Source organism: Podarcis raffonei, chromosome 6, assembly GCF_027172205.1.
Source record: "Podarcis raffonei isolate rPodRaf1 chromosome 6, rPodRaf1.pri, whole genome shotgun sequence".
NCBI classification, from domain to species: domain Eukaryota; kingdom Metazoa; phylum Chordata; class Lepidosauria; order Squamata; family Lacertidae; genus Podarcis; species Podarcis raffonei.
In genome coordinates, this window is record NC_070607.1 from 52,574,175 (window position 1) to 52,825,219 (window position 251,045).

A 251,045-nucleotide genomic window follows, 5' to 3' on the forward strand; every position below is an offset into this window, starting at 1 on the left:
GTACAGTGAGGTCACACACACACACACACACGGGTGGGGAGAAGAGAGATTTCCCAGCTTTAGTTGTGGAAATAACCAAAGGAAGTGCCTGTCCTGAAGCAGAGCCAACCTTAGCCCCACAGAACCATAATGAGTGGTGGGCTTCAGTGGTTAGGTATCTGAATGGGCAGGAATGTGGGCCAAAGAGCCGATGTTGCCTTGCCCAGTGCTTCTTTCCTCATCTTAAGTACATTCTGCAGCTGGTATTGTTTGGTGATTTTATTGTTTTTTTAAAAAACCATGTAACGGTTTGGATATGTAGTATACATACATGAAGTATATGTAAATCCTCTTTTCTCAGTGCAGACTCAGCCTTAGGTTATTCCTTTTCTAGGGCATTAAAATACACTAACAAGCAGATTCATTGGGATTCACTTTTAATAGGGTACCTGCAGTTTATGCCGTGGCAGCTGAAACTGGACTGCCCCTTCCTTGAAGCTGATAGCTTTCGTTTTGTTGACGCTAAATTCAAACATCACAGAAAACCAATCTGGTGAACTTAAATGCTTTTGAGTTGTTGGCTCTCCAGTACCTTAAAAAGAAAACAAACCAGCCTCTCAGAAATGTTTGCATTCATTAAAGATGCTCTTTCAACCCTCCCATAGTACTATGGGAAGAAACCTGATGTTTCCAATGGGTAGTCAGCCTCAGACCTGTGTCCCACATCCAGTGGTGCCATCAAGGCAGGATTTGGGAACAGATGTCCAGGGCCTTATTTTAACATAATGAGCAGGAAGCAGGAGAGGAAACATGAAGGATTTGTGGGAAAACATAAGATTTAAGAATGGCATTTTCTTCTGGTGATTGTAGGCAACACTTGTTCTCCTCCTCCTCCTCCTCCCCTCCTCCTCCTCCTCCTCCTTCTTCTTCTTCTTCTTCTTCTTCTTTACATTTCTATACCACCCATCCTCTGAGGATCACAGGGCGGTTGACAATATAAAAGCACAAAGCACATACCCTAGTAACAAAGAAAAGCAATAAATCCACCCTCACACACTTTAAAAAGCCATCAATTGTTTAATTAGCCAAAAGCTTGGGTTTTTGCCTGGCACCTAATTTAACACTAGCAATTTAATAGATTTGAGAGCTCAGGTGGAAACCCTATTGCAAATAAAGCAGTAGTGTCAAAGAGCAAAGCTTGACATTATACTCTGTGTGAAGACAAACAATTTTGTATATGATGATCATTTCGTTTAAGAATCACTTGAGACATCCTGAAAACAATGCTATTTAATAAAAACATATATAAAACTATATATTCAAATCCATTATAGATACTAACATCTCCATCTAAAAGGCCTGTTTTATGCATGTTTATGGCCAGTGATTCATCGCACTTAAAAAAATAAAATCAAAATTCAGCAACGAGAAAAGCAGTTGTCATTGAGTTTGCACATTGTGGCACACTCCACACCACTGAGTGCGTATGTGCCCCTGGCCACACCCAGGAATGCCAATACCCACTTTCTGCAATCTTGGGTTTCCAAAATTAGGTTGATCTGATACCTTCTAGCTTGGCCCCACCCTTTAACTCTTCTTGAAAACAAAAGGAAGTCACCACAGATCGTTAAAAGCAACAAGAAAACAACTTCTCCATTTTTTAAAAAAAAATTAAGACACCCAGCCTGTTACAGATCATAGTGCTTTGGCCAGCCTATGCAATAGCAGCAACTTAATACTCTTTGGTTGGTCCTTGACAAGAGATGGAACCTGCTCAGATGGTGACTGGATCATCGATGACTGAAACCTGGAGCGGAGATTTTGAGTCATCCGCTATAGACAATTATGGTGACCTGGTGAATTATGGCATTTGCCACCTGCAAGAACTGCCATTTGCCTATATCTTTATCCCCACCGTCTACTACATTACTTTCCTCATTGGTTTCTTCGGGAACCTCTTTGTGATCCTGTTGATGGCACGAAAGGAAGGCCGGAAGAGGCTCGTGGACACCTTTGTCCTCAACCTGGCCGTGGCTGACCTGGTCTTCGTATGCACCCTGCCTTTCTGGGCTGTATCAAAAGCCCTTGGTTACTGGTGCTTTGGCGAGGGGCTATGCAAGTTGAGTAGCTACGCCATCACTGTGAACCGTTGCTCTAGCATCTTGTTCCTGATGGGCATGAGTGTGGAACGCTTCCTCGTGATGACCAAGCAGTGGGATTCCAGGACCATCAGCACCAGGAAGAGCATAGCTGTGAGCTGTGGTTGCATCTGGGTGTTCTCCCTTCTGCTGGGGATGCCATCTCTATTCTACAGAAAGTTGAACCCGGTGGATGACAAGTATTTGTGCCATGACATGCCCTCCCCCACCTTCAGCTTGATTATGCTCATCTTGACCTTCCTCCTGCCTTTGGGAGTAATCTTGTTCTGCTACTGCTCTATCTTCTCCAAGCTTCGGAGCCATGTCCACCTAGGCAAGAGGAGAAACAATGCCCTCAAGATCATCTTTGCCATCGTTGGAGCATTCATCTGTTCTTGGCTGCCCTTCAACGTGTTAAAGGCATTCTTCGTCTTCACCATGGCCCAGGACATCCATCTCCGCTGCTCAGCAATGATGGCTCTCACGTGGGGGCTGACCATCAGTGCTTGCCTGGCATTCGCAAACAGCTGTGTTAACCCTATCATCTATGTCTTTATGGATCAGCAATTCCGACAGCAGGCCCTGAAGCATTTCCCTGCTTTCTGCAGCAAAAGGGGAAATGTGCAAAGTTCAGCCCTGTCCTTTTCATCCACAGACACAAGCCTCCTATTTGCCAGCAGGAAGAAGCCCACACCAGCAACATCAGCTCGGGCAGGAGACCCAGAGAGCAAAGGGGTAGGTTTGTAACCCTCCAAGAGTAGTATAATGTTGGCTGGACTGCTGCGAAAAGCCAGCAAGATTTCTGGGCTATGCTAGTTGGGGAAAGGAGCGCAGGGAGATGAGTTAGAAGCCTGTACTAAGTATGCCAAAGGAATGGGTATAAAGATTCTGACCATTTGATGTAAATCACAGTAATATCAAGGAGGTAGAATTCAGTTATCCAAACATGTATATCAAATGCATAAAATCAACTCCCACTTATGTAAATTGCCTACCAATTGCTACTGCACAATAAGCAGGCAGATTTAACCTATGTAAGACTTCATAAAATGATTTCAACTGTCTAAAATGGTGGTATTATAGATTTAAATAGTTGCAATTACAGTAATATATGCTGGTGAAAAGTGAATGCTTTTAGCTGTATGTACAGTTGCTTGCCATCTGCTTATCTCCCCATATCTAGATTTCATGTAGCTTTTACTAGTTTGATGAACAGCTGTTGATCCTTGATTGAAAATATGCTTAAATGAATAGAGAAGGAAAATGAAAAAAGTTGTTGTGTAATTCTATATCAAATATTCTTTGAAGCAATAATGTGAAAAACCACCTGCCAAAAAAGCAATAAACATTGTATGTTTAACTAAATAATAACTATGCATTTTATTTTATTTTGTTTTAAATGTCCTGTTGCCATGATGAAGCTGTTCTAATTTAGTTTTTCAAACAGTTTTGTTTCCCTGAAGTCTGGGTTTCTTACAGTAAGCTTTCTTAATTTTGATTAAGAAATATATAACTCTGCAAATTTCTGTGACCTTGTTCCTTAACCAAAAGCAGGAAAACAACAATAAATTCAAGACTACCTTTCACATAATTCAAGTCTATGGCTGAGAGCAGCTAAGTCATGAAATGTTGAAGATGTCAATTAAAAGGAAAATGGGGTGGGGTAGGATGGGGAGACTGGCCAGCTTGAAGCCATAACACAACGGTGAGTGTTTTTGAGGTTGAGGACAATATTACCACAGTGGACAGCTGCTGGAGGTCACATTTCAGAGAGGGCAAGGCTAGTCCCACATGCAATTACACGTTCTTCACACATAATACGCATACACCTATTTCCTATTGAAACAGAGGCACATATTTAATTCTTAAGCTATATACCTTTAATGTACCTTTAAGGTATATTCAAAGCTCCCCCCGCCCCAAGAATCCTGGGAACTGTAGCTAAAAGGTGCTGGAAATTGTAGCTCTGTGTGGGATAAACTACAGTTCTCAGGATTCGTTGAGGGGATGTGCTTGAAATGTAATTAATATTCTTGTTGTTATTCATCACCATATACACAAGCATCTCAATGTGATGGACAATTAAAACAGCAAAAAGTGTTTTAAAAGCACCACAGATATATATAAGAAACAATACAGTACAAAATAGGCACTCATGCCAGAGACCCATACATCTAGCTGGGAAAGCCTATCAGACAAAAAGGTCTTCAGTTGTTTCTGGAAAGTGCAGCGAATAGGTGCCTGACATATCTCATACTATTCTGAAGAACAGAGGCAGCTGCACCAAATTTGCTGCTTCCAGTTACCGTGGAACAGATTTCTGACATCTTTTGAACCTGCAGAAGCTCTGCCGCAGACCTCACTGACTTACTGGGTATATAAGGGATAATAAGGTGGTCTCTCAGCTTGCCTGGTCCTGAGCTGTACAGGCCTTATATGAGATAACTCATTTCATGTTATGGTGTAACTCCACTCACGTTACGCTATCCCTTTTCCTAACAGACTTTAAAAATAAAACAATAAAACAAGTTTTGTAAATATAAGGGGGAAAGCTCTTCAACTCTGGCACAATTCCCAGCAGCTTTAACAAACTGCAGTTCCCAGGATTTTGGAGGGGCAGATATGCTTTAAATGTACTGTGTGGCTACAGCCAGGCTTAAAAAAACACACAGCAAGTTTCTATTGCCAAAAAAGAAAAATAAATGACTGGGCTGGGGTGTGGGAGAAATGCCGCTTCTTAGACCTGCACTGACTAATTATGAAACACAGTCTTTCACAGAGACTTTGATTTTTTTTTAACAGGTTCATCATAAGGTTTGCTGAAACTTAGGTTCTTAGCATTTAGCTCTGAGGCTAAACGCACTTAGAAAGAAGAATTAGCCCAAATCACTGCTTGTTGAATGCAATGCAAATGATCTGTCGAAAATCTATTACTGTATGCAACAATCAATTTCAGCTTTGTTGTTTGCATTAAAATAAAGCTGCATTCCTAAGCATGCTTACTTGAAAGTTACGGAAACTTACTTCAGAGCAGGTATGTTCAGGATGGTAACATTAATGTAAAATATTTTCCCTTAAGAAATCTAAAGCACACCTTCCCCCACTCAAACAAACAAAAACCCACGCACTTTTCAACCTCTGTGGCTTTTCTGGTAGCGATGATCCCACTACAACATCAAAGAGAATATACGCTCGAAGACCCTCTTTTGTTTTTTCTATAACAAACACGGCCACCCGCCTTAAATTTAGGAGCAGCACAGATCTTTAACGGGACGGCGAGGGGGGAAACCCCAAAAAGAATTAGAAAACACTCAAATATGGATAGGGTTGTTTTTTTAAAAAAAAGAAACGAACGATTTCGAGGAGAAAAGCCCTGGCCGCTTATCATCATGGCACGTTTTTCTGCTCTCCGTGTCTCCTGAAGGACAAAACAGCACTTGGAGCAAAAACCTCTCTCTGTAAAACTGCGAGTCGAAAGGCTCCGCGGGGATAAAGCCGCTGCGCCTCCGCCGCCCAGCTAGCGCGCAGCAGCGTGGGCGCTTTGATATACAGGACAGGAAACATCCTGAGGGAAAAGAATGGAGATGCTGCTTCTGCGCGGGGACATGTCCTGCCTTCAAAATCTCAAAGCCCAGGGGGCAGATCCACAACACCATACTTTTAGAACTAGTGTTTATTTTCTTTTAAAAAAAATGTTTAGGGGTACTCTCATTTTGACTCGAGAAAATCAGCATTTTATTGTTCAAATCGGGGGAAATAAATACAGTATATGAACCAAAGTACAAAGATTCACAAAATGTCTAGGGATAAGTACGTTCCCCCCAGAAAAAGCACTGTTTAGAACACATTCAAGGCTTAGTTCACCAGCAATTTCTCAGAAAGAGAATTTTTTTTAAGGAAGATATGACCAGGGCCTCTGAATAAACAAAGCTCCTGAGATACTCCCACCCTGGCTGAAGCCTAATCTATTATCTTCTGATTTTGAAAATCTGCAAGAACAGGCAGCATTATTCCATGAGATGCCAAGGTATGAATGAGCTCAGTCTCAAGTTTCGGAAGTTGCTAAAATAGTAATAATGATATTGATCTAAAACTTGCGTCCTGCTTCCACCCGCAAAAAAAGAGAAATTCTAAGGTTCTTGCAATAAAATAAAACCCCACAAAATGCATTGACAACCATCAGAAAATATCAACATTGTAAGAACAGAAATCCAAAATTGACAAAACTAACAAACAACACCCAGGAAAAACAAAACGAAGGCAAAGAGAAAGGAAAATAATTCTAACATATTCATAATAAGTGGACAATGTTTTTCAGCTGAAGGCCTTCCTAAAAACTCAGATTTCGGCCAAATCCCTAAACCCAAAAACATCAAGGCTTGGCGAATTATTTAAACAGGAAGCAGACTCCATGGGCTGTGCCATCATAGAGAAGGGACTACAGTGGTACCTCAGGTTAAGAACTTAATTTGTTCCAGAGGTCCGTTCTTAACCTGAAACTGTTCTTAACCTGAAGCACCACTTTAGCTAATGGGGCCTCCTGACGCCACCGCGCCGCTGGAGCACTATTTCTGGGTTAGCGGAGTCTGTAACCTGAAGCGTCTGTAACCCGAGGTACCATTGTATTTGTAACTGCTTGCTGGCCCTTAGACAGCCACTCTCTGCCTCCTCTGTGTTATCAGCTTTGCTGCCCTCCACACACTAGGGGTTGGACTTCTGCAGCAGGGGGCTTCTGCAGCAGGGCACTGCCTTTCGCCAGGAAGCAGGAGGAGGACAACAACCGGGAGCAGGGCCATCTTTAGCAGATGCAGAGGCTTGGGAGGGAAGCTGTGCACCCACCAGCCATATAGTTGGTGGGGCACAGCTGGCGGTCATGCAGGGAAAGGGGAGGCTGCCGGCAAAGCCGCACAGCTGCCCCACTTGCTAGGGTGCCCCTGAGAGGCCGGCGCCCTGGCGCAACGAACCACTAAGACCAATGTGAAAGACGGCTCTGGGCAGGGCTGGCACAACACCTTTTCCTGCCTGAAGCAAAAGACAGGATGGCACCCACTTTGCGTTCTGTGCACAGAAGGTAACCAGACTGCCAGCTGAATCTTATGCCAAGACTGGTGATAGGGCAGCATCTCCCACCACACCTGAGAGTAGCAGGTTAATTTAGATGAAATTAGGATTACCTTAGGAAAAAATAGAATAGGCCATGTGGCACATGCCACTCTGTCCTCCATGTCCTACCACTGCAGCACCTGAACCATCTCACCCTGCCCAATGGTAGAGTTGGCCTGTGAATAGGTCTAGAATTGTACTTGGAACAGGCAGAAAGAAACAAAGAAATACATCTAAAATGAATCAACACAGACCACAAAAAAATTATTTGGCAGTTATCGTGTATCTGGATTACCTTATCAGGTTTACAATTCTGCAATTTCTCAGTTCTAAAAGCACAACATTCATTCATGTTAGTGATATACCAGCAGCATCAAATGACAGAAGGTCCTCCAAAGGACTTGTCTACTGAGTATTCCCCTTGATTTGCTTACACAAAGCTTATGTGGAGTTTAGATTACATCTAGTCTTTATTTGGCATTTGTTCTGATTTGTTTGCTGGGAGGTTGTATTTGTGTGGCAGTTATACATCTTCCCATTAATCATTCATTCATCTGACATTTCTCAGTGGGTTTCCCTGTCGCTTTCCTAATTGCAAAAAAACCCATTGCTGTTTTTTTAAGTGGGTTTGAAGTGCTAGGACAAGAACACCTTAATCCTACAAACCTACATTTGCACTTGATTCCCTCCCACAAAATATTGACCAATTTGGAGGTGACCAGAAAATATAAAATATAAACAGCCAGGGATATATAATATATAATACATAAACACCCAGGGATGGTGCCTTGAGCTGAAACTGCTCATAACCCTGTTTTCTCAAGAGAGCATTATGTGCTGAGGTGGGATGTATTGCGGTCACAGTGAGCTGCAAATAACTGAACAGGTTCCCCCTCATCCACCACAGCTTTAGGCGGTCAGGTTGCACACCCAGCGGAAAAAACAAGCATTTGGTCTGATTGGGTGCAGCGTATTTGTGGGCTCAGAATGGTCAGAAATATGCAACCATCATCGTATGCAAGTCTGTTCAGAAGTAATTCCCACTGAATTGAAATGAACTTTCTCTTAATTCAGTGTGTTAATTGCAGCAGCCTTACAGCCCAATCCAATGTATTTTTACCCAGGAGTAACGCCTACTGTGCTACTCCTAGGTGAGCATGCAACACTTTACTAGACATGTCTCAAATTGCTGTTTTGATAGGTACTCGCTAAAGACCTCTGTGTGGTCCCCTGCACCTTGCATAGTGTTTCTACAATGAGTAAGCTTTTAAACAACACACACTAAAGTGGGGCTTCCTTCTGAATTGCATTGTGTGTTTAGGATGGCAGCTTTAAAGTCCAATGCTATGCATGTTTACTCAGAAGTAATTCTCTCTTGTTCAAACATCAGTTTTAATATGTTGTGGGTCTGTAATGCATAACTGCTAAAATCTTAACCTGAAGCGGATTGTAAGATTCGTGTCTGACAAAACCCAGGTTTTCAGAATTATGCTGGCTGGTAACCTAGGATCTCTCTGTGTGTGTATTCTTTCAGAAAGAAGAACATGTGATGTTGAAGTAGCAGCTAACAGACAGGCACCCTGCAGTACCATAAGCATTAGGGTGTCACCTAGTGGCACCATGAGAAAGACTCAGATTCTGATGCAGTGTGCATGTGGAGAGGGAAGGGATGTGATCTGTGCCCACTGTTTTGCAATTATGTAGATCCTAGCATTATCCCCCACTATTCTACATGGGAATCATGGAACCAGTTTTGATGCCACCGGGAATCTGGCACATAATATACACAATGCAAAAACATGTCAAGTTTTTTAAAGTGTTAGTGCACATGCACAGAGACTGCTGGTATGTTATAACAGCTGAAAATGCATTTACCTGCATTATTGCAATAGCATACCGCAGACCCTTGCCTAGAGGTGTCCTGAGCAGTGTCAACTCTTTCTATGCACATATGGAGGGCTCTCTTTCACTCTGCTGTGGAATGAGAATGTGAAAAAGGATTTTGGATCTCAAATTGGAAGTTTCAGCAGAATCCAGAAAAAATATTTCAGGGCGGCAATCCTAAACACCCTTACAAAGGAGTAAACCCCAAGTGAACATAATAGGAACTTTATTCTGAGTAAACATATGCATAGGATTGTGCTATAAATCAGATGAAACCAATCTATATTGGAATCAAATGATTCTTCCCATTTTAACATGGAAAGTGTGGGTTGGGAGAAATTCTTCTTCACAAGAACAGTATAATTCAGGGTCATCTACTGAAACTGATTGGCACTAAGTCAGGGCAAGCAAAAGGAAGAACTTCACTGCACATAGTTTATTGCTGCATGATATATAATTCATTGCCACAGATATAACTTCAGTACTGCCATTACCATAGATTAGTTTTAAGGGTTTAGAAAAATTATTTGAGAACAAGAATTTTATTTTTTACTAATAGTTATTATGAATAGCAGCAAAAAAAATGGAGCCTCCCTAATCAGACCTAGTATATCTTTATTTGCTGCACATATCATGCATCTCCATCATGCCTTCCATTTGAGCTCCTCAGAGGCATCTGGCTAGAGACAGCTAAAAAACTGGGTGGAGTCAGCAACCTTTGTGCTGATCCAATTTAAAATAAAATTCAATATTTCCAACCAATTCTTAATGTTCTCAGTCTGGTGCAGTTGAGTAGGGTATCATTCTTTTGATGCTTACTTCCTTTTCAGTGCTAAAACAGTAAGCCAATGCAAGATGTGGCTATGTCCCAAATACTGAAGTATTTCAAGATTATAGCTGTTCTAAGGCAGTTAACAATATACAATTTTATCAATAAACACTGACTTATAATTCAAATTACAACCAATAAGACTGGTACAATGCTATTCAACAGCAACCAACGAAAAACTCCAGCAGTAGCACATATATGGTAAAACCTTCAGTTAAGCCACAGAAAGCAAATGAGTTTTTAAAACTTTCTTAAAAGCTTGAACTGATAGAGCCAGTCATATATGTATTGAAAGGACCCCCCCCACACACACACTGAGAATACGACCTCCACAGAGTTTGCCAGCCCAGAGATTTTATGTCCCAAGAAATGCAGAGGAAGCGTGGTGATTGCTTTTAGTGGCCTAACTAGTCATTTAAATATTGCAAGCAATTTTTCAAGCTACAGGTTCTCAAAGAAGGCAGAATTAAGCAAAAAAAGGTTTCCATATTGGTCGAGAGGAGTGGAAAGATGAAACTAGAGTGGGCACAGTCTAGAGAACTGCACGACTAACAGCCCAGTGGGACTCTGTGCATGACTCCCATTCTCTCCCCCACCCCACAACAAAGAGCAGCTCTTCACACCACTTGCGGAAACATTTCATTTGGGGTTGTTGTTTTTTTGCAGGTGAGTTTGCAGTATGCAGGCAATTAAGAGTTACACATTCCACAATGGTCTATTGATGTTTGTTTTTAATTTCTTTTTGTTTTTAATCAGTTTTTAACTTTTTGTGATTTTATTGCTTGGTTTTATGTTTTTATATTGTAAACTGATGTGGTGTATTTTTATGATACAGTGGTGTGTATATATATATATTTATATTATTTGTTTATAATAAATAAACAAATAAATATGGCAAAGAAGTCTCCTGCTTCCCATAGAGATGGGAGCATTTACAGGGTGGAGTTGTCTTGGAGTGGAAAGCACTAGAGACTTATGGTGCCTATCTGCAGACGTGCAGGTTGAGCAGCCATAGGAGTACAGAAGGCATTGTACAGCCAGGCAGTGCTAATCCTAAATGCACAAAAGTCCCATGCCTTAAGGACTCAAACAAGTCATCCTTCTCTCTAAATAGGGTTTGCAATAAAAAATTGAAAACATTAGCAGATGCACCCAACGGGCTGCCTAGAAAAATGCTGAAAATCACCAGCTGTGTGTACTGGCTTTTTCTCATAACCACCATGTGTCAAAGTTGTTGAGAGAATGGGCCTTAACTCTATGATTCTGCAGTTCTAACTGCAATGCATAAGCTGAAGAACCAACAGCCAGAACAAGCTATAAGAAGAAAGCCCCCAGAACTCACCGTCTTGCAATGAGGATACAAGTCTCTTATTCTTCCTCCTGATGTTCCATTGCTATTGCATGAATGTTACAGGATGTTTACAGGCAAACTGGTACATAGTCTACCGTTTTATATTTTATTTAAATTGTGGCTTTGCCCATACCAGCAGTGTTCGGATGGCCCGAGACAAAAATTTCCTACTGCCTACTCTGCCAACCACTCAGGATGTGGTCAGCTCAGCAAAAATCTCATTTTCGGTGTCTGATTCATATCACATACCTTGTGGATACCTGCAAGAGCATTTTCTCATGGGGTACACAGACAGGGCAACCTAGATATGCCCTAAGACTTTTGTCACTTGCTCTGTCTTTTGTTGGGAGAAAAGACAGCAATCACTTCACAAGGAACGTGACCAAGTTATTCTCAGAGTGCAATTCAGCTGTGGACTTGCAGTCGCCTGATGCAACTGAACTAGACCAGAACATAGTGGAATCTGGCTGATTGAGATGCCTTCAGAGGCATTGACATCAGCTGGAAACTACTGAATTCCATTCATTTCAGCAGCAGAACCAAGGAGTGTAGAAGCTGGAACAGATTCATGTGTGTGTGTGTATCAGCAGCAGACTTCCAGTTTGAAGTCTGAAGCTCCAACAACTTTTCTAGAGTGTGATTTGGTTGTGCCACCCATAACTGTGTTTGACATAATTAGTGCTGATCAGCAGACAGCATTTGGGAGAGTTGACCCAGGGGTGTTGGGAGCAGTTGGGGATTCATACCAGGAGCCTCCTGGTCTGTGCCCCTTGAGCCTACAGAGTGGAGGAAGCAGCAACAGTATAGTATTGTTCTCTTGGGTCCCAGCATAGTTTTACCTAGGCAGCACACTGGTTCCTTCTGACTTGACCTGGCTGTAAATGCTTCCAGGTCAGGGATGATCAATGCCAGACTTGCTAATTTGGTGGTCTAATCGGGGTTCATATTTTCAGTGCAATGGGGAGCGAAACACAGTAAGTGGGAAAAGATCAGCACACACTCAAGGTAGTAACTTAAAACAAATTCATTGGTTTAGTGATGTATAACGCTTCATCCAAAGTACAATACCCATCTGACCTGAAAATTTGGCCTCCTCTTAGCATCCTCCAGCTCATATAATTACTGAACAGAATTTGTAAGTTCCCTAGCATGACCTAACTTCTAAGTGACCTAGCATCTGAGCACTTTGAAATAAAAGACATAGTTACTTACAGTTGTGGGCCAGGATCCTGTGGCCTTCAGCTGGGTAGGAGCATGTGAAGGACAGACAGACAGACAGACAGACAGACAGACAGACAGACAGACAGACAGACAAAGATTCTTGAAATACATTTATATTTATCAGGAACTGGACTAGGAAGATGGAACTTCCCAGTTTTTACAACTATTTCATTACTTCTGTAGGCAAACTCACAAAAGATAAGGACCAGCCTAACTCAAGCTGGCACCCTCCAGGTGTTTTGTACTACAACTCCCATTAACCCTACCCAGCATGTCCAATGCTAAAGCAGGTCTGGACTTGGTCAGTGCCTGGATAGGTGACTACCTGGGAACCACATATACAGTATGCTGCCTTGGGGTCCATGCTGGAAGGACGGCAGGATATACCTTAATAAGCAAGTTTTTAAGACAAGCTTTGCAAGAGGTTGGTTGTCAAAATTAAAGGTTTAGAATTTACAGCCACACAGAACCAAGTTGTTAAAATAGGCATCTAATCAAAATTGTAAGTCAGTACACAGTGTGTGTAAGATAGTGGAGCATGTTTACTCGCTTTACTTTATCACATGTTGTTAGTACCCCAAGGTGGTACTCTGGAAGGCTAGCACAGGAAGACAAGACACAGGCAACTATTTTTTTCATTCTAGGTTAAAGTTAAACTAGATTTTTAAAGTGCCAGCTTTTCACTAGTTTGGGTCTTATCAGTGTTGTTGTCATGTTACACAAATGGACACGTGAAACCCCCATGTCATGCATAAACACTGCAGTTGTATATGTGGTCAATGCACTCTAGACAGCTACATAAACCAGCCTAAAACACTTACACCACCAGCACAAGCTGAGTATATTTTTCAGACACCGCAAAAACCTTCTGCAGAGGTTTACTGTTTCCTTATGTGAGCTAACATCCATTCTTCTAACCATTACACAAATCCCTAGTAAATGAAAGGTTGTTCTTCAAAGACATTGTGTTCCACAAATAGGATTAAGAAAGCTGAAAAGGATATGGACTAGTACCAGGCAGCAGATTAGCGGCAGAAAGAAGAACAAAAATGCTTGTAATTTTGCAGAATCAGCAGCTCCGATTATGAATTTGCTCAGCTGGGATCCATTTCAAGGCCTTTTCGTACATGGGAAAAAACCTCTCCCCATGTTTTGCTGCTGTTGTGTGGGAGACATGGCACATCTGGAAAATTTGCAGTGGCATAACTGCTTTTTAAAAAGTGGGTTAAAATTTATGTATGCATGTTCCTCTTATCCCACACGTCACTGAGCTTCTCCTGTTGTAAGAGTGGTATTGGCAAGTGCACACCTTCCATTAAACAGCCACCCTAAAAATAAAAGCTACGTCAAGAACTCCTTATTTGTCCCTGCCCTGAGTAAGCATCTCTACTCTGCCGCCATGGGCATTGGTGCAGGATAAAACACAACCCTTGAAAGTGGAAAACAAACAAAATCTCTACACAAAACCAAGATTCTCACTAAAGAAGAAAAGGTCAGCAGGAGAAAAGAGTTCTAAGCTGCCCTTCTTTGTACAGTCCTGGGTAGTACCGTTTTTTTTTGTTTTTTTTTTGCACCATAACACCACTTTTTTCCTCCTAGAAAGTAAAGGGAAATGTCTGTGCGTGTTATGGAGGGAATGCCTACGGGTGGCATGCCTATGGATTTTCCTCCTCTAAAAACTACGTGCGTGTTAAGGTCGGGTGCGTGTTATAGAGCAAAAAATACGGTATATGTAAGAGCAAGAGTCTCCTGACTAGTAGCCATACTGAACATCTGCCTTCTAGCAGAGCTCACCAGGTAGTCAGAGAATCAGAGAATTGTAGAGTTGGAAGAGACCATGAAGGTCATATAGTCCAAACCCCTGCAACGCAGGAACATTTCTTGTTTTTTATTTTATTTTGTTTTTACATGTACAGTATTTAGTGCCATGAGTTTGAACTCTGGAAGTTAATCAGGGAAGCAGTACGATGGATAAATCCATACAGGGTGGAAAGCCTAACAAAGTGAGGTAACTGAAAGTGCTGCATTACATTTTACATATATATATCTGCATTTAGTGCATTGGTCAAGAAGCAATAATCGGGGTGTGTGTGTGTGTGTGTGTCTCTATTAGAGGTGGCCTTTCCATTAAGCAGGAGACAACCACCTGGAAAGCAAGATGCCTCCTTCTGAGTGCCTCAGCTATTCTCCTCTGCAGCCTCATCTGTGGTGGAAGACACTATCCTGTCACCAGGGTTGAAGGAAGATTTGACTGCCCTTCTTGCTGGCTTCTGTGCGCAGGAGGGAAGGCAGTGCCATCTTGACTTTCATCTCAGGCAGGAAAAAAATATTGGGCCAGCTCTGATCCCTATTAAGTGTAAATCATCTTGAGATGCTTGTTTAGAAGGGGGTTAAAAACAGATAAATAAATAATGATGATGATAATAATAAACAAGTGTAAACTCAGTGGCCACAGCAGCAGGTGTGTTTGTTTGCTACCATGTAATATTGAAACAGTCCTTAAATCTAGCATAGTGCTTTACTTGTGGGGTTGCTTTTAAAACAACAACAATAGCACGCGGGCCTCCTGTGTCTTTAGTAACTGGATGAATGCAGAAATTCACTAGATAAAAGCTTTCTTATCCTGGGAATTCAGTGATGGGAAAGCTTCACCTGTTGCATTTCTGCTCGCGGCTTTGCTGGTCCTCACGTGGCCCACAGACAGAGATTTCAGAGATGGGTATTCAATGACTGATAAAGCCTCACCTGTTGGATTTCTGCCTGATCACTGATCCACACCTGGTTCATGGGCCGACTCAACCCGTAAAGCTTCTGACAGCTTCACCTGCTGAATTCCTGCTTGTTGCTTCGCTGGTCTACAGCTGGATCCTGCAACCTTCCTCGGGCCAGACCATTTATTTAGCGACCCGTGTCAACTAGCTCCTTGGAGGGTTTAAAAAGGATTCGGTGTGGTTGTTTTTAGAGGGTTCAAAGATAGATCTCAGGTGGGTGACATCTGCCATCGCACACCAGCAGGGCTTTCCAGAGAAATGCAAACGAAAGCGCCCTGGCGCCACAGAGCAATAATATGAAATATTTCTTGCTTCGCAGGGCCTCCTCAGTGTCAACCTTTCCTGGCTACCTTCTCGCGGGGAGGCGCCCCCCGCCCCTGCCCACTAACTTCTTGTTAGTTTGCCATTGTGTGTTGGGCCGAGAGTGCTGCTAATCCATCACTAATGCGACATTAATAGCCAGCTGCCGCGCACACTTTCCTTCTGGGCTGCTCTGAGGGAGAAGCGCCGCTCTCTCCTCACGGCCATTCTTTCGCACGTTCGCCCCGGGTCTCCCCGCAGAAAAGCAACCACAGGGGGGTCATTGTGTGGCTTGGAAGAAGCGCTTTGATTCAGCAAATGACTCTTTCCTACCGCCAGGGCCGAGGCAATCCTGGCTGTGGAAAAGGGGGTCCCTGAAGGGAGGCTGTTCCCTCGAAGGGCGAAATTAATCAAAACCACCAACCTAGCAAACAAAAACTTTGTCGGGCCTGGCGTGTTGTTGTTTTTTTACGCCGCATTTCACCGAGACGCTCTCGGGGATTTCACATCCCCGTTGGAAAAGGAGAAGGGCAAGCAAGGCATTCACCCCTCTTTCCTTGGAGGGAGTGGTATGCCCCAGGGACAGATGTCTTCAGATCTTTTTAACATTTGGGATGCCGCCGATGCCGAAGTTAAATGAAATACCGCAAGGGGGGTGGAGAATTTAAGCAAGCGCACCAGAAGCATGGCAGCAGAGAAGCTCGCGCTCCCGGGGGGTAACGGGGAAACTCAAATAAACTGAGCAAATCACACACACACATACACAAGGTAAGTGGAAACAGAGCAGAACTTTTTGTAAATGTAAAATTTAGAACTTCTAGCAGCTCACACCAGGTGAGTAAGCGTGCATTCCTTGGAGCTAAAGAGAAATAAGCAAAGAGCACTGCTGAATTAGCTGGTTCCTGGAAGTAATCTGCGACTGCCCAATTGTCGTTTTCTGCCCGGTTGTAGTTTCCTGAAATTTTCTGATTGGCGCTGCAGTTAATGGAAAGAGCAGACTAAAGCTCCTGCGGAATTTCTTTGACTTCCAGAGATTCAGGACCTGAACAAATGAATGCCTTAGCTCTGCAGGAAATGTTTTCAGGTTTATGTTTGGGGAGGGGGCGGGAATAGGCACCGTGATTTCAAATTACTACTTGTAAGATACATGTTTAGGTGAGCAGCTTGTCTGAAATTGCCTCTTCATTTAGATCAGAGGTGGGTGAACTTTGGGTTTGTTGCGTCTACTTTGTTTATTGTTGGGGGTTTTCCTAGATCTCTCCAATATCAACCAACCAGAGCCAGATGCAAAAGACATACAACTTAGTATTAAAGAACAGGGTACCTCTGAGCCTTGGGATTTCATTTTTGTTGGGGTTTGAATTGCACTTACAGCCCTTTCCCACAGAAGTTCAGTCCTAGTTAGCTTTTTTTATTAATTTCAGCAGCCTAAATGGGGGGGGGGGTTGTTATTGTTAAATGATTGGGTGTCAGAGACACTTGCCAATCTCTTGTAAATCAGTTGGCGGTCTCCCAATAGATCCTGATCTATCCACTGCCTTCTCCTGATTTAAATCAGCTGCCCTGTATTTGACTGCTTCCTCCTCCTGAATAGAACTGTGGCCTAGTGGTAGCTTGCATGGTTCCTTTGTTTTAAGAAAGAAAATTATTGTTTCTGACCACAAAAAGCTTCTTAAGGGCGCAAATCTCAAGGACATATTTTTCCTTGTTTGTTTTTTACTGTGTTCTGCTTTCCATGTGAGTTAAAAGTTCTGAGGGTTGAATCTTCAGGTGGTTGCTATAACATTTTTAGCACATAGCAACAAACACAGAAGTTAAGGACTATTACTGAGAAGCATGTGTGAGGCTTAATTTGATCCAGGGCTGAATGGCAGAACCTAACTGGATAATGGAGCAGAACCTGACTGGATAATGGGGCACAGCCTAAGTACATGTACAAAACTAACTTAAAAGTCCCTGTAAGCATGTGCAGAATGCACATCCTTACCACAATGCAATGTCAAGAAGCCCCCACACATCTGGGAGTAGGGCAGGAAATACTTCTAGGCAGTCCTGAGCTATGTGATCTCTCACACTCACCACTCACAGCATTTTTGTTCCTTGCATTAAGCTTACATGTTGTAAAGTTGGGCCAGATCTGTGGCATTGAATTTCTGATTTCTCACTCTGCTTATCATTCCTTGCTCTAACATCTCACCGAGTGATGGAAAGAGTTCCTTTAAACAGTGCACTTTTACTTTTTAAAATGGATTTGCGTAGTAACTTTGCACAAGGTAGTTTTGGGTGTGTTTTTCTAGTGCTGTGCTTCTATGACCTGTGACCCTTGGCTGTTGCTTAGTTTGTTTGCCTGCATCAGGGGCTCAGTGCAGTTGCAACAAGGTCACATTCAGTTGGCAGAGCATGAGAATCTTAATCTCTGGATCGTGGACCCCATGTTCGGCAAAAGATTCCTGCATTGCAGAGGGTTGGACTAGATGACCCTTGTGGCCCCTTCCAACCCTACAATTCTATGATCATTTTTTAATGCACCTGTTTATGAAGAGGTTGAAGGACCTTAGTGATAGAGTCCTCAGCATTTTATTCAGAATTAAATCCAATGGATCTCAATGGGCTTTTACTTCCTAGTAAGCATGCTTAAAGTTACAGCTTAGGTATACTGTGTCGCTGACTATGGCACATGCTATAGCTAATGTATGTGGAATTCACAATGAGGTGGTTTAGGCTGCAATTAGGCAGCCTAAAGTCTGCTGAGTCCCATAGACTTTGGAGGTTGGGAAACAGGTTGGCATAGCAGTTCACCCACAAAACAGTTTTGCAAGAGATGAGACTTGAAACCCAGATTTCTCAGATCAGACCACCACCTTCACTTCATAACCTTTTCACACCCTATCCCAGCTTTTCCACCCTGTGCACACAGAAGCCTTTGCCTACAGAGCACTGGAGCATCGGCACCAAGGCGGAGTATGACAGTTCCTTGAGATCCACGTGCAGACTGAGGCTTCTCTCCCCACCCCCTCAGTTGCTGAAAGTCTTCACCATCAATTCTGAAGCTCCCGTTGCATGGGGGACAGCAATTCATCAAAGCCTCTGCTAGTGTGAAATCGGCTTGGTTGGTGGGTGGAATGTTGCAGGTTCCATGCAGGATGGGAAGTAGGCAACTGCAGTGGCCTTTATCTCTCTGAAGCAGAGAAGTTGGCCTCTCCTCCCGGCCTTGATGGGATGATGGATGGCTTGCATGCAGGGGGCACTAAAAGGGCATTTGTCCTTCAGTGTTCTTTATTTTCGGAGGGCACGTCTGGCAGCCAGCAGAGAGAGCGAAATGAATCCCTTCAGTGTTGTGGCGTTCCCTCCTGCGTGGCTGTCGAAGCCGACAGAGCCTGGGAGAAGGGAAGATGGGACATGGCTCTTTGGGAGGAGAGCCAAGAGGGATGATTGGAGTATTTATGATAAACTTCCTCCTCATAGTGTGGCTGGGAAGCCTCTCCGGAAAGCGCAGTGTAACACAGGTTATTTTGTACAGTGTTTCCTTTGGCAAGGGGAAGCTTGAAAGGGAGGGGAGGAATAGCTGGCTTAGAAGCCAGCCCAATTCTCAGAGGCAGGCATACAAAGCTCAAAAGAAGAGGTCGCTGTTTGCAGATCAACAGATTCTTTATCCAGTGGCACCTCCGCAGAGTGTTCAAAACAGAACGTTTCACATGCATCCTCCAATGCTCAGTTGTGGTTGCTGGATAAATTTCTCAACAAAGAGCCAAAGGAGCAAGCAAGCGGGGCCTTTTATTTATTTTAACAGGCCCTGTAATATATGATTCCTAATTTTCATAATGACTGTTGCCCTTTCTTAGAGTAAGTTAGGGAATTCCAAAAAATGGCTTCCCATTGACAGAAGTATTGGGGAAAGTTCAGAGTGTTCTTTCTCCTACATCCCAGAGTCATGAAGTCCACATATGTCCATGCTGACAAGGAGAAGTATAATGTGTGAACTGTAGGTGGCAGATGGAGTTGGCTGGTGGCCATTTCTGTTCTTATACTGGGTGCACAGTTATGTTGTACTTTGTGAACCCCCACATTGTTAAAATAACTACAGAGTCGCTTTTTTAAAGCACAAACGAAAACATCACCATTCCACTTCTCTCAGCAGCCCCTACAGTAACTCTCACAGGGCCAAACGACACATTACGTTAAATCATAGCTGTCAACGTTTCCCTTTTCTTGCGAGGAATCCTATTCGGAATAAGGGAATTTCCCTTAAAAAAAGGGAAACGTTGACAGCCATGCATTAAATGTGTGGCACTTAAAGTGAACCCAGCATCCAAAGGAGGCTCGATCAAGATTGGCACCACAGCACAGAGGGAGGAGTTGCTATTATCTTTAAATTTATTACCTGCACTTCACCAGCAGGTCCTAGGGTGGGTTATAACAATTTAATATTTAGAATTAAAAACAGAACAGATTATGCTCCCCCCTAAACACACCATGCTCCCAATTAAAATATCGCTCCCTCCCAGGGTTGCCACCTTCAGTCGGGCAAAATAAGACACAGGTTGGGGGGTTGAGGCATGCACACACACTCATTAGGCCAGATCCTCCACCACTTTGGGATGGGGGCTCCTTGCATTCACCTTCCCTCACCACCCTGGCCCCGCTCTTCCCCTCAACTCACATAGATGGGCAGGGGCCAGGGGTAGCCAGCCAGCTCCCATGGGCAATTTGAGCCACAGCTCCAGCTTTTTGCCTGTGCTTGCATCGGAAGAGACTTGAGCACAGAGGAAGAGGAGAGGTCAGGTTGGGGTGGCAGAGGGGGCCAAGCAGCAGCAGCAGACCCACACCATGCTAGACTGTCAGGCGGGGGCTGAGGAGAACCAGTGAGAGGGAAGGAGGGGGAGAGGGAGGAAGAGGACGTCACTCTTTCCCCCTTCTTCTGTTGTCACTTTCGCTGGTCTGGACTCCTCATCAGCCGTACCCACAGTGACACAACCGGCATTTTGGGCCGGCTGAGCTTAAATATGGGAAAAAGGCTTGAAGTCCAAACAGGACAAGGACACTTTTTTAATATATATAATAATTTTTATTATTTTTTCCAAATATTTTTAAACATGATATACGTCTTATATATAATACATATTGACCAATTGACCATCTCGGCCTTAGACTTCCCTCCTCCTTGACTACAGTGGTGCCCCGCAAAACGAATGCCTCGCAAAACGAAAAACGCGCAAGACGAAAGGGTTTTTCGGTTTTTGCGTCGCTTCGCAAGACAATTTCCCCTATGGGCTTGATTCACAAGACGAAACGTCTTGCGAGTTCTTGCGAGTTTGTTTCCTTTTTCTTAAAGCCGCTAAGCTGTTAATAGCCGCTAAGCCGCTAATGGCCGCTAAGCCGCTAATAGCCGTGCTTCGCAAGACGAAAAAACCGCAAGACGAAGAGACTCGCGGAACGGATTAATTTCGTCTTGCGAGGCACCACTGTAATGGTTTTCTTATTTATGCTCCAATATTGCATTTTGTTATTATTATTATTATCCTTAAATCCTATTCTTAAATAAATCAATTAAAAATCATACTTGATAATAATTGATAAATTTGACCCTACAAAACTTCTTGTAGCCCTACTTAGCGATGTTCATTGTTTACAATTGTCTTTCAAACACAACATAAATTTATTCCAGTCTTTCAGAAAGGTCCGGTCCTGCTGGTTCTGAATCTTCCCAGTTAATTTTGCCAATTCGGCATAGTCCATTAGCTTCATCTGCCACTCTTCTTTCGTCGCAATCTCTTCCTGCTTCCGTCTTTGGGCCAATAATATTCTTGTTGTAGTTGTTGCATAAAGAAACAATGTTTTATCTTGCTTAAGCAAGACAGAACAAGGACACTTTTGTCCAAAAATGGGGCGATTCCCTTTTTCTAGGGATGGGTGGCAACCCTACTCCCTCCCTCCCCCGCCAAAAAAAATTATTTACTGTAGGAAGTAAGCTGCTCTTGGGACTGGCTTAGAGAGGAAAGGCTTTAAAATCCCTTTGCCTTACAATCTTGATGGAGGGCGCCCGGAATTGCTATTTTAGAAATACATAAAATGCAGTCGCACATTTAATGTAATGTGTAGTTTGGCCTATCAGTTCACCAAGATTCTGTTCTCTTAAAAGTAAGTGGAATGAATATATTGGTCAGAGCAATAGAAAAGTCTACCAAATTGCATGGAGCAATTGCCACTCCCAGCCTCCCACCCACTCCAAGGCCAAAACATAGAGGTTATCATCACAGTAGAAGGCATTCACCACCTGTCCAGGAGTAATAAAGGTAAAGGGACCCCTGACCATTAGGTCCAGTCGCGGATAACTCTGGGGTTGCGGCGCTCATCTCACTTTATTGGCCGAGGGAGCCGGCGTACAACTTCCGGGTCATGTGGCCAGCATGATTAAGCCGCTTCTGGCGAACCAGAGCAGCGCACGGAAACGCCATTTACCTTCCTACTGGAGTGGTACCTATTTATCTACTTGCACTTTGATGTGCTGGAGCTCACCCCGTCGCGGGGATTTGAACCGCCGACCTTCTGATCGGCAAGCCCTAGGCCAGGGATCAGCAAACCTTTTCAGGCAGGGACCGGTCCACTGTCCCTCAGACCTTGTGGGGGGGCCGGACTATATTTTGAAGCGGGGAAAAAAGAATGAATTCCTATGCCCCAGAGATGCATTTTAAATAAAAGCACACATTCATGTAAAAACATGTTGATTCCCGGACTGTCCGCGGGCCGGATTGAGATAGCAATTGGGCCAGATGCAGCCCCCAGGCCTTAGTTTGCCCACCCATGCCCTAGGCTCTGTGGTTTAACCCACAGCCCCACCCGCGCTGGAGTAATAAGCATAACCCCACAATTCTTACTTGCTGGGGACAGGGCGGGAGGAATGGAAGATGCTGCATACTAGCGACCTCTGCTGGCAGAAGTATAATTATTCAAATAATGCAAATACCGTAGTACTGTAGTAGAAACAGAAAGTGCTTGAGGAATTCAGTCTTTGCAGATTTTTCTACCTGATCTGTATCTCTTGGCCTAATATGCAGATTGGAACTTAGCTATCCACCAGATTTCATGCTTTTCCAAATATTGGAATGAATATTTTTGCTGATGAGTGTTTCTGGTCTGGACTAACATTCACCAAAAAATGGCCACAGGACAGTTTGCAACAAAAGAAAGGCAATATGAAACATAATACTGTACATTATAAGCAGAAACATTAAAAATAATTATCATACAGCACATAGAAAAACCATAATTAGCAGCATCACAACATAAAAAATTACACCAGCCTTTAAATACCTTTTTTTCAAAGTGAGTTTTTATCTGGTTTCGGGTGGCTATAAAATGGATCCTCCAGTGAGTTGTAGTCCAAGATATTTGGAGTCTATATGTTGAGGAAGGTTGGTTTAAACATTAAAAAAATGCATTTAGGTACATATTTTGAAATAAACATATGTTTAAATTGTATTTTGAGAGAAAATACACATTTAAATATGCATCAAAGTACCGTATGTATTTACATATCTGCCTTTGAGAGGAAGTTAAAAAGAAATTTGCAGATCATTGCAACATGCAAAAATGTCCTGGACTGGAAATACACATATAAACCCATCCCTACTATATGCACTGCAGCCCTGGCTGTTTATTTGCCATGGATTAAATAGAAGTTCTCTAGCTTGTTTGTTGCACAACCTTGCCTTTTTATTCTTTGAGAAGAATCAAAGAGAAGAAGCAGAGTTGGAGGTTATCTAAGTCATTTTCAGAAGACCTTGACTTGAGGTGGTTAGATCCCAGACATTGTTTCTAGATGCTCCTTTAAGCACTTGGGAAGTGAAAATTGCCAGGGGCGGAGCAGCTTATCAGTACATATTGGACAAACAGTTTGCTTCTGGGGCCCTTTCTTGCGTATGCTTGCCACCTTTTTCCTGCAGAAACTCCTTTGCCTTCAACACCTGCGTTCCCAGCAAACATTTAAGAGAGTGAAGCATTTCTAGAAATGGCTAGCCAGGTGAGGTGGAGCTGCCATGCTAAGTTCCTGGCAGGAGGTTCTCTATTATTTACCTGGACGAAGGGTGGATTGGTACAAATGCACTCGCTGGAATGCCAAATTGGTGGCACTGATGTGTTTGCCAGGCAAAGGGCCTTCTTGGTTGTGGCACCCGCTTTGTGGAACGCCCTCCCATCAGATGTCAAGGAAATGAACAACTATCTGACTTTTAGAAGACATCTGAAGGCAGCCTTGTTTAGGGAAGTTTTTAATGTTTGATGTTTTATTGTGTTTTTAATATTCTGTTGGGAGCTGCCCAGAGTAGCTGGGGAAACCCAGCAAGATGGGCGGGGTATTATTATTATTATTATTATTATTATTATTATTATTTATTAGCACTCTACTGACCTCCTCACCTCGCTTCTTCCCAGTAAGCCAAGAGCATTACATCTGCCAGGAATCTAGCATAATCAATCCACTTCACCCAGCAAGCTGCTTTTGAGCATTTCTCATCACTACATCTTGGAAAAAACTTTGCCTGTGTTGCAGGTCAGTTTTATTTATTTATTATTACGTCTGTATCCCGCCTTTTCTCCAAGGAAGTCATTTTATCCTCACAGCAACCCTGTGAGGTAGGCTAGGTTAAGTGATAGGGAAGGGCCCAAGGTTTCGCGGCTGAGTAGAGATTTGAACCCTGGTCTCCCTGGTTCAACGTGCTAACTGCTGCACCACACTGACGCTCTCATCAAAAGAAGACAATTTGCTAGTGTTCGAAAACAGTTGCTCCCTTGTTGCCCCCCCCCCCAAATATTAAATATAAAGAAACAGATTAGGGCCCGAGAGCAGATGATCCTGCGCTGTTTTTGTAGGGTGCTTCCAGACATGGGGGTGTTGTCTGATGGGTGCTACACATGCATGCAATTTTTTTCAAAACACTCACACGTTGGCATCAAAATGCTGGCCTGTATTTTCCCCCATTTAATCTTTATTTACCCTTTTCAAGGGAAATCCGAGGGTGGTGGAAAACCTGTTTCCAGTGACTCATTTGTGATACCTAAACAGCCTGTTTGCAACATAAAACTGCTCTTTTTTAGATTAAGTAGCTAAGTCAGAAGGAAGAAAATACAAGAAAATGAGAAATCTAAAGGAGAAAGCAAGAAAAAAGGAAAAGAAAGAAAAAAACTAAAGAAAGATGGAGGGTAAAATAAAAGGACTTCTGGCTCTCTGCAGCTATCTGTCCATATGGTATTCTTTCTTTAAGATCCAACCATTCTATATTCTATAAACTTCTATAAAGATCTTCAATCTTCTATAAAGATCTTCTATAAAGATCTTCAATCTTCAAATACAGATATTACAAGTTCATTTTCTCTTTCATGCAAAAAATCCATAAGAAATTTCCAATCCTTAGCAGACATTAGTACCGTATTTTTTGCACCATAACACTCACTTTTTTCCTCCTAAAAAGTAAGGGGAAATGTCTGTGCGTGTTATGGAGGGAATGCCTACGGGTGGCATGCCTGCGGATTTTCCTCCTCTAAAAACTACGTGCGTGTTATGGTCGGGTGCGTGTTATAGAGCGAAAAATACGGTAATTATTTTTCTCTAATTAAACATGCTGGCAACTGTGTTTTCTATGGATTGCTGTTTGCTCCGATTCAGCGGTAAAGCATGAGATTTTGCAGAGAAAGAGCCAAGACAAACAAAAACAAAAACCCTGCTCAGATATGGAGCTTTAAAGTGCAGGCCTGTGCCTGGAAAGTGCAGCGCAGAAGGAAGTCTGGATGAGCCCTGAGTTCAAGAGGCGCTGATTTGGTAGTTCCTCATTAAAGTGCTTTTGAAAAATTATTTCTCCTCCATCCCTGGCAAACACTTATAAAAGTCTTGCTGTACCCTCCAGACACCAGTACCAGACTTTAGTTGTCACCCCGCACCCATGATGCTGTCTGAACACACATCACCCTGCTGTGTGGCAGGGCCAGTCCAGTTTTGCACCTAGACAAAACTTTCAAAGTCTGTCTGGGAAAAAGATGATGATCCATCCCTGGCCATGTGCTGGGCCTTTCTTTCTGTGCTTGCTGTCTGCATCTGTCTGCGTGATCCAGGAAATCTTCACACCATCACCAGAAAAGGCAAAAGTCATGCATCAGTCACTGTCTCTAAATAGGTACACAATGGGTGATTAGATTAGTTGCTGACTGTTTCTTTGAAATGATGCGTTCTGTTGGCTGGCACTTTCGGAACTTGGTTTGCACACTGACTTTAGAGCATCCGAGTGGAATAGCCTCTTCGGATGCTATATATCAATTTGTGTGGCCTTGTCCATTGGAGATGTAATACTCTCTGGTAAAGAAAGAACATACGACACCTTCCGTAAACGTTTGAAAGTTCTTAGTCACCCTGCAGCCTTGTCTGAAAAGGTAAAGGGACCCCTGACCATTAGGTCCAGTCGTGACCGACTCTGGGGTTTCGGCGCTCATCTCGCTTTATTGGCCAAGGGAGCCGGCATACAGTTTCCAGGTCATGTGGCCAGCATAACTAAGCCGCTTCTGGCGAACCAGAGCAGCACACAGAAACGCCGTTTACCTTCCTGCCGGAGTGGTACCTATTTATCTACTTGTACTTTGATGTGCCTTTGAACTGCTAGGTTGGCAGGAGCAGGGACCGAGCAATGGGAGCTCACCCCATCACAGGGATTCGAACTGCCGACCTTCTGATCAGCAAGCCCTAGGCTCTGTGGTTTAACCCACAGCGCCATCTGCGTCCCTTGTCTGTATCTGCAGCCAAATACCTAGCTGGCTGGTGGCATCCACTGTTTCCTCAAAAAAGTGCAGTTAGGGGGACGTATGCATGAATTAGGGTGTTTGGGGTAGAAAGATAATGGGGCAATTGGGTGCAGCATGTTGCAAATGAGCGAAATATATGAGATTGTAGTATGTGTTTGCTGCTTATTTCAGGCCCAGGGGCCAAATGTGGTAATCTGGGTCCTTCCATCTGCCCTTAGGGCTCTTTTCAGGCAATACCACCCACCGGCTTTACCTCACACCCTCCTTGAGTGTTTTTTGGCTGGGCTGCAATGTGCCCTTGAGCTCTCAGACTGATTATCGCTTGCCTAAATGGAGGAGAGAGGGAGATGTGTATGTCGAAACTAGTGTACTGTACAAAGGTAAAAACTACATTCATTGTTCTGCCCACTTTGCCAGAGCTAAGGCTCCTGCTAGTGCAATGGGGCTTCCCCCACTTCCCCCCAAATCCACTCTGGAGAGTCATGAGAACCCCCCAGAACAGAACGTAGGGAGAGGAGAAACAGAATAGTTCTGTCTGGCAATTACAAATGCTTATGCTGATCTGCCTCAGCAAGGCAGCGCCATGTAAAGTGTGTTACATTAGTCTAGTACGTGTGACTGTGGCAAAGTCTGCCTTCCTCAGGACAATTTGCAGCTGGCACATCCCCGATATTGTGGAAAAGCACCCTTGGCCACAGCTGTCACTTGTCAATTCAGAAGCCGCGGTGGACTCGGACGTGCTTCCGAGTTGCAAATTTGCTCCTTAAGAGGGGACTGCAACTCCATTCAGAATGGGCTGGATTCTGTGAAAAGATGCTCTGCCAGAACCTCCATCTTGCCTTGACTGAGCTTCAGTTTGTCTGTTACATTATACCCCTCGTGAGACAGATTCTTCACACTTACAATGAGCAGAATTTTCAGGCTTTATAATGATACAATATGGAAAAAGCCAGCTGCCTTAACTCTACAGCTGCTCCCACAGCTCCATAGTATATAGATAGATTACTGATAGGCCTAATCAGTGGCCGTATTGTATGACGGTCAGAGTTGAAGGGAAGATTACCACAAATATACTTTGGCATTTTACCTTGAAGTGTGGTAAACAAGCCCAGAGGGTTTCTTCCTCTGAATAAACACCACACATTGCTTCAGTAACCAATAGAGCAGAGTCAGTAAAGTTTCCAGGATTTTTGAGCTGTTCTGCATGTTTGCCTGAACTGAAAATTAGCTGCTCAGAGCGGACTAAGAGGAAGCAGTTGTTATGACTGATAATCTTAATTAAAATAAATTAATTTATACCATGCCTAAGTGGCAATCATTTTGCAAGCACCATCTTATTCACCCAACACTATAATACAGGTTATTCCTGCTTCGCAGATGGGGGATGGGGGCAGAGAAGCAAAATTTGCTCAAGGGAGCCCATTGGCTGAATTTTTGAAGTCTTCAAAAGTTCCAAGGTTCACATTTTATCCAGTGTGGTCTTGTAAGGGCTGAGCCAAGAGCAGCAGTCTGAGGTGGGAATCAAGAACCGTAGAACTAAGTCATCAGAACCAAAGAACAAACTGGGAAGCCGGGTTAAGAAACAAGACAGGAAGTTGGCTGGGTCAAGAAGAAGCCACACCTTAGGGCTGAAAAGCAAGTCAGGACTGTAGGAAAAACCGGGAGGCAGAATCAACAAGCAAGCCAGAACCAAAGAGCAACCAAGATATCAAAGCATGCAAAGACCTAGGAAGGTATTGTTTCTCAAACAAGTTTCAGCTGCAACAGGAAGCCTGCTTATACTGGAGTTTCCAATAACTAGCCTGGGTAAGCCTTTATTGAGCACCCAGGGCCTGAGAATACTTACTGTGAACCTCCCCCTGGAGTTCAACTACCACTATGGAGCAGCTACCCACAGATCCCACTAGTTGTTAAGCGTTGGGTATGAAAAGAAGGAGCCCAGACTGTAATAGCAGCTTGTTTCCAAAGGGCAGTATGGGGAATCTATGCTCAAATAACTGTTTTTGTTGTTTCTGGTGTTTGGTTGGGAACATGTGAGGAAACAGCTGCACAGAGAGCGATTGGGTTTTGGCAATATAGGAAACAACTTGATTTTCTGCGCCCTATTCTGAAGTACACTACTGGAGCAGGTGTCTTAAAAATGGTCTCCAAGCAACGTCTCTTCATCAGCGCTTCACTTTCTCCATGTCAGCACAGGCTGCAAGGCAGCTTCTGTGTAGAAGTAGTGAGGCTTTCGAGACTGACTGGGGACGGTATAACCAGTGGATTTGAAAAACAATAGTGAATGCCCTCCTCTTTGTGCCTTAGAATTAGCTGTGCCCCCCCCCCCCACATACACACCCTCTTATTTGCTGTGCTGTCCAAAGGGAAATGCAGCTGAACCCACACAGCTTCTGGCCTCAGTCCCACCTTGAGCAGGCTGGATCAGGCCAGGGCCCCATCTAAGTCAGCATCCCAATGGCCAGCCAGATGCTTGTGGGAAACGAGCAGGACCTGAGCACAAGAGCACTCCGCCCCCCCTGCAGTTTGAAACAGCTGTGGGAGGAAGGGGGGCTTGACCCTTCCCCTGTCTATTTCTTTCTCACTGCAATTTCTGCCCAAAGGCTGTTTTCCTTGCTTGCAAAGGTAAACATGATCAGGAAGAAAAAACCTTGGAGAGGAAAATGTATTGCAGGGAAAGGGAAGGAGGTGCAGTGAAATAGTGGCAGATGTGGGGAGAGGAAAGCACCCCTCCTTCACTACTGCAGACCACCATCTTCCCTAAGTTGTTTTTCCTTAATACAGTGGTACCTCAGGTTACATATGCTTCAGATTACAGACTCCGCTAACCCAGAAATAGTACCTCGGGTTAAGAACTTTGCTTCAGGATGAGAACAGAAATCGTGCTCCGGCGGCGCGGCGGGAGGCCCCATTAGCTAAAGTGGTACCTCAGGTTAAGAACAGTTTCAGGTTAAGAACGGACCTCCGGAACGAATTAAGTACTTAACCCGAGATACCACTGTAGTAGCAGTAGTAGCAGCAGCAGCAGCAGCTGTCAGGGTATTGTTAAATGTGTTTGAATGTAATGTGTAACGCGTAGTAGTTTTACCCTCAGTACCAAGTACAAAACAGTGTTATAAAAAGTGGCCCCTGAGCTTTCTGAAGTGTAGCAACATCTGGTATCCAAATACTAATGATCTCATTACTTATCATCGGAAGGCTCAGAGTATGTTTATATTGCAATGAGTTATAAGTGTGGAATCAAATTAATTTTGGGTATGCAGTGCCTGTGTGTTGGTCTGGATCTGTCTGCAGTGAAAGCAAACATACTGCTGCTTTCTCTTTTTCAGGGGCAAGGGAGGGATTCCTGGTAGCCTTTTGCAAGAAAGAGGCTGTCCCTCTAGTCCCTCCCCTTTGGTGCCATGTGTTGGATTGTCCTTCTGTGCCTGGAAGGATTTGGCTGTGCTGATTCCACTGTGGCTGAAAAGGTATTGCTCACCTGCCCCTCCCCTCTGACTCAAGTCAAAACAAGTAACACAGTTTCTTTGGCAGAGCAAGACAGTGCCTGGAAGAGGGAAGCAGCCGAGGGGTCGGAAGTGAGAAGTCAACGAAAAATCCAGCAGCTTTGGAGATTGGAACACCAGGGCAGAACAGGCTTCCTCTCGCTCATTTTTCTCCTGATACCAGCTATTCTGAATCGGGGACCGAGCCCGGCAGGTAAGGGAGTCCTGTTGCTTTCTGATTCAAAAAGGGAGAGAGAGCTGTTGTTTATTGGTGATCAATATTTCCAAATCATTACAAAATGTTGTGGAGTATTTATTTTTCGGAATGTAAGTATCCAGCTTCCTGGTGTTCATGAGATAATTAGACATAGAATGGGAACTGCTACTTCATTGGGGTGAATCCATTAATACAGTGGTACCTCGGGTTAAGTACTTAATTCGTTCCAGAGGTCTGTTCTTAACCTGAAACTGTTCTTAACCTGAAGCACCACTTTAGCTAATGGGGCCTCCTACTACTGCCGCGCCACCGGAACACGATTTCTGTTCTCATCCTGAAGCAAAGTTTTTAACCCGAGGTACTATTTCTGGGTTAGCGGAGTCTGTAACCTGAAGTGTATGTAACCTGAAGTGTATGTAACCCGAGGCACCACTGTACTTGGTTACATTTTTTTAAAAAAACAGAGCTCTGGTGAAATCAGCAATTCTCTTCCTCTTCTCTATGGGTTATTTCACATGTTGCAGATTCCCTGCTTAAAGGAAGTCACAACTATAGCATTAAAATCCACAGATGGGTTGCCATGTGTTGCATGTGCAAGCTTTTTGTCCTGGTTGTGGCTTCTGAGTGTATGCGGTTACATCTACATGCTGCCTGCCTGTGATTTCTTACATGGAAGTTGCTTTTGTATTGGAAATCCATAATATGAGGTGCAGTTCTTGGTCTGCTGGGACCCTGGGCGCTGCCCTGTTGTTCTCCCTCTCTCTCTCAGTCCTCCCTGTTTCTGCGGGGCAATGCAGAGGAAGCTCTCCTGGGCTAAAAGGTGGGAAGGCAGCCTGGTGACTGGAGGCAGAGCAGAGACAGAAAGGGCCTCAAGACAAAATCACTCTCGGTGCTGTTTATCTTGCCTGGTGGGAGGAAGGAGTCTTTGGCAGGGACTGTATGCGCATAGGAATGTAGGGGCCTGCAAAACTGGGGTTATTTCATGATGCTTTTATCCAGCCAGTAGTAACTGGTGAAGTGATGCATTGGGGAGTAAGAGGCTGCCACCAATGAGGGATTACCAAAGGGCCGGCGAGCTAGATGCCTTTACCAGAGGGATGTGGCGGCAGAGATATAGGGGCTGCTAGGTCTGCAGGCATATGGCAGCTGACTAGCTGGCATCCCCCAAGTGTGGGCATGAGCTATGATACCAGCAGCTATGATATAGCAAACGAGGTATAATGGGAAGGTATTGAATTGTGGGAGCTCCCACCTGGATATGTGGAACCCTTCCTTCAGTGGAGGCAAAATAGACAGCCAAGCTTTTCAGGGTGTGGGGTATCTGGGAGGCTCCTTGGGGGAAAGGTGGTGATAATTATTGCTTAGTATTGAGATTTTAATCTCTTAATTGTTCAATTAATCAATTAAAACTGCACAGTTAATTAAAAATAATAATTCAGCCAGTTGGCAGCCCTCTTTCTGCCTTGGTGTGTAGAAGACAAACGAAAAATAGCTCACTCAGCATGAGTTACTTTTAAAACTGCCCAGGGGGTTGTTTAAACATCTCTGTGACTATGGTGGGGGCAGGAGGAGGGCTTTGACTCACAGTCTGGGATTGGGCACCTGGAAGACTTTTCCGGATTATTGGTTTATTGCACGATAAACACACAGTTGTCCGTATTATGGTGTTAAATGTCTGACATGTCTTTCCTGACGTAGGGGGTCTGTTCTGGCCAGGGATATGGTGTTTTCTGAGCACACGAATTGCTGTGATGTGAAATTGTAACACACTTCTCATAGCTCGCCCATCTATTTGTAGCTTTCAGCTCTGTCTGGACTATGATACTGTTTTGTCTCTTGTGCAGAGATGGGTAGAGAAACTGTGGCCTTCCAGGTGTTGTCATTGGACTCCCTCTCCCATCATCCCCAAGCTAGTATGGCCAATGGTCAGGAATGATGGGATCTGAAGTCCAACAAGGAGAGTCATAGGTTCACTATCTATTGTTTTTCACATTGCTGGTGGCAAGCAGCATTCGTCATAGGGACATGGGAGGCTTCTTGAGCCCAACTGGGAGGCTTCCTGGTGTGCTTAGCTCATTACTGTCTACACGGACTGGCAGCAGCTCTCCAGGGTTTCAGGGCTCTCTCCCAGTCCTACCTAGAGATGCTGGGATTGAATTTGGAACCTTTTACATGCCAAGTGTGTGCTATGCCACTGAGCCACAACTCTGAGATTATGTCCCAATAACACTGCCACACATTTCCCTTCCCAGTCTTGCACAATTCTATAAACTGGTGTGGGTGGGTGGGTGGTGTGTTTTGTTGCTGCTGCTGTACTTATTTCTCTGGAGTAGAATGTGCCCTTGCTGTATTATTCCAGCACAAGAGAGCTTCATCACACCCATGTCCCACCAGTTTGTTAATCTTACCACCACCAGTCTTTTTCCCCCCAGTTCCAGGCTGTGCACTTATTTTCTTCAGTCCTGGAACATCTTGTGTTCAAAACCAAAAGTAGTGTTCTAAGTACAGGGGGAAAGGTAGGGGGCTTTCGGTGAAACCACACCTGCCTGCATTTTAGCTAAATCACAGTTTCGCTGCCACTTCTAAAAATGATAGCTATTTGGCCTCCAGGCCTGAGGCTCACCATCATCCCCTCTGGCCACCCTGAAATTTGAGCATGGAGAGCAGGGAGTAGGACTAAGGATGGATGGATCTGCCAATGTCCGTTTCCCAGAGTTTCTCATTATTCTGTGCTTCTTCCTTCAAATTCCTCAAGTCCTCATAAATGTTCATCAGCGTTTTAGTGCAAATCTCCCCTGCTAAACACATTTTTGGGGGAAGCAATTATCCCTAACATAATGCATTTTGTATGTAGTTTTCACTAATATATGCATTTCATGCACACTGTTCCCTGATATACCCATTTTTGGACACATTCTTTGGCTGGACAACTGCTTCGCAAAATCTGGAGAAATCCTTCTAAGGATAACTGCGGTTCTGCTTGCATATTGTTTTAGGATGTGTGGAACAGGGAGTTTCGAATTAAAATGTGAACCAAACGTAATTTCTCTCAAACCCTTAGGCAGGACATTGCTCCACTGAGTCCAACTAATAACCCCTCTTATTTAAACAAGCAAACCAAACTTTATTCATTGCTGTTATCTGGAAAGCCCCTGAGTATGTGTCAGTAGGTCAAAGTTGTACCGGCTGCAAACATATCCCGGAGGGAGTTTTGTCAGGCTGAGTAGTTGGGCAAGAAATTCGTAGAAGATAACTAATTTTCTTTGCAGAGCTGCAGGTGGGACACCATCAGCCCTTTGGAATTTTGGCTGCGATGCTTGATGGTGAATGTGCTTCCCCTGAGTAGGCATGTCCAGCATTTCTAATCTTCCAATGGGGATTCTGCAGACATAGAAGGATACGGAGGCTGATTCTCATAACCATTAGCCTCATATTGGTTACTGCAACTCCACATGAAATTGATTCATGCACTGAGCTGGTTGTGTGCAGGCCACCAATTAGGTGGGAAAGTCACCTGCAATTAGCCTCACCCACATGGTTCTTCTGGTGCCAGCACCCATGTGCACCAGACATCAAGCCAAAGGAAAGTGACTCCCACATCGCACATGAATGTGAAGAGGGGCAGGCACTTAGATGTTGACTGCATGTTACGCACAAGTGAGCCCTGGTGCTATATTCCTCTTCTTTTTTGCGGGGGGGAAAGCCACTTTCCCAGCTATTTGCAGCAGTGAAACCACAGGCAGGGAGATGTTTTGGCATGTCGCCTCCCACTACTCCTCTGAAATGCTTTTCTTTAATGATGATGGTGGTGGTGGGGCTCTAATAGATGCATTTGATTATAATGAGTTGGCATCCCCTCCGTCTAGCTGACTTCCGACCCTGAGATTTCCCTTCCTTGAGGAGGGGGAGTCATGTGGTTCCATTGCAACACGGCGGAGGTTTGATTACTCAATTATAAAACATCTTGTTTTGGTTCAAGACGCCAAGGTTTATGGCATGAGCACAGTTTCTCTACAGGAGCCTGCAGACACACCTTTGGGTGCTAAAGTTTTCAGAGGGCACACAACTGCCTTCCAGATTTTGCTGGGAAATGCTTGGAGTTTGCCAGTGATTCCTGCTAGTTAGAGCGGAACTCGGGAAGAGGGTAACCTGGACGAGAACAGACCACCGAGACAACTTTTACAATACTTCCTATTTCAATCTTGCTCTTTTACAAGGAGCCTGGAATTCCACAGTCTGCTTCCCAGCTTGGTATATTTGATATTACGTACATGCTCAGGAGTTAAATAAAAACTGGGCTCTGTGCCCAGGGAAACTAGTTCTTCTCTGGTAGAAAGGTTTATGCATCTACTCAGCGGCTGCCTGAAGCAAACTTCCTCTTGGCTAGCAAACAGGCAGCGTGAGTCTAATCCACAGGCGAGATAAGCTTATTTGGCACAGAGGACCCCACTGGAAATGTTGTTTGCCATCACATATCCACACTTTTCTCTACAACCATGAGTGTTAGAAATGTGCTGGTGTTTTTTAAAATGAAAACTGGGAAGTCTCGGGATTCTAACAAGTCCATAGGTTGCCTAAAAAGGACCTTGCCTTATATGTTGCACAACCCTCTTCTCGTCTTTCCCAGGCATTGAGAGCTGTTTGTGCAGCTTTAAAGAGGCCAAGGCAGCAGGGTAATAGCCCAGCGCGGGCAGAACAAAAGAGAGGGTGTAGACTTGGAATATTTGGATAGGAATTGGGCAGCTGAATATATTCAGGAGGGGTGTGTGTGAATTGTTGGAACTAAACTTGCTTAGCTGCCTAGCATCTCTGCTTATTTTTGCAATCAAACTGGGAATAACCTACTTAAGGGCTGCATGGATTCCTGGTAACGTAATATCTTGCATCAGAATGGGTCTCTTCAGTTTTGGTGGTGCTTTAACATGCTTGGACATGTCATTAGGATGGGTCTGGAGGCAGGAAGGACCAGTTAGAAGTATGTAGCCTTATCGTGTACACGGATGATCATGTCAATCTTTGCATTCAGAATAGGAGAGAATGGAAAGTGACTTGAATGAATGTTTCCTTCAGAAGCCCCTTGACTTGAAAACTTTGTTGACTGAAAAATTGCAGCCAGTTCACCCTACAGAGCAGATTAGGTTTCAGGGGTTGTGGCTTTATTGCTTGGTTAGATGTTAGTCTCACACGTCAGTTTATTACGCTGTGTTATGTTTTTATTTTCAGTGGACTGCAAAAGTTTCAGTATGCAAAGGTTGCATCTCTTTGTTCAAGTAGAATTGCGTTCTGGATTTTATGCTGATCTTTGGAGCCTCCCACAGGGCTCTTCAAGTTTGGATTATCATTCCTTTCATTGGAGCTTGCAAAACACTGTGCCTTTGCCTGTGCAGTTTGATTAAAAACCACGTGGACTAAAACAGGTCACCTGGTGTCATTGTGATGTCATAGGGATATAAGGGTCTAACCCATGGATAGGCAAACTAAGGCCCGGGGGCCGGATCCGACCCAATCGCCTTCTAAATCCGGCCCGCGGATGGTCCAGGAATCAGCGTGTTTTTACATGAGTAGAATGTGTCCTTTTATTTAAAATGCATCTCTGGGTTATTTGTGGGGCATAGGAATTTGTTCATTCACCCCCGCCCCCCAAAAATAGTCCGCCACCCCACCACAAGGTCTGAGGGACAGTGGACCGGCCTCCTGCTGAAAAAGTTTGCTGACCCCTGAACTAACCTAACAGCTGGATCCAGTTCCCCACTCTGGATTTTGGCTTGGATATTTCTCTTTATTCATGCCACTTGAACTCTTAGCAATACAGTAGAGTTTGGAATGGCTGTCCTTTTTGTTTCTTTGGAGTGTCACTCTCCAGTCATGCCTATAATCATAGAACATAGGTGGGCTTCATCATCAGTGAAATGTTGCAAATAGGAAAGAGGCACAGTTCATGGTACTGCTTCAGCCACCCCTTCCTTGGTGGCTCTTGTCTTTCTGCTTGTCCACGTTAACTAACTTCTGCTTTGTTTCATGGTGATATCTGTCTGAATGTGTGAAATTGTGGATATATAAACTGCACAACTTTGGTGAAGGAACACTTTGAAGCTTAATCAGAGTAATGGCAAAGGAGTGTTGGCACATGTTCACAGGGCAGGATCTAGTCCTGCTGGTTTGATACCTGTTTGGCCCATGTAAGGATGCTGGACTAGATGGTCTGATCCAGCAGGGCTCTTAATACATGCTCATGTGCTTATCTCATCACTAAATGCAAAGTGCAGTAAGTGATATCTGCAGAATGGATGGAGGCAGCAAGGGTGTGTTCCTTTCTGCTGTTCATCTGACCTGGCCCTGCAATTTCCCATGTCTGCCCATTTTTTTATCCACATTGATCAGATGTGGAGATTTAGCACACATGAGCCTTGACAAACCCCATGTGAGCATGCATATTTTAGACAATATTTCATTTTGAAAAGAGATACGTAGCATTGTTTCTCTCCTCCCCCCCCCCTTTTTAAAAGCTAGACTAAAAAAAGCTTGACCATCTTGGCACCAGTCTTACTGTGGATCTTTGAAATATAATAGGTTTTGCTATGAAAGTCAAAGTGAAAACCCAGCCTTGTTGAATTGCAAGTGCTGTGAATAGACAGCTCTGAACTGAACAATACTTTATTAGTGTTCATGGGAAGCTTATGCAGGCATTTTCACTGTAACAGCGATCCCCGGTAAGGTGCCTGCAGGCACAATTGTGCCCTTTAGGACTTTCCCTGGCACCCACAAAACCTCTGTCCCCTACTGCCTCCTTTGTCAGTTGTAAGCAACCCCAGTAACAGGAACCCTGACATTCAGCATGCCTCCCTAGGCAGCTTTGGTAGAAGAGGGAATTTTTGCAGGTAGAGGATGTCCACAACAACCTTCTGATGGACTCTCCTCCTTGACATAATTACTGAAAGTGCAGCAGCCCTGTCCTCTTTTGCTTCTGGCCACCTTCCCGTAGCTGCATTGGGATCAGCTGCAGAGTTGTGGCATTTTGTAGTTCTGAGGGGAGTACGCTCTGCCATTGCAACTGTGCCGCTTAACTCAGTTTTATGGATGGGAGTACCATGGCAGGCAGAGGAACTAATTCTCATCCACACAATCTCCTGATTGGAGCGAGGAATAATCTACAAAGGTCTGAAGCAGTGTTGCCCTATAGCAGATCTCTGCTCAGTGCTGTGAACCTTGTCCGCCCAGGCCCAGCCCCCTTTGCGTTTTGTTTACCAGGAGACTGGTAGGGCCAGGATAAGCTCCAGACAGAAACTCAGTGTGACTCTCAAATTGACTCACCCAGGTTGGGGCAGGGGAGTGGCGTGTAAACACCAAGGGTTTGCTGCAGGAGGTAGGCTTGGAGCCACCCCCAGCTGTAGGGAAAGTGAGAGACTATCCCTGCTGAATGGCATGTCCCAACATCTGCAATGGGACCTTGAACAGGTCTTCTGTTACTGGAGCTTGGGTTGGAGGATGGAGGAGTATTCTTGGCATGGGGAAGCTCCTTTCATTCATTGCCTGAGCTGAGGAGCTGCTTGCTTAGCACACCCCGCCAGGATTAAGAGGAGGCTCCCCATGACTTTTTCCCTCCCAGCCTAGCAGGAAAGAGAAGAGTAGCAGGTGAACTAGTCAAGCACATGGGGAGCTGAGAATTGCCAATCAGGTTTCCTTCTGGAAGCCCTCATAAATTGCAGTTAACTGTGACAGAACACAGCATGAATATTTGCTTCAAGGACTATGTAGTGCTGGTAAGACATGGACCTGAGGCCAAAGAATAAATCTGCCCCTGCCTCCCCGCAACTTTCCCCAAACCAGAAAATCTGCTTTCCGGTGTAGATATAAAGAGCTGGTGGCGCCTAGAGGCCAAGCTACAAACCAGGATGTCCCCAGTTTGCTTCTCACTCTGCCATGAATTCACTCTGCAGCCTTAGGCAAGTCTCTTTCTCTGAGGCCAAGCCCTTTGCCTCCCTCCCATCTGCCATACAGAATAATAGTACTGACCTACTTTATATTGAAATACTTTATTGTCACTTGTGCAACTTGTATACAGTGAGATTACTGTTGAGTTACTATAGGGTTGCTGTGTGATGTGCAACAAAAAAATGTAAGTGAAGTGTTTTGAAAACTAGGAAAATGCTAAATCAATTCTAAATTATTATTGTGTCTGTTACAGTTCATGCTCTGTGTGCTGCTACCCTTGAATTGGGTTATAATATGAATGTCCAACTTTGTATGCATCGGATAAATATTACCTGTGCAGTAGGGTTACAGACAAAGATTGATAATTCTGCTTGTTCGTGCGCATAAGTTTATGGGTGTTTCTGAACAGGAGCTTTCCCTGCCTTTGTTTGGGTGCCCCAAACAAAATGTCAAGACATCTGCTGCTATTCTGCTGTGTGGGCCAATTTTGGTCTCACGTAGTGCATTGGATTGCACAACAGCCAGGCTGTAGTGGCCCTGACCAGCTTTTATATTTTATCTTTGCTGAATAGATTGATAGATAACCAGCATGGAATGCTGGGTTTGGGTTTGCCAAAGGCCCAGTTTACACAGGAGCCCTAAAGTGTGGCTCCACATGGTTAGATGCTTCTAGGTGACTATTTCATGTATCACTTCTGACAGCTGCTGCAGTAATTGATAGAGAGCCCTTATCTTGCCTTCTTTCAGCCCTGTTATTGTCACTTGCCTGCTCCCTTCTGCCAGGACCCGAATTTCCTCCTTGTAGTAGTCGGAACCAAGGAAATCATTACAGGAATTTCTGCAGCACTGGGCTAAGGCATTTTGTTCCCTAAGATGTAGCAATGAAAGCTCCTCCCACAGTCATGGTGTACAGTATTCAAGGATTGTGGGGTGAGGGGAACAGCCACAAGCACTTCTCTCCCCGCTTTCTGGCAGTCAAAATACAATGGTCAGAAATTAAATAGCTAATAATTTGCTACCCTTTCATGACGGCCAAGTTCAGCTGCTTGAGGCAGTTGCCCCACTATACCTAAGCGTAGAGCCGGCCCTGAACTTTGGAACTGGTAAGTCCTTTAGCAACATGGAGGCTCTGACCGTGTGGAAGCTCTATAGAGGGGTCGTATGTGAACTGGCGTGAAGATGTGGCATAATTATATAAATAATGTGTGTGTAGCACACCTCAGTCTTTGCCTTATTGTGTTAGCAGGAGACATCACGGCACTTTCCAGGTGTGATCCTACTGCCTCCCTCCGTAGAGCTCGCCATGAAGAGTAAGGATGAGACCAGTGACACAGACAGTGGGATCATAGTACAGTCAGGTGAGTGACGGATGGGGAAATTCCTGCTCATTACCATGTAGTGCCAGCATCGTCTCCTGGATTTGTTCCTGTGTCAACAGGTTTAAGCAAGAATGACTGCACTGTTTGGGGTGGGTGCGGGGTCTTCTTTCTGCCCCAAGCCTGTAAACTTACCATAGAAGATTAGACTAGAAGGTATCACCACAGCTGCACGTAGATCAAAGCACAGCTGTGAAAAGAACCCTCTGACTCATTAGTCATGGCTGGCTCCTTGTTGGTTCTATTTCAGTCTGGCTTCCTCCTGGCCGGGCTATGATGTAGCCCAAAGTGTTCAGCTGGGGATGCCCAGGATTCCAGAAGAGAGTGTGATCTTGCATGGACACACGGAGACAGGAGCAAGGGCTATAAAGGGTGGTCTTGGATTTTGGGGACTGGTGTTACATGGTGGAATCCTAGTGCTTTAAAAACAGGAGTGGGGAACATGTGACATGTCAAATGTTGTTGGACTCCCATTAAGTGCAGCCAACTTGGCCTGTGTTAAGGGATTATGAGAATTGTAGTCCAGCAATATCTGAAAGACCACAGTTCCCCCCCTCCCCCAACCAGTTTAAAGTACCGTGCTTCTCAGCTGGTAGAGCATGAGACTCTTAATCTCAGGGTCGTGGGTTCGAGCCCCACATTGGATAAAAGATTCCTCCATTGCAGGGGGTTGGACTAGATCCTTGTGGTCCCTTTCCAACTCTACAATTCTATTATTCTATCTTGCAATATAACTGGTTCCTCATCATAAAAGATTTCTTTTCAAAAAACATTAGTAGCATTGAAATACAGGCAGAAGGTAGTGTTCAACTTACTCAGGGTAGACCCATTGAAATTAATGGACCTAACTTAGTCATGCTTATTGATTTCATTGGTATTACTCTGAGTAAAACTTAGTTGAATACCATCTGGGGTGTTGCAAAGTGGACGTAATTCCTACCAAAGACTCCGTAGGAGACTATTTCACTAAAATCCTTCGGCTGCCCGGTATGTGGCATACTTTCTGCATGAGTAATACCTGATCGTTGTACTTACTTAGTTATATATAAACTTTAGAAACAGCTTCCATGAACAATTAGCGTAAAAGTGCTGAACAACATACTTGTGGTAGAAGTAAATAATCAGGCCACACTTAAGATGCAATGTTGTATATACAACAAGATTCTCTCTCATGTAGGAAACTATGGCATATAATGCATCTCTTAATGGTTTTGAACTATCTGTGTGTACAGACAAGGAATGGTAATCTTTTTTTCATAGGGTGGGCTCATGCCAGTGAACAGCACTACTTTGGGATCTATAGTGCTCTAAGCAAGAGTTGCAGCGGGGGATCCAGACAAACAAAATAATAAGCGAGTTCAGCATCCACTTCTTAGTCTGATTCCTTTTGCAACCCCAAGTACTTATTTGATATCTCAGGGCACATCTGAATAGAAACTGCTCCCAGTTTAGCAAGTTAGTTCTAAACTGGAGACGTTTCTTCTACCATCACCACTCAGAAAGTGTTGTATGGTTTCACACAACCCTGCACCCACCCCTACACTTATGAGGGAATGGTCTCCTATTGTCCTGTATGAATGAGCTAGTGTGGGTTGAGATCTGACCTTTATGTGGCTTGTGAGGAGTCAACAATCTGGCTGAGTGCCTCTGATCTGTGGAAGAAGCAGCATGAGCTAAAATCTTCTGGAACTGCTTACAAATATCAAAGACTCCTTTTTGTTCCGGTCTGTGAGCAGAGCAGCAAATCTGTTTGCTTAGTTCTGCAATAAACTTAATGATCAGGAATATCACCATGGAGTCTCCTCCTTATCTGATCTGCGATGACCTTGAGGTGCCTGCAGCTTGGAAGTAAGAGCTAATCAGTCCTGGCTGTTGTACACATTCCATACCCCACCTGATGAGCTGTCATGACAGCCTCTCCTTTGATGTCCCATGCCATTTTTATGATAACTGCTAATGACACCAGTCTTTAAGATGCATTCGGAAGACCTGCAGCTGGCTCCAGAAAGTTGCCCAAGGGTATCACTGTATGGGTCATTAAATATTGCTGCTTCCCTTCCCACCCGTAGCACCTGACAGGTCATCAGTCTGTGTCTGTCTCAACCCTTCCAGGACTAGACAGCCCCATGTCTCCAATGAAGGATCTGACGCAAGCTATGAGGAAGCAGCAGAAGGCGCTGGAGGAGCGACTAGAGGCCTGTGTGCAGGAGCTGCGAAGGCTGTGTTTGCGCGAAGCGGTAAGGGGCCAGGAAGTCTGCAGGGTTGCCACACACCCTTTGGGCTGCACGAGGTGTCCTGCTAAAGTAAAGAGGGCCCATCTTTAAGGGCTGTAGTTCTTTGGACTTGGATGCTCACAGAAACTGGAGAGACTTTCCTCAGAGATCAAAGACATTCAGACATGAGGGAGGGGCGATGTAACCCAAAGGTAGTACTAGGAGAAAATATCTGAGGGCGAATAAAGGGCAAAGACTGTATCAGGAACACTTTCCCCATTGGAGAGTTGCTCCTGCATTATTCAAGACGTTAACTTCTAAAGCAACCCATAATTAACAAGCTTAATTAAGCGAGCCTAGCCATATGCTGAAAGTGAATCTGATGAGGTAACTTTTCCCTCCTGACCTGAGATACCGTGAATAGTTAAAAATTGAACGTGGAAGTTTCTCCCAGAGAAAATTTTCTGGGCCCCCTGGATCAGAACCAACCCATCAAACCAACCACTATTAGTTGTGGTATTTTAATGCGTCAAAGAGAAAATAATTAAAACAATAAACTACCCTTTCTAGCCTATTGCTATTACCCTCAGTTAAAAGAGTAAAAAACAAATGGGTTTTTGTTTGGTTGGTTGGTTTTGCAGGACACCAGAGCTGTACCTTGCTCTCTTGAATGTTTTAGGGAATATTTTCCGGAACTTTCTATTACTTCCCCAGTCTAGTTCCTATCTAACACTACCTCTTCATGTGCCTTGCCATTAGTTTTCAGGGGTGCACTGGAAATAATTGGATTTGTAAATATGTTTAGGGAAAATGTTTTTTAAAGGGAAATTTAGAGCTGCCCAGTGGTTTGCCATTGTAATTGGAGCACAAAGCACACACTGCTACAACACACCTGTATATCGTGTGTGTGTGTGTGTGTGTGTGTGTGTGCATGCATACATACATACTTTCTTACTTAGAGACACATTTCATGACATTTGGAAGCCTACAAAGAGTGGGAGAAAATCCCCAGAACTGGGAATCTGGCAGCACTAATGCAGAAGTGTGTTATAGTCAAACTTCACACAGGAGGCATCTTGAACTCCCAACTAGCAGTGGAGTGTGGAGCATGTCTTTGGCAAAGGGAAGAGAAATGGCTATGGTTGAACAGGACTTGGTCTGCGGGAGTCTGGACTACTTAAATTACTTTACACATTTTTATCCGTCACTTTTTCATCACCTAACATAATACAACTTTTGCATAATTTGAATTTTTGAACTGCACACCTCCCCCCACCCAGTAACTGTCCATTTTGGATCTGGCTGCACTTTAAAAAAAGCAGCTTTGGTTTGGAATGAACTCAGGCCTGGTTATTTTGTGTGGCATCTATCTATGGCTGTCTTCTGTGCCTGAGGTTAACTTGATGTCATGGGACACTGAGGAAATAGAAGAAGCTGCCAAGCTAACAAAATAATGGCATGAGATCCTATTTAGAGAGAGAGATTGATAGACAGGTATTTTGTAAGATGCTCTGAAGACCCAGGGTGTGACTGAAAGTACACTGTTCTGGGAACTGAACCTTCCCTTTGCTGTTTTCTTGACAGGAACTGACAGGATTGCTTCCTTCAGAGTATCCTCTGAAACCAGGAGAAGTGGCCCCAAAGGTCCGACGTCGAATTGGTGCTGCTTTCAGATTGGATGAGAAGGCCTTTCTCTCCAGAGGAGTGGTAAGGAATCTTGCTGAGGTGCTTCTCCTCCTGAGTTTAGGGAATATGGGCAGAAACAACATTTCCAATTATCCAGGGCGCTGCTTGGAAACCTGCTTGTGGTGGGAGTCACTATCAGCTGTCATGGCAACCCTTGCTGCGAGCACAGAAGTGTCCAGAATGAGATGGGAAGAAAAATGATGTGCTGCTGATACTAGAGTCACTAGACCATTTTTTTCTGGCAGATGAAGCTGTAATTCAAAAGCAACTTTCCCTCTATACTGGCAATCTCCAGCAAACCACCTCACTGAGAATCAAACTGGTTTCTTCTGAGAGTCTTTACAGCCAGAGATAACAAAAAGCCACGCAATTTCAATTTGCACAGTAAAAGAGTTCTCTGTGTCAAGTGCAAGTGGGCGAAAAGCAAGTTTCCCCCTGGTGAGGGCATGTACATACCCATGTAATTTTCCATCTGTAATCCCTTTCACCAATTGTCTACATCACGGGTGTCAAACACAAGGCCCGCGGGCCGAATCCGGCCCGCCAGACCTCGTCATGTGGCCTGTGTAGCCGCCGGCGGCGGCCGCCAGCCTTCACCTTTTATTCTCGCTTTTTTTTTGACACAAGAAAGCCGCTTCTTCAGCGCATGCGCGGCAGCCTATAGGCCAGAGAACATCTGCCCTCTAGCGGCGCCGGCCGTTCTACACAGGAAACCTCCACTTTACATGCATTCAGGAAACCTCCACTTGTTTTTATATTGAGCGCATGCCATCCTGTGATGTGACAGATCCAACGGCTGCCTGAACCCTTCTCTCCTGTACTGTAAGTCCTACAGATACAACCGGCCCTTTGAGGGTGACCAAACTGCTGATGCGGCCCCCGATGAATTTGAGTTTGACACCCCTGTTCTACACGAACCTGCAGTTCTTAACAGGCAGGCAGCCTTTATAGAAGTGGGGAATTTTTTTGTTTGTTTGTTTTCACCATTTTTGAAACCAAGTTAAACTAATCCAGGAAAAAACCAAACATGTTTCTTTGTTGAGAAGGGATGGCTTGCATTAGGATTATGCTGTGAATTCCCACTGAAGACGATACAGTGCCAGGAAGCAGCTGTCAGCTAAAAGAGGACTTTTGGGAATGATGAGGTTGTTCGGGTTCAGCATCCTGTTAGAAACTCCCAAAGGGACAGAGACGCTTCAGGCTCCAAACACACAGAGGGAGTTAGGCCTCATTTCCATCAAAGGTGTGGGATCTGTTGACTCTTCAGCTATGCAGTCTCACTCTCTCTCTCTCTCCCCTGTCGTCTGTTTTAATAATAATCTTAGTAGGAGGCGGCCTAGGTGTGGTGCTGCTTATTATTTTTTTGCTGTGTGCCCATAGTGGGTGGCACAGGGTGTGGGCTCCGAGTGGAACTGTGTGTGTTTTGTACAAGTGTTCCTGCTTACCATAGCTTCTTTCTCACACGCACACTTAGCGTAACTTTGGAAAGCTTTTCATTTCACCTTCACCTTGCCGAATGTTGCCTACTGACCTGCCTTTTTGCTCCCTTTCCCCAGCCATTAGGAAGCTCTTGCCCCAGAAACATAGAACATTTCCACTTAGTCTGTGGATAGTTTTCCTCCTTCAGAAGCCTGGGCAGGGCAGACAGCTGGGAACCGGGCCCAGAACATCAGTCCTATGGCTCACACAGAAGAACACACCCCTGCGGATTTCTTAAATCCAGAATAATTACCATCCCTGGCTCAGGATTCACAAATCCCTAAACTGGATTAGAATCTCCATTCTGCTCATAAGCAGGCATTGAAGGAGTGGGAAATCACCCGTCTATTGTTATTTAATTATCCTGGCTGTGAGTGAGACAGGAAGATTTAGTTCAGCCTGTGATGCCTTTCTACACTAGTTGAATGCACTGGGGTGCTCAGATGCAAAAGAAGACGGTTGGGCTCGTGTGCTTTTAATAGTTGAATTGCAGCTGGTGTCATGCAAGCTACATTTACTGAGGTTCCCACTTCTATGTAGCTATTAAAAATGCAAGAACCCTGCTATCTTTTCATCCGACCACTCTAGAATACACATGGAATGTAACTGGGAGATGCATGAAAGTCATACTCAGTATCTGATTTGCTCTACCAAAGGACGTAAGGAAGGAGCCTATGATTTATGAGTTGAAGCAGAGGATGGGGTGATGGTAGTAATGTCTTGGAAGCATCCAGCTGTGAAGAGTGCCCTAGAAATACAAGAATCATAGAATCATAGAGTTGGAAGAGACCACAAGGGCCATCGAGTCCAACCCCCTGCCAAGCAGGAAACACCATCAGAGCACTCCTGACATATGGTTGTCAAGCCTCTGCTTAAAGACCTCCAAAGAAGGAGACTCCACCACACTCCTTGGCAGCAAATTCCACTGTCGAACAGCTCTTACTGTCAGGAAGTTCTTCCTAATGTTTAGGTGGAATCTTCTTTCCTGCAGTTTGGATCCATTGCTCCGTGTCCGCTTCTCTGGAGCAGCAGAAAACAACCTTTCTCCCTCCTCTATGTGACATCCTTTTATATATTTGAACATGGCTATCATATCACCCCTTAACCTCCTCTTCTCCAGGCTAAACATGCTCAGCTCCCTTAGCCGTTCCTCATAAGGCATCGTTTCCAGGCCTTTGACCATTTTGCTTGCCCTCCTCTGGACACGTTCCAGTTTGTCAGTGTCCTTCTTGAACTGTGGTGCCCAGAACTGGACACAGTACTCCAGGTGAGGTCTGACCAGAGCAGAATACAGTGGCACTATTACTTCCCTTGATCTAGATGCTATACTCCTATTGATGCAGCCCAGAATTGCATTGGCTTTTTTAGCTGCCGCGTCACACTGTTGGCTCATGTCAAGTTTGTGGTCAACCAAGACTCCTGGATCCTTTTCACATGTAGTGCTCTCAAGCCAGGTGTCACCCATCTTGTATTTGTGCCTCTCATTTTTTTTGCCCAAGTGCAATACTTTACATTTCTCCCTGTTAAAATTCATCTTGTTTGTTTTGGCCCAGTTCTCCAATCTGTCAAGGTCGTTTTGAAGTGTGATCCTGTCCTCTGGGGTGTTAGCCACCCCTCCCAGTTTGGTGTCATCTGCAAATTTGATCAGGATGCCCTTGAATCCATCATCCAAGTCGTTGATAAAGATGTTGAATAAGACTGGGCCCAAGACAGATCCCTGTGGCAAGAAGCTGCCTAATGCCCATTGGTCCATTTAGTTCAGTATTGTCTACACCCGTGTTTCTCAAAATTGGGTCTCTAGCTGTTTTTGGACTACAGTTCCCATTATCCCTGACCACTGGTCCTGCTAGCTAGGGATGATGGGAGTTTAGTCCAAAAACAGCTGGAGACCCAAGTTTGGGAAACCCTGGTCTATTACAAACTGGCAGGCAGCAGAGTTTCCCAGCCCTAGCTGAAGGTGCTGGAAATTGAACCTAGGATCTCTTGCAAGCTCTTCCACTGAGCTGTACAGCCTTTCCCCAGGCTTCTCCATTGCTGTGATTTTGGATTCTGCCACTTTAGTCCTCGTGTGCCCCCTTTTGAAATGCTGGGTCGCTCCATCCTTTCCAAAGAGTTTCATCGTTTGGAATCCATGTCTGTTCTCCTCCGCAGGATCCTCTGAGCATGTTGGAGAGAGACCTAGCTCTGCAGCTGCAAATTGCTGAAGCAGCGCGATGTCTGTCCCGGGAAGAGAATCTCACCAAGCAGGTTCGGAAGCGCCGCAAAAGTGCTGTGCTGAAGGAGGAAAAGAAGCTGAAGGAGCTGGAGCAGTCTGTCACAGAGTGCCGCCAGGCAGCCAGGCATTCGTCACAGCTGAGGGCCAGTGCACCAGCCTTACAAGGTGAGCTGGAGCTCAGCATCCCACAGTGGCCTTGAGATCAATGCAAGGGCCTAGAGAGGCAAGTCTGAGAAATGGGTCCTTTGCGTGTGGTGATAATGACAATAAAAATATACAGAGGGAGGTATAGTAAAATTGTTCTTTGTGGCCACTGTACAGCAGGACAAAACTGAATGGTGATAAATTGAAATGAGTAAGTATCAGGAAGAGGGTTTATTAATTTAAAAAACAACAACCTTGAGTTGTCAGGAAATGAAGACAGAGTCTGGGATTAAATACCTGTCCCTAGAAATCAGAAGTAGGTCAGACAGGCTTCTGACAGGCGTGGTTTAGTTGGAATTCATCCCAGTTCAAGGGAGGAAACTGACCTTTTATGGCTTCTTCCTGCCCCTGTAATCTACGCAAACTGCAGTTTTCTGTCAGCGGTTGCCAAAGTGAGCTCAATAAAGAACAGGGAGAGCCAGCTGGAGGAGGAAGCGTGTAGAAACCTGCAGCGAATGACGCAAAGACCTGCAGTGCCAGATTAACCCTTAGGAAGGCGTAGAAAGTTAGATAGCTCTGGATCCAAATCTCTTGGTTTTATAGGGACTTGGGGAAGTTTGCTGCATAGGGTGCAGTAGGAAATAAGCATGCAGGGGATGGCATTGTAACACTCACTCTACCCCCCCCGACCTATAGATCCACTCTCATAACACTAGAAACTGCAGGCACTCAGTGAAGCTGAATATTGGAAGATGAAGGACCATGCAATGCACTACACACAGTGCATCGTTAAACTATGGAATTTGCTCCAACAGGAGGCAGTAATGGCCCCCAGTTTGGATGGCTTTGTTAGAGGATTGGACAAATTTGTGGAGGGCAAGGCTATCTAGCCATGGTTGCTATTTTCTGCCTCTGCTGTCAGAGGCACCATGACTCTGAATACCAGTTCCTGGGACCCACAGGTGGGCAGGCTGCTCATGTTCTGGCTTGCAGGCTTCCCTTGTGTGTCTGGTTGGCCACTGTGAGAACAGCATGCTGGACAAGGTGGGCCATTGGCCACTGGCCTGATCCAGCAGACTCGTCTTACATTCTGATGGTTCTTGCCCAGGTATTCCATTAAGGAAGCATCTATATTGATAATAGGTCCACTGGTGTGGGTGGGCGGTTGCTTATATTCTCTGTCCAGCGTTTTTTGCGCAAGACTGCAGGAAGATGCATGTTTGCACGTGAGAAATTGCTGCTTCCCTCCACTGCCGCTTGCCTGAGGAATCCCACAGCTGCCCTGCTGATGGACGAGATGTCTAGGCAGATTGGGCAAGAGGTCTCAGCTTCTGAATGAGGCCATCTGACCCTCCCGTTGGCCACAGAATCGCCTGGGGGCAGGCAGTAAAAGAAACTCAGTGGCTGGCAGCTGCATTTCAACACAGAGTTAAGCATGCTTAAGGCCTCCAAAAATCAATCAGCTTGAGGGCACTTAACTCTGCATTGGATTACGGCCAGTTTATAGCATCCATACTGCATTTGAAGAGTGAAAGAATTTTTAAAATATTAATTCATAATTAAGTGTTTTGCCTGTTTGGGAAGAAGATTCCCAAATTGTGACTCTAAATCCCCCCCCCCCCCGATTACTATTAATTCACTGCATCAGGGAATATCTCTTTGAGGAGCTTAAGTGTGTGTGAATGCAGAGCTTTGAATGATGTGGTTTGAGGCTCTGGGAATTAGCTCAGAACTAAGAAGTGTGTGTGAGAGAGGGAGAGGGAGCTTTTATTTCCCCTTTGTAGAAGCTCAGTGGGATTTATGAGCACATATTTCTAGGGAGCATCAGAGGGTTCTAATAACTGCTTGAAAATCTGATCATTGTTCTTCCTTGTCCGTGCCAATTCTTGTGTCTTCACCAGGGTTCAGTGCCTCTGATGAGAACTCCTTGTTGGATGCTGTTGCGGTAGAAGAAGGTAAACTAGATAACTGTGACCTCTGCAGTGTCATTACCGTGTGCTTGTGACTTTCCTTCACCTAGCGTAAAGTGGTAGTTAAGCCTTTGAAGAGACAAACTGTATCTGATCACTGCTCTCTGACATCTTGTCGAGGTTTGGCCTTGATTCATACCACATGACTAAGAATTAGGCTACAGCAGCCAGCTGGACTTGCAAGGAAGAGAAGAGAGTTAGTGAATGGATCTCATCTAAATTTTCAAAAGATTCAAGTACAAAGGTGACTGATAAGTGGGTCTTTTATGACTGTGGATATCTGCTAAATTCAACATCCTGTTTTGGTTTAATCTAGAGATGATAAGAGTCTGTGATAAGTGATTTGGTATATTTTGAATGATATCGCCTAAGTCAGTGGTTATTCATGCTTTTTTAAAAAATCTATTATTAGATATCTTACTTTCCTTTTACTATAAGGTGCCAGGGCAGAATACAGCAATAAAATAAACCGTTTTGAAACAAGCAAAATAGTCACAACTATAAAACAAGAAAAGTAAAACAGTTAAAAATAGTTCCATACATAAAACAATTACAAACAATTCCACATATGAAAACTGTTAAAAGTAGTTCCAGTACAGATGCAGTTTGGGACAAAGTCCTCCATTTAAATGGCTTGTTGGAACTGGAAAGTCTTCAGTAGGTGCTGAAAACACAACAGAGGGAATTCCAAGGGGCAGATTGCAGCACACTAAAGGCCCGATTCCTGTATTGTGCAGGGTTGACCCCATTACAATATGGTATTTGCAGGAGGCCCTCACCTGCACAGTGCAGTGATTGAGTGGGTATGTAAGGGGTGAGATGATATTTTAGGTACCCTGGTCCCAAGATGCATGGGGATTTGTACACCAGTTCCAGCACCTTGAATGTAACTCAGTAGATAATGCTACCACCCAGGTTTTAGTGTTGGAATGCTGCAGTTCTTTCCTTTTCCTTTTCTGAAGAATCCCAGGTACTGAGCGCCCATCTTCCGCCAATGCTCACAGCTTCAGCTCGCCTCCAACCCCCGCCCGGTTCTTCGGCTCAGCCTCTGCGTTCTGCGTTACTAGAAGGGCAAACCCACTACCAAGCCACTGACGTGGAGTGCTCTCCCATCCAAAACAGCCCATGGAAAGAGACCAGTCTGGACAAGCCCTATGAAAAGCCAAAGAAATCCACTGAGCCCAGCAGTGTGCCAAGGTCAAGACCTTTCTTCTCTCTCTTTTCTTGCTCTTCTTCGGATATGCCTGCATGGCCTCTGTTAATGGTTATTTGCATGCAGTTAATATGGAAGCTACTGTAGTGTCTGTCCGTTACTTCCTTTTAAGAACAATAAGCATTGTATTGTTTTGCTGCTTTATTGTGATTGTGCAATGTTTCCATTTTTTTATTTCCACAAATCCACCTTAAAGTTGCTTAATTTAATAACATGAAATGAAATTGCATGTAAATCCCAGCCAATGTAGGCTTCACAATTGCACTGGGGAAAGTGTCCTTTGAGAACCACTGACCTAGAAACTTAGTAGTCCAATTAACTAAGCCAGACCCACTTGAGTCTTGCTTTCTCTTTTTACTCCTGTTTTTCACTCTTAGGGAAGATGAAAGGGAGGGGGATTTGACCCCTGACCAGAGCCTCTCACTCCTTTGCACACAAAGAAAGATGACAGGACTGCAGGCAGTTTCTTACTTGATGTTCTTATTGTGTTCTGTTACAGCAGTCCAGGCCTGCTGTCTCAACCGTCACCCAGCCGTACCCCCCAGACAAGTGCTGAGGCATCGCCATGCCACTTTGTTCCTCCCAGGAAGCTGGAAGTAAGGAAACAGGCTGGTTCCAGTGCCCCACAGACACCTGAGTTCCTGGGAAGGAGAGGACAACCTCAACTCATGAGGTACTCTATGGACTTAGGGTCAATTCATGTACTCAAGCAGGTGGCCCTGCCTGTTGTTACCTAATCACTCTTTGAAGTTTGAAGATGTCAGACACCTTGGGTGTACGTTTTGCTTCTATTATCAGGCCTCACAAATGCAAAATTTAAATTTTTTGGGAATCCCAGCTCTCAGTTATTTTTGTTATTTTTGTTGTTGTTGTTATTTTGAAAAAAAGGGTTTTCTAGTTCTCCTAGCTATGAAAATAGGCTTGAAGGCAAATGAGCAATGTTTGGGAAAATGTTGGAAGCTAGAGGAGGGGCAAACAGGATTTCCAGCAGTTAAGGGTTGGGGCTTCTGTGCCCTGCATTGTTTCATGACCCTCCTTTTCCAACTGCGTGCAGAATAAACTATACAAAGGAAGCATATAATAATGCAAAGTAGCTCTAAGGAGATTGCTATGGCAGTGTAAGCATTTCTCCTTTCTCCTCCCCGCATCTGACATACTGTTCTTGGAGTTCTCCTGGCAATTCCTAGAGTGGTTTAACCAGTGCTGTTTTTTCTAAACTCCTCCCTTGTTCACTTATAATGGCAATGGCGCCCACCTGAGAGGTGCCAGCACTGAGTTCCGGATGAAAAAAGCCCTGGATTTAACAATCAATCCTTCCTTGTAGGGAACTCTAAGAACTGTAGGTGTGTGAAGGGACGGGGGCCTCCTAATGACTCTCAGTGCGCTGAACCTCCCATAATCCTTAGGGGGTAGTGCTTCAATGGTGTTAAGGTGGCCATTGTGAGCTCCTGATAGATGGTCTTAACTCTCTCCTTCCGGCCTCCAGGGTGTGTTCATCCCGGGAAGGCTTCGAGTCCCGCGGAAGAAGCGCATTGCCAAGGCGGCGTCCCACCTACTACACTGTCACTGTCCCCGAGTACTGCTTCTCTGTGCCCAAGGCCAACCCAGCCACCAAGCCCACCTACCACTCCGCCTCAGAAGACAGCAATTCGGATGTCTCCAGCATCTCCTATACCACCTCTGCCGGCAGCAGCAGCCCCGACATCTCCTTCCTGAAGCCAAGCTCCTCGGTCCCCATAGAGGAGCCCCTGCAGCCGTTCCAGAACCAGACCTCCAAGGGGAACGGACCCGAATACCACTGCCAGTGTCCTCAGAAGCTGCTCTCACCGCTGGGATACTTCTCTGCCGTAGAATATGACAACCACCTGCCAGCTGGGCGGGAGCTCGGCCACAGCCGGCCGCCCTTCCTGTCTGTAAGCTCCGCCCATTTTGCCTACAAGGAAGAGGCGGTGCCTGTGCGGTTCCACCGGTCGGTTGTTTCTCACAGCAGGGTGGTGCGCACCCCGTCTCTGAAGGACTGCTCCCCGATGGGGCCCCGAGTCCTCTCCAAGTCGGCCGTGACAGAAGAGCTAAAATCGTGGCACGAACGGACTCGGCTGCGTAATGCGCGGCCACATTCCCTGGACAGACAAGGGGCCTTTCGCATGCGCAGCGGGCCCGGCCGAGAGTTGCGCCCCTCCTGTTCCATGGGGCAGCAAATTCAGGTGAGGCTCTTTGGGCAGGAAGGTGTCTTGGGGAGAGAGGAGCCAGCCTCTTCTTTACTGTTTCTGCAAGAGTTTCCTCAATATTCTAGCTAGACCTGATTAAGGAGAACATGCTAATGTGCCATGTTCATAGATAAACTCATTTTCTATAAACAAATGAGTGTAGAAGTCTCTTAACGGGTGTGGGCAATCTAGAATCTGCAGCTCCCAGATGTTATTGGGACTCCAACTCCCATCAGCCCCAGCCAGCAGGGCTAAAAGTCAGCATGATGGGACTTGCAGCTCTCCAGATGTTGCTAGACTACAGGTTTCAATTCCTACTTTACAGGCTGTTAGTATCTGGGCATACAAGGAATTGAAAGCTCTGTGTGTGCGCCCATGTGAATAGGAAAATTGGAGGAAGGCTTTCATGAGTACCAGCAGATCTGTAGAAGCATACTATAGTGCTGCTCCTGTAAGAGGAAGGCAGGTGCCTCTCAGGTGTGATTCACTTCACTGCTCAGGTTGTTATGTTTCTTTTCAGTTTTTTGCAGCCTGCTATGGCTACCAAAATGTCGACTGTCTTACATATTTGTGGACAAAAGCTGCTATTTTGGCACACCACCAGAATGTGTGTTGGTGGAAGCAGTATTCGCTCATGGCAACCAAGAAACATGGCCTGCTCTCCGTGAGTTGGAGAGCCATCCACGGGCTCACGGAAAAGCAGATTTCACAGACTGCTGTCACCTCACATAGGCGCACTGCACTGCTGGGCCTTTTTATAGCTTATGGGCTCGGGGGGTGGGCAGCACTGGAGAAACATACACAGCTAGTGGGTTTGGCTGCTTCTTTTGTGCTATTTTCTAGCAATGTTGTGAAAAGCTTTTTTATTATTATTTTAAAAGTGCATTTACAGGTCCACTGAAAGCACTATGCTTTGGAACATACATTTGGCACAGCCCTACAGCTAATTAGAAGTTAAACACAAATGCATGCAACACTACCACAAATTCAATTTAAAGTAATAAGATAGTGGTTTGGGATGGATTGGGATGGGGACTGAGAACGGTAGGTCGTGGGAGGGGTGCCTAAGCCTTTTCCCAAGGGCCATTCAGCTGCTTAAAATCACCACCCCAGTTTCAGATGTTTGTTTGCACTGAGAGCTGTTTGAGTGTTCCAAATTACTCATGAAGAGGAGTCTTCTGGCTCAGAGCCTGTAGTTGACTCATGTTTGTGGCAGAGGGGAAATTTCCAAGTTCTCTGCCCAGGTAATTTTAAAAATAATAGAGTTGTATCCAGTGTTAATCCTACTCAGGAGTAGACCCATTGAAGTTACTGGACAAGACTAACAGGCTCCTTAATGGCGGTGGGTCAACTCTAAGTAGGACTAGCACTGAATACAACACATTAAGTAGTATCCACTTCCTTGAACCTCAGTAAAGTCCAGTAGTCCTTAAGCTTGCTCTAGTTCTTGGTTCTGAAAGCGAGATGAGCGCCGCATTCCATAGTCGCCTTTGACTGGACTTAACTGTCCACGGGGCCTTTTTTTTCTGTATGCTTGTTGGGCAGTTTGTTAGATAGGAAAAGGTTATGTTGCTGCTCCTTTGTTCTGATGGTTGGTGACAACGGCATTGCCTTCTGGCAACTCTGCACGCTGTTCCTTGAGAAATATAGTCAGTGAGAGGAATTCTGAAAGATATGAATCCTGGGGGGGGGGGGGGTCCGCTTGGAGAATTATGTTCTTTCGATGTGCAAAACTGTTGCACAATGAAGCACAGTTCTCTCCTCCTTGGGCATCTCCCTCGCCTGCAGCACAGGGCAGAAGCCCACAACCATGCGAGCAAGAGCTTGCCCTTGGATTCCTCCCATCCTCTTCAATGCCTGCTCCCCTCACCTGGAAACAGAGCTGTGGAATTTTAATCAGACAACTCTGTGCTGTGCTAGGGAGCATTCGCATGAGCAAGAGAAGACAGCGACCATACATTGCACATTACATGTTGTGTCTAATCCATCTTCAGCACAAGGAAACCACCCAACAATGCAGCATCAGATAAATGTGCATTTTCAGGTAGTTTTATTTGTGAGTCCTAGAGGCCAGTTGCAGATACAGGATTACACTGTCTCCAAACCTACTTTGGCCAGTTCATTTAAATCTATGGTCCCCATTCAGGAGATAAGAGATAGGGGAGCTTTACTTACCTAAAAGGAGGAGCCATGAGGACAATCTCCTTGTATAAGCATCGGTTGAAATAGACTCCAGTCCGCAAAAGCTCATTACTTTATTAAGTCTTTAAGATGCCAGTTTGCTGCAACAGACTAAAATAGCCACCCCTCTGAGAGTGGGCTCACACTTCAAGATTGCAAGTGGATGCTCCTCTGGACATGCCTGTGAATAATGGGTAGTAACTGCGGAAGCTTCACGTTGATTAATAGTTAGAAGCTGTTTTGGTTTTGCACCCATGCATGGGAATATAAATATAAGAAGCTGCTTTGTAGTCAGTTAGACCATCTTATGCCAATATTGCTACTTTTAAGAGCCTCTTCCTCAGCCAAAGCCTCTTTTAGTCCTTCTTAATGCATAAAGCTATGGCAAGCTCTGTTTATTTGCCTGCAGGGGCTCAGCTTTTTCCGTGAATTCTTTAGGATGCTCTAGACACCTAATTTGTTTTACAGCAGGGATGGGGAGCTTGTGGTCTTCCATTTGTTGCTGGACTACAAGGCCCATTATCTCTGATCATTGGCCAGGCCAGCTGGGGCTGCTGGGAGTCCCAGCCTCTTTGGAAGGGCCACAGGTGCCGCAGCCCTGTTGAAAAGTGCCAGAGCACCACCTTTCCATGACTCTCTGTGTGGTGGGGGCTCTAGTCCAACTCCCAAAGGTGAAAGCATGAATGGTAATCGTGCCTGGAAAACATCACAGCATTTTAAAGACGCTTACTTTAATGGCACTGAATGGAAAGAATAGGAAAGATTGCCCTGGAAACTTTATTTTTACACTGCGCTTAATGATGGGAGAGGAATTGATTTTATAGGCATGGAGAAACATAATGGGTCACATTTTCCTGAGGCAATCAAGATAGGAAGTGACCATCAGCTGTAACAAATGCCTTCATGTTTGATGAAGGAAATTGTATTTGGTGGTAGTGGGGTTGCTGCTACTGGGGAGATGTGCTGGTGCGACAGTTCCATTAAAAGGCTCCTTTTTTTAACCTTCCAGGTTCCCCGTGTCCATGTCCTGAAACGGTCTCCTGAGGGAGCCCCTGTGCAGGTCTACGTGCCAGAAAATGGAGAAATCATTACTCAGGTGTAGAGACTGCTGAATCACCGTGACTTCCTGCAATTCGGCAATGTCAGCAGGCTGGCTGCCTAGACCGACCCGTCTCCCCATTCCAGGTTGGAAAGACAAGGCTTTGTGTCAAACTTTGGTGTGTTCTTCGACCATCTGATCCTGCTTTATTAAAGAGAACACTTTAGGGGCTATTCTGCAGCCTATGTGAGACTATATAGCTCAGTCTCTTCCTTGGTTCCTATGATGAACTGATGCAATAGACTACTGCAACAGACAGCTGGGTTTCCTGTCCTGTGCGGAATACAGAGCACAGCAAGATCCCTCACCCCTCTTAACTAGTGTTTGCTTGTCTGCCTATTTATTCACGTCTGTCTGTGGTGGAAAGATCTTGGGAGCCAGCTGTAGGTTATGAAAGCAAGAACTTGAGAACTTTTTATAGCTTTTCAGAAAAGAGCCAAGCCTGACTACATGAATTTTCTTTCCCCCATGGAAGCAGAATCTGCCTGCCCTCACATGTGCTAGATGTGGAGCCTCTGTTGTCTTCTTTATTCTTGCATAAAGTAGTGTGATGTAGCAAACAGGCAATGGAGGCAAGCAAGCTTCCCCAAGTGTAGTTTGGTGTACATGCCCTTTCCCTATTGTTCTCCCTTCACAACTGCTTTTCACAGCATTTGCCATGTTCTTGGTTCTGTATCTACATCACAACGATTCTTAAAAGGAGCCCTATCTTTGTATGAAACCCATCACTTCGTGGAAGGGGTTTCTCATTATACAAGCATGTCACAAGGAACTGAGAGTGACTCTGTTTGGTCTCAGCCCAGAACCTTTTCGACTTACAAGTCATGGCAAAAAAAATGGGCATAAGCCTTCGTGCTTTTAAGGCTGGAAATGCCAGTTTTGAAAAAGAAAAGCAGATTCTCCGGATGCCAGGTTTGTACTTAATTTGCCGTGCAATCCTAGACTGGACAAAGACAAGATATTTTGCTTAACCTCTACTACTTACTATGGGGTCTTTTCTAAGTACCCGTCTCTCTTTAATACTGGTCTTTGCTTCTGGGGTAACCTAGGGATGTTAAAGCACTAATTATGGTATCATGATGATCAAGTGTGTGTGGTATTTGCAACCAACATTGTTCTTAATATTAACTTATTTGTACAAGGTTTGCCAGTGGAGGGAGAGGGAATATGTATGATGTGCAACTATGAAAGTTATCTGGACTCAGCTCAAAACAGTGTTAAATCTACCTGAACATTTTTATATTGAATAGGATGCTTTTTCTGAGTCCTTGTGTGTTCTAACCCTTGCAAGTCATCATTTGGGAATTGCCTCTGCTTTAATTACTTCTTTAAGGTAAAGGTAAAGGTACCCCTGCCCGTACGGGCCAGTCTTGACAGACTCTAGGGTTGTGCGCCCATCTCACTCTAGAGGCCGGGGGCCAGCGCTGTCCGGAGACACTTCCGGGTCACGTGGCCAGCGTGACATCGCTGCTCTGGCGAGCCAGAGCCGCACACGGAAACGCTGTTTACCTTCCCGCTAGTAAGCGGTCCCTATTTATCTACTTACACCCGGGGGTGCTTTCGAACTGCTAGGTTGGCAGGCACTGGGACCGAGCAGCGGGAGCGCACCCCGCCACGGGGATTCGAACCGCCGACCTTTCGATCGGCAAGCCCTAGGCGCTGAGGCTTTTACCCACAGCGCCACCCGCGTCCCTTAATTACTTCTTTAGAAACAGTCAAAAACAATGTTTTGTTGTTGCCCCAAAAAGCCAGGTCATGAAGATACAGTTATCAGATGACACTTAAATTCTGGTCAGGCTCGTTGCTTCTGGGTTTGTTTGTTTTTAACTTCCTAGATCAGAGTCACTTGCTCATACCTATATCAATATCCATTTCCTCATCAGCTCAATCTTCGTACCACTGAAAGAGCCTTTTGAACTTACACTTAATGGCCTGTTTTATTTTTATTAAAAAGAATTATTCTCAGATCTTGTTTTGATGTTTATTTATTAAGAGGAGGAACAAACACATTCATTGGAAAACCATGTACAGCGGGAGATTTAAATAACTTACACTATTTACATAGCGGTATAAAATAATTACACACCTTATCATGTACACACGCACACACACATACATACGTGTGACCATTTTGCCGGATGGTACAAAACCCCCAAAGAAGCCCTGAACACACACGCCAGCCTTGAGGGGGAGAAAACACCTTTCAGGGCAAGAAAAGGCACCTGTCAATTGAAACATGATTATATATGTATACATAAACCAAGAGGTGGAGCAAACGGGCCTATGGTGTTGATGCACTTTAGGGGGCGTCTTTCACCCCAGCTCCTTTCTTGGAATGCAGGGATGGTGCATGTTATCCTACCACCAGGAGCAAAGCCTTAAGAACACCAGGAGAACCTGGCAGAGATTTTCCCAGGGCTGCTAGATGAATCAAGCAGGTTGTGCAAACCCACTTTTGAATCTCGTTAATGACAGTGTCCTCTTAATGAACATGCACATTTACTCCCAAGGGCTACTCAAAGCAGACGATGTTTTCAGCTTGCTTATTCTGACCCTTCCCACCTTGTGCTTCATGTAACTGTTCATAGGAGGTAAAATGGCTCTCCTGGTTTGCACCCAATTTCATTTGCAGGGTTTTGCACTTTGTCACGTTGCTTGGATCAGGACTATTAAAAAATAAAGAGAAGGGGGTAGCTTCTTCAATATGAGAAAATATAATCCCATACCTAAAAAGCTAGCAATAGCACTGAGGCACATGGGACTATATGGCAATATGGTCAATAATTTAACAGTTAAGCAGAGTGCTGTCAGGCACAGTGCTTTCAGGTATATCAAGTAATACTTTACAAGACATTTCATATTTCTTGTACTAAACAGACTTCCTCCAAGGAAGAATGGAGGAAGTTTTAGGTGAACTGTGTGCAGCTAATTCACAATGTATTCCTAGAATATATTTTTTTACAGGCAACTACATTCACAGGTGGACTACAAGCTTCTGAAAATATCAGACAAGATAGCTCGTGTAGCCATGTGAAGGCGTGAGGATTGTGCTGATTTCATTACCGATGGAAGATGGTCCCTCTTCCAAGGCTTGAATCACTTGGACCTCTCTGTTATTCTCAGTTGAGAATGCTAAGTCACGAGAAGACTGCAAAGGACACAGTGATTCAATAAATATCAGTCTTAACGTTTAAGAAGAGCTTATTAAAATTGGTGCTGCTGGTGGACACAATACAAGCTGTGAGCTTGAATGTAAATCAGTCAACAGTGAAGGCAAAGCACACTTGCTTTCACCTTGCCTTCATCTCACTTTTGGGACTTAGGGGTCAGTGGTAATGTGCGTTCCCCGGACTAATTCAAGTTTTATTAACATAAAAAACCCCCAAAGAGTAGAACTAGACACCTTGGACCATGAGGTAGGTTAACTCAAAACAAGCCCTCACCCTTTTTAAATTTCACTCATGCGCGTGCACATACACACAACCCTCTCCCTCCTGCTCCCCCAGCCCCAAATAATGCACAAGACAATACACAGAACCTTTTGAACACCCATACAGAATTACAGTACAATAACCTACTCCCAATGGAAGAATCTGCAGCTTCACTGCATGGAGTGGATGAAGTTCACACCCAAACCCAGTTTATTAGAGCAGAAGACTCCTATAAACCAGGGGGCAGAGCTGTGGAATGGTCCACCAGTGTGCTGCTTACCCCAAGTCTGCTGGTTGAGGCATGAACTTGGTCCTTGGTCCTTGGTCAGGAGAGCACAATGCATGTCAAAAGTCCATTTATACCACATATTAACAACCAAGTGAGGAAACGAAGGTTTTGAGGAGTGCTCTGTGACTCCAGTGAGGGCTGGGACAGCCCTGCTGTGTTACACACAAACAGAAAGCTTCATCTCTTGCAAAGTGATGCTCACACAGGGTCCATGAGAACACTTAAGTGGGTTGAAACTCCACCAGTGAAAATTCAAGTTGATTGAAGCACAGAGAGAGAAGCTTCTCCTGCTTATTCGTTGCAGAGTCTATTATAAAGACATGAGTATTGACGTGAACGGATGGCAAGCAGGTGTAAGTAAACAGGTGATGGGGCAAGACTAAGAGGGCAAGTCTCATCATCCCACATCTGGGGAAATGTGAATACAGGAACGCATCACCACACGCTTGTTCAAGTGTTTCTTACCCTGTTAAAAATCTAAAGAAAAAACTCACACATTTCTGTTCCAATACTTAAAAGGGTCCTTTCTCCACCTGAGGGGAGAGAGTCAGTTTCTGTTGCCATTATTATTTTCTCGTATTGGAACAGGACAATGTAAACAGCTTCACAGATTGAAATAATGCATGTTTTCCCCCAGGCTGCCTGTGAAGACTTTCCCAGGGAGAATCCAAAAACATATTCCAGTAGCTCACATCTTTTTTTTCCCCTCCTGGGATATCTAGCACTATGAAAAAAGGGACCAGCATTACAATTTCAAGTCTGAAGCTGGAACACAGAAAGCAACCATTCTTCCAAACTAACAGAAATCTTGATTCCACAGTTGAAGAAAAAGTGATAATCCAAATCCCATATTATCCATCACCCATTTGACAGGCCTCACTTACACAGTAGAGATTTTTCTTTTTTATGTTCTCTTGGTAGGGGCTCTAAGCATTTGAAAATGAAAACCTTTGGCGATTCTACTTTTGGAGTGAAAACTGAGAAATATCACATGTGCTTAACATTTTAAAAAAGGTGGCTAACTTTGCCACCCCCCCTTCCCCCCTTCATAAAATCACACACACACATACACACAGCCCATCAGTGGTGGAAATAAGAGAAAGGAAGCCAGCGCATTAACACTCATGAAAGATCTAACTAGAACAAGAAATACCCTCTAAAACACAACAATCAGCTATGCAGGAAACATATCCAGGAAGCAGCTGGCATATTTAGATTTCCTCTGGTCAGTTTCACTGTTAAGCTCTGGAGGAATGCCATAAGCAGGGCACAGGCGGCCATAGGAGTCGGTAGGTATGGATTGCTCAGGCGTGATGGAGTGAGGAATGAGGTTTCTTGCATCTTTCCTTGATAAACCTCCTTGGTCTATGAACACCTAAAACCACCTATTTTGCAGAGCTTCTCACATAGCCTGGGGGTGTGTGTGCCTGTTTGGGTGGCATGTGGATTCTGATGGGAGAAATGCTCTCAAATGCCTCAGCTTGACCTTCCTCCTTGGCTGGCAATGCCATGGTGGGAGTTTCACAGTTCAGTGTCATTGCAAAATCCTACCAAGCAAAGAGACATGGAGCATGGAAACTGGAAAGGAAAGAAGGCTCCCTCGCACCATCCAACCAACTCACTCACTGGGGCACACGGTACCAAAAAGCCAGGGTGCCATCTTTTCCTGAAGCCCTGAGTGTGTGAGATTCTGGTGGGAAGCTAAGCACATCCTACCCTTGCAAGCCAGGCTCAGCAAGAGCGCCACATCTTGTCTTCTCGTGACCTCCACCACAGTCACCATGTCCAAGTAGTTCCCCAGGTTCTATCTAGGTTGTGCTGTTCAGTAGCTTCCTTGCACTCCAGAGTTTCACTGTCCAGTCACTGGGGAATGAAGAGGAAAAGGTGGGAATATGACATTTAGAAAGTCAAGAACCAAACACTGAACAAGCTCAGATAAAGGGGAAATGGAGGTGCAAACCACAGATTACATAAATAACATGCTTGTAAAAAGTGTGCTTAGTAGATAGGTGAATATTTATTTTGAAGGAAAAGCAGCCACATGGGCTCCCAATCTGGACCACACTCCTTAATCTGGGCACTGTGCTGATTTCCCACCCAAATCCTTCCCCTCCTGCCTTTCACTCTCTTGCAATGCCCAAGGACACCATGTAGGCACATGGGCTATTCCAGAACAAATGCCCTGTTTAAAGCAAGAGGGAAAGAATTCAAACACCTTCACTTACTGCAAAACCAGAATTCAAATTGGGACCTGCCTTGGGGGTTGTACTCCCCCACCCCCTACATGAACCCCATTGACATTTACACACACAAAACACACACACACACACACAATTTTATTTGTATGCCACCTTTCCACAGTTCAAACCATGCTCAAGGTGGCTTACAACATGAAGGGAAATGCGTAACTGCAACATAACAAAATTAGTCATAAACAATAAATAAAACATTAAAAAACACACAATCAAACTGAACAATTTCCACATAAATCACGCCAACCCTAAACATAGTCTATTAGAGGTTAGCTTCATTGATTTCAGTGGGACAGGCTTCCAAGTGAAGCATGCAGCCTTAATAATGCAACCAAGCAGGCATGTCAAGGAGGAAAGTGAGATGGGGTTTTTTTTTGCATGCCCACTTTGGAGGTGAACTGGGAAGCAATGTCTCCCTTGGAAAACACCTCCACTTACTGCCCTAAAGGGAAAGAAAAGCAAGTAAGCATTGCATACCGTTAAGAAGCAGCTGAGATCAGCTCGCAGAGAAAGGGGTTAGGGACGAGAAAGAGGGGAAGGGGGAACACAGCAAGAAAAAGTGAGCAGGAGAGTAGAGAAGACAGGAGGAGGGTCAAGGCAGACTGGTAGCACGGCCCTTGATGGCAAGGACGCGTCGTGGAAGGCAGGGGGTGAGCCCAGGCACGTAATTCCATAACTTTACCCGGCAGTCACTGTGGCACATAGAAACAGAGAGAGAGAAGAGAGACAGAGAGAGGAAGAGAGAAAAGGAAAAAAGAAACATGGTCGGAAAAGAGGAGATTAGAGACTCCAAAGGGGAAGAGAGTGAGTGGTGGGCCTGGGTTGCCCTCCCTGGGGAAGCCCTCTTGCCAAGTCTTTGGCCCTTGCTCTGCCAGAATCTCCATGGGACCGTGATGGGTTACCAAGACTCCCTGCGGCTCAGTTCAGTTCGTGACTGCTGGGACAAACCAGCTTGTTGTGCCTCAGTTGAGGAGCTATGTCCTTAGGTGCTAATCACTGGCTACTACAGCAAGGCACCCTTTCGTAAGGGGCAGTGCCAGAAATCAACCTTAGGTACAAACAAGGAAGCACCATGCAGAATCTCGCTGGAGATGTGATGAGGAAGAGGTGAACTAAAGAACCATGAAAAAGCCGTTCCTTGGTCTCAAGGATGCACAGTAAGCGACTCTGGGAGATCGGTGTTGAGATGGACACCACTGCACTATGGCTCTGTGAGCAGGGCAGCCACAGAAGCAATGGCTTCCTTTGGCTCCTCCGTCAACCAGGTGCTTGGGCCCGTAACCAGCTCATCTCTGGTGGCACCTCATTTTTTTGAGCAGCTTGACTACACATGATGGGATGCAGCGGGCAAAGAGTTCATGGTAAAGAGAAGCCCTTGCCCTCAACACTCACCTGGAAGCTGTGAATATGTGCTTAGAATTGGTGCAGATGGCATTGATGGGGCTGTCGTGCCCCTTGATGTCCCCAACGGGGGTGAAGTTATCGACATTCCAGACCTTCACTGTCCCACCACGGCAGGCACTCAGCAGCATGGGCCGGCTAGGCACAAAGGCCAACGCACAAACCCAGTCTTTGTGTGCATTTGGGATTTGCTAGAAACAGGAGTCACAATGAGCTGAGTTAGCAAGGGCCTGTTGCCACACCCCAAAAACTCTTCCACCCACGGATTTCTGAATGAGATGACTTGGGAGTTAAAACAAAGCCCAAGGGAGTGGACTAGATACTAAAGAAGAACTGGAATAACACTGCTATTCATTGTAGGTGTTGGTTGTGCCATAAAAATAATGCCACCATGCCATTAATTTGTCCTGAAGGTTATGGCACAGTGGCAGCTAAAACCCAATTGGCCCACACAGCAATCTTGCAAATGCAGGGGAATTATTTCATTGGGCTTGTTCCTAATAATGCAAACAGTCTTAAAATGAGGACACCCAGCTGACACACCTCAGAAACCTGAACAAATGTTTGCAGATCGATATCACCACCTGGAATTGAGGCTAAATTTGAAATGGGGAACTGGCTATGCAAAAGCAAGGCCACACACTTGAAAACTGTGAACACTGCAGCAACAAGAGGAGAATTCTGCATGAGCAGGGCCGACCCTTTCAACAGGGATTCCAATCCTCAACTAAGCCAGGACAACTTCCTTCCTTTGGTTCTTATGTGACACATTTGGCAAAGACAGAAGTTACTGGATTGCACTCATAATGGCTGTTGGCTTGGCCTTCCCACGGCTCTTGCCAATGGCCACCCATTATAGGACCCACACAGAGGCTTGGAAGATTAGGATAACATCAGAGGTACTTGTCCTCTATAAGCAGTTTTATCCATTTAACTCTAAAATAGTGCACCGAAGGGCATAGATCAGCAGTGGAATATCTGTGGCTTGCTTGATGTTTTTAGACCCCCAACTCCCACTGGCACCAGTCAGCATGCCCAATGACTAGGGATTATGGGAGTTGCCCCAAGCTCCCCAAACTTGGCACACTTGGCCTTGGGACTAATTGTGCTTGTTACCAGTAGTATACTAGATAACCAAGTCAAGGACCACTAAATAGCTAGAATAATAAATAATACAAGACTTTGAGGGCCAATGTTGTTTGACTGCTGGGAAAATATACAATGGAAATATTAACTTGTTAAAGGAAGATAGTAGGATTCTTTTACAACTGCTTTCCCTAATCTGGTAGCCCTAAACATCTGGAGGGCACCTGGTTCTATTAGATACTGCCAGCAAGTCAGTGCTCCAAGAGATTTGGTCCTTGCTCACCCTCTCTCTAGAACAGGTATAGGCAAACTCTGGCCCTCCAGATGTTTGGGACTACAATTCCCATCATCCCTGACCACTGGTCCTGTTAGCTAGGGATGATGAGAATTGTAGTCCCAAACATCTGGAGGGCCAAAGTTTGCCTATGCCTGTTCTAGCATAACCACCCTGCTTTTTCAAAGAGGCTTACTGAGCTCAATACAATCATGGCTGGTACACATATGCAGAGGCCATACTTGCTGCAAATAAATTTAATGTGTATGGGGTACATGCACTATCTGAATTTCAGCATCTCAAATTTCCACTGGCCTCATGGTCTGGCCCCTCCAGGGATGTCAGCATGGGGCCTTCTTACCCCTGCACTACAGGAGGAATTTATGCACCAACTGTATATTGACACCCTCAGCATAATTCACACCACACAAATGGTATACTGCCTCTGTCTTTGAAAACCCAGCATCCTTCATACCTGGATGAGCTCCTGCTGGTCCAGGTCCCATTTCTTGATTCCGTTGTCCCTGGAGCCGCTGAAGAGAACATCTCCCTGAATAGCTAGGCACTCAATGCCATCATAATGTGGGGGTTCAAAGTTGTGAGTGGGGCCAATGTTCCCAACAACGCCTTCTGCAATCTCAAACATCTGCAAAATGAGAAGTGGCAAAATAAGAATCCACAGCCCAGGTTCAACCTGCAGTTAACCCTGGGCTCAGTGTCCCACGCTTTCAGAAAAGTAGGCATTGTGCTAGATAGTCCTATAGCTTTCCCTGCTCAAGAGTAACTCTTAAAAATAATGGAATGGATTCAACCAATGAGTCTTGCTAATGGAAGGCTGTGCAATGACTTCTACTGGTGAAACAGGGCTTTTCTCCCCCTTCTCTGCCCATGTACCCCACCCAATTGACTTGATTGGGGAGAACAGCCCCCAGAATGGCATATGGTGGAAGGAGAGGAGGACTCATTCCCTCTAGCAAGCTGAAATCCTTGCACTGATGGAACAACTGACATAGCGCTACTCTGAATTCTTCCCTAAGTATGTTTGGTTATGTGGAACAAAATGTCTGGAAATTGCAGTGTGTATTAGGGGAGGAAAGGGTTTGGCCTTGAGTATTTTGTAGGGTTCTCTAAAGACAGGAGACACAGACAGTTGGGCTGCCAAAGGGGGGGCGGGGACTAAGGATGCTGCCAACAGTGAACTCAGCAAAACGTAATTATTATGTCCAATACCTTGACATAGTGATCTTTAGATCCCGTGATGACTAGGTCATGGTTGCTCGCGGTCCTGTTCACTGTGAGACACATCACTGGTCCAATATGGCCTGTCAGCTTCCCAATGGGCTGCAACCTAGTCAAAAAAGCGGAAAGGGTAGTATTGAGAAATTAACAGCAGGAACCCCCCCCCCCGCAAGGCTAAATGCTCCCCAAGTAATGCCCAAATACTAATGTGTGTTTTTTTAATTAGTGTTTTTATGGAGCAGTCAAGTAATTTCGTTGTCCCCGAGAGGGGGCAATGACAATAAAGATATTATTATTATTATTATTATTATTATTATTATTATTATTATTCATAAAGGGGTTGAGTTTCAAGTTCTTCAGTGTGAGTAATTGAGGAGTTTGGGTCATGGCAACAGTCTCTTGCCATTCTCTTCTGGGCATTTTTGCAGATTTCCAAACAGTTTGGAATTGTAGGCAGTTCGCCCCCTCTCACCTGTTTAGCTCCCAGATGCGGACAGAATTGCCAGTGGCTGCATAGAGCATGGTGCCTGTGGGGTTAAGTGCAATCTGGTTGATCTGGTGCTCTCCTTGCACACTGGTGATGGTGCGGGTGGAGGTGCCAGCACAGGCATCCCCGGCAATCACCTGGCCTGAAGAACTAATAGAGGGAAAGAGGGAAAGAGATATGAAGGGGAGTCTCACAGAAGCAGGAATGGAGTTCAGCTGCAGGGCAAGAAAGAGACTGCAGATTTGCCTTTGCCTTTCGGAGGAGGCTACTCAGACAAAAGCAGCTCCAAAATAAAGGTTCAACTCCATGAGGGCCAGGAACAGCAATATGTTTTCAAACCCACAGATCACCTGGAAGGAATTATTCCTCAAAGGTACAGTTCTAGCAGATTGAAAGGAGAGCCTGCTGAGGGTTTGTCACAGGATTAGACCTGGTGTGCCATTTTTTATTCTTAAGAATAGTCAGTGCAGGAGCTCCTTGACTGGGACTGTCCTGATGTGACTTTGCTATGTTCATCCTTGCACATTGCACAATAGGACTAAGCATGTGACAAATGACATGCATAATTTGGCCTGTAGATGTTGGAGGAAGCAAGTTTGGTGGGTAGAGAGATGGCCCTGTGTCAGATGTCAAGGCAAAGGAGCTGTGCCCTGTGGAGCATTGCGTTCCACTGCAAAACAGGACATAGTAGACCAGCAAGCAGGTGAGGAGCACCTGCAGATACAACGCTATCCAAACATCAGCAATCAGAAGCAGCTTGTGGGATCTCACTGTTCACTTTCCCCTGCCTTATGGTGCAATGGATGATTTGGCACCATGTTGTGTGACCATGGATAGCAATGGCTTATGCTCTTAAACCCCACTTTGTTAAACCTTACAAGGCCACAAATGAAGCTTCGAAAAACTCAAAAGCAGCAAAACAGAAAGCTGCCAAGCACTTACGTGAGAGTACGAATACACTTTGCAGAATCCCGGATGTCCCACACTTTGATGTAAGAGGTAGAGACTGTGAACACCAGGCCAGAGTGGTTACTGTACTTTATGGAAACGACATTGTTTGGGTGGCCTTTCAAGGAGGCAATTTCCTGGCCAGTCACCAAGTTCCACATTTTGCAGCTCCGATCTTTGGAAAGAAGAGAGAACTTCAGTTGTGCCAGCAGTGCCCTAGTTTCCCATCTGAGAGCAGAAACCGCCATTCTCTCCTAAGCAACATATTTCTTCAGTGATTCTAAGATGTGACTAATATTTTAAAATGTGGACATACAGCAGATAAGATGGAAAGCAGCCGGTTTTAATTCAAATTTGAAAGGTTCAGCAGTTGCAGAAATTTCTTTTTTTTTCTGGGGACAGCCATTGTCTTTATAGACATCCTTAACTTTTTTGCCACCCACTGCATTTATCGGAAAGAGACATGGCACTTGTTACGCCCATGTCTGTGAGCAGGCACACGCATGCTTGACTTGCCAAGGAAAATAGTGGGAGTGCAATATATCTAGAGGGCACTTGTCACATGATATACCATACAGACTGAGCCTGCTCAAAACTGTCTCCATGCAGCGGCTACTCTACATGGGAAGCACTTTAACGTCACTGCTCGCAAAGGCGGGAAAAATGGCTGTCCCAATTGCAGCCATGGGGGCAGCTTAGTTCTGTCAACCATGTCCCTGGGGTGATGCAGCTCCATCATGACACAGAGTCCTTCAAACAGAGGTACTGGGGCAGGGGGAAGGTTGCTGGGCAACTTGCTTCAGCAGCAAAACTAGGGTGAAAGGGCGGGGAAGGCAATAGTATACTTTTTCTTCCACCATCCCTGAAAATGCTACATTTTTCACCATTTCTGAACATTGCTAGAAAAGCTCCAATCAGAACTTCTGGCTCAGTGTTCATTCATACCACCAAAAGCAGCTCCTACCCCCTCTCTCAAACACACACCTTTGGATCCAGAGAACAACAATTCATCTGTAGCATCCAGGCACAGGACAGGCTTGGTGTGTCCTTCTGCCACAGAGATGCATTGCAGCGGAGCTGTCCGGGCACTCCTGGACCCTCCCACAGGGTTGATAATGCCCCTTGCATGGGAGAAAAAAAGAAATGCTTTGAGAGACGGTTCCTGCAGCTGCAGCAATCAGGTATCCTTAGAGTAACCGATCATGCACCTGGGAATCACACGGCTCAGGAGACACTGGCGTGCCAGAAGGACCAGACCCACATTAAGCTTAAAAGAGGGGGGGAAAGTGGGGGAGCGACAGGCAGGCAAGCACATGCAGAATCAAGCTGAAGAGTATGTCACAAAGTTCTGGGAACAAACATCTTCAAGTTACAGGAAGGGTGAGATGCTCCATCATTGGTTATATACTGGTGTCAGTATTATGCTGAAAGCTGATCCACTCAAATGCTCTTCAAGTGTTTTTTCCCCAAGAGGCAACATAGGTAAGAGCAGGGCTACATGTTTAGGCCCCTTTCTGAGCACAGTTCAAATGGTGCTGACCATTAAAGCCTTAAACAGCATCGGCCCTGTATACCTGAAGGAGCATCTCCACCTCCAGTCTGGACACTGAGGGCCTCCTCCGAGGGTCTTCTGCTGGTTCCCTCACTGTGAAGCTTTAGGGAACCAGGCAGAGGGCCTTCTTGGTAGTTGTGCCTGCCCTGTGGAATGCCCTTCCATCAGATGTCAAGGAAATAAACAGTGATTTGTCTTTTAGAAGACATCTGAAGGCCGCCCTGTATCAGGAAGATTTTAATGCTTGATGTTTAGTTGTGTTTTTATATTATGTTGGAAGCTGCCCGTAGTAGGCGGGGTATAAATAAACTATTAGTTGTTGCTATATTAAAGCCAACTAATGTTTTGTGCATTCATAGAAGTTCTTAATGGAATTGAAAACTGCAATGCACAACCCTGAGCGCCAGAACGTGTGTATTTACATACAGCTTTGAATGGGAACACAGGAAGCTACTTTGTGCTATTAATCCATCCAGCTCAGAACATTGACTGAAAGTGGTTCTCCAGGGTTTCAGGCAGGAATATTTGCCAGCCTCACCTGGAGATATCATTGAACATGGAACCCGATGAATGCAAAGCATCCATAGAGTGACAGCCCCTTCCTCATCAACAGCTCCAAGTTACTGCATTGGCTGCTTTGTTTCTGAAAGATTATTTCAAATTTCAGCCTCCAACTCTCTTTGTGCAAGATCAAGGTGCAATGTAACTAATATAGTTTTGTTACCACATGCCAAGAGAGGCACTGACCCTTTGTAAGTAACAAAAATCTCCTTTATTTTTTGCTCTGAAATGAACACATGGGTCCAAATGATTGCAATTATTTTAATAATCCACTTGGTCCCACCTAGCAGCATGTCATGTTATTCTAGACCTATAAACTTTGTAACTTTGACCACTCAAACTCCTCTTCTCTAAACTGTCTCCATCTGAGTCGGGCATGAAATCGGTGCACCACCTTGTGGTCAACATGGAGACACTTCAAACCTTCCCGGCAACAAGCTTTGTAACAGCTCTGAAAGTTGGCAGCAGTTTCTTATTTGAATACATGGGATCACCAAGACACATAAAGTTTAAAAAAGGAATGGAGCCCCTTCCCCCAAAAATAAATCACATAAGAGTGAGTTAGAGGCTTGAACACGTCACACAAAACTTTTCTCCTAGATCAAAGTTGAGAAGTGGTAGTGTACAATACTGTTAAAATACATATAAAATATAGAAATGTAATGCAGTGAAAAAGTAGGGCAGAATTAAAGTGATAATGTACTGAGACCAAGGTCCAGCTTGGGAGTACAAGTGAGTTTTTAAAAGATGCCTGATCAGCATCGATAGGGCACTCACCTAAACTCGGAGGGAACGTGGTTCTATAAAAAGGGTGCCACTGCAGAAAAGGCCCTCCCGTTCTAATGGCCACTACCTGTACTTCAAAAGGTTGTAGCACAACCATGAAGGCCTCATTAGACAATTGTACTGATTATGCAGGGGCTGAAGGGAGTGGTAGCCCTAAAGACCAGGAGGACACTAGGTTGGCAAAGGCTGGTGGTAGGTCAATAGGGAGAAAAGGTGATTCCTCGGGTATTCTAGTCCCAAGTTGTTCACGGATTTATGAGTCAATACCAAAATCTTAAACTTGGTCCAGTAGTTTATTCCCATTTTCAAAAAGGACACACTCTTGATTATTAGGACAGAAATAAACATAACAGATTACATTTCCCTTACACATGTGCACCCCTCCATCTTCAGTGGGGTTGGCTAATGTCTTGAAAGTTTATTTTATACCCAGAAATAAGGGGAAGGCATTGCCGCTTGCTGGAGTATCGCTTTAACATGAAATCCAGTGACCAGAATCAGCTTTCAGGACCTCCCAAGTATTCACAGTATGAGGCTGGACCCCATTATGCAAATTTTAAAACTACCATCCATCCATTTTAGCAACTATGGCAAAAATAACTTGCCCCGGATAAAAAGAAAACAGGGGCTGGACTTCTGGGCTGTAGTAGCAGATGGAAAAGGCATGGGGTGCTCCCATAGGCTTCATGGGAACAGGACTGCGAAGAACTGGAAGCAAATGGGAAGTGTGGGGGAGGCAGGGAGCTGTGCCTGAAGGGCACAGAAATATTCTCAACTCAAATGACTCCAAGACTCTGAGCCTGAAGGGGAGCTGCCTGGACGTTTTCCGATATTCTCTCCACCACGAGGCCTAGAAACTACTCAAAAGCCACATTCGTGAAATCATGGCGCAATTACGACACATGCAAATGGTTAGCTCCTAACTCCTAGTTACAGACATGCACTACCTGCAGGTGTGTGCTTGGTCCATTCCAAACAAAAACATGCCACTGGATGGCATCTATTAAGTGCCGGGGGAAAGAGACTTGAGATTTTCAGATACACGTGCGTGTTGGTGGATTAACCGCATGATGTGTCCTAGTGAAGCATGCTGAGTGGGGTGAACCCAACTGTTTCAGTTAACATAGGAAGGGGTCCCAATGGAGCACTCTAATCAGCTGGGAAGGCAAATCTACCAGCAAGTAGAAGCAGCACAAGGAAAGAAACATCACACCGGGTTCAGTTACAAGCAGGTTTCAAATGCAGGGAGGGGGAAAGAATGAGAAAAGAGGAAAGCAAGAAGAGTTATATAATAAATAGTAAGTTTTATACCTCAGCACCTCCGAGACAGAGGAGTCACTGTCATCAGACCTAGGGACAGAAAATTAGCAGGATTACGGGTAATTAAAACCAGGAGAAGGAAAAGCAGCAGCATAGTCAGAAAAGGAAGGGTTGTTATTGCATCCAAGCTAGCAGGGCGGGCAGACATAGGAGAGCAGACCACAGACAGAAGGGATCAGGAACGGGGGGGTGGGGGGTGCGTAGCAGAAACCATCATGAGTTTTTAACTAGGTGCTTCACCACACACTTGCAAGCCTGTCATCGCAGCCATAAGGCTCGGAGCTTGGATTAAGAACAAAAAGGAAGTGGAGATTCTCAGGATACTGAGTTATTGTGCATGTGTGGTTCTTCTGCAAAAGAAGGGAATGTGCACACATCTGGGAATGCCTGCCCATGGCTCAGACATAGCTATGGGTGGGCCAGCTTCTGAGAACGTTGGCAGTGACTCCCATGCCACCTCCAAATGGGAATATGGACCCAACGGTCACAGAGGTCACTCTAATGCCAGCTTAGCCCCAAGAGGTTCCTTTATTTATTGGGCTGCTGTTCTGTGTTTTGAAAATTCAGCATCATCCCTGTGTCCTTGAAGATCAAGGCAGCCCATGTTAAAGGAATCCCATTGTGTTAACTGAAGCTCTGTCATTGCTGCCACCAGCTGTCGTTCAGGAGGCTTGTGGAACACACTCCAGAAAGGGGGGCAGGGACCCAAAGCTGACATGCTAGTATTTAGAAGGCAGGACTCACATGACCTTGTTTTCCAACATCTTTCCAATATGAAGCAATATCTGGAAGGCTTAACTTACACCTGTGCTGGAAAAAGCATACCAATTCCTCCCCCGCACTGAAACAGAGGTGACCTGTTAATAAAGGGGCACCAGAGCAGATGGCCCCTATAGGCTGCAGACAGGGTTGGAAAGAGATTCAGAACTGCTACCCATAACATATGGGGTGAATAGGGTGCTTTTGAGCTTAAAGCACCGACTCAGGTACTTGGCCGCAGAGACCAAGGACTTTGATTCACATTCCTCCACAACAGTGCATAAGAGGCTCCCTGAATGATTTGGCAGGTTTCACAGTAATTGCACCTAAGTGTCTAGGTGGCAGAGGCATGGTGCTAATTCCAGTGCAAATAGGGCCCAAACCTGTAAGTAAAAGCAAAACATGCTATTCTTGGTGCTGGGTAGAGTGGGACATAAGGGGAAGATATCCCTGGTACTGCCAGTTTATCCATTCTGTTGTCACCTTCTATGGGGATACAAGTTTCCCCAAGTTCCGCAGGCGGCCTTACTTGTCTAGTGCTGAGCCCTGACTCTGGTTGCTGGTGAGGCGGGAGAAAACATTCCGGTCGTTGCGTGGCCTGCTGGGAGGGGATGAAGGAGGAGTGAATCCAACGTCTGGGTTCCTAGGCAAGAAAGAGAGAAGCAGTGGGTTCCACTAATTATAGAACTATAATCTTGCAGCACCGTTAGATCCTGCATCACACAACAATTCATTTTCTGCATTATGAGCAAAGCGTAAGAACTGCTGCCAATTGCACTCACTCACACACACTCACCTGATAGGCTGGCCCCGGTCATATGACTTCCTCCTGGTGAGGGGTGATGTGTCTGCGCCACGGGACTGTCTAGGGCTAGATGAGAGGCAGCCATGGTTAGTAAATACCCTATCCAAAGTTGGGCTCCCTCAGCTTTGAAGGAGACAGGGAGGAGCAAAGCCTTGACCAGCTGGTTCTCAGAGCGGATTCTAATATTCTCCAGGACACACAGATCAATCCTGCATCACATGCAGGGAATTCCTTCTTTGAAAGCTCCTCCACATCAGAATCTCCTTGCAGGTGCCAAGTGACACAACAGGGAGGCTAGGATAAAAACATTCTTACTGCATGTGCCAGCTGTGTGTGCGCGCAGAGATTTTGATGTGGAAGCACATTCTGGGACACGTTTCTCTATGTGCGTTACAAGATGGTACACTTCTTGGGAGGGCTGTACAAAGTGAGTTTCAATGAGGTCTTAAGTGGCCCTCATTCTGGGGACTGGGAGGACTATTTCAATTTCAGCACTCTTGGTGTCCACAGGAGCTGCCTGCCCTGGTTCCTGCCTGGCTGATGGTGGGCTGTAAACCCTATGCTGTTCACACCACCTAGGTTTGTCCACCCGCAGTAGCAGCATCTGGGGGAAAGAGGGGGTGTCCCTGCCTTTCAAGTCTTTCTTGCTGTTCACTATAGTTTGTAAACCAGGAGTACTTGAAGCTGCCAGTTTATAGGTCTGGGGAGAAGACTTGGGGAACAGTTTCACAAGAACGAGGGATCCGATGTTGCCCGTGTCACAGCTACTCCCCATGGAAGACTGTGCCAGCAAAGAGGGAAATTAACTCTGACCCCAGAACAAGAACTTTCTGTTCTTTCCTTGGTTGCTCTCCCTTTGCCCACCAACACTTCACCCACAAGTAGGGCAGAAATCATGGCAGAAATCCAACCGTCCAAAGCCAGCAGTCACCTACACCACAGTTTCCCCAACACGATCCATACACAGATCACCAAGTACGCTACCATGGCTTACAATGTACTCCCTCGGATGGGCAGGCTGATGGTGCGGGAGACCTTCTCCTTGTAGTAAGGATCACGGATGGAGAAGCCAATCCCATCCTCTTTGATCTCCATGAGGGATGCCAATGACTTGGTGATGTTCTTGGTGGAGATGTCCAATGTGGGCCCTAGACACTCTGCAGACACAGCTTTCATCTGGCCAGACAGCTTGGGCTCCCCCTAAAACAAAGCCCCAGAAAACACAAAGCAAACTAAGGAGCAGCAGATGGCAGGGCAACACGGGAGCTATTCCCCAGTTGCCACTGTAGCTGGTGCTCAAATTCAGCCTGGGAAGGCTAGCATTTCTTGGTCACCTCTGTCTCAGAAACCCCTGCAAATATCCCAAGCAGCCTTCCAAGACCTTCCCACTTCGTTCTGGACTTAACATGGACAACAACAGAATGCACCACCTACCACTGAGCAGCAATTCAGAATTATGAAGTTCCTGTTCCCCCTACCCCCTCCATCCCACTAGAATTCAAGTAGGCCAGTCTGGGGCCAATTGTTTTCTCTGGATAAAAGGCTTATTCAACAGAGCCATGGCTAGGACAGACAGAGACATAACACACATCAGTCCAGGGCTTTGTTTTAATTTCATTGCCGATTCACTGGAGGAGGGCCAAAGCTTAAGAATCACCATCTGGATGTACAGCACCACGGCTAGCTGCCAAAATGCAGTACAAATACCATAACATGGCCTCAGTGAAATGTAGGGAAGATGAAAAAATGGTGCATATATCCGCCGGGGGCTCCCCACTATTCGGAAAGCTACAGAATAAGAATGTGGCAAGGTCAAAGGGCCATGTTCTGCTTTAAAAACAAACATATATAAACAAATATAGCCAAACATAAATCTGACCACATGGGGCACCTTCAACAAGAAAAAGCATTTCTGTACAAAAATGACCAGGATATCCTACAACGTTGTCAACATTTTCCTGTCACTGACCATTGTTTAAGTTGGTGAAAATCTTAAACTCCTTCCTGGCTATTTGAAGCTTTTGTTTGTTCTGGATGGATCTGCTAACCATCTTTCCTGGGAATTTCCATAATGAAAATGTATAATAACAACAACAAGAATTGGAAGTATTTGCCAGACTCAAACTTTCAAACTTACCCTGCACTTGAAGTCATCCTGGCTGGCAGAACCCTTCATGGAGAAAGACTGGGAAAAGCTGCAGGGACACAGGGAGAGTTTTGTGCACACATATTTTCAGTAAGAACTACAGAGGTGCAAGCTAACTAAGAGACTCTATCCCAGCAGAGCTTCAGTCCTTAATTCAGGAGCCCACTTCATTCTTGCACCACAGGTTTTCTAGCTTAATTCTGGAATTTTACAGAAAAGAACCATGCAGGGGTTTCTTTCATACTCAAAGCTGACTTTGGAGGGTGGCTACATTGGTCAACACATGGAATTTACACCCCGCCCACCTTTTAAAGGCCACCACAGCCTAGAGGGAAAACAGGCAGAAAACAATCAACCTGTGCCCTGCGGTCTCTTTGGGTGCACAACTCACCTCCCTTCTGAGGCCATGCTGAATTCAGAGACTTCTTCATCTGTGCTGGCATAGCCATTCTCTGTGCAAAAGGATAAAACAAAAGCATCCACTAGCACATGGGTACTTAGCTCTGGTGCTGGACCAAAACATACCCCTGCTTCCCTCTGACCCAGGCCATGAATGAGGGTAAGCAAAAAAGATTCTATCTCAAAGAAGCAAAAGCTGCTCCAAACTCCCACCTTGCTGCACATTGTGGATGAGCGCCTGAAGCTCAGGGTGGGATTCTGCCTTTTCCCGCAAGGCATCCAGGATGTGGTGGTTCTGAGAGGAGCCAGTCACATCTGTTTGTCTCAAGCGGCCTTCCAGCAGGCGGATCTGGGCTTCCTTCTGGGCTACCTGCAGGCTCTGTTTTGCAAAGATTGGAGGATTAGGCACAAGCTCAGCGGCAGCTTTCCCACTTGTGGAATGCCCTCCCTAGTGAAACACACCTGTCTCCCTCACTCCATTCTAAAGCAAAACTATTTGAAGAAGTTCATTAACCTTGTCCATCAGGACTGATCGGTCTACTTGGGGTCATTGAACAGACCAACTTGCTACTGAATAGTTGCAAAGCAAGATGCGGCTATCAGATCTCTGGTCCACATGAGAGAGAAAGGCTGCTTTAAAATAATAATAACTTACCTTGTCTATGGATGCCTTGAGGAAATTGTCCAGCAAAAGCCGTGCCTCAGCCAAAGAGCAGGAGCTGATCACCACAGAGGTGTCTGTGGAATCCAGTTCTTCCTAGAGACCCACAGGAGAAAAACAACAGAATTAGAAAGTCTGGGAAAGGGCAGTTGCAGTTTGCTACCCATGCCAGCAGTGGGACTGGTTCCTTTGCTAAAGATTTAGCTCCACAGGCTTAGTGGCTATGCAAGAGACCCATCCAGCATATTTGTGCATTAAAGTAGTACGGTAGTCAGTTTCATATTATCAACTCGCTCCAGCCCCTGAACACAAATCGTAGGCACTACAGAGTGGCCTTCCCCAAATGTGGTGCCTTTCAGATATTTTTGAACTATGACTCCCATCATCAGCCCTGACCATTGGGCATGCTGGCCATGGCTGAAGGGCATCAGGAGTCCAAAACACCTGGAGGGCACCAGGCTGTGGAAGCTGTTATAGGCCAATCAGAAGCCTTTGTATGAGATGTCTACAGACCAGCAAGTTCACTTAGGATGCTGAGACTTTCACACAATTGCCAAATTCTCAGAACTCTTAATAATGGATTGATACTATTTTGTTAAGAATTTAAAATGTTAAAATGTTAGTACCACTGATACAAAACCATTTGTTTGGACTTCTATTTTATGCTTTTGAAAGGAACTGATACACAACCGTTTATTGTGTGTTCGGGGGGCATACATTTATCTGGAAAAGGAACATACCAAATAAGAAGCGGGAGGGGGGAAGAAATAGCAGTTCCTCAGAAGAAATAGCAGAGAATCAGGACTTTCCATACTCTACAAGTTAACTTCCCAGTCTCTGCGTCTTACATTTCCCCAGCCCACCCCTTTTAAGGAAGCAGTAACACACTGAAACAGCCCACTGTAAATGAAACAAGAGTTTAACTCATTAAGGTAAGAAGACATAGTGCTTCCTGATCCACCCACTGTAAATGATTATCTACACAAGAGCTCAGCCAGCCGACCTCAGCTCATCACCAGGTCCAGGTCCAACAGCATTCCACCCTCCTAAACTGCTTGCATCATGGATAGATCAGACGCACCTTGGTCTCTTCAAGCTGCATGATGGTGGCCTGGCAGTCAGAAATGCCGTCATTGATGTAGTCAATGTTGGCTGCCAGCACCTCAATCTCCTCATTCAGCTCCTGCAGCCCCTTCTGCTCTTCAGGGTTCTCTGTCTGAAGCTTCTCCCTCTTCCCCAGAAGCATCTCCTGCATCAGTGACAGCTCCTCACGTTTCTGAAAATGGGGAACAGAAGGCAGAATGTTTCCTCTTTGCCAGTGCTGTGCAGCCCCTTCTCTGGCTCTCTTCCCAGGCCCTTCGCCTTCTGCTCCAGTGAGAAACAGCCACTTTTCATCACCTTGATGAGTCGCTCCATATCCGACTCCAGATTGATGATGGTCATCCTCTGCATGACAATGTCAAAGACACGGCGCTCCAGGGACTGCCACTTCATGCGGGCTGTCTTACTGAAGGTTTGGTTTGCCCCTTTCTTTGCGAACTTCTTCCTGCAGATGGAAGTCATGTATGAAAAACTAGAACAGCATGATCTTGGAATTATCCAAAACCAGAGATGGAAAGGCTCCCAGATGTTGCTGGGCTCCACCTTGCATCAGTCACAGCAAAATGGCAAAGCTGGAGTCCAGCAATATCTGGAGGGATCCTCATCCCCTTGCTAAATATTCTGGGTCATTCCTACCCAAGCATACTGGGTGGATGGAAATGGGGGCACATAGAAGCCAGTGGATTAGAAGTCAAGACAGGCCTCAAGGGAATCTATATCAGACGGTTTTAGACACCTAGGTCAGTCTGACTTACTTAGAAAACTGCTAACTGGGCCAGTGTCTTACCTGACGGTTCGAGTCCCATTTGTGGAAGGAGGAGGATCTCCCAGAAAGGTGTTGATTTTCCGATTCCATTGGCGCACAATGCTGGAGACAGAACGAGAACTAGATTCTGGCTCAGAGGAGGTGGTGCTGGTGGAGACCTCTACACCTGAGTCCAGCATGGTTTGCTTCTGATTCATTCTTCCAGCAACCCGATCAGACATAGGTTTGGCCAGACGGCGCAGAGCAGAGACCTAGACAGCAACACAACAAAGCAGTCCAGAAGAATGGAAAATATAGAGGTGATAACAGACAGATACAGTCTTAAGCAGGGCTGCTATGTGAAAATTTCTTCAAAGTGTTAGCTGCTCAGTCTCCAGCCTCAACCCTAGTCTCTACTCATGCCTAACAGAGATCCACAAGTGCAAAGTGTCTGCTCACAGTATCAGCTGTTTTTATGGATGTTCCCAGTAATGTTGGACATTCATGTTAGAATGAGAAAAATGCCACAAGTTACCTACATATGAGCTCAAATGTGTAACGAAATAAAGAACCATGTTGGCAATCACACACTAAGCCATGTGTGACACAGCAGGTATGACGCCCAGTTGGATGACACTGAACAACAAAGTTGCTCTGGATAAAAAGAGAGTGGGCATCCTAAAGGGAGAGAGAGAAATCGTGTAACCCACAATAGCTCAAAAGAATCTTGGATGCAAATTCTTTCTGTCAGATCATCCTGCTGTGTCCTATCTTTTCTGTGAAATATGAGGAAAATTGTAGCTTTGCCAGGGTTTTTTCTGGTGGGGGGATAGGTTGTTTTTGTCTAGGTGAGATATTACATTCGCCTTTGTATTTTGGAAAGGTGGTTTAATTATTTTTAAGAAAAGAAAGAAATAGTTTGTCCATCGTACACTGTTCCATGTAAAGAATTCCTGATGAGTGGGAGAAATATTCCTTGTCTGGTTCATTCATGTCTCCAGTCTGAGTGAGTGCTTATGACAGGTAAAAGCACACCCACCAAAAATATCCACAAGCCTTTCTGGATGACAGTGAGAGGCTTTCAATATAGCAAAAGCCAAGGCGAGTGTATTTTTAGAGGAAACTAAACATTTGACTTCCTTGTGAGCAAGAAGGTCACCACTCACCTCTTGGGTTTTCCTGCGAAGTACAATCTCCTGCTGCCGCTTCTGAGATTCTAGGGCTCGAATCTGAAACTGCAGGCACAGCATGATAAAAGTTATTAACAAAACCCACAGGCAGATGATCTCAATGGGGTGATGTCAGTCTTGACTTAAATGGAGACAAATGTGTATTGGTGTAAAAGGAATGTATGGAAGGAAGCCAACTCCTCCTAAACCACAATAGGTCTCAAGTTGCTTTGGAGCACAAGAGGGGAGAATGCTGCTGCTCTCATGTCCTGCTAGTAGACTTCCCACAGGCAACTGGGTTGGCCACTGTGAGCACAGGACACCACACTAAATGGTCCTCTGGTCTCATCCAAGAGACCTCTTCTTATGTATTTGTAGACACACAAGTTATTTTTGTGAAGATGGCTGAAGGCACAGCTTCGCTTTGCATGATTGCTCTGATTATACTGAGCGTCTTTCCCTCTCCTGTCCACCAGCAGTCTATGGGTTTTTGTAAGCTCTACTAGGAAGAGGCTTCTCAAAGCTTGAGCAGCCACAAATGGTGCTCTTGCCCACCTCCTGCCTCCTCTGCTCCTTCTTCAGCTGGGCAATCTCCCGGTTCCTTTTCGTCTCTGCCAATCTGCGCCGCTGCTGCTCCTCACGCATTTGTTTCATCAGTGCCACCTGTAGGGCACAAATAGACTCAATGCCAAGCATAATAACTGAGAAGCTGGCTTGCCCCAGTGACTATCTAGGGCCACTTTCCCTAGTTGGGTGCCCAAGCTGGGTGGGCTGAGGGTGGGAATCCAAAACACCCAGAAGGTGCCCTGTTGCTTGAACAAATGAAGAATTGCAAATTCCCAGGCAAGGTACCTTGGCTTTCTTCATCTCTGCCACTTCTGCATTCAGCTTCTTCAACTCTCGCTCATATCGCGACTGGTTCTTGAGGAGGCGGGCATGCTCCTTCTGGGCTGCCTGCAACTTTTGCAGGTCCCTGTTCATCTCCCTTAGACGCTTCTCATAATCTGCTTTGATCTTGTTTGCCTTCTCTTCTGTGTAGCATTCCATGGAACCTGAGGGAAAGAACAAAGGAAGTATGTAGATCAGGAGTGATGGACTACAGCTCCCATCATCCATGACCAATTGGCCATGGTGCCTGGGGCTGATGGGAGTTGGAGTCCCAACAGCATCCAGGGGGCCACAGCTTCCACATCTCTGATGCAGATTTTAAGTACAGACAGATTGTACTCAGTGCCAATGTCACTGATTACACTTTAAGTGTATGGGTAGAAATGTTGCTTAAGCAATCTTTCCACCCTTGTATCACAGCCTCAGTTGAGAATCCAAATGCAAAATCTTTCATTATCAGCAAACAGATGCTGTTCGAACTGTCAAAATCCAATTTCACCCCAGCGGCATGCCCTTACTCAAGTTTTGCAGGACCCTGTCCCTCTCTTGCTGTGTGTCACGGATCTTGTTCTGCAGTAGAATCAGCTTCTCCTCATACTGGTGCTTCAGAGTTTGCAGGCGCCGCTGGCTGTTCTCCAGCTCATCTATTAGCTTCTGTTTGATCTCGATCTCACAGGTCAGGTCAGCCAGATCAGCTTGGAAACTTGCTGCTAGATAAGACACACACACACACAAACAAAAAACAAAAAACCCTTCACCATCTTGAAGATAGTGGTATCCAAACTCATTACAACCTCCACTAAAGACTAGAATAAGTTGTATCCCTTTTATGGAATTGAATGCTAAGAGAAAAAGCCTAGCATATGTACAGGCATGTTTTTTGTGCTATTAAAAGGATTACAACAGTAGTTCCAGGTGGAAAGCATGGGGGCTGTGGATTCAACATTTCAAACCCAAATGAATTAAAGGCCATCTCCTCCATATATCCTGAAGACTGTGTGCGTTGTTGTCAGGGAATCAGGAGCAGGAGCACTGGGGAGAGAGGATTGGGAGAGCGAAGGGGAAGAATCTGAGGGCAGCGTAGGGGAGTATGACAGTGGCCCGAGAGATTCCATGAGCTTCTCCAGCGAATCAGAAGATTCCCAGAAGGGGGCGCCGATGGTCAGGGCAAGGGGGGTCCCAGGGGGGACGCACCAGAAACAAGGAGCCAGAGGGGAACCCCAAAGCAGCAGTGGAGGATCGGGACCAGTTTCCCCACCAGAGCATAGTGGGGGGGAGGAGTCACATGTGTCAGGGCCAGCGTCTCCTCCAGAGAGGGAGTCAGGGCTGACCACGCCTCCATCGGAGAGTGGGGGAACGGAAGGGAGGTCAGTTGCAGCTAGCCCCCCCGAAGGGGGAAGCAGTGGCAGCAGCAGTGAAACGGTCAGGAGGAAAGCTGCTGGCTGGGCGCGCGCGCCAAGTTCAAATGTGCAGGCGCGCGGAACAGCAGGAGACCCGGATGGGGAACCAGCTCCTAAAGCCCGCCGGAGGGAGGGAGAAGGCTCAGGGGAATCAGCGGGAGAAGAGGCTAGAAAGGGCGGAACCCCGGCGGGCAGGCGGACCCAGAGGAGGAAGGAGCAGCGGAGAAGGTGGAGCAAGGCTAGGATCTTAAATTGGTGTCAGGGGGGAGGAGACTCAGACGGAGCATCAGTGGTCTGACACTTTAGACGTGGGGCTGCGCGCTGCGGCTCTGGAAGTGAAACTGAACTTCAATAAAGACTTTTATACTTAACAACGAAGCAGCGTTGGTCCTTTGTGAGCTGGGACCTAGGGCAGCCCTGACAGTATGCTCCGTCTCAGATAAAAACCTCGCAGCGTGAGTTGGTGCAGCGAGGGGCAAGACTTGGTGTTTTGCGAGCTCATGAAGATAGGCAAAGATGACTACAGAGAGCCAGGTGAAAGAACTGCAAGAAGCAGTCACGACGCTTTACGCAGAAGTAGCAGCATCCAGGAAAAGAGAAGAAGAAGCAGTAGCGCTCTGCCGGGATCTGCAGGCCAGGTGGGACCGTTGGGGGAAAGAGGGGCTGCCAGGACCCAAACCGGAGGGAGTTGGCCTCGGGAAGAGGGGGGGCAGCCTAGTAGCCCACTTTGATGGGAACCTGCAGCAATACCCTAACTTCAGAGCTGACGTGGTTTACGCGCTCAATTTGCTTCGGAAAGACTTTAGAGATGAGGAAGAGAAGGTGGGCTTCATAATCACTCATTTGCATGGGGAAGCAAAAGCGTGGCTGCGGAATTTGTGGCGTGAAAAAGACCCCGCCCTCAAAGATTCCGATGCATTTATCAAAGCTATGGACGCTTGCTTTAAATCTACGGTAGATGTAGATATTGCTCGGAGGGAAATGCATGGACTACAACAAGGGAAAGCGACGGTGAGGCAATATCACTCGCGCTTTTTTGCCTTACTGAACGTGCTGGGCTGGGAGAAGGACTCTATTGCTGTCAGAGACCTGTTCTGGGAGGGGCTAAGTGGAGAGGTGAAAGATGAGCTGGCAAGAGGGGAACGACCCCAAAGTACCCAAGAAGTTGCCCAAAGAGCGTTGGCAATTGGTGTGCGCCTGGAAGGACGCCCTTGGAGCAGGGAGGAAGGACGTAAGGCAAGCACCCCAGCCAGGACAACCCCTTTCTTTCCCAGAGAGGCGGGGCGGGCGCTGTCCATGCCTCCTTTGGGAGGGGGAGAAGAGCCGATGGAGATTGGTGGGGCCAGGGCTCAGACTGCCAGCAGAGCCCAAACACCGGGAGCAGTCAAGGGGAAGGCTCCTAGAGGGACCAGGAAGTGTTACATCTGCGACAGTGCACAGCACATGGCCAAAGAGTGTCCCCAGAGGCTCCAGAAGCACACTGCAGCCTCAGCAACAGTAAAGGGAACAGGTGAGCAGCCGAAACAGCTGCAGGGGGAAGAAGAAGCCTGGTTGGAAACAGAGCCACTGGGGCCCAACCAGGCAAGTCAGTGAAGCAGTCCCCAGAGATTTTACAGCCCACAGACCCCCTCCCACCCAAACCAGTGGTGCAACTCACCGCATCGCTCCAGTTGCCCAATGGGCACACCATGCAAGTACCAATAACCATTGACTCTGGGAGCAACGCAGACTTTATTGGAGTGGACTTTATCAAGCAACATCGCATAGCACTCATGCCAGCCACGATGCCCCTAAACGTCGTCACGGTCGATGGCAGGAAGCTACTGGGAGGAGAGGTGGTACAGCAAACACCACCAATGGTGATGCAAATTGGAAACCACCGCGAAGTCATCAGCTTCAACGTCACCCACCTGTCGGACACGCCCATAGTGGTGGGTATGAGTTGGCTGGATAGGCACAGCCCGGCATTAGCATGGTACCAGCGGCAGTTGACCTTCTGCTCCTCCTACTGCGCAGAACACTGCATCCAGACCCGCCAGGAGGAGGAGGGGCAAGAGGATGAACCGCAGCTACACCTAGGCATGGTGCAAGCGGTACCCAACAAGTACAAGGAGTTTTTGGAGGTCTTCTGTGAGAGGGAAGCGGATAAGCTGCCTCCCCACAGGCCTTACGACTGCAAGATTGACCTCCTGCCGGGAGCGACGCTGCCGACTGGGAAACTGTATTCCATGTCTGAAGATGAACTGCAAGAACTCAGGGAGTTCATAGATCACAACTTGAAGCGGGGGTTCATCCAAGAATCTAAAGCAGTGGGGGGCAGTCCCGTGTTTTTCGTGAAGAAGAAGGACACGCCCCAACGGAGACTCATAGTTGATTATAGGACCATAAATTCCAAAACAAAGCCCGCAGCATTCCCCATGCCCAAGATCGACGACCTGCTCGCGACGGTGAGGAAGGGACGGATCTTCACCAAGTTGGATCTACGAGGGGCGTACAACCTTATACGCATGCGGGAGGGCGATGAGTGGAAGACAGCCATGTTTACACCTTTAGGCACCTATGAATATCGCGTAATGCCTTTTGGTCTGCAAAATGGCTCCCATACCTTCCAAGCTTTCATGCATCACGTGTTAGCGGGACTCCTCTACAAGAAGTGCGTCTGCTTCCTGGAGGACATCCTGATCTTCTCGGAATCGCAGGAGGCTCACGAGAGGGACGTCAAGGAGGTCCTGCAGAGGCTACGGGAGCACAGACTTTACGCCAAATTAGAGAAGTGCCAGTTCGACATGACGGAGGTGGATTTTCTGGGCTACAAGCTGTCCAACAAGGGACTCGCCATGGACAGCGCCAAGGTCCGCGCGGTGTTGGACTGGAAGAGCCCGCGCAATCGGAAGGAGGTCCAGAAGTTCGTCGGCTTCGCCAACTTTTATCGCAAGTTCATCAAAGGGTTCGCGAAGGAGACGGCGGCCATCACGGACACCCTCAGCTCCAAGAAGAAGAAGTTCACCTGGACGGACCAGGCGGAGCAGTCCTTTCGGAGACTCAAGCGTCTCTTCGCGTCCGAAGAACAGCTGCTACATGTAAACCCCAGCAGACCAATGAGGGTTGAGACGGACGCCTCAGACAGAGCGGTGGGGGCCGTCCTGTTGCAGCCAGATCCGCAAGGGGAATGGAGGCCGTGCGCATTCTACTCCAGGAAACTCAGCAAGGCGGAACAGAACTACACCATCTGGGACAGGGAGTTGCTGGCCATTCATGCAGCTTTCAAGGCGTGGCGGCACTTCCTCGTTGGAGCCAGACACACAGTGCAAGTCCGCACGGACCATAAGAACCTGGAGTACTGGCGCACGGCGCGGTTCCTGAACCAGAGACACATCCGCTGGGCGGAGTTCTTTGCGGATTTCGATTTCCGGATAGAATACATCCCGGGAGACAACAACGTCATGGCGGATGCACTATCCAGGAAGCCGCAGTATCTCGAGGAAGCGGCGCCAGTGGCGGCCAAGCACATTTTCGCACCGAAAGCGTGGGCGTGCGCTTCAGCTGCCGTGGACCTGGACGCGGTGCGTCGAGCGCTGCAGACGGATTCGTTCGCACAATCCAAGATGGAGGAGGTGCGAAAAGGCACAGCGAAGGACGACGAGTTCCAGATACGAGACGGACTGCTCATCCGCAAAGGGGCTCTCTACGTGCCCGGAGACGACCTCCGCGCGAAAGTCTTGCAGCAGCTACACGACGCGCCCAGCGCTGGGCACTTCGGCAAGGACAAAACGGCGGAATTAGTAACCAGAGACTTTTGGTGGCCCAAGGTGAGGGGAGAAGTCGCGGATTACGTCTCCAGGTGTGACACCTGCCAAAGGGCCAAGCCAGTACACAGGAAGCCGGCGGGTCTACTAGAACCCCTACAGACGCCGCTCGAACTGTGGGAGAGAGTGGCCCTGGACTTTGTCACAGATCTGCCCAGCTCGCGAGGCAAAACAGCGGTGCTCGTGGTCGTAGACATGTTCACCAAGATGGCGCACTTTATTCCGTGCGCGAAGGTGGCCACAGCGGAACAGACCGCCAAGCTGTTCATAGACCACGTGTTCAAAGCTCACGGCTTGCCGCGGTCCATCCTGTCCGACCGGGGTCGCCAATTCGTCTCGAGCTTCTGGCAGAAGCTGCTGGGCATCCTGAACGTCAAGATCAACTTAGCGTCGGCACGACACCCGCAGACCAACGGACAAGCGGAGAGGGTCAACGCCATCATGCAGCAGTACCTGCGATGCTACGCCAATCAACAACCCTCGACCTGGGTGGACTACCTACCGCTGGCCGAGTTTGCCTACAACAACACGAAGCACGGGTCTACGGGAGTGACACCGTTCTTCGCCAATAATGGGCGGCATCCCAGAACTTTCCCGGGGTTAGAGACGAAGGGGGAGGGGGAGCCAAGGGGAGCAGAGCACTTAGCAGCAGAGTTACAGGAGGTCCACGAGCAACTCCGAAGGCAATTGGAACTGGCGAAACACGCCTACAAAATGCAGGCAGACAAGCACAGGAGGGTCGGGGAGGACATCCAGGTGGGGGACTGGGTCTGGTTAGCAGCCCAGGCAGTGCCGGCCAGGACGCTAGCTAAGAGGAAGCTCAAGCACAAGCAGCTGGGACCTTACCAGGTAGCGGCACAAATCAATCCAGTGGCCTTCCGGTTGACACTCCCGGAGGGCTCCAGAATGCACCCAGTCTTTCATAGGTCAGTGCTCACACCCTACAGGGAACCCCACAGGTTTCAGGCGACAGGGAACGCGCCAGACACACTTAGTGAATCTCCGAAGAGGGAGGGGTCACGGAGGGCGACACCACTCAACGAGGTCACGGAGATTTTGGACTCGAGGTGGGGGGAAGAGGGGGTGGAATACCTCCTCGCCAGGGAAGGTACCCCAGCCAGTGCCAACAGGTGGGTACCGTGCTATGCCGTGGAGGAGCACTATCTTAAAGACGAGTTCCATGCACTCTTCCCACACAGACCTATGCCGGCAGAGTTTTTCGACGACTGGCTCTTCACACCCACACTGTCAGCCAGTACGTTCCAGGGTTTTTCATCAGCTGAAGAGATGACGCCGGACACTAGCTCCTCGGAGGGGTCTCTCTCGGGGTTTGCCACAGACCGCTCCTATTGGTGGGACACTCAACCGGAGGTGGGGTGGCACAGGGAGCTGCTGCGGGGACCTTTGCAAGCAGTCTCACCAGAGGTACCCGGGGGAGGAGAGGACATGGACGTGTTGGGGGAGGATCCTGGATTCGAGCACATCAGCAGAGAGATGGAAGCAGAGGAAATCGACGTCGACGAGCCCGTTGCGGTTGGGCCGGATCCAGTGGACCGGCTACACACCAGGGGGGAAGAATGGTATCCCGCACTCACACCCACAGGACTGGAGCACCCGGAACCCACACCCGAAGAGGGGGAGGGGGGAAGGGGGGGCTTCGAGGGGGGGATGGATGTCAGGGAATCAGGAGCAGGAGCACTGGGGAGAGAGGATTGGGAGAGCGAAGGGGAAGAATCTGAGGGCAGCGTAGGGGAGTATGACAGTGGCCCGAGAGATTCCATGAGCTTCTCCAGCGAATCAGAAGATTCCCAGAAGGGGGCGCCGATGGTCAGGGCAAGGGGGGTCCCAGGGGGGACGCACCAGAAACAAGGAGCCAGAGGGGAACCCCAAAGCAGCAGTGGAGGATCGGGACCAGTTTCCCCACCAGAGCATAGTGGGGGGGAGGAGTCACATGTGTCAGGGCCAGCGTCTCCTCCAGAGAGGGAGTCAGGGCTGACCACGCCTCCATCGGAGAGTGGGGGAACGGAAGGGAGGTCAGTTGCAGCTAGCCCCCCCGAAGGGGGAAGCAGTGGCAGCAGCAGTGAAACGGTCAGGAGGAAAGCTGCTGGCTGGGCGCGCGCGCCAAGTTCAAATGTGCAGGCGCGCGGAACAGCAGGAGACCCGGATGGGGAACCAGCTCCTAAAGCCCGCCGGAGGGAGGGAGAAGGCTCAGGGGAATCAGCGGGAGAAGAGGCTAGAAAGGGCGGAACCCCGGCGGGCAGGCGGACCCAGAGGAGGAAGGAGCAGCGGAGAAGGTGGAGCAAGGCTAGGATCTTAAATTGGTGTCAGGGGGGAGGAGACTCAGACGGAGCATCAGTGGTCTGACACTTTAGACGTGGGGCTGCGCGCTGCGGCTCTGGAAGTGAAACTGAACTTCAATAAAGACTTTTATACTTAACAACGAAGCAGCGTTGGTCCTTTGTGAGCTGGGACCTAGGGCAGCCCTGACAGTTGTGTTCACCTAGATCCCTGCAGAGACTGCACTAAGAGTCATCAGCCTTTCAACACTTGCTGCAGTAGCTTACCCTTTTCTTCAACATCCGAGTCAGAATCCACCAGGCTTTCTTCACTTCCTGAATCATCTTCCTCCTCCTCCTCCTGGCCGCCTTCTTCCTCACAGCCACTCTCATCCCGTTCCTCCTGAAAACAGAAGGTACAGTGATGAGAAAAAGGGGAGTGGTGATGCAACTTGTTCCAAGGCATTGCCGTTCCAACCTTGCCCAACTTTTGGTTGCATATGGCAATCTGCTTTCCTTGGTTTGCTAATTTGTTCCTATGGCAATCCTTAATTCAATGCATTTTGCACTGCTTAGGAACACAGGCACCATGGGGATATTACTTCTTACAGATCATACTTCCTTTCATGAATCGAACCTTCTGTTCTTCTAGTTGACGAATTAGCAAAACACTAGAAGATCAGCGCTTACCATTGTCCTGGACATGGATTCAGAAATCAAGCCAGATGTTGGGAAGTGAAGGCAGAGAAGATCTAACACACATCACCAACAACTCAATCAAACCATACTGTATTTTTCCTGGCCATTCATTCTACTAACTTCCAAGCCTTTGTCTTTTAACTCTGCTCTTCAAAGCAAGGACCCTAGAATGTAATCCCAGTGTACACAGCGGGCCTACTGCATTCCCAAATGTTCATCTTAAATATATCAATATAACAACCCCCTGCCCCCAAAACAAGAATCAGTGCAGAAATAATGTAATGACTGTGCACAGTCAAAATTATGCCTTTAGCAGTGCACTGTTATTTCCTCCAAAAATAAACAAGTGTGTCAGTTTTAACTAATTTATTTAACTTTATTTAAATCAAAGAATGTTTCCATTTTGTAATGTGCACAGCCCCAGGCTTTTAAGAATTCAATGGCATCCCACAGAGACATTTATGTTTTGAGACAGAAAAGCAAGACATATTTCACCTACTTAAAAAACGCACCTATTTGTCAGCCTATTCTGCTCCATTTATCCAAGGGCGTTGGATTAAAGAGAAGCTTGCATTTCTCAGAGGAGATATTTTATTGAGACTCAGGAACCTAAGGAATTAGTATGGCAATTGCTGAGGTCAGGAAACGTTTGAAGCAGATGTTAAATCTGGCTGAAGGGAATAGCACTTGAGATGTCCTTTACGGGCAGTTTCTCATTATGCTGAAAGATTGCCACAGGACTCATCCTGATGCCACCAAAGGCCAGCAGTAAGTTTGGCACCCTTAATAATTGCTCAAAAGAACACAGAAGTTGTATGCAAGAGAAGGGCAAGATCTCTTACCTCTTCCACTTCATTCTCATCTGTCTCATCCGCCTCATTTCCCTGCTGCATCCTCAACCTCTTCTTAAACCCTTCTTTCTCTGGGCTGCAGAAAAGAAGGCAGTTTTACATGAACATCTGTTTCTAAATCATTCATTTTTATTCCAGATTGCAGAGTCACAAAAACAAGCTGTCAGGGCAGCTAAGAAAACAAACACCACTCCAATTACAACAAATCAAAACAAAACATTTCATCAGCATAACTAATGGAAAGGGGACATTTGCATTGGAAACACAATCATTTGCCTCTTCTGTGCTTTTTGGCTAAGCTCTTTGTCTGCAGTCACTCTCACAAAGCTTTCTGCAAGAAGACAGCAAGTATTTACCATCCTTGCAATACAGAAGGGAAAATCAGAGCTCAACACAGAAAAGGGTGTTGTATTGTAGATCATGAGAGCTGCATTACAAGAGTCTCATAGAGTGAGAATGACGGAAAACAAATATATTTTGATACTTCTAAAAAGTTCTGAAGGCCCAGCAGCCTAACTAGAGTAGAAGGATCCTGAGCAGATGCAAGACAGAGGAACCCATTTTACCTTTTCCTTCGCAGCTTAGTCTCCTTCTTCAACCGTTCTATATCTTGCTTGGCCCACTGGATGACTTCTGAGGCCTCAGCTTGCACAGAGGAGACAGGGCTATTTGAAGCTCCCAACCCAGGAGATGAAGATAAGCCCAGGGAATAAGGAAGCCTAGAGGAAACTCGTGATAGACCGCGACGCAGTGATTCATTCATAGCTTCGCTCTCCAAGAGCTTTGTCCTACAAAGAAGACAAGAGATAGCAGTCACCTCATAGTGTCCATTATATACTGAAGTCTTGACATGAAGACAGAGACAGATTCCTATGGGAACTGTGGGGAGGAGAGTATCTGCTAGCCCAGAATCATATGGATACAAGTCCATCGGATGCCCTCATTGACATGCAATTGAGTAAGGGACTCAAAAAGACCATAAGGGAGGATGCTTAACTCTTGACAGCACACAGTTTCATTAACAGGAATGAGTAGGACCCAAAAGGCAGTATAATGTTTAATCTCTTGACAGCAGAAAAGAAAATCTGAGGGGGGAAACACTCGGGGGAGGAGGGACCTGAGAAACCTGCTAGTTATAATAATTCTTGATGTGAGAGGGGAAAGAAGATGGAGTGCTGGGGGACACACACTCCTTCGTCATGATGTCTACAAAGCAGTTATCTCGGATAAAGGGAAGGGGCCATTGCTCTGTGGTAGAACACATGCTTTGCAATGAAGAAGACCCAAAATTCAACTCTTGGCATCTCCAGTAAAAAAAGAGGCCCAAGTGCAAGGTGCTGGGAAGATCACAGAGTGACACTGTCAACTGGAGCCATTTGTACTTATCAAATGCAAATTCTGATATCCTAAATTCTGTTAGTCAGAACATCAGAAAATCAAGGAAGTCACGCTACTAATACGATTCTTTGACATTCTGACGCAGAATATTCCATTACCATATTACTTGCATCTGCTTCTATTCCCCCAGCTACATGCTTGGCTATCTGCATCCCTGTATCACTCCCATCGCATGCCTGGCCAGCAGGGGGCTCATGCTGCTACATGCTTGTGTACTTGTGGCAGCTCCAGCTGTTTGTTCCTGCATCTGTGGCATACTGCTGCAGGTTTATGTGCATGTGGGACCTGCAACTGCTGCTCTCAACTTTATTGCCTTTGTGTGGCTGTGAAAGCCACCACTGCAGACAAAGAGGTTATTTTAGGCACCTTTGTTTACAATGCCCATACCTTGGGAGGGCACAAGTGAATTTCTAAGTACCACAAGTCTCTTATATCAAAGGGTTGTTTCTTTTTTATTCTTATTAACGATTTCTTAGTTTACAAAAATACGTGCATTGTCTCTTTTTTAAGTTGTGTTTTCTACAGATCAGTTTCATTTGTTGTGAGACATTAGTGTTGCATGCAGTATTAGGTTGGGAAGAAAAGAGGGGGAAAGAGGAGGAGAGGGAATGGTGAGTGCGGTGGGGTGGGCAATGCTTCTATTCTTCTCCTTAGTGTATGTGTGGGGTTTTGTGTGAGCATCACTTGTATGGGTTCTCTTATTATTCGCAAAGGGTTGTTTCTGATCCTAAAGTGCTCATCATTTGAAGATTACAGTACACAAAGGGCAAGAAGCCACGGGGGTGAAAGTATTGACTTAGAGCTACTTTAATAGTCACCAGTTTAGAAGTCAGGTATTTTTCTCTTTCAAGAAGGTATGGCCACTTGCAAAAAGAGTAAAAGTGGGTGGGGGAATCCAGAGGACCACTCCGTCTTACCTGAGCTCCTCTATTTCCCGAATGTAGTTCTGAATCAGAGCACCAATAGCCTCGTTGCCATCACCTGGGAGAACAATGACGCAAAGACACAGAAATTAAATTCTAAACAATAATGGAGAAAGATAGACAAGAGCAAGCAAGATCCCAAAGAAATCAGAGAAGCCCAATTGCTACGGAAAACAAAAGCAGCCAGGCTAAGCATGCTTGACTGAACATATGGCTAACATCATGCACAGTTTGGTCCATCATAAAACCAACCCTAAAATCTGTAAACATAATTTTTCTCTTGTGACTTTAAGGAATATATAGTGCCATTTGTATGCTGTCTAATGAAATGGTCTAGAGACCCCAACCAGTTGCCCCTCTCAGCCTCACCTGCCTTGGCAAGAATCAAGTTGGCTTCTTGGCTCATTAAGTGTGTGACACGGACGTTGATGGCATCAATAGCTTCTTGCATGGCCTTCACACGCATACGCAAAGTGGTGTTCTCCTTCTGCAGCATGGCATTCTCCTGGAACAGGTCACTATAGCCTTCAGAGCCATCCTCTCCAATGACACGCTTACCCTTTGGAGACAGAAATGAATGAAAACACCAGTAGGAAGGGCTGGAGAGCACATGGACTGGGGTGGAAGACATTTGCCCTGTGCGCATCCCAATTAAGGGGCATAATCATCACAGTATACTTCAGTCATCTCAAGCCTTCTGCCTGTAATGGCAGTCTTGCACATACAGGAAGGCTCTGAAGTTGGGGTACTTTTCAAGTATTTTATAATCCACCTTCCTGCAGAAATAGTTCAGTGACTGCCATGTTTTTTCAAACCAGCTCTTAAAGAGTTGCATAAAAGATTTATATTTATGTTTATACGCCAGTCTTTGATCATTGGGGCTTCTCAAAGTAGAGTACTGCATTTTAAAAGACAGTAGCCGCCCTGAGCCTGGTCTTGGCTGGGGAGGGTGGGGTATAAATATGTTGTTGTTGTTGTTGTTGTTGTTGTTGTTGTTGTTGTTGTTGTTAAAATCTAACTATCCCATGAACCTTTTAAAAAGAGAGATTAAAAGACCACCAATAAAAGTGCACCACAAGCAACAGCTTGTGGCAAAATCATGCAATGGTGGACTTTGGGCTCTCAAATTTCAGCGGTGCGCTATATACTGGGTTTGCTCTCTACAAAGTAGGTTGCTATCATCCCTATTTTAAAGATGGAGAAACTAAAGCTTAAAGAGACCTGCCAATGTTCATCTATAGTAAATCATCTGCAGAATTAGAACTTTTCAAATAAAAAAAGGGAGTAGGCCAAATATGGCATTCAGATATTTTCTCCAGGGGAATTTAACTGGGTGTGCAACATTCCTAAAGAGAGGGGGAGAGAGAAAACACCACTAGGGACAAGGGACTTCAAGTGCTGAAGCTGTGCCACTCAGTGCAAAACACTCCTGACATCTCCTTACCGCCTTGTACTCCATGAGCTCCATCTGAAGGCGAGCAATTTCAGCTCGCAGGGCGCTGATCTGCTGGCTCGTCTTATCCTGGTTCACCACCACTTTGTTCTTGATGTTGCGAGCTCTGTTGGCATACTTAAGGGTATTCAGGGTCTCCATAAAATCCCGATCAGAAGGGCTCACACAGGCAATCATTATGGTTTGGCTACGAAGGTGGGAGAACAAATAAGGTCAAGCACAGGAGGGCTGCTAGTCTCCCTGCCACATCAGCTACCTTCCAGGGAGAGTAGCAGTGCAGAGGTCAAGCCATTTCCAATGCTGGCAGTCTGGCAGCTCAAACCAACCAGCTGCGGAGGGCTCCAATTTGTTGCATGGTGAATCAGAGTTCAGACAAGAGTTCCGAACAACCTTGCCCCCCCTTGCCTTGGGCAAATTACCAAATAGTCTGCCAAACAGAATGCGGGAGTTCCCAAATCCAAAAGGCCATGATAAGACAAACAAAGAACATGAAGGAAATTTGGGAGAGGGGGGAGAGAAGGGCAGTTGTAAAAGGAAACAGACTAGAAAAGAGGGGGAAAGAAGAGATTACAGTGATCCCATGTTAGGAGGTACAGTTGCCAGAATTCTGGATCAGAAACAGCTTAGGCGTATTATGTAAGCATCTATTTTTCAAAAGCCAATAATCACATTTGGAACCCAGGAAGAAATGAGGCCTGGGATGTGTTTTAAAATACGTTCCTTGGCACATCTGCTGTGGCCTTGCCTTGGGACCTCTCATTAAGGGCTCCCATGGCCATGCAGCATTAATTATAACACACAATCCAGACAGCCTCCTCACCTGCAACCCCCAATGCCAGTAACCCTGCAAAAGCTACAAACAGCTGTTCTAGTGCCTCTTTCCATTACCTGTTGCCACCAAGGGAATCTTGGAGGAGCCGAGTCAGCTTTGAATCTCGGTAGGGCACATGCAAGGCTCTCTTGCTCTGATCCCCAAGGGCACTGATGACGTTTCCCAGTGCTAGCTATCAATAAAAAGGACAAGTCGGCGAATAAGAGATGGACACTTTCCCTTGTGCCTTTATTCTGGCACCATACATTCCTCATAGAAAAGTCAATGCAGGTTCAAGCAGTTATTCCCTTTTTGAGGTCACAAATCAGCCCCCCACCCCCACTTACTGGGCTGAAGCTTATACTGGTAAACACCATGACTTTTCCATTACAGGGATGAACCATATAAACCACATAAACTTTGTTGCTATATCATCATGACTAAACCTTAGTCTACAGAATCTGGCTTTCACAGAAGCATCTAACCAACCCTAGAGAATCTCAACTCATTTTTAAAAAGATACAAGCACCTATATTATACCTGTATTATAAATGCTTGCAAATGTCACTGTCACTTTCAGACTATACTATAGTTCCATTTCCACAATTCCCTGTCTCTTAAATTTGCAGTGGCTTCAGGGACAGAGCCTTGCCCACCAGAAACAACACAGATTTCATTGCGTATCCCAGGGGTCAGCAACCTAAGGCCCAAGGGCCACAAGTGGCCCATGGGGGTTGTTTAACTGGCCCACAAGCCTCCCCTGAACTGAGTCGCCCACTCAGCGAGTCCCCGTGCACTGTGCTAAACCAGCGCAACGTGGCGCAGGGACTCACTTCCGCAGCACCAGAAATCGCATCTGCGCAGACGCAGATGCTGGAAATCGCAGGGGCGTGCGCTCCAACCCACGGAAGGATCTCCGCTGGAGTGAACAGGCCCAGGCAAGGTAAACCTTGCTGACCCCTGGTGTATCCCATTCCATGAAGCCTGTATGCTACAACAAAGAGCTCTTATATGCCTAGACCAAGCCATGGCTTGTGCAAACTTCAAAACAGTAACAAAGGTGCTGGACAATACTTGGTTTGCCAGGCAAAATATTACAGGACCTTGCACTTGTTGTCGTATCCAATCCTGACCCATTTGTATGATAAAGGCCATACCAAACCACAGTTGATGGAGATCCCTTCCTTGGCTCTCTCGCCAGTTGCACCAGTCCGCTTCAACCTCTCTGAGCCAGCCAGGTCAACAAAGTGGAATTTGGCTGTTCGCGTCTCATATTCACTAGAAGGCTGGGATCCCTCCAGGAGACTGTTGGAGTCTCCATTCACCTGCAATCGGAACACATCCCAGAATCATTTCCTGAGGTGTAATGGATTCTGCAACTGCTCCACCCCTGTCCTCCCCTTCTCATGTCCTTACCAAGTGTACAGGGGAGCAGACGCGCATTTGGCAAAGGTAGATGGTGAAGATGGCATGGGAGCGGGAGCTCTGGACATTCATCTGGGTGCTGGCTGTGGTTCGAGAGAGAGCTCCCTGCTTCAGGCACTGAATCAGCTGCAGAAGAGATTAGGGATGGTGGTTACGCTTTCTACCAAGATGCAAGGCAACACATGAACACACAAAAGCAAATGGAATAATTTTTCAACCTTGCTTGAACAGGCATACAGCTTCCTGCTGGACGCTATTTCATCATTAACTCTTGCGAAAGTCAACCCCCTACAGGACTATAACAATCAGGATCGAGCTAGATCTGACATGCAGTTGTGTGTCTTTCTCCTGACAGGGCCAGAAGGGAGAGTGACGAGGAGGCCAAGTTGGTAGGGTTGTTCAACTCTGTCTCCTCTGGATTTTTCTCAGCTCAAAATTGCACACACTCCTAGCTCCAAATACAATTTAGTACTTTGTTAGGAGGTGTTAATTATTACCATTGAATCCCTTTTATAAACTAAATTATACCGCAACAGAAAACCTGGCGAGACAAGACTTGCAAATTTATCTGAACTTACAAGATTTCTTGGAAAGACTGGATTTCTTTGATAAAGTAATGACTGTGGTGCCTGTTTTCTAATGCTTCTAATTGCTTCCTGTTTCACTGTCAATATGTCAATGACAAAGATAGTGAGATACTGATTTTGTCTGTTTCTTCTTCTAAATATGCAATAACACACAAAGGAACATACACAACAATATAAATATTTATGTATAAATAATATGTCTGACACACAAATCCCTCCACTGCTTAGGGTCACAGCCACCTCAGGCATTTCTAGCACATGATCCACAGCTCTGTGGAGGGTAAACTACAGTTCTCAGTATTATCTGGGGGAATTCTTCAAAAGTATTTTAAGTGTATGGTGTGGCTGCAATTCATGTGTGCATGCACACACACACACAAACACACACACCCCTCCTATTGAAGATTATACTTCAGGCAAATGTCCACAGATGCTTATCCCATAATAAATTTGTCTGTCTTAGTTGTTTATAATTGAAAGGAAATCCAGTCAATATTATATAAAATTAAGCTTGTCCAAAAAATGCACTAGCAGTTTAAAGCACACGCCAAATAAGACACCTAAGAATGGAGATCTGGGATTACCTATTAAATTAAATGACAACACTTGTCCGATTCAGATGATAGCACAAGAAAGCTTCGTATGTAACATACTGAACTGAGTCAAACCCTTGGGTCCCTCTAGCTCAGTACTGACTGGCAGAAAATCTTCGGGGTTTTAGACAGGGGTCTCTCCCAGCCCTACCTGGGGATGTCAGGGATTGAATTTCAGATCTTCTGAATGCAGGGTGCTGTACCACTCAACAACAGACCCTCTTCTCAAAAGGGTGGGGAGATACAGAAAGGGCAGTTTGAACAGAAACGTCTTTACACCCCTTTCAGGGGTCTTTATTACAGACACCTGTACAGCTAAGGACTCCATGAACTAATAGAAAGATAACCGTTTTATTAAAGGTCTGGAATGAAATACAAATGTGATCATCTATATCTCCCCTTGCCACACTCTTCTTAAAGACTTTCAACTACCAAAATGTGGTATTTTTCAATACTGCAGAAATTGCCTTGGTGAGTTTTAAGGTATTGTGGCAGGACAGTAGTTTCACTGCACATGAAGACCAAGCGCCAAAAGGGAAAACAGAAGGAGAGTACCAGTGTTTCAACTTCTTTGTAATTAAGACACTCTCTCTTATCTAAACTCTGAAACAATTGCCTAAGAGCTCTGGCAATATATGAACTGTGCATCTGAATCAAATGAAGGCCATGATATCTAGAAACTCAAGGCGAATTATGGGAAGAGATATTAATTTCTCACTGTAAGAAATAATTAAATGTTCAATTGAATTATAATGGTTAGAGTTCTGAGACTTCCGGGTTAGCGCCATCGGCGAAATGGCGGAGTTCCTCCGGTCGGAGGAACTGGCTCCGTGGAAACTGGGTCTACCCGCCACCGCGAAGGTGGGGACCCGCTAGAAATCCCAGGTGGAAGAAGCCTGGGAACGTGGGGTTCGGCAGAGCACCAGGAGCGCCTCCCCTACTCGCGGGGGACCCCTTTTTGGGACTCCGGAGTGAAGTGGGGTGATCGGCGCGGTGCTGCGAACTGACTGCTATTTTCACGGAGGGAAGCTGCATTGCCATTGCTGGAGAGCGCTGACTTTTTCCTGTTGACAATTGGACTCTAAACAAGTACCCGTGAGTAGAAACGGAAAATTGGATCAAGAAATATCTTAATTTGGCACCGAAGCGGGAAGGTTCAAAACAGGAAGTCCACCTTCCTCTTTCTGTAAATAGATTGAAGCAAAAATCTTGTAAGCTAATAGCCTGGAAAGTCGCTTTACAAAGGTCGAAATTTCCTTCATTTATAACCATTAAAACCCCCTTGGAAGCAGGAGAAAAGGGGGGGAAACTAAACTGTTCAAGCCTGCTGGAGAGGGAGTAAAGGAGAATAAGTTTCTACCGTCTCAAACCTGGGAACGGCGTGTCAGAGACAGAAATTATTGGAGACGTCCATTGACTGTGGATGGAATATTTTGACAGATAGTAAGAAAAAAGAGAAACAAATTGATTCTAATGTTGCCTGTTGCATTTTAAAGAAACAAAATATTCGAAAATTGAAAGTAACTTTCTTTTGTTGGACATGATTTAAAAAAGATGGACACAAATAGAAATTGTATCCTCTAGAGGGAGCTTGTCAAATTGTTGTTGCAGTGTTGGTGCTGACCTTTAAAGCCCTAAACGGCCTCGGTCCAGTATACCTGAAGGAGCGTCTCCACCCCCATCATTCTGCCCGGACGCTGAGGTCTAGCGCCGAGGGCCTTCTGGCGGTTCCCTCACTGCGAGAAGCAAAGCTACAGGGAACCAGGCAGAGGGCCTTCTCGGTAGTGGCGCCCGCCCTGTGGAACGCCCTTCCAGCAGATGTCAAAGAGATAAACAACTACCTGACATTCAGAAGACATCTTAAGGCAGCCCTGTTCAGGGAAGTTTTTAACGTGTGATATTTTACTGTATTTTTGGTTTTTATGGAAGCTGCCCAGAGTGGCTGGGGAGGCCCAGCCAGATGGGCGGGGTATAAATAATAAATAATAATAATAATAATAATAATAATAATTATTATTATTATTATTATTATTATTATTATTATTAGTTCACTTGGAGATTTCACAGCTGCGAGATTAACATCGTGGGACCAGACTGTGACCTTGAATAAAAATGTGTTTGGAAGAAGTCCTGGTGCTTGCTTTTTGCAAGACAAGTGCTTTGTTGGAGCAGTTGCATGAGAAGGTGGATTTGATGAACGAGAAGTTGGATTTGATGACGGTTGTAATCAGTGAATGTGGACAAGTAGGGAATATTGACATAGAAATCATACAGGGACCAATTCAGGAAACTGGTTCGACTGGGCAAATGCAAGGGCAGACAATAATGAAGGAAGCTACGGTGCTACCTCAAGCAACACAAATCGAGAGACCCGAGGCCCTGCAGGAGCATAAGCCGCTGTTTCGGAAGAATGAACTTGAATTAGGCCAGAGGGAGTTGGGAGCTGAGGAGGCTCTCAACTTTGGAGAGATTTTGAAATATGCTGTTAAAGATCTTTTGGATTATATTGATGACTGTGGGGAGTGGGACTGTGGGGAATGGGCTGGTCTGATGCGGGGAGATGGACATGAGTATGAGTGGAAATTCCCCGGAGACCTACTCCCTAAGGAGAAAGGAAAGAAACTAAGAAAGAGACCAACAAAAGACAAGGAAAAGTGCAAAAATAAACAAGAAGAAAAAGATCTGCAGAAGGGGCATGGAAGAGACTTAAGAGCCTCGGATATCAGACTACCAGGTTGATGGACTTGATGGAATGGATAGCAAGGACTGACATAACCCGAGACCAGAAAGAAGGGACGTTGGATGAAAATTGGAAGAGTCTATAAAGAAAATTTTTTATTTTGGGAATTAGTGTAAAATTAATGAATATTAGGGAGAATGTTGGAATGAAATTGTCTGGCTTTAGCAGAAATGATAGCAGAAGGATAAATAAGTATTAAGTTTTTTAAGCTTTAAGGTATTTTATGGTATTTTATGGTAAGATAAGGTTAAGGTATTTTATGGTAAGATAAGGTTAAATAAAGTAAGGTAAATTGAATAACAGAATATGGTGAAAGATGGATAGGATATATAGAGTTAATTAATTGGTTATAAGCTAAAATATAGAAAGGATTTGCTGAAACAATGATTGAATCAGGATACAAGAAGAGGGAGGTATGAGGAAGTCGGGGAAATAGGCAGATGAAAGCTAGGATATGGAATGACTCATTTGTTTTTAACTATTTTTATTTTTCTGTATTTTGTATCTTTTTGTCTTCCTTTTCTTCCTTTTTTTCTCTTTTTTTCTTTTTTTTCTTTTTCATATTTTTGTATTTCCTCTGAAATTTTAATAAATATTATTATTAAAAAAATAGAGTTCTGAAAAGGGCTTTTTTGTCCTATTTGCATAAGTAAATTATTTCCTAAAGTTTTAGCCTGCTTTTCAGACAAATTATTGTATCTGAAAACAACATGCATCAATTAAAAAAAGAAAGTGACACACAGAAAAAGCCTGCCCATCAGGTTTGCAAACTGAAAAAAGACACATACAAGAACTCAGTGAAGAAAAAAATTATGAGGGGGCACATTCTATATGGCTTGCTAGATGGTTATATTCCTTAGTCTTTGGGGAGGTGGAAATATTGTTCGTGGTTGGGGCTCCTGCTGGAAAAATTGTGGTTCAAGGGGAGCATTTTTACCCATGTGGTTGAGTTGGCTCAAAATTAAATATTTCTGGTATGGGATATTAAATATAATGACTTTAATTACTAGTTATGTACTGCCCTTCAAGGCCAAAGGAATTCTGACTTGGAATATTAAAATTTCATATTCAAGAAAAGTATTGTCATATCTATTGATGGTTGCTACGTTGTGCACTGCAAATGTCTGGAAACATACAGGAATTCCCAGTGATTAAATGTGGTGTAAAAAGATACCAGACCCTAGCCGTTATGGAGAAAGTGACGAGTATCTTTCAAACGAGAGAAGTGAGGATTCATGCGGATAAATTCACTAGAGTAATGGCAGATGTTCATTGCCTTCCAAAAGAATCACACTCACAAATAGATATTTGCAAATATGGATTGTGAATTATTTGATTCGTTTTATATTGTAAATGAAACTCATAATGCTCCCAACCATATTCTATATTCCAATATATAGGGTATTCTATATTCCAATATATAGGATATTCTATATCCCAACATATAGAATAGCAGCTAGAAGAAAGGGATCATCATTTCCACCGAGGGGGAGAAATGTGGAAAAACCACCAGAAAGTTTTAGGAGGATATTCCACATTATTAAAAGCAAAATGCATAAGAATTAGAGCGCTGACTCATGGCTGAAAAGTGGGTTATGTTATGGACTCCACCCAAATAAAGCACGCAAACAACTAAGTTCTGCCATGCAGACTGGTAGCATCTGCAGTGAGATCAGGATACAATTAAGCAGCAGCCTGAAACACAGCTAAGGAATTCTCATCTCATAAAGTTTCCATGAGAAAACAGCCATGGCTTATTCTTGCAGCACATACTCAAGATCACTTACAGCTTAGAACTCTTTAGCCACCTCATAAGATTTGCACCACATGCACACCAACACACCCACTCACTTACATTAGACGCATAATGATGGCTGAAGTGGAGACTGTCATCTTAAGCCCTCTCCAGGCATTCAAGAAACTCAGGAGGGCATAAACAGTTGAGTGCCAGTAGGGCTGCACACACCAGCGCGGCCTCCAATGTCTCTGCTGGCTCCACCCAATCTGCCCCCAATGTCCCTGTTCCTGTTGGCTCCATCCAATGGGCTGAACATGCTTAGAATCCCACAATCAGGAATGCCTAAAGAGGACTTTCATTGAACATGGAATCAAGACATTGTAGCTACTAATTAACATGAAACACAAAGCTGAGGTCTAACGTATGAGGAGTTGGTCACGTACCTCGTCCTGCGAGCCAATGAGACGTGATGTGACACCTGTGGTGTAGATCCCACCACTGGTATCTTCATGGATTTTGATGTTTGACTTCCGGTGGCGGCAATCAGGGTCTCGTGAGCTATCAAAGAGGTCCAGGATCTCTTCATTATACAGCTGAACAAAGACATGGGTAGGGGGTGGAATTGATACTAGGTTCATTGATTCATGAAGGGCTCCACAGGTACAAAATGATAGAAATGGGTATTTGGGCTTGCAGTGTGCCTTGAAGATCAAAGCAGAGCTTGACATTTAGTTAAGGATTGGCCCTGTTGGTTACAGCATGAGAGGTTGGTGCTGTAGTCAACAGCAAATCTGCAATTCTCTTCTAACAGGAATTCGAATCACAGCAATTTTACAGGGAACAGGGCTAGTAACAGGAAGAAAAACTGGAAGAACTAGAGATTCATAATCGTCTGGAGCAATAAATGTAAAAGCTGCATGGAATTCTTCACTCCTCTCACCACTGACAAGCCTACCAGAGAGATGAAATCTTAAGTTGGCTGAGGCTGCTGCATCCCCAGACAGAACAAAGCAAGCAGGTCTGCATCATTATTGCAATCGGTTGACTGATGCATGAATCAGCTGCATTTCCTCTATGAAAATGTTTACACATTGTCAAGGTCAAGCGACGTCTTTAATGGGTCTTCTGTGCATGATAGCATAGTGGTGGTATAAAAGGAAGCAAGTGCCAAGTTCCGCCCCTGAGTGAAGGAGCATCATGCCCCCTCATTTCCAAATGCAAATTCAAATTTAATCTCCTTCACTTACTCTTGGATGTACATGCATGCCCCATGCTGTAATTTGTATGTTAACTCAGATCCACCACCAATGATTCAATTGTGCCCCCACACTGCACTTAACTGCTGCAGAACTTAAAGAAGCCCGCTTTCATTCAGTAGCCTCAGGCATACCTGTATGTGAGCTTATGCCCTCCTTCTCACACCCCCATCTCCCTACAGACACCAAGGCACCTACCTCCAAGAACTGTGCACTGACTTTAAACTCGGGTACTGGCACACCCTGTTCCTGCGCTGCCCGCTTGCGCTCCTCTATGCCAGAGAATAGGTGGGTAATGGCCCGTGGAATTATGCCATTCTCATCTTCGGAAATGTTCACGTCAAAGCCGGTTCCCATGGTGTACGTCTTACCTGCACCTGTCTAAAAGTAAATGGAAGAGATGCTTTATGAGAGCCCAGCTTCACTGGTGAAAAAATGTGAACACCAACAACTGGAAAACACTGGCCTGCGAGTGCTCCAACTGGAGAAAAGCCTTTACCAAAGGTGTCATGGGCTTTGAAGATGCTCAAACTCAGGACAAAAGGGGGAAACATGCTAAGAGGAAGGTACACTCGGCAAACCCTCACTATGATCAACTCCTGCCCAGAAAACTATGTCCCCACTGTGGAAGGATGTGTGGATCCAGAATTGGCCTCCACACTCACTTACAGACTCACTATTAAAACCGTGTTTATGTAAGACAATCTTACTCGGCTACAAGTGATCGCCAAAGAAGAAGAAGAAGATTCCCTGGGACTCTCCACTACTCAACTCTGCTGCTCCTTAAACCCACCACACAGAGGGAGGTACCTGAGCAAGGCACTCTTCTTACACCTAATTAGTTCATTTCAAATTCTCTTCTACCCTTTCCCAAGGGGGTGGTGAAAGCCAGTGTGGTGCAATGGCTAGGGCAATGGGCTGCGACGTGGGAAACCTAGCTCCAGATCCTCACATAGCTATGAAACACACTGGGTGGCCTTGAGCAAGCCAATGTTTCCCAGCCTCACCCACCTCATAGGGTTCTTGGGAAGCTAAAGTGCCAATCCTGAGGTGGTGTCTCTTGGAAGAAGGGTGCAAACCAACAAAGGCTCAGCCAATGATTGTTGGAGGGGTGGGGAGAAACAACAGTGGGATAAACACAACAACAATGCCATATGAAATGTATATGAGATATGATATGGAAGAAAAGGAAATGATCCAATAGAAAAAATGATATAAAAGAATATAATGCCCAGGCTAAAATATGTTATATGTTATAGTGTTGGACTAAGACCTGGGACACTGGGGTTCTGGTCCCCACTTGACCACGAAGCTAACTAGGTGACTTTAGGGCAGTCACTGTCTCTCTGCCTAACCTACCTCACAGGGTTGTTGTGAGGATACAATAGGTGGGGAGAACCATGTACAACACCTTGAGCTCCTTGGAGGAAAGGTGGGATATATAAGCGCACAAAATAAATTAAGAAGGACAAAGAAAGAAAGAAAATGGCTTCGACAGCAGGACATTTCATTTTCAACCTTGCATGGCTGAAGTCCTGCCAGTTAAAATTGTGCAAATTAAATGCACACAAGGTGGAGAGTTTAAAAGCTCTTTCTGCATCAGGTTTCCCCAGCGCAGAGTTTTTAAGGTCTTTGGCTTGTTTGGAAGGGGAGGGGTAAAGCCTTCTCAGAAAGGTAAGGAAGCTCTGCAGGGGCAGTTCAAGAACACACATCTTTGCATGTATGTGCCATCTCTGGAACATAACCCCCACACAATGTATGACCGTACTGTACTTCTTCATATAGTGCATAATTTAACTATGCAAATTGCTCCCAGAAGCGGTAGTAATGTCCGTCAACTTGGAAAATAAGGATATCAATGGCTACTAGTCATGATGGCTATTTTTTATCTGCCTCTGCCTCTGAACGCCAGTCGCTAGGAATCACAAGTTGGGCAGCACTGTTGCACTCAGGTCCTGCTTGTGGTTTTCCCACAGGCATCTGGTTGGCCACTGTGGAAGCTGAACCAAATGGGCCACTGTCCTGATCCAGCAGACTCTTCTTACCTTCTCAAGGTTGGCACAATTCTGATGCAAATGGTAGCCTGAACCACTGCACTAATGAATTGGGTGTGTCCACCAGCCACCAGCTAGCTTTTTGTCATCATCAGCATTGACTCCAGGTATTGCTTGGGCAAGATACCTTCAGTGTGGCAACCCCATGTGTGGGCCCTCCTCCTCCTCCTCCCTGCTGTCACCACTGCTCATTTGTTGACCATCTCCCATTGGGCTCAATCTGCTCAGCTTCCCAGAGGGATCAAGCAACACAAACACAGTATGCTTATCTATTTCCTCACCCATTACACAAGACAAAACCTCTGAGGCTGACATCTTCAAGTGATCTCCACATTTTTTAAAAAAACAACAACACAATTTTGTGAAGCAGCCCTTTGTTTGGTTATCAGTGGGTCTCTGAAAGGTGATAGAAGGCACTCACTATATGTGAATGCACCAACCTTACAGAATTAAGGTCAATTTTAAAAATTGCAGTCATAAGATCTATTTTGCTGCTATTAATATTCATGCCTCTGGAGAAAACCTCTGTTCCAGCTGTTCAGATGCAGCATATGTCACTCTTAATAAATATCTATGACCAAGACAGCCTTCAGCAGCTAAATACTGGAGAAACTTGTGGGGTGATTGGCAAAAAAATCTTGGGAAAGCCCCAGTGTGGTTCTTCAAGTCAAACCAATACATTGGGTTGTATTTAATTTAGCACTCTGGTTTCTTTTCAGATCATATAAATCTTTTGCCTTTTTCAACGTAGCACTAAAGAGATTTTCCCATCAGTGCAAGCATTTCTGCTTGTGCAATGGAACAGGCTCTTCTTCTCCTGCATGTTAAACTAATGGATCGCCCCACCCCCACCCCAGCAGCAGATTTGGGGCGAGAACAGAGTAACGTGGGGGGAAATCCCATTGTACCAGCTTCCACTAACCCACTGGCTTGCTCTGCTTCTCTAAGCAAGTGTCTGAAGTGGGTTTCACCTTTTCTGAAGGTTTAAGAAATTATTTTATAATGCAAAGTATCAACCCTTCCCCAAAAAACTGCACTTACATTTCCCCACTACCAGCTCCCCTCAAGCCACTACTATCTTTGAAGCAATTATTTCACAAACATAAAAATGTGGTTCCATCTTTGGGCAATTTGGCCTCAGGAAGCACCTGTAGGGTTCTGAAGAGGTTTAGATGTACACCCACTGAATTCTAGAGTACAGTATGAAGGCATGTGATGCAGCAACTTTGCTGGTCTGTGCTTGGATAGCAGGCTACCTGGGAACCCCACCTTGAGTTTGATGTTGAAAGGAAAGATCTAATTGCACAGAGGCTTAGTAACCACCATACAGTAAAATCACATGGTTCCCTTCAAAGAATCATGGGAACTGTAGTTTACCCCCAGGGAGCTACCACTCCCAGTACCCTTAACAAACTTCAGACCCCAGAATTCTTTGGGTGGAAGCTTGTTTGGTGTATACACAGCCATAATCTGACCCCCCAGAATAAATTCAGCTTTTCCCTTAACTATCAGCAATGCAGACAACAATCATGACTGTACTAATACATGTGTGATCCATTCATGGCAAGCACTGCACATGGAAATACAACCTTGCTTTCCCCCAGGTATCTGCTGCGTCCTCTTCCCACAGCCCCATTGTCACCACTGTCTCTAGCACTCCACAGATGCACTCCAATCAAATAGTCATTTGCAAAAAAAGAACAGCATGAAAGTAGCTTCGGGAGCCTGTCAAAGTTCTGTTTCCTAGTAACAACGACCAAAAAAAGTCAACCAACCACTAATAGTGGTTGTTCCCTATTTTTTTCCTCTTTCAGACAAAGACTGTTCTATGCTAAATTAAGATGATAAACCTGAAAAGGCAACAAATACTCTGAACAGCTCCTGGCAGAGGCTGTGAAGACGGTAAAGGAGCCACCTACCTGGCCATATGCCAACACAGTCGCATTGTACCCCTCGAAGCAGCCCTCGATGAGTTTGCTCACACAGGTTGTGTAGATTTGTTCCTGCCACGTATCCAGGTCGAAGACAAAGTCGTAGGTAAAGGCTTTGTCCTTTCCCAGGAGCACCTGGGGTTCGCCAGGTGTCACTGATGTGCAGATGTGGCATCCTTCTATCTTCTCCTTTGGCATCTGAGGACGGATCCTGGAGAGAAAATGGAGGGGGAGGAGTGAGGACAAGTTCCCTTTATTTTGCAAGCCAGGGATGGGGAACACTTATCAGCCGAAAGTCTGATAAACCCTGGTTGTTGACACCTGAGATGTATATACTTAGGACCCATCTTCTTTCTTTGATTGGAAGTTTTTAAACACTGTGCTTTAATTATTGTCACCGACCTGTCAGGGTGACACTGACAGATAAATAACAATGATAATGATAATAATAACAACTCCTTCATGGGCAACCTTCCTGAGGCTGCATATCAGTGGTATGAGTGACAAAACTGGGTGTGGTCAGACACACAACTCTCTCTGTCCAGGCAACAAGAGGTATGCGCATCAACCAATTCTGCAGCTACACTAAAGAATTCATTAGGGAGGGAGATGTCACATCCAGTAGCTATTCCAGGGCACAAACACCACAGAGGATTTGGGGCATTAGCCAAGACACCAAGTTTAATTTTGGTTGAATCCAAGTAAACAGATTCTCATAGTGCATCCCTGGTATACAAATTCTGAAATATATAATATTTGTAGTTTAATCTGCATGCTGCCTTTCCACAGTTAAAACCATGCTCAAGGTGGCTTACAACGTGAAATGATTTACATGATTACAAACAAAAGTAGTCATAAGCAATAAGGAAAACATATCAAAAAGTACACAACCATAATTGAACAATTTCAGCATAAATCATTATAAGATCTAAAAATAGAGAATGTATTGACAAATTTCAGTGCAAAACAAAACAAAACAAACCTCAAAGCAATTAACCAAGTGCCATATATAAGCTTGGCACTATGTTACTAATGAGGACTAGCCAATTTGCTATTTTTTAAAAAAACCAAAACAGAGTCCTGTGGAACCTGAAAGACTTATCAGCTTTCAGGGGCTACTAGAGACATGAAACGTTAATCTCAGTTGACATGTTATATATAGATGCACACGGGTGTACACACAGAAGAGGTGCATGCAGAAAGGAGGAAGTTTTAATAGAAGGGCTAAAGGCCTTGAAATGCATCTGTTACACTTCTATGCAAAGATCAAAATGTAGACAAGACAGATACAGTGATTCATGTGTTATCTCAGGGAAGGGGAAATCAGTATTTTCTATCATGGACTCCAGGAAAGGGGGTGTGGGAAAGAGGGGAGAATTAAAACATCCCATCCTGTCCATGGCACTCGGGAGAGCAAAAGGAAACAACAAAAACTGCCTTGCATTCTGGTGCCCAAAAGGGAACAAAGCAGCTCCTTCCTACATCTGCTGCTTGTACAGATCCTGCTCAGCTTTGACCATGCGGTGTTTGTGCTCAGAACCAAGGCTCTGGACTTTTGTTTCCTGGAACTTCAAAAGCTAGCACCACACAGAAGCCACTTACAAAATTCAGGGAAGTTTCACAATCCATTTGTGATATAGAATGGGGTGGGGTTCCAGATCGGGGTGAGGCCTACTGTGCCAAAATAAAATAATGTCAGAAAGTCCTGCTGGGGATCCAAAAGACCTTTGACAAAATGAATCCAATTCAACAGGTTGTGGTCTTTCGAGCTGTTCACTAGGAAGGCTGTAGCTGCTAGGAAATCATCTCCATGATGGGCTGTTAATCATAAAATCAATAATGGCTTAGAGTCAAAGGGCAGCAGGTTGGTGAAGGCCAGCTTAGGCTCTGAGGGTGGGGAACATACCCAGAAGGATCAGGCTGTTTCAAAAGGCTGTTTAATGCCCCCCTTTACCTCAACCCACCCCGCCATCCCAGAGCGTTCACCACCCTACACCACCTGCACCTAGAAGAACTGGCAGCTTTGCATTAGAGAGATGGAAGCAGCTAAGCTATTACTCCATGTAACCCAGGCTTAACGAGTCACAAGGTGACTGGTAATAGCACTAACATGACCTGGCAGGTGTCACCCTTCTGAGCTGTTATGTCATAGCTTGGTGAACACAAGAGCGCCACAGGCACAATAGGCTTTATTCATCCAATACAAGGACCTCACAAATCCGCATTAGAAAAGACCCATTGACGGCTCATTCCACTCCAAGCCTTTTGGCCAAGCTGCTGTCCCTTTTTCCTAGCAGGAGGGGGAAATAAACTGGTATTTCACCAACTGGCTAGCTTAACCCTGCTGCATGTGGGCTGGAAGTATTAGACAAAAACGAGGGTCACGCCAGGACTTGCTTTAACACCCTTGCTGTGGAGCCATCTGCCATTACCTCTTCATTAAGAAATGGTGAGGAGATGCGGTGGGATTTAAAGGTCTTCTAAGCATTGCCCACAAGAGGGTGTTGGGACCTCAGCCTCAACCCAATCTCAATCATGTACATGCAGACAGCTCTCTCAGCTTCAGGGTCTGACACAAAACTCCAAAGGGTGTCTTCCAAAGACTTCAAAATCCACTTTTTAGCAGTCAATAGGAATTAGAAAAGGCCAGAATTAGAGAGCTATCTCATTGTCATAGGAAGCTGACTGACTGTGACTGACAATGGCCCTCCCGGATTTTGGGCAGGAGCCTTTCCCAGCCCTAACTGGAGACGCCTGGGATTGAACCTGGGACCTTCTGCATGCTAAGCATGTGCTCTACCACTGAGCTACAACACTTCCATGAAGATCAAGCGAGGAAAGCTTTGCCCTAAGCTTGTTGCCTGGCCCACAGCAACTGAAGTTATCCAAGCCCAACTTCAAAAAGCAACCTCACATTGGCAAAGGTAGGCACCTGACTGACAAGCACCTCCATGGGGTGGAGCACCACCAATTTAGTGTCACTCTAAACTTTTGAGTCCTGCAATTATCAGCTCACCTTTCATGCAGTCTTGCAACTGTGTACCAACAAAACAAACACATAGTATATGGTTGTTAGGCAGAAGCACTGTCTGCTTCACTAGAGAAGAATTCTTGGCAATGTCATATTCCTGACCTATAAAACTAGAATGCATGAAACCAAAACCCAGATGAGCCGCACTGGCAGCAATTGCTTTTTTGACCTTTTAGCACCCGAATCATCAAGCGATGTATCATCTATCATCTCTTGAAATTGCTGATGCTAACAAGCCACTTCCTCTGTTCCGAACAGTTTTTTTTATTTCTAAAGAAGCTTGATTTCCATTATTATCATTATTATATAATGGCAAATTTTCATTTTGGTATTTCCACCAACAGAGACACTCTTTGAACAACTGGGTGAGAGGCATGGAAACTTTCTTCAGTGAGATGCTGTTTGTGCAAACCTGTGTTCAGCCTCCTCTCCTCAGAGCCAGATAAGTTGCCAAGAACACCAGATCTGATACTTTGTGGAAGGGGCGTACATTGCCATCTGGAGCTCTAGCCAAGCCCATGAGTGTGGTGGTATCGGGTATGTCTGACACTGACAGTTACAAGACTGCAACCTCTAGCGAGAGGTTTACCATGTGCCAGCAAGCCCACGTCCACTTTGCAAAGGATGTTCAGAAACAGTGGGGTTGCTCCCTTGGGTAGGCTGCATATGAGCCTTTCTGTGCCTCCAGGATGGAAAAGCAGCAGCCCCCATGACATGATTGCCATGACAACCGAGTCTCGGCAGCAGGAGGAGGGAATGAGACAACCCAAAAAGGGAACACACACTGACACACTATACAAAACACCACTCGGGCAGTTTCTCCAGTGGCCCCGACACACACACAATGGCATGGCTGTTTAGCTCCATCAGCAAAAGCCAACATTTATAGAGAGGGGAACCAATTGGGCTGGCATCCAAAGCACAAATGGGCTCTAGTCTTAAGAGTGAAAGCCACAGCCCTGAGGCCAAGAAGGAGCTTTCCCCCTTCCCCACCTCCTTGGCAGCCTTGCTACATAGAAATGTCTGATCCAGGAAGATTCCCCACAGAGAGGATTCTGTCCTCTTATTTCCCTGTCAGCCCAGACTCTGTCCTAATCTTGTTTTTGACAGCAGAATGCATCCTAAAACTATCCCTGCTAAAAACAGAGATCAGATTCTTTCTCACATACGGCTAGTACAGCGCTGTGCCTAGCAACTGCCCGCCAGTAATGAACAGCCTGAGTTGTGAGTGAGTTTATTAAGAGCTTCGGCTCTTAATGATCCACCATGGAGGACGTCTCCCTTCCTTTGCTTTCCAGTCAGATCAGAGGGTTTTCATGCATTAGTCAGAACAGATAGGATAACTTGGGGACTCTTGTTATCAACATAAGCTGCTCATTTCCCTGTTTTATTCTGCAGCTGTTGAGAACTAGAAACTTAGGAAGCAGAGAAGCACAGTCTAGAACAATTTCAAAGTTAAGTACCTAATTGACATGGATAGAAAGCCCAAGTAATTGGAGAAAAGCCTGAGCCTATCAGACTCAATCAGCAAATGCTTTTTCTTACTACTCAGCTTGAGAGAGACCATTAGCTCTTCTGTAAGAGCATTAGTGCTATCCTGAAAGTGCCTGTAGGAAGCCATTTCTGACTTCATCAAAGAAATGGGTAGTGGAAGTACCGAGAGAGGGCCCGGACTTTCAAGGACTTTTGCTAAGAGCATACGTAATGAAGGAAGAGTCTAGAAATAAGCACGGGTTGCATCATGCCAGAGCAATGAATATGGCTCAGTAGACCATGTGCTTTTATTTCCCCTCTCCATCACACCTTTCCCTCCTCTCATCACAAAGCACACAGAGAGAGCGAAACAGAAGGAAACCAATCCTCACTATGGAGGATAATGACACAGGGAGTTGTGCTGACCATGCTTCTCTTGATATAGCTGCAATACAAAATCTAGCTAATGTTCAACTTTATGGGAATGAAAATTAGACCTTTCAGTGGCAGACATAGCTATGTATAGGGAATGCCAAAGCATACTTTTGGAGATTTTTCAGTGTGTTTGTGAATTTCCATCTAGCCTGGAGACTCTAATTCCTTATTTGGTAAGAGTCAGCCTTATCTTTTATCACTTTTCAGGGAACCAAGCACTTTTCAACAAGGCATTATGCTGATATAGCAGTCAGCAAGCAAGGAAGGCTTTGTTAATAAACCATACTAACTTTCAGGACTGCAATTTAAACATAAATTAGAAACCTCTCTCCTCCCATGAGTAGGTACCTGGTAGGATACTCTATATGCTCCTAGCATGTCTCCATGCAAGTAGGAGGAGGAGTTTTGATACGCTCCAGCAGCTATTACTCTGTGAAGAAAACAATCCCACATTTCCAGCTGTATCAAATAACTAGGATTGGAAGAGACAATTTCCTACATCAAGCCACCAGGCTTAAGCAGACAATTAAGAAACATGTTTCCCATAAAAGTCAGGTGGCGATCTGTTTTAATTTTTGTGTGGTTTTTATTGCATTGTAATACATGTAGACTATACATGTAGACTGCTTTGATGTTATGAAATTGCAGTATACAATTTATTATTATTATTATAAATGGATAAATATTTTGGACGTCACCCAAATGAGGGAAGCCTTTCCATTAGCAGCAAGAATAAAAGACATTCTCCTCATTAAAACCGGCTGTAGAAAATCGGCATCATTTTGCCATTACCAGCCTGCAGACCTCTACAACCACTACTCCAAAAGGCAGGCCCCTGGACGGAGTAGGCAGAGTAAGGCAAGACTTTATGAAGGGATTCAAATTTCAAACAGAAACAAATGTACACAGCTTGGGGGAGGGGGTGGAGCTGGATACAAAAGAAGGAAATTAGTGTTTTGTTTTGAATTACCCCTGCCAGTTTTACACTAGGGAGCTTGTTGGAGGCCTCTGCTTATGGGCGCCCTTGAAGGCCAAATAATACTAACCCTGATCGATCCTATACAGTGGTACCCTGGTTTACAAACTTAATCCGTTCTGGAAGTCCCTTCTTAAACCAAAGAGTTCTTAAACCAAGGCGTGTTTTCCTATAGCAGCTTGGGACTCACTTTACAAATGGAACACACTCAACAGGAAGCAAAACATGTTCTGCTTCCAAGGCAAAGTTCCTAAACCAAAACACCTACTTCTGGGTTTGCAGCATTCTTAATCCAAGTTGTTCACTAAACTGCTCTTAAACCAAGGTACCACTGTACTGGCACTGCCTTATGGAACAGAAGGCCTCAGAAGATCTCTCTTTCAGGATATTTTCACAACCTTAGGGAAAGGCAATGATTCCTATGGATTTAGCAGTCTACTTTCCACAGGGAATTATACTCACAAATGCTTCCAATTAACAAAGACTATAAAAGGCGTAGAAATTCTGCAGCAGGCACTCAGGGCAGCTTCTGCAATCTATAAAGCAGCTCTCAATCAGTGGTACAGTTAGGTAATTTGGGACTTTGGACTTAAAAGTCTTATGGGGTGTGGGGGGTGCCCCTCTTTAGATGGATTTGTGAATTACTTCACCTACTTCAAACTGTGGTAAGCCAGTCCTGCTGTATTTGGAACAGGGCCCTGGACTTTTCTGCACTGCCATCGCCAGGGCTCCCATCCCAACTTCAAATATAGTGTCTGAGTTACCATTATCAAATGCACCAGTTGCATGCAGAACCACATTTGTATCCTTTGTACGAATTGGAACAGAATTCCTTCAAAGGGGAATGCCACTCCCAGTGTCACACTTCATGTCAAATGTAAGGACAAATTATGATATAAGGGACAGCTGGAGTCAGAACAGCTAATATTATTGAATCACTGTACATTTCCAAATCTTTGCCTGGATTAGTCAAGGCTATGAAGTACTCTCCTAAGGATACTAAAATACAGGTTATTCAGCAAGACAACAGATTCACTGCAACTCATAAGAGAACCATACACTTCAAGAACCAGCCAGGTCCTTTAAACAAATGCTCCATCTTCCCTGGGCGTAATTCAACATGTAAGAAGATCAAGGAAGAGGCTATTTAAGCCATAATGTCCATGACCAGGGGACTATTACCATGAAATATAGATTAGACAAGGCACAAATGATGAGGCTTCAGGGTCCCATTTATCATAGGAAGAGCTATTATCATCCCAAATGTAGGCTGGAAACAGGAATGGCAGATACTAGCATAATCTGGGATGGTTGCATAAGAGGCATAGCCTGTCTTGCTTCTAGTGCTAGACTTCTGAATTTTGCTCTTCCACTGGATAGGGTAACATTAAGGGTTTTCCACACATCAGTATTGGGCTATATTTACTTTATTAGGCAACTGGACCTGAAACATCTATGCCAGGAACCCTCAAACTCGGCCCTCCAGCTGTTTTGGGACTACAACTCCCATCATCCCTAGCTAACAGGACCAGTGGTCAGGAATGATGGGAGTTGTCGTCCCAAAACAGCTGGAGGGCCGAGTTTGGGGGTGCCTGATCTATGCTAACAATGTTTAGAAATGACTGGAGAACTCAAGAGTGTCTTTACAAGGGACATTCTCTTATAAGAGAACAAAATTTTCTTGCATGGCTATAGATAACCTAGTTAAACCCATATTCTTAAAACTGCCAATGTGTCTCTCTGACTTCAGTTTTCTTTCCCCCACACACCCGATTCTCTTAATCCATTCTGCCTTGCACCATGAAGACAACTCTTCCAGAAAAGTCTGTTTCCAATCTTGTGTATATTATGATCTTTGGAGCGGACATGCACATTTCTCTTATTCTTCACAATGAGTTTTGATCAGCTTGCATTTTTAATGTAAACAGCTGCTGAATCATGTCACCCAAGCGATACAAATTGAGCAAAATGACAAAAACTAGCACCGTTTGAAAATGATTTTGCTTCTTGCAACCATAAAGAAGGGAAGGAGCTATACACAGCACTGAAGCACTTTTTCTGACTACTGAAAGTTCTGCAAAGCCCCCATGTAGGTTCTTAGGCATTCATGGTGTACTGCCAAACAATTTCAAGCCTTGAGAAAAAGGTATTTGCATTTTTTGAGCCGAGATCCTCAGGACATTGAATTCTGGGCTCAATACAAATTTCAGAACTGACCTAGCTCTATGTCATTTCATTTCTGTGTACCTAAACACACAATGTTTGCAATGGAAACATACATGTAGCATAAACTTCAGAAACTTAACTACATGTTGGTGTTAAAATGCTTTTCCTTATATTTAAAATATTGAAATATATAGAAAATATGTTTTGAAAACTGCTTCCATGAAAATAGCTAGCAAGTGATAAATGAGTAAGTATTTTGGTGCTGATTTAAAAATTGAGTTTAATGGATTTCTCAGGATTTATTTGTTTTTAAAGGGCCACTCAGGGGAACTGGACTTTCTCCCTCTCCACCCACAGGGCTATTTCATGGTCAACAGTATGGATGAAACACAGCAAGATAGAGACACAAAAAAGTGTCGTATTTCCAATAGCATAGAAATTGATTGCCATTCCACTCGCAGCAGAAGAGCAATGCTTAGTAGCTCTAGGAACTCCCAGTCTGGAAGCAACCCTGGGTTACAACATGCTTAACCTCTACACACATCTGCGATTGCAAGGGGAAGACTGTTCCCATTTAACAGCAACCGAAATTGCACAACATTCACAGCACCACTGCCTCCTCGCTTATACCTCCCAGGAGAGGGCATCTGGGTTAGATTTGCATGTAAAACTCCTCTTTGCACACACCAAGTCCCAGGCCTGTCCTTAGTTTCATGTAACAACGCAGAATATTTTGACAGCATCTGGTACAGGATACTCCCTCAGAGCCCAGGAGGTCAGATCAACCATGAAGAAAGAGCTAGGGAATAAATAGCCAAGCTTTCCTGTTCTCTACAACCCCAAAACCTGCTGGGGAGGAAAGCCACTTCTCTTCCACAGACAACTACAAAGAAGTGTGTTAAAAATATCCTGCCCCTCCCCTTAATAGTTTTGCCCCTATACTTCTCAGGACAAAGGCCCTGTTCATGGAAGGATTTATGTACTCAGTAAAATACCACTTACGGTAGATTCTGAGCAGTGAACAGTATTCTCTAGCCTTAAGAATGTTCAGAGTATTTTACACACACACACACACACACACACACACACACAGAGAGAGAGAGAGAGAGAGAGAGAGAGAGAGAGAGAGAAACAATTTCTCAGTCATTTCAGTACATATGTTAAACAACATGTATTACATGAATTCTCTAGGCTGAAGTCGATAATATATCTTCAGAGTGCAGTGCTACAGCTGCAAGCAAGAGCAGTTAAGACTGATATCAGCATCTTTACTCAAACCAACATTACTGGAAAAACTACCACCTATTGCAAATTTGGATAACAGTAAGCAAACCATTCATTTACCCCTAACAACTCAATTTTTTTAATATGAAGCTATGGAGGAATAAAGGGATGAACCTTAAATTTCATTCTTTTCCTTAAATCAGGAGCAACCTTTTAGACCTTAGGGCCACATTCACACTCTGTCAGCTCTCTGTGGGCCATGTGCCAACAGTAAATGTGCTTGATGTCTAAGATATTTGTCAGTTAAAACAAGATGTCTTGACAAATGTCTCAACGGCTCATAGGATGTGGAAGCCTAGCAACGTTTTCCCATTCCCTTTACGTATTCAAATATTGCTGCAACAGAGTGAAGAAGGAAATGGATTTTAATTTAGCATTTGCACTTTTTCACTCTGCAAAACACCTTAGGCATTTCCTCTATTGACCGGCTATCATAGACCATCAGAAGATGCATTGTGGACCACGGACAGTTTAAGAACTGCTACCACAGAAAACAAGAAATGTCCTGTATTTCAGATTTTGCAGCTCCTAAAGGTCTAAACTACAAATATGCAGGAAATCAGAAACTGGATCCCACAATGTGTGTGCCTGCTTTTATTGAAATGCAGCTGGGAGAAATTGCCCCTTTTTTCTGAGCCACAACTGGGATGGGGTGGGGAAAGCAGGATTTTGATTAGGAAAAGCGTTAAGTATCACTTACTAGTGATCATAAAAACAAAAACAAAACTCTAATAACCCTCACCCTCAGGTGAGTAACAACTTTTTAAAAAAAGAAAATGAATTGGAAGTTCTAATTATTATTGCCTCATAATGTGCTGTTTGGTCTTACACACCTCTTATTTTTGAAATCCTGTTTTGACAGCTATATCTGCCTCACCTGACTATTCACAGATTGGTATATGAAAGTAGGACTTGCTGGCCCAGCAGCACCTACTGCACATACTAAACAATAGATCACCCTCCCCAGACACTGAGATCTCAACCAGAGGCCCTCTTGTGTTCACACACCCACACACCTACGATCTGTGAGGTGGTACCCAGAGACAAGGCCTTTTGCGTGGCGGCTTTTTGAGGCTTTTGGGGACCCCCAAAAGATTTATGTTGTTCAAGTGGTCTTCCCTCAAGTAATTTTTGTCCCATTTGCTGGACTGGATTATGTTGTGGAGGATTTGAATGAGTTTTATTGTTTTGAAGTGTACTGGTAACACTTATTTTAGTGTTGTTTTATTGTTGCAATGCACTTTGGAGGGTCTTTGTCCAGAAAAGCAACACAGAAATGTTTTAAAATAAATAATACCAAAAGAAAAAAAAATACCCAAATAACTAAACTGGGACAAATTGTGCACCACCATGCTGCTAAAAGCTTTTATGTCTGGGACAAATGCCCTGGTGTGTCATCACAATGCCAGGGTGAAAGGGCATTCTGTGTAGAGCAGGGGTGCCCAAACTTTTTTCAAAGAGAGCCAGATTTGATGAAGTGAACATGCGTGAGGGCTAACCAAAGTTGTTGAGCTTTTTAGGATTTAAGTTGTTGAACTTTTTTTTTGCCCCCAAGTTGTTGTGCCTTTTTAAAGATTTTACCCCAGTGGGCACCCCGAAATAGACTTTGGACATGCCTGGTGTAGAGGATCTTAAGTGCTTGTGCTTCACCGATCTTAAGTGCTTGTGCTTAAGCATGCTTTTAAAAGGTCCACTTTGTTTTTAATGGAGCCCACCTTGTTCATGGAAAAGCACAAGAACTCTGTGGTGCAATCCTGTTCATGTATAGGCAGAAGTAAGTCCTACTGAGTTCAGCAGGACTATGTCTCAAATAAGTGTGTGTAGGACTGCAGTCTAGAAGTCTGACATAACTTCCACTGTGCAGAAAACTTGACAAGAGGAATCACCCAGAGACTAGAATGGTAACTGTCATCAATCCATTCCCTTTATTCGTATCACATGTTCAGAGCCCTCAAGGCGAGATTTAGCACAAAGAAAAGCAGAACTGTCTGAAGCTCAGCCCAGGCAGGAACTATTCTCATAATTCTCACCACTGGAACTCACACTCTTCAAACATGACAGTCCCATTTGCATAGGAGCCAGAAAAATTAGACAAAGCGGATGGGGAGGTAGCTTTGTGAATGAGATGCTAGTCAACAGCATTCTGGTTCCTACAGAAAGAAGCTTGCCAGATGGGGAAAGAGATTAGAGCCCTGCTTGAAGCATGATGCTTGAAGAGGGAATGGAAACACGAATGGGAGTGAGGGGCAGTGCGTGCCACCTTCTCCCTCACCAAACACATCCTTGCATGGGGCAGCCGCACCCTCTCCACCACTGACCTTCTTGCATTGAACTGGAATGTCTGAAGTGGGGTGCTAAGCACATTTTCCATGATAAGAAGCTTCCTCACAACCAGGGTCCCAGTAACATCACAGGGCTCCTAATCATTGGGAGGCTTGAGACCTTCCCAGGCAATGCAAGAAGGACAAGGGTGGAGTGGAAAGGAATGTTGGGGTGTGGATGGCATGGACATCTCCCTGGTTGTGTTGCCATGCCCTGTTCAAGTATAAAGCCTGAAACAAGGCTGCAGTTCTCCAGGACAGAAGCTGGAGAGGCAAGAAGGAAAAGTGAGGGAGACCCGATCCAAATGTCCATATTCTGCACTGCTACAAATAGGTAATGCAGCCTGAGCCATGCAGCAACAGGCCATGCAGAAACAGAGGAATGGCAGGAATATATACCCAACCCAGGGGCTCATGGGAATCTTTGAAGGGGGAATCAAAGTCAGACACTGAAAGGGGGAAGCAGGCTTATTTCTCTCACACACACACAAAAGATAAGAAAAGCACTTGTTCATTTTGCCTCATATTTCAGGTTCTACAAATGCTAGAAACTGACATTAAAAAAGAAAACTGCGGAGCTAAAGTTTTAGCCATTCAGATGGGCCATTCAGGGGGGCACCTTCTTCCCTTTGCCCTCCATGTGGACCCCAATGACACTCCCCCCATCTTTTTGTGTTGCAAATGAGGCAGAATTATTGTTTCAGAAAGCATTTGGAGGAGCTTTATTTTAGTGTATGCTGAATTTTAATGGTTTTAATTCTGTGATTCTTATCACTATTTGTTTTGCATTTTTTTGGCTCCAAAAACACCCTGCTGAGTACAGATCTGTGTAACAACTTAGAAAGAAATGAAAAGCTAGAGATGTGTATCATTGTTTCAGAATGAATGAAACATTGAACCAAACTGTTTATTTATGAACCAATGTACTTCTAGGCTGATTACGAAGTAAAAAAACAGCAAACAACAATACATACATTAGAGCATCAGATAAACAGTTGAGAGTTTAATTTCATTTGTTATGAAATGAAAGCACAGACTGATGAACAGGTACATTTCTCATTGTTCCCATTCATTTTTCTAGTGGCAGCAGACCTGATCTCTGCAGCCATTCCTGGCTACCACAGCCCAGATTCCCTCTCTTGTTACAAACTTTCTCACAGATCCATATTCCTACCTATTCCCAATGGCAATCCAATGGCCAATCCCACCTGCCATTCAAGAACAGCAGCATCAGCTCTGCTGGTTACTGCATGAAAGTTCCAGAGCAGAGCACACAAGCCGGCTGTCCTTTGCTAGCTCCTACTGTGTCTTTCTTGCATGGACGGATTCAGTGATGCCAAATGAAATCTTGTTGACATGACATCAGACCTTCCAAAACCCTAGGAAGAAAGGCCCTGTTTGTGCCAAGCATTAGCCAATAGCAGCATTTGCATCCCTTCACACGGGGTAAGTACCGTATTAGACAGCGCCATCCCCTTGGCAATGCTTACTCCAACTGACAGCTTTGTAGCCAAGGCAATACTATGCCTCCCAAGCCAGAGAAATAATGTCTCATCCAAGAAGCTACCATGATAAGACTCCTCCATTCAGGATTGCCATCCCCTCCAAACTATCCTTTGCATAGCTGACAAGCATGCAAGTGTAGATCCCACATACATTATGGCACACTTGAGATGCTCCAGCAGCAGTGTGGAGAGATGTTTCTCCATGGCTTCATTCCAATGCACTGCTATAATGTTTTAAAGGTCTGGCACCACTAGTGCCCACTGCACTCATTCTTCCCACCTTGGCAGGGAAACAATTGCATGAGAAGAACCTGCAAGGGCTGGCTCCATCCACATGGCGCTGGGCCTTTAAATGCTGCAGCAGGATCCTGGGATTAAATACTGCTGGAAAAGCAGATCTCAACCTATTGCCAGAATACCTAAAAGATGCTTTTGTTTCTCATTAGGTGGTTCCTTCAGAATCCCATGATGCTGCAGTACCAAAATGGGTTCCAGGTGGGCAGCTCTGGCCATCCAGAAGATGACAATTCTTGTGCTGTTCCCTCATACCATACGTATGCACTGGAAGGGTCCAACTTGCCTCTCATCCAAAACATGGAGGTATTTACAGCCTCTTCCATATGACAGCTACAAAATGCTTTGCAAAGATCTGATCCCGCAATTTCTTTGTTCCAATTCAGCTCCCATCCTGTGCAGGTTCCATCTTTACAAGCAATGTTTTAAATGTGCTTTTGAGCCTCATTCACTATTTCTGCTGCATGTTGTTAACACGGTCACAGAATCATAGAACTGCCGAGCTGGAAGGCACCCACAAGGATCATCTAGTCCAACTCTCACAATGAAGGAATCACAGCTGAAAAATCCCTGACAGGTGGCCATCCAACCTACATTTAAAAACCTTTTAAAAATCCACAACCTTCCGAGGCCAGAACATAACAGGAACATCAATGCACATTGCAAAACTGACACCAGCTACAATCAGTTTTATACACCAGTTTAACCCATGGAAACATGAAGAACCTGCTACGCCAGTGTTTCTTAAACTGTGGGCCAGGGACCATCAAGCAAGCATTAGCATCACAGCCTATCCCCTGGTCATGCTGCAGCCTTCTGATTGGATGCACCCTAGCAGCAGCTCCCTGCATGTGCAGTGCATGAGCATGCCTGGGAACGGGAGTCAGGTTAAACAGCAGAGGCAAGAGTGAGAGCATAGCATGCAGATTTGCAATGGAAGAAATTGTAGCAAGGGAAAACAGATAATGTGCCAGGAAAGGAACAGGAAGAAGGGAGGTAAAAGAGTCAAAGTGGCTGTGGGAGGTGAAAAGGAGAAGACCCCGGGAGCAGCTGCTGAGACTTCTGGGTCCTCTGCTTCACACACATGCCCACAAACCACAGCTGGCCTCCTACTGAGCCAGGAAGCCTTTCCCGTCTCCTCTGAGGTGAAGGAGTCAAAGGGGCCACTGAAGGAAGTCAGAGAGACAAAAGATGAATATTTTAATAAATAATAATAAACTGGGAATAGAGGTGAAGGGGATGCTCACTCTTGTTAAACTGTCAAAGAAGAGGAAGAAGTGAATGTTAAATTGAGCCAGGGAAGAGGAACGAAATAAACTGGCAGTGGGAACAGGGAACAAGTTACGAGTGTGAAAGGAGGATAAATAACAGTAGACAACTAAAGATACTTTTGAGAGACATGTGCTGGGGTGAAATATAAAATAAAACAAACCCTTCTATATTTAGACCCTCTGGATCAGCAATTCCGCTTAAAATGGGGAGGCTGGATCACAATACTTCCAATCCCTTGACTTAGCTTGAGAGAACTGTGGAACTCTCTGCCACAAGGAAATCAACATGGCAAAGAATTTAGTGAAGAAGGATTAGATATCAGTAGAAAATGATGTCTGTAATTCTCTGCCTCCATCTCTCCCCACTATTTTTCCTGCATCTACTCTGCCATTTTGTTACATTAATTCTGAGCCTTCTCAAGTGGGTCTTTAGAGTAGACAGTTTGAGGACCCCTGTACTAAGTGCTTCCTGCTTCTGATCCAGCTTTTTATTTCCTGGCTTAAAGCAATCCAATATAATGGACAGCAACAGCTTCTACCTTCCCTGCACCCTGTGGAAACAGACTACTTATACTGGGGACACTCCTATTTAGGAAGAAACCAGCATTTTCACTCCCTCTCCCCCAGTTCCATCTATACCCGCCAATTACATCCTCCATGTCTTCCTGGGGTTTGAGTGACATCAGAGTAAATACTGGCAGTGTGGGAGCAAGGAGCTACTGGGAAGTGGGGAGTACACTTTATGTTCTTTCACCAAGCATAGCGCCATTAACAAGTTGGCAAGCTATCATCTGAAACCAATTCCTATGGAATACTCCTGCTTTTTGCCCCAAAGGGGCTAGTACTGAAAACTTGCCATTTCACCCCTGCCCCTTACAAAAAGGAAAAGCCACTTGGCATATGCTGGAGTAAGACATGAGGAGGGAGGGGGCAGTGTTACTAGCAGCAGGGGGCTCCATCTCTTGGAGAGATCAAGGACATGGCATGCTTCAGCAAGAATGTTTACAGAAGTGGCTGAGGTCTGGAGGTTGCAAGGGTTTAAATAAACTTGAGAAATCTACTTCCTTCCCCCAGTTTCACAAGCTCCATTTCCTGGCCCTCCTCAGCTCTGACAAGAGCTCTCAGACACTTCAGGAAGTGCTCCGAGGCCAATCTAATTTTTCTAATTTTTATTTCTTGAAAGCACACATCTCTGGCAATTGGTATGCAACAGGTTTGTTTGTTCTGTTTAGCTCTTTTGCCTAGCAGTTCTAAACCAGGCCCATAGAACCCCTATGATTCTCAAACCAATGAAAAACAATGGCACACAATACGCCGTCACAGCAGAGCAACCTTAGCATCAGCCACACTAAGTGCTATCAGTCAGGTTTACTTATATCACAACAGCTTGCGTTTTTCAGTGGAAACAACCTATCCTGGGTGACTGAGCTGGACTCTACATAGTTATTTGCAGAAACACTAAACAGCCCAGAAGAGACTAGGAGCAATCATTGCGAAGCCAAGAGCTGAAGCATATGAGCATGCAACAATGGGCGTGGGTAATTTCTGAACTAAGGCGGGCAGAGCCTGCTAGATCATAGTGCAAGCAAGCAGGAAACCCACAAAGTACCGTAATCAGTTTATCTCCTGCAAAGCCACTTTTGACGACAGCCAGAGCCTGAGTTTTTATGCTCAAATTATTTCCACCTTCAGAACCAAACCGAGTTAACATAATGCCAGACTTAAAACAGCCTTCATTAAATTGGTCCCAAAAGCTACGCGGACATTCAGAATGACCAGAAATTGCACTGTGGTGTCTGAGATAGGTCTGGAGTGGACATTAGGCAGACTTAAAACTTAATGAAGCATATGTAAACGAATTTAAGCAAATAAGCTTTTAAGACAATCCACAAACAAGATAAATGTGATTATTTTTTAGTCTGCCCAGGGTCTGATGGCCCTTCTTCCTGCTGCAGGTGTCATTTTAGAGCAGTACAAAATACACTTCTGTACAAAATGACAGTGTTTCTGTTTCAAGCACATTCAGATTGGGGGGTGGGGGCAAATCCTTTATCAAACTCTGTTCCTAAGTATTTAAAGGGGGGGATGGCAAATAATACACGCACAAGCTTTTCACAACTGATGCAGCACATATAGATTTAATTTTGCACTCTGGTCCCTGTGTGCAAGAAAAGCTGCCCTCAGCTGCTTGAATTAAACTACTGTATCAAAAACCCTGATCTGCAGGAAGATTCTGTGTCATCAGTTAGCAAATGATGTCAATGGCTTCCCAAGTCAGAAGTAGGCCTGGCCTCTCTAGGGATGTGCAGTTCTCTCAGAAGATACAAACTAAACTCCATTCAGATCCCCCCATTGTTTGTATGTGGGACTTGATTGTTAGGAAGGCAGAACACCATTCCCTCTGTATCCTACCCCTTTTCAGTACAAAGAGCAATGACATGAGAGACTTTTTACTGGGCTTTGGTTTCTCTAGGATTTAGTTTCTCGTCCTTTGCCTCCACCGTCTCTCTAGTGTATTGCAGTCGATGCTCCCCTAACAACTCCTCCCTTAAAAAAAACACACCAATCTGTCCATGTGCAAATCTGGCATTTCCCATATAAATCAGTTCCATTGCAAGGTGCCTCTTGGACAGTTCCCCAACCCCCTCTTGTAAACCACTGAAGAAGCTGAAAGGTTTGACATCACATGCTATAGCATTGCAATTAAAGTAAGAACAAAAATCCTTTCTTTCACACGTGTCAGTTCCTTGGTTTGAGATGCCATTTCCTAAGCTGCATTGAAGTCTGTAAAAAAAATAAGAGGGCATATAAAACCTCAATCTCTACTGCAAATGCAAAAAAGAGAGAAATATATGGAGAATGACTCAGATACAAGCCTGTTTGAAACAGTCCTCATCACACCTAAAGAACCAACAGAGGCAGAAAAGCAGATTTCTTCCACTTTCAAAGAATGTGTCTCTAAGTATTCCACACAGACCTCTCTAAGCCTGCAAGTTGGCATCATAAACTAAAAACGGTTTATTAATTTTTTTTTAAAAAAAATCATCATGTGAAAAAGATTAAAGAGAAATCTGGATAAACGGATCAGCTGGTAAGGCAAACGGCAACCCATTCTGTTGGAAGCTGGCAGAGAGGCAGACATCAAGAGAAGGTTGATCATTACCAATTTTTCTATATATAAAAAAGAAGGCCCCCACATAGAGGTATGTGGTTGCACCACTTGAAAGAAAGTGTTACTGTCCTTGCTGTTTGTTTGAGAAGCTTAAAAAGGCTTCTGCTTGCAGGACACACTCAGTGACAGACAGAAGTAGAACAAAGATAATTATTAGATGTGGAAGAAAATAACACAAGAGGCAACATGGAGTCGCTGAAGGTTAATTGTGCAGCCACTGTCTGGCACAACACCACAGTCCCAGGCTACAAGGGAAAGAACATTTATCCATCACCTGGCATGTCACAACAACACATGAATGGAGTGGCGTGTAGAGCTCTAGGGGAGGTGGGAGGAAGCGGGGGAGAGAGAGCGTTGTGCAGGCTTCTGCCAGACTAATCTGATATTCTTTTTTGAGAAGATAATTGGTTTTCTGGGCAAAGGAAATGCCATAAAGCATTCGCTGCAGTACCACATCAGCAATTATTAATGAAACTGGAGGATATATATGTACAGTAAGATGGATAAGGAACTGGCTACAGTAAATGGAGAAAGGGTTTTGTTAAAAGGCAGACCTTCAAACCAGAGTGGAGTTAAGGGGTGGAGTTTCTCAGTGATCAATCCAGAAGCCCATTTTTAACCAGTATTTTCATTCAATTGGCTTCAGTTGGCAAGGAAACTATAAGTGAAATCTGCTGATGATGCAAATTAGAAGATGTTACTGATAAAATGGAGAAGCAAGAAGCAACAAAGAATTGGCCCACTCCTTAAATATCAAAGCACTGGCATGTGGAGAGTCACTTTTCCATGGGTGTGTCCCATGATGGGGCTGCAACATTTAAAGGGACGCCATGCCATGTCTAGGACCAGCTGCATCAGAACCAGCTGTAAGACAGCTGAAGACAAGGATCCACATCGTAGCAGGCCCAAAAATGTTAAAGCTGCACCAACTTGATGACCTTTTACTCACTAGTCTTATGACTGGTTCACATACACACACACTTTTATTGTGGGCTGGAGGGTGAAAATCCACTCACTGCAGACACTATGGACAGGTTACAATGGCCACAGAGAATGAAAACAACATGCCAATGGAAACTTCTCAGTGCCACAATTCTAATATGATGGCAGCCTCCTTGTCTCTGCATAAGGAGTTTCCATGGCCTCACAGGATATCTCTAGAAGTGCTTGGGAAAGGTATGGAGGTTCTCCATTCAATGATGGCTGCCCATGTGATAAGCTACTCTACATTACAGCTCCAGAATGGAAAACTCACCATGGGAATGTGGTTCTCAGCAGAATCCTTATTGGCTACTGTAATGTGTCAGTCCTTCTTTTAGATCAGGGCTGAGCAATTTGTGGCCCTTCAGATACTTCTGGAGTACAAACTCTCGTCATCCCTGACCACTGACCATGCTAGCTAGGGGTGGATAGGGGCTGGAGTCCAACATCTAGAGCACCACAGGTTCCCTACCTCTATAGATATTAAGCAGTGTTTGATTTGCTTCTCAGATGTTACTATGCAACTATCTCCCTTCTGTCTGCTCCATATTCAAGGAGCTGAGCCACATTATCAGAAAAGTCCATCCACTGACTGGCTGTAATAATAAATGTTCATTCATTCATTCAATTCACTGACAGATCTTCTCCATTCTGCATGTGTAGGTTGTACCACACACCGAAGGCAGAGTGATCATCCAGACTCCCTTCTGTTTTTCACCCCATTTCCCACTTACTATTATTATTTATTAATTTTTATTTTTTTTTATATCAGCCTTCATTCAAAAATCAGAGGGTGGTTTAAATATTAAAAATGCAAAAGTACAAAGCCTAATAACAAACAAAAACAGTAACCCCACACACAGTTTAAAAGGCCATAGATTGTTTAATTAGCAAAAGGACTGGGAGAAGAGGAATGTTTTTTGTCCAGGTCAATTCATATGGGGAGAGGACGGTTCGAGGTATTGTGGTCCTGAACCGTTTTATAGGTCAAAACCAGCACTTACTACATATATCCTGCATCCACTGCAAACACTTGTGCATTGCTCAGATGAATAAGAGCTCAAGTAGATGTAGCCTTGTAGCTGTCCTAAGAGAACAATTTTGCTTTCTGAACATGTTTCTCTAAGTAAGCTAGCACACTGTACATATCGACATCAGAGTGTTTGAATATTGTCAGGAGGAGATCTATGAGTCAATGGAAGGAGATGTCATATTCACTTTCTCAGGAAGGGAGCCCAAGACAACCCCTCAAAACTGTCATCTGAACACAGGCCAGATCAGCTTCAAATACAGGGGGAAGGCAATTAAGGTTTCATACTTCCCCAAATATATTCCAAGTCATTCCCTTCTTTCACATTTTTTCAGTCACAATGTGAAGAATAAGCTCAGCTCTTGAGCACAAAGCATTTCTGATGTCTGCTTCAGTGACTGCTTAGAGCTTCTGAAAATCTATCCATCTATATGCATTGTTAGAAGATTAAGAACTGGGCTTTCCTGTGGCCAGTTCCCAATGGGAAGGAGGGAGTAGAGGGAGAAGAAGATAGGAATGGCTGCATTTTCTGTATTGTTTGGGCAGGATGCAGCCTCAATTTGCCCTTAAAATAAACTCATTCCCCTCCCATTAGTTTCTGAAATGGCCAACAGCAAAAGAAAGAAAAAAGCAGTTTCTACTGGATTCAGTCAAAACAGAGAGCAGACAAAGCAGGCTACCTTCTGTTTATAAAGAGCAGAATTGCACAGGTGGAACCAGAGAGAGGGGCAGATGTCTGTCAAAGGCACAGGCAAGACCCCCACCCATCTCTTCTCTAACTGGCCTTCTCACCTCAGCTCAGTCCCCTTCTCATCTCACCATACCTGCAGTTTGACAAACACTTTCAAATGAAAGGAATGGTGCCCCATGCCAGTCCTCACGGCCCCCTGCCTAAGCACATTTAACTGAAACAGCACATCTTCTTCCACTGCCTCGTTTCTTTGTTGTCTCCCCAGCGTCAAATTATAGAATGTGTTTAAAAATCTGTCGGAATTATGCAAATTAAGAAGGCTTGCATATATCTGCTTAACTAAGTGCACTTGCAGAGGAGGGGAAAGATAAGAAGCTAAGATGAAAACCGAAGAATGACTTCCTCATCACCTCAGGAAATCCTGCTGTGTCCCACTTGGCTTGAGAATGCACTCGACACAAATCTCAGGTTCTTGCCGAACCACTAGCAATCTAGGGGTCCTGTGGCACCTTGAAGAACAGCACTGTTTTTATTGAGGCGTATGTTTTTGTAGACTAAAGCCCAGTTTGTTAGATGCCTGAAGTGAAATCTCAGTTAGGAGATATATATATAATACAAGAGTATAAATAAGAAAAATGTAAGGTTGGAGTTGAATGGCAATGACAAGGGCTTTTTGAAACACATTGCCCTTCAACTGACACCTTACATATTTTTCTCTTTTATGCACATACCTGCCAACTGAGATTTCACTTCATGCATCTTTGGTCCATGAAAACTTCAGTCCATGAAAGCTTATGCCATGATAGATAGATGATAGATAGATAGATAGATGATAGATAGATAGATAGATAGATAGATGATAGATATAGATAGAAATGTGTTAGTCTTTAACCACAGGACTATTGGTTAATTTTGCTGCTATAGACTAACCCATGGTCATCCATTTGGAAAGCTAAACCATAAGGTCTAGAAACTTGGGATTGTTGAAAATAAAAGCTGAGTTTCTTAGGAGGAAAAGCGTCTGCACCAAATAAGGAGCCCTGTGCTAGTGTGATGCAAATGTAGACACTAAATAGTCACAAAACTAATAGGTAAAGCCTGTTCCCCATAAAGAAGTACAACTGTCTGAAGCAATAATGCCAAAATCATATGTAAGATCCGGTGCCTCCCCCTACACTCTGAGCAGGGAAAAAGAAGGGTCAATTTTCAGCACCAGGTCTGATGAACTGGAGGTCTGCCCAACTTTCTGTTTCATTATCTACACATACCCAGAGGCTCATCTGCTCAACCGAAAAATATTCTCCTGTATTCCTGCCACAGAAGAACACTAACTTGGCAAGGAGGAGGTGGTTTTGTAAACTACAATTCTCTCCTTTGACCTCCCTGCTTAAAACACCCAGATCTTGAGTATCTCAGAGATGCCCTACACACACACATACAAAGGTTCTAAGGGTGGAGAGTTCACAAGCCAGGAAAGAGAGGCAGGAAAACCACCCTGTTTTCACAGTCCTCAGGCCAATAAATTAATGGTCTTTGGACAAACCTGGCCAGATGGGAAGTGCTTGTGATCACACAGCAAGAGATTTCAGGATTCCCGTCCCTCCATCCTTGCTTCTGTGTAACAATGGTATCCTGCTATGAAAGGAGCAAAACAATACAAGGCTCTATTTCTCAGGCTTTTTATAAAGGTGCTCTGTCACCTTAGATTCAAAATGAAGAAGCCCAAACTGAAACCATGCTATGTCCAGGTGAGCGTCTCTGCGGTAGTGGCCTCACCCACACTTGGCATGTCTGATCTTAATACAGGGTTTTGCACACAAATGTGCCTCCCACCCTGACAGAGGCAATGAAGGGTTGCCAAAATGGCAGCTCCTGGTATCTGTGCTCAGCATACACTAGTCTGGTGTTTGGATATATTCTCCCATCACCGTTTCAATTCCATTTGACAAAGACCACTTAACGTCTCCAGATGACAGACTGCATTGGGAACTGAAGGCAATATCCTGAGACAGCCATCGCTAACCCTCCCCACTCCAAAACACAGCTCTCCCTGTGCAGAGCTCATGGACTCCACTGGCCACAGTGCCTCTGTTTCTTTTATTAAAGAGCCTTCAAATGCACGCACACATCCAAAGGGCATACATCTTCAGCGGCAAGAGTCAATACAAAGGAAGAAACCTTGGGCAGTGGGCCACTGCATTAACATCGCCCTTCTCCTGCAGTGGGGAAGCAAATTGCCTGGTTTCAGGTGAACCGAAAGGGGAATGTTGTACCTGCAATGCAATTATTACTTTCACAAGAAGCAAAATGGCTAGGGAGCGACATCATTTGGCAAAGTGTGTGAGAGGGGGAGAGAGAGAGATGGGCGTGAAGCAGTCCTGCCATTCACAGAAGACACTGCATAGGCAGACTCACCCCCAACCCCACCCCAAACGAAAGGATGATGCTCAAAAGATATCAGGCACCTGCATATGGCAGATTAAAGCACAAACTCCGGTTAGAGGGAAAATGAACTGACAGCCAAACAAAACAGATTTCGTTGTTGTTGGAGGGAGATAAGAGCTTAACAAGGGGAAGGAACCAGCCAGCCCGTACGGAAACCTGACAGCAGCGGATTTATCTGAAATATCAATAATGGGGATAAATGGAGTGTGCAAAGAGAGACAGAGGCAGAGACGTGGCTGAAAGGAAAGGCAGCAAAACGCAGAGCAAATGTGCAAAATACAGGATTTCCTTGTCTCTCTTGCTTTGACTTCAGAAAAAAGAGGGAGGGGCAGCTCTAGGTCTCTTCAGGAGACAAATACTCCAAACCTGCTTCTTGCACATTACTTATGGAAGCAGCAGAAAATTGGCTTCCACAGATAGAAACAGGATTTCATTGTAAGAAGAGATTTGGGTTTAAACTCACAGGGTAAAAGGGGAGAGGCAAAAAGGAGAAGAAAAAAGGACGGTGTGAGGTGCGGCGGCCAAAATATTGATGTGGCTAATCACATGCGCATAAACACAGAGACCGATCAGCCCAGCAATTGGACAGTGCAATCCCCCCACTCCGGGTGACCCTCTGCAGCAGAGACAAAGAGGAACAGGACAATACGGATCGGAGTGTGTGTGTGTGTCACACATGCCACACAACCGGTAAAGCTCACACGCCCCTGCCTGCAGACGGAGGCGCGCGCCTCTCCCCAAGGATGCCCGTCTAACAGTCCCACAAACGCGGGTCCGTGTGCCAGGGGCAGGATCACCGCTGTAGGCAAGTCCAAAAATGCCCATGTCACCTGAGGAAAGACCGATGGCACAAGCTCCCCTCTGCCGTAGGGAGGCTCCCCTCCCCACCCCACCCCCGACAGATGAATGGACCGGCCTGCAGCGAGCGGCGCGAGGGACACCCTTTGTCTGCGCCCACCTGCGTCGAACGTCTTTCTTTCCCAGCCCGCCCCCCCCCGCTCTTTTCCTCCGAGCTCACCTCACGGCCACCTTGACGCTGCAGCTGTCCCCCTGGGCGGCCATGCCTTCCTCCTTCTCGTTCTCCTCCTCCTCTGCCGCCTCCCCGCGCCGCAGCAGAGCGCTGCCCCCCAACCACCATGGGGCCGGGGCCAAGACGAGGCTGAGGCGGCGACTCGGCTAAGAAGAGCGCAAGGCGCGGAGGCCGCCTGGGGCAGGCGAGGGCATGCTGGGCGGCGGCGGCTGCTCTTCCTACGGCCAGCCGCGCTCTCTCGCTTCCTGCCTGGGAGAGGAGGCAGCGGCGGCGGCGGCGGCGCGCAAAGCTACGCAGCGCCCTTCTCCCTCCTGCCCGCCCCGCGGCAGTAGCGGGACTGCTGAGGGAGCCCGCGCGGCAAGCGAGCCTCGAGCTGCCCGGAGCAGGGGGCGGGGAGGGGGAGGGGCGCCCAGAACGTCGCCCCCCGCCCCTTCCGTCGAGGAAAAAGGTGGAGGAGGGATTGATTCGGATTTGGGGCGGTGGGAGGCGAAAGCCCAGGGGGGCGCACTACCACCAGGACTCAGTTCGGAGGTAAGGATGGACTGGAGAGCGTGCTCTCCATGCAGTCAGGGGTTTAAAAAAACAAAACACCAACAAAAAGTCCTTTAAAGACGGGGCGGGTTTTTAGTGAGGCATAAGCTTTCGTGAGCTGCAGCCCATTTCGTCTCTTAAGCATGTGCAGAGTGCCTTGATCTACCCACAGCCGCCCATGGTGCATTCAGAGAAGAGCCGGAATGAGCTCGGAAGTTATTTCAAGTGTGAGCGCATGGATCGTGGGACTGCCCCCCCCCCCCCCACTAATGTAATATATATGTGTGCGAACCGGGTGCAATGCGGAGTAGGAAGAGTGAAGCTGCAGGACAGAGCTTTTGTGCTCTGAAAAGATACGATGCGAATCTCCCCTTCAGCGCGGTGGCTAAACTGAGACGGCAGTCGTAATTCCATGGGAATCATTGCCTTTGAACTCAAGTGTGACTTACTTCTGAGTAGACCCACATAGGACTGCGGTGTGGAGATGCCCAGCAGCCTTTTCTCTTACTGAGATGTGAATTGTGTTAAATCCTAATAAGGGGGCAGGAGAGAGACACTTAAGTTTAGGGCAGTAGGAGCTTGAGAAAGAGTCTCTTCTGCCCCCTACTGGCCACAGGTGGCCAAGTTGCCCGCCTTGCATCCTAAATAACTAAACAAAAGTCTCCTCTTGTAAATGATGCTCTATACCAGCGTTGGTCAGCCACCTGGTGCCCTCCAGATGCTGCGTGGGGCTGATGGGAGCTGGAATCCAACAACAGATTCCCCCATCTCTGATGCAGGTGGCCTTTCTCCATTTCTGTGAGCATGGGAGGGATGCTTGTTTGCCCATCCAGAGAGAGGGAGTGCATGTATAGTAAACAGGAGTGCCCAGTAGTTTGTAACTGGAACAGGAAACCTGTGCCTGCACACATTTCTGCTTTTTATTTATCATATTTATTGATCACTTGGTGTCCTACTAGTTTCAGTGGGTGGGGGAAGTGGGCAGGCGACACGACCAGGTAGATAATAGATGAGGGAAGCCAAGGCTGAACAAGAAACACACATGCATATTCTCTGGATTGGGTGCTGGCAATTCTTTTAGCGCATCTCTACCTACCATGTGTCTTCTTCATCTCACAATAGGATAAATGAGTGTGATTGACGAGTTCTTTGTAGGTTAATTAAAAGCCAGAGGCTCTGGCTAGTGTGTTTATGTTTAAGATGTTATAAATAATTTGTTTCAAGCAGTCATATTGGCTGGGATATCCTTCTGCTTCCCTTAGCTTGTCTTCTTGTAAGGCAAGCAATGTTGAAATCCTGGTTTATGATGACCATTATAGCCAGCTGGCTAAGCTGGTTATGCTCCTTCCTGGGGAGTAATTAATAGCTCCCTTTCACATTTAAATACTGAGCCTTTGTATTGATGGATCACAGAAAGCCCTGCTGAGAAGACAGAGATGTGGTAATGGGGCCAGTATCAGTTCCTGGCATCCTTGGGCAGCTGCCAGGGCCCCAGAAGGGTCACTGCTTATAGCTGCCCTGGAAAGCTGGACCCAGGACAGGGATAGGAAAACCTGTGGCCCTCCAGATGTTGTTGGATTATGGCTCTCATTGGGCAGGACCACTGGCCAAATGAGGCACAGCTTTAGACTTTCCCATTACCCAAACATTTTAGATATTTTAGGAGTTCTTTAGTTTTACGTCTTTAGTCTGATCTATAGGTTGTTGGGGATGCGGGTGGCGCTGCGGTCTAAACCACAGAGCCTAGGGCTTGCTGATCAAAAGCGATGGGGTGAGCTCCCGTTGCTCGGTCCCAGCTCCTGCTAACCTAGCAGTTTGAAAGCATGTCGAAGTGCAAGTAGATAAACAGGTACCACTCCAGCGGGAAGGTAAATGGCGTTTCCATGTGCTGTTCTGGTTCGCCAGAAGTGTCTTAGTCATGCTGGCCACATGACCAGAAGCTGTACGCCGGCTCCCTCAGCCAATAAAGCGAGATGAGCACCACAACCCCAGAGTTGTCCACGACTGGACCCAACGGTCAGGGGTCCCTTTACCTTTACCTATAGGTTGTTGGTGGCTGTTTGTTTCTTTGTTTAAATATAACATCAGTGCCCTGAAATCTTCAGATGAAGGGCAGTTTAAAATGTTATAAATAAAATGAATGCATTTACATAAATGTCAGGTGGTTGGTATTAACTATCAATTAGCTTGTTGATTTATTTTTTTAACTTTTAGATAGTGATTTCTAACAGTCTTTTACTGATAATTCTACTGTTTTATTCTTTTTGAGGTTTTAGTACAATGAAGCTGTATATAAATCTTGTGATTTTCTCTGAATGTTTATACTTTTGTAGCTCCCAACTGCAAACCCAGAGCTTCAAGACGTTTATCCTTTGTCAACATCCAATGGATGTATTTTATTGTTATAGCACTGCGTGTGTATAATATATATGATGAATTGGTCAGTGTTTCACAAGCACTAACTGTATGATGGGTGGATTCATCATCTTTATTGTCCTGCATGACACACTAACCCCTTTCTGATTGCTTAAGGATGCTTTTTTATGGGATGCTTAATTCTGAATGCCTAATGCCAGCTGGCAAAAATACTAACCTCGAATGATGGCGCAAATGATGGAGCATTTCCATCTCTGTTTAATGATAACTGGTTGTCAACATGCATCTTTTCAATGAAGGCTAAGTGGACTATATATTGGCATCTCTAGCTTCTATCACAACGTTGATTCTGCACCAATGTGCTGCAAAGTCTTCTCAGCAAAGTGTTTTAATCAGTTGAGAGAAAAACTCTAGACAGCCTTTGGGGAGGGAATGACTTTGACAAGTCAAAGGAGGAAAGTTGATCATAATTTGCCTTGACATAAAGAGCACAGTTGATTGATTTCCTTGCTTAAACAACAGATACTTTGCTTAAACGGAGGATACTGAAGAGTCCATTCAATTCCAAATTTACCCCCAACCCAAACAAAAAAACTTTGCTGTTTATTTGGTAGTAATTATCAAAAGCTGCTCCATACAAATGAGGCTTGATAAACTGGCTTCTTTGCATCTCACATCCACCTTTGCTGTCTAATGTTAAAAACTGTTAATGGTGGAGTCGGCGCAAAGGAAGGAGTGGTGGCAACAGAGACTGTGGCAGATTTCAGGAATGATGATGATATGCAGGGCTTTTTTTCAGAGAGAACTCAGTTCTGGCACCTCTCATGTGGGAGAGTCCCAGCACCTCTCTGGTGGGTGCCATTGCTGTTCTAAAGGTGAGTTCTGACATCTATTTTTCTAGACTCCTCTTGCTATTTGCTTCTCTTCCTAACTGTAATTTGCAATTAAATGCTTTGAAAGGGAAACAATTTATTGGACAGCTGGGCATGTAACTCGTACTCACTGCTCCAGGGTGGTTCAGGATCCCTGGCTGGCTATAGCAGAGTTTGGCCTCCAGAGGGAAGAGGATTTTCTTTCAGCACCCTAGAGAGAACCCTCTCCAGCTCAATATTCACAATGGCTTGGCTGTGCATTCTGCTTCCCAGCAGCCCTTTATCCATTCCCCATTTTTTTGACTTAACAAATAAAAGCCCTGAGAGCGGCCAGGCTCTATTGATTCAGCACCTCCCCGGGGATGCATAATTCCTCCGTATTTTAATATCTATTAGCGTTGAGATGAAGCCAGTTGTGTGGAAGGAGCTGGCTGCTGAGATTGTGTTGGGCTTTAAAACGCAGGATATATTAGGAGGTGGGGCATCGTGGCACAAGAGGCACACCAGGCAGGAGCAGCAATGAGGGGCTACGGGAGCTTTTGTTGTCTGCAAAAGTGGTAACAGAATTTAGCTGCTTCTCTCTCCACTCCACCCCAGGAGCTTTTATAGCAGTAGCACCAACTGACAAGGGGGGAAAAGAGCCTGCTTCTCTGACTTTTATAGCTCAATCTGCAGCAATCGGCAAGCAAGCCTTTTCATATCCTAGAGATAAACATTATCCCCTACTAATGTCTGCAGATCAAGCTGCTGTTAAAGGCACAGGATAGCAGACAAAAAAAAAGAGGTTATGGCTATATTATAAAGTCATAGAAAAGAGCACTGGGTAAGATACCCTTCCTCAAATTTTTCACACACCCCAGGTGGACTGAAGAGCTAAGTTAAGTGCAGTGGGTAGACTATAACTCAAGAATATAACTCATGTTCAAATCCTCCCATAGCCTTTAAGATCACTGGATGACCTTGAGATGGTCACGTCTGAGGCTGTGGGTTTTGTTTACTTCTGTTATTTCATTTATATCCGGTAGCATTAGGCTCCAGAGAAGCTGTCTGGTTCTGACTCATACTGTCTTTGAAGATAGAACCATAGTCAGTGATACTTTGCAGCTCAGGATTGCATCATACACTTTCAGATTTGTTGTCTAGCTCTTCAGATTTACATCTTTGTATGGCTGTCACTGTGGTTCTAGGAATTTTGTCCTTGCGGCAGTAGAGGCATGACTAAGTCAACATTTTGCAGATGAAAATTTCTGAAACTCATTGTGCCCTGAAGGATTGCTTCTTGCCCTTTTGAATGTTGCTGGGCCCTCTTCATTATTTCATCCATTAATCAACTCCAGAAACACACAGGGAGGCCATCTTGGGGGCTGCACCCAACAACAAAATTCCTTATACATATAATTATAGAATTCTAATTCAAAGACCAGGACAACTGGTAAGTTTGAGAGCAGTATATGTTTAAAGACAGTGTGAATCAGAACTCCGCAACTTTTCTAAGAGCCAGACTTTCAGAGTATTCTTGACTTGCCAAATCCCTAGCCCAAACTATGGATTGTTTGTGTGATTTAATTAAACATGCTGATGTGCAATTATTAGTGTAAAGCACTATAACCTAGGAATAATGTGGGCTAGAATTCTAAATGAATTCACACTCAAATCTTCCAATATCTGTTAGCAGCCAGCTAGATAATTCAGAGGCTCTGCAAAATTCAGCAACAAAACCCTTCAATCCTGTTTTTGAGGTGTGGGTATGTGAGAGAGTGTGTAACAGTGTTTAGATTTTAATGCTTTCATTCTATTGCTGTGTTTTTATTGCTTTTACCTGTTTGTAAGTTGGCCTGGAAAGTTTTTGTTTTTTTTAAAGTGAGGTGTAAATATTTCAAATAAACAAATAAAATAATCATTCCTGGTTCTTTCAGTTTATTAAAAGTGCTAGCTTTTCATCATTTTTACTTTCTGTTCAAAACAATGTAATCAAAGGGCACTTTTCAAGATGTTTCCCAGAGGAAATAAATTCGCTAGGTAGGAGGGATCTTTGATATTAAATATTGGGAATATTTGGTGATCTATCATCTAGCTTGTATGCTGTCGATCTCATGAGAGCAAGGAGACCCTGCTGGGAGAAACACCTGGGGAGTTCTATTTCTAAAAAAAATCTCCTCCTTTGACAGCCAAAGAAAATAGGTTTCCCTCTGCCATCTTTTCCATTAGCCTGTTATGCTGCCGATGGCAACCAGTCAGGGATTGCTGTGAGCAAGTAATGCAGTGCTTTCATGGTAACCACCCGGAAGCAGACAAACGAGTAGCACTTTATAGCAGCCCTGCTGGGGAAAAAAGAGATAAGGCTGGGGAAAAGATCTCACAGCCTGGAATTTGGAATGGCCATGCAATGAGCCTTTTACAAAGATGTATTTGAGTTGGTTTCCCTTCTCTTCAACAAAGCAGCCGCAATCTCCTCCACCTCAGTCACCTCCACCTGGAAGGCAGCAGCCATCTCATTTCTTGCCAGTTTCAGGAACGAATAGTCTTTAGCCAGGGATTCAAGTCCTCCAGAACTCAGAGCCTGCGGGAGAAGAAATGGAAGCCCATGCAATTAATGTCAATGCATTTCAGTGGAAGAGAAACACCAAAAACAATGCAGAAAATAACACAGTTATTCCAAGACTAAAGAAATGTGTCAATTCTGTACTGTACGGATCCATGCTAATTGTGGTGATTTTTCACTCCCATTTCCCGTTTAGGACTGAATTCTCCGACATGCCTATTTCCCTTCTTCAACATCCCGTTTTGTCCCTTCCCTTGACCCTGTCTCAAACCCCAACCACTTCCAATGAACTTGTGTGTGATGCCCACAGCTGTACCTCCTGCACTGATACATTGGGCAATAGATATTGGTCATAATATAGATATGGCACCATGGGAACGAATGAGGAACATGGATATAAAATTTACAGCATGTTATGGTCTAAGAGAAAATTATATGAAAATGATGTATTGATGTTACCTAACACCAAGAAATTGGCAAAAATGTATAAATCCAAATCAAATAAGTATTGGAAATGTCAAAAGAAAGAAGGTTATTTTTATCATATGTGGTGGTCTTGTAGTAAGGTTAAAGCTTACTGGGAAATGATATATAATGAATTGAAAAAGATGTTTAAAATAACATTTGTGAAAAACAACAACAACCAGAAGCTTTCCTTTTGGGATTTATAGGGACGGAACTACCCAAACTGTATAGAAATTTATTCATGTTTGTGACTACAACAGCAAGAATGTTACTTGGCCAAAAATGGAAAGAAGAAGTCCCAGCAAAAGAAGAATGGATACCAAAACTAATGGAATATGCAGAAATGGCGAAACTTACCAGAAGAATAAGAAATCAAGATAACAAACTTTTAATAAAAGAATGGAAATGGTTTACTGAATATTTACAAACAAACTGTAAACAGGTAAAAACATTGGCAGGATTATAACCTGCCAAGTTTTATAAGATCTAACCTGCAGTTTTATAAGATCTACTTTATATTTAAAGTAGATGAATAAATGAACAAATTAAGTTAATTTGGATATGCAGAAAATATTAAAAATAAATTTAAGGAACTGCAGAAAGAGGAGGAAGGTAGACAAGTTTTGAAATGTTAAAAGGATTGTAAGATTATTGAAATGCATAAAACTGAAAATCATAAATAAAACATTTTTTTTAAAAACAACAGCTGTACCTCTTGGATGAGCTGAAGGGAGGCAGGGGTAGAGGTTTCCATACTCCTTAGTGCATATCCTTCATTGCTGCTTGTAGATGGTAACCCTTCGTCATCATTGGACTCCTGCTGTGAGCCAATGGACTTCTTTGGGGGAAATTGCATGGAAACAAGACCAGATAGATCTGAGTGGCATCAACCACCAGCCTCTTTATTACCCAGAGTGCAGCAGGCCCTGCCCCCGCCCCAGTGATCTTCCTTATTAAGATTGTTATCCCCATTGATCCTGAGGCACAATTTGCAGACGGACATATCTACAGTGAGGATAAAGTGATTCCTGCCCATATTTTAAGAATTAAAATACTGTTCATATAACGTTGCAAGGTGTGTGCATAAAATATGGCTTGGATAGTTGGATATGCCATGATGCTCCCCCCCCTTTGAGTTTCATCTGATATTGGAAGAGGAGATGGACAAAAGTGCTTATCCTCTAATGGAGATGGTCTGGCACAACCTCAACATCAAATGAATTGTATTTACTGCAAGTGGGTGCATCCGTCAGGCACTATCCACCTGTGTGGATGTTTAAGAGGGGATGCAAGACCCAATTTCCTTGAGTAGTCCAGATGACATTGCTGATATATTGAGTTCCATTTTCCCTGTGTTGCCCTCTGGCATTTTGTCAGAACTGATCTGTGGCAATTTTTAAAAAAACTGCAAGTGCAGTTGCAGAGTCAGCCTGTCCACTGTGAATAGGCAAACCGCTACTGAATGTTTTCAAAGCTAATGTCCTTCAATTAAGTTTCTTCCTCAGTGGTTCTATCCTTTTATTGTTTCCTGTTGAGTGTGGCTGACATTCATCAATCCACAGAACAGTGCCTCTGAATTTCCCTTTATTGTCAGTTTCTGTTCTCATGTGAGAGGACTTAAATTACTGATTTCCTCCCATTATTTTACTTTTTTCCATGTTCATGTAATGAACTCTCTCTCTCTCTCTGAGAGAGAGAGAGACAGAGAGAGAGAGACAGACAGAGAGAGAGAGATGGTACTTATTGTATGGAGTACAGTCACCTCTATTTCTGCTCCCCATGGCAGCCATTTTGTACCACTTTTATCAAGGCTTGAGTATTAGCACCTTATTATTATAATATCAAAAAAGGCATACACACACACAGTGATAGACAACTGAAAACAAAAAATAATAATGGGATAAATAAATAAAACCCTCCTCCAAGAGAACTGAAACTGAAATTAATGAGCAACTGAGGGTGGTTATTTCAGAAGCTGAAAATGACTTTTGCTGAGTGAGGCTTAAATGGAAACAAACTTTACAGAAGGGTTTTGGCTATGGGGGAAGGCCACTGCTGGGTAATATGGCACTATATTAAGTGTCGTGTGGAATCATATTAATTCTGCTTTCAGCTGATTGTGGAAAAGCAAACTTGAACAATGCTCAATCATTCTAATGGGACCGTAGCCCATATATGTACACATCCTGTCTTTTGTATCTGATGGAGTTTTATGGGGAACACTGAAAGCACAGCTTGGGTTGTGGTCTCTTTAGCATGCCTAAAGTGAAGCAATGCAGCATTTACCTGCTGGATGGAAAACTGTAGTTCTGATTCGCTCTGGACACCATGAGCTGGCACCTTGCTCATTTTTCCTTTACGGTTTTTAGCCCGAATAGAGCGTTTGCTGGCTAGAGGGGAGAGGGAAAAGAGACAAAAGGAATCAGAGATAATTACATTTTCCAAGTCTTAAAAGGTGATATTTTGACTAGACCCATGCCGGTTGCAAACGCTTTCATTACACAGTCTCCTTTGTCAGATCAGCAGTTAACCTCCTCCCACACTAACCTGAGTATAGGCATACAGTGGTACCTCAGGTTAAGTACTTCATTTGTTCTGAAGGTCCATTCTTAACCTGAAACTGTTCTTAACCTGAAGCACCACTTTAGCTAATGGGGCCTTCTGCTGCCGCCGCCCTGCCGGAGCAAAATTTCTGTTCTCATCCTGAAGCAAAGTTCTTAACCCAAGGTACCAGTACTATTTCTGGGTTAGCGGAGTCTGTAATCTGAAGCATATGTAACCTGAAGCGTATGTAACCCGAGGTACCACTGTATAGGGATTATGAGATTAGACTGGCCCTGGAAACTCCTGAATACTGATTCATTTTCTTCCCCAACTTGCCCTCTCCAATTCCCCCCCTCAGCAATCAATGAAAAACTTTTAAAGAAAAGTTTAGGACAATTCTAGCCCTAGCAAGAACTCACCTAGGTCAGGTAGCCGATGAGATGACGGTAGCATCTTCTCTCTCACTAGTTCATTCTCATACATCACCCTATGGAGCAAAGCACTGATAGTAAGTTCCAAGAAAATACCCTGTCCCAAACAACTATTAGTACTCTTTAGGGTGACCCAAGGGATGTGGGTGGCGCTGTGGGTTAAACCACAGAGCCTAGGACTTGCCGATCAGAAGGTCACGGTTCGAATCCCCGCAACGGGGTGAGCTCCCGTTGCTTGGTCCCTGCTCCTGCCAACCTAGCAGTTCGAAAGCACGTCAAAGTGCAAGTAGATAAATAGGTACCGCTCCGGTGGGAAGGTAAACGGTGTTTCCGCACGCTGCTCTGGTTTGCCAGAAGCAGCTTAGTCATGCTGGCCACATGACCCGGAAGCTGTACGCCGGCTTCCTTGGCCAATAAAGTGAGATGAGCGCCCCAACCCCAGAGTCGGTCACGACTGGACCTAATGGTCAGGGGTCCCTTTACCTTTACCTTAGGGTGACCCAGAAGACTATGATTTTACATCAAAAACAACAACCCAGAGTTATTGACCAGACCATAGCTCTCCAACACTTTCTTTTCCATTTTCCAATCTTTTCCTTCTCTCTTTGGACTCAGCTAGATTAGTAAAGAAAAAGCGATTTATATGTGTTGTATATGCAATATAACATACCAGATGGTGCTGTGGAGTCCCGTTTTTCTCTGTTTAAATTTACAATGCATTTAACTGAAATGCTTCTTTGATGTGTCTAGATCCAGCCTGTGTGTGTGTGTGTGCGCATGTGCGTACCACAGCTAAATATATATATGTGATGCAATCCTCAAAGAGGCTTCTCTTTATGATGGTTTAAAAGTTTCACTCAGTACAGAATGCTACTTTCTCTTCACAGAAAGAATTGAAAACATACCATACATGCTCTGTATCCCCTATCCACTATTTGAAGCTTTCAAAAAGTTGGGCGCAACCTATTGCCACCTGTATATCCCAAAGCATTTCTAAGGTTTAACATCCATGCACTAAGTTACCACTGCGAGGGCATACAGAAGGGCATTCTCATGGGTGCCCATCACTTCTGGAATGCTCTTGCCATGAAAGCTAAAGCTCAGCACCTTTCAGAAGTGATCAATATGACTTCTCTTTTTCTGGGTGGGATTTTGGTGATGAGAAGGTGTTGGGTGGTGTCCCTTACGGTGGTTAGTGGAAGGCACTTTGATAACATTCCCAGGGTAGAGAAAGTTTATTTTTTCATTTTTTAACAAAGGTGGGGTTACCAGTAAAGGCAGAGGTAATGGTGCATTTTTTTTAAGAACCCTTATGTCACAAGAATATAAGAACAGCCTGCTGGAACAGGACAATGGCCCATGTTCTCTGTTCTCACAGTGGCCAACCAGATGCCTATGGGAAGCATGCAAGTAGGACTCAAATTCAACAGCACTTTCCCCTCCTGTGGTTTCCAGAAACTGGTATTCGGAAACATACCACCTCCCATTTCCTCTTGCATAAATTTACCTGGCCACAGCAAGCCGGGCCAGCATGTTCTCCCATAATGCTTCCTTTCAAATGATGTTACGTCATAACTTAGTGTTGCTCCATATGTATTATAACTTGGGGCGAGGGACTGATGGTATCCCCTACTGCTGCCATCTTTCCCCCCCAAAATGCATCAGGAATATTGTGAGAGAACGTGGTAGCCTAGCTGGCTACTGATTACAACAGTTCTTGGCTGCTTCAATCAGTTGGGAAAATTTCTTTAAAATGAAGGAAAGTGGGTTGTGGCTTTTTTTAGGGTTGCCACCCCCGCCTTTACTGGTAAGTCACCCTTCCTCCAATTTTTTTATAACTCCTGAATACTAATTCATTTTCTTCCCCAACTTGCCCACCCCAATTCCCCCACTCAGCAATCAATGAAAACCTTTTAAAGAAAAGCTTTAGGACAATTCTAGCCCTATCATGTTATATCAGGGCTCAGAAACTGCAAAATCCAATCTTTAGTGGTCCAATCTCATGCCAGAATCAGCCCTCTGAAAGGAATGCTACTCTCTCAGCTTGTTATGCTCTCGGTTTCTTGGGCTTTACCCCGTTGTTGCATTGTTGTTGGCGTTGCTGTTGCTGTTGTTCACATTGCCACCCCCTCCTGGTGGGAAGTCATCAAGGAATACAGGGGAATCCAAATCTTCGCTTCCCATCTCGGTGAATTGTAGAGGTCTCTGGCTAGCCACATGAGGTGGTAGCGGGCTGCTTGGTTCCATGAAGGTGTCAACCTGGCCAAACAACCCCCCTGTCCTCTGCATTCAAGGGCAGGAGAGAAAAGAGAGGAGATTGTTATTTTGGTCTTTCTTAAGTCCTTTGTGTTCCAGCTGGAGGATGGAGGGAACAAGATCTAGTTAGTGAGAAAGAACAAATTATATTTAGGGGCAAACCAAACATTATATTCAAAGTGTTTTAAACTACTATGTCTACAACTACCTAATTCAGGCTTCCTCAGCCTCGGCCCTCCAGATGTTTTGAGACTACAATTCCCATCATCCCCGACCACTGGTCCTGCTAGCTAGGGATCATGGGAGTTGTAGGCCAAAAACATCTTTAGGACTGATGTTGAGGAATCCTGACCTAATTATTTTAAAGGGTGGACTGAACCTACCTAGTTATTATTATCTTGGGGTTCTCCATATTAAATATTTTACTTATGTTAACCGAAAATAGTAGAAATGTGTGTGCACATTTTATTTTGCTCAAAATACTTTGTATATAAATACACACACCACAGAGAGCTTCAGGACGCCTCGGCTTTATTTGTTGTATGTTTCTTTAACTCGACTCGGGGTGCTTAACATTGAATGATGGCTGACAAGGAGCCACAATTTGAAGTAAATGTGTTGGGTGTCTCCCATAATCTGTGGGGGTCTCAACTTCCTCTTAGGTTAGAATTCCACTTCTGCTTTATCTCCTCCACCTACCATTACAATGAGTATTCTGTAAGAATATAAAAGATCACTAACACAAGTTTAGTCAATCAATCAATCAATCAATCAAACAAACAAACAGAAAACAGAATAGCACAGGTGCTTCTGCTCTTTAACATTCAACCAAGGAAACAAAACTGAATGATAACTTCATGAGGAGACAAACGGAGTGGGGAATGGACTCATTCTGTGAGGGGATCACTGCAAGTGTGTCATTGCTGAAGTTTTCAGCTGAGGGTTAAAGGATATATTGGATGCCCATTAAGCAAACTTTATATCTGTGCTCATACTCACCCTATAGATGCCCTCCTCCATTGCTGCCTCAACCATGGCTCTCTCAAGTTCCTCCTCTGCCGTCAGATCCCCAGAGATTGCTCTTTTGATCTCAGGAGCTGCTTCCTCTTCAATGGTCCTCAGGCCAGCCTCATTGAAACAGCACAGAAATGATTATCATTGGCAGAGACCATTCATGCCGGAGAACAGGGAGTTAAGGTGTGACCCAAACCACCTTCTCCTAAGTCATGATGACTTTCCTTCCCATGAAATTAACTTGGAGGTCAGGCTCTTACAGTATATATCCCTAATCATGCACAGCTATGAACTTGCCAGCTTCACAAAGTACTGTGTATAAACCAGTGCTTATGTTGACAGGGGGAACGCTCAGTTATGCTGCATCACACCAGTGGGTGTGACATAGCAGGCGGGGGCGGGGAGTGAAAATTCACCTGAGCACAGCATTATAGTGGCATGTTGATCTTTTTAAAAAGTTCTTTTAAAATGTGCTATAACACCCTTAAAATTTTAAGCTTTACTGTGTGATGACTCCCCCGTCAAAAAAACCTAGATTGAAAAGGGCAAATTTAAATAATCAGAGAGAGAGAGAGAAATGCATGCTGCTAAATGGCATTGACTGGGAAAGTGCTAACAGAAAGCATTGGCTTAGAAACCCAATTAATTTCCACACACATCAAAACCATGCTTCTTCAAATGCTAGAAAGCTCATTGCCGTACAACCACCCTATAAACAAATCACAACAAATGCACAATAAAGGCCAGATATCATCTAACCTCTGTGTAAGCTTTGTGCAAGAAATTCAGGATGGATGCTCAATAAACAAGGTGCGCAGAGGAACTCTAAAGCTAAGGCAATCTACATATGCAGATACTGTGCTATTGTCCAATTCTTTCCAAAAACAAAAACAAAAAGAGCACACAGAAACATTTGATGTCAATGGATGTGTCCAGATGGACGTTGATTACAGGATGGACTTTACTGGGTGCTCCCAGATGGGTGTTTATTGTAGGACAGCTCCTCATGCATGGCTCTCTCTCTCTTTTTTTTAACTGGGTCCACACAATGTTGTTGGTATCAAAATGCCAGACCATATTGTCTCTCCTCCACCCACCATTGAATCTGGATTTCCTTTTTCCAGGGAAAATCTAATAAATTACAAAGGCCAGTTACAAGGTATGTGGACAACCCATTTGCAATATCAAGCCCCTGCCTGTAAGCACCAAATGTCATTCAAATGCCCCCTGTAAAGTAAATGAACCAAGAGCGGCTATTCCAGAGGAAACCCAAAGCATGAAAAATTCCAGAAAGATTTGTCCATAAGCATTTTGTGGGAGAAGATGGGGGGAAAGGGATAATAATTTTGTGGGAATATTTGCAGAGAGATTATTTTGTTTAAAATGCCAGCTCTTTAGAGAATCCCAAAACAGGGCCATGAAAACTGCAAACAACTGCGTCACAGTACCTGAAATCTGGTGCGTATGAGAGAACCCAAAGCACCTCCGTTTCCTTCTTTTCTTTCACTCCATTATGGGCTGGAAATCTTTCTACTCTGCTGGGTCAAGTGTGTTCCAATTCTCACTTACCTGGATTTCAACAGCATTCTTCTTGGGCCGGTATCCGTAATACTCTTCCTGGCGCTTCATGAATTTTCTGAAGTGCTCCTGGATGAGGAAGGTAGCGTAGAACTTGCCCACAGTCACCTCATCATCTGGAGGAGGAGTAGCCACAAGTAGACATTAAGTTTGCTCAGCAAAAGAACCCAGCCAACTTGTATGCCAGGCTGCTTGAGAACACACAAAGGAGATTTGTGAAATGCAAGTTGTAGAAAGAGGGTTAGAGATAAAAATATATATGAAATAAGGTAAAGGTACCCCTGACCATTAGGTCCAGTCGCGGACGACTCTGGGGTTGCGGTGCTCATCTCGCTTTACTGGCCAAGGGAGCCGGTGTTTGTCTGAAGACAGCTTCCGGGTCATGTGGCCAGCATGACTAAGCCGCTTCTGGCCAAACCGGAGCAGCGCACAGAAACGCTGTGCGTTTCCAGCTGGAGCAGTACGTATTTATCTACTTGCACTTTGACGTGCTTTCAAACTGCTAAGTGAGCAGGAGCTGGGACTGAAGAATGGGAGCTCACCCCGTCGTGGGGATTCGAACCAGCAGCCTTCTGACTGGCAAGCCCTAGGCTCTGTTGTTTAGACCACAGCGCCACCTGCACATTCTATTCAGTGCTTCCTTTAAACATATTTGTTTCGGTAAGCCTATCCAGGCACACAGAAGTTGACATGTTTTAATCTCTTTTTAGATTATGGCTGATTTTAATTATTATTTTTTAAATGTTTTAAATTTCTTGTTTTAAACAGTTTCTATTGATAACTTTGATATTTCTTGTAAACTGCTTAGGGTTTTTGTTAAGGTCAAATGGCATTTAAATAAAGAAATTAAGAACTTGCCTCCAATTGGTGGAATGACTTGATCCAGGAGCTTCATGCTGGTTCTCTTCCATATTTTTTTAATAATCATCCTTAACTCTTCATTGGCTTGTTCAAAGTTACCTGCAAAAGCACCAACCGCTTTTATATGAAACTTACTGCTTCAGATAATTGGTCTGTCTTATCCAGTAGAATCTACAATATTCCTACATTTCCCAGTCTGCTACACGAGACTCTTTTTAATTGAAGGTGCCAACTGATTGAACCAGGCGTTTTCTTCATGCAAAGCATCCATGCATGGCACTGAACAAAACATTACCAGTAAGTCAGCCACAATGCTTTATCCTATCCTCCTCATTGTCTGCCCTCAGACAACAAGTACTCATGCCCAATTAATCAATGCTCTCTTAATTTATTCATTAGCATCCCTTACAATAAAATCTCATAATCTCCTCCACTTCCTGACATACTACTGTACAGCCTGGTACTTGGGGTGAGATCCTTTTAAATCAAACATTAGCTTTATTGTTGGCTTGCTGTCCAGATTTGTTAAAGAAAAGTTGTTTCTGCTGCTCTTTTGGGGGGCTGCTGTTGCATTGCATTGCATTGAATATTTTTAGCTGCTTTGAGGTGTCTCCAGACCAGATAAGGCTGGCTACAAGAACAACAACTATAGCACATGTTGCTGTTGTTAATATTATTGTGTTAACACAGGTAAGTGCTTTCATTCTTATCAACCCTCAGGTGGACAAAATCCTTAATATCTGCCTTTGATAAAGCTTAGGCTCCTTAAAACTCCAGAAGCGGCATGGAGTTGGCATGGCTCCACGCTGAAACTACTTATGCTAATTTAAAACAGATGAAGACCTGACTCTTGGAGGTCTTGTGATTAAATGCACCAGAAAGGCATTAGTTACTGTTGATTTATGGCATCATCTGCTGGGCCTATGTAATCACACAGTAATGGATTTTGAGGTCAGCAGAGCTTCTGCTGACATATAAGGTGACTAATGTTCTTCAGAACTTGTGAGATGAATAATGGCAGCTGTGGGAGAGTGAGAGGAGTTATCCAGGAATGGATGTAGCTATTGATGCATTTCATCTCTCACCTTCTGTCTTGATCTTGAGAGCCGTTCTCACCAGAGCAAAGAGTGTTGCATTGAAAGTGACTGTGCCGTCACTATTCAGGGGCATATTCATGCTCACCAAGCGCTGCAAAACACACACCATGTCAGAGACAATATATCCCAGGTTTTTTTCAGGCACAGCATGCTGAAACTCACTTCTGGCACCCCTCAGGTGGGCGCCATTGTCATTATATGAGAAGTAGGGTTCATGGAGAATTCTGGCACCAATTTCCAGAAAAATAGCACTGAATGTATAATTTACATTCACAAACAAACACACTTGGAACACACCCATATGTCCCATACCTGAAGGAGCGTCTCCATCCCCATCGTTCAGCCCGGACACTGAGGTCCAGCTCTGAAGGCCTTTGGCGGTTCTGTCACTGCGAGACGTGAGTTACAGGGAACCAGGCAGAGGGCCTTCTCGGTGGTGGTGCCCACCCTGTGGAACGCCCTCTCATCAGATGTCAAGGAAATAAACAACTATCTGACTTTTAGAAGACATCTGAAAGCAACCCTGTTTAGGGAAATTTTTAATGTTTGAAGTTTTATTCTGTTTTTAGTGTTCTGCTGGGAGCCGCCCAGAGTGGCTGGGGTATAAACAATAAATATTCTTCTTCTTCTTCTTCTTCTTCTTCTTCTTCTTCTTCTTCTTCTTCTTCTGTAGATTACCATTATTCATTTTCTTAAATTTATATTCCACCTTTCTCAAGGTGGAACCCAAGACATCCAGACACTTAGCAGACCTAGACCTGCTTCACTTCAGTGAGACGAAGGTCTTGTGTGCCCTTCAGGCCATACCCAGGGAATCAGTGTCCTACCCTCCATTTGACAGATAGCATTAAAAACACCAGTTCTTCATTCCTTCAGCTTAAAAAAAGAATCTAGTGTGATAAGGACTGAATTTTGTACAGGGGCCAGGGGGTGGAGACTAGGACACGACCTCAGACCTAGTTAGGACTGGTAAAGAAACATTTCTTCAAGACTCCTACCTTGCAAGCCACACGGTGTGGACAAAACTTCCCAAAGCCCAGGGGAGGCTGGATTCGTCTCAACAGAGTCACCACATCTAGATGTTTGATGCGGCCCCTGAGGAAGAGGAAGAGACAGTCATGTTGCAGAAAATGGCACACAAGTTTCTAGCTCGGGGAGCTGAAGAGACCACAATTCAAATGTCTATTTGGACCATTCTCTAATCCCAGTGAATGCACACACAGCACCTGCTTATTTTCTTGACATGGTGATGGAGCATACAATTAAACATACCGTATTTTTTGCTCTATAAGACTCACTTTTTCCCTCCTAAAAAGTAAGAGGAAATGTGTGTGTGTGTCTTATAGAGCGAATGCAGGCTGCGCAGCTATCCCAGAAGCCAGAACAGCAAGAGGGATTGCTGCTTTCGCTGTGCAGTGATCCCTCTTGCTGTTCTGGCTTCTGAGATTCAAAATATTTTTTTTCTTGTTTTCCTCCTCCAAAAACTAGGTGCGTCTTGTGGTCTGGTGTGTCTTATAGAGCGAAAAATACGGTATATGTTTTGAAGTATCCTTGAAAGAGGCAGGTACTTTCTGCCTTAGAGCACACTAAAAAGTAGGAAGCCCACCATGTGGAATGTTGAGTGGGTGGGCAAGGTCTCAACATCCTCCAGCTTTGTGGATAGGTGAGGACCCACATGGGCTGAAATCTTTTGCACATACGATATACAAATGTGCTATATGAAACAATGTAGTCTGATAAGCCAGTCCCCCTGCCTCATATGTGGCACTGTGATAAAACACAGGTTCACCATGACATGTACAGGCAAGGCAATGGGAAGCCATAACGAATCCCAGTTCCCTCCTGTATGCACACCTCCATGATAAAGAAATGCAAAAACAGATATCAGTTTATACATTATTGTTATGTGAGCACAATCTGTAAAGTGGGTCTCCTGGTTTATAAAAAGCTCTCACAAGAGACAACTGTATTTTTAAAAAAGTGATATTGACCACATTTTATTTATTTAAAGGATGTCTGTCCTACACTGCAAAGAGCAATTCTAGAATTCACCAATGGGTGTTAGTCACGTGCCCAGGCAAATAAATCACTCTGAGTACTTGGAAAGTCCTTTCTCACACCTGATCTAGCCTGCTGTGTCTCAAGAGGCATCAGCCATTCTAAATCTACCCTGCCATAATTTGGGAACAAAATACTATATCTTCTTCTTCTTCTTCTTTGGCGATCACTTGTAGCCAAGTAAGATTGTCTTCCATAAACACAGTTTTAACAATGAGTCCGTAAGTGACTGTGGAGGCCAATTCTGGATCCACACGTCCTTCCACAGTGGGGACATTGGTTTCTGGGCGGGAGTTGATCACGGTGTGGATTTGCCAAGCGTGCCTTCCTCTTAGCACGTCTCTCCCTTGCGTCCTGAGTTCCCTTTTACCTGGGCAAGAATGACCACAGCTAGAAACCCCTGATGTCCCTATTTGAAACATACCTTCTAATAAATTCATGGGGATTCCAAGTCAGTGTAATAAATCAAGGTTTTATATTAAGGCTGAAACAATCTGATAAATGAAAAGAGAGCTCATACCAATATTTCTCATTCTATTATCACACATCTGACTTTATACTCATATGCCTTCCAAGCATTGACGTCCCACAACATTTCTAGGAAGTTACATTGAGCTCTCTTTCCAGTGCCAGTAGAAACTCAGAGCCAAATTAGACAAGACATTTGCCAAGTAATCTGTTTTCGCACAGCTGATTAAAAAAAGAAAAAGCTGGTGTAGGGCATCAATGGAAGGTTTCCTTTCACTGTGGATAGCAGAAATGGGGTGTGATTCTGATCAAGACCATGGCATAAGCATGTACCGGCTAATTATTATTTTAACATAAACAAAAAAATTGACAATAGGTCAAACTACATGATAGACTTCATGTCTAGTTGTCCCGCAGATCCAGTGATTACAAATGTAATAACTGATAGTTCTCACTTGGCTTCAGGATCGTATTCTGCCCAGATTTTTTTGAATTCATCCAGGTGATGAGGACCCAATATGGACCAATCCCGTGTGAGGTAGTCAAAGTTGTCCATGATAACAGCGACAAAGAGGTTGATAATCTAAGGAGATATACATTGGCACAGCTTAGGTGAAAGATAGCAGAGGATAACGGTCCTCTGAGCTGCTCACTGGAATGAAGTTGGCAGAAGGCCTGTATACCATCCCACATAAAACTAAATAAAGTATATTCGAAGGGGTAGTTTGTCTGGGAAGGCAATGCATGTCACAGGCATTCTGCAACATTGGTTGGTTCAATTCTTAGGCTTGTGAATACACCCTTCCACCCAGAATCCTTGGAACAGTGGCTCAACCCCCCCCCGAGCTATAATTCCCAGTACCCTTAAGAAACTACTGTTCCCAGGATCCTTTTGGGGCCGGTGAGGAAGAGATGTGATTTAAATGCATGTGTAGAAACAGCCTAAGTGGTCAGTTCATATGTGCAAATCCATCAGGCAGCCAACCAGGATAGCGTGCTAGGTGAAGAGTGGTCTTTATACAAGCATGCTCCAGAAGTACAAGCAATGACTGAGCACACCACTGTGCTGGGCTGCTTGTGGTGTCACATTGACTTGCTGTTTGTGATTGTGACAAATCATTCGTGTGATTCCCTTGCCACATTGATCACCACTCTCAGCCTTGGATGTAACAGAACTGACCTGCCACTGCCACAGTGCCTAAGAGGCAAAACTGATGAGAGAAGGAAGCAGAGAATTCCAGGGCTACATTACACATTTATAGCTATGTATTAATATGAACTGTGGCCACCTGAGAAGACTAAAATGAGACAGAATATTTAATGAGTGCCCAGGCCAGGGCTTTGTTTCCTCAGCATGACAAATGTCAGTAGCTTATTTGCTGCAAGCTGACTAAGGAATGTTTATTGATGGGCAGCTTTATACGTTTATTATTTATTTATTGTTTAGTGTTTAGTATTTATTAAATACCGCACATTTAATACCGTACATTTAATAAATATAGTAATAATAAGTAATGTTAATCTAATCTTCCCTTAATCTTACTAAATAATTATAGCAGATGAAAACTGGTATAGAGGTAAATAAAGCAGGTTAAAGACTCCTTCACATTGGCAACTCAGGTGGAAAGAGGAAGAGCAACAACCTAGCTCAATGCATTTCATTCACAAGCAAAATTCCCTCTTTCCCCCTCTCCATAATGGCCTTTGATTGCCTTTCAACAGCAAACACAACAATACCTGCTTTCTGAATTATTCCTGAATTTACAGCCTTTGAGTGGATTTGATGGTCACAGATTGGCCCCTGAGCTATGACTGGTGATCAGCAGCTCCTAAACCCCATTTCTGGAGTCCCCTTCTACCAGCAAGAATGAATTGAACTATGTGTAAAGCCAAGACTACTGCTGAAGAAATGCTACAAGGTCTTTGAAGGAGAGAGGGGAGTATTTTAAAAAGTGAGCTGAAAATGGTTTGGGAGACATCATTGCCTCCTGCAACATACACACAAATTTCTGATTTGACCCACAGTTTTGCAAAACCTGTTTGGCCAAAGGTGAAAGTAGGATGATGTTATGCATCACATGCAGCAATTTCCTCCATCAAACCACCTTCAACGCCCCCCATGATCATGTCTAGTTCGTCCCTTAATGATGATTGCTACTGTACCATATTTATCCATATGCTTCAAGTATGTGCTAACTGACTAGGAAATAAGCACAAGATCAGAGAACAGAAATAGCTTACCAGGAATGCGCATAGCATGTAGAAGCTGACTAAGTAGAAATAAGCAAAGTCTGTGCCACAAGTATATTCTTCCCCAGGAGCAAAGTCAGACTCAGGGTCACATTGCTTGCCATAGCTGGCAGCCAGTAAGATCTCCTGCCAGGCCTCACCAGTTGCACACCTAGAGAAAGGGATAAAGTGAGGCAGGGGCCCCTTTCCAGAAAGTATTCTCTAGATTAGAGGATATGGAATGACCAGCATTCTAGGACTCTAATCCTGGGTACTGCAAAATTGCAACCATTACCTCGTTTCCATTTGTGGGACTTTCATTTCTGAGTTGCCAGAATTAAAATGAGGAGTGAACCCAACACTAAGGGTCTATTCTGACATGTTGTTATTGTTTATAACCCGTCTTTCCCCAAAACTGGGGCTCAAGGTGGCTTATAAATAAAATAGTGACCACCAGCATATGAAGACTGAGGAGGTATTGTGGAAGTGCCAGGGTCATAACTCAGGGAATGGGCAGGACATGGCTCCCCCCCCAAAAAAAAAGAATCATGGGAACTGTAATTTGTTAAGGGTCCTGGGAATGGCAGCTCTGTGAGGGGGAAACTACATTTTCCAGGATTATTTGAGGGGAAAGTCATGTGCTTTAAGTGTGCATTGAACGCACTTTAAATGTACAGTCATACTGACCTGAATAGCAGCAGCACTGCTTGTGGGAACGTCTGAAAGTTGTTGTTCCGATTTATATAGGTTCCATCCACCAGAGCAATTTTCCCAAACATCTGTAAATCAGAAAGTGCCACTGTGACAAACCTGCACTTTTTGTACCAAAACCTGTTCTCTTTGTACCAGTTTCCTTTTGTTTCTTGCTACTTGGTTGGAAATAGCCTTAGCCATGTTTAGAGTAGACTCACTGAAATCAATTGAACAAGTTAGGCATGACTAACGTCAATCTCAATGGGTCTCCTCATGACTTGGCTCACATCCACAGTATACAGTTTAAAGCAATCTCATACAACTCTAAAATTCATGGCTCTCTCCCTCCCCCTTTCCCAAAGAATCATGGGAACTGAAGTTTGTTAAGGATCCTGAAAGTTGTTAGGAGACTCTTAGTAAACTACATTTCCAAGGATTATTTGGGAGAAGTCATGACTCTTTAAGTCGTGTAAGAGTGCAATCTAAGTCTGAATCTAACCAATTGCTGCTTTCAACTTTAGTTGTTTACTGTCTTTCTGACTGCTGACACCCCTCACCCTAACCCACCAAGGAAGTGAAGTGACTACAGTTGCAAACCTCAAGCTTACTAGAGATTAGAGTGGCTGGGGGGACCCAGCCAGATGGGCGGGGTATAAATAATAAATGATGATGATGATGTTACGCTGAACTCATACAAACATAGCAAAAGCTCTCGTGAATCAGGCCCAGGGAACATCTAATCCAACACTGCTTCATACAATGGCCAGCAAGATGTTTCTGGGAAGCCTACAAGGACAACATGAAGGGGACAGCCTTTCTCTGTGCCATTTTCCCCACAGCAACTGGTATTTAAAGGCCAGTTGCCTTTAACCCTGGAGGTTCCAGGACAGATCTGGTCTCCATTAATTTAACTAATCCCTGTTTAAAGCCATTTACACCAGTGGTCAGTCCCATAGAACTCATGGGACTTATTACTGAGCAAATATGCCTAGGATTGGGTTGTAAAACTCCAGACTGAAAGCCCACAGGAACTAAATTCTTGTGGCATCCTTTGGAGTGACATCTCTGTTTGCAGGTCAGTGAAGAAGGACATGAGACCTGCAAGGTATAATTATTTAATGGGCCAGATCAGGCACCATGTCAAGAAAGATACACCTTGTTTCAAAACCTCTGCAGGATACATGGTGTCCCAAGCAATTGAGATGAAGAGAATGGGGAGCTGAGACTGAGGAAAGCTTCCAAGGAATAGAATGGAATGACAATATGATATCTGGCCTTATTATGATGGAAGGTTTATAACTGGGATCTTGGCTTACACTGCCACTGAGAGAGTTTTTTTGTGTGTGTATCCTCACCTGCATCCCAATCACAGCATAGATAAAGAACAACATCACAATCAGCAAGGCCACATGGGGCAGTGCCTGCAGAACAAAAGAGAGAAGAACCCAAGGGTCGCAAAACTGCAGTGCAAGGTCATGAGCCTCAAATGAGATGGGAAGCGTTGAATCACAATGCTTGTCTCCAACCTCACCCAACCTCTAGAACTCTTTAAGCTCACATCCTTTTAGCCAATGTGATGCACTTGCCTGGAAAGACTTGATGAAGGTCCATAGTAGATTTCTAATGCCTTCTGATCGGCTCAGCAGTTTTACCAGCCGTAGGACACGGAAAAGCCGGAAGAAAGTGATAGAGATTCGGCCACCCTCATCAGGATCTATGGCTTGCTGTGGAAGGAGCACATCCCTTGGGCAGTGAACAAGCATGAAGCAGGTAGAAGGAGATAAACTTCATTCAAGAGTAGATCTGATGTGTTCAGCAGGCATGCCCATAATAAGACAGCAACCACCCACAATTTAATTGTGGATTAGGGGGCCAACCTGGTATGCACTACTGAGACCTGGGACGTCAGGCTGCAAGGTGTTGACTTTCATCAGCAATGTCTGTCTGGGTTCTCAGTGCACAACCAACATAGACAAGGGCTGGAAATGGTGGGTAGTAACACTGTGGCCTATAAGGATTCAGTCTTCCTTTACTTCACTTCCCCCTGCTGAATTTTTGTGTACACCAGTTTGGGCACCAGGGACAGATGGGGAATTCTGCTGTTGTACCAACTGCTGCCCAGCAGCCCCCATGTCTGAGCTGACAGAAGTGGTCTCAGCATGACTACTGACAACCCCCAGACTGATTGACTACTGTAATGTGTTGTACCCGGGCTTTGCCTCTGAATACTATTTGGAAACTTCAGCTAGCTCAAAACACAGTCTCCAGACTGTTGACTAGTCAGTCAGTTGGCGGCGGTGATATATCTCAATGATATTGAAATAAATTCACACTGGCTTCCAGTCAATTTCTGATCACTCTTCAAAGTGCTGGTGTTTTCCTTTAAATGCCTACACAGGTTAGGTTTCTGAAGGCCTTCCTGCTCCCAAAACAACCTGAGGCTGTTCTATAGTTGTCCCCGCCATCTGAGATAAGGCAGGAGTTTATGGAATTCCCTCCCCAGAAAATAATGTTGGCACTAGGCAGATTTATTGTTCTTGCTGCCTGACAAAACCATTTTTATTCTCCCAAGCTTTGTAATATACCTTAATGCATTTTTCTTTTTTAACATGTTATGTTCTATTTCTCTGTGTTTCTCTTGTTTTTGTAAATGACTCTGGAAGCTCTGCTGAAGGATGGCATATATATACATGTGTGTGTGTGTGTGTGAGAGAGAGAGAGAGAGAGAGAGAGAGAGAGAGAGAAAGGGGTAAACAAACAACACTTACTTGTGTTGTGATGTCTCCCTGGATCACCGGATTCGTCTGTAAATATATCCCAAGTTATAAGTACAGCAATAATTTCAGTGCAGGTAAAACAAGGACCTCAGGGCCAACAGCATGCTAAGCTAAGGGACTGGATAATACTGCAGGGATCATTGCATGCTGACTCAGGTTTGGAATACAGGAAGGAGTTTCATGCCACCACCATTAAAAGGTTCCTCAACCTTCTAATGGATCTCTTGGTTCTAAGCCTAGCAACCCCTCCCTGGGCTAACTTCATGTTACCTGTAGAACTGTTGGACTGCTGGGTTTACAGAAACTAAGGATGAGTCTGCACCATCAAAAATCATGAGTCCAGCATGACAAGAAGGAAGTGAGAGGAACAGTCAAAGGACATGGTTTGTACCTTTTTAATCAGAGTTGGGAGTTGGATAATTTGGTGCCATCATATATTTTATTGGCACGCCTATGCTACAAGAGCAAATTGGATCAAAGCTGCCATAACTGCCACAGTCTCTCCCAAGGAATCTTAGGAACTGTAACTATGTGTGGATATAAAAAAATAACCTTCACAGATGTACAGTTATGATAGAAGGCTCATTTTGGGAGAAGCCGTGGCAGGAAACTTGTTTAGATTTGTAGTGCAGACGTATCCTAACACTGCAAATGTTGGCACAGTGATTCTAGTAGTGAGCACTCAGTGCATATTTAATGCACAATCAGTCCCATGGCATATTTGCAGAGTAGATCGCCTGGGTCAGTTGTGCAACAGCACACAGCCAATGCAAAACTTGTCTGTGGATTTATGCTTCTGCAAAGTAGTAAAAGCATCATTTTGAGAAAAGTAACTATTGCATTCAGACTTCAGTTTTCTGGCTGTTGGCTACAGAATCTTCAGATCTTGCTGTATCTTCTATAATGAAGCTGCACAGAACACATCGGCAAGCTGGACCAGGAATGGAAGGAAGCTATAGTGTAATCTAGATGTGCAGTGATGCACTTGCTGTGCATCAGAAACAAAAGCTGATAATTGCACTGCCAGCGCTTTGCAGGACTGTTATTTTAGTGCAACCATAAAAATGCCACTAAAGCTGTGTTAGAAGCTAGAAGCTGTTAGTTCTATGCAACAATGCCTGTACAGCACCTACAGAATGTGAAAAGAATGTGATATATTGCTGCTAATCTTGTATGTGTATTACCCCAACCTCTTGTGACAAGCCAAAAGAAAGGCTTCTCTATTTGTTGAACATGTGAAAGGGGAGCAAATAAAAACCAGCACCCTCCCACCACCAGCATCGTCTTCTCTTGAGGCTCACAACTTTCTCTCCCTTTTCCTCCTTGATGGCAGAATCTCTGAAGACTCATGCAGTCCACACTAACACAGCAGGGCACAGCAATATGGAATGGTCTAGGAAGGGACAAAGGGATATATGAAAGAAAAGGTTCTCCACAACAAGCTCATGCAGCTGATATTTACAATGCCATTACAGCCACCGCTTAGGCAGTACAATCCACCTCTGGAAGCAAGAATTATCTGTTAAGAGAATGAAAGAATCAACCGAGGAATCCCACAAATGTAGTGGGAAAGTAGAGAAGTGAAAGACAGAGAGAAAGAGGGACAAGGGATGGAGGAGAAGGAAGAGGAGCCATTTTCAGGGAGGAAGAGAAGGTGGTCCACAACAATAGAAGGGCATGATGGGAGATCCTATGAGACCAACAAAGAAGAAGACAGGCAGAAAGGAATAAGGGATAAAGGATAAAGGAATAAAGGGTGCAGAGACTGCTGCATGGAATGAGGACTACGAATGACTTGAACAGAGCCTAGAGTCTCCTACTGGAAACAGATTTTAAAAAGCAGCCTAGATAAGAAAGTTCCAGCTAACAATATACTGCAATAAGCCTTAGACAAAGAAACCTACTGGAGCGTCATTGAAGGCACAGATATTCCTAGATTAGAAGCCTACAGAAGTCTATGACGCATGGCCAGCTACACTCAGGTTCACCCACCATCAAGAGACCACTTATGAGCCAGAATTCAAATGGGGGGTGGGTTTCAAGTGCTATTAGACCCCTCCATAAGTTATTAGAGTTCTTAACATGTCTTTTCCCTGCAAGGAGCTCCTACAGTGATATTTCATGATCAGCTCTTTGAAGGATGGGGCTCCTGGAGTGCTCCCACCATGCTGAGTTCTTCTGGAAACATTGACCCTTTCTTTCACACATTGAAATAATCCAAAGACTGGGCAGAACCCAAGGGGGAACAGGGAAGATGGATTTTTGTGGAATTAAACAAGATGGCTCAGGCCAAGAGAAGTATTTTATCCACAAATGCTTGTTACAATTAAGTTTTTAATGTATTCAGACAGAACTGATTAATAGCCAGACATTTTAAAATCCTGGCTGACTTGTGTGCTATACCTGCTGCAGATGGTTATATTGACTTCAGCAGCAAATAAATGGTTGTGTGCCTTTGTTGGATTTGTGCTCTGATTGGTTATTTGCATTTTCTTGGCCAGAAACTCTGAGCAAAGTGCTGTATCTTGCACAAAGCAACATACAATCCCTATGGAATGCCCACAGATTATGTGGCACTTTATTATACTTGCAGCCATTTGTTCTTGGACAGAAGACCATAAAAAGAGCATTATTAGCTCATCTAAACAGCTCAGCTAGCAGGGAGTTTATTAAACATCAATATACAAATAAATGAAACAAATGGACTAGGAGGGAGGAGGGAGGGAGGAAAGACAGGAAACACGGAAAAGGACTAGGCTAGGTTCAAAAGTCAAAGATACCGTGTGCTAGAAGGGGGAAACAGCAGCACTAATGGTGGTTTTGCTTTCTGTGGAATCGAAATCAGACTATGTGATCCAGTCAGCACCACAGGGTGTACAGAGAGTATTTTAGGAGAATCAGGGCTCCAAGCATTATCCCTCTCACGTTCTTGCAGTTCCCAGCTGTTCAATGGGAAGCAGCATTCCAGTGGGACAGACAAAGAACCCTGGGAAGAATGAACTCAGGGCCATTCTGCCTCTGGTACTGAACCAAATATCAGCTGCAAAGGCAAGGGAAGCAGAATATTTACCAGTTCCCAAGTCCTCAGACTAAATTCCTAAATGCCATTGAACTTGATCCCCTTTCACCTTAACTACTTAGCATATAGATTTCTCACCAGAGTTTTTTGGCCATTTAATGAATCAGGGCATATTCAGCAAGTACTGAGGTGGATGTAAATCTAGTATTGCATGTCCCCAAAGATACCTGTACCTTCCATTCCCTGCTCGCCTAATAAGAGAACAACAAAAAGTTCAGCTGTATCTTAAAGCTAAATCCTTGGAGTGACTCTTTGTACTTGGGCTTGGAAACAACTCATCAAGCAAGGTAGATATTTGCACTGACATTTCCTAATACTCTAGCACTGGCTAGAGGCAAGCTGGAGCTATAAAGAAACACAGCAGGTTTTTACCAGGGATTGGAGTATTTAAAGGAAGACAATGTTCAATATAAAGAGATGATGGTTTTGGTCTTAGTAATACTGAATCAGGCACGTACACTATTGATGAAAGCTGTTCTAGATCTACCTCCTTCTCAAGCTGTTTCTATAGCCATAGATAACTGAAAATAGTAGCATTAGCAGTGCACTGAGAACATGAAGGCACATAAATGCATTCTTAACTCAGCAATATCTACTCTTGTCCTTTCTTTAAATTCATACGCAATGCAGAGTACACAGGTGCTATTACACCCATGGTATATTTTCAATATACTCTGGTGTATATTATAGCATCCAAGCACATATATATAGAAGGCACAATTTTTATATGCAAGTGTTGCCATGAAAATAGTCACACTGTAAGCAGACATAATAAGCAAATACTCGAAGCATGGTTGCCATGGACAGCAAAACAGAAATGATCTGCAGGTACCATGAGGCAAACCATCTCAAAGTTGACTTTATACTAAATTTGCCAGCTACATATTACTTGCCAAGAACATATGCTTAGAGAGAACACAGAGATTACTAGGCAGGTGAAATGTCCTGGGCATGGGGCCACATCAGTCCATTAAATATGATCAAGGAAAGGTCACCTCAAAATACTTCTTGATGCCTGAAACTCACAGTATCCACTGAACTTATCCACATTTGTGGATTGTGAGATGCCTACCATTCCCTTAGCTTAAAGGCAATAAACCCTCTTATCTCCAGAAGGAAACTGAAGTAAAACAATAGCTTCTGTGAAACAGATATTCTGTTTAGACATGCAATAATCACAACTGTGGAAAAGTTGGGAGACTGATGCTGCTATATTAGCATGAGGAACAGTTTTCTACTCTTCTTCACTTTCATGGCTGCCCAGTTTGACATGTTCCCAGCCCCCACACTCATTCAGTGCTGGGAGCCTTTCACTTACATCAATCTGACTCAGGATGACATCAATGATGCTGCCAACGACTATAAGGAAATCAAAGACATTCCAAGGGTCCCCAAAGTAGCCCTGGAGGAAAAGGAATAAGAAAGTAGGTTCCAAAGAAGTAAGCCAGGACCTTTCTGGCACCTTCCCAACCTAAGGACCGATGTTGAAACTTGTGTGACTTGGTTAGGACTAAAAAAAAAACTTACATGCAACCATTCCCTCCTCCCCAGCAGTATCCCCCTTAAAGTGTGGCATGTAACTCTAAGCCAGATATAGGGAACCTGTGGCTCTCCAAATGTAGTTTGACTACAACTCCCATCATCCCTGGCTATGACTATGCTGGCTCAGGCTCATGGGAGTTGTAGTCCAACAATGTATGGAGGACCATCACTTTCCACCACTGCTCTAAGCAAAATGACAGACCCACTTCCCTCAAGGAGCCTTATAGGTCCATATCCCAAACTCACCTTAGCCTTGAAGGCTATAAGTTTAAGGATCATCTCCACAGTAAAGAGAAGGGTGAAGACCACATTAAGGATATCTGAGAGATGGTCCATTGTCTCTGATTGATTATAATGCTGTAAAGATGGTTAAAAGTAGATGATTAATAGAGCGTTGGTTTGAGTTAGAAACAAAGCCCTGTAGACCCAAAGGAAGTCTATATTATGCCAAAGGGAGAAATCATATTGATTGCTAGATAACAAGTAAAAGAGATACACATGCAGAGAACAAGCTCACCATGATGAGTGAGCTGTATGGATGTAAAACCCCACTTATCCAACATACCTGTACTAACAATGCCTCTCATTGCTCACTTGTACAGTGGTACCTCGGTTTAAGAACAGCCCTGTATACGAACGATTCGGTTTACGAACTCTGCAAAACCGGAAGTAGTGTCCTGCTTTGCGAACTTTACCTCGGTCTAAGAATGGAATCCGAACAGTGGAAGGGCACCGGCGGTAGTAGGCCTCATTAGGGAAAGCATGCCTCGGTTTAAGAACAGTTTTGGTTTAAGAAAGGACTTCTGGAACTGGTTAAGCTCATAAACTGAGGTACCACTGTTTTCTATACTGGAATCCCTGGAATAACAGCCCAGTTCAGTTACATTGTGTGTAGTTTACAACCGATGGATAATAAGACCCACCCATATTTCTAAACACCAGATCAGCAAGTGCTCATTATAGGGGCACTGTTTTGTAATTCTTCTTCTCCAGGCAGAACTCAGGATCCCACAATCATCACTACTGCTGCCATTCTACAGCTGGGCAGCTGTTCCACTCATCCATACCTGCATGCCCAAGCAGATGGTGTTCAATGTGATCAGGAAGAACATAAGGTACTCAAAGTAGGAGCAGGTCACAATATACCATATCTGGTACTGGTAGGGGTTCTTGGGAATGTAGCATCTCAGAGGGCGTGCTTTGAGTGCATATTGCACACACTGGCGCTGGAGCGAGAAGAAATACAAGGTGGGAATGGGGTCAAAAAAGGCTAGGCAGTGCCTTCCATACTTTAGGTTTTCTTGTTCATTATCTTAGCATTATGTGCCATACCTGGTTCTTGTCCAGCTCACAGTTTTTGTACTCTGTTTCACCCTGCTCCTGGAAGGTTACGATGATAAAACCTACAAAGATGTTCATCATGAAAAAGGCTATGAGGATGAGATAGATGATGAAGTAGATGGCAACGCCCATGCGATAGTTGTAGATGGGGCCCACGTCCTCAGCGCTTGTGTCAATTGCTTTGTACAATAACCTGGAAGAGTTAGAACAGCGGTCGAGATTAACGGGCCTGGGCAAAAGACCTTTGAAGAAGTGGGCTATGAAAGGACTTTGCTCGATGGGTTATCAGCTCAGGTATCCATGTCTCCTCTGACAGGGGCGGCCCACTCTCAAAGGGTTTTCCAAAAAAACAGTATAGCTAAATAAATGTAGAGCTATAACTCTTTTACTGAGTGGGTTCCAGGCAACTTTTCCTTAAATTGCTCTGTTGATGTATTATGCTTTCTGATTCTCAAAGCACAATATTTTGTTGCTGAGAAAACATGTTTTTTAAAAACCCCAGTAACTGCATCAATTGCCATGGTTACATGAATGTCTGGTGCAGCTCTCTGTGTATAGTGTCTATAACATCGTTAGCGATATGCATTAAAGCTTCCCCTTTCAGTGTTATTTTGCTTGCACAGTATAGCTAATTAGCAACAGTAGCAGCATACCAGCTAATCCTTCTGACAATTCCCAACAGCCCACCTTGCACTTTGCCCCATGCTGGGTTCTGAACTCACTTAGGCCATCCTTCAAAGGTGGAAACAGTGAAGAGAGACATCATGGCTGACAATACATTATCAAAGTGGAAGTCATTGCGTATCCACATTCGCTCGTCCTCCACAACCTGCGTTGGATCAGCATCGACGTATGTGATGAAGTATCCCCTGGGACAAGAAACTTTATATTAGTTACAGACAAGGAGTCTGCACCTTCTGTTAATTCGTATTAGACTACAGTACAGTTCTATGCAGGTCTACTTGGAAGCAAGTTCCACTGAGTTAAGTTAAGGATTGTAGCCTAACATTTCACCAATGCTGAGATAGTCACTCAACGGCAGTCACTACAGCAAAAAAGGAACTTGTTCAAGTTGCATAAGACTGATCCAATGAATCCCAGGCTGGCTCATCCCCTCCTTGGCCCTAGAACATCCTGTCTGGGGCTTGCCACTGGCTGCCACTGCTGGGGAACCCACTGGTAGCACTTCTGTCTGCTCACACATTTGGTGAGTGGGAGACAGAGTAGTGCACCAGCAGAGCAACACAGGAGTCACTCTGCAGAGGGACATTGGCAGAGGCTGGCAGGGCTGGATGGAGGGACACCACCCACCCACCGACCCCAGCCTGGCACAATGGGGTGTTGTTTTTTTTTCTTTTATTGCTCTGTTAACGCAAAAACTACTCTGGCCCACAGCTTCCCGTCACACTGCAATTATAGTGTCCCAGGCTGCAGAAGACTATGACGCATAACCAAGGCTTACCTGCATTCTTCTGCAGTGATCTTGGTTGAATCTGTACAGCTAAAGAACTTCCCCTACATTTAAAACAGAGATCAAAAGTTATAGGGATTGGTGGTATTTGGCTGTTTCCCAAATATGGCCTCAACAGTCCTGAGAGTACTGAAAAGTGAATGTTTCCAGCTACACAAAAGCCCGGGCCCAGTTTTTACTGTTGAAGGAGAGGAGACAGTAATTCATGACAGTTTCCCATTGCTGACTGGCAAACCATGTGGGAGTTGTATTGAAAGGGAATAAGATTTTGCAAGTGACTTACACATTGACTGTGAGGAAACTGCAGTGATGTTATTAGCTTCCTTGAGGTATGTATTGACAGGCTGCAGTGGCACCATGTTGCACCCAAGATTGAGAGGGCCCATTGTGCGTCATGTGTGTGTGTGTGATGTCACAGACTTAGACCATCACCTGGGTAGGTTTGGAGAATTGAATATGCTTTTTTAAAGGAAGGTTACACATCACAGAAGGACCTGAGGGTGACCAGACCAAACCGTAGGTATTCGGCCAACCGAGACAAATGAGAATGGTTAATTCAGTATAGTGGCCCTGAATTGATTATCTCTGGCAGCAAGCTATCCTTGTTTATATAAACAAGCTTTTACAAACTCATGGACTCAAACAGTGTGGAAGTTCATTCTATCTAGGAAAGACTGTCACCTTGAAGAGCTGCACCCCAATGCAGGCAAACATGAACTGTAGCAAGGCACTGACAAGCACAATGTTGCCGATGGTCTTGATAGCCACAAAAACACACTGTACTACGTGCTAGAGAGAGAAAGAGAGAGAGGTTGGTTAGATTTTATTTGTCCATTGCTCACTGTGATTTTTCTGAATAACTGCGGTCCAGCAAAATATAAGTAGAGATTGCTTTCCCTGGTTCATGCATACATTTCAATGCATGCTGCTGGCTTAGAGAGGTCATCACATTTCCCTTACTATCCCTGATTTCTGGGTTATCCAGAAGAGGAAAACATTCCTACCACCCCACTCACCTTCAGCCCCTTTGCTCTGTTAATGGCTCTCAGTGGTCGCAGTACTCTGAGCACCCTGAGGATTTTCACTACTGAGATGGCACTGGACCTGTGGCAGAATATGAGGAAAACATTACAGCGGGAACCCTTATTGTGCTTATGTTACATGGATTCTGCCCTGCCTACAAAGAATGACTATGGCCTTTTGATTATATCTAGTGATTGAATGGGCCATTCTATGGTTGGGTCCACGAACCAGAGAATGATGTAGGACTGCCTTGCTACCGGGGCGGCTTCAGAGTGACACAACAAGAAAACATCACTAGGCGATGTCACTACTCCTCCACCCCTTCCGCACATGTGTGCTTCTGTTCGCCCATGATTCCCCCCGTGAAAACAGCAGGAAATAGCTGCATGCTTGTACACCATCCAAAATTTCCTCACTTTACTCCCAACTCTAGTTGGTACAACCAGCCACAGTAAATTACAGAACCAAAGAGCCTTTGAACGAGGGTGAGGGGACCATCGGAGGAAAAAAGAGAGACCTTTGCAGCAACTAAGACTTTCACAACCCAGTCAGTAGGATCAAACTACCAGAACTGATTGTACATCGACTTCTCATACCGATGCAGTGGGGTGAAGGATAACTGTTTGACTCTCAGAGCATACCCACACCACAGACCTAAACTGGTTTAACAGCCAATCCCTTTTTCCAGGGAACTCTGGGGATTGTAGCTCTGTGAGGGGGATAGAAATCTCTTAACAATTCCCGGTACTCTCAAGAAACTGCAGTCTACAGGATTCTTTGGAGAAAACAGTTAAAGTGGTATAAAATCGATGCAAATGTATAGTGTGGATGAGGCCTCAATATGTTGACTGATAATGATGGCTGTGAATATTTGTTGCTTTGGGAGCGGAGCTCCTCACTCTTCATGCAACTCCTAGTTTTCAGGGTCTGAGAGACAGTCAGCTTCTCATTACAATGTTTTCCTTTATATTTCAGGGTATTTCTTACTACTCTATGGTCACACAGATACATCCCTCATATCCCACAGTTGCTGCCAAAGACACAAGGAGAATGTTAACCCCTATCCTACTTCCCTCAGAGTTGGCCCTATCACAGATCGACGAAACCCAGGCCTGTTCTTCCATCACAATGCTTACTCAAATCCCATGGAGATAAGAGAGACAGCCACAACGAGCAAGTCCAGGATGTTGAAATAGTTGCGGCAGAAGGATCCCTTGTGTAGGATAGCACCATAAGTAGTCATCTGTGGGGAGCAGGAAGACTCAGTTAGGCCCAGTTTTTGTATTACTTTGAGGATACTTCTCTCAGCAGCCTAATTCTGTAAATCATTGGACCTGTGGATGTTGACTGCTGTGTTCAGGATGAAGCAGTTGTCTGAGAACGAGCACTTCATTATCAGCACAGAGAGTTGGCAAGCTTGAATCTGATGCCCGCTATCTGTACAGGTGGTTAACTATTCAGATTGCCAACTCAGCACAATGGAAAAAAGATGAACAAGTAAACATTGGCGATTTCCAGTCCCGTTTTATGATTCCATTGGAATTCCACAACATCTCTAAGTGTGACTCACCTTTAGAACGATTTCCACTGTGAACACAGAAGTGAAGCCAATGTCAAAATATCCTAGAATCTGGAGATAAAACAAGCAAAGAAAGACGATGCTATTTTTGTCAGTGCAACTCAATTGCTATATTTACAAACATGTCTTTTAGCAAATTTGCTGGGTTCTGGAATGAGAACTATAGGAGAAATATTGTCTGAATATTGATTAACAGAATCTCCTATTTCTTCAAGCTCATTTTGCAGTCTCCAGGTAGTCCCAGCTAAACCAGCATGAACAGTACTCTAAAAACAAATGATTGCAGAAATGTTTTTGGTTATCCCCAATATATTAAGATGCAGGCAGCTGTCATGTAAAAGCAAACCTGTTTTTCCTCTACATATTATTTTAGTTTGCAAATACATTTAGCCATGAATACTTTTAACTTTTTGCTAGTTGCCCATTATCTTCTGCTTTTAAAAAATTGCTTCTTATTGGTTATATGATATGATTGGCTCCATCCTTATTGAGTTTCATGAAGAGATGACTTTTTAATAAAGACTTTGGGTCAGAACGACACTCTTTGGCTTTCTGCGATTTATGCATGAAAACCAGTCACTTATTTTCATCTACAGCTTCCTGTTGTTGCCTTTTGCATGTTGTTTCAATTTCATACCAAGTAGTTTTCACCAAGAGGCAATTACAATGGATTCAGGGCTTTCGTAAGTCACTCTGGACCACCCACTGGTACCTTGCCAGTAGCGCAAGCAAGCCTATCTAGTCACCTTATTCCTGAAGGACTCGGCCCGTAATGGATCCTCAGCTGCCAGTGAGACGCTGCTGAGCAGAATGAAGAGGAGGATGAAGTTGGTGAACCAGGTGGCATTCACAATCCGGTGGCACAGTACACGGATCCTGAAGAGGACAATTTAGGGAAAGAAAGGGAAGGTCATATTCTGCTTAAGCAAAAGAGTTCATAGTACAAAGGGCACCTAAAGAGGAATTACACAGTTCATCAATGTGCTGGTAGAAAGTTAACATGTGACGTTTCTACCCCCTCAGAGTACATTTGGAATATGGGCACTCTACCAATTTGTAGAGCAGAATTGTTGAGTGAATTGAGCCTGTGTTTATGTAGGTTCTTGGACAACCCAGTCCATAACATTACGAAAGGAATTACTACTTTACTGTCCTTTCACTGCCAAACTGCAGCGCTTTTACAGCAGTGGTGCTAGTTTAATAACCATTCAAGGAAAGTCTGAAGACCAAGAGGATAGTCTGAATTGAAGGTATCTGCCTATACTGAAGTCTTTGTTGAGGTTAAGCAAGCCTGGCCAGGAAGGAATTTGTGCCTGGTGGCAAATATTCACAGTTAGATCGTCTTCGTATCTGAATTCCTAGCCATTTCAGAAATCTATTCAGTTTCTGTCGTGTGCCTAGGTAAGAGAGAGAGAGGAAGGAGTAAGGCCTACTTGTTGGTTGGGCTAAAGATGAAGAATGAGCTGGCTTCGGGCATGGGCACTGCCTTCTCCTTCAACTGCAGCTCTGCCAGAGGACGTGGCCGAGGACTCAGTGGAATTTCAGGCTCATCTTCTTCATCGTCACCTGCAGGGCACATAGTCGGTCACTGAAAAGCTTCATGCAGAGGCGCTACATGCACAGCCAAAAGGTTCACTCATTTCTAGGCTTGCTATTAAGCCGAAATATAATCATCAGAGTATCTCAACATCCCAACATAGCATTAAGTCAGTTCAGCCCAGAATTCTCTTCATTCCTGTGGTAGGAATGAAAGAGACAAACCTTCCTTACCTGGGAAGTCAGCGGAGGGATAAGGGTCCTTGATCTCATTGACATTTGATTCAAACTCATCCACCTTCAACTGAACAGAAGAAATAAAAATGAAAGGAAGCTCAGCAGCGTAGGCAAGCTCACTCTGATACAGTTTCTAGGCATGCTCTGAAAACCTTCCTGTTTCAGAAGACTGATTTCTGCTGGTCTATTTAAAATGACATTGCTTTTATTGTATTGTTTATTCTTAAGGGATTCTTAACCATTTTTAAAATTTCTGTTTATAGAGTGGAGGGGGAAAAGTTTGTGGCTTAATTACCTGCAAAATAAGAGGAAAAGGAAGCTAAAATCCGCTGCCTGAAACCTGGGAACGGACTGCCCCTAGACAAGGAAAGCCGCTCAGTGGAAAGCCTATCGGTAAGCAGAGGACTTTTGACAGCTAGCTCTGCAAAAGAGATACAGTGTTTCTGGACTTCTCCTGGTTTTAAAGTAACTTTTTAAGTGGACTGAAACTGTTATCTTCTTTTTAAGTGAATTGGGGGACTTATTAGGACTATATTTGTATTTTAAAAGTTGCAAGTTCTGGTTATTGTGTCCCCCTAGAGGAGGTTGACATTGTTACAATAACAACTGGGTTGGAAAATTCCTTTTCAAAACAACCTTCCAAACCGTGGGACTGACCTTGGATTCTCATGAGAGTGTTATGGCAGATGGAAGAGGAAAATTAGAGCCGGTGCAAGAAAAGACTACTAGGTCTGGCAGGCAATACCGAACAGACACTGCACAACAGCGAAGGGCCTCAACATCTGGTCCATCTGGAACACCAGGGGTTGCTCCCCCACAGGTTAAACCAAAAGTTATGTCATCTGAAGATGTTTTAACACATGCACTTGGAAAAATTAATGAATCTTTGGAAAATTTAGCCAAGCAAGTAGCTGAGACAAATAAACAAGTATCTGAAGCATCAGTTAAAATTGATCTGAATACTACAAGCATTAATAATTTGGGACAGAAGGTCACTACCAATACACAATCTATTGAAAAATTATTGCAGGAATCTGCTTCGACCAGAAAGATGGCTGAAGAAGCAAAAGACATAGCAACTGCTACTCAAGAGAAGATACCACCAGTATATAAGCAATTGGAGGACCACAGTTTGACATTGTCTATGATTGAATTGAAAGATAAACAAAAGAATTTAAGAATTAGGGTGGTACCAGAACGTGAGAAAGACAATTTGGCTTTCTTACACAGGAATTTACAGATTTTTGGCAACAGGACTTGGGCAAGGAAGAATTTAAGATAGTGAGTGCATTTAGACTTGGAAGAGGACAAAGGAGGAACAAGGTGAGAGACTGTTTGATTACTTTCCGATCAAAGGAGGAGAGAGACAAAATTTTGAATTTGCACTATCAAAGGACTTTGGAGATTGATGACTCAAGAGTGGAGATATTCATGGATATCCCAAAACATCTTTTGGATTTAAGGCTTAACTACAGTGACCTAGTTGCCCTGCTGAGAAGTAACAGAGTTCTTTTTAGGTGGGAATTTCCTCAAGGACTATCCTTTAAATATAAAGGAAGAAAGATAAAAATAAGATCAGTCAACAACAAAGACAGGTTTTTGAAAGACCACGAAGAAGATATACAGAAAGAAGCGGAAGCCGGAGAAGAGCCAAGAGCATTGGAAAAAGGAATATTAGACATAGCAAACTTATCCTTTGGATTACACGGCCCAGAGAAAGAGACACCACCGACAGAACAAGAACAGACACTCGGAGCAGTTGGAGGTAAAGTGAAGTAACCCCACCATGGCTCTGCAACTTTTAAGTTGGAATTGTAATGGCCTTAACTCCCCTCGGAAGAGAAAAGGTGTTTTTCACCTACTAAAAAAGGAACAATTGGACTTGATTTGCCTACAAGAAACCCATGTAACAAGGTTACACAGGAAAATACTCATTAACAAGAGATTGGGACAGGAGTTTATTTCATCGGATAAAGTTAAAAAAAGAGGAGTTGTGATATATGCAAAGGAGAGACTATTACCGAAATTAATTTTTAAAGATGAACAAGGAAGATTTTTGGCAATTGAAATTCAAGTTCAAGGAGAGAAATTTCTGATCGTAGGAATTTATGCACCGAATGAGGGGAAATCTGAATTCTTTAAAAAGTTGCATGAGATTTTATTGGACTATTTGGATTATAACACGATTTTGATGGGGGACATGAATGGAGTAGTATCTACAAACATGGACAAGGCACAAAGGCAGGTAGTCACCAAGGATGGGAGACTACCCAAAACCTTTTTTGAGATGACAGACAATATGGATTTAGTGGACATTTGGAGAACGAAGAATCCCTTGGGAAGAGAGGGAACCTTTTTTCTGAAGCCAAGATGACATGGACTAGAATTGACCAAATATGGGTAACTAGAGGAATGGCACCAAAGATAAAGAAAGTGGAAATCTGCCCAAAAACTTGCTCCGACCATAACGCTCTAAGGATGGAGATGAAGCAAATATCCGGCTCCTTCAGATGGAGAATGAATGACACCTTACTTGGAGATGAAGAAGTCTATAAAAAGGCCCAAAAAACTTTGAGAGACTATTTTGAAATAAACATAAACACTAATGTAGAAAAAAGAGTAATCTGGGACACAAGCAAAGCTGTTATGAGAGGGTTTCTGATACAACAGAATGCAATAAAGAAGAGAAGTCAAAATGAGAAGAAAGACAAAATTTTGGAGAAAATAAAAGTGAGAAGAAATTGAGGGCAAAACCAAAGTCGCAGGAGATTTTGAGAGAAATAAAATTATACCAAGTACAATATATGGAAATGATGAATCAGGAAATAGAATGGAAAATTAAACAAATGAGACAAAAGACATTTGAATCAGCCAACAAATGTGGGAAACTGCTGGCTTGGCAAATGAAAAAAAGACAAAAATTAAATACTATTACAAATTTAGAAGTGGAAGGAAAGAACATACATAACCCAAATGAGATTAGAAATTGTTTCCAGAAGTACTTTAAACAATTATATTCACAAGGGCCTCAGAAAGAAATGGATATAGACCGATTTTTGAAAATAAATGGATTACAGAAAATTTCTCAAGAAAGTAAATTAATGTTGAACTATAAAATATCTGAACAGGAAGTAGAAGGTGCCATTCAAAATATGCAATTGGGCAAATCTCCAGGACCGGATGGGCTGACTTCTAGATATTATAGATCTTTGAAAGAGTGGCTATTACAACTTTTGAAGGAAGTCTGCAATGAAATTTTGGAAGGGAAAAGGGCACCAGAGTCGTGGAAAGAGGTGTATATTACACTTATACCGAAAACAGAGACTGAAAAGACTCAGCTTAAGAACTACTGCCCTATATCGTTACTTAATGTGGATTACAAAATTTTTGCTGACATCCTGGCCAAGAGATTGAAAAAAGTATTGATGGAAGAGATTCATAAAGACCAAGCGGGTTTTCTCCCAGGAAGACATTTGTCTGATAATTTGAGGAATATAATTGATATATTGGAAAAGTTAGAAGTGAATATAAATACTAAAGCAGTTTTTATATTCGTGGACGTGGAGAAAGCTTTTGACAACATCTCTTGGAGCTTTATGAAGAAGAACCTACAGGGGATGGGGGTAGGCCAAGGTTTTGAAAATGGTATAGGTGCAATATATTCTGAACAAAAGGCAAAATTAATTGTAAACAATGTGGTGACGGAAGAATTTAAGATAGAAAAAGGGACACGACAGGGGTGCCCAATCTCTCCATTGCTTTTTATATCGGTCCTGGAGGTTCTGCTGAACATGATTAGAAGAGACCGGTTGGTTAAAGGTATACAGGTCGGAGCCAAACAGTATAAATTGAGAGCATTTGCAGATGATTTAGTACTGACGTTACAGGAGCCAGAATCTAGTACTAAAAGGGTTTTAGAACTAATTCAAGAATTTGGTCAAGTGGCAGGATTTAGACTGAACAAGTCAAAAACTAAGGTTTTAGAGAAAAATTTAACACCGATTGAAAGAGAGAGGTTTCAGAATGAGACAGGTTTAACCGTGGTCAAGAAAGTGAAATATTTGGGGATTAATATGACAGCAAAAAATGGGAACTTATTTAAAGATAATTATGAAAAATGTTGGACGGAAGTGAAAAAAGATTTAGAAATTTGGTCAAATTTGAAGCTTTCCTTGTTGGGTCGAATTGCAGCTATAAAGATGAATGTTTTGCCTAGAATGTTGTTTTTGTTTCAAACATTGCAGATTGTGGACAAAATGGATTGTTTCAAGAAGTGGCAGAAAGATATTTCTAGATTAGTCTGGCAGGGCAAGAAGCCCAGAATAAAATTTAAGATATTAACTGATGCAAAGGAAAGAGGCGGATTTGCCCTGCCAGACTTTAAACTTTACTATGAATCAGCAGCATTCTGCTGGCTAAAAGATTGGCTGCTTCTTGAGAACACAGACATTCTGGATTTAGAAGGTTTTAACAACGTTTTTGGTTGGCATGCATATTGGTTTTTGGTTGGTACGACAAGGTTAAAGCACATAAAGCATTTAAAAACCATATTGTCAGGAAAGCATTGTTCAATGTTTGGATAAGATACAAAGATTTATTGGAAAATAAAACCCCAAGGTGGTTGTCACCAATGGAAGTGAAGGCTCAGAAAAAGCTTAATATGGAGGCCAAATGGACGAAATATTGGGAAATTTTGGAACAGGAGGGAGATAGACTAAAACTGCAGAGCTTTGAGAAACTAAAAAACAAAGTGCGAGATTGGCTACACTATTATCAGATAATGGAGGCATATAATTTGGACAAGAAAATCGGCTTCCAGGTGGAAAAATCAAAATTAGAAACAGAACTGTTAGAACCCAAAACTAAGATTTTGTCAAAGATGTATAACTTGCTGTTGAAATGGAATACTCAGGATGAAACGGTGAAATCTGCTATGATTAAATGGGCACAAGATGTTGGACATAACATTATGTTTGCTGACTGGGGACAGTTGTGGACCACAGGTATGAAATTCACGGCATGCAATGCCTTAAGAGAGAATATTATGAAAATGATATACAGGTGGTACATGACCCCAGTCAAGCTTGCAAAAATATATCATTTGCCCGACAATAAATGTTGGAAATGTAAAGAAACTGAAGGTACATTCTTTCACCTTTGGTGGACGTGCCCAAGAATTAAGGCTTTCTGGGAAATGATCTACAATGAAATGAAAAAGGTATTTAAATATACTTTTCTGAAGAAACCAGAGGCCTTCCTTCTGGGCATTGTCGGCCAACTGGTGCCAAAGAAGGACAGAACGTTTTTTATGTATGCTACAACAGCAGCAAGAATACTTATTGCAAAGTATTGGAAGACACAAGAACTACCCACTTTGGAAGAATGGCAGATGAAGGTGATGGACTATATGGGATTGGCAGAAATGACTGGCAGAATCCGAGACCAGGGAGAAGAGTCGGTGGAAGAAGATTGGAAGAAATTTAAAGATTATCTACAGAAATATTGTAAAATTAAGAGTGTTAGAATGATGTTGGATTGAAATTAAGTGGTTTCCAGCTGTAATGCTTTAAGAGAATATGAAAAAAAAAGGATTATAAATAGGTAACAATATAATGGTAAGGATTTGCTGAACTAACAATTTGGGATGGAATACAAAAAAGGGAGGTATGAGGAGGTCCGGGAAACAAGTTAAAAGAAAACAAGTAATTGAAAATGTATGTGTGTTTTTTTCTTTTTCTTTTAAAAAAAGCTTCTTTATTCTGTATTTTTGTTATTCTGTTTTTTATTTTTTTATTTTATTGTAATATTATAAAAAATCTTAATAAATATCTTATAAAAAAATAAAATTTCTGTTTATACTGACTCTATCATACAGTGTTTTGTGGGGGCTTTTTTTTTGACAACCTAAACAAAAAAATAAAACAAAAAAGGCACTTATTGCGGTCACCCATGGGGGAGACATTCCATTCAGTCTGCACTGAAAGGTGAATCTACCTAATTCACACTCTCTGAAAGTGGAGAGAAATGCAGTGATCCGTTGAAATCTTTCCAAATTTCACAACACAGTTCTCCAGCCAAGAAATGTGTACAAAAATGCACACACTAGCGTGAAGTGTGCATAAAAATGCATATATTAATTAAATAACATCAAAAATGAATTCTATTGGGGGAAATGGATTTGCAGGAATGTGTTTTTTTAGATAAACCTGCATAGAAAATTCACAGGAGAAATTCGTACCACAATGCTGATGAATTTTCATGAGGACTTTTTAAATATAAATTTGCAGACTGATGTGGAAATGTGGGGAACTGAACTCTGGACTGGAAAAGTGACAAAACGGAGAGAAAGCAATATTGACTGATTCACCCACTCCTAGTCACCCGTGGCTGACCTTGGCTGTGGTGGGCATTCCTTCTCCCTTGGCTTTCTGTTCCAGCTTCTTAGCCAGCAACAGCTTTTCCTCTTCTGACTTCTCCGGGTAACCTCTAGAGTGAAGAACCAAGAAAGCAAGAGGAGAAGGAAGTGAAGCCAAGGGGAAGCTATTATTGGGGGGGGGGCAAGAAACACCTTACAGTTCAGCCAAACCCCCTGTTGGGTCCCAGATGAGAACCCAGAGGTAGATATTGTCATGGCCACCAGGAGGCACAACTGACCGGCCCATTTTCTTTTTCTTCCTCTCTTCAGCTTTGGCTTTCTGGGCAGAGGTCAAAGTTTCAGCTTCAGCAAGGTTGTCCACGGCAATAGCCAAGAAAACATTGAGCAAGATATCTGGGTTGTGGGGAGGAAGGCTAAGGAATTATACAGTGTGAGTTTAGGTAATATAAACCTGAAGCCCTGAGCAATTTGCATCCAGGATACCCAAAGGACTCCCTGAGCCCTTCTATCCCAGCTTGATCACTGAGATCAAGAAATGCTGTTGGTTGTTCCCCACGTTTCAGAAGCTGGACTGGCTTCAGCAAAAAGTTGGGCATTTAGTATCCCATGCTATGAAATACTCTTCCAGCAGAGATTTGGCAGGCACCCTCATTTCTGACCTTCAGATGGCTCTTGAACACTATGTCAACAGGTCTATTCAATGTTTTGATTGTTTAAGGTGAGCTAGTCACTTTTATGATCATTACATATTGTTTTATCTATTTTGTACATGTGGTTGTACACTGCCCTGATATTTGACATGAGGGATGGTCTCTATATTTATAAATAAATAAGACTTAAGAGCATGTTCTTAATAAGCTAATAATCCTAATAATGGGACACAGCTTCCCACACCATTCAGTTTGGCAGGTAGAGCAGAATGAAAAGTGCAGGAAGCAGTCAGAAAAAATGGGAACATCATTTTAAAAATGAGGACCCTGGTGTGCAGATTGTGTACTGGTCCTCATAGCCACATGCACACACCCATCTACTGCGTGGACAGAAAATGGACCAACATGAAATGCTGTCACCATGAAATGCTGTGAGAAATACTTACATTGCATCTTATGGTGATGTTGCAAAATGAATGCATGAGAATTCAATGCAGAAGAGCTTTCATCTGACTCTATTAATAGAGGACTCCATCCCCCTAATGGGGCAAAGAAAGGATACAATTCCCACAGACAAAGAGAACAATGAAGTAAATGCAGACCAGCACACCAGGGTAGACTGGCCCTCCATAAGCCATTATGCCATTGTACATAACAGAAGTCCAGTCTTCCCCAGTCAGGACCTAGAAGTAGACGAGAGAGATATTAGCAGCAACAGGGTATCCTGAGCACAACCATTGCATGAGGCCTGGCTTCTCCAACCTGGTGCCCTCCAAATATTGTTGGATATCTGGTCCCATCAATCCCAGCCAGCATGGCCAATGGTCAGGGGTGATGGGAGTTGTTGTCCAACAACATTTGGAGGACAACAGGTTGGGGAAGACTGCATTAGGTTCTCATCTGAGTTTGAAGACCTCTTCATTAAAGACCCTTTCTCAGGCCCCATTGTCCAAAAAGTCTATGCGTTCCCAAAGCTCAGACAATATCCCACAATTCACAGATTCCTATTTCCCCCATTGGTCACCCATTTTCTGCCAGAACTTAGTACAGAAGACAACAATTTTCACCTACAAAACCCTGCCCTTAAACTGGCTTATTAAAAACCCCAAGTTGTACCTGAAAGACAGTGATGAGAGCCTGAGGGAAGTTATCAAAGGTGCTGCGCCGTATCACTGTATCATCAAAGTCAAACCTCCCTCCAAAAAGTTGCATCCCTAATAGGGCAAAGATGGTCATGAAGAGGAAGAGGAGAGTGAGGAGGGAGATGATGGAGCGCACCGAGTTCAGCAGAGATGCCACTAAGTTGTTCAGAGAGGTCCAATACCTAGAGAGGGACACCAACGTTATGTGCACACCTATGTGAAGATGCTAAGATACTTTCAGATCCAGGACCCAAGCTTTGAAGTGCAGCTTTCTAGCTAAAGACAGAGAATATAAATCATCCTAATGACTAACTAACTAAAACTAGTTATAATCTCATGGCTGCCATCTTGAATGTAGTTGAGCATATGCAGCCACATCCAATAGGGCAACAAATTCAATTTATTTATTTGCTTTTTCACCCGCTCTTCATCCAAGAAGTGATGCCAAGGTGGGGTATTCCAAAGACCAAACAAAGACTATAGCAGCTCAAATAAAGGCATTAAAACAATATAGCATCGATCTGTATACGAGACATACTGTTGGCTGTATTAAGTACAGCTGTTCAGTGTGCTCAGTTGCATTCGGCAGGGAGATTGCTATGCCTGGATGACTCCATCTTCTGTTCTGCCATCTAATCTAGCTTGGTACCTAACATGACTAGTTCCCAGGACTAGAGAAGCTATTTTCAAACATCATAGTTCATCCAAGGGAAAGTTTGACAAATCACTGCTCTCCACTACAGATACGTAGGCAGAGAACAGGTGGCAGATTTAATCAATTTGTTCAGCCTCACTCAGAGACACCAGGAGATGAAATCTCACATCCTCTTTTACTTTGTAGAGATGGACTTGAAGCAGGTAGCCACACGGTGGTCACATGCACACCAAATATTTAAAGCACAGTGATACCACTTTAACAGTCATGGCTCCCCCCAAAGAATCCTGGGAACTGCAGTTAAAGGTGCTGAGTTGTTAGGAGACCCCTTGCAGAACTAGTTCCCAGCACCCTTAACAAACTACAGCTCCCAGAATTTTGGGGGTGGGGTGGGGTAAGCCATGACTGTTAAAGTGCTATGGGAGTGCTTTAAATGTATGGTGCGGATGTGACCAACTCTATGGCCACCAAATGAATACAAAGGAGCTCTGCCAGATAGTATGAGAGATGCATCTAGTCTAGCATTATGTTTCCAAAACTAGCTGGATGCTTCTGTTCTGCTTCCAAGCCTCCGGCATCTCACCAGGATGGCAAAGGTTCTGGAGCCAAGTCCTATGAGAAATGGTTGGCATACTCACTTAGTTATTTTGAAGAGCCTCAGCAGGCGAATGCACCGCAAAACAGAGATGCCCAGGGGTGTCATGGAGGTAATTTCCACCAGTATGATCTCTAGGATGCCAGTGCACACCACAAGGCAATCAAAGCGGTTGAAGATTGACATGAAGTACTGTCGGAAGCCCAGAGCATACATCTTAAGAATCATCTCTATCGTGAAGAGGGCCAGAAGCACCCGGTTGGCAATATCTGTAAGCAGAATGATGAATGGACCAGATCTCCTCTGACCACGAGGAGCCCAATTCCTCTTCAGAGAGAGAGAGCATGAGGGTTGGGAAGAAGAAGTGGAAGTGGGAAGTCCAGAATTACTTCCTTCACTCTACTCAGCTCTCCTCCTCCCAAGCTCTCCTCGGGAAATCGTGCTTCCACTTGCAGAAGCCAGCTAATCGTGCTTCCACTTGCAGAAGCATGTTAAGAGTGCATGCAAGAACCAAGCTACCCGTTACATGTAGCGGGTGTATAATGTTAGGGGTTTGCAGGGGGAGGGGGTAGCCTGTATGCTGAGACCCTTCTAATTCCTAAACACGGCAAGTGTTGAAAATCTAAGGTAGGGTTGAAACTTCTTGATAATGGCCCTCTAAATATGGGTTGTTAAGGTAGCAGGTAAGGAAATAACTGAGCAAAGTTCTTGCTGTTATTGCATTTTGAATAACATTTTCCAATTTCCAATTTAAATATATATACCAATATACTTCCTGTCCCATGTTCCGCTGCAGTCTGTTCAGTTTTCCCTTTGACTTTTGCCTTTCACACCTTAGAATCAACCTCTTACATTATGGTTAGGGCTAAACTATATTAAATGCAGTTGCTGTTTGAGGCAAGAAGGAAGTATATTGGTATGGGAACATGTTTGGCATGGGGTTAAAGTGGGACTAGGGCACTGAGAAGCAGAAAGGAGGATCAAGCAAAGAAGTTTAGGATTGAGAGCATCACAGCACCACCCCCTGTTAATCAGAACCTTCAAAGTTCCCTTAAACAGAGTGCCCAACTCACCTTGAGCCTTGGTCAGCCAATCAGGTTGTTGGTGATGCTCAGTAGCTATTGAGATGGTGTTCAACGCGATAATCAAGAGGACAAACCAATAGAAAAACCTGGACTTTACCAGTTCGCGGCATTTCCTGCGGAGAAGGCGGTTCGATCGTCGCCAGTGTCGACTAGAGAAAAAGGAGACAGTTAAAACCAGAATGGTGGCAGATGAGCCCCTGAAAATGGCTTCAGAACCCTACCTATTCTTAGTTTTCACTTGCTCTAGCGCCCGTGTTCAGAATTTCATTTTGAAAAGCATCACTCTTACTAATATGGTCGTGGTGATGCAGCTCTAAAGCAGGCCTGCAAAACACAACGTTCACCTTCTTCCCTGGGTATCTGCAATCTCCAGGATGGCTTCCAAATATTTAGTTTGTGCCTCTTTAAGGGGAGCATATAAGGCCTAACAAGGCCATCAAAACTACAGGTGCAGATGGAAGAATAAATAATCTCTGTGGTCTTTGGGGGGAATTCAGTGTTGCACTAAGTTAAAGTACCTTAGCAGTGCGCTAGCTGTGCCAGCAGAATGGCTGGTGCAAGGAAAGGTGGGAAGCGAGCATGGTTCTCGTGGTTGGTGGCACAACAGATAGATGGGGGTGCAGGGAGAAAATGCTTCCAACTCTATGATATACCCTCCAACATTTCTCTGGTGAAAATAGGGACATCCTATTCAATAATAATAATAATAATAATAATAATAATAATAATAATTTTACTATTTATATCCCACCCATCTGACTGGGTTGCCACTCTGGGTGGCTTCCAACATATATAAAAACATAATAAACATTAAAAACTTCCCCATACAGGATTGCCTTCAAATGGCTCAGGGGTAGGATAATTCCATAACCTCCAAAATCTCTCCGATAAAATAGGGACATCCTACCATACCCTCCAACATTTCTCTGATGAAAATAGGGATGTCCTAAGGAAAAGCGGGACGTTCTAGGATCAAATCAGAAACTGGGACGGCTTTTGTAAATCTGGGAAGTTCCTGGAAAAGAGGGACACTTGGAGGGTCTGCTATGGTTCTTTGACTCTACAGTGTAAAAACACAAAGGGGTCTCAATCCTTCATTTACTCAATTGACAGAGATGATCTGACTGATACTGGACATCTCTGGCTTTGGGATTTAACGAGCATTGCATTAAAGAGATAGAGTGAGAGAGATTGCTATGGAGTGCAGAAAGGTCCAACATGGGAAATATTTTGATTTTTAAAAAATGAAAACTCACATTTCCAAAGATATTGGGGGGGGGGTATTTGAAAAAAGATGTAAAAGTGATGCTCCCAGCAAGATTTGAGAGCTTTGGGGCTCTTGCACAACAGCAGGACATGAGCATGTTTGGATTGCCTGCATGATATGCATGCTACTTACAAAAACAAAATCCATTTATTCATGCCCTCAATCTCATACAGGCTCTCTGTCTCTGAGCCACCTTCGTCTGATGGCATCATTCCTGTGAAAGATGAAGAAAGGTAAGAAACCTGTTGTGTTATTTACAAAACCATTAACATCAAATGCTACATAGCTCTGCAACTTTGCCCAGGCCTTCAATTGTCCTTCCTGCTTCCTAATCTCCGTTTCTCTCAGACTACATTTCCCAGCAAGCACTGCTCTCAACCCTATTGATTCTATGCAGTATCATCAACAGGCCAGAATAAACAAAACCAAAACGACAATAATAAAAAGCTTAGTACCTTCTCCACGTGTCCGGTCGCTATCCATGACTTCCGCATGGGTGATCCAGTCCATGTAGCCTTTCATGTCTTCTTCCAACTGCTGCTTCTCCCTCAGTTTCTGGAAGGTACCCCGTGATTTGGCTTTCTCACGCTCTTTGGTAAATTCCCTGGGGAGAAAACTCAGATGATAACTTGTATGGCATAGTGATGTGTCAGGGAGTTGGTCCTGAGTTCAAGTCTTGTTCAGTAGTGACTTGGTGGTTTCAGTCAAGCCACTAGCTCTGTGCTTTAATCACACACACACACTCACACACACACATCCCTGCTAGAATCTGGACCTAATTAAAGTGTCCTACATTACAAGGTGAGTGTTAGAAGGATTATTAAAATAATGGCCTGGTTTGCACATCGTGTTAAGCCATACTTAATGTTTTACTGTGGTTCAACATGAAAGAGCAGTGTGCTGGTTCATATTGCTGAAAGTCCCTGCTTTGCTCCACCCCTGCTCCTGGCAGTGCCATGCTTGCGAAGTGTCCCCAGCCAGTCCAATATGTTGCAAGCAGAGCAACACGCAACTGCTTGAGTGTACTCTATCCATGCTGCACCACAATATGTGCTCATATGTCTATGATGTCCCTTTCAGGCCCTAGCTTTCTATTGATGCATCAAGTCTAGCAGTGGGAAATGGAGCTATTGGAATATGGGGAAAAGGAAAGGAAGCTTTCATGCTTTTTTTCAGCAACATAAAAAACCCGTCATTTCCCCATAGGACTTAAACTGTTTTAAGTCACATTCAGGACAGACTGCCATGTTGATGCTGCTGAGAGAGTAGATAGCATACCACATGCTATGAGCTGCTTACCCACTGAGCACACCCAGGATCAGATTAAGGATAAAAAACGACCCAAGTAAGATGAGGCTGACAAAGTAGATCCAGGGCCATTCATTCCCAATGGCATCATTTACCTAAGGCAGAACAGAAATGTGATGATAATGATTTGTAAGGTGGTCCCATATACATGACACTCTGGAAATCTTCTACTCTCTGGGGAAAGGGCTGGAGAAACAGCCATGACAAATCTGGGAGTAGACCATGACTCATCCATCATACCTTCTTTTCCACTAAACAAAAACAAACAAAAACAAAAACCTGGGAGACCTGGTGGGTAAACTAAAGGTGAGGATGTGGACCCCTCCTAGATTTCCTGCAGTATCTGTTTTGACAAATTATTTCTTGTTTGAGTCGGTGCTAATTTCAAAGGTAGGTATGTTGCTCACACTAAGTGAATGTTTATGAGGTTCCAAATATCTTATACTTTTGGGGACTCCTCGAACTGGAGCCCACACGTTAAGGATCTTCTAGAACTTGATGTCTAGCCTGTGCAGACAGGTGCCCTAACTAGGGGAATGCTCTGCATGTGGGGTGACCGATTCACTGAAACAACAGTGTCATTCTGTAGTGAGTGAGTCCACTACCCGGGAAATGACATGACTACATGCCCATAGTTCCTCATCCCTTACATTATGCAAAAGAGCCCTACATTATCTTCCTCCCTTCCCGCCCAAAGCTTAGCCTACCCAGTAGAGGACTTCAGTCCAGCTTTCCATGGAGATACACTGGTAGACAGTCAGCATAGAAAACCCAAAGTTATCAAAGTGGGTGATGCCATAGTTGGGTCCTGGCCAATAGCCCCTGCACTCTGAACCAGGAATAGTGCAGCGGCGCCCATGGCCTGAATTTGTACATGGAGATGGTTTTTCATTTTCCACGGTTGCAATGATATCTAAGGAAGGAAACAAAGGGACAAATGTGAGGCTCTGTCAGGGTAGCTTGTGCTCACTGTTATCTGTCTATTTTAGCATGTACCCCTTTCCCTAGTTCCAATGGAAGCAGTTTCAGAGGATGCAGCAGGCTTCTCGTTTGCATCTACTTCCTGTTTATGCAAGATCACAAAAGGCAGATATTTTGCCTCATAGATGTAGCTCAAGGTGATGCCCCAGACCCCTCCTTGCAGCTTTATAAATTATGAGCAGATCAACTGCATCCCCTACCTGTTCCATTGTAGTAGCAGGTCTTGTGCATTTTGCCCTTGAAGAGCTCCTGCCCCATAATGGCGTAGATGACGAGCATGAAGACAACAAGCACAGCAATGTGGATCAGGGGCAACGTAGCCTTGACGATTGAGTTCAGTACCACTTGCAGACCTGTAACAGGAAGGAAGAGAGCCAGCTGTTCACACCATCTTTATTCTATTGACTGCATTGGAGATGGGGAACCTGTGGTCCTCCAGATGCTGTTAGACTCCAGCTCCCATCAGCTAAACTAGCATGACCAGTGGTGAGGAATGGCGGGAGTTGGAGTCCAACAGCATCCGAAGGGCCATAAGTTTCCCACCGTTTCACTACATCTTTCTGCTTTCCAGTTGCTGCCATATACTGTCATATGATCCCATCTACAATTTAACCTTCTAACCTCATGAGCACTGACCTGCATTTCATAAGGGAGATGTGGTGACTTCTACAAGACTGTGCAATAAATAAACAGTGGTGCTATGAACATAGCAACAAACACATCGGGGGGCAGGGCTTGTGCTATTTTTCAGTTTTCCCCAGTTTTACAGCTGGATGGGTAGTTGAATCTTCCTTCAGCACTGGTCATGGGGCAGAAACTTCCACCACACTTGGGGGATTTATTAGTAGGCACTTGTCAGGGACTGGGCAGAGGAGGAATGGTGAAGACCGCCTTCCTATCCTGACCCTTCCAGTGAGGAGGAAGAGGAAGACAGGATAGATTTACAACAGGGGGTTGAGGGAGGTCGCAGCTCAGAGGGAGATGAGGGGGAAAGCTGGGAAATCATGGGAGAGCCAGAACCACTGGCAGAGGAAGAGGAGTGGGGGAGGAGCGCACCGCGCCCGGCAGCGCAATCCCGGTGGGGTGCCATCGCGGCTGCCCCCCACCCACGCTGGGCACCACACCCCCACAGGTGGCATGCCACGCCCCCAGGATGTGCACCACGCCTCTGCAGGCGGCCTGCCACACCCCTAGGATGCATGCCACGTCCCTGCAGGCAGCACGCCACGCCCTGGGATGTGCACCAGCCCTGCCCCCCCTGCTCTTCGCCCCCCTGGTGCAGGAGCATGAAGCTCCACCACTGGCCAGAACAACACCCAGCTGACACGTTGTCATTGGAAAGCGTTCCAGACCCTCCATCTCCCAGAACCCGGCGAGCCTTAAAAGTAGGAGAGCAAAGAGCTCAAAGACAGAAGGCACATAGCAGCACCCGTAGAGGAGACAATGAGAATGACGAATGAGGTAGTGGGAGAGACGGTGGGGTGGAGATTCACTAGGGACAATGCCATTATCCAAGAGGCTGGGTTCTATAGCCTCTCTCTGTACAGATTGAAATAAAAAAGGAAAGTAAGAAACTTTTCCTTTGTCTTTATACTTTCCTGGGCAACCAGCCAGGAGATGGTGGCAGCATCCTGACAGCACTGGGCACAGGTTATGGCATATGGCACAAACAGCTGTATCCTTCAACACCTCACTGCCACTGCCACTGCCCCATCAGCACCTGCCATCTGAGGCAGAATCCTTGCTTTGCCTCATGGTAGGACTGGCCCTACCTGGGAGAAGCTTCTTACTGCTATACCCTTTCTGTAGCAACAAGGCTGCTCTTTTCTTTCAGGAGGAAGCAGAGACTAAAGTCAGACTCATGGTGCTGCTGCTCTTGAAGATGAGGAAGAGCCTCCCATTCACTTTTAGCTGAAGTCAAATAATGTGCACAAAGTTAGTGTCACAGGCAAACTGCATTATTTTGAATCAGGCTATTGGTTCATCAGTGAATTGGTTAAACAGTATTGTCAACACTGGGTGGCAGCAGCTCTTCAGGTTTTTCAGAGAGGAATCTTTCCTAGACCTTCACAGAGGTACCAGAGATTGAACCTCGGCATTCACAGCATGTATTCTACAACTGAGCCACAGCCTTCCTTTTGGTGAAGCAAATAACACAGAAGTTCTTGCCATCGTAGTCAATGTTCTCCATGAATTAACAAATTGAGTCTTTAGTGTTTGTCAGTTACCTAGACTCAATTACTGTTTTGGTTGGCCATATCTGCTCTCTCTTCCAAGGCTACCTCACTGCCCCCATGAGTGTTTGGATGTGATTAAATACTTTTCAAACTCTTGCAGATGTCACCTGTTCTAGTTACTTGGCATACCCTGTTACAGTTTCCTGCTCCTCACCCCAAACAATTTAACATAAGAAGATAATCTATTTTTATTTCTTATTTCTCTGATCAATGGAGTCATGGGTAGTCAATGGGGTGCTCTCTGGATGTTGTTAGATTCCAACTCCAGTCAGCCTCAGTGATTGCTGCAGTCCAATGATATCTGGAAGATATCTGGCTACCCCTGGCTTAAGGGAGTTGTGTCCAGTCATCATTGTTCTAGCCTTCTGCCTGCATCCACTCATCTAACCCAAAGGACATTTCACCCACTTGGTACTCCTGACACCAGGCGTAGGGGCCGCAGCACCCGAAAGGCTCTCAGGGCTTTGACATCAAAGCCACCCTGCCCACTGAGAAGGGCGCTTTCTATTACGCTGACTCTCTCCAGGATCACTGTGAAGACTCTACAAGACAATGGACAAAGAAAATGGTGAACAAGGGACAGGAGTATGGTGGGAACTATGCAGATGCAGCAAGAGTCAAATAACGAATGAAAGGGAAAGTTTTTAAACACCTCCCCACTATGTTCCCAGGAGGAAAGGAAGCTTGGTTCCTATGGCTTCTGCAGCCACAGTGTGCATGTTGCAGCTGTTGCATGGAGGCTACTTTTAAATCACTCCACATACCGTATTTTTTGCCCTATAAGACTCACTTTTTCCCTCCTAAAAAGTAAGGGGAAATGTGTGTGCGTCTTATGGAGTGAATGCAGGCTGTGCAGCTATCCCAGAAACCAGAACAGCAAGAGGGATTGCTGCTTTCACTGCACAGCGATCCCTCTTGCTGTTCTGGCTTCTGAGATTCAGAATATTTTTTTTCTTGTTTTCCTCCTCCAAAAACTAGGTGCGTCTTGTGGTCTGGTGCGTCTTATAGAGCGAAAAATATAGTAGGTTGAGTCCAGTGGGAAAGCTCTGCGGTAGAATGACAAAAATAAAATAAAATAAAAAATAGCCTGATTTGCACACTGTGGGGCGCTGCACAAAAACAGCTCGCCACATCGGCAACCGCACGAAGCAAGGGCAGTATAGGCCAATATGTATCATGGTTGAACCTCACTGCATTTCTGTGCTATATTAACTGGGTGATGCAGAAAAATACTAACTTCATCACCTCGCTTCTCTGCAGCACACTGATTAGGAACTGCACAGGCAAAACTGTATATTCTGGGTTAAAAGTCCGGCTCTGCTCTAAGCTGGAGTGCCTGGTTGGTCTCACAGCTGAATCATAAGGTTCAGCAAGTGGTAGCCTCATATGCCTCATACCATACTTTGCTACTTTTATTTGTAAACGTGTATTTATTTTAATGCATTTTGTACAATGTTTAAAACTCTAAAAAGAAAAAAAGCTACAACTTACTGTGCAATCCTCAAAATGCCTACCCAGAAGCAAGCCTCATTATATTGCAATCCTATAAATGCTTACCAGGGAGCAGTGCTTTTTTTCTGGGGGTACGCAGGGGTGCGCATACACCTAAACATTTTGTGAATCTTTGTACTTTTGTCCATTCACTGTATTTATTTTCCCTGATTTGGACTATAAATGGTGATTTTCTTGGGTCCAAATGAGAGTATCCCTAAACACATTGTTGTTTTTTTAGGGGGGAAAGCACTGCCAGGGAGTAAGTCCCACTAAAGTCAATGAGACTTACTTCTGAGAAGACATATATATATAGGATTATACTGTTAATGTGCTTTTAGCATTTATTTGAATATGTTTAACATAAATTTCTAATGAAATCTAGACATACACACAGACAGAAATAAAACTGAGCTCCTTTACCCCAAAAATACTATGGTGAAATCCAGCACATTCCAGCCATTTCGGAGGTAGGCGTCTGCATGGAATAAAAATCCATAGGCAATTATCTTTAGCAGTGCCTCAATGGCAAATACTGTGAGAAAGAAGTATTCTAGCTTCTCCTGCAAGACAGAGAACGGGAGAGGGAAGATGGGCAAGATTAGTGATATAGATTACAGTCTCAAACAGATCACCACACTCTAGTTCCCTTCCCTGCAATACTTTGGACCACAACTCCCATCAGCCAACACATTTTGGCCACAACAGCTCTGCGCTATCTCAAAATTCATTGGAGCAGTTGCATCTTAAATCCATAATTTTCCAGGTATTGTTTGGGTCACAGTGGCATTTCCTCTTCTTTTTATACAACCTTCCACACTATCAAGTATACCTTGGTTCCTGTTTCCTTTAAAAGACTGGGATAGGGAAGCTCAGGCCTGAGGGCCACATGCAACCACCAGGTCACTCTATTTGGCCCTCAGGACTCCCCCCAGCCACACCTCTTGCTGGCCTTGCTTTGCACCCCAAGTATTTTTGCCTCCATAGTATTATGTCCTTAAAGTCTGTTAGCGCCTCTTGCTTGTCTGGATGGAGGACTGAGAGGGATAGAAAGCAGCCTACTGCACAAAGGTAAACTTTACATTCATTGTTCTGTCTGCTTTCACCTCTGACCCCTGTATCATTGGCATGTAGCGCTCAGAAGAGTGCGCAGAAGACAGTGCAGAAAATGGTTCCCCACCACTGATACAGGAAAACACAAATGGCCGTTGCTTTTCCCCTAGATCAAGATGAAGGAACAATCCCAAATGCAACATCCCTTTTATCAACAAACTTTTAAACATATCTTTCAAGTGCTCTGATTGTCCCACGACATCCCAGAATTACAGAAGTCATCCTGGCTTCTGATTTGATCCTAGAATGTCTCATTTCCACTACCAGCCCCTCCAGTGCCGCTACCGAGCTAAGGGAAGAGAATGAACTGGCGCCTGCAGTGGTGTTGCGCTCTCACATGAGCTAGCTGACTTACGCGGCAGCACGGCATCAAAAGCATGTGTCCTGGTTTTCATCAGAGGGATGTTGGAGTGTGAGTGTGTTTTATGTACATCAAAGGGTCTTAAAGACTAACTGATCCATTGTGAAATAAGCTTTGGCCTTTTGGGGACTAAATAAGATTGTGGGCCTTTTATAATTCTACAGCTTCCTTATTCATCAAATGCTAAGTAACGTGTTGCATACAATGTGATGCCAATTACACAGCCATATAATTGATGTGGGGGTAATTACAAATATGCATGTTAACCAATTACTGAGAACTTTTCATCCAAAAGCATGCTGATAGAGTGTAAATCCAATCAGCATGCATACTACTGTGCCTTGATCTTAATTTAAAGCTGGATAAGTCTTGTTATGAAGTAGTTTCCAGGGGGTAGCCATGTTAGTCTGCTGCAGCAAAAACAACAGAAATATTGCAGTACCTGACAGGCTAATGAATCTACAATGCCGTAAGTTTGCCCACTTTGTCAAATGCATTCGTTCATCCACTTTATACATCTGATGAACTGGATTGTAGTCCACAAAAGCTAATGCCATAATACATTTGTTAATTTTTAGGGTATCGCCAGACTCTTTGAAATGTAAGAGTAGCCAATATTAACTAGAAAGCTCAACTAATTATTCAAGATGCTGGATGGTATTCAACTAAGTTTAACTCAGAGTAGACCACTGAAATGGACTTAAACTTAATGTCCCACTAAGGGCTCGTCCGGGACGCGGGTGGCGCTGTGGGTAAAAGCCTCAGCGCCTAGGGCTTGCCGATCGAAAGGTCGGCGGTTCGAATCCCCGCGGCGGGGTGCGCTCCCGTTGCTCAGTCCCAGCGCCTGCCAACCTAGCAGTTCGAAAGCACCCCTAGGTGCAAGTAGATAAATAGGGACCGCTTACTGGCGGGAAGGTAAACGGCGTTTCCGTGTGCTGTGCTGGCTCGCCAGATGCAGCTTTGTCACGCTGGCCACGTGACCCGGAAGTGTCTCCGGACAGCGCTGGCCCCTGGCCTCTTAAGTGAGATGGGCGCACAACCCCAGAGTCTGTCAAGACTGGCCCGTACGGACAGGGGTACCTTTACCTTTAAGGGCTCGTCCATACTTAACACTTGTCCTGTGCTTTCTAGACATGGGTTTGAGTGCTTTTCTGTTTGCCTCACAGCTTTCCCCCAGGAAAACCTGCCCTTTAGCACTGAATTGGAGCAAATGCAAATCCACAGAAAACCCAATTCACAATTGCTCCCATTTAGCAGTAAAGATCAGATTTCCCCATTTTGCTACAATCTATACAAGATGGATTCATGCTGACAGATTTTTCATGGAAGTGGATACCATATTTTCAGCCAATCATTCTTTTAGGGTTGCCATCCCATCAGGGGGGAAAATAACGGCTGGCCCTTGCGATGCCACGACAGCTCTTTTCTCCCTGGCGCTGTTGGGCCCGCCCTCACTTAAATATAGTGCACCCACCTCACAGAACACCAATTACCCGAATTCTTACAAACTACCCCAGATTATCTTGTGGGGCACTTGTGTGAGGGAAAACTTAATAATTTGGAGTCTCAGGCAGGATTTGATCAAATAAACAAGAAATATTTTATTAAACATAGGAAGTTAATGACACAAAATGGGTAAAACATAGGATACTTCAGTTTATAATGTTATGTTATTTCACTTCAGTTCTTTCTCTGTTGTTGCACAGCTGTTGCCGCTTAATACTTTGGTTCTTAAACAAGGTGGTATTTTCTGCAGTTACACACCCCTTTGACAACCCTACTCCTGAGGTACTCCAAGTAACAGACCCAAGAGATCACCACACCCCTCTTAACTGGTTTGGGAGTCCTCTCCTTTTGTAGAAGTATTTTTCCCCTCCTGACTAGAATGAGTCCTAAGTAGACTGCATTCTCACAGCTTCTACTTCTCCTGGCTCAGCCTCAGCCTCCAAGTTAATTCCTGGCCTAATTTCTCTTACAGGACACCACACACTGTCCTTCACACTAAGCTCAGAGACTCCTTTCTCTAGCTTGTGATATATTCCTCAGAGTGGATGTTTCTACACAGAACCAACTCTCTCTCCTCTCACTCCCTATGTCCCAACCTATCTCCCAACCTATTCTCCCAACCTCTATCCCAACCTAATAAACTGTCTCTTCAAATAATCTCCTTTTCAACTCCCCCTCCTGGAACCCCACCAATCATAAGATGCCGTTTGTTCACCATTTGCTGGCAGGGAAAAAGAAAAAGTAAACACTTAGAGACCCAACCTGCCCAGCAAAACAAACTTTTCTGTCACAGCCCTCTCTCCCTTTTTTTGGGGGGGGGGTTAATTGCGCCAAAGGTAAGGGCAAATCTGCTCCTCATTTCTCTACTAAGCCTTGGAGATAATATGACTTGGCTCCCTTCCTCAGCATCCCTTTTGCTTTGGCTCTCAAACGGAAGCAATATTAATCTGGTTTTGTGTTTTTATAGGGGGACCAATGGATTCTCTCCCATGTGGAGTGTCCCTGGACCAGCACTCCATTGAACAACTCTGCATCCCTGCCAGCACTTTATGGCATGGGAGATGTTACCCAGCAAAGGTAAAGACAGAAGGAAACTGGGGCAAAGAAGCTGCAGACTAGCTTTAAAGCCTGGTCCATCCTTCTTGACCTGATTGTTGGCATGGTTACCTTTGCCTGTCACAGCCTAGAATAGTTACTGTGGTTGTACTTTCCTTGTCCCAGCATTCATACCAGAGGCTGCCTTCTTCTCCCTCACAGCTGCAACTGTCCGTCACCCTAAACTCCCCTCAGGGTTGCCAGGGCCCCTTCCCTGTCAGGCTTTGCATGTTTCAGAATGAAGCAGACTGACGTTACCTAGAGTTATTCTTTCTTTATATATTTTGCACTCATTCCCAAGACAAGACCCTTTCAAGTGTCTCTTAACATACAAGCAAGGCTGGTTCCAGGGTTTGAATGACAAGGGGGTGGAGAAGGCCCTTATGTTTTTTGAAGGTCCTCTTGGTTTTAGAAGGCTATGGAGGATGGGTGGGCATAATCTGGCTAAAATTGGGGAGAGGCAAGGGTAGGATTTGTGGAGTCCATTAAAGGCCTCCAAGGCCAGTCCTAGACATTTTGCTTCCTGAGATGACACCTGCTCCCCACTCCACATACAGAAGCCAAATAAACACTAGTGATGGGACAGCACTCCCTACAGCACTTGAGCTATTAGGCTAGTTCAGGGCACCCAGAAGATGCCATGGGACAAAAGGCTGAAATTAGTAAGGGTAAGTGGCCCAGGAGGAATAGCTGGGGGCTGCAAATGTGCCACCTGAGGCAGGTTACTCACTCTGCCCAATAGTAAGGCCATCCCTGAAGGCCCCCCTCACTTATCCTCCATACTAATTGGCGGTTCTGCTAACACACAGTTCACAATTTGAAACAGCTTCTTACAATAGAACTACTAAATTCCAACTAGCACATGGTTCCTGTTTAGTAACTCAGTGGGTTCTAACTGGGCTCTCATGTCTGAGTGATGGGGGGGGGGATGTTAGCATGCAACTTGGACAGGTCTCCTTTGCCTTTAATAGCTTGAAGAGCATGGGGAAGTCTGACAAATGCAGCAGGGCTGGTCACTGGGACAGTCTGCTCAGCATTTCCTTGCCTTGTATCTTTCTATGAAACAGCAGCTCTATGTTAGATGTCGTTTAGCAATTCCAGTTATTTAGGAAGACATTCCACAGCTGGGAAGCAAATGTTAGCCCGAATACTGAAGCAAATTCCTTTAGAACATGCCCTGAAGAGGCTGAATTATTTCTCTATTTTTGATATTTTATGGGGGGGGTTTACTGTACGGAATCAGTACACAAAATTGTTAAATATTAACAGCAAATTCATATTTTCCTTATGCAACTAGACACAGCATTTAGGAAGGGTACAAGCAGTCTCTTACACACAAATGTTGCAGACCACATAAAATTATTCCTCTGGAGTACCTATTTCACTAGTAATTACAAAGTATCAAAAGTAAAAACAGCAAATATCCTTTAAAATGTCTCCCCCCTCACCCACAAAGAATAGGTCTTTGAATCTGTCTCTTCTTTGTGCTACTAAATTATGCATCAGTGTGTGCAACTAATACATTTTTTCATTCTCATTCTCTCTCTCTCCCCGTTCCCATGTTCTGCTTGATGATTGTTAACTATCACAATATTCAACATTACAGAAGAGGCAAGCTAAGAGTATAATGGACTGGGCTTGCTATGGATCAACTTTCTCTTTCAGAGATGCTCCTGAAAATATGGGCATCTGGCATTCACATAGCGCCTGGTAATAAAGGGATAAAAGTCTTCAGCCATATGCAGTTGTATCCCAGATGATCCATCCCTGAACAGTGCATAAAGGGAATTTTTCCTTCTTATCAATGAAACCATGGAGGTCACCTCTCCAAAATGCATTTTGAAGAAATGCAGGGAAAAGACAAAGAATATATTTTGGATGTGACATTCTTATGGAAGAAGAGGAATTCCAAAGCATCCCATTCACAGTAAGGTGAAACTATTTTTATGCTTGTAGACAAAATTTTGAAAATGATTGGGCAGAGAAAAGAATTGTATCCCCACACTCTGATTAGAAATGGCCATGTGAAACTTCCAATGGACAGAAAAAATGGCAAGAATGTGGTACACTTCCTTTCCCCTAGCTATTGTCCCAAGATGCAGTTGACCAAATATATCTGTGCACAAAACAAGTGATTCAGGTCATACAGTAGCTTGAGGTTTGAGATTTTGTACATTAAATTTTAGGGACAGGGGATGATCTTTCTAATGGTGCCTGTCTGAGCAATTACTATGAAGGTAGCTTGGAGCGTCAGACACTGAAAATAAGTAATGGCTCGAGCCAGGGAGTGAAGCACTTCGAGAGAACAATAGCAAACAGAAATAATAATACGAATTTCTTACCAGTCTTGTATTCGCTTTGTTGGTGTCATCTTCAGGCATGGGCACGTAGATCGCCAGTGCAATGCAATTGGCAAAAATGGTCAGCAGGATGATGGTCTCGAAAGGTCTGTGGATGCTTGCTAAAGAAAATCTGGTCACTTAATATTGCAGCATGAACCAGAATAGTTAAAAACCACTTAGAGGGCATTCGAGTTAATAACAAATGTTAATTAAAGAGGATTGGGAAAGGCCATCGCAGATGAGAAGACTGAGCCAGAAGATGTTAAGAAAGAATGATCCTTATGGTGCTGGTCTTAATAATTATTTTATGTAAAATCTTATCTCTTTCTGGTGCTTAAATATATACCCTTTAAAATTACATATCACATTGTCCCACTAAGTTCCAGGTGTCTTAGAACACCAAGCATGTCAGATATCATAGAATGCAGCCACAGGTGTGCTGGAATCTTAGGTACTAGTAAGGCAATGTTTTGCAAAAATATTTTCCCAGTTCTGCTGAAAACAGCAACATCACAAAAAAGGGATGGGAGGGAAATTAAATTCAGTTAACATTTAAAGGTGAGGGACTTCCGGGTTAGCGCCATCGACTAATGGCGGGTTCCCTCCGAGCTCCGGAGGGAATCAGCTCCGCAGGATTTGGGTCTTGCCGCTGCGGCGACGCGGAGACCCTCAGAAATCACAGGCGCTGAAGCCTGTGAACCTGGTGACTCGGCGGGCACCATTTGCGCCCCCCTGACCCGCGAAGGAGCCTTTTTAAAGGCTTCGGAACGGGGGACGGGGCGAGTGGCGCGGTGCTGAGAGTCGACTGCTTCTCCTGCAGAGTGAAGCCGCATGCCATGGTCGGAGAGCGCTGACTTCTTCTTGTGAACAATTGGACTTTAAAAGCAACAACCCGTGAGTAGTACGGAAATTGGATTTGCAAAGAAATTTTTTTTTTTGAATTAGGCACGATCGGGGAAGGCGCAAACAGAAAGTCCGTCTCCCCGTCTTGTAAATAATTTAAAGCAAGGACTAGTTAACTAAGGTCGAGAGAACTTCTTCTTCTTTATTGGGTAAAAGACATTAATTTCATGATTTGGCAGTATAAGTAATTTTACTGGAGGATAAGAGCTAATTTTGAGAGCTGAAGTGCCACCCCCCCGGACCCGGGAGTGATCCGCGAGAGAGCCTGTTGAGGAGATATAGAAGAGTTTGACAGCTGTCAAATTAGCTGTCAAGAAGGAAAAAGAGAACTTTGTTTCTGCTGTCTCTGCTGGATATACTTGTTACAATTTGGTTATATTTTGTTGAAAACAAGGAAGAACTGATACAAACTAACTTGATTTTTGGATTTGAACTGGAAGGAAGATTAAGTAACCAAAATCCCTCTAGAGGGGGTTTTGGGACATTACAAGAATGGCTGAAGGAGGAAAAATTCAAGCTAAATTGGACAGAGTTTTTCTTCTCTTGGGAAAGTTACAAGACCAAATTGATGTTTTGGCTACCAATGTTGCAACTCTGGACTTAACAGTAAACAAATTCATTGAATTTGATAAGGATTTGACTCAGGAAGTTCATGCAGCTGGACAAGAAGAGAAACTTGAGAGATTTGAGAGTGTGGAGAAAGAGATATATGTTGTTTCTGAGGAAAAGGAAGGAGGAGATGTAATGTTGCAGATGACAAAGGAGAGCCAGAGGCCTGACATGATGGTTACAAAGGAAAATAAGTACTGGATGATGAAAATCTGGTCTGAATTGGAGATTGAAGAATGGAGAGATCTCCTTATGTGGAGATCTGAAGACCTACGGATTACAAATTTGATTAAGGTGGAAGTTGGAGCTTTCGGGACATTTGGACTTAAAAGGAGTAAGAAACAAGATTCGGGCTCCACTTTTAAGTATGGAGGTCTGGCTGGAAGAAACATGGACCCTATTGGGACAGAGCTTCTCCGAGATCTGGTGTTTAATACTAAGGACTATCAAAAAAACCGGCAGAGAGGAATTGAGAGAGAATTAAGAGCCTCGGACGTGAGGTCTCCAGGCTGATAGTAGACTAAGACTGATGGACATTTGTTGGGGATCGAAACCGGGAAAGGGTGGGGTGGGGTTTGGGAATCCAAAGGGTGCACAATTATAATCTGTTTTTTTGTTTTGTTTTGTTATTAGTATGAAAATTGGGGAATTCGTGGAAGGGAATTTGGGTCGACTTTAGAAAAAGGTTTTAAGAATGAGCACTGATGTACAAATATTGATGTTTATAAGTTAAAATTGGTTTTTCTAAAATGAATTAAATATAAAAAGGTCAAAAATTGGGGATAAGAACTTGTTGAACTAACAATTTGAATTGGAATATAAGAAGGGGAGGTGTGGGGAAGTCAGGGAAATATGTTATTGAAAATACGGATTGTAAACTTTATGTGTTTTTAACTTTTTTGTATTTTCTTTTTTGATTTTTTAATGTATTAAGGTGGAAAATCTTAATAAATATCTTTTTTTAAAAAAAATTAAAGGTGAACCTACCTAATATACACGCTCAGAAATAATATGTGAAATGAACCACAACCATCCTTTGAAATTCACACTTATTTGAAATTAGCCATGCAATTCTACAGCCAAGTAATGTGTACAAAAATCCATGTACTAGGGTAAAATAGGCACAAAAAATGCATATATTAGTGAAAATAACAAAATGTGTATTTGGTATGCAAAATGGCGTACAAAAATGTGCATATTAGGAGAAATTTGTATTAAAATGCAGGTGGTTTTTCAAAAGGACCTTTTTTAAAAAAATAAATCGCAAACTGATGCAAAAATGTGGAGAACTGAAAAATGAGAAAAATGAGAAACTGAGAGAAACCAAAATGGACAGAATCATCCAGACTGTATCTAGCCATGATTGATTATTTTCTGGGTGCAGTACAGTTTACAAGGTGCCCAGAGTAGTTCTGAGGGCATGTAAGGTTGTTGGAGATGTGTATTAAATGTCACTTGATGCAAGCTCTCCCTCTGTCCACCTCTCTCTCTCTTTCTCTCTCTCTCTCTCTCTCTCTCTCTTTCTGTGTGTGTGTGTGTGTGTGTGGATCTTCTTCCCTGTTTGTGGTGATCGATCCCTTGACCTTCCCAATGAGGAAATGTTTCTTCTCCCTCCCCTATACCCCAGAGGCATAAGAACCCACTCAATCCTCTCACCTTCAAAGTTATACTAGTCCCAGCATGCTGCAGTTTGTATGGGTACAAAGGGTAGGTACAAAAGGCAGCTAATGGAACAAACCCAGACTTCAGTGCCATGAGTAAGCGTGGTAAGGTGAGGCTTGGTGGTTGAAGTAGAACAACAAGGAGTTATTGGGAATCAACCTGCGTGTACAATGGTACCTCGGGTTAAGTACTTAATTCGTTCTGGAGGTCCGTACTTAACCTGAAACTGTTCTTAACCTGAAGCACCACTTTAGCTAATGGGGCCTCCTGCTGCCGCTGCACCACCGGAGCCCAATTTCTGTTCTTATCCTGAAGCAAAGTTCTTAACCTGAAGCACTATTTCTGGGTTAGCGGAGTGTGTAACCTGAAGCGTATGTAACCTGAAGCGTATGTAACCCGAGGTACCACTGTATTTAAAATGCAAAACTTTTTTTAAATGCAAAACTGTACACGCTCAGAGCATTTATCCTTTCCCCTCCTTGCCAGGTCTGGAAAACTGTTGTTTGTTTGTTGCTTTAACATATCAGAAACACAGAAACAGTCGTAAAGATGGACTGGTGGTGTGGGAATAGCAGCCCCTCCAAGTGTCCCAATTTTCCAGGGACATCCCTAATTTAGAGAAGCTGTCCTGGTTTCTGATTTGATCTCAGAATGTCCCACTTTTCCTTAGGATGTCCCTATGTTCCCTGGAGAAATGTTGGAGGGTATGGAGTTATCTGACCCCCGTGCCATCTGAAGGCGATCCTGTATAGGGAAGTTTTTGTAATGTTTCATGTTTTATTATGTTTCTATATATGTTGGAAGCTGCCCAGAGTGGTTGGAGCAGCCCAATAAGATGTGTGGGGTATAAAAAGCGAAATTATCATTACGGAATGGGATGTCCCTATTTTCATCCGACAAATGTTGGAGGGTGTGGAATAGAAGGTGAATTTTACCTGTGTGCTTCACATCTGAAGCAATACGTAGGATCACCTAAAGCCCCTCCCCACTCCCAAGACCATTATGCCCAGCATGTGAAATTACCTAGCTGCACCGCTGAGAGGAGACAACTATGGTGGCTATGATGATAAGAAACGGTCGTGCATCAGCTATTAAGGCTGCAATCATGAGGTGGTGGTGAAATATGAAGGCAGTTCAACCACTTTATCCTGTGCTCTGCCAGCAGAGTGGAAGCATGGGTGGGGAATCCTCCGTCCACTTCTGGGCTTTGATTTGAAAACAAGAACCCAAACTTTACTGGACATACTTGGAGGCAAAAGGGAGGTAGAGATTAACTCATGTTCAGGAGTGTGACAACGTTTCCCCCCAATTTGAAGACATATTTTGGAACTGGGATGGCCCTGGAAAAGGCATATACATTTTGCAGTAGAATTCTCCTTTGATGCTTTGCCCATTCCTAGTTTACATACAGAGGGCCTTCTCAGTAGTGGCACCCTCTCTGTGGAACGCCCTCCCATCAGATGTCAAGGAAATAAACAACTATCTGACTTTTAGAAGGCATCTGAAGGCAGCCCTGTTTAGGGACATTTTTAATGCTTGATGTTCTATTGTGCTTTTAATTCTGTTGGGAGCCACCCAGAGTGGCTGGGGAAACCCAGCCAGATGGGTGGGGTATAAATATGTTGTTGTTTGTTGTTGTTGTTGTTTATTTGGATCCTCTACATCCAAACTGCTAATCAGCACAACCCTTTGGGGCCCAACAGACATTGAGCTCTGATGTAAACTGGGCCCAATTCATTGGAAGATCTGGCAACCGGAGGGAGAGAGGATCCAATATCAGAATTCTGTCTCCAACATTAGAGGAGCAGGCCCAATCTATCCCATGGCCCCTGGGGCACCCTCACAGGTGCCATAGGATTATACCCTAAGTGTTTGGGGGTCGTCTACTACTACTACCACCACCACCGCCACCACCTTGCATTCAGGCTTCAGCAGAGATGAGGAGCAGGAAGATGCTTTACTTAATAAGTACACTTTAAAGGTAAAGGTCAAGGGACCCCTGACCATTAGGCCCAGTCATGGACAACTCTGGGGTTGCGGCACTCATCTCGCTTTATTGGCCAAGGGAGCAGGCGTACAGCTTCTGGGTCATGTGGCCAGCATGACTAAGCCGCTTCTGACGAACCAGAGCAGCGCACGGAAACGCCGTTTATCTTCCCACCAGAGTGGTACCTATTTATCTACTTGCACTTTGATGTGCTTTCGAACTGCTAGGTTGGCAGGAGCAGGGACCGAGCAATGGGAGCTCACCCCGTCGTGGGGATTCGAACCGCCGACCTTCTGATTGGCAAGCCCTAGGCTCTGTGGTTTAACCCACAGAGCCACTCGCATCCCGTAAGTACACTTTAGATAAACATATTTAAAATGTTTTGTGGGTGTATCGTGCAACTTGTCATTGATGCAATAATGGCGCATTAGTAGTGGGTTTATATGGGACTATCCAGACATAATTCTGCTTTATTAGTTGTTCTGCAGTGCTTCCCCACTGTTATCACATCATTTCTATCTGGTGGGGCACTCTTGCACTATGGAGCAACGAAAGGGACCGAAAAACAAGAACAAACCTGGAATATCTGTGGTATAAAAGCTACACGATTTAGGCAGGAAATTATGGGACCTTGGAAATGAAGCAGTATGGCCACCCTGAAACATTTGTAGGTATAAACAGTATTGAAAGTGGAATCATGTATAGCCCCAGCACACACACACACACACACACACAATACCATTGCAAGCACAATAAATGCTCAAGAATGGGCAATAAAAAGGACGGGGGTGGGGAGACTCTCCATATGCAGCAGTGGGACTTACTATATTATATGACTCTTCTACTGCTGCTGCTATTTTGATTCTGAAGAATCAAGGGATCTTTAGCACTAGGAGTATGAATTGTGTTATAATGTAAAGCATGCGGTAATGGTCACAGTGGACACCATGTTTTCATAGCCATTGAAGCTGTTATTACAAAAGGATGTGCGGGAAATAGTAGCAACCATCCACCCAAGGAAAGAAACAATGATACTACCTGGAGAATCCCTGAAAACCTAAAAATTGGGGTCCACTGTGTATTGCCATTAATTATTAGTAGAGTTCAGCATATGCAGTAGAGGTTAGTCTACTCCTACGTTCTTGGGTTTGGCTGTTTTGTGGTTATGATTAAAAGGTTCAACACCACACAAAATGGAGCTTTGAGAAAGGAAAAGAAAGAAAGTGAGAGAAAGAAGGGGAGAGCACATGAAGCGGCCTTATACAGAGTCAGACTATTGCTTCATGTAGCTCAGTATACCAACACTGACTGGCAGTGGCTCTCCAGTCCAGTCGTACCTTGGTTGACGAATGGCTTAGTTGCCGAATGTTTCATCTGCCAAACAATCAAAAACTGGAAGTGAGTGTTCCAGTTTTCGAATGATTTTTGGAAGCTGAACACCCAGCATGGCTTCTGTGGCTTCCAATTGGCAGGAAGCTCCTGCAGCCAATCAGAAGCCGCACCTTGGTTTTCGAATGGTTCTGGGAGTCAAACGAACTCCCGGAATGCATTCTGTTCGTCAACCAACCTCTCTCCCAGGCCTACATGCAGATGCCAGAGCCAGGGATGTTCTGCATGCAAATGAGATGTTCTCCTATGGAGCTATGTCGCATCCCCATTATGCAACAGCGTACACTTTAACACAAGAAGAAATACAAACTTCTGTTGTGCTAAGTGAACAAATGGTTTGTAGGAGGGAATGCAGAGAGAGAGAGAGAAACTTCTATTCCTTGGCAAAGTAACAATGAAATATGAAACACCAAAATAAACATTTCCATGCAACCAGAAAGCATATTTCCACTGTAGATAAGTGCTCAATTTGAATTCAACACACTTCCAGTCCCAAATTTTAACATGCTCAGAATTTCATTTGCCAGGACCAAGGAATGTACTTAGGAGAAGGATCTAAGTTTAAGAGAGGTGATGCTGTACCAACCAAATAGGTAAAGATAGCAACTGAACTTTAATATTATGTACAAATTCAGTACAATGTGCACAATACTCAAACACATTTCAAGATGAGGTTAGCAATGGAGATGAGGCGTAACAACTGGTGGGTGGAAAGCAAAGAGCAGCTGTGGTGATGGAAGAAATGGAGATTTGAGTGTTGTGTGTACTCTGGCATGTTAGAACACACTCACTGATTCATTCCAGGCAATTCAGAGCATCTTCCTGCATTGACATTCCTACTACCTTAATCAAGCCCCTGCAAATGTCCACTCCCTTGTAAAAGTGTCCAAATCAGTGTCCTATTAACTTCATGTTTTTCTTACTACTTAAACTATTACCTAGCATTACACATTGGGCATGTACACACTATGTGATAATGCACATTCAGTGCTGGATGCAGGTGCTGTTCACACAACACTGTCCTCATGTCATTCTGGCCCACACTACTGATCTAAAACACATTCTTGCAGGAATGGCTTTAATCTGCTTTATACTGAGAATGCACTTCTCAACTGCTTGCTGCCACCAGGTTAGTGATTTGTTCCTTAAAGCTAATCTTCATCATCCCAAGTTATAGTGTGTCACAAGCAGAGAGCAGGAGAGAATAAGCAACCGCAAAGCAGAGATGTCTATGCCATTCGAGAAACAGATTGGTAAAACAATTCAGAAGGCTCAAGCAAATGAGTCAATTTGCACACTATCAAGATAGGGGAAAGAAAAGAAAAGAAAAGAGAAGAGAAGAGAAGAGAAGAGAAGAGAAGAGAAGAGAAAAGAAAAGAAAAGAAAAGAAAAGAAAAGAAAAGAAAAGAGAAAAGAGAAAAGAGAAAAGAGAAAAGAGAAAAGAGAAGAAAAGAAAAATCCTCACAAGGTTAATAGCCAGTCTGACTTGGGGGAAATTCTTTCCTAACATCAAATATGTGGAGCTGTTAGATCCTGTGCCTGAAGCAAAACTAGCCTGTCCAGAAATATCAGAGACATTATCAGTGGTCTTTGAGCAGAGGACTTTCCTGCTTAACACTCATTGACTTCAGCTGTCAAATACTTAAAGATACAAGATGGGGAGGGGAGGCTGTTCCTGAACTCATAGTACTCCAGTCGAGGATCCAGATGAAAGAACCATCATAAGCCTCCCCAGTTCCGTTTTGAAACCCATACAATTATTTGCATCCATGACTGTGTTAGATAAATGATTCCAGGACTGTATATTTCTAATAGTCAGGGGCCAGGACTGTGTTAGTAGAAAAGCTCCTGGTTTACACTCACAGACACACATCCACTTGGCAATACAGACCAGAACCGTTGCTTTCCCCCTTGAGTTCTTTCCTGCACCACCCCCACCGAGAGCCTTTCTGTGACAGAGATAAATGCCAAGATCAGTTGCTTTCGAGCTCTTCTTAAGGCGGACATAAAAAGCAACAGCTGCTAGGTAGAGCTTAGAGGTTTACAAGAGGGTTTCAGCGCTAGCAAATATCTCCCAGCCCTTCCTCCAGATATCAGCAACCGCTCTCTACGCATGGCTGCTGCTGGGCTCCAGCTCAGAGACAACCCCACCGCCGCTTTCCTCAAAGGATACTTCCATTCCACAATGGCAATGCAGGCCTTGCGCACTGGGTTCTGGAGGGTGAGGCAGAATAGAGAGCGGAGAGGCCTGGGGGGAAGCTCCAGAGCTGCTTTCTTGGCCTTTTCCTTCTGTTGCTTTTTCTTCTGGCTGTCGTCCTGGCCAGAAGTGGGCTCCATGGTGACTCTTCCCCCGCTAGATGCCTACTCCAGCCAGGCTTGGCTTACTGGGCTCCCTCCTCTTCTTCTTCTTCGCCTTTGCCCCACAGCCAAGCCCCCTTCCTTAGTCCAAGGGAGGCTGAAGCCCCCTCTGGGTCCCTTTTCGGCTCGGTGCAGTGTGGGCTGCGGCGGGGCTGGAAATTGCACTCCCACAGACACAAATACACCAAGCACGAGTTTAAAATTAGCCACCAGCCTGGCTCCCAGGGCTGTCAGATTTCCTGAGACAGCAAAAGTGTCCCAGCAGCTGTTCCTTCTTCATACTCAGCTCATGGCCATTTTTGAGCTGCCCAATCCAGGTCAGGAGAAAGGATGTGTGGGGAAGGGGGGGCAGCAGATAGGCCTCGGACATCAACACTAGAGAAGGGAAGTTCTAATTCACTCCGATTCACCTCCCTTTCCAACATGTTCTCTCTGTGCAAGCAGCAGTAAATATTCCCTTTGGCATCTGCACAATGGCTGCAGATGGATCTTGCCAAGGGGAGGCATGGCAAACACATTTCCAACCCCACCCCAAAAAGTCAGAAGTTACTCATGTTGGTGTTCATGTCAGTGTGGGGGAAGTCATGTGATGGCTGGCAAAGTGCCACACGAGAACAACATGGTGCTTCATGAAGATTCGCCGTGCTGATTCAGTTTCAGGCGGCGTGCGTGCCACTTCATATTTGAGTAAAGTGGACCTTTGCCTTCGAATAATATCCAGGAGTCCCCAGACTGTCTTAAAACTATTTAAGGAGTAGTAGTGGCTGGTGAGGTAGTACAGGTGTGGCTCTATTGCTTGGCTTCCCAACATAGTGGGTCCTATCTGCTTAGAGAGGCATGGCAAGTATGTGGCAACAGAGCCAAACCAACACTCCTGCTGCCACACACCACCTCTTGATAAGTTGATATGAAATTTTGTATGCATATTTGCGCTCATGTCTCTTAAGAAACATATTTTTTTGTACACAATTCAGCCCAGTTATACACATTTTGGCAAGTAATTTCCCAGAATATGATGCAATTCTGTGCACACATTCCACTAATACACACCTTTTGGAGAACTGCATTGCAAAATTCAGGGGAATGCTCATTCTAATGGAAGCTCTGTTTGGTAATGGTGCAGAAAGCGCCAGGTAAGTAGATTCACATTATAATGTGTACCAGATCAATTTTCATCCCTGCAATGATAGGGTTGTCACAAAGATGTACACTGAGATGTACAGGTGTAATATGTGAAGCAGCCCTGAGTCTGGCCTCCTGCTGGTGTCCTTCCTCTATCAGCCCCAAAGAAAGGGGCATTTCTAGAAATGTATATCTCTACCAGGGGAACCCCTGTCCTACGATTCCACAGTGCTGAACTGTTTTGGTGGCTTGGATATGAGTAGAAGTGGCTTCATTTTTAAAAGAAAATGTCAAATCTTGTGCTGAGTTATTTGTAAAAGTCTGCAGAGCCTGCCTCCTTTTGCCCAGACTTATTGTTTGGATCTTGATGGTTGCTCCTCATAACTTCAAGGCTTAGGTCCAACACTGTCTAGGAAACAAACCCATATTTTTGGCCATGCTGATCATTAATGATGTATTTGGGCCTGACCTTCAACCCTGTGGAATGACCTTACAAATGATTTCATGAGGTGATTTTGGACCAGTGGCTTTTCATGGCCTATCCTGCTTCATGGGGTGATTGAGAGGATAAGTCTCTGAGCTCCTTAGAAATGGCTAAGACTAAGCGAAGGAGACTTAAATTCAACATCAGACCACTTGTCAGATTTCAATGAAACCTAGCTCCTTTGGGCAGTGCAGGGCTGGTGTAAACAACCTCTGCTTATCTCTTGCCCAACGCAGCAATTGCTTACAGGTACAGGAATCCTTAATCCATGCAGATCTCCTCAGCCTATGACAGCTCTTCCATTATTTTCAGTTGAGAGACCTAATCCACATGTATCCCTCTCCAACATTTCAAGCATCCATGAATTGCAGCAGCTCATCAGCATTTGCCATTGGTTAGTTTGGGAGTCTCTCTACATTATATATTTTCATCTGAGCCCGAAACACTAACATAGCTGGGGGCCCTTTTGAAATAGTGTGTATGTGGCTTTCTCAGCAAATAACTAAATAAATACATCTGAACAAATAATGCAAAAAGCATACAAACAAAAAACCTAAATAAAAGTTTCCTCTGATCAAAAAGCCAAATATCCTCTTGGCTTTTAAGGAAGGCAAAATACAGTCCTAGCTTGGAGCCTCTCATTCATATCCTCTCTTCTTGTCAAAAGCTTCTATTGTTTTCACTGAGGACCTTAGGGAGAGCTTTGAAGTGCTTGGCAAAGCTCCCGATGCTTGTAATGGGTTATAGATTACAGTTTATTTAAAAATAGCACCAGGATCGTATTCACTTTGGGACCAATAGCAATAGGGAAGCTCTTTAGCGCCTGATAGACACAGCCAAAAAATAGTAACAATTATAACACCGGTGTTATAGGGTCATGGGCTGTGTGCACAACAGAGTCTTAATGCGCATGTCAGTCACACAAATCAAACCTCACAGGCCCAAGATCGTAAACTTGTAGCTCTCTCCAGATGCTGTAGCATCACTTCTCCCATCACCCCTGACCATTGGCTATGCTGGCTGGAGCTGGTAGGAGTTGCTGTCTAACAACATCTGGAAGGCCACAGGTTCTCCACCCCTTACACCAGAGGTTTAAACCCTTTTTGAGTCCACGGCTCCTTTGACCAATTCCTTCTTTCTGTAGCTCCCCTGTGGGGAAATGCACTCTGAGCCCCAGAAGCCTACCTGCCTTCCTGCCCAGTCTCCCACTTGTCTGACCATTCCCAACAGCAAGGGCTGACGGACGTGCTGGTTGGCCTCCCTCACCCACTTGCTTAGTTACTCCAGCACCCCTTGGCTAGCCCCAGAGGCACCATTCACCTGGGGAGCTGCTGCAAAAAACAGTCGTGCAAACCTTTGGGAGACAGGGAAACAAGAGGGCATCAGAGGAGGGAGGGAAGGAAAGAGGGACAGAGGCCCTCTGTGTGGCCTGCAGCACCCCGACCATCATTCAAGGCACCCCAGGGTATCACGGCCCACTGGTTGAAAACGAGTGCCTTACATAATCTCACTTTTCAATGGAGGCCATTCTTGCATTCTTTACATGATAATTATATAATACATGTGTAAGAAGAAATGTGGTGTGTACAATATTACGTGCTGTGAGTTAAACCACAGAGCCTAGGACTTGCTGATCAGAAGGTTGGCAGTTTGAATCCCCGCGACGGGGTGAGCTCCCGCTGCTCGGTCCCTGCTCCTGCCAACCTAGCAGTTCGAAAGCATGTCAAAGTGCAAGTAGATAAATAGGTACTGCTCCGGCAGGAAGGTAAACGGCGTTTCCGTGCACTGCTCTTGTTCGCCAGAAGCAGCTTAGTCATGCTGGCCACATGACCCGGAAGCTGTACGCCGGCTCCCTCAGCCAATAAAGCGAGATGAGCGCTGCAACCCCAGAGTCGGTCACGACTGGACCTAATGGTCAGGGGTCCCTTTACCTTTAACAATATTACGGACTGGACCTTTTGTTATAATCTATTAACATTATTTTGCAGTTTTTGTTGTGATGCCTCACATTTGGCATATAATCCGGTCTCCTTCTAAGTAAATCTAGGCTGTGCTGTCTTCTGACTCACCGATGATGACATAAAAATTTATATATAGCTCTTTTGGAGTGTTTGGAGCACTTTATATAAATTAGCTCATTCATCTTCACAACTATCCTAAAAAAGAAATGGGTGAGTCCTATTATAAGAATGTTACTGGTGGGGCCTGAGTAAATGCTGACATGGCAAAGGCCAGCTAGTGATCTTGTGACTATGCTGGTTCACACTTCCAGACCAAAGCTTAACACAATCCCATAAGGGTGCAGGTCTCCAGAAAAGAAACAGCATCCGTTGAGCCACCTTCCTCCTCCAAACAACGCACAAGCACCAAACCCAAGAGCAGACCTTGGTTACGGCTCATTGTTTGTCTGGAGTGAGCCACACCAGAAGTCTGGCTTTGGATTGCACACTAAGTCAAACCATGGCTTAGCTCACACCAGCAATCCAGTGGGAAGATTAGCAGAGGATCGCAGCAGCCAATATCTCTTGCATGCTCATATACATTTGTGCTAAGCCAAACAACATGCAAAGCGGCACTCTAGCTCAAATGATCGGTCTCACAGGTGGGGAACCTCCAGTTCATGGGCCAAGCCTGGCCCACCAAGCGGTCCAATCTAAATTGTTCTAAACTGTTTTCAACATTGTGTTTTAGTTGTTTTAACCTCACTTGGGACTTTAAGGTGAAGGGTGGGTAATAAATTGTAGCAGTAGTAGTAGTAGTAATAAATTTGCAGATCAAATTTGCAGATGACACCAAACTGGGAGGGGTGGCTAACACCCCAGAGGACAGGAACACACTTCAAAACGACCTTGACAGATTAGAGAACTGGGCCAAAACAAACAAGATGAATTTTAACAGGGAGAAATGTAAAGTATTGCACTTGGGCAAAAAAAATGAGAGGCACAAATACAAGATGGGTGACACCTGGCTTGAGAGCACTACATGTGAAAAGGATCTAGGAGTCTTGGTTGACCACAAACTTGACATGAGCCAACAGTGTGACGCGGCAGCTAAAAAAGCCAATGCAATTCTGGGCTGCATCAATAGGAGTATAGCATCTAGATCAAGGGAAGTAATAGTGCCACTGTATTCTGCTCTGGTCAGACCTCACCTGGAGTACTGTGTCCAGTTCTGGGCACCACAGTTCAAGAAGGACATTGACAAACTGGAACGTGTCCAGAGGAGGGCAACCAAAATGGTCAAAGGCCTGGAAACGATGCCTTATGAGGAACGGCTAAGGGAGCTGGGCATGTTTAGCCTGGAGAAGAGGAGGTTAAGGGGTGATATGATAGCCATGTTCAAATATATAAAAGGATGTCACATAGAGGAGGGAGAAAGGTTGTTTTCTGCTGCTCCAGAGAAGCGGACACGGAGCAATGGATCCAAACTACAAGAAAGAAGATTCCACCTAAACATTAGGAAGAACTTCCTGACAGTAAGAGCTGTTCGACAGTGGAATTTGCTGCCAAGGAGTGTGGTGGAGTCTCCTTCTTTGGAGGTCTTTAAGCAGAGGCTTGACAACCATATGTCAGGAGTGCTCTGATGGTGTTTCCTGCTTGGCAGGGGGTTGGACTCGATGGCCCTTGTGGTCTCTTCCAACTCTATGATTCTATGATTCTATGATTCTATGATTCTAATAATAATACCCGTGATAGCATTTCCCCCAAACCATGCCAGCCTTTCAATCAGCTGACATCTGTGGGTGATGTCAGCTGGTGGGTGGGGGTAGAGTTCAATTCTGCTGGTGAAGCAGCCCACCACAGAGAGCAAGACTGAACCCTCTGCTGATCAGTCCAATCCTGCCAGGACTCCTCACTTACTAGTCCCCTTATGTCACAAATATGTCAGATGGTGGGCAGGTGGATAGCCCCACCCACCTATCAAAGATGGCCATGAGGTGTGGAGAGATAAAGTTCTGGCCCACCAGACCAAAACATTCCCCCACTTGCTCTCTATGATCTTCCATCATCGCTTCATTTGCTCTTGGGCAGGCCTGGTTCTTGATGGTAGCCTGTATGTTGTCTGTCCTTCCCTGTGATCTTTTTCCAGATATTCCCTGGTTCTGGGATTCCCCGCCCCCTCTTCCTTGCAAAGTCTAAGGGGAAGTGGCATACTTGGCCCCTCTGCCAGCAGATCTTGGAACAGAACCAGGAAGCCATGCTTTCTCTCACAGGGGTGCCTGAAGTAACCACACTGTACCGCACAGTGGTATGTGTTGTTGGGATCCACTTCGACATTGCTGAACTGAACATGTGGGCAGCTTCCCAGCCAAGAGCTGCCTGCCCTCTGCCACACAGTCCTAAGAAGAAGGGAAGGGCTTCAGGCATCTTGAGAAGCTGCCAACTGCGTGAGGGACAGGATGGAAGAAACTGCAGCTGTTCCGTTCTGTCAGTCTTCGATGTGATAGGAGGCCAAAGCTCTATTGTATAGGGATCAAACTAATGTTAAAAAAACAACACTCCAGACTTTTCTTATGTGAATTCATGTTGCGGAATAGCTATCCTGCAGAACATGACACTGGATCCTGCCCTTTGGACACCTTGCATTTTATACTAGCAGTAGGCATGGCTATGTCACTGGAACTTGTTTTCTAGGGAACTGGAAGCAGGATTGTGTTTCTAGGACTGGTGTCGATTTGAAGCACACCTCACTGCCACTGGACCTGCACTGTAAAATCTACAAGCTCATAATTTGAAGAAAATGAAGACTTTCTCCAATGTATAGAACTGATACGAGTCAAAGGGGACCAAATGGCTCTTCAAATTCTTCCACAAGACTGGAGCGCCCAGTTGAAATCTCCCCACAAATAAAGGCATCCAATCCAGACCACAATGTGCCACAAGAAAAGAGAGGGAACATAGAACACTGCCAGCAGAGAACGTGCCCTCAAATGACTCAATCTTCAGAAGCGGTGGGGTATTTCTGGTGCCTTCCCCAGGGCCATTTTCTATCTGGAGAGGTTTGTGGTTTTGCTGCTTTCTCCTTTACTGTATGATTGAATAATACTGCAAATCCATTAGAGGGCCCTCCATTTTTTGAGAAATAATGCAGAAAATGCAGACCACGTTTTGCTGAGGGTATGGGCAAGTGGGCATTAACAATGGCACAGTTCTTGTAAGAGGTTAAACTAATAGGATGGAGGAATGATCTCTCAACCAACCTTTGCCAACCTGGTGCCCTCCAGATATTCTGGACTAAAACTCCCATCAGCCCCAGCAAGCTATGGCAGGATTAATTTTGGGGTGGGGTGAGGGATGGAAAATTTAAACCATAGTCTCTGGAGACATCTGCTGGATTAATGGAACATAGCAATTGTCAGAATAAATTGAGGTGGTGATGGTGACCTAAGATTTTTAAAATGTAAATAATAATAATAATTTAGGCCTATAGTATGTTCCCACTCCTTACTTACCTTACTGTAATGTTACCAATATTTAAAATGAAATTGAAACCTGTGTTCTGGTGAACATTGACCATCAACTGCCAATACTGTATTATATTGCTGAGCATTAAGCAAGATGCCAGAGGCACAAAATTAAATTTCACTTACCGTACTAAAATATCTTCAGTAACCCTGCTGGTGCTCACTAGTTTGATGCCAAATATGATATAATTGCTGTTTGTGGTGGTTTAGGGCCAAATTAGACATTTTGAGGGAAACAATTAAGTTTATGAACTCATTATTTCCTCATAACATGAATACATTACAGGAGCATTTATGGAGCATTTATGGGGAGCAATTGGCAATTTTGGATCCAAATTGGATACAAAATGGCCTGTTTTCCCAAGCAAAATACCCCCCTTTCAATACCTTTGTTCTGTTTCCTCTTAACAAATTTTGCAATCTCCTCTGTAGAGAAAAATAATAACCTTGAATCTGGAGTCTAAATCACAAACACACATGCAGGAAGCAGATTCATTTCACATTTGCCGGCCTTTCCGGATTTCCCCCATATCATCAAAGTACAAATTTTAAGTAAAAAAAAAATGAGAACACTATATGGATACCCCTACTTTAATAGGGGCACAGTCAGGTTCCAATGCACATTGTGCTCCTGTGTGAACAAGCCCGTATCATCATGCTTTGTGTGACACATGTCCTCTCCCCCATAGTGGAACATTTTCTCAACTGACTTATTATTTTGTAGCACCCTGCTTGTGGTTAACGCTTAGCTGGAATGAAATATTCAACGCAGCAATAGAGAAATTAAAATAATAATTTATTTGTCAGACAAATAAATGAGAGACACAGTGGTATATGGTTACCAAAGCTCTGCCCTTCCAGCCCTGATGGCCAGCACTTATATTCCCTCAGCCCAGCCCCCTTGCTCCTCCTTTGGCTGCCTCTGTCCAATCAGCCTGGTTGAAATTCCTATTGGCTGTTTGCTAGAACCAATCATAAAAGATACACCCATTTCCTATTACCTTTTATGGGAGACAAAGAGCTATATTTCCTTCTATCTATAAATGGCAAATAAATAGTCATATATCTTACATTTGCCTCAACAAGGCACCTTAATTACCAGCTCACCTCTTGCCCTCCTTGCCCTATTGCCCTCCAAAACAGATGGCTAATGGTTTTAAATTTTTATTTTAAACAGAGGTCAGAGATCTTGGGTTCACATTCTCACGCATCATCAATGAAAGATCTCCTTCTTTGGAGGTCTTTAAGCAGAGGCCTGACAACCATATGTCAGGAGTGCTCTGATGGTGTTTCCTGCTTGGCAGGGGGCTGGGCTCGATGGCCCCTGTGGTCTCTTCCAACTATATGATTCTATGATTCTATGAAATAAGAATCTAACATAAGAATCTAACATTTCTTACTTTCTAAATCCTTTGCATAATTACATTTAAGCCAATATATTTCATACATTAACATATATAGCTTTTTAGAAGGAAACTTAGTAAGAACACTTTCCAAAGCAACCCCCCCTTTTCCTGGCCAACTGCTTTTTCTAAAAGCAACTTCTTCAATTTACCCTTTAACCTTTGGCTCAAGTCTCTAATGGAAGACACATGGTATTATTATTTGTTAAACAATGAGTGCTTTTGCAGCTTGATTGTATTCTGTAATTTGTATGGTCAGTGTGACCTTTTGCTCCTAGCCTGTAATTTCCTTTTACAACCCTGAGGCACTCGTCTCCTGCAATAAATCAGGGGGCCCTTATCCAGGAAGATAAACATATGCCAAACCCAGCTGGTCTTCTGCCTGGCATGAGAGATACAAACATTTGCAAATATATTTTTTTAAGCTCATTTTAAAATACAGATCTTGATCTGATGCCTCAATTTCACTAGGAATTTAGGTTTTACAAGCTGGTTCCAGATGGGAGTTTATGATGAAATTGGCGCTGCTCATGCATACAATGGTGTGGATTTTTTCCAAGCACCCTCATGACATCAAAATTCCAGGCTGCATTTTTGAAAATCTAATCTGGACGCCCCTTTACTGTGAAAAATCAGTTAAGCAAAAAAACAATCTGCTCTGTGTCTACCATCACCACTGGGCTTTACTGTGAATGTGAGGCTGCCTTGAGTCCAGCATTTCCGGGCACCGTTCACATGATGTTGCCCTCAACCAAACCCACCCACCTTTTTTGTAGTTTATTTGAATTTCCCTATCCTGGGAAACACCAAAACGAAAGCAAAATCCAGACCTAATCCACCATTGCTTGGCTGCTGCTGTTTGATTTCTCTTTAGTTAAGGCGATACCAGAAAGATCTATGTGACCTGTGGGAAGTGGGGGTGGGATGCAGAGTTTGTGTTTGCTCCCTTGTTTGGAGAGCAAAAGGAAAAGGAGAATGTTCTTTCTTAAACCTGCTCACACCAAGCATGTTTTGAAGAACACGTTAGGCTCTGTTGCATCATTAGCTCCTGATACGTGCTGGTACTAGCTTTATCATGGTTAATAAAGCTTAAGTCCCATTTGAATGCAGCGTATCATTAGCATGCATAAATCTGTTACCTAACCGTACCATACTTGCAAGGTTGTAAATCCCTTGAGTCATATGATGAGTATATTCTGCATAAATTCTCTGCAAGTTGGAGTCAGACCCAAGTCCATCCAGTTCAGTGTTATCTGCACATACTGGCAGCACTCCCTATCAGTCCTATCTGCAGATGCCACTGTGGGTGGAACCCGAGACTTTCTGCATGCAAAGCAAGTGGTCTAACCACTGAGCTACAGGGCCAATCCCATTGAGTTAGAGCCCTTATGCCTGGTCAGGCTGTTGGGAACCTAGGCTGGGGTTGTCTCTGTGGCGTTCGTACAGAGCACCCGGTCGTTTCACAGACTATTGACCTGTACACCACTGCTTTATTCTTCCACTGCCACCAACCAGGTTTCTTCGGCTGAAATACTGAGTCTCAGTCAGGTTGTAAAGTCAACAATGAAGATTGAAGTTTATTGAAGAACAAACAAGTTTTAAATGTTTAGAACGGTTTCTCAAATGCGAGCCCTTAACTAGATGTGGCACTATCTCACACTGTCACACTCTTCTCTCTCTGTTCTATCCCTGTCTCCCACTCTTAACTGTCACAACCGCTATATTTGTCTTTTACTTGCTCTATCTGACTCTGACTCCTCTATCTCCCAATGGTAAAAACCCTGGGCTGAGCCTCAAAACCAGGTAGGCTCTGCCTCTGAGCTTTCTCATTGGTCAGTCTACATTAACCATTCCCATCCCCCTGTACAAACATAATCACAAGGAATGGACAAACGCCACATCCTCCTTCAGAGTTACATATCTGACAACAGATGGAGATGTAGAGGTGGGTTTTTCTTTCCAAGCCCCTCCAACTGTGATGCTTTCTGAACCAGAGAGAGATTGGATCTGGATATCGCTGCAGGCAAGGCCCGTGTGCTGGGCTCTGGCAGTCTGGAAGATGCTGCCATGTCAAGCCAGACTATAGCTCAGCGGCCGAAGATGTGTTATGGAAGGAGAAGGTTCCAGGTGGTGCTGGAGTGAAGTGGCCTCTGGGATGGGATACTTGCAGGCCTCCAGATGTTGCCGGACTACTGGTCCCATCATCCCTGGCCACTGGTCCTTGTGACTGGGGCTGATGGAAGTCCAACAGCATCTAGAGGCCACCATGTTGGTTACGCCTGCAGGGTGAAACCGTTGGCAGCTTTATTCCAGTGGCAGCACACCCACTGCAAAAATTCAAAATACAAGAACAATGTTGTAGGGACTGCCACTGTGGTAGCATTGTTTGGGATCCCACCCCACAAGTATGAGACCTTGGGCAGATACAGGTGATTACCAACAAATTTGGAGGGAAAGGAGTTTGAGCCATATGTGGATACCAGTTGCAGAGGGCGCCCTCTTTATGGTTCTCCACCAGAACAGCCCATTACAGTCAGCCACTGGACCAGGTTGAATGTACTGCAAAACCATCTGGCGTCTTGCAGTCTTGAAATTACTACACCCAAAATGCACTGCCATGTTTACGCTTTCCGGAATAGCCCTACTGTTGTGAAACTGGGTAGCACAGCAGCTGGCTCCTCAAAGAAGTTGCAAGAGAAACATCTGAGATAACAGGAACATTTTAATGAATATTTAGAACACACGTGGGCAATAGACCAAGGTCTTGTCCATCACGTTTACATTCTATGTCACTACTGCATGAGTTACTATAGCACAGATTATAGTTTAAAGCAGCCTCCCCCAACCTGGTGCAATAACAAACCTTGAAAAATATAGAGTTTGGGGTCCCCCCCTTTGTTTTCTCTTCTGTACAAGTTCTGTTTCTCTTTCTCTTTTTTGTTTGTGTCTCACCATGTTTGGTACACGCATACCCTATCTTTCGCTCCATAAGACGCACCTGACCATAAGACGCACCTAGTTTTTAGAGGAAAGCAAGAAAAAAAATATTCTGAATGAAACAGTGGATGTATGATTTTTGTAGTTCATGCTGTGGCCACAGACATGTGATCTGACGGTGAGTTTGGGGTAGCCCAATGCAAAAATCCTGAGAATCCATGTGGATCCGTGCTTTGTAACCACATTTTTGTGCCATTGTAGCCCCACAAAACAGTGGGTGTGTGGTTTTTTTTATGCAGGCTGTAGCCATGGACATGCTATGTGATCTGATGGTGAACTTGGGGTGACCCAATGCAAAAATCCTGAGGATCCATGGGCTTTTACCTCCGCCCTCCCAGGCAGCCTCCTTTATCGCTAACGTCCCTATCTCCCTCCCAATTGCTTACTGATCAGCTGCTTCCTTTCAACACTCCCTTCCCTCTTGTTTGCCTTAAAGCAGCCTCCCCCAACCTGGTGCAATAACAAACCTTGTCTTTTCCTTAGCTGGAGCAGTTTTTTGCTCCTTCTTTTCTTCTAATTTCTCTCCTCATTGCTTTAATCTTCTTGTCTCCTCTCTTTGCAAGTTCGCTGTCTTTACCTCCCCCCCTCCCAGGCAGCCTCCTTTATTGCTAGCGTCCCTTACCTCCCTCACGATCGCTTGCCGATCAGTGGCTTTGTTTCAACACCCACTTCCCTCTTTCAAAAAAAGAAGCACAATCTGCTTTTTGCCCCTGGGCAATTTGGCTCCAGGGACCACACATTTGCTCCATAAGATGCACAGACATTTCCCCTTACTTTTTAGGAAGAAAAAAGTGTTTCTTATGGAGCGAAAAATACGGTAGTTATGTACTTTGTGAACTTTCAATAAAGATGTTACATGCACACACACAAAAAAAAAGATCTGGCCTGCAGACTCACTCAAGGTTTTAAGGGTTATTCTAGCAGTTGCCTACAGAAATGAAAATATATATTTCTTTTTTTTCTTCATAGCAGCACCTCAAATTTGAATGATTTAGAACCAATACAGCATGGAGGGGGGGTGGCCTGTCATTCTCTTGCCTCTGAGCCCATTCACTGCTGAGCTTTGTGATGTCATGGACTATTTTATGCAGTTTGTAATAATTTGGGGAGGGGGAACCTATCACCCGCAGAATTTTGACAGGCAGCACACTTTCCATGTCTGAAGGCAAAAGAGCTGGATGTTCTCTGCAGCAGTTTCAGATCCTTTCTGCCTTCGGTGAATCGTCTTTCATGCTTTAGAGAGCAATATGCTTTGCTAATACTTTGTTCCGGTTGCATCTGACAAACCATCACTTAGACCTTTTGAACTGTCTTCCAAGCCAGCTGATCTCTTCCAAAACACGCCACAACCTTTAGAAGAAATGATACAGGATAAATCAAGGGAAAATTGGGAGCGAATACATTGCAAGCTTTGAGACTTGAGCCAGAGTCTGTCTATGTATAATATAACATTTGAAAACACCCTCATTTGAGGCACACACCTGCATCTAGGATTCAAGACAATATAAAAAGCCTGAAGTTCTAAAGACCAAAGATCAAGAAGTTCTGTACTCACTAAGGATTTCCATTCTTGGGGTCCTATACTAAAAGGCCTTGATCCCACCTATATCTATCAGTTTGGGCCAGACTACATTCTGCTTACAAATGCAGGAGACAGGAACTCAATGACACATTTTAAACAGGAAAACCAATTTGGGAGAGGGTGACTGGGAAGTAGAGAAATAGCAGGTGGGGAAAGGGTAAGCGCACGCCTGACCCTCCCACCCCTTCTCCACACATAGATTGACATAGTTCTAAATCTTATAAATTCCTTATAAAATTGCAGTCAAATATCAACAATTAAGAACCACCATTTCCTCTGGCCAATCAGAGGCTGTCTGCTTGGTTGGGTTGGTTGTTTTTTAAAATAAACCATACACTAGACAAAGAAATACCTAAGTATATTTCTGATCCAATCAACACAAAATTCACTCTTCTTGCTAAGTCATTGCTGAAACAATTAAAAATCAAACCCCATTCAAGAATCTCATCTAGGAAATCCTTACCTTTTACAGAAAGACCATGCCACTCTTGTAGAAGGTTTAATGGATGTAATCTGTTGCAATATGAATCTTGTTACCATACTTAGCAATCCGGGTGTTTTCTGCATTTGTAAGATAGCTGAAGCTACATCCAACGGGGTATGAAAATAATAATAGTAATGGAATTAATGATTTATGGAAAAGAAAAATCAGATTACACACACAAATCTCCACAATGTATTTCCCTAGCAGCAGCTATTAAATGACTGGGAAATCCAATTACCCAAGTAAGGGGGACATGGCAGAAATATATATAACGATACATTGTGTGAAGACAGTGTATAGCATAATACTAGGACCTGGTGGTACAATATGTTCAATCTGTACTCTTTTATTTTGGTTTGAAAGAGTTTTACTTGTTTTGATGACTGTGTAAATTGTTTTACTTGCTTTTACAATCTGTACTATTGCAGTCTGCATTTGTACGGTCTGTACTATTGCAGTCTGCATTTGTACAGTCTGTACTATTGCAGTCTGCATCTGGGTTTCTCACCTTTCGGACAATGCAGAGACAGTTGTGGCAATAGTCTGCTGCCTGCTCTATGGACTGTACCATTCTTACAATTAGAGGGCTTGGAGAAGTCTTTAGGAACTGTCCTGATAGGCGTGCTGAGGACGTCCACCCTTGGTTGTTGGCAGGAAGCCGCTTCACCAGCGTGGAACAACTCTTTTTTACTGAAGACACCAAGAAATTCAACTGTTTTGGCACGAGAGCAGATTTCAAAAATATCTGACAAGAAATAATCAAAGAAACAATCAAACACCTAATAAGAAATAATCAAATATGCAAAGTAATACAAATGGCATTTTTAAGAACAGAAAAATATCTAAGGGGTTTATAAGCTTTATTGGCTATGCCCTTCCCACAAACCAGGTAAAAGTGAGAGCATATTGCTTATGAGACCAACTCTTCTTAAAATGCTAAAAGCAAACTCCAGAGTTACATAGAACTCTTCTCCAGATGTAAGTCTTCAAAAGGAGGGGGAAATAGATGTTGCATAATGAGCAAAATCTGCTGGTTTTGGGGTGGGTTGGGGTGCACAGAGTTGGTTGGCTGAGATTTTAAGGCACAGATAGTTACTCATAGGTGGCTATTATGCCTCAATCAAGTCCAGTTTGGCTACTCTCATGTAAATGTTACTTCCATTGACAAAGGAGCTTCCAGACAGGCATTTATTTGCTTGCTACTGGTGTAAGCAAGGGGTGTTTGTTTGTTTGTTTGTTTTTGTAGCATCTGCCTGATCAAAATGCCAGCCTGGATCCCCCCACAATTTAATTAGGATTTATGCAGAAAATTATTTATTTCAAATGTGATTCCTTTTTTAAAAAAACAAAAAAACCCACCAAAACCCTCACCAGCCAAGTAGCTGTCTGCTATAGCTGAACAACCTGTTTGCAATATTAAGCCCCCATCTGGAAGCACCCAAAGATAAGTGTTAGATGCTGTTAAGTCCATAATCGTCTTTCACACTGAAGAAAAAGTTACAGACCAGAATAAACAGACCAATCTCCTATGTACAGAAGAATAATACTCTTAAATCTGGAGTCTAAATCACACACCAGCTTCAATGTGGGTTTCTCCTAGGCCAAGTGAAGAAAGGGGGTTGGGTTTATGGAGTCTGGACAGTGTACTCTTAATTCACTGTGCCTGTGAAAACAGAATAATGCTGTCTTCACATTACAGCTGTGATTGTGGTATAGAAATCTCTCCAGAAATATATAATGCTGTTTACTTGTGTTCAGAGGCACAACTTTGGGCCAAAGATTGGGGGGGCAGCGATGCAGCACATGCGTAATGTCGTGCCTGTGACATCACACACACATCATCAGGAGGAGAGGCGCATTGTCAGGAGGAGTCATGTAACATTTTATGAGCCATGTAGCACTTACTGTTTCTGTGCAAGAAGAGAATGGCATCCAGATAGCCTTGTGAATAAAAGTCATTCAAAACCTAGGAAAAGGCATGCAATGCGTCAAAATAATCTTGGACAATTGGACTGTTCCAGTTGTCAGTGGTGTAAGAGAAGACTGATGTTAAATGTAAGCACTAATTTTATTTAAATTATATTTAAATGTTAAGAAATCTTTATCGTATGTAAGTTGTATTCTTTGAATGTGCCTCTTGGCATGGTTAACAGTGCCCTTTTGAGTTCATTCCCTGCCAGTGAAAAACCCTTTTAAAAAGCAGTGCATCCAAATATGGCAATTAGATCAAAGTCTGGCAATTTGAACACAGAACTTTTCAGACTGTATAAAATAAATGCTTGTACTCCAGTGAGCCTTTGCTGGCATCCCCTCTCCCTTTCGGTTCTCTTCCCCACCCAATATTTGTAATCCATTTCTTAATTCTACTCCCTCATCTTACTTGACAGACTGATGGACAACATAATAACTAGACAATTGAGGAAACCTACCCGGCAGTTGGGTGGAAATATGGCATAGCTAATTCTGCACAAGTTCTCTATGGATATCTGAATGGTGCAGTTTGCGATATGAAAGCCGTAGAACATTGCTGGGCAGTTCCGAGGGCAGATGTCAGTCTCTCCTGTAAAAGGAGACACGGTGATGGCCGTCTCCAAGTCGGAACAAGGCTGCAAGTTAGTGAAACCTCCATCAACGTACCGCTGCAAGAAAGCAACAGGGATGTTTCAAGATAATTGTGTTAAGCAAATCAGCACAGCTGAAGCAGAACTAGTACTTTGAAAGGTTAGCGGGGGAAAAGCTGCATTCTAATACCGCTATTGTTGATTAAATTGCTTGGATCTCTAATAGCAAGTCACCATCGGACTCTTTCTTTTGCTGTGAAATATTTATTGATGTTTTTATTTTATTTTTTTAAAAAAATGCTTGTGTTTTTACTTGAGTGGATAAAAATTGGTTTAAAATTTATATACCGCCTGATGGTTAAAAAAAGAGAAAGCCTCAAAGCGGTTAACAAAATGATAAAAGAAGAAAATGAAGATAAATTTACAGCATTAGTTTAAAGCATGCAAAAAGTTAGAATAATAAAACAAGTTAAAATTCACATCCGCTTTCTAAGCTCCTTGTATAAACTTATTGTAACTGAAAGGCAATTGCTATTTATAGAATTCATGTATCTGTGGTATCCCTGAAGGCGAGGCTTTTTGTTTTTTTCTTTTCTTTTGGTAAAAAGTTAGGTACTGGCTGGCACTCACACCTTGCTGTGGGTTCCAGCACAAAATGACTGCCATTACAACACAAAAGAAAAAAAGTAATGGTGCTTCATACCAGAGAGTACCAGAACACAAAAAAGCACTGCTGGAAGGTCCACCTAGAGAGCCAGTGTGGTGTAGTGGTTAAGAGCGGTAGTCTCGTAATCTGGGGACCCGGGTTCACGTCTCCGCTCCTCCACATGCAGCTGCTGGGTGACCTTGGGCAGTCACACTTCTCTGAAGTCTCTCAGCCCCACTCACCTCACAGAGTGTTTGTTGTGGGAGAGGAAGGGAAAGGAGATTGTTAGCTGCTTTGAGACGCCTTCGGGTAGTAATAAAGCGGGAGATCAAATCCAAACTCTTCTTCTTCTTCTTCACCTAGTTCTCAGTCAGTGAAGCTTCATGGTACAGTGGTACCTCGGGTTAAGTACTTAATTCGTTCCGGAGGTCCGTTCTTAACCTGAAACTGTTCTTAACCTGAAGCACCACTTTGGCTAATGGGGCCTCCCGCTGCCGCTGCGCCGCCAGAGCCCGATTTCTGTTCTCATCCTGAAGCAAAGTTCTTAACCTGAAGCACTATTTCTGGGTTAGCGGAGTCTGTAACCTGAAGCGTATGTAACCTGAAGCGTATTTAACCTCAGGTACCACTGTTAGTATTGCAAAACATAGCTTGCATACATAGCTTGCATACATTGCAAAACATAGCTTGCAGGACATTCCACTGTTAGTATTGCAAACATAGCTTGCATGCTCTCCAACACCCAGGGGATCCAAATTGGGACACTCGGTTTTTTGGTCCCGAGCTCTCGCAGGAGCCAGCTAACTCACGCCAGAGCACTGGGACCAAAAAAAGGGGACATTCTGGGATCTAATCAGAAGCCGGGATGGCTTCTGTACTTCTAGGATGTTCTGCTTAAATCAGGACGGTTGAGCACTATAAGTTTGTGAGTGTATTAGACAGCATGAAAAGACAGAATAACCAGCCTTCTCTAGGATGGTGCTAAATAAACTCACCACACCTCGGAAGGAGGGAGGGATGAAGCCAGCATAGATTGGGATAAAGCAACTGCAAACCAATGCCTGTGGGAAGAGAAAGAATATCTGTGTGTTGTGGAGGCATTAGATGGATAGAAGCAATTCTATCATATTCTTCATTTAAAGGGACAAGCTGGTGAACTTTAGTGGCTAAGCCAGAAAGTCCTTGAAATTTAAACCTTGATTCTGCTATGAACTCACAAAGTATTTTTATTATTACCTGCCCCTCACCCCATGGTCCCAGGGTGGATCACAACAATTAAAACACTTTAACAATTAAAGCACTTTATTCATTACAGGATATTTATTGAGGGTTACACACACACACACGCACACACACACACACACACCAATCAAGCAGTATACAAATTTCATGAAATTATTATTTTTTTTAAATCCATTTTATTACCTTGATGTTAATTTAAGTATTATTTTAATCTTAATTTCATCCCATAGAAGAGGAACTGTGTAATTACCTGAAATTGCAGTGAAAAATACTATAAAGAGCTTTGAAAAACAAAAAATAAATAAAAAAAGAACTTTTTGTCACCTGGATAAGCTCCTCTTTGGAACTGTACTCAGAAACCACAACATTTTGGCCATCTACCAGACGGGTGAGAGAAACATAAAGCCGCCCTGTGGCCATCTGGTGAGAGTTCTCTGGCAGAATTTGGTGCAGTCTTTTCTGCAGGATACGAACCACACTGCAACCAGGGGCAAGAGGGCCAATTATGGGTTTCCTGGTATCTTGTGCAGCCCTGTAGAAAAACCTTTTTACATCATCTGGCAGAAGAGAAAAAACAAGCATTTATTAGAAAATGGCAGACAGGATTATTAGAATCACCTGTTATTAAATTATGCTCTCAGTTGTTTATAAGAATAGTTATCCCCACATTCCCTCCCATTCTTGCTATCTTGACAAATGCAGAGCTGGGACCAGGCATCTGCAGATATCACTTCCAGTTCTGCCCTTCTTCTGAACTGTTGAACTTAACACCATGATGGGGGAGATGGGTCGCAATTAGCTATGAACTGCTGACTGAAGCCTACATATGAAAATCCATGTTATTTAAAGCATGCTAAAACAATTAACAGGTAGCTGGAAGCGACAATTACTCATGCACATGCCACAGAAGCTATTTTGTGTTTCATGTGGGGAAATGAACAAAATAATACAAAGTTCATTCACAAACCATTATAATGTTCCTTCATGTTCTCCCACAACCAGTATTCAGACATATACTGTGTCTGATACTGGAGGTAACATTTCACTATGAGTTGTGGGTTCCTTGACTTCCCTAAATTGGTTTAATGGGTGTTGGAGTTTAATCAGTGCTTGGAGTATTAAGCAGTATCAAAAAACAGTTTTTCCATGCGCAAGAAATTGCCTGGGAGAAGATGAGCCATTAGCAGGGAACAAAGACATGGAGATGGACTGTTAGCAAAGCCAAGACTCTGTGCCTGCCAGCAAATGAGGAGAGCTCCTCCCTGAACTCTGAGATGGTGAACAGAGACAAAAGGAGAGCATTGGATTTAGAATTTGAGTGGGCTGTGACATCATCGAGGGGGAAAGGGGTCAGGCTGTGAACGCGGAAAGCTGAAGAGCAGGGGACTCGCAGTTGACTCTGAGGCTGCAGCAATGGGAGAAACAGGACTCACTTGGGGTGTAAAGCTGGGAGCCCCTCCATCTTAGGCTCAGGTTGTATATATGCATAAATAAACCATATATCATAAAGACACAACAGTCTCAGCTGTGCCTCATTCCCAAACGAAACACCAACCCTGATTAAGCGTCTGGAACCCCTGAAATCTCACACTGCAGTGGCGTGTAAGAATATATAGGCAACATGACCACTGGTAGCCTTAGCCTCCCTGAATTTGTCTAATCATAGGGTGGTGATCTGAAAACAGGCCTTTTCTGTTTTCCCCTGTGCTGTGGGATGCCCTTCCCTCTGCCATATGTGATGAAGCAACCATTAGTTGCCACAGACATCTCCTGATAACTTTCCCTGGCCCATAAGAATGGACCCTGTTTTACATGTTCAAATCCTCTGGATTTCCGTTTTATTTGCTTTTCTGTGCTTTTATATGGCTATTATACTGGTTTGAGGGTTTTTTATTTGAATAATATATTGTTTGGATCTGTGAGATACTTTTTGAACTTTTTGCCCGACCTGAAGAATTTGGAGCAAATGATTCAGCAGAGGAAACACAGCCCAGAATAACTAAGGAGATAGTACAAGAATACTTGGCTAGTTTAGATGTATTCAAGTCTCCAGGGCCAGATGAACTGCATCCAAGAGTATTAAAAGAACTGGCAGATGTGATCTCAGAACCACTGGCAGTCATCTTTGAGAATTCCTGGAGAACAGGCGAAGTCCCGGCAGACTGGAGGAGGGCAAATGTTGTCCCTATTTTCAAAAAGGGGAAAAGAGAGGACCCAAATAATTACCGCCCAGTCAGTCTAACATCAATACCAGGGAAGATTCTGGAGCAGATCATTAAGCAAACAGTCTGTGAGCACCTAGAAAGAATGCTGTGATCACCAATAGTCAGCATGGATTTCTGAAAAATAAGTCATGTCAGACTAACCTGATCTCGTTTTTTGACAGAATTACAAGCCTGGTAGATGAAGGGAACGCAGTGGATGTAGCCTACCTTGATTTCAGCAAGGCATTTGACAAGGTGCCCCATGATATTCTTGTAAAGAAGCTGGTAAAATGCGGTCTTGACTATGCTACCACTCAGTGGATTTGTAACTGGCTGACTGACCGAACCCAAAGGGTGCTCATCAATGGTTCCTCTTCATCCTGGAGAAGAGTGACTAGTGGGGTGCCACAGGGTTCTGTCTTGGGCCCGGTCTTATTCAACATCTTTATCAACGACTTGGATGATGGACTCAAGGGCATCCTGATCAAATTTGCAGATGACACCAAACTGGGAGGGGTGGCTAACACCCCAGAGAACAGGATCACACTTCAAAACGACCTTGACAGATTGGAGAACTGGGCCAAAACAAACAAGATGAATTTTAACAGGGAGAAATGTAAAGTATTGCACTTGGGCAAAAAAAATGAGAGGCACAAATACAAGATGGGTGACACCTGGCTTGAGAGCACTACATGTGAAAAGGATCTAGGAGTCTTGGTTGACCACAAACTTGACATGAGCCAACAGTGTGACGCGGCAGCTAAAAAAGCCAATGCAATTCTGGGCTGCATCAATAGGAGTATAGCATCTAGATCAAGGGAAGTAATAGTGCCACTGTATTCTGCTCTGGTCAGACCTCACCTGGAGTACTGTGTCCAATTCTGGGCGCCACAGTTCAAGGAGGACACTGACAAACTGGAACGTGTCCAGAGGAGGGCAACCAAAATGGTCAAAGGCCTGGAAACGATGCCTTATGAGGAACGGCTAAGGGAGCTGGGCATGTTTAGCCTGGATAAGAGGAGGTTAAGGGGTGATATGATAGCCATGTTCAAATATATAAAAGGATGTCACATAGAGGAGGGAGAAAGGTTGTTTTCTGCTGCTCCAGAGAAGCGGACACAGAACAATGGTTCCAAACTACAAGAAAGAAGATTCCACCTAAACATTAGGAAGAACTTCCTGACAGTAAGAGCTGTTCGACAGTGGAATTTGCTGCCAAGGAGTGTGGTGGAGTCTCCTTCTTTGGAGGTCTTTAAGCAGAGGCTTGACAACCATATGTCAGGAGTGCTCTGATGGTGTTTCCTGCTTGGCAGGGGGTTGGATTCGATGGCCCTTGTGGTCTCTTCTAACTCTATGATTCTATGAACTATTAAGGCAGTTCATAAATGCTTTTAGATAAGTAAATAAATAAAATAAAATAACGCTTTTATAAATCAACAATTGTAAATCATTAGCAAGACCATTGTTGCATCTGCCTGAGAGGGAAAATGCCACTTGCAATGCAAATGTTTGTCTGGTAACTGGTAAAGGCATAGAGCAGAGCTTTCCAAACTTTTCAAGTTGGTGACACACTTTTTGAACATGCATCATTTCGCGACACAGTAATTCAGTTTTGCATCACTTTTTGACATGGTAATTCAGTTTTACTAGCAAACTGGAGATTAAACGAACCCTTTCCACCCCCAGGAGGAGCTCAGGGAGCGTTCATGCAACACACATTGCAGCCAACACACTAATGTGTCGCAACGCAGTTTGATATTGTTATCAATCAGCTTACATGCATAATCATAGGCGCTTCTGCATTTCTTTGCCGCAATAGCCGCTGAGATGACCAAACTAGTTCAGCTCACATGCTATGTCTGGGAGTTGCTTTAGAAAGATGGAACATGTCGCCAGACAGATTAGATTGATCAAAAATACCTGTGTCCTAAGCATACTGGGATACCCAGGTGTTTGAGTAGATATTAAGGGAGGGTGACTTAACAACTAATGCATAACAGTTCATGTAGGGTCGTGATTGGCGAAGCTTCAGTCACTGAAATACAGCTAGAAAAGCAAATTCTGAATTTTAAGTTTGGGGAGACATTGACTTTCTTGTGGCCTGGAGTCAAAACTAAGACTGCCATCTGCACCATTCAAGCAGTAACATACCACTTGAAACTGTCATGACTTCCACCCAACAATCGTGGGAGCTGTAGTTTTTAATGGCTCTGAGAGTTGTTAGGAGATGTGAGAAATTTGGCAAGGGAAGCTTTTCCTACGATGCTTAAAAACACCGGAATGGAGTGGGAGGTTGACAACCCTGCAAGCTGATCTACCACCTTCTAGTCCAAACACCTGTGTACAACTCATGGCTGGTGTCCCTTGATGAGTACAAGTATCCAGAAGGAAAAAATATGTGCCTTGCTGGGAGACCTGGGGCATTCTTGGCATGACAGCATAAGTCTGTCCCCGCCCCTTCCCTTGGCAATTCCTGGTGGGGTGGCAGCACGTTGTATAAACCGAAACATGGGAAGCAGCTGTTCATGTGGCAAGGACTGGATTTTATCTATGTTTCATGCGAACTAACAGACATAAATGTCCCTTTGATTCATTAAACAAGCAAAAGGGTAAACTCTGAGAAGCTAGGGGTGCTCATTAAAATATAGCAGTGTAACTAGGAGCCTTTTTAAACTGAAGAGTGGGTCGAAAATACTTTTAAAAAACTAAATGGACAGATGCCAGTACTCTGGGTCCCTCGGTAAATATCAGACCCTCCAAGCGTCCCTACTTTCCAGGGAAAGTCCCAGATTTATAGAAGCTGCCGTGGTTTCTGATTTGATCCCAGAATGTCCTGCTTTTCCTTAGGATGTCCCTATTTTCATCAGCGATATGTTGGAGGGCATGGAGTTATGTGACACCCTCCGCCCCGAGCCAAGGAGATAATTAACTATACAACCTTTGAAGACATCTGAAGGCAGCCCTGTATAGGGAAGGTTTTAAAATCTTTGATGTTTCATTATGTTTTTATTTATGATGGAAGCTGCTAAGAGTGGCTGGGGCAACCCAGTCAGATGGACGGGGTATGTAACAAACAACGGCAACAACTTTTGTTATTGGATAGGACATCCCTATTTTTATCGGATAAATGTTGGAGGTTATAAAATATCTTATCACTGGTTTATCAAAGCAGCTTCCTTACCATAAGGGCAACTGAGAGGAAACACACTAAGATCTGAAATTATGCCTGAGCACTCACAATTATAGCTTTTTAAAAAAGATTCTTAAAGTATTCAGATACATGCATGCCCCTGAGTAAGAGAACAATATTGCAAAGTTAAAAGCTTTAAGTCAAACAGTTGGACAGATAACCTGGTGGAAATTGATTACAATATATTCTTCAGGGCTATCCAATCCCCCAAGTAGGTGTTCAGAAATCTGCAGTCAGTTAAAGAACATGTTGGGATATCTGTCTAAGAAATCATTCTATATCTAATAAAATTGGGGTTTTTCTTGTTGGATATATTTGCATGGGAATCTGCGGTATTATTCCTGTCTTTATAGAACAGTGCACTCTCACAGCATTACCTCTGTATGCTACACTGAAAGAAGAAAGTTTGAGGACTCAACTTCTCCCCAAAGTCCCACCCAATAAATTTTGCAGTGAATTACCTAGTTAACAGACACAAATGCATATAAGTACATCTAGAACAAGCCAAACCAATTCAAGTGCTTACCCAGATTAAGTTCACACACCACAGCTGCTGCTATGATTGAGCCAGATGATGCTCCATATATTTTTGGCGCAGACCTCAATATTCCAGGCGCTAGTTCCAAGAAGCCCCGGATCACACCTATTTCATAAACAGCAAGAAAACCACTAGCTCCAAAAGAAAAAGACAATGGGGCACCAGACATGCTTAAATCCACTTCAGCCATCTTCAGTAGAACATATCCAGAATTGCCAATCTCTTCTTATGCAAAGCTCCCTTTTTATCTAAACGTCATCAATGCAATCAGGAGAGAATGAGCCACAGGTCTCCCTGCTCAGTACCAGCCCTCATAAAGTGCATTTATAAAACTGCTTTTGTTTTGTATCCACAGCCATGTCTCAACTACTTTTCTTGCTAAAAATACTGTTGTGCAGCTATCAAAGTAGCTTTAGAGCAGTGCAGGTATGTCTGTCATCTTCTTTTCTGCATCAGACTGAAGCTCTTGTTTTTGGATAATAAATCCTGCATGTTCTAGTTGTTAGTCTTGCATCAAGTAGCCGGAGCTTGTCTTGCATTTCCTTTGCAGTCTCCACCCCACCCCACCCTCATTTTTTTCCTCTTGGGTCTTCTTCGAGAGTGTTTTTCTAAATTGGATTTTCTCACAATCTCTTCTTAGGAACAGCTCAACACTGAATGAGTAGAGCTTTGTGCAAGGAACTCAGACGCAGTAGCTGTTGCCCAATGGATTACACAGAAGGCAGGGCTAGGTTATCTTTGAAAACTTAGTGAATTAACTCTGCACTTTATAATCTTGGAATAATATTGTTATGAGTTTGGTGGGGGCTGGGATAGGCTGAACACCCTTCTAATTCCTGGATCCAGCAAGTGTTAAAATCGAAGCAAGGATTCAAATTACTGAAAGGCTATTGCTTTCGTCTGTTTACTTGCCTGTATGCTAATTGAAATTTGGACAAAAACAGTGCCTCAGTCAGATTAACCTCATTGGGGCAATCCTGAGTTACCCGTAGTGCAAAGGAAATGATGAACAGAAAGGTGAGGATCAATGTTTTTATTCAAATTGTCCAGTGGCTTATAGCGTCTAATAGGAAGCCTTTTCCCAGAATTTCCTACAGGTGAGCTGGAGTGTTTCCTTGGCTGCGGACTGTAAGGAGGATGTGGTGACAGTGAGGACATATACCCAAAACCCACAGCAAGCAGCTTTACTATCCCACAGCCCATCCCCTGCAGATGAACTGGAATACAGTAGTACCTTGGGTTACCGACGCTTCAGGTTACAGACTCCGCTAACCCAGAAATAGTACCTCGAGTTAAGAACTTTGCCTCAGGATGAGAACAGAAATCGTGCTTTGGCAGTGCAGTGGCAGCAGGAGGCCCCATTAGCTAAAGTGGTACCTCAGGTTAAGAACAGTTTCAGGTTAAGAATGGACCTCCAGAACGAATTAAGTTCTTAACCACTGTAGTTCCTTAGCTGAGATAACCAGAGTGGCAGGTTCAGTTCCTGAAAATCCTCATTCCAAAGGAAGACTTTTTCACTACTATGCTTCTCAATTTAAAATCAATGGATTGTGATGCTCCTACTGGAAAAAGTACAGGGAGTCATTTATGACGAATTTCTGCTGCCCACTGGAACTAAGTAAGAGCTGCAGGGGATAAGGCAATGTCAGGAGCTTTTGCTGGATCTCAGCCCCTCTCACCACCAGATCCAACTCATTTAATGATTGGCTTAATTCATGATGTGACTTGGGCTTGGCATAGTACAAAACTGTGTAATGTTGCCTTAAAATTCTTCCACGGTATTACTTACATATACACAGGGTTGTTTTATGAAAAGATTATTTTTCTCAGAATTAAACTGTTTGTTCTAGAACTATGTGGTTTGGTTTAAAAACTGTGAAGCCCTGATACATCTCTGCTAGTTTCTGTAATATTTCATAAATATTATATCAGGCTTGGGGTTGTGGGGTTGTATCCAACACAGTGTGAGTGAAGTTCTACGTATGCAGTGGGGCTTCCATTTCATCTCCTCTCTATGCATGCCCACAAAATCTGCTCCAGAGGGTCCCCCAACCCCTCCAAGCTGATTCTGAGGCAGTGCCAGGGGATGCAGAAGAGGACAGGAGTACGAGGGAAATCTGTTGCACGCATGGAGCTACGCCACTGGATGTGGCCAGGAGTATATTATTTTAAGATCTCTTAAAGTTGTCTGATCACAATGGAAACTGGTGCTAAACAAACCAACATTCATCCTTTTTTCCTATTGCAAATAAAAGGTAAAGGTAAAGGTACCCCTGCCCGTACGGGCCAGTCTTGACAGACTCTGGGGTTGTGCGCCCATCTCACTTAAGAGGCCAGGGGCCAGCGCTGTCCGGAGACACTTCTGGGTCACGTGGCCAGCGTGACAAAGCTGCATCTGGCGAGCCAGCGCAGCACACGGAAACGCCTATTGCAAATAGCAGGGGCCTAACTCTTAAGGGAGATCACTGCAGGGGCAAAGGTTTAAGAACTCTTGCTCCCACTCCCACAATACCACCTCCCATCTGTCTCAGGACCCTTCCCCTGCCCCCCAACCAGTCATTTGTTAAACAAAAAAGGTCTGCATTGCCAAAGTACATGATAAAGTGAAATCTTGCTTGACCTTTATTTTCAATGCATATTGTCAAGATAAATCACCATGAGGAAAGTATCTAAGACTGATGTCAAAAATCACACCGATCTGTGCAGACGTGCCACCTTCAAGTCCCCCTCCCAAGAAAAGACATATTATGAAAACCCTATTCATGTGTGCTTAAAGTGGAGATGCAATGTGATGCACTGTATCTAGCATGATTATATAAAATTATTATTTTCTCTCTCTGCAACCTACACTTCTTTATATTGCTTACCTTAACAGTATGATTTATAGTACAGTGGTGCCTCGCAAGACGAACGCCTCGCAAAACGAAAAACTTGCAAGACGAAAGAGTTTTCCGTTTTGGAGGTGCTTCGCAAAACGAATTTCCCTATGGGCTTGCTTCGCAAGAAGAAAGCCCATAGGGAAATCTCCGCCGGCCTTCAGAAGAGGTCCTGGACCTCTTCTGAAGGCCGGCGGGGGGCAAAAGTCTTTGCTCCCCCCGCCTGCCTTCCTGGGACAGCGGAGACTTCTCCGCTGTCCCGGGCGATCTGAAAATGCTGGCGGGTGGCAGCAAACGCTTTGCTGCCGCATGCCAGCATTTTAAAAGCCCCCGGGACAGCGGAGACTTCTCCGCTGCCCCGGGGTGATCTGAAACTGCTGGCGGGCGGCAGCGGAAGCTGCGCTGCCGCCCGCCAGCATTTTAAAAGCCCCCGGGACAGCGGAGACTTCTCCTCTGTCCTGGGCGATCTGAAAATGCTGGCGGGCGGCAGCGAAAGCTTCGCTGCCGCCTGCCAGCATTTTAAAAGCTCCCGGGACAGCGGAGAAGTCTCCGCTGTCCTGGGGGCTTTTAAAATGCTGGCAGTCGGGAGGAAAGCCCTCCTGTCCCCGGAGCTTGCGGGGTGGGAGGTGGGGAGAAGGGCTTTTCTTCCCACCGCCAGCCTTCAGAACAGCCTTCTGAAGGCTGGCGGTGGGAAGAAAAGCCCTTGTCCCCCTCCCCCAGCCTTCAGAAGAGGTCGGGGGACAGACTGTCCCCGGACCTGGTCTGAAGGCGGTTTCCATAGGAACGCATTGATTGATTTTCAATGCATTCCTATGGGAAACCGTGCTTCGCAAGACGAAAAACTCGCAAGAAGAAAAAACTTGCGGAACGAATTAATTTCGTCTTGCGAGGCACCACTGTATAACATTGTTCGCTGCCTGTGAGACTTGTGACAAAGCAACAAGACTAAAAGCTTTGGGATCATGGTTCTGGTACTAGGCTTATTTACAAAAATATTTACATAGTGCTATTTCATTTTTAAAAAATCAAAGGGCTTGACAACAATAGTACATAAAGCCAGACACTGACCCACTGAAATCAATGGACTTTCCACTTCATTAGATGTATGCATGTACAGTATGTATATATCTATATCCAACACGTACGCACATCAAAAGATAAGGAGAGAAAATTTAAGTTACGAGGTTCCTGGGAAGCAAAGCCCATGCAAAATTGCAGACTGACAAAATACAGCTAGCGAAACCTACAGCCGACCTGCCAGGAAATCCTTAATGATCCACCATGATTTGTATCTCAAAACCCTGAGCTGTGTCACCTCCTCTAGAGCAGGAGTGTGGACTAGGTTCGTAGGTTTCCCTTTGCTTCTTCCTAGTGCCCCTAGGCTCGCCAGTGGCAACCAAGTGCCAAACAGCGGCTCAGAAAGTGGGAAGCGAAGGGCACACATTGCCGCTGTCTTCAGTCCCAGAACTGGAGCTCGCACACAAAAATATGTTCCTGTTTGTCCTCCTCCACCCGGTCTTCCTAATCTCGGCAGCCTAATTTAAGAAGGGAAGAAGAGGAAAGGCTTTGGACTGCCGCGCATGACAATCTACCCGGGGGATCACTCAAGAGATCCATCTACGAGTATCCCGATCTACTTTCTGCCTGCCCTACTATAATCTAAATTTCTCCAGCTACATGAATTTCCCGGTGCCAATGGCGGAGTGGAGGGCAGGTATTTTAATTACCGGCTCTTTATTTAAAGCTCTGGAAAGCCTTGACTGCAAGAGACAGTGACCGTAAAAACCCAGCATGTTTCGTACAGAAACTCCACCCGCCCCGAGCCCCACCTCCTTCCCTCCCTCCGTCCCCAAATGGCCGCGGCAGGCGAAGTCACGCGGTTAAACCAGGCGCGCGTCTCGCGAGACTTCCTGGGCTAGTTCTGGCGGAAGCGGAAGGAGGCGTGTCCTTTCCCTCTACGAGCGAGACGGCAAGATGAGGTGAGTCTGGGTGCTGTTTCGGGCCTTTGGGTTATCCGTCGCCATCCGCGCTTTCAGGGCTGTGTTCGAAGGGCCGCCATGAGGCGGAGGTGGAAGGCGCTTCAGCGGGGCGAATATCGAGGAGGATGGGCTCTGGCACGGGAGGCGTTCGCGTAGGAGAGGCTCGCAGGGATTCATGGCTGCCTTCGACGTGGCACCGTTCCGGCTCCTGTCAGAAAGTTAGAAGGGTTGTTTTTAGAGGCCCGTAGCTGCTCCTACAGGCTGTCAGATCCGAGCAACACAGGGAGTCTCGACCTCTGAAACGCCCTAGAGGCTGAGGGTTGTAGGGCCGGCTTCCCTTCCAGGACCTCATGTTGGAAAGAGAGGCCTCCCTGCCAGAGTCCCTGAAAAAGGCCTGAGTTCGATGCGCTAACTTTCATTCCCCAACCCCTGGATAAGGGGTGCGGAGTGTGTATACACACACACATTGTAATACCAGCATGTGTTGTAATATGGGACATATGTGGTGTCACATATTCACATTCACTCAGGAGAAGGAATAATAAATCCCACCGTCACATAAACGCATAGAGTACCTGGATATGCAGGTGTACAACATAGGGTGTGGACTTTGGGGGAGAACGTTTTCTTATACCGGTTAGCCTAATTTGTGTATTTTGTGACTTTCTGGAGTGATCTAGTTTAGCAGGTTTATTTGAATTCTATTTTAGCAAACGGAACTAATTTTTTAAGAGGCTTAATCATTAGCAACTGGTAGGAATGTACAAATTTGCGAAGCCATTTATGAATCCACTCATGAATATACAAAATCGCCTTTTTCAAAAAATATTCTGCCCCCAATAACTTGCTTTTGTTACCTGTTGCCTTCTGCATTTAGTCATTGCTGCTGGCACCCATTTCTGGCCATGGAATATGTGTACCAGGTCCAAATGTCACATTAGTCCTAAAGCATTAGCTGTAAAAGTCCTAAAGCATTAGTTGTAAAAGCATGACCAGCGGTCAGGGTGATGGGAGTTGTGGTCCAACATCTAGATCAGGGGTCGGCAACATGCGGCCCATGACCATTTTACTGGCCCACAAGCCACCACCCACTCGGTGAGCCCCCGCACTGCGCTAAACCGGTGCAGCACGGGGACTTACCGAGCGGCGCCGGAAATCGCTTCTATGCAGGCGCAATTTCTGGCACTGCACCACAGACAATCTCCGCAGGAGTGATCCAGCCCATGGCTGGTAAGGCTTGCCAACCCCTGTTCTAGATGGCCACAGGTTTCCTATTGCCCTAGCCTAAATAAGTATGTGCAACATGGTTATGTTTTTTTCTTTTTTCTGCAGCAAAGTCTCCCGTGACACGCTCTACGAAGCCGTGAAGGAAGTCCTTCAAGGGAGTCAGGCGAAGACACGCAAGTAAGAAGTTTCCTGCACCTTGTTCTGTGCACCACATCAGAAACACTTCTGTCTGTGAGAGCCCAAGCAAGAAAGTGGAGATTTAAAAAGAACTTAGGTTGTAGAGGTTGCATTCTAGCGCACCCCCCTTTCTTCTCAGCAGTAAATCCACAACTTCTATGGTTATGCAGAGGAGCCCCATTGAAATTCATGGGCCTAAGTTAGCCATGTTTCCAAACTAGGGAACATGGCGGGATGCTTTCTGCGCCTTTGGCAGAGAGGGGAATGCAACATTTAGCAGATAGCTTGTACAATGGTCCTTTATTCCCTTTCTGTTAACTGAGGAGTGAAAATATGACCCGAGAGCATGTGGCTGGGCAGTGCTGCAGCTGCTAGCATTCGGTTGGCAGCATTGTAAATCTTGTTTGCATTAAAACTGGAAGGTGCTTCCCAGTGTCGTCTTGACAGTGTGAATAGAGGCTTGCAGCTGTCCAAGCCCATCAGTTGTCCACTTTTCCTTTGTGAATCAAGGGGAAAGACACTTGCATAGCATGGAGTGGGGCATTTGGGTAGCTGTTGAAATTTAGGGGAAGCAACACAAGCTGCTCCCTCAAGGAACAACTGCAGCAACTTTGCCTAGAAATTGAGAAGGAGGGATTGGTGATGCATAACAGGATGATCATCCATCCCTTGGGACTCTAATCAGTTACAGAAGTTGTATTTGTTAAATTTATAAGGACTAGAAACATTTGTTTATTTTGTATGTGTTCTTTCGTATCAGTGGATCATACTATTAACAGCCACTCTTTAAATTTCTGTGGTTTGCACTGTCTTGGTTTTTGTAAATAATTGTAAACTACACTTTCATAAGATCTATCATAAGGTAGTGTAGAACATGAAACAAAATGTTACAACAATAACATCAGTAATAGCATGCCTAGAAAATGGTTTTTAAAAAAGTTTCACAGGCCTGATTAAAGTGTACAGTTTTTAAAAGATTCCTGGCTCATGCACCTTCCAAGAGCAGTAGATTATTCCTTGGGTGGGAGCAAAAGAGAATAGGATTGCTGTCTTTGCTTTTTCCCCTGGCAGGAAAATGCTGCTAAAAACATACCCTGATGCTATATCTGTACTGCTGGGTGAATCCAGGATCAAGAATAAACAGTGCTGAATAATTGAGTAATCAACATGACATCTTTTTACAAGAGCTTGTTGGTGATAGATACATGTGATTGAGCTGCAGAAGTTAGGAGAACATAAGTATCTTGCCCACCCACTTCTCACATAGTACTTGGGTGTACAGCTTAATTCATCCATTGCCTAACTGGTTTCTTTCTTTTCCTATTTCTTTAGGTTCTTGGAGACTGTGGAGTTGCAGATCAGTCTGAAAAACTATGACCCACAAAAGGACAAGCGTTTTTCTGGCACTGTCAGGTTTGGCACTGTTCCTGTACCACCCAGCCTTCAGCCTGCACCCCTCTCCCTGTTACTTCAAGGCTCTTAATTCAGCCTACCTACCCTGCAGCATGTTGACTGAAAAGTACATGGCAGCTGGGTGCAATGCTGAATTGCCCGGGTAGTTCAGATCCCCCTGCTGCAAAGTGGGTGTGGCTGGACGGACCCCTACCCTGGGTCTTAAAACATGAGGGAAGGTGTGGTGAAGCTCTTCTGCTGATCCCACCGATCACTTTATGAAGCCAGATTAGACGCTGGTGGGCGAAGATGCTCTAGCTTGCTGCGGTAAGGCTTTTCAGCCATTGTGCAGTGCATCCCTTTAGCATTTCATATCACTGGCAGTTGTGAGGTGGCTAACGGTGATGCTTCCTTTTCCTCTTCCACCAGGCTCAAGTCTGCTCCACGGCCTAAATTCTCAATCTGTGTATTGGGGGACCAGCAGCACTGTGATGAGGCCAAAGCTGTTGACATCCCTCACATGGACATAGAGGCTCTGAAGAAACTTAATAAGAACAAGAAGCTTGTAAAGAAACTAGGTGAGCAAAATTGGAAAAGGGCTTCTGAAGCACCAAGGATATTGTACAACATCAGCAAATAAGAATTAGCATGTATGATATAGCTGTCAACGTTTCCCTTTTTAAAAGAGAAATTCCCTTATTCCGAATAGGATTCCTCATAAGAAAAGGGAAAAGTTGACAGCCATGATGTAGGAGTAGCTAAATATAAGGCAGGGTTAAGATGTCCTTGGTCTTTCAAGCAGAAAATGCCTTAATTGCACCTAGGCAAAAACCTTCCCCCACCTATCATAGAATCATAGAGTTGGAAGGTACCCCAAGGATCATCTAGTCCAACCCTCTGCAATGCAGGAATATGCAGCTATCCCCTACAGGGATCAACCCTGCAACCTTGGCATTATCAGTGCTGTTCTCTAACCAACTGAACTATCTGCAAATTCTGGCTACCATCAGAGAGCGTGTCTTTTTTATCCAGTGCTGTCTATACACAGAAAAATTTGCACTTGTGCAGTGTTGCTGCTGCCGCCTTCACCACACACCGCCATAATCCGCTCCAGGTGTTTGGGAGAATTGTGGGACAGAATTTGGAATTGTGCTGGGTAAGGAGAGGACGCTGAAATCTTGTTACGAACAAAAAACTGCCAAGCAACGTTAGATTTTTTTGTTTGGTAGTGCTCACTGTCAAAAGTGGGGAAACGTTGATAAGAGTGGGAGAAACAAACCATGATCACTGTCTCCCACATAACATTATAGCCATCCAGCCACTCTATGCCTTGTTTTCCTAGAAAAGGAGGAGCAAAGCTGAGATAGTTCAAGCTCTGTGCACCAGCACACAGCTCTAACACACATGCCAACTTGCCTGACCACAGTTTGCAGCTAGCATTATGTGCAGACAAGGCTGCTATGTTGGGGTAACTTGTGATTTCTGAGCATCTTATCTAACTGGTGCAGCAAGAATGCTCAGAAGTCTTGTGCAAACAAAACTCCTTACATAAGCCTTTGGATTGAAGGCTTTGTTTTCATGATCTGTAAATTAAATTTTGTCATACAGTTGAAAATGAACTAAAGAATATGGAACCCAAACTGCTTCTCTTGGGATCCTGTTGGATATGGTTAGTTCTCGTTTTCATTTCAGGTTTTATTTAACCTCTGGTTTGAATTTCCCTTAAAAAGTAGGTGTATACAAGGAAAGTATCTCATTGGTGGTTTTTGAAGATGTCTGCAGGCTTTTGAGGTGGACCTCAGATGGTCTTGATGCCATATGCTCATCCTTCTGTTTTTTTACAGCCAAGAAGTATGATGCTTTCCTGGCCTCCGAGTCCCTGATCAAGCAGATTCCTCGAATCCTGGGGCCAGGACTGAACAAAGCTGGCAAGTTTCCTTCTCTCCTCACTCACAATGAGAACATGGTGGCAAAGATTGATGAGGTCAAATCCACAATAAAGTTTCAAATGAAAAAGGTAATTTTCTTTTAATTGCACAAATATTTCCATTTTCTGATGTAGTACTGAAGCTAAAGAACTTGATAGTCATTTTTACTTGGCTGAATTTGGTTGCATTTCCCTGGGTAAGGTTTATTTACAGATACACAAATCTGGCTTATGAATGGCTGAATTTAGAGTACTATTGTACTCCTCCTATTAGGCCCACAAAAAGTCTCAGTTAATATCCCTTCAAAAATCCACAATACAGAAGGAGACTTCTTCCAGCTCAGTTCCTGATTGCACTGGCTCAGTCTCTCTTGTTGTTAATTAGGTTTATATACCACCCTTCTCTCAAAAGATCTCAGAACAGTTCACAAAATAGCACCCTTCCTTAAAGTGGTGAAAAATAACTTCTCTCTGTCATCAAATTCAGTGGTAGCTGATGCAGGTTCCTTTTCCTGTTTAGTGGGGCAGGTGATTGGTGGTAGTTTTGCCTTTTTCATTTTTGAGCTTATTCTGCTCTTTTAGATGTAGCAACCATTTTGTGTTTTATGCCCTTGTGGCAGCCATTTTGTGACTGGCCCACAGTGTTCTCGAGAGTTTATTCCCTAAACTATTTAGGAATTCATCCTGTGTGAGCCATTGTAGTTTGCTGTGTAACAGAACAGGATAAGTACAGTGGTACCTTGGTTCTCGACTTAACCCGTTCTGGGAGTCTGTTCGACTCCCGAAACGGTTCGAAAACCAAGGTACGGCTTCTGATTGGCTGCACGAGCTTCCTGCATTCAATCGGAAGCCGCGTCAGATGTTAAGGTTCCGAAAAACATTCACAAACCAGAACACTCACTTCCGGGTTTGCGGTGTTCGGGAGCCAAGCCATTTTAGTACCAAGGTACCACTGTATTGGGATAACTCATCTCCCCCCCCCCCCCAAATATTCTGCTCACTTGGGTGAGGCCTTGCTGTGACATTTGGGATAACAACTTGAATGGATTTTTTGTATGCTTGTGTTTTCCCAAGCCCTAACCGCTTTTATCTTACTGAGACAACTGAATGAGTAAATACTTTACTGTGTCCTCTCAGGTGCTCTGTCTGGCTGTAGCTGTTGGGCATGTGAAGATGACTGAGGATGAGTTAGTCTACAACATTCATCTGGCCATCAACTTCTTGGTCTCTTTGCTGAAGAAAAATTGGCAGAATGTGCGGGCCTTGTACATCAAGAGTACCATGGGGAAACCCCAGCGCCTTTACTGATGAAAATATAATTATTTTTGACTACCTTAACATGTGTGGATTTTGGCTTTATAAAAGTCCTAGTACCTGGAATCTCTGAATACTTGTCATTTTCTGTTAAGCAGAGATTCCCCTGCATGCTAACAGTGTTGGGTTAAGGGAATGCACAGAACACTTGAAAAGTCCAGGGACTGGTAGCACACAGGTCCTTTCCAGCATGAAAAATGTCAAGGGGTTTGGAGATAGAGCAGTTGTTACTTATTTGATTTATATACTGCCCTTACAAGATCTCAGGGTGGTTCACAGGATAAAAATGCAATGTAAAAGCACAAACAAAATAAGGACCCCCCCAAAAAATACCACATTTAAAATGCTGTAGAATGTTAATCGGCTAAATGCTTGGTAGAAGAGGAACATTTTTGTCTGGCACCTAAAGATACATAATGAAGGCACCAGACAAACCTCCCTGGGGATAGCGTTTCAGGAAGCTGCTGCATAGAAGGCCCATTCTTGGGTTGCCACCCTCCATGCCTCTGTACTGTGGAGGAGGTACACAAAGAAGGACCTTGGATGATGAATGCAGGGTCTGGGTCGATTTATATGGGTGGAGGTGGTCCTTGAGGTATTTAGGTTCTGTGCCATTGGGAGGCTGAGGGTGGGAAAGGAAGCTGCCCAATATAGAGTCAGACGAGAATAGTCCATCTAGCTCAGTAATATGTTTACTGATTGGCAGTGGCGCCAGGTTTTCAGAGGATGGTGAATGTTCTTTCAAGAAGAGCAAAGATGGGGATAGGAGGTCCTATAGTTTGTTACTACCCAGTAGCCAAACTCACCTGAGCTGCTGAAGGCACCTAATTTTGTGGGCTGAAGCTTTTCTTAATGTGCCACTCTCCACCTCACTATGGAGCATAGAGTACCATATTTTGGGGGACTCAGATAATGGGAGATGGCCCAGTGTATAAGACTCCCACTAATTTTTTTACATTTTTTAGGGCAAAAACCTAGTCTTATACATGGAAAAATTGGGTTTCATCTTGCCATGATCAGTATGATACACTTACAACTTAATCCTAAAATTTGATTTCCAGATTCCTAATCGTCTTGGTTGCTTTCATCTGGACACACTCCAATTGCTCCATGTCCTTAACATGTTTCCAGAAGAGGACATGCAGCCTGACCAGTGCAGAATAGAATGGAAATAGTATACTAGTGATCTGGACAGTAGATGATAACCAGCTAAGTTATACTCTTAGTAGACCCATTGAAATAAACTTACTTGTTAATGGGTCTACTCTTTTAACTTTGAATATTTTATTTACAGTATTTTTAGCCTCTTCATTTGAGTATTTTCAGTTTCAGAACGGAACAAAGTAATAATAAATGGGGACGGGGGGATACAAAAATTACAAAATCATACTGACTGGTCCAATAAACTAATTAACTTGTCATAAGATGAGCAAAACTACAATGACAAAAATTAAAATTTATACTCTTTCTAAATAGGTAAAAAGCAAATTCAGGACATTCAAATAAGAAGCAACCAGCAGGCTTGGCAACAGTTCCAGCCTCATTTTTCACTTAGGGCATCCTGCTGTGTGCTAGCAGCCTCTCACTGTGGCTTTGGAGCAACTTAACACCTTTTACTTTGTTATAAGAAAAAATGGTCTTCAGAATCAGTTTAGGGTTTAAAATTGGCAAGATCTCTGCAAAGAAATGCTGCTTTGCAGAGTTACAATGACCCATCAAGATATTTTTCCACTAATCGGAAAGCACTCTGGCCTAGGCAGATATTTACACAAATTTGTAATACAATGCAGTCACATAGCAAAAATTCTTTCTGCTCCAAGGGTTCTGTGTATACATGAAAATGGTGAATATTTGGCCTCTGTTCCAAGTGGGCCTTGCTTTATGTGGCTTGGGGTTATTTGCTCAAAGTCCTGACATATGTACAGTGCCTGTATCCATGCTATGGAACAGATGGTACAGTACTGCAAAAATAAAGAGTTTAGCAGATCTCAGCAAGACACTGAAAATCTGATGGGTGTTTGGGGAATGCAGGCTCTACAAACTCATAAAATTATTGTGTCGTAACTACATCCATAACTTTCAAATAACAGAGATTTGACGATATCAAATCTTAGTCATTTCTTTTATAAAATACTGTGAATATATTTCACAATGCCATCAGGTTTTTCTTAGAATTCAGACTGGAATTTGCAGATAGAAATATGAGCTCAGTGCACCTTTGTAGATTGTGTTCAGATTCATGCCTATGTCGGAAGGGAAATTACCCAAGGTCTACTTTTGAAAATGCAATCCCATATGATTAAATTTGATACTTTGCATCAAAGAATAAGGGAGACGACTTGTGGGTTTTCAATAACTTAAGTCTATGGAGTCAAGAGGTCTATTGCCAAAGTAGATTTCAAGAACAGGCTGGCAGAAACCTACACTGCGTTTTATCATCTATGGCTTCAGTTAGAATTGTTGCTGAGTACAGCCTAGTTTATAAGTATCAACAGAGCATGGAAATCTCTTCCATCACCTTAAATAGGGTACCTATGAGGAAAGCTTATACACTTTTGAGGTTTCAGTTAATACTATTTTGTCATTTTGGATTAAAGAATTAGTCATATTTCATATAATCTGGCGCCATATAGAATGGGAAATAGAAGATTTATAATGTTTTGTTTTCTAGTACTGAAACAACATCAAGAACAGATTCATCCTTCAACTGGGAAAGAAGCTTGGGATAATATGCTGAAATTTAATAATCTGTTTTCAAATAGCATCCAGGAAGTTCACCAGCAAATGACAATTTTTGCATTGAATGATGTCAAAACAAAAAATTACAGTAGCTCATATCCATGTACTTGAAATTGACCCAAAATGCAAATCTTATAAGAAAAGCCTGCTGGATCAGGGCAATGACCCACCTAGTCCAGCATCCTGTTTTCATAGAGGCCACCCAGGTACCTGTGGGAAAAGCACAAGCAGGATTCAAGCACAAGAGCCCTCTCCCCTCCTGTGGTTTTCAGCAACTGGCATTCAGAAGCATGGCTGCAACTGTGAAGGCAGAGCATATAGCCACCATGGCTAGCAGCCAGCAATATCCCTCCATCAATTTGTCTAATCCTCTTAAGAGTTATCCAAGTTGCTGGCCTTTACTGCCTCCTGCGGGAGCAAGTTCCATACTTTAACAATGCACAGTGTGAAAAAGTACTTCCTTTTATCTGTTCTGAATCTTCCAACATTCATCTTCATTGGATGCCCTCGAGTTCTAGTGTTACGAGAGAGGAAAAACCTCAGTTGTATACATTTCAATTATATATTTATTGCCGTACCTACATGTAGAAATAAATTTGGGGAGCTGTGCCAATAGGGAAGGTGCAGAATCTGGAGAAACATCCTATTTCTTATTTGAGTAATGTCAAAACTCCGCATGTTCCATGTGTGCTTGCTTTGCAGGCATAAAAGGGAGTAAGATGCAGAAGTTTCAGGCGACCCAGCAGCCCTGTTTGCTGAGCTTCAGCAGGGCACCTTCACATCTGATTTGACATGGTCTTGAGCGTGTGACATCCAGGAGCCGGTGAAGCTCCTTTCTGGCCAGTCAAACAATCTCTGCTTATCCTTATGCACAGGCATCACAGTAGCTTAAGTCTGATCAAAAGCAACAAAGCTGCTTTGAGAATGGAAGGGGGAGGGATGAGGTTAGTTGGCAAGAGCAGCTATGTTGTGGATTAATTCAGTGCTGGAGGTGGAGGGGTGGAAATTAGCCAGAAAGCAAGGCTGCCCTTAGCCACTTGGTTGCCTGAGGAAACAGGAGTTGATGGGGTCAAAACTAGCTTGCTAGCTACGTAAAATGTGATGCTAGCAATTCTGTACTGAAAATAAACTTTTCTCTTAAAAATCTTAAAAATCTTCCCATTTAATTGGGCACATTTTAAACTGGTTTATCTTAACTGTATTGATTAGTCAGTCAGCCACACACACATTCTACAGTTCAGTGATGGAAAGTTGAATTCTGGATGCAACGTCCGTTGAGGCTTCATCATTACATAGATAAACCCTAACTGGGCTTTGTTAGGATATGTCCGTTCCACCTTAAAAGGGAGCAGGGTGTTTGTATAACAGCCTGCGTAAGTTCCTGTCTCACAGGATGTTTATGTTATAAGTTCCTTTCGTTTTTGTCTGTCTTGCCTGAGCAGTCGGAGCAGATGGTCATGTTTTCTTTGTTCTGACCAACGCCTAATAAACTGTAAATATGCATGTTCTGCTCTCATGCTGTGCAACTTCTGTTGTGTGAATTCTGCTGTTATAGTGTGCACTAAGCCTGAGGCTTAGTGTCGCTGAATTGCTGATATTGCCTGACTACGGGAGGTTGATGGGTCGTCCGGCAAGGAGCTTGGGGGCTCAGATGCAAGCTCAGATGGACTTTATCTCCCTGGCAGTATCCCAACAACAGGTTATGGGCCCAGATTCACGGCACTTGCAGGAGAGTAAGACTGCGACAGACTGCTGAGGTATGTGTGGGAAAAGCGAAAGCAGAGGCTTTTCTGTTGCCGCGGCAGCCTTTTTGATGTCCGGCTGGCCTAATTGGCCTGGGAGCCGAGCCAAGGAGGCATCGTGATTTATGAGCTGCCGAGATAAGACGTCTTAAAAGGCTCACGGCTGAAGCAAATAGCTGAGATGGATCTTTTACAATCCTCTGAAGCTGCTCCGTGTCCACTTAAGCTAAATGGCCACAACTATCAGACCTGGGCAAGGTACTGTGAGGGCCAGATGAGAAGGCTTGGTGTGTGGAATACTATTTCTGAGGACCCCCCAGCCCCTGTGACAGATGAATGGAGGGCACAGGACTCGAGAGCCATGGGGATAATTTTGCTCTCAGTAGCTCCTGAAGAGTTAATCACCCTGGCTGGCAAGGCCAGTGCCCGTGAGATGTGGGACGGGCTTAGAGCCTGTCATCTCCGACAAGAGGCTGGGTCTGTGTTGCTTTATTTCAGAAAGCTGCACAGGAAGCGTTTGGAGCCAGGGGAAGACCTTAGAGCCCACGTTTTACATTTGCAGCATCTCCGACAGGAATTGACTCAGAGAGGTTTCAATATGCCTGAGTCACTGTTTGCAATTCTCATCCTGGACTCCCTGGATGAAAGCTATCATGCCGTGTCAAGTCAGCTGGCGACCCTCCCTGCGCAAGACCTCACTGCTACAAAGGTCTTGGCGACTTTGCAAAATGAATACGACAGGAGAAATGCAGCTGAATCGGCTTGTGCGCTTCAGGGGGAGCAATGTGGGACAGCATTCCAGCCTCCAGGGGGAGCCAAAGCGTTGGCAGCTGTGAAGTGCTGGAACTGTGGGAACCAAGGTCATACTCAGAAGTTTTGTCGAAAGACTGGAAATAAACAAAGGAAAAAGCCTGCAGATGGCCCGAAGCAGAAGGGGAGTGGAAAGCCAGGGAAAAACAAGGCTATGTTTGCTGGCACAGCTCCACCAAAGGCTAAAGGCACGTCTGATGGCCAGGAGCAGGGGGGCAAGTTGCAAAAGCCCTCGCCAGTGGAAAACACGGCTATGTTTGCTGGCACAGCTTCACCAAAGGCTAAAGGCAAGCTGCAAAAGCCCACGCTGGTGGAAAACAAGGTTTTGTTTGCCAGCAAATCTGCTTCGAAGGGGAAGGCCAGGTTTATTGTTGACTCTGCGGCCACGCGCCATCTCACCAAAGACCGCCATCTGTTCATCTCCTTCACACCTCAAGATGGAGAGGTCCAGCTGGCTGATGGAAGGACTTTGCAAGCTACAGGAGTTGGAACTGTGAAACTTGCAAGTCTGAATACGACCATTAGCAATGTACTTTTTGTTCCAGGAGCTGCGGACAATTTGATTAGTGTACCACAGCTGACTGGGCGTGGTTTTGAAATTTCCTTCAAGAGGACTGTCTGTGTCATCAGAAAAGGCAAAGAGGACATGTGGCATGCAAAGTTGATGGATGGTTTGTTCTGTCTAACTTATGATGACAATGCTGTTATATCTAATGCTGATTCTTGTTGTGTTGCACAAACTAACAAGGTTCTTCATGCAGGTTGCATTCATGATGCACATCGAAGATTTTGTCACCTCTCTTGGCAAGCGCTAACCAAGATGCCTGAGTTGGTTGAAGGTTTGGACATCAAACCTTGTAAATATCACATGAAATGTGTATCTTGTGCAGAGAACAAGGTGAAGGTTGCTCCAAAAGGCAAGGAGTCTAGCAGGCAGGCTTCCAAACCCTACCAGCTAGTTCACGCAGACCTGGTAGGCCCTCTAGCGCCCTCTTTGGGAGGAGCAAGGTACTTCATGGTTCTAATTGATTCTTTTTCCAGGTACATTCATGTGTTTATGCTCGAGCAGAAATCGCAAGCATTTCCTAGGTTCAAGGCATTCTGTGCTTGGTTGGAGAATGCTCACGGTAAACGTATTGGTTGTCTGTTTACTGATCGAGGCGGGGAATTCACTTCTCAGCAGTTTGAAGCTTTCCTGACTGAGAAGGGAATCCAGCATGACTTGTCAACGCCTAGATCGCCATGGATGAATGGGCTTGCGGAGAGAGCAAATCAAACGTTGCTGCAAGGGATAAAAACCTTGTTGCATGATGCCAATCTCCCTGAGAAGTTTTGGGGGGAGGCTCTGGCGAATTTTGTTTATTCTTTTAACAGGAGACTGTCATCACCTATTGGCTGCACTCCCTATGAGAAGATGTTTGGTAAGAAACCTAATGTCAAACACATGAGAATCTTTGGTTCTGACATGTGGGTACACACCCCACAAAGCAACAAGCTTGGGAAGCGTGGGGCACATGGTTTGTTCATGGGGTACGAAAAAGGTGCATACAGGGTATGGATGACTAACTCTAAATCCATAAAGTTCACAAGGAGTGTTGAGTACAATCCTAAGTGGGGGGGAAATGTGGGAATTTTCCAGAGTTACCCAGAGGAGGATGAAGGTGATGTGAAGAAACCAGATCATGCTGAGAAAGCTGAGGAAACTGAGGATGATGATGATGATGATGATGATGATGATCAGAGTTCGGATTCCAGTTCAGTGGGCGGCGCTGCTGCTGCTGTCAGTGACAGTGATGACACAGCAGACTACAAGAGCGCAAAGGCCTCAGTCAGACCATCTGATGAGTCTGACAATGAACTGGAAGAACCACTGTTCACCATTGGTCACTTTTCTCCTAAGAAGGAGGAGATGAGTCCAGAAGACTTGCGTCTGGTTCGCAGGTCTGAAAGGGCGACCAAAGGCAAACCTCCAAAGAGATTTGCTGATGAGTTTGCTAAGATGGCAACTGCTGTTCTTAGTAGCTCAGAGAAGGTGTGGGAACCTTCAAGCTTCAAAGAGGTCCAGGAGCTAACCTCTAAAGATGCTGAGCCTTGGCTTAATGCCATGAAGGCTGAAGTTGATTCCTTGAACAGGAACCAGACTTGGGAGCTGGTACCGGTAGTCCCAGGAATGAGACTGGTTGGCAGCAAATGGGTCTTCAAGGCCAAGACAGACCAGAATGGCAAGGTTGTCAGACACAAAGCCAGATTGGTTGCCAGAGGTTTTTCACAGGTACCAGGGCAGGATTACCACGAGACCTACTCACCCACGGTCAAATATGAGAGCATTCGGCTGATGCTCAAGATCGCTGCGGAGGAGAAAATGCATGTTTCCCATCATGACATTAATACAGCTTTTTTGTACGGGATTTTGGGGGAGGAGCTGTACATGCTTCCACCTGACGGGATGCAGATACAGAAGGGAATGGTCTGTAAACTGCGGAAATCCTTATATGGTCTCAAGCAGAGTGCCAGGTGTTGGAACACAAAACTCACTGAAACGTTGCTTTCTCTAGGTTTTCACCAGGGCAAAGCTGATCAGTGTGTGTTTGTCAAGGAGGAGGGGCAAAACAAACTGTATTGTTTATGTTTTGTTGATGATCTTCTGATGTTTTGGAAGAATCAGGCTTTTTACCAAAGCACCCTAGCTCAGCTGAAGGAGCACTTTGACATGAAGGATCTTGGTGAGGTATCCAACTATCTTTCTCTGCAGGTGGAGAGAGACCAAGCAGGTAATTTTCTGGTACACCAAACACAGAAAATTACTGATGTATTAACCAGGTTGAATTTAGTTGATGCAAACCCAGCAGACACACCGATGGTGACAGGTTACCAGGTAGATAGTACTGCTGAAGCATTTTCTGACACAACGCTGTACAGATGCATTCTAGGCAAGTTGAATTTCATTGCTAGATGTTCAAGACCTGACATTGCTGTAAGCACTAACCTGCTTAGCAGACATGCTAACAATCCTACTGTTCAGGATTGGAAAGCTCTGAAGCGCATAGCCCGGTATTTGAAAGGGACTATGCACTACAGGCTGAGGTTCACCAGTCAGAAGACTGGAGGTCTTGAAATCTTTGCAGATGCAAGTTTTGGAAGTGACACCACGGATGGTACAAGCACTTCTGGAGTATGCTACATGTACAACCACTGCCTGTTTGACTGGTTGTGCAAAAAGCAGACAACAGTTAGCCTAAGTTCCTGTGAAGCAGAACTCAATGCTCTGTCATTTTCACTCATGGATTATGAATGGTTGATGCAACTGTTTAAGGACATTGGGGTTTCTGTGAAATGTCCTATACAAGTGTATCAAGACAATAGATCTTGTTTGGCTTTGCTGAACTCAGAGAGTTGCAAGCAAAGAACCAAGTACTTGCAGATTAAGCTACATCGTGCAAGAGAGTGTATTCAGAAAGGACTCATTCAGGTGTCCTACATGCCAGGAAATGAAATTCCTGCTGATCTGTTGTCTAAGGTTGTTAACAGAGAACAACTGAAGGTTTACGCACAAAGGTTGCAATTGGGTTGAACCACAGGTACTACAGGTTACACGGAAAGGGGGAGGATGTTAGGATATTTCCGTTCCACCTTAAAAGGGAGCAGGGTGTTTGTATAACAGCCTGCGTAAGTTCCTGTCTCACAGGATGTTTATGTTATAAGTTCCTTTCGTTTTTGTCTGTCTTGCCTGAGCAGTCGGAGCAGATGGTCATGTTTTCTTTGTTCTGACCAACGCCTAATAAACTGTAAATATGCATGTTCTGCTCTCATGCTGTGCAACTTCTGTTGTGTGAATTCTGCTGTTATAGTGTGCACTAAGCCTGAGGCTTAGTGTCGCTGAATTGCTGATATTGCCTGACTACGGGAGGTTGATGGGTCGTCCGGCAAGGAGCTTGGGGGCTCAGATGCAAGCTCAGATGGACTTTATCTCCCTGGCAGTATCCCAACAGGCTTACCATGGACACAGCTGCAGTTTAAATGTCTTGAATTCTGCTGATGCAATTTCTGAAATGATACTCTTTCTGGAGGCAACAGTAGACTTCTGGGTCCTCCCAGTTAGGTTAGTATCTGAGAGATGTTTGCAGTTCTTGCACAATTTGTTCTCCAACTGCAGTATGGCGTTGGGGCAGGATTTTGCAGAACTCCATGGCCCCACTTAGCAGAATGAACAGGAGGGCCCCAAACCTAGCAGGGCTGGCTGACTGCATTTGGTAGTAAGTTTACCCAGGAGGGACCCACTCCCTTTCCAAGCTGAGACTGGAACTGAGACAGTCTCCTTGTCAGTCTGTAAGCTGCTCTAACATATGGCTAGAAAGAGCTGAAACCATGACAAGCATGCAATGTTTACAAGGCGGCAGCCATCCGGCTTATAAACAAGGGGCTTCTCCAGTGAGCAGCAGCAGCAGCAGCAAAAGTGCATTCCAAAGACTGCAAGCTTGGCAAGAGGAAGTCTGCTTTGAAGGAGGAGAAGCACTGCAGCCTGGTCTTCCTTAGCGGGCGGTTTTGTTTAGGGGCAGACTGTCCCTGTCTCTGTCCAGCTTAGGCTCTTGCACTGCATTCATCAACGTAGGAGGAGCACCCTCTTCAAAGGGATTTCCTTCGGTGCTCATGCTCAGACTTTGCGGCTCAGCATTTGACAGTCCTTACATCCCTGTGTCCAGGTAGGTCCGTTGTCCTTATATATTTGCTGCACAGGCGGGGGAACGAGCACAAAGGGGGAAAGGGTCAGAGAGCACTTGTGGCCATTTCCTGGCAGGGCTGCACACACTCAATCTGCCAGTGTCCCAGATCCCTTAATTTAACAGTAGATCATGTGCTTAAGTGAACTTTGAAATGAGATGTGGGAGAGAAGAAATTTTAAAAAGCATTACTCTGTCGAAAGGGCATGATGCAGTATTAATGAAAATATCCTTGCCCAGCCTGGTGCCCTCTGGATGTTTTGACCAATGCTGTCATTCCCCAGACAGTGTGGCTGCTTTCAGACACTTTAGTAGACCTGGATGTGATCTAGGAGGCCAGCTGAGTGAGCCCAGACACATCCATTAGAAATTCCTAAACAAGAAAAACAGTGGATCGGGGTTGGGGAGAACTTGTGATGCTCCAGATGTTGCTGGAATCCAGTTCCCATCATCCCTGACCATTGCCATGTTGACTGAGGCTGATGGGAGTTGGATTCCAACAGCACTGAGTGAGGGTGGGGGCAACAGAGATCTCTGTGTTATAGTTGTGGAAATGAGAAGAATGAATTTCCAAGGATAGCTTTTGTCTAACTTGGATATCTTGACACCTTTTACCCTCTAAACCAGGACTGGATGTTAAATGTATGTTGCCCTGCTCTCATGCTTTATTTTCCTCCTATTTCTTATGTGCTCTAATGGTTTACACACCTCTCTCATTTTAATTATTGTGTTTATCTTATGTAGTATTGCTTTAAGTTGTACAACACATTGGGGACCATGCAGTCGAATTATTGTAAATAATAAGCCTCTGCTCCCAGGTCTCCTGAAGTCTCAGCATGTGGATTCCCATGGCCAAATCCATCCAGCTTTGCAAAAGAAAAAGAAAAAAAAGCACCTGTTAAGTTTGTGGAGAATAACAATATCAATGCAGCCTGTGTCCATATGATTTAGAGGTGGGGAGCCAACACATTGAACATGTATACAGGGAGATACCTGTTTTAAAGCGAACAATCTGATGGTGGAAATGACAAATATCTGACTTCCTACTTATCCCTTCTCTATTGTCTTATGAGTTTGGAAGCTTTAATGTTCGATGTGGCTAAGGATCCTTAGATGGAAAAGAGCTAAAAGTGTTAAGTCAAGCAATCCCTTCCTGCTTACTGCTTTGGTCCTGGACTCCCGGCTCTGTGCCCTTGGCCTGGATTAGAGTTGCTTTCTGTGGGAAAAGCTTCGGAGCGGGAGCTCCCAATAGCACCTGTGTTTTGCAGGGGTGATAAAGAGGCTGTGAGAAGAGATCCATCATAGGCAGGTGCTCTCAGGGGAGAAGAATGTCCCACTGGGCATGGCGGTGAAGGCGCTGGTGCAACAGCAGCGGCCGTGAAACCCCCTCAATCGCTTTCTGCCTCTCTCTCTCACCTTCCTGACAGCTTCTGCTTTAAAGCCAACTTGGGATCTCCAAAAGGAGGAAGGGCCCCAAGGTGAGATGAGGCAACAGCTCTCCCTCTTTGCACACATAGAATTGTTGTTAGAACAGTAGTCTCGAAAAGAGTCAAAACTGTTTGTAGTGACCCCGGAGACTGGCTCCAACCAAAAAATATTTCACAAAACGCTGAGGCATGTATATTTCATGAGTGTGTTTATATAGTGGATTAGTTGCAGTGCGTAATTGCTCTTATATGGCTGCTCTGTTGGTGAATGCATGGCTGAGAGAGGCTTTTATGAAACCCTGCTCTGTCTAGGCATTTAGCCCTGCTGGTTTCCATTACATATTAGTAGTACATCTTGGGGGGGGGTACGTTTTTGACTGTATATGTCATAGGTACAGCTCTGATTGTACATTCACTTTATTATCTCTACGGTCTGGGGGCAGGGAGAGGATTAAGATGCTATTTGGCTCTATTCCCTTGTATTTTATGAGCTATTAAAATATGCAGTTTTAAGGAAGTGTGAAATGAGAATAACAATGAACCTGTGAGGGTGGAATCCTCCTTTATGAACCAAGATAAAACTTCCATTTGCAGCCTTGTTGCCTCTCAACTGTGATATGTACTTATTGACCATCTCTATTGGACATTCTATTTTTCATCTTCCAGTCTCTGTCTTTTTTACCTAGGCATTCTTTCATGTGTCTTCTGCCTTTATCTGTAAGGCCAGACTTTTCACAAAACCCTCAGAGCTTAAAGGCTGTTGCAATGTTTCTCTCACATTTGCAAACCTCCCAAAGTGCGTGCGTGCAGCAGCTATTATGGTGAGCAGCTTAAAGCAGCCTTCCATGTGATAGCAATTTTGTGTGTAGAAACCCTCAAAGCTTGTCTACACACCAGTGCTGAACTGAATTTGATTTACCTGACAGCTAGTCTTCAGTGTCTGCTACACTGAATACATGTGACCATCAGTGTACAGGTGCTACTAGATCTAATATTTGATCAATTTACATTCCACCACTTGGAAGAGTATAGCAATCATATACACCTGCTTTTCATGGTCACGACTTGTCTTTCTGTGTACTTCCTTGTCTCTTCTAATGTGTTTCCTCACTTCTCCTGTTTACTGCAAAACTACATGTTAATGCACCCAACTAAACTGTTTGTTTTCCACCTGCTTTGCAGTATTTTGTTGTTGTTGGGTGGGTGGGACTTGCACAACTACAGATTTGCTGCCTGTCCATGAGACCAGAAAAGAAAACAATGGCTTTTATTTAGAACAACTCCTGGAGTGAGCGTTCTTCGGATGTACTTGAGACTGAAATATTAAGCCTCCCCAGCAGATGGCCTGCTTTCTCCATCCTGGAACAAATTTCCATACCTCCTGGATTACAGCAGATAGTTACTTAACAGTAGCAGCCTGGAGACTGCAAGGCCCATTTGTCAATGTAGTTGAAATGTGATGAACACAAAACCTTTGCCAGAGGTTTGTGACTCATAGCTTTTCCCCCCCTGAAAATGTCTTTACAGAGTGCTTCTTTGTCCAGTTTACCAGGGAGGAAGAGGTCACAACAAGGACTCTGCAGTCTTGGCTGCCAGCCACCTGGTCCAGGATGGCGAGTGGAGCGGTGCTGCAGAGGTAAAGATGCTGAGTCCATGCCAGCCAGGATCCGTGGAGTAGGGGATGCTCAGAAGGGAGTGGGATGGTTGGGAAGCTGTGCCTGCAGCACATCAAGCCAGATCACACTGCAGAAGGTGACCCAGCACCATGAAACTTTCCCTTTGACACATTACTGGCAATTGCTCCCAGGGTCTCCCTTCTGGAGTGGCAAAACTCATAGGATCTTGAAAGCCTGTGGCGGGGTGGGCAGAGGGAAGAGTTACTTGCCTGCTTGGGCTACACCTTCCTCTCCATGCTGGTGAGGCTCTGTGGTCGTTAATCCAGCCTGTTTATCTTTCAGCAAAGAGCCGCTGATGCAGCATCGGGCAGAGCTGGATGGAAGTAGGCTATCTTTGGATTCAGGTAAGGAAACAGAGAAAGCCTGGGGATGGAAGGAGGAATCAATTTCCCTGGGTAGGAGGAGGCTCTCTCTCTCTCTTTCACAATGCCTGATGTGGTTTGTAAGCACTGCTCTAAATCCTGGAAGTTGCCATGGTCTTCATTGTTGAGCAGCTGATTTAAAGGCTCACAACCCTACAGGATGGTGGGGTTAGCTGCACTTCTAGGAGGCAGCCCTCTGACAGATGACCTCTTGCACAGGCTACCTGCAAAGAAATGCTTTCTTCTTGCATGGTTTAGTGGCTTGACTTTGAACAACATCTCTGACGTCAGGTACTGGTTCAGTGCTCCATGAGCACCTCAGGCTCCTATTGGCCAGGTGAGAAGACTATGCAAACTCACTCTCACAGAACAGCATCCAGATCTGGGCGCCACAATTTAAGGAGGATATTGATAAGCTGGAATGTGTGCAGAGAGGGGCAACCAAGATGATCAAAGGTCTGGAAACCAAGCCTTATGAGGAATGGTTGAAAGAGCTGGGTATGTTTAGCCTGGAAAAGAGACTGAGACGAGATATGATAGCCATCTTCGAATATCTAAAAGGGCTTTCACATGGAAGATGGAGCAAGCTTGTTTTCTCCTGCTCCAGAACCAATGGCTTCAAGTTACATGAAAAGAGATTCTTACAAAACATATGATAGTAAGAGCTGTTTGACTGTGGAACAGACTCCCTTGGAAAGTGGAGGACTGTCCTTCCTTGGAGGCTTTTAAGCAGTGGATGGATGGCTATCTGTCATGGATGCTTTAGATGAGGTTCCTGCATTGCAGGGGGTTGGACTAGATGACCTTTGGGGGTAGGCTTCCAACTCAGTAATTCTATGATTCTAGGCCCCCGTTTCTGTTCTCTTTCTCCCATCCCAACTACAATGGAGCCACCACTCCCTGGTCTTAGATTTTGGATCACATGTCTAGTGTGCATTGACATTAAACAGGCATGGTCCTTCCTTCCTTCCTTCCTTCCTTCCTTCCTTCCTTCCTTCCTTCCTTCCTTCGTGAGACTGTGTACACACTATACTTTTCAACCACATTTGAAGCGTTTTCTTTCCTGAAAAGAATTCTGAGCACTGTAATTTACCCCTCACAGAGTCACAATTCCCAGCAACCCTTAACAAACCACAGTGGCCAGAATTTGGGAAGTGGGGCGGTATTTTGAATGTGCTTTAAAGGTATAGTGTCCTTGGGAGCCGCTAGCTATCTTGTTCCACCCTTGTTGTTCAAGGGACAGGGAGGTGTACGTTGATGCCTCTGATTCTGTTGCTAGCTTCTGGTTTGGAGTTGACTGGGAAATATTCCATGCTGACTTCGCTGACCCAGCACATTAGAAGCTGAGATGAGTACAAGTCTGACCTTTTGCCCTCCATTCTCTAGGAACAATGGCCAGTTCAGAAGGTGAATCAGAAAGGGTGATGGATGAGAGAAGGCATAGCTCTGATAGCACAGACAAGGTGAGCAGCACTAAGGGGACCACTTTACTTTTAGTTGACTTATTCTTAACAGGAAGTTCCCAAGAAGTGTCCATCTTAGGTGCTGATCAGCTCCAGAACTGCTTAGTTTCATACATAGCACTATGGGGGTGGGGTCCCCCTTCTCATAATCCATTTACCAGCTGGAACCTGCCTTGTTCCACCCTAGCAAGTCTTTCCCCTAAAAGGATGTTCCAGAGTGCTCTACATGGAAGGAGACGTTTTCTTCTGCCTCTGCTCCTCACTACTGTGTGAGCTTAGCATCACTGGGGTTCCTACCTGTGTCACTCCTTCCCCTTCTAGGAGAGCCTAGTCCATCACCGCAGGGCTGTGTGTCCTCCTCTACACCTCTCTGCTGCTCTTTTCCCTTTGCAGCGTTGTGCTAGGAAACTCCAAGAACAGGCACGCAAGGAGAGCACGACGGGCAGGGAACCAGCGGTGCACTTTGAAGATAGTGGTGAGAGTGATGAAGGTTGGTGAGTGAGACTTTGCCATGGCTTTCCTCATTTGCCCTTCTCCTCTGGGAGTGTCCCCTTCCCTTCTTTTAATGTTTTATTTACATTTTCTAGACTCTCCCATGCACTTCCTTTTCTGCCATTCACTCTCTTTTGTTTTGCTTCTCCTTCTTTCCAAAATAATTTTTATTTGATTTTACAATTATAAAAATATAATACACATCCATAGTTAAAAGATTCCTCTGAATTTCTGGACTTCCCACCTTCCTCTCCATGGGTTCAGTTGTTAATTTTTTTTCTACTGCATGTTTTTCAGTAATCCCTATTTTTTAATAACTCCATTATCTCCATAGTACCCGGTTACATTACAAGTGTTATTGCAGTCCTGCTAATGTTTTCATCTGTTTACAGTGGTTTCCAAGATAATTTTCCCCCCATTCCTTATTAAAGTTTTGGTCTTCTTGGTTCCTGAGCTTCCAGTCAATTTTGCCATTTCTGCATAATCCAACAATTTAATTTACCATTTTTCTCTGGCAGGGACTTTATCTTCTTTCCTGTTTTGCTTCTCCCTTTCCTTCTCTCTTTCTCTCCTTTTGTTTCTACTTGATTTATTTATTTATTACATTTATGTACCGCTTTTCCTCCAGAAAGCTCAAGGTGGCATACATAGTTCTCCCCGCCCCCTCCATTTTATCATCACAACAACCCTGTGAGGTAGGTCAGGCTGAGAGACTGTGACTGGCTCGAGATCACCCAGTGAGCTTCATGGCCAAGTAAGACAATGGTCTCCCGGGTCCTAGTCTGACACTGTAACCACTATGCCACACTGCCTCTCAGTTCTATTTCTGTCTCCATCCATAAAAGATCAACACATTCCTTTCTAAGCCCCAAGGAGATTACTTGGAGGAGTGTTTCTTCCGGTGTAGGTCACCAGGAACTCCCCTTGGTGTCTTCCGCACAGGTCTTGTCCTGCCCTTCCTAGCTGCCCCAGTGA

General features: G+C 44.4%; 7 protein-coding genes across 19 annotated transcripts in view; 4 read left to right on the plus strand and 3 right to left on the minus strand.

Moving 5' to 3' along the window:
- Window positions 1-918: 918 nt before the first annotated feature.
- Window positions 919-3,458, plus strand: GPR25 (G protein-coupled receptor 25). The gene has a single exon (XM_053392885.1). The coding sequence runs from the start codon at window positions 1,743-1,745 to the stop codon at window positions 2,862-2,864; it is 1,122 nt and encodes a 373-aa protein (XP_053248860.1). The 5' UTR covers window positions 919-1,742; the 3' UTR covers window positions 2,865-3,458.
- Window positions 3,459-24,008: 20,550 nt separating this feature from the next.
- Window positions 24,009-56,488, plus strand: INAVA (innate immunity activator). Of its 5 annotated transcripts, none has more exons than XM_053392887.1 (11): window positions 24,009-24,124; window positions 29,893-30,057; window positions 39,236-39,350; window positions 41,481-41,605; window positions 43,166-43,288; window positions 46,898-47,126; window positions 49,007-49,060; window positions 50,038-50,272; window positions 50,788-50,961; window positions 51,775-52,492; window positions 55,686-56,488. In XM_053392887.1, the coding sequence occupies exons 3-11, from the start codon at window positions 39,296-39,298 to the stop codon at window positions 55,776-55,778; spliced, it is 1,806 nt and encodes a 601-aa protein (XP_053248862.1). In that variant the 5' UTR covers window positions 24,009-24,124; window positions 29,893-30,057; window positions 39,236-39,295; the 3' UTR covers window positions 55,779-56,488. The 5 variants fall into 5 exon arrangements, with proteins under 5 accessions (XP_053248862.1, XP_053248861.1, XP_053248863.1 ...); XM_053392886.1 differs by having other exon boundaries at window positions 39,239-39,350; XM_053392888.1 differs by having other exon boundaries at window positions 39,239-39,350; window positions 50,791-50,961.
- A 2,400-nt stretch (window positions 56,489-58,888) lies between these two features.
- Window positions 58,889-130,480, minus strand: KIF21B (kinesin family member 21B). 6 transcript variants are annotated; one of them, XR_008331111.1, is made up of 36 exons: window positions 130,109-130,480; window positions 106,004-106,226; window positions 102,229-102,411; window positions 101,218-101,367; window positions 95,108-95,242; window positions 94,849-95,016; window positions 93,769-93,884; window positions 92,872-93,067; window positions 91,797-91,986; window positions 91,422-91,485; window positions 89,673-89,894; window positions 89,098-89,182; window positions 87,845-87,959; window positions 80,593-80,781; window positions 80,039-80,238; window positions 79,742-79,849; window positions 79,184-79,252; window positions 78,060-78,289; window positions 77,570-77,717; window positions 77,253-77,447; window positions 76,166-76,267; window positions 75,724-75,889; window positions 75,503-75,563; window positions 75,103-75,160; window positions 73,960-74,165; window positions 72,957-73,031; window positions 72,690-72,803; window positions 71,393-71,431; window positions 68,167-68,303; window positions 67,177-67,357; window positions 66,220-66,384; window positions 65,739-65,856; window positions 64,984-65,154; window positions 63,140-63,339; window positions 62,225-62,439; window positions 58,889-61,358 (listed from the first exon to the last, which is right to left on the minus strand). XR_008331111.1 is itself a non-coding variant. In XM_053392891.1 (35 exons), exons 1-35 carry the CDS (start codon window positions 130,150-130,152, stop codon window positions 61,304-61,306), a joined length of 4,881 nt encoding a protein of 1,626 aa, XP_053248866.1. In that variant the 5' UTR covers window positions 130,153-130,479; the 3' UTR covers window positions 58,889-61,303. The 6 variants fall into 6 exon arrangements, 2 of the variants coding, with proteins under 2 accessions (XP_053248866.1, XP_053248867.1); XR_008331110.1 differs by having other exon boundaries at window positions 80,593-80,784; window positions 130,109-130,479; XR_008331113.1 differs by lacking the exon at window positions 71,393-71,431.
- A 5,319-nt stretch (window positions 130,481-135,799) lies between these two features.
- Window positions 135,800-199,998, minus strand: CACNA1S (calcium voltage-gated channel subunit alpha1 S). Its single transcript, XM_053392894.1, has 45 exons — window positions 199,648-199,998; window positions 190,925-191,030; window positions 184,931-185,070; window positions 183,425-183,558; window positions 180,980-181,132; window positions 180,506-180,711; window positions 179,790-179,893; window positions 178,946-179,094; window positions 178,623-178,704; window positions 177,212-177,372; window positions 176,182-176,407; window positions 174,863-175,070; window positions 174,309-174,429; window positions 173,375-173,489; window positions 173,113-173,206; window positions 166,718-166,787; window positions 166,381-166,513; window positions 165,694-165,823; window positions 164,939-164,998; window positions 164,505-164,611; window positions 163,362-163,449; window positions 163,027-163,134; window positions 162,337-162,389; window positions 161,597-161,743; window positions 160,866-161,067; window positions 160,601-160,759; window positions 159,780-159,890; window positions 159,310-159,393; window positions 156,375-156,431; window positions 154,904-154,939; window positions 153,722-153,859; window positions 153,491-153,556; window positions 152,130-152,221; window positions 151,455-151,614; window positions 149,669-149,796; window positions 147,686-147,782; window positions 146,676-146,778; window positions 145,588-145,689; window positions 144,721-144,845; window positions 143,137-143,265; window positions 141,956-142,164; window positions 139,870-139,937; window positions 139,193-139,296; window positions 137,619-137,744; window positions 135,800-136,459 (listed from the first exon to the last, which is right to left on the minus strand). Exons 1-45 carry the CDS (start codon window positions 199,809-199,811, stop codon window positions 136,295-136,297), a joined length of 5,520 nt encoding a protein of 1,839 aa, XP_053248869.1. The 5' UTR covers window positions 199,812-199,998; the 3' UTR covers window positions 135,800-136,294.
- An 11,779-nt stretch (window positions 199,999-211,777) lies between these two features.
- Window positions 211,778-228,057, minus strand: LOC128415974 (omega-hydroxyceramide transacylase-like). 2 transcript variants are annotated; one of them, XM_053392896.1, is made up of 9 exons: window positions 227,694-228,057; window positions 223,738-223,854; window positions 218,142-218,374; window positions 217,571-217,636; window positions 215,798-216,007; window positions 215,274-215,334; window positions 213,877-214,113; window positions 213,348-213,468; window positions 211,778-212,652 (listed from the first exon to the last, which is right to left on the minus strand). In XM_053392896.1, exons 1-9 carry the CDS (start codon window positions 227,734-227,736, stop codon window positions 212,592-212,594), a joined length of 1,149 nt encoding a protein of 382 aa, XP_053248871.1. In that variant the 5' UTR covers window positions 227,737-228,057; the 3' UTR covers window positions 211,778-212,591. The 2 variants fall into 2 exon arrangements, with proteins under 2 accessions (XP_053248871.1, XP_053248870.1); XM_053392895.1 differs by lacking the exon at window positions 227,694-228,057 and having other exon boundaries at window positions 223,738-225,999.
- A 454-nt stretch (window positions 228,058-228,511) lies between these two features.
- Window positions 228,512-234,707, plus strand: RPL10A (ribosomal protein L10a). The gene is made up of 6 exons (XM_053392897.1): window positions 228,512-228,604; window positions 229,937-230,008; window positions 231,341-231,421; window positions 231,830-231,978; window positions 233,245-233,417; window positions 234,465-234,707. Exons 1-6 carry the CDS (start codon window positions 228,600-228,602, stop codon window positions 234,633-234,635), a joined length of 651 nt encoding a protein of 216 aa, XP_053248872.1. The 5' UTR covers window positions 228,512-228,599; the 3' UTR covers window positions 234,636-234,707.
- Window positions 234,708-245,494: 10,787 nt separating this feature from the next.
- Window positions 245,495-251,045, plus strand: part of LOC128415976 (inositol 1,4,5-triphosphate receptor associated 2-like) — a 19,329-nt gene continuing 13,778 nt past the window's right edge. The window contains exons 1-5 of one of the 3 annotated variants that reach the window (XM_053392898.1): window positions 245,495-246,128; window positions 247,605-247,713; window positions 248,036-248,097; window positions 249,502-249,578; window positions 249,972-250,068. In XM_053392898.1, coding sequence (XP_053248873.1) covers window positions 247,688-247,713; window positions 248,036-248,097; window positions 249,502-249,578; window positions 249,972-250,068 — 262 coding nt within the window. In that variant the 5' untranslated portion in view covers window positions 245,495-246,128; window positions 247,605-247,687. Of the gene's footprint in view, window positions 247,561-247,604; window positions 247,714-248,033; window positions 248,098-249,501; window positions 249,579-249,971; window positions 250,073-251,045 lie in introns of those variants that run through there. The other 2 variants (XM_053392899.1, XM_053392900.1) reach the window with 2 other exon arrangements.

Coding starts and splice junctions, on each gene's coding strand:
- RPL10A (XM_053392897.1), top strand. Junction 231,979..233,244: donor GAAGCTTGTAAAGAAACTAG/GTGAGCAAAATT, acceptor GTTTTTTTACAG/CCAAGAAGTATGATGCTTTC. Junction 233,418..234,464: donor TAAAGTTTCAAATGAAAAAG/GTAATTTTCTTT, acceptor GTGTCCTCTCAG/GTGCTCTGTCTGGCTGTAGC.
- INAVA (XM_053392887.1), top strand. CDS start 39,296: ATGAAGAGTAAGGATGAGACCAGTGACACAGACAGTGGGATCATAGTA. Junction 47,127..49,006: donor CAGTGCACCAGCCTTACAAG/GTGAGCTGGAGC, acceptor TGTCTTCACCAG/GGTTCAGTGCCTCTGATGAG. Junction 50,962..51,774: donor GGACAACCTCAACTCATGAG/GTACTCTATGGA, acceptor TCCGGCCTCCAG/GGTGTGTTCATCCCGGGAAG.
- KIF21B (XM_053392891.1), bottom strand. CDS start 130,152: ATGGCCGCCCAGGGGGACAGCTGCAGCGTCAAGGTGGCCGTGAG. Junction 93,885..94,848: donor TCTCCATCAACTGTGGTTTG/GTATGGCCTTTA, acceptor TTTTATTGATAG/CTAGCACTGGGAAACGTCAT. Junction 65,857..66,219: donor CGCATCTGGGAGCTAAACAG/GTGAGAGGGGGC, acceptor TTTTTTGACTAG/GTTGCAGCCCATTGGGAAGC.
- CACNA1S (XM_053392894.1), bottom strand. CDS start 199,811: ATGGAGCCCACTTCTGGCCAGGACGACAGCCAGAAGAAAAAGCAACAG. Junction 162,390..163,026: donor TTGGGGTGCAGCTCTTCAAG/GTGACAGTCTTT, acceptor TTTTAAATGTAG/GGGAAGTTCTTTAGCTGTAC. Junction 156,432..159,309: donor TCATCCTGAGTCAGATTGAT/GTAAGTGAAAGG, acceptor TTCTCTTAACAG/ATAATTCTTGCTTCCAGAGG.
- GPR25 (XM_053392885.1), top strand. CDS start 1,743: ATGGAACCTGCTCAGATGGTGACTGGATCATCGATGACTGAAACCTGG.
- LOC128415974 (XM_053392895.1), bottom strand. CDS start 223,939: ATGGCTGAAGTGGATTTAAGCATGTCTGGTGCCCCATTGTCTTTTTCT. Junction 216,008..217,570: donor CTCCCTCCTTCCGAGGTGTG/GTGAGTTTATTT, acceptor GCTTTCTTGCAG/CGGTACGTTGATGGAGGTTT. Junction 215,335..215,797: donor TATTTCCACCCAACTGCCGG/GTAGGTTTCCTC, acceptor GCCTTTTCCTAG/GTTTTGAATGACTTTTATTC.